The 283,414-nt window shown below is 43.5% G+C and overlaps 5 protein-coding genes and 3 long non-coding RNA genes across 23 annotated transcripts; 3 read left to right on the top strand and 5 right to left on the bottom strand.

Annotated features, from left to right (window-relative positions):
• Positions 1-10,109: 10,109 nt before the first annotated feature.
• LOC309535247 (uricase-like) lies at positions 10,110-47,201 on the top strand. The gene is made up of 8 exons (XM_082228093.1): positions 10,110-10,747; positions 40,016-40,234; positions 41,226-41,342; positions 41,585-41,663; positions 41,996-42,185; positions 42,988-43,111; positions 44,547-44,630; positions 46,085-47,201. The coding sequence occupies exons 1-8, from the start codon at positions 10,700-10,702 to the stop codon at positions 46,229-46,231; spliced, it is 1,008 nt and encodes a 335-aa protein (XP_082084219.1). The 5' UTR covers positions 10,110-10,699; the 3' UTR covers positions 46,232-47,201.
• On the bottom strand, positions 17,423-32,070 carry DNASE2B (deoxyribonuclease 2 beta). Its single transcript, XM_082228092.1, has 6 exons — positions 31,803-32,070; positions 28,005-28,182; positions 23,671-23,752; positions 22,273-22,434; positions 19,546-19,746; positions 17,423-18,598 (listed from the first exon to the last, which is right to left on the bottom strand). Exons 1-6 carry the CDS (start codon positions 31,910-31,912, stop codon positions 18,219-18,221), a joined length of 1,113 nt encoding a protein of 370 aa, XP_082084218.1. The 5' UTR covers positions 31,913-32,070; the 3' UTR covers positions 17,423-18,218.
• Positions 47,202-47,584: 383 nt separating the features above from the next.
• Positions 47,585-51,536, bottom strand: LOC309535250. The gene is made up of 2 exons (XR_014221150.1): positions 49,459-51,536; positions 47,585-47,723 (listed from the first exon to the last, which is right to left on the bottom strand). It is a non-coding gene; the product is annotated as an uncharacterized lncRNA (long non-coding RNA).
• Positions 51,537-54,491: 2,955 nt separating this feature from the next.
• On the bottom strand, positions 54,492-82,492 carry SAMD13 (sterile alpha motif domain containing 13). 11 transcript variants are annotated; one of them, XM_082228097.1, is made up of 5 exons: positions 82,341-82,492; positions 80,220-80,307; positions 73,652-73,736; positions 64,060-64,171; positions 54,492-54,695 (listed from the first exon to the last, which is right to left on the bottom strand). In XM_082228097.1, the coding sequence occupies exons 2-5, from the start codon at positions 80,236-80,238 to the stop codon at positions 54,552-54,554; spliced, it is 360 nt and encodes a 119-aa protein (XP_082084223.1). In that variant the 5' UTR covers positions 80,239-80,307; positions 82,341-82,492; the 3' UTR covers positions 54,492-54,551. The 11 variants fall into 11 exon arrangements, with proteins under 11 accessions (XP_082084223.1, XP_082084224.1, XP_082084225.1 ...); XM_082228098.1 differs by lacking the exon at positions 80,220-80,307; XM_082228099.1 differs by lacking the exons at positions 80,220-80,307; positions 82,341-82,492 and adding an exon at positions 81,399-81,514.
• LOC309535254 lies at positions 60,156-63,130 on the top strand. Its single transcript, XR_014221155.1, has 2 exons — positions 60,156-61,292; positions 62,594-63,130. It is a non-coding gene; the product is annotated as an uncharacterized lncRNA (long non-coding RNA).
• Positions 82,493-91,864: 9,372 nt separating the features above from the next.
• On the bottom strand, positions 91,865-150,145 carry PRKACB (protein kinase cAMP-activated catalytic subunit beta). 3 transcript variants are annotated; one of them, XM_082228090.1, is made up of 10 exons: positions 149,838-150,145; positions 108,293-108,354; positions 106,382-106,510; positions 102,540-102,638; positions 101,887-101,969; positions 101,155-101,281; positions 100,574-100,669; positions 99,537-99,659; positions 97,244-97,408; positions 91,865-94,784 (listed from the first exon to the last, which is right to left on the bottom strand). In XM_082228090.1, exons 1-10 carry the CDS (start codon positions 149,881-149,883, stop codon positions 94,659-94,661), a joined length of 1,056 nt encoding a protein of 351 aa, XP_082084216.1. In that variant the 5' UTR covers positions 149,884-150,145; the 3' UTR covers positions 91,865-94,658. The 3 variants fall into 3 exon arrangements, with proteins under 3 accessions (XP_082084216.1, XP_082084215.1, XP_082084217.1); XM_082228089.1 differs by lacking the exon at positions 149,838-150,145 and adding an exon at positions 130,149-130,416; XM_082228091.1 differs by lacking the exon at positions 149,838-150,145 and adding an exon at positions 121,051-121,391.
• A 10,487-nt stretch (positions 150,146-160,632) lies between these two features.
• On the top strand, positions 160,633-241,616 carry TTLL7 (tubulin tyrosine ligase like 7). 3 transcript variants are annotated; one of them, XM_082228081.1, is made up of 21 exons: positions 160,633-160,748; positions 187,671-187,848; positions 188,669-188,800; positions 190,650-190,771; positions 192,683-192,750; positions 198,216-198,374; positions 199,781-199,997; positions 201,734-201,898; positions 202,377-202,535; positions 206,100-206,194; positions 211,265-211,412; positions 211,734-211,807; positions 214,993-215,128; positions 216,191-216,277; positions 218,112-218,301; positions 219,516-219,790; positions 223,223-223,351; positions 226,060-226,140; positions 231,010-231,170; positions 232,970-233,143; positions 241,307-241,616. In XM_082228081.1, exons 2-21 carry the CDS (start codon positions 187,824-187,826, stop codon positions 241,419-241,421), a joined length of 2,712 nt encoding a protein of 903 aa, XP_082084207.1. In that variant the 5' UTR covers positions 160,633-160,748; positions 187,671-187,823; the 3' UTR covers positions 241,422-241,616. The 3 variants fall into 3 exon arrangements, with proteins under 3 accessions (XP_082084207.1, XP_082084209.1, XP_082084208.1); XM_082228083.1 differs by having other exon boundaries at positions 219,516-219,703; XM_082228082.1 differs by lacking the exon at positions 160,633-160,748 and adding an exon at positions 165,919-166,141.
• On the bottom strand, positions 230,317-232,962 carry LOC309535249. Of its 2 annotated transcripts, none has more exons than XR_014221148.1 (2): positions 232,806-232,962; positions 230,317-230,524 (listed from the first exon to the last, which is right to left on the bottom strand). It is a non-coding gene; the product is annotated as an uncharacterized lncRNA (long non-coding RNA). The 2 variants fall into 2 exon arrangements; XR_014221149.1 differs by having other exon boundaries at positions 232,782-232,962.
• Positions 241,617-283,414: the final 41,798 nt, after the last annotated feature.

Genomic DNA, 283,414 nt, shown 5'->3' on the forward strand with positions numbered 1-283,414 from the left:
AACTTTCTGGCAGCAAGAGCTGTTCAACAGTGGAACAGTCTCCCTCAGGAAGTTGTGGACTTCCTCAGAGGCTTTTAAGCAGCGGTTGGATGGTCATCTGTCATGGATGCTTGAGTTTAGATTCCTGCATTGCAAGGGGTTGGTCTGGATGACTCTCAGGGTCCCTTCAGCTCTACAATTCTATGAATCTAGGATTCTATGGTCTTGCTGCTGTTTGTGGTAAACCCACCCTCTGCAAACCACTCACTTTCGTGATTCCTGGAGGGTGCTGTTCCAAGATGGACAAGCCAACTGAGCTGACAGGTAGGCATTGGGCTGTCCTGGCATTGGTGGGCAGCTGGAATGGGCCAACAGAGTGGCAGCTTCACCTTGCCACCATCCTGGGTTTCACAACTGCAGGCAAATGCAGTGGCCCAAGTAGTTGACATAGCTCCTTATCTCTGTCTACCCATCCTTTTCTCTGCCACCATGACTGCAGCAGCAGCAGCATTGTTCACTACTTGTCATGGGCCACCATTGCTGTGGGAACATTGCTGCCATCCAGGAAATCTCTGACTCTCAGAGAGTTCATTCAGACCACATTTTAAAGCAAACTGGCCTGATTCCAGTAGCGGATGGCATGATAGGAAGCCAGTGCTCAATTTATCTCCCGGCAGCTAAATCTCTGCTGCTTACAAGGAAAGAGAGGAAGAGGATCAAAGGAGCAGAGAAGTTGGCACTACTTCCTGATTCATACTTCCCAGACTAATGCACGGTTCGGAATGCAGGTTTTTTTTGGTTTTCACACACCTCCAACTGCTGTGATATAGTCCTCAGCTGAAAAGAAAAGTGCATATAAAAATGTATATACGGTTAAAATGTATTAAAAATGCATATTTTAGGATTAAATGTGTACACAGTTATGTATTTTGTGGGGGGAAATGTGAATTTTCGTGTATTAAAAAAAAAAATCCAGATTGATGCAGGCTTTGACTTATGACTGACAATGTGTGAAAGTTATATGGGCCGGAAATAGAATAGGTTGTTTCATCGAACGTGCTAAGGAAGCTGGGCTGCCAACCGGGCTCCTCTTTGCTGCACTAGTCAGGGAAATGGATGTAACCTGGTGTGGCGGCCATTTTCCTCAGCGGCCCAGCCAGGGAAGTGGGGTAGCGAGTCTCTCTGGGTGGTAACGGCAGCACACACACACACCACACTCCCTTCTTGTGGAAAACAAAGATTAATTCTTAAATTATTTAATTCTTAAATAATAGATTCACGGGAGTGGGAAAGCCACTCATTTTTTTTCTCTTTTCAAGCAACGAGGAATCCACCCAAGAGGGTCAACCAGGCACACGGGGCAAAAACTTGTCAGCTGGGATTTTGGAACGCAAAGCTGAAAATGACTAGAAATAATTATCTTAAATGTTATGGAAAGCAGCAGTTTGGGGGAGGGTTTGGAGCAGGAAAGAAGGAAGGAAAGAAGTTCTCCTCAGGTGTGATTGTTCAAATCGCATCTCCAGATTCATTCCTCTTTCATCATTCATCTAAAATACAGGTGGATCACATCAGGACAGAGGAAGCTTGTAGGTAATTATCCTGTACAGGTGAGAAACATAAACTCTCTCACCCCCCCAACCATGTCCACTCCCTGGGATGTCTGGGAGCTTGGCTGTGGGAATCTGAGATGGAAACATTACTGTTTTAGGAAGTTTGGGACGTTTCAGGCTGCTGCTCCTGTAAATGCTCAAAGGCAGCAGGGGACAGAACTATATTTTCTCCTCATCTTCCACCCTCCCCACCAAAAAAAAACCTGGCCATCTTTCTCCAACTGTTGCTGTGGAGTGGAAGGCTCAGACAACGACCATTTTATAAAATGTGCTGAGCCTTTTCTACTTGGAAGCTGCATCCTCTGCAACTAGGGTTGCCAGAGTGTAAAAAATAATGCACATTATAGAGAAAGTGGACAGAGAAACCTTTTTTCTTCTTTTCTTTTCTTTTCTTTTCTTTTCTTTTTTGTTTTGTTGCCTCATAACACAAAATGTCATGGGCATTCAGTGAAGCTCATTTGATCCTTAGGACATCCCTATTTTCACTGAAGAAACGTTGGAGGGTATGGAGTGATGCGACCCCTGAGCCAAGGAGATAAGTAACTGTACAACCTTTAGAAGGCATCTCAAGTCAGCCCTCTATAGGAAAGTTGTTGTTGTTGTTTTAAAAGTTTAATTTTTTCTTATGTTTTTATATATATTGGAAGCCGCCCAGAGTGGTTGGGGCAACCCAGTCAGATGGGAGGTGTATATATAATAATAACAACAATAATAATAATAGCAGCAGCAACAACAACAACAATTGTTGTTGTTTAGTCGTTTAGTTGTGTCCGACTCTTCATGACCCCATGGACCAGAGCACGCCAGGCACTCCTGTCTTCCACTGCCTCCCGCAGTTTGGTCAAACTCATGCTGGTAGCTTCAAGAACACTGTCCAACCATCTCGTCCTCTGTTGTCCCCTTCTCCTCATGCCCTCAATCTTTGCCAACATCAGGGTCTTTTTCAGGGAGTCTTCTCTTCTCATGAGGTGGCCAAAGTATTGGAGCCTCAGCTTCAGGATCTGTCCTTCCAGTGAACACTCAGGGCTGATTTCCTTCAGAATGGATAGCTTTGACCTTCTTACAGTCCATGGGACTATCAAGAGTCTCCTCCAGCACCATAATTCAAAAGCATCAATTCTTCAGTGATCAGCCTTGTTTATGGTCCAGCCCTCACTTCCATACATCACTACTGGGAAAACCATAGCTTTAACTATACGGACCTTTGTCGGCAAGGTGGTGTCTCTGCTTTTTAAGATGCTATCTAGGCTTGTCATTGCTTTTCTCCCAAGAAGCAGGCTTCTTTTAATTTTGTGGCTGCTGTCACCATCTGCAATGATCATGGAGCCCACAAAAGTAAAATCTCTCAATGCCTCCATTTCTTCCCCTTCTGTTTGCCAGGAGGTGATGGGACCAGTGGCCATGATCTTAGGTTTTTTGATGTTGAGCTTCAGATCATAATTTGCGCTCTCCTCTTTCACCCTCACAGAGTCTCATCTTCATGATGACAGCACAAGACATTGCCAGAAAATGCACTTAATCAAAATGTCAGCCTGGTAATTTGTCCTCATCTTTGGCCCATTCATGATTCTTAATGTACTCCATGACCCTGATTTCTACCTTCGGGCTCTTGCGAAAGCTTAAGCAATCATTCTTTAAATGATAGTGTATACATGAAGTGGGAAACAAAACACAAAGAATATCTGACTAAACCAGAGATTCCTGCATTGCTTTGACAGTTAAGCCCATTTTTTTCCAAGGGAGTGCAAGTCCAGATTTCATAAGCTGGAGGAAGGGAGTACAGATATGGTCTTTTTTTGTTGTTTATGGCGGAGGCATGTACAGGTTTCCCCTCAACATTAGAAGTTCACATGAAGTGATACATGGTTACGGGGAGAACAGATACGGCATGTTTACTAACAGCGCAATCCTATATAGCAGCAAGGAGGGCCATATTTGGTGCTGCATGGATGACATCAAGTGCGGGGCAGGTAGAGAGGCAGGTGGATCGGCTGTGTGACTGACTTGTGGTCAGGGGTGGTAACTTGAATAAAATATCGGGGGGGGGGGAGGTAAGCCATGCCCATATAATCAATCACATGACATGGTGTATGCACACCATGTGATTGGTAATGCCCATCAACTTTGGAGGGGCCTGCCCCCATCCTCAAATATTTCATGGGCGACCCCAAAGTCCCCTTGGCCCCTAGGAATTGGCTCCTATGCTTGTGGTTATTATGTGCAGAAAAGATCTTCTGGGAGGAAGTAAAGGACAGGATGTAAGCATATCTCTGGAAACTGATTTGCATTGTGTGTAGGTTGATACCTATAGTGCTGCAGAATTTTGTGCTGAATATTTATTGCTGAAACTGATGTCTTATCAGATTGTGTGTTAGCAAACAGTTTTTGCAGCGTAGCATTAGCTGGCATAATGAGGCAGGTGCTGTCAGGATAGTAAAGATGGGCCTCTCAGGAATGCTGGTAAAGGCCGATCTCCATTATGCAGGTATGTATGTCTGTCTGTCTGTATGTATAGCGTCCTGCCTTGGGATCAGTCGAATACGGGATCTTTCAATTTCAGGGCTTATCCACACTTAACCTTTCTCCCACTCTTTCCAGGCGCCATGGTCTGTTGCTTTAAAAAACCTGCTCTTTAAAGCTCAATCAGAGCAAATGGCAATTTGAGCAGGGAAAGCTCCAGGGCAAAAACAAACAAACAAACAAACAAACAAACAAACAAACAAACAAACAAACCGCTTGAACATGGAACTTTTAAGCATGGCCCTGTGTTTGGGAAGAGCAGGGCAAAAGGTGAGTGTGAATAAGCCCTCAAAATCAAAAGAATAATGGATTAAGTAATATCTTCTGCCACCCAACCCCTTCAAGGAGACCCAGTTTTACCTGTTGCTTTATTGTTTCTTGTGCTTTATCATTTATTGCATTGGCTTTCAAATGTTAGGCCGGAATACACTACTGTGTCACAGCCTGATCTAAAGTTGGTTGACATGACAGCAATGCCATCTTTTTTTTGGGGGGGGGGGAGGAAAACAAAAGTCTGATTTAAAGTGCAATCTGAACCCCACCCCTGCTGGTTCTGCAGAAAAGGCAGAGCCATATCCCCCAACATTTATCTGATGAAAATAGGGACAATTATTGTTGCTGAGAGTCCCATGGACTGCAAGAAGATCAAACCTATACATTTTTAAGGAAATCAGCCCTGAGTGCTCACGGGAGGCAGTGCAAGACAGGAGTGCCTGGTGTGCTCTGGTCCATGGGGTCACAAAGAGTCGGACACGACTAAACGACTAAACAACAATTTTGAAGGAAACTTCTAGCATAGGCCCTGGGGGGCCCTGGGTGCTCCAGCCCACACAACATTTCCCATGAAGGGGCCAGGCCCCCACAATTTTTTGTGCCCGGTTTATGCACACCAAGGAGGGATATAATACGGATATAAAATTTACAGTATGCTATGGTTTAAGAGAAAACTACATGAAAATGTTATATGGATGGTATTTAACACCAAGTAAATTATAATGATATATAATGAACTGGAAAAGATGTTTAAAGTAACATTTGTAAACATAAAAAAGCAGAAGCTTTCCTTTTGGGAATTATAGGGGTAGAACTACCTAAACAGTATAGAAATTGATTCATGTACGTGACTACAGTGGCAAGAATGTTATTTGCCCAAAAATGGAATGAAGAAGAAGTTCCGGCAAAAGAAGAATGGATACAAAAACTTATGGACTATGCAGAAGTGGTGAAACTTACTGGAAAAATAAGAAATCAAGATAAAAAACTTTTTATAAAAGAATGGAAATGGTCCGTAGAATATTTAGAAACAAATTGTAAACAGATAAGGACATTGGATTGTTGTAATAACCTGCAGTTCTGTAAGAGTATCTAATTAAAGTAGATGAATAAAAGAATAAGTTAGGTTAATTTAGAATAAGCAGGAAATGATAAAAATAAATTTAAGGAACCACAGAAAGAGGAGGAAGGAAGTCGCATTTCCTCCTCTTCTCTGTCCAGTGCAGGGGGGGTGGCTGCTGTGGCAACTCTCCACCCAAACAGAGCTGGGGCTGGGCGTGAGGGAGCTGGCTGCTCCTTCATGAGCTAGCCCAGTGCAGGAGAGGGGTGGCAACATTGCCGCCACTTCCTCTCCTCCGCTCCGCCCCCAGGTCAGACCTGACCCAAGAGCAAATCTGCCACTCCCAATGAAGGAGCCGGGGGGGGCACCCAAAATGTGCCTGGGCATGTGACATCAGCGTGCACCGTAGACATGTTGACATCAGACACACACACACATTTTACACCTAAAATATGATAAGATGTACAGTGGTACCTCGGGTTACATATGCTTCAGGTTACATACACTTCAGGTTACAGACTCTGCTAACCCAGAAATAGTGCTTCAGGTTAAAAACTTGGCTTCAGGATGAGAACAGAAATCGTGCTCCAGTGGCGCAGCAGCAGCAGGAGGCCTCATTAGCTAAAGTGGTGCTTCAGGTTAAGAACAATTTCTGGTTAAGAACGGACCTCCGGAACGAATTAAGTACTTAACCCAAGGTACCACTGTAGTATGCGCTGAAAAGTCCACTAAACCATTAAAAAAGCGAGAAAACAGAAAAACCACATGGCAACCCTGACTGTTCTCTTCGCTGCCAAAGCCTGCACATATAAATGTGACTTGCATAATCTTGTTCTGCCACCAGGAACAGTTTTAATTTTTCCAGAAGATGGAATTCAGAATGAGGCTATTCTGAGCAGAACCGGCTCAAGGTATTTTACCGCCTGAAGTGAATGACAAGAAGGTGCCTCCCCACATTCCACGTACAGATGCTGACCAGCTGAATCTTACATCAGAGCAACATCCTTACCTGAAGGCAGATGGCTAACTTGGGGGCACAACACCGGCTGTGAGGTACACGCAGTTCAGCCTACCAATTGCTTGCTGCCCCCCTCTGCCATCTGCATCTGCTACCTGAGGTGGCCACTTCATTCTGCCTAATGGTAGGGCTGGCTCCACTGCCTAGCAATTTCAGTATTCTGGAGATACACAGCTTTGTAATCTAATAACACAAAATTTGCTTGGTAAGAACTTGTAGAAACATCTTCTGGCACAGAACTGGGCATATTTAAGTTCATTAAAAAACCAATGGCTTTAAATATGTGCCTAAATCTGTTGCAGGTTGTGGTCACTGCCCTCCTGAAAAGTAGAGTGTGCTGCCGTTTTATCATTGTTTACTATGGACATAGGAAATCTAGAAAACAGCTTCACAAACATAACTAATCCACAAGTGGAACTTGAAACAAAATGCTTGGGACAGAGGATGCTGCCGTGCCTTCGTCCAGGAGTGACACCTCTAATTCCTCTTTTTACTCAGTTTTCCATTTTATGTTCCTGAACAGTCTGGGAACATTCCATGTCCACACTGAGGATGCTAATCCTCACTTGGCTACTTTTAGCTGTTTTCACATCTTCAGTTATTTATCTATTATCCAGATGATTTCTCTACTGCCCTTTACACAAGCCCTTGGGCGGTGTATGATTAAAACATGCAAATAAGAATCCATTAAATCCATTAAAAGCACAATCCATTAAAATAGTGTTTCCCAACCTTGGGTCTCCAGCTGTTTTTGGAACTACAACTCCCGTCATCCCTGACCACTGGTCTTGCTAGCTAGGGATGATGGGAGTTGTAGTGCAAAAACAGCTGAAGACACAAGGCTGGGAAACACTGCATTAAAACACAGAACAGCAAATCCCTAAGTAACAGTTACTAATAGCCGCAGCAATTGGATCTCTCATTCTCCAAATGCCCTGTGGGAAAGTTGCATTTTTTGAGTACAGTGGTACCCCGGGTTACATATGCTTCAGGTTACATATGCTTCAGGTTACAGACTTTGCTAACCCAGAAATAGTACCTCGGGTTAAGAACTTTGCTTCAGGATGAGAACAGAAATTGGGCTCCAGCGGTGCAGCAGCAGCGGGAGGCCCTATTAGCTAAAGTGGTGCTTCAGGTTAAGAACAGTTTTAGGTTAAGAACAGACCTCCGGAACGAATTAAGTACTTAACCTGAGGTACCACTGTACTTTTGCAAACCTCAGAACTATCTAAAAAAACCCACCCTCAAGATTTCCCTGAGTCTGCTGATACGCTCCTCTTGTGTGTGGGCGATATTAGTATATGGGTTCCTCCAGGTGAGCTGTTTATTCAGCATTCATCCTGATCTGCATACACAAAGCTTACGCCATGGTTGGGCTATGTCTGGTCTTTACTGAACATTCATTCTGATTTGCTTACAAGGTGATGAGCATTCATTCTGATATTGCGGGGTGTTTACATGACTTCCCGTTAATCACTCGCTTATCCCACATTTCCTCCTACACTGAGGTGCATGATTGTAGAATCATAGAATTGTACAGCTGGAAGAGACATCAAAGATCACCTAATTCAATCCCCTGCAATACAGGAATCACAACTAAAGAATCCCTGACAGATGGCCATCCACCCTCTGTTTAAAAAGCTCTGATAACAGAGACAGCTCTTACTGTCAGTAAGTTCTTCCTAATGTTTAGTCGGAATCTCATTTCTGCATTGGGCTCCCCACCCCCAAATTCCCTTAGTCCCCTTCCCTCTTGTGTTTGGGTTGCTTTTTGACTGTACAAGGAACCACACTCAGAACTGGTATATAGGGAAATATCAGCATTTGTGGTGGGAGTGTCCAAAAATAGAAAAGTTCTGGGGATATGTATTTACAAAATATATATCTTTGATTACAAGGCAGACAGTGCCCATGACCCCCAGCACTGTCTCTACTTAACTTGTATAGTCGTGATATGATGCAAATTAGAAACAAAGAACTCATAACACATCTATTAACAGCTGCAAGTGCAACTATTGCAGGGCATGGAAATCACTGCATTTATTAACTATGGAGCAATGGCATAATGATGTAATGGCAAACAGTGTAATTGTAAAAACTGACACATAAATTAAAAGTTGCAAGAGGTCAAAAGAAACATGACACTTTTTGTGCAGACTGGTGTGACTTTAGTGATTACACAAATATTGAGTCATATAGTAGAACAGAACTCATAGTTTACAGCACAATCTGGTGTGCATGAAGTACAGATGTTATTTTTTTTCCTCCCCCCTCCTTCCCCACATCCTATAAATTCCTATATGCTCTAATTGTTATTAACACAAAATACCTTTTACTTGTGGTCACCAGTCTGAGCAATACACATGCAACTTACATCATTTCATATCTGTAATTACTGTAATCATTTGGGTATATGTAATTTGACACAACTTTGTGAATATATTCAGAGACATTTATCTGAGTGTTTATTGTTGTTTTATTTTTATGTAATTTTTGCGTGCCATATGCTATAATGTAAGCAAAGATATATCTCAATGCAACTATGCTAAACAGTTTAAAGATGAAAATGAATTAAAGCCACATTACCGAAAGAAAGAATTAGTAACGTATTTTTCGCTCTATAACACGCACCTGACCATAACACACACGTAGTTTTTAGAGGAGGAAAATCCGTAGGCATGCCACCCGTAGGCATTCCCTCCATAACACGCACAGACATTTCCCCTTACCTTTTAGGAGGAAAAAAGTGAGTGTTATGGTGCAAAAAATACGGTATATTGGATGGTTTCTATCCTGCCTTAATCCTGTCATACTGCGTCTCAGAGCACAGACTTCTCCTTTGGAATTTTGTAAAGTGTCATGCCATACCCTCCAACATTTCTCTGGTGAAAATAGGGACGTTCTGTTCCATAATAATAATATCTTTTTTTATATACCCCACCCAACTGCCCCAGTCACTCCAGGCAGTTTCCAACATAATAAAACAATTTTAAACATTTAAAAACTTCCCTATACAGGGTTGCCTTCAGGTGTCTTCTAAAGGTTGTGTAGTTACTTACAGTGGTGCCCCGCAAGACGAATGCCTCGCAATACAAAAAACTCGCTAGACGAAAGTTTTTTCCGTTCGCGATTTGCCTCGCAAGACGAATTTCCCCTATGGGCTTGCTTCGCAAGACGAAAACGTCTCGCGACTTTTTTTCTTTGACTAAAAACAAAGACATGTTTTGTTTATAAAGTTAATTTATTTTCCCTTAAATTTTTGAACTGCTCTTTACAGTATGTGTGACTTTAAAGAGCAGTTAATAAACTGTTGTTGTACCAAATTTGGCTTTGTTTGGACTTTTTTTGACCATAGGAACGCATTAATTGATTTTCAATGCATTCCTATGGGATTTCGTGCTTCGCAAGACGAAAAATTCGCTAGACGACAAAAATTGCGGAACAAATTAATTTCGTCTTGCGGGGCACCACTGTATCTCCTTGGCTCGGTTGTGTGCGCGTGTGTGTGTCGCACATAACTCCATACTCTCCAACATTTATCTGATGAAAATAGGGACATTCTGTGATCAAATCAGAAACCAGGACAGCTTCTGTAGATCTGGGACTGTCCCTGGAAAATAGGGACACTTGAAGGGTCTGCATACACACTGATGAATAATGATGGTTAGACAGCTTATGCTCCTTCCCACGTACCCTTCACTGCTACTTGGCACCAACTTTTTTGTAAAAGTAATTTCTGTAGCAAAAGACACTCCCAGCCCCATAACCACTGCTGAGAAAACATGGCAACCCCGGACTCGATAATATGGAAATTGGCCTTCTTTTAGCTATGTTGTATAGTGCCAATTGATTTTAAATTAGCATTTTGCCCTTGGATTTATTTATTTATTTCAATCCGGAATTGCTCAGTCTTTGAAGTCCTGTTACCATTAAGTTTGAAGGTAAACTCCCATTGTTTTAACTACGAGCGGCAGGATTCAACCCTTTGCCTCTCTGCTCCCTTTGTTGTCACGGATAGATTCCTTCATTAAAATTTCTGCCCGAGGCAGAAAAAAAAGAAATGCAGCGCTAGTGAATAAGTGCTGCAATATTTACATCTGTCAAGCCAACCCCTCAATCATCGCTCCACCTTACATATTATGAAGATGACACTTTTTATAAAGCACCGGCAGCAGCTGCTGAAGCCAGAAGATAATTTGAGTTGCTATTACTTTCCTGAGCCATCTCCAAGAGTCGAAAATGCAGAGACCTACAGTGTGTCAGAGACCTACTTCGTGCCACCTTACTGTAAGTCGGATCTTGTTCTTAAAAATAAAGCTTTGTGCCTTAGCACATTGCTAAGGACGGGCATCTCAGATGAACATAGATGAACATGCTATTGTAGGCAGATTTTACAGTCAGTGTTTGAATCACGGGGTGTGTGTGGTGTTTGTGTTTGTGTGTGTGTGTGTGTGTGTGTGTGTGTGTGGATGTAAACATCTTTGGGGAAAGCACTGGGGATAATGGGGAGTTCTAAATAAAAGGGAAATTCTGTTTATGGCACTGAGGAAAGTTCTAAATGAAAGATGTGTGAATGTAGCCATCAGCTTGAAAAAAGGATATGGCAGCAAACACACACCATCCTATTTCCTTGATGTCTAAAATTCTATTTCCTAGTCTTCAAGTGACCGAGCCTTTCATAGGCAGAGTGTTTGGAGTAATAGTTTCTTAATTATGCCAAACTGCTTATACTGGAACACTCTCCATTCAAGTTCTGCAGATGCCTGTGAAATTAAATTCACACTACAGAGGTTTCAATGGATTATCTAGCTTGTCAATCTCTTACCTAGTGTATTTTTACACCATGATAATTAATGAAATCAGTTTCAGTTTCATGTTCTGTGTTCATAATGTTTGGCTTCTACGCACTGGAGTTTCGGATATATTTCTTAAAAATGTTTCTATTGAGCGTTTTTAGCATGATTACAAAGATGATGTAAACAAAACTGCAACCAACTGAAAGATCTCGATGAAACATAGTGAGTTAGGATCACAGCAGGAGTTTTTAAGACTTGTTTGAAGCATATTGAACATACTAGCTAGATGGTACATGTATGGAAAGACTCTTTACTGACCTGTGAAATGTGACAGAGAGGAATCTGGTCTGACCAAATCTATGGGATAGGTACATTTGCCGTGTTCTCTTTTCTAACAACATTAATTCTTAGGTATCAATACTGCACTGATTCTGGTAATTTCCACTGGTGGTCTAGTTCATTGCAAGCGGCTATGAATTAGTACACACTTGATAGAAGAGATTCTTCTTTTTATTGTCAAATGCAGCCAGAAGAGAAAGCTTGGAGTCAGACAGGGAGCATATTTTGATTTCCGTTTTTGGAGTAAAATTGTGTTCGGAGAACTAGGCAACTACCTCATCACTCTGCTGTGCGTGGCAGAGGGAAATTTTCACTTTATATTGTGATCCGCAGCAAGGAGGATATGTTTTGTAGACATAATAAATGTCAGAATAGCAATAGGGACTGTGGTGGATGAGTTTCAAGGCGTTTTATCTCTAATGCTCTCTGGAACAGATTTAAGTGTTTAAGCTATGGTGAAATTTGGGTCAGTGTATGATGTTCGGGAGGAAAAGACAACATGGTTAATAGAATTATGCATTCAATGGATTGAGTGGACAGATATATTTTTCTCCCTTTCTCCTAGTACTACTTCAGGGTCACCCAATGAAGTGGATTGGAAGTAGATTCAGAAAGGACAAATGGGGTACTGTATCATTCAGTGTACAGTGGTACCTCAGGTTACATACGCTTCAGGTTACGGACTCCGCTAACCCAGAAATAGTGCTTCAGGTTAAGAACTTTGCTTCAGGATGAGAACAGAAATCGTGCTCCGGCGGCACGGCAGCAGCAGGAGGCCCCATTAGCTAAAGTGGTGCTTCAGGTTAAGAACAGTTTCAGGTTAAGAATGGACCTCCAGAACAAATTAAGTACTTAACCTGAGGTACCACTGTATAATTAACTTTTGGTGATGGCCACCACACTAGATTGATTTTAAAACAGGTTATATTATTTCACAGAAGACAAGTCTGTCCATGACTATTACGGTATGTACAAAAGCAGAGGCAGTATAATTCTTAAAATCAGAGGATGGGTGCATACAATGGGAAAGCTTGTAAGGGCTTCTTGAGAGAATCTGGTCAGCAACTGGGGGAACTTTCTGTAGTAAGATTATCTGATCCGGTACAACTCCTGTTATGCAAGTCTACCAGGAAAAAATTCCAATCATCATATGCTATCCAAGTTATTTCTTCACTCTCTAAGGCCGCCGTCCTCAGCACATTTACTCAGCAGTAATTGTCCTGTTGATCTCAAGTGGTAAGCATAAGTAAAGGCGAATGTCACAAACATTTCCCAGAGATTGGAAGAGATAAAAAAATGTGTGCTTTCCCATTGAATACACATCAAAAAACATGTGGCATTGCCTCTTAGACAAAGGTCTGCTTCTGTTCAAGAATCTCCCTCTTTTTTTCAAGATTTTGTTGAAGGCTTTGTGTATCAATGTGTGTTGATCCTCCATTCCCTGTTTTATTTCCAAATCTCCAAGTCAGACGTGCTACGAGACTATGAGCTATCACATTTTAGCTGTGTAAAATGGAACTGGTGTTTAACATATGACTCAAGATTTCTTGTTATGGAAGATGGTAAGGAAGCATGGAAAAGAGTTGCCCTCAAATGAAATGGATTTTGGAATGTAGGGCGTGCCTGTGAAATATCTAGTAATTTTCTAAACTTGTAGAACCGTATTCAGTCATTGGTCTCACCTGGTCTCTGCGAGAGAAAGGCCTCTGTGTAAATACAGCTTCCAGATGTGGGGAATCTTTGCTGAAGCCCAATTCCTCACCCCTTTTGCTGTTTGAAATTCCAGTAAGTCTTCCAAATTTTACAGCATAAAATGTCGATAGAACTCTCACCTGCGTGTTGGTTTTAAAAGTGGAGGTTTAAGCTGCAGTTCAGTAAAAGTGGTAAGTTATCAGTTGTAAGAAACATGTATTACAGCTTTTATTTTAAAAGATAGACAGATTGACCAAGTAAATTAGAACAGCTGTTTTGTGCGCTGCCACTTCCAAACCCTATACTGTGGTTAATTTAAACCCAGCTTCATAAACGATGGTTTGAAGCTGTCTTGCTCCAAGATAAGAAAGCAACAACAACACAGTTTGTCAAGGCTGAACAATATGACAAACTGTGGCTAATCAAAAATGGAAACAAATTCTGCATGGCCTCATCAGAGGAGAAGGGTGTCTGAGTCCTAGAGAGACTAGATTCATTTCCATCATGATAAACCATTGTTTATCACGATGTCCAGACTCAATCAGTGACTATAGTCCAAGATCATGCACTGAGTTTATGGCTGAAGCAGGGATTGTCAAGAGAGGCAGGAAAGGGATTATGCCCAGTGGCGTAGCGTGGGTTGTCAGCACCCGGGGCAAGGCAAGTAATTTGCGCCCCTAACCCGTGGATTTGCGCCCCCTAACCCGTCGATTTGTGCCCCCTAACCCTAACCCCCAGATGTTGCGCCCGGTGCGGCCGGCCCCCCCTGCACCCCCCACGCTACGCCACTGATTATGCCAGAAGTAAATCTAATAATTTGTTACACCACACAATTGTCATTTATAGCTCCTAACAGTCTAGTCCTCGTGTCAGGGGGATCTATTGCCAGGAACATTTCCTGAAAATCGCAACCTTAACCAGAAATTTAGTTGTGCTTCAAGCCCCAAAACCCATCCCGAATGGAAATAAAGACACAGTGGAGACAGAAGTTAGTTTAAATGTTAATGGGCAAATTTTGACCACAACTTTATTAAAATACACAAATGTGACTGGCATTGGCTTAGGCATTGGTATCAAACTATATCTGACTCCTGCCCCACCCTGCAGGAAGCCTGGAGGGGTAAACATCCAGCAGGGGGATCTCCATCAGTGTATATTGACTGGTGCTCACCCCTGGGGTTCCCAGGGGTCCTGGCATGGCCCTAGCCCCACTCCGGGCTTCGGACGGGATCCAGACCCCCAGATTCCTTTAACGGAATACCCTAGTCATTGGAGGGGCAGGTGATGGCCGCACCTCCCCTCCCCACATTCCCCTAAACCAATGCCTAACCGCCAAATCTTACAAAGTTGTGACGATTGCTAAGAGGTAGGCAAAAACCAAGTGGCCACAGCCAATCTGCCACATTGGGGAAAATTCCTACCTGGCCCCCATTCCAAAACAGGCAACCAACCGAAGTCCAAAGCAAGGCCAAACACAACCTAATTAACAGGTGGGTGGGTGGGCGGGCGTTCGGCAGCACAAAGCAAAAGGAGGTCCCTACGTCGAGCTGCCAAATAGATACCCCCAACCTTGCCACGGTACTGATTGGCTAAAGGCCATTGGCATAACTATGGCACCACCGGCTTGGAGCGGGGCAAGCCCCGCCCACAAGCCAGTTAGGGAAGAGTTTCAGGGCCAAGCACAACATGGACCCTCTGTTAGGAAGATCCAACTTCTTAAACTGTGCATGCTGTGCATATGGTATTAATTCTTCCTTGGAAATCTAGCTTTGTATGCTTGTTTGTGGTCGTCATTCTGAGAATGGTTGACAATGCTTTGCAATATTCTACACTTAACCCAGTGTGGCAGCACTAGACTCTTAAGCAGATGTTCTTTGGTTTGTAGAGGAGGATATACAACAGACAGCAAAAAGCCCAACATCTGCTGGTGTGTTGGATTAGGGGTGCAGATGCTGCTTTTTTGTTTTCCTGAAAGACATTGCTTAAATGCCTACTGCCGGAGAGGGAACCAAACGGGTGGACAAAATAACCTGCCTGCTTGCAGTGACAAGAAGTTTTCTTCAGTTGTGCCTTTTTGCTACACGTCCTATTCAAAATTTGCCAAGAATAGTCTGGTGTGAATGAGGAAGCAGGAATTCTGCCAGACTCCTCCTTCCCTGCCACTTACAGTTATGGCAAGGATGCATTTATTCTGAAACACATTGTGCAACAAACAAGAGCGCTGCCTTCAGATCTTTACTAATTACTAGCCTTCATTTTATTGCAATGGTCTGCTTTGTTCATTGCTCTGATTCAGTTGGGGTGGGGGCTGCCACGTTGCAATTGGAAAACGTGAAGCCACCTTTAAAGATGCAGATCAAACAGAAGGTGAGGCTGCTGTTCTTCCCCCTATGTTCTTGTCTGCCCTCCCCAAACTCTCTGCAATAGGGCAAATATTCTCTGGGTTGCCACCTGGTGACCTTAGCTTGAGTCAACGTAACCTATCTAAAGTGCTTATTTCCATCCAAGTTTTTGACCAAATCTTCAAGTTAGCTGTTTGTATGTGCTGCTTGACTCTAGGAACAAATCTTTCATCCCTTTCACCCTGTCTCTCCAAGCTTTGTTCTTTGCGGAAGCCAATTTGGACCTTAATCATGGTTGCAACTAGTCATCCACCAGCTTCTCCAAGCAAAGAGCAATCACCGTCACATACTGAACCTTGTCCTCTTAGCAGTTCACAAGTTTGAAACCAATAAGACACAAATGCAACCAAAATGCCAAAGGATCAATCTTTTTAAAAATTTATTTAACAAAACGTATACATGCCACTTGATTATAAGAAACCTCCTGAGTGGTTTACCAAAACCAACTTCCAGTGCAAAGATCAGGCTGCGTTTAAGTTCCCGCATTTCAGAAAGTTTCTGAAAGTGTGATAATGACAGGATCGCCTTTCAATGCAAACTGAATTGAGTCATCTTCCTCATCACTAATCGGGAAGCAAGGGTAACCACCCATACTTTCCCATTATATAGGGATATGGACATTATGCAGGGACGTGGTTATAAGCCCTGAGATCCCACCTCTCAATACAAAGAAGACCTTCAGCTCAAAAACTTCCTGATATGCTTTTCTGCTCTTTCTTTAATATTTCTGAAAGTGAAAGAGGAAGCGTTTGCTCAATCCTTGCACTTGCTGAGTGGAACTTTGTTGTAATTCCCTCTCTCCCACCCTGACATCACCCCTGCCCCCGCCAAGTAGAGACATTGTCAAGAAGAAATGAATTCATGCACATACTGTAAAGCGCAACTATTGGAACCCAAGTTTATCCATGACACAGCTGCAGGGGATATGCTAACCCAAATTTACAGGCATCTTAATACTTTGTGATTTGCGATATTAGAAGCAGAGGCCCAAACTGTTGACTTGGTTGAACCTAGATCTTCTGAGTGCTGATTCTTTCAGTGCAATCCTTTACACGCCTGATCAGACATCTAATGAGTCTTACTCCCAGCTAAGTAGGTATAGATAGGCTTACAATCTTCGTTATTGGTTTGGATTTTTAAAAAATCACTTTCAACCCTAGTGGCTCATAAAGTGTCTCGCAATAATCATAACAAAGCAGTTGTAATATCAGTCAAAACAACAATTACTTCGAAAGCTACAACTAACATTACACAACAAGAGAAAGCAACTCCTAGGGGCTGAGGCACTTTCACACCCCTGGGTTTTTAGGGGTCTGGGCCCCCTCAGTGTTCAGAAGGTGTTTGGCCCCGCCAGTGGCGTAGCGTGGGGGGTGCAGGGGGGCCGGCCGCACCGGGCGCAACATCTGGGGGTTAGGGTTAGGGGGCGCAAATCCACGGGTTAGGGGGCGCAAATCCACGGGTTAGGGGGCGCAAATTACTTGCCTTGCCCCGGGTGCTGACAACCCACGCTACGCCACTGGGCCCCGTTCCCCTGGCTCCACGCGACGTCACGCATGTTACTTCAAGACATTGCGTTTGGTCCCCTCAGTCATCTTGAGAAGATGGGTACTAAGACCCAGGTACAAAAGAACTATTAAGTATAGGGACTAGGCCATATTCCCCTTTAAAATACACTTTAGGGGTAGGAGAATCTGTGAATTCTGAGCACACTCTCTCTCTCTCTCTATATATATATATATATATATACACACACACACACACACACACACCCTGAAAATTCATCAGCACTTCAGTGTAGATTTCTTCAAATACATACATTTTTGCAAAGTAATTTTGCCAAATATAAAGCATTCATGTACGTCCCACCCCCACTAGTATATGGCTAGGAAACTGTGTTGCAAAATCCAGGCGCTTACTAATTGCAAAAGATGGCTGTGTTTCAGTTTAAGTACTGTATTGTTTCAGGAAGTGTGGATGTGGTAGTTTGGCCTTTAAATGCAAACTGAATCAAATTTTATCCCCCTTTCCTATTCAGCAGGTTTTCTCTTTCAGGAGTATTTGTGAGAAACTATTCTGAAACTGCACTTAAAACAACGCTGTCCTTTTTTTTTACATAACTGGTAGACATGCTAGGTTCATAAACCAACCTGTGTTTTTAGTAACTTCAAGCAGGGTATCCTTCAAGCTTAAAAACAAACCCAAATTATATACCAAGGAAGCCCACATGCTTCACTAACATTATCCCTCCAATTTTGCACTAAGAACCAATTATCTAAATCATGCAGACCTGCTTGCAGTTACATAATATCTAATTCTGATATTAGGGTATTTTACAGAATACAAAGTCCTTAGAAAAGACTGGAGAATGTAGGAGTAAAAAAAGAAAGTAGATATGATCTTCCAGGACAGGCACGAAGAACCATCCTGTTTCCTGAAATCATGCCCAAGCCTCTTTTTGTTTCTCCAAAGCCATGAGGACTGGAAACATTTCTTTTTTAAGAAGGAAAAATTGCACTTTTCAGGAAGGACCTAGAGGCCAGAGGTCTGTGCTGCACGTGTAAATTCCTGAAACTCACGGCAATCATAATAATGGAGAACCAACGCCCTGAAAGCCATGTAAATATGCTGATTCTGGGTGCAAACGAAGCCACCACTTCTCTTAGCCTGTTGAGGGGAATAATTTAGGTCTCCGACACATGTCCAACGGTCTTCAGGCCGTGAAGAAACGCACCACTTAGAATGGTCGTAATAGGATGAGAATGAGGAGTTCCATGGTGTGCCAACAAGGTTTACATTGTAGACGTGGTAAGGAAGGGAGCAATTGGAGAACAGTCGGTGTCCCTTGCGCTGCCAGGATTCCACCAGGAAGTTTGTTTGCAGTTTCTGAGCCATCCAGGCTATGTAGATATCTGGCAAATCAGGGGTTGGGGGCAAGTGAGAAATTATCACTGGCTTTGATTCTTAAATTGACTCCATTAGGGCTAATGTTTGTATACAGTGGTACCTCGGGTTAAGTACTTAATCCGTTCTGGAGGTCCGTACTTAACCTGAAACTGTTCTTAACCTGAAGCACCACTTTAGCTAATGGGACCTCCTGCTGCCGCCGTGCCGCCAGAGCCCGATTTCTGTTCTCATCCTGAAGCAAAGTTCTTAACCTGAAGCACTATTTCTGGGTTAGCGGAGTCTGTAACCTGAAGCGTATGTAACCTGAAGCGTATCTAACCTGAGGTACCACTGTACTTTGTTTCAGTTTGCCACTGAGGGAAGAGAAGGCAGGCCTCTGGTCTGATCCAGCATGGCTTTGAAGTTTTTAAGTGGCAAATAATCTCTCTCTGCTTCTCTGTCTCTTTCTTATTCAGCTGACATTCAGTATCTTATGGCTTTCTGTGAGAACTGGGCATGCTCAGTACTCATTAGGCTAATTTGAAGAAAGGTCACCCCCACCCCACTTTGGTTTCAATTTCATTTTGCTTAATTCCATTCCATTCTCAGTGGCTTCAGTCTTGTCCGCAAGGGGACCCCGGAGTTTCCTGTTAGAGGGAATTATATTTTTTGAAGGACCCCTAGATGTTTGTAATGATTAAGGCGCCAGGTTTTCAGTTTTGATTGAGGTGTATCAGTGTTCAGAGTTTGGGTTGCATCCTCATTGCCATTACCACAATTTTTCTGTCCTCAATGGGAGGTGAATTATTATCTATCCCTTTGTTATTAAGGATATGCAAATATATAGCTATACTATTAAGTGTGTCTAAGACCTCCAGTAGTTGATGCATCAGGTTTCCTGTCACGAATCCCCTCAAAGCCCCCTCCTCCCCCGTTTCCACAAAAGTGATAACTTCATGATAGATATTCTTACCTTCGTGATCGTACCGTGTTTTAGCAAAGTTGAGCAGAATTTCTCCCTGGGCTGACAGAAGCTTGATAAGGCTTTGATTTGAAGGAACTGAAGGCAGCTGTGCTCCTGCACACATTGTTTGCAGGTTGAGGAGCTCTGCTTGAAAGGGCTTTGGGATGGAACAGTTGTAGACATTTGGGTTGTAGAATAACAATTGCTTATCTGAAGAAAATGGAAAAACAAAACCTATGTTTAAAAGAAAAAACCAGTGAAAGTGCTAAATGCTGTCCTAGTTTTGAAGAACGTATGTAAGCAGCATTGGTACAAGCAATTTTTGTGAGAGGAGGTAGGCAGGATCTATTACACACCCATCTGATTCCTGCAGTTCGTCCTCTGCCAAAAACTACGTTATTTGTCTTGTTGTTCCCTTGTCATTACTTTATTCCCCTCCATACACTTCAATAAACCAAATACATGGTGCAAATCGAGAGAAGGGTATAAGCAATCATGTATCCTTTGCAGACTTAAAGAAACAACAGCCAATATCTATCATATACCATGGGTGAACACTAGTTTCAGCCCACTGATTCCTTGTTCCTGTGCCCAGCGGATTCGTGTGATCGTGCAACCCATCAGTGGCGTAGCGTGGGGGGTGCCAGGGGTGCCGGCTGCACCAGGCGCAACATCTGGGGGGGCGCAAGTCCAGAGGGAAGGGACAAGTTCCTTCCTCCGCCGGGCTCCCCGCTGCCACCGCCAGCCTTGCGCCCTAGCGTGCCCCCCCCCGCCGTCGCTGTGGCTGCGCTCCGCTCACTGCTCGCAGGAGGAGCAGCTGCTGCAGCAGCGCCGACGCCGCCACCGACGCCTGGCCGGGCACGGGCAGCCTCTGCACCCTGCCGCCGCCGCCATCCCCTCGGCCCAGCCACAGGCGGTGGCTGCTTCTGCCTCCATCCTCCTCCGGGCAAGCAGCGTTGTTTGCGCGGCAGCGCCAGCGGCAACTCGCAGGTTAGGGATTGGGGGGGCGCAAATTACTTGCCTTGCCCTGGGTTAGGGGGCGCAAATTACTTGCGTTGCCCCGGGTGCTGACAACTCACGCTACGCCGCTGCAACCCATACAGCTAGCATAGTATTATACCTCTCCTAGCAGAAATGTCAACATGGACCTCTCCCCGACATTGTCCCAGGTACATCAAGGCAAGTTCTCCTCATCCCCTGCTTAGTGCTTGTGTGAAGGTTGATGCTCCTGAGAGTCTTTGAGCAGATATGGTTCATCTTTAGCCATAAATCCTGCTTCTGGTCTGTGCTTCACTCAGGATCAGGTGATTATGTTGCCCAATCATAGGCATGTTCATTCAGAATAAACTTGGAAAAGATGTAGACCAAATTTTGAGCTGCAGTTCCATACACACTGACCTGGGAGTAAGTCTCATTTAATTCACTTCTCAGTAAGTATCTGTATGGTAACAATAATAATATAACATCTCCATACTTTGGAATCTGAGTGGAAAACTGTTAACAGTTTGAGACAGACACCTTAGATTTGCAGAAATGCAGCTTATTCCATGTGGAATTGAGAAGCAGAAAATATAAAACACTGAACAACTTTCCTCTTTTCAAAAAGTCACCTTTTAAAGTAACTGCACACATGCATGCATGAAATAAGAAAAAGGTGTTGCAATGGCCACTCTGGGACTTGAAAAAGGTTCTAGCTTTCATGGTTGCCGAGGCTAGTTTGAAAACCCAAAGAGCAATAAGTCTATGTTCCTAAAACCAAAAACAATGTAACAGAAACCCATATGATTTCAATGTTTGTGATAAAGGTTGTAATCATAAGCAAACATATTAAGTGTGGCTACGTTGCTGAAATCTGTTTCTTTGTAGCTGAATATGTTTTTGAGTTGAGAGAAAAGGCAATACTTGAATTTTTAGGACTGCAGCCTTAATCTCACACTTACAGTTCAGATGTGTATTAGTCAACATTAGTCCTTCAAAAACCAAGGTAATGGCTTATCTCTGAACTCTAAACACATTCAGTTGCAAAACATTCAATTTATGAGACACTTAATATGCGTGCTTCGACTTACATCCTTATATCTGGGTGTCCCTTTGTTCTTATGCCTGGATAGCTCAGTTGGTTAGAACGTGGTGCTGATAATGCCAAGGTTGCAAGTTTGATCTCCGTATGGGACAACTGCATATTCTTGCTTTGCAGCGGATTGGACTAGAAGATGCTCAGGGTGCCTTCCAACTGTACAATTCTATGAATCACAACCATTGAATAGATCTGTGTTTCTGGACATATAGCACTTACTGCTCTTAGCGTTAAGCCTTTGTAAAATTTTTCCAGCCCTAGAACAACCATTTTGTAACTCTTTTCATTGGAGCTGAGATTAAGACTGCCGTTCCCAAAGCTCTTCCTAGGGGACAAGGCCCATTTGATATAATGGGACTTACTTCCAAGTCAGCATGCCCAGCTAACGATTATAATTTGCCACATGCATGAAAATGGTATGCCAAATTCGTTGAGGCCTGCGGTCAATGTGTGTTGGCACATGAGCCTTGGCACTTAGCAAGTTTCACATTCTTGATTCAAAACTTGAAGTGATACCAATTACGATTTAAGATGACCGACCTGTAAGCTTCAAAACAAGCTATACATACATAAGGCACATCTAAGGTAACAAACACCGGCAGCCAGAAACTCATCTAGACATGTTTGCGCTCACTTTCTAGACAGTAAGCTATCATTACCTATTTCCGCAAACTGCTCATATCGGAATGTTATGCAGATTGCTATCTGTCCATTGTACTTTCCCGTGCGTGGATATCCATAGCCGTCCTCGGGAAATGGAGGGAATTCGGGAATACTGTGTATAACCCAGAAACCTTGGGACTGGTCCAAGAGCAAAAACCCTGTCATTAATAAAGGAAGAAAAATGCAAGGAATTGTGTCATCGTGGGAATTTTCATGAACATAAAAGCCAAAAGCCTCTCTCCATTTGCATTATCCCAGTTAAATAATTTAATGGTCTGACTAATACACAGGAATGTGGCTTGGGATCACTTTTCCCAGCACGGGATCCTTCTATTCACCCAGCACAGTCTCACACATGTCTTCCACACAGTCAGCGGTGACAGAGTCTGCCTAGAAAAAAGGTACACGACCAGCAAGTCACTCATTTTCTCAGCGGATCCTGAAAGTTCTGGGGTCAAACTAGACATGATGTGAAAGTTCTCTAACTGGGGAAGTGGCCAATGGGGAAAGGGGTGCTTAACCCTTTCCTTCTGTACTTCTGGGCAAAGCTAATAGCAAGAAAACTTCAAAGAGGAATGCATTAAACACCTTCTTCCCAACGGCCACTTTCCTGATAGTTGAAGCTACTAATTAGTTCAAAATCTACCCGCAACAGCCTACTGGCCATTGTAATCATGGATTTCTCCACATTTTGTGACTAGTTTGGCCTTCAGGTGCCAAGATCCCAGCATATGACTTTGCAGAAGTTGATTATCCCTCTCTAGAATAGTTTTAAAAAAAATCTCTTTCCTCACTGCAGAAAGTATTTCAGCATGTGCCTTAAGGGGTGGATTTGCATGACCTTTTAAATGTGGAGAAATGTGGATTGCTAGATATAGAGCAATTAGACGTGGAGCCATCAAGACTAAATCTGTGGGGAAATAGCCATTTCCTCAGTGTAGGTTCAGATTGCCAAATTTTACACACTTAACTTTCTGCTACTGCCAAACAGCTTCCCAAAAGAGTTCAGCGCCAGAATGGCATATGGGTGGCAAATTCTGCTCTGGGGTCACCCAGATACGAGGGTGCAGAAGTCACTCTCTGCCCAGGAATTCATATTTCATATTCGGGCGATATATATCACCTATCCATTCAGTATGACCAAATCATTTGCTTATATCCTTCTATTTTGTTCAGGAGGTTGAATACTTTTCTTTCCTTTTATAATTTTTTTGTTGGCAGAGATGAAGGTTTTCATCCTTGAAAGTGCTTTCCCATTCAGAATGGCCATTACACTGCTTTCCCACTTCAACTCCCTCGCATAGCAAGGAAGGTTATGCAGGGCATTGTGTGGTTTTCTGGACCCATCCTCATCTGTAGCAGGTGGAAACAGGCCAAAAGCCACTTGATAATACCTTTAGAATGTCCATGTGTCCAGCTGTAATTCATTTTGTTAGGTGGTCCATCATTATATATCACATAGGCAGTGCTGTTTTCCTAAACAGACAAACAGACAGACAGACACCAGTCTATTAAATATGTTATTTAATGAAACATGATTCTAAAAAGCAACACTCTCCTTATCATTGACACAAGAGGGTCCTTTGCCACTGGTGTGAAGCCAAAGGCATAATCTAGATAAAGGTAAAGGGACCCCTGACCATTAGGTCCAGTCATGGCCGACTCTGGGGTTGCAGTGCTCATCTCGCTTTACTGGCCGAGGGAGCCGGCGTACAGCTTTCGGGTCATGTGGCCAGCATGACTAAGCCGCTTCTGGCAAACCAGAGCAGTGCACGGAAACGCCGTTTACCTTCCCACTGGAGCGGTACCTATTTATCTACTTGCACCTTGACATGCTTTTGAACTGCTAGGTTGGCAGGAGCAGGGACTGAGCAATGGGAGCTCACCCTGTTGCGGGGATTTGAACCGCCAACCTTCTGATCAGCAAGTCCTAGGCTCACAGCTTTAAATCACCTCTAGTGCTGTAAAAAGTAGGGATGCTGGGAAATACCAAAGAAAACAGAAATCGAAGCAGAAATTCTTATATCCCTAGTGAGCAGTCACATTGGCCCATAGCCTATGTTATTAAAATTACCCTCCTACAAAATTACCCTTTGTGCAGCGTGAACTTTTCGCATTGCATTTTCTGTAAGTGGATGCATAGCACTAGTTTTAAAAAACTTAATTGTATTTAAATGTAGCTGCTGGAAAGATGGCAAGAAGCTAATACTATCTTGGCAGTCTGGCCAACTTTTTAAAATATATATCAATGCCTACTTATTTCAACATAATTAAAAACTCCTAGTAAAAATGTTATTTGTAATGAATACTAACAATCAATCATTAACTATGTATTTAAATATACACATGATTTAGAAAACAGCTCCTAAGAGAATGCAAATTTAATAGCTTGTTGGTCACTTTTTTTAAAAAATCATAGATTTGGTTCTTGAAATCAGAACAGATAAGAAAATTAACTCATTCAACAAGGTGCACATCAAAAGACCAAGTTAGTAGTCTGTCTGACTTTACATATTGCAGAATCCTTCCCTATGATAATCAAAAGAGAGCTTGCACTTGGCTCTTTGAGAAAGTTACCAGGCTAGAGAAACAAGCATACTTGCATTAAACATTTCAGACAGCATTCTCCCCAAGATGAGCAAATTCTCTGTCTCACACCCAATACTCCAGGGGAAAAGCTTTTTTTTGGATACTTGTGTATGCATCTGTGTGTTTCAGGGTTTAGTAGCACTCACAGATTTGGGACCAAACAGTGTGGAAAATAGCTGTGATGCTAATCCTTCCTGTTAATTATTAAAAAGAAACCTGGTATAGTATAGCTAAATGCCTGTAGACATAGGTTTCTGGGAGGAGAGCCACAGACCTAGGCTTCTCAGTGCTCTTTCATAGCAAAAAGTCTCCTAAAGAATCTAAAAAATATGAGGACTAAGGGGGGGGGGGATTCAGTTTTGCTTGTGTTTTAATGTAACACTAACTAATTTGCACTTCTCGAACCAATGCACAAACCAAAACAGGGTTATTCTTCAAATTTCGCACTTCTACAATTTTTCCAGTGTAGTTCTCCAACCAAACAATGCACACATATCATGGGAGAATGTTCATTAGATGCATACATACAAAAAATATTTGGGGGGAACTGCTTGCAAAAAATGTGCATATTTGTCAAAACGGCATACAAAAATAAGTTTATTAGGAAAGATCTGTACCAAAAAAAATTGACAAATTTTCACGAGGGTTTAATTCCTCTCCCTCCACGTGTGCAAATTGCTGCAGAAATCCCGAGAACCGAATTTAAGATAGAAAAACATGATGAATGAAGGCTTTAAGATGAGAAACTAAAATGGACAAATTTGCCAATCCCTAATGAGGACTCACCTGTGTGGTGTTTTTTTTCTATGGCCATTCAAGTCACCCTTATACCTAGGGTAGCCATATGCCCCACTTTCAGAGGACAACCATCTGTTTGGTCATCATCTACTGAATGACCATCTGGTTGTCCAGCAATGAACTTCAAGGATGGAGTGGAGGCACACAGGTCACTTAAGGACACTCTTCTCTACTATGGTGAGATATTGTATTTCTATTTCTATTTTACAATCATTTCTAAATTAGCACCTATAACCTGTAAATTAGCATGTGGACATCTTAAGCAAATATATGTCCTCTTTTGACCGTGTGTGGGTGTGTCACATTTCCATTTTGGGGGAGAGGTGCTTCAACAGAAAATGGTTCATCAGAAGAGGCAATGAATGGTGTTCAACAGACTGTGAGAATGGCATTAATTGACCCACGTAAATCTAGATGGGCACAGGTGCAATTCAGTGAGGAAATTAAAATTGATAACCTCTTATTAGTTGGGTTATGGGACACAGGGGCTGATATTACCTCAGTATCCAAGAGGCTATTACAACCTGGCCAAATTTTAGAAGGATAATAATAATAATAATAATAATAATAATAATAATAATAATAATTTATTTATACCCCACCCATCTGGCTGGGATTCCCCAGCCACTCTGGGTGACTTCTAACAAAAGATTAAAAATACATTAAAACATCAGTCATTTAAAACTTCCCTAAACAGGACTGCCTTCAGATGTCTTCTAAAAGTCAGATAGTTGTTTATTTCCTTGACATTTGATGGGAGGGTGTTCCACAAGGTGGGTGCCACTACTGAGAAGGCCCTCTGCTTGGTTCTCTGTAACTTCCGGGTTGAACGATGGGGGTGGAGATGCTACTTCAGGTATACTGGGCCGAGGCCATTCTGGATTAGTTGTAGTTTCCAGGTGACCTTCAAAGGTAGCCCCATGTAGAGTGCATTGCAGTAGTCCAAGCAGGAGATAACTAGAGCATGCACCACTCTGGCGAGACAGTCTGCAGGCAGGTAGGGTCTCAGCCTGCGTACCAGATGGAGCTGGTGTATGTAGAAGTGTGGGAGAAAGAGTTGCTTTATAGACAATTCTTTCCAAAGAAATCTGCCCCAGAGTGTGAGCCTAGAAGACAGTCAATAGTGCTGCAGACTACGGCAAGGATATTGGCAAATTAATATGGACCACAATACACCTATCAAATCAGCATTTATTACACATATGGGCTTGTATGAGTTCATTAACATGCCTTTTGGATTATGGAATGCTCCTGGGACTTGATTAATTCTCTGCTCAATGGCATGTCTAACTTTGCTTGTGCCTATTTAGATGATATTGCAGACTTTAGTGACTTATGGGGTGACCATTTGAAGCATGCACAGAATGTTTTGGTCAAGATTCAACATGCCGGTCTAATTTCGAATGTTCTGAAGTGCCAATCTGCCCTAGGAGAGGTGGAATATCTTGGACACCTCATGGGGAGAGGTCATATTAAGCCTTTAGAGGCTAAAGCCCAAAGTATTCAGGATTAGCCAGTACCTAAGGCCAAACGTCAAATGCTGTCTTTCCTAGGCTTAATTGGGTTTTATAGGTGATTCATTCCTTTGCAATACCACTTGCTGATTTATGTTAAAAATATCAACCTGACAACTGTATGGAACGATACCTGTCAAAATGCTTTTAATGCCTTAAAGCAAGCTTTGCTGCAGTCTCAGTTGTTAACGGCACCAGATCACAAGAAGCCTTTCATGGTTCAGACTGATGCTTCAGAAGCTGGTCTTGGTGCCATCCTGCTTCAACAAGATGTTGAAGGTGAACTGCGCCCTGTTGTATTTACCAGTAAGAAGTTATTGCCCAGAGAACGCAATTACGCTGCGGTTGAGGAGTGTTTGGCTGTAGTATGGGCCCTTGATAAATTATGCTCTTACCTCTGGGGTCAATGGTTTACGATCGAAACAGATCATTCCCCATTATATTGGTTCGACAGAATAAAAAATTCTAACCAAGAGCTTTTAAGTTGGAGTCTCACTCTTCAGGATTTTGATTTTGACATAATTCATATAAAAGGAAGTGCTAATAAAGTTACTGGCTGTTTATCTAGAATCTATGCGGATTATGAGGATTCAAGTTAATTTTAACTGGTGTATTTTAATGTTGCAGTATGTATTATGGATATTTTTTATGCGTGTTTCCTGTTTTGTAACTTATTTGCTCGGTTCTCGTTGGTTGTTGAATGGTTACAGTAAATATATTGCTTGTGGTCCACACCCCTGCCCTAAATACTCTTACTGAGATTTCCCTCAGTACTTTTTTAAAGGGCCTTTCTGTCTGCTTCATTTGCTTTTGTAGTTATCACTTGCCTCGGACTTGTACGTTTGGTAGAGCTGCTGCAACGTTTGCCCCAGAGCACTTTCTGTCATGTTGACGAAATATTTGCTTGGTTTCCAAATCGGAGCCAAAGAATCCATAAACATGTATTCCAGCCCAGTTCCAGCCACATCGTGACTCATGTGCTTAGGGAATTTGTAAAGAACATACCTAGGGAAAAAATGTGTAGGGTTAAATTGGGAGTGCTTTAAGAAAAGGTTTGTTATGCATCAAAATTAAACCTTAAAAACAAATTGTAGCTAATGATGCAAACAGGGTCAGCTTTGGAAATTGTCAGTAGCTAATTATGTAAACGCGCCAGCTTGAAATGAGTTTTTCAGATACACCTCGCTTGAACTTCAGGTATATCACTGCAATTGAAAGGGAATGGCTAAAATTCAGGTGACAAGTTAATGGTCTGAATGCCTGTTGTACAGCCAGTTCTTACAATATTTCCTATTTTTCGATTAATTATATTTTCCCTGGAAGTTCGGACTTATATTTTGACATCCTGGTTTGCATGCTGTTACATTAAAATTGCATTGTGCTCTGGCCATTATAGCTATGTTGTGCCTTCATTACATGCTATTATATATAGTTGATTCCAATTATGACCTTGAAGGGACCACAGAGGACTTGTGTGGGATGCTTTAACTGTGGCAGAAGTCTCAGACACTCCTGAATTACTCCAAGAAAGGTCAGAAGTGCCGGCTGCCACCAGAAAGCAAGGGAAATGCAGTTCCAAATGTCCCTCTGCTTAATTAAATGACCCGGGATCCACTGGGAATAACATTACCCTGTGGGTGGAATTCGATGCAAATTCTACTCAAAGTAGACCCTTTGAAATGAACCAACATGACTAATTCAGCCATGACAAATAAATTGCATTAGCTGAAACAACTGAACATTCTTAGAAGAATCAGGGAACGCTTGGTGCTGAAAAGGTGTGGTCTTTGTTAAACATCTCCACACCATGTGCTGCTGTCTCTCCAGCTAAGTATGGGGGGGGGAAGAGTGGGGAGCAGTGGAGAGGACTGGCAGCAAGCACCCAATTTTTCCAAACTTAATACTTGCCTAAATAAAAGTTGTCTTTGTTTCTATATAATATGAAGTACAAGCCAACTTTAATAAAATATTGGGGTGGGGCAGGTAAGCACCACCCCACATAATCCATCACAAGACATGGCACACACCAACTGAATGGCAATGCCCATCAAGTCTGTGGGAGCCTGGCCCCCTTAAATATTTTTTTGGGGGTGGGGCTGAAGAGACCTCAGCCCCTAGAAGTTGGCTCCTATGAGTACAAGTAAGCTATGTCAGCTCCTTCACAATATTCACTAGACTGGTCACCTTTGGAAAATGAGAAATTCATCCAAGCTACCAGGTTGCTTTTGTAAAGCAGAGATACCTTCTTTTAAAGGCTACATCAGAAATACCTAATGCAGATGCGTATGAGCAAATAGTCTAGTAAACCTTTTCTAGGCCAGAAGTGGCCTATATATAGTGGCTTGTTTGTTCTGTGGCAAGTAAGTGTCATCTCCAAATGACCAGAGAGAAACTCTTTACAGTATCTGTTAATACACACACACACACACACACACACACACACACACACACACCACGGGCATTTAGGCATGTTAGGAGAGTTAAACGTTTGTGTGGGCTAGTATATAGTATACTTATTTGCAAGGCTGTTTTTGAACGCAAACTAAAAACCACCAAGATCACATTGTGCATTAAATATTTCTGAGATTTTTAAAGAACCCATTCCCTATACAGTATATAAAAATGAGTTCGTGTCAATTCACCTTGTAATTTTCATGGGTCTCGGAGAAACATTTTTTTTTAATCTACCGTACCAGATCACAACAATGCCCCATCACAATAGTTCGTGCTTTAAATGAGGATGCAAGCAGATGAATAATTAGTGCAGTTATGAAATGCACCTGCTGTAAGTGATTTCACCTTTCTGCTAAGAGTTGTCATTAGAAATGAATGCACTCTCTGCTTTTCTGCAAGGAGCAGTAGTTTTTCATGCAACAGTTTCACTTCTGCTCTGCCCCTCGTTACTTCAAACCACACAAATGTGGAGGCCATAAATACTGTCAGTTTAAAACAGCTGGCTTGGGATTTTTAATTGCATTTTGTTTTGCAAGTTGGTGGTGGTGGGTTGTTCTTGTTTTTACAAAACTTGAAAGTCACACTGAAAGAAAATCTGGCCGTTTCTTCCTCCTACTTTGCATAGATGTACTCAAAGTCAATGGAGCTTAGCTGAAAACCTAACTACAATGCCTGACTAGCAATGAGACTGTGAGCTCTAAAATACTAAATATTAGGCCGGGGGTGGGCACTGCAGTGTGCAGGGGGCATAATGTTAGGGCTTCTCTCCCCAGCAGCAGTCCTGGTACTCCCACCCCCTGCATATTTCAATTAGTGCAGAGGTACCTTGTTCTCAAAATTAATCTGTTCCAGAAGTCAGTTCCAAAACTAAAGCGTTCCAAAGCCAAGGCGCGCTTTCCCATAGAAGGTAATGCAAAATGGATTAATCCATTCCAGACTTTTAAAAACAACCCCTAAAACAGCCATTTAACATGAATTTTACTATCTAACGAGACCATTGATCCATAAAATGAAAGCAATAAACAGTGTACTGCAGTCACACAATCAATCAATAAGTAGCTGAACTGGGTTCTACACAATCACAAAAACAAAACAAAAAGAGCCACAAAAGCAAAAACGCAAAATAAATAGCAAAAACAGACAGACCTCTGTGTAACACTCAAAACGGAAGTGTGGCACTCACATCAGAAGCATAACACTCAAAATGGAGCAAGTTCGGCTTGGCTTCTGAAAAAGTTTGCAAACACTTCTGGGTTTGCAGTGTTTGGGTTCCAAGTTCTTTGAGTACCAAGGAGTTTGAGAAACAAGGTACCACTGTATTGGGGGGGGGGACCCCATTGACAGTTGGGCTCTGTATGGGTAACAACATGATGTCTTTAAAAAAAAAGGCTCTGCAAATGTGGACTTAGAGTCAGCAGATTTAAATGAACGTTGGAGACTGAATTTCAATAGCACATGCAATCACCGCCGAAAGACTTTCTGCAACAGTTGACAGTACCGTCTCCACAGGTGTAGAACAAGCAAGTCGTTTCTCCTATCTGTCAGCTTTCACCTACTGATATGCCTAGCTGCAAAATGAGCCTTGATTAACAAAGCAGATGATGTGCTTCAGGGATCCAGATTGTGTCACCGTGCTAAGGCTGTCATACGAGGAGACAGCTCACTCCCCAAGATAGTTATGCGAGAGATATTTCTGAAGAACACGATTGAAATGGAGACATTATGAAATAGCTGCCTGCTGCCTCCTCCCTTGTCAGCCCTGCACTGCCGGGTAAGAGAGGGAGGGAGAAGGAAGAGAAACACTTCCATGATGAGATGCAAGTTTGGCATACGTGCTATTCTTACTGCTCTTGTTTCCCTGAGGCTTGGAATTGTAATGCATAATCATTTTCTCTCTTGATCAAAAGGAACAAGCCCTCTGTGAATCAATGGCTGTTTTGCAATTAGTCATAATGCGATGATGTGCATAAATTGCGCAGAAAACTAATCAGATTTCAGTAGCTTACATTTCATTTTCTGGAGGTATATTTCAAAGGCAACTTTAACAGCCTCTGATATTAATTTGCTAATTATTTTTCTTAGAGTTGAGTGTTGGAGCTTCATGTTGTTCCATATATATATATATATATGGACTTGCCTCGGCTTCCTTCAAACCCCCCTGTTTTACCTACCAGTCCACTGGCTTGCCGTCATCATTTATGCAGGAAATTTGAGATGCCCACAGGGGCAGGGCAGTACCAAAGAACAGCAAAGATATGCTCCATAAAATTCTGACAGTCATCTTGGCTCCATCAGCAGATCGCAAAAGGGGAAGCAGGCAAGACAATTTAAGCTTATCTGAAGCTCACTGGTCTCCTTCCATTCAATTCAGTTTCGTTTTACAGTCAGCCGCCAGAGCAGTGAAACTACCGCAGCAAAAATTGGCACACTGTCACTCACTGTATAGTATACAGTATGAGCGGGCAGACTACAGGCTTGTGAGAACGATCTACCTTTTCGTTTATTTTTTAACTAGATCTCTAAGATCCACCCAATGGGACCAAGTGTTTGTATATAGAGATATACACATATAATTAAAGAAGGGTCATGCTTAGTCCAGGATTCCACCACCCCCCCCAATTACCAGAAATGAGTGGTCTCAACCTTTTCACACAAAACTCTAATCCTCGTTTTCCAATCCCTGAGTTTTTCTCTGAAAAAAATAAAGAGATGTAGGGCACAACTCAGACCATCCATTTAATGCATATCCAACACATGTTTAAAGTACATAATGTCCCCCACGTAATCCCAGGAACTGTTGCTTAAGGCTGCTGGGAATTATAGTTCAGCAACAGAAAACTGCAGTTCCCAGACTTATTTGGGAGAAGTGTGCAGTTAATAATAATAATAATGTTGTTGTTTAGTCGTTCAGTCGTCTCCGACTCTTCGTGACCCCATGGACCAGAGCACGCCAGGCACTCCTGTCTTCCACTGCCTCCCGCAGTTTGGTCAAACTCATGCTGGTAGCTTCGAGAACACTATCCAACCATCTCGTCCTCTGTCGTCCCCTTCTCCTTGTGCCTGCCATCTTTCCCAGCATCAGGGTCTTTTCCAGGGAGTCTTCTCTTCTCATGAGGTGGCCAAAGTCTTGGAGCCTCAGCTTCAGGATCTGTCCTTCCAGTGAGCACTCAGGGCTGATTTCCTTAAGAATGGATGTGTTTGATCTTCTTGCAGTCCATGGGACTCTCAAGAGTCTCCTCCAGCACTAACAACAACAACAACATAGTGAGACCCGTGACAAATTTAACATTCAACATTGGCCAAGCAGACCAAACTGAGTACAGTACTTTAAATAAAAAAGCCAGTGCCACTTATAGCTTATTAACCAGTTATCTGAGTTGTAACTAATGTTAAAGAGTTGGAAGAGAGGTGGTCTTGTTGATCCACTGCAAGTCATTCTGAGATCAACTGGGCAACCCCGTTTCCCTATCCCTGATTTAGAGCATAGAAGCAGAAAGGGAAAAGCAAAAATGCATTGAAAATTATTTTATTTATTTCCATTAATAACCCGACTTTCACCCTAGGAGCTGGGAATCTTAGCCACATCTGTTTATCCTTGCACAAGCCCTGTGAGGAAGACATGGCTGAGAGATAGTGAACAGCCTCCAAGGTCACTCAGTAAGCTTTGTACCTGACAGAGGGGTGCGGGTGGTGCTGTGGTCTAACCCACTGAGTCTCCTGAGCTTGCTGATCATAAGGTCAGAAGTTTGAATCCCTGTGATGGAGTGAGCTCCCGTTGCTCTGTCCCAGCTCCTGCTAACCTAGCAGTTTGAAAGCATACCAGCGTCAGTAGATAAATAGGTACCACTGCTGCGGGAAGGTAAATGGCATTTCTATGTGCTCTGGCTTTCGTCATGGTGTCCTGTTGCTCCAGAAGCTGTTTAGTCATGCTGGCCAGATGACCTGGAAAGCTGTCTGAAGACAAACGCTGGCTCCCTTGGCCTGAAAGCAGGGATGAGCACCGCACCCCATAGTCAGATTCGACTGGACCTAACTGTCCAGGGGTCCTTTACCTTTTTACCCTTTTTGTGCTCACAAAGTAGTCAGTGTGACACGTTTTATTAAACCACCTTATTTTATTTTATTTTTAAAAAGCATGTTTGCTTTTGAAATTCCTAGAGCTCACCTTCCAGTAGAGTTAATTCTGTGTTTGCACACAGAACAAAGCATGGCTGACTGTGCTAGGAAGTTGGCAATCTCTTCAGTCTGAGACTCCTGGAAAGAAAAACAAACATTAGCATATCAAGGCGTCATTGCTGACAATAGTGCACATAACATGGGTGACAGGACCTCATGGTGTTGCTGGAGAGCCCAATCCATCCTTTGATATCTCATTATTTCGATATTCAACGCTCGATGACTCGTATTTGAATGTGCAAACTCATTCTACCAAAAGGCACTGTAGTTTTGGGGGTGTGAGGTAATATGTGAGTTCTGCGTTGGATCACACGTAGTTGCTGCCACTTAGCATTGAGTGATAGATTTGGGTGCGTGAATCAGCCTAGAGTTTTCAGCCGTGATTGCAAGCAACACTGAGCCAAAGATCTTGGATGAACAAGCCCGGTTGCATAAGGTATGCAACCCCTTTTGCAGACGCTTCAGTGTTCCCCTTTTGGGAGAACCAGGATAAAGCCCATAACCTTAGCTTCCCATTACATGAAAAGCCAGAAACTATGGTTCCTGTCTTCCAAAAAGCCAGGATACAAAGCCATATGGTTTAGAGGCTGCTTAATGTCCTGGCTTGGTTGGAAGACATTGAACATACTTTCCAGTCGAGTGCAGCTTTCTCCCAACTGAAGTGTTTGAGGACTGGGACATTTGCAGGAAAACCAAAATGCTTGTTTACAAAGCTATTGTTCTACCAACTTTACTGTATGCTTGTGAAACATGGACCACTTATAAATGCCAACTCCTCAAAACATTCCATCAACTGTGTCTCTGAAAAATTGTACATATCACTTGGGAAGACAGGCGAACTAATGCCAGTGTATAGGAAGAAGCAAAGATCACCAGTGTCAAAGCAGTGATTCTTCAACATCAACTTCGTTGGACTGGTCACGTTGTTTGGATGCCTGATTATTGTCTTCCAAAGCAGCTACTCTATTCCAAACTTAAGAACGGAAAGTGTAATGCTGGTGGACAACAAAAGAGGTTTAAAGATGCTCTCGAGGCAAATATTTAAAAATGTAGTATAAACACCAGCAACTGGGAATCACTGGCCTGTGAGTGCTCCAGTTGGAGAATAGCCGCTATAATAGGCGTCATGGACTTTGAAGAAGCACAAACTCAGGACAAAAGGGAGAAATGAGCTAAGAGAAAGGGATGCTTGGCAAACCCTCCCATGATCAACTCCTGCCCAGAAACCTATGTCCCCACTGTGGAAGGATGTGCGGATCCAGAATTGGCCTCCACAGTCATTTACGGACTCACTGTTAAGACCATATTCATGTGAGACAATCTTATTTGGCTATGAGTGATCTCTGAAGAAGAAGACTTCTCAATCTGCATGTAATGAGAAGCTATGTGCTGAATCCTGGCTTGTTCAGCTGCTCAGACAAATTGAGAAGCAAAGTGGCTACAATGGAGCCCCAGCAAGGATTTTTGGCTGACCACCGTATGCAAATGTGTTTCTGTTTCACCTCCTACTTTTGCAGCGAAAAAGTTTTATATGGTTTTATATTTGAGATCTCAACCACATATTGTAATGGTATTGTACTAAGTCCCTTGTAGGACCTGCTGATGCACCAACAGACAAATGCTAGGAGATTCATCTTGAGAGAAGTGAGAGGTCATTCTGTTTCAGGCTAATTTTTCTTCACACCTGCTTTTAAGTCTTTGTTGTAATGCATTTGGAAGGCTTGATTATACGGTATGATGGCCACATGTCAGTTTCATGCATTTCAAATGGTTGCTATATGTGTATTTTAATAGTTATTATGGAGGTGATGTGTCGGCAGGTTTTGCACCTGCTATTCTGGGAAGATCCTATTCTGCATAAGGCTATTGTGTGCTAGTTCTGAAAATAGCTCTGAGAAGCTTCGAGAAATAAGTGAATGAATGAATGAAGAATCTCAGGTGCATGAAAAGAAAGCTGAGAAGCAGCCCAGTGGATTTCTATTGCCAGTGAGTTCTATAGGTAGACCCAACTGTGGAAAAGGCTCTTCACCCACACTTTACATACACCCTGATGGTAAATATGGCATTTCATGCTAAAGGATAATTAATCCAAATATGATTTTGAGCTTGAGCTTAGTGAAGGCTAGCAAGGAATCAAACCACCATTTTTGTTGGTTGTTATAAATACAGGATATGCCTTCCTTCCTTCCTTCCTTCCTTCCTTCCTTCCTTCCTTCCTTCCTTCCTTATATAAAAGCATTTATAAACTGCACAATCTGTAAGCGGTGCACAACATAAAAAGACAATATCATCATGCCGAATGTTGCTGACCTGTAGAAAAGGCTCTATGAACGGAAAGCAGAGATGTTGTAGGTGCCATTGTTATCCATGAAAATCTTTCACTAAAAACAAATGGAAAAAATGAAAACACAATATAAAGACGGTAAAGTATAGGCACATATAAAAATTTATTAAAACAGGAATTAGGGGGATTCAAATACATAAAGCGGGGACTGGAGAAGACATGGGCCAGGGATATGTCTTTACATGATGTCTGAAGCAATTGATGGTTGCAGCTTCGCAAAGGGGGGAGGGAAGGGCATTTCATAGTAAACGGGCAAGAGACCATTGTTGGCTGAGTGCCCTTTGACATTCTGTAGGGTGTGGTGCTACAAGTAGAATTTCCCCAGCTGACTTCCATGAACCCCACCTCCTTCAGTTTTAAGTGGTACAGGCCAATCATAGATTTACAACAAGAACGGGGAACCTCAGACCCAGAGCCTAAATGTGACCCTCCAGGTTCCTGCAACTGGCCCTCAGAAGTCTTCCGCAGGCCACACACCCTTCCATCACACCCCTCAAACGGCCATGCTTTGCACCCTCCTAGACTGTTTTTCTTCTGCTGGAACATGTCCTTGGACCCAGATGAACTGGAAAGTGTGGCATATATTTTGTATACCAATCATGTTTCTTGCTGACTTAGATGGGGGATAGAGAGGGATGGACAAGTGTGTGGAAACTAGATTACCGTACAAAAGTAACATTCACCTTAGTCGCTGTGCCTACTTTTCCTGCCACTGGCATGTGGTCCTGGAAACCTACCCAGGAATCTGGCCCCCGGGATGAAAAAGGTTCCTCGTCCATGAATTACAACCTCCATGAGAATTTGGCTGCTGTCACAGGGGAGAGTTGTAACATTTAATGTCACTTCAGAGGCTGCATCCCAAGAAATCCAGCTTACTTGAAGGTGAGGTGTCAGCCCCGTCCAGCCTCCTCGGGAGGTAAGTCGCCTCTGGGAAGCTGCTAAACCGGCAGGTGAGGCGCAATGTAATTTTCAAAGAGAAACCTGTAGTACAAGAGATGATGATTCTTGCCTGGAGACCTTTATGCGCATCGTCAGCACTTTATAAGAAACTCGGCTGACATATATAGGACTTAACGACAAAGCTAAAGGAGCTCTCGTGTAACCTCTTCAGAGTGTGCCACCAACAAATGCAGCTACTCATGTAAACAAAACACACATTTACACATACAGTCATACCTCGGGTTACAGATGCTTCAGGTTGCGCATTTTCGGGTTGCGCACCACACCGAACCCGGAAGTACCGGAACTGGTTACTTCCAGGTTTTGGTGCTTGCGCATGCGCAGAAGCTCTAAATCGTGGTTTGTGCATGCGCAGAAGCACCGAATCACACCTGTGCATGCGCAGACACGGCGCTGTGGGTTGTGAATACTGCAGGTTGTGAACATGCCTCCTGCACGGATGACGTTCGCAACCCGAGCGTCCACTGTATTGTGTAAAACTTCACTAAGATGGGTAATTAAATTAAGTTAGGCAGAAGTGTTCAATACTGATGCGCAGGGTTTCTGATTTTATTGGAGTGTATACACAGTGGGAAAGGAAGGCATCTATAAAACATAAAGCAGGCTTTTATTTTATTTTTCCCTAGTTGGTTATCTTAGTAATAGCATCGCTTTATATTTCAGGTTATAAATAGGCACAAGTTACACCCTGTTTCTCTCGGCAGAGGGAAGATCCAGCTTTCTTTTGGAAGGAGATCACTGGAGGCAAAGGTCACAACCTGCACATGGCTTCCCCTCAAGCACCCTGGGAACTGTACTTTAAGGGTTCTGGGAATTGTAGTTCTGTGAGGGTGTAAACTACAGTTCCCTCCCAACAATGTTTACGGAGCCCAAACACAAATCTCTACCTCTTCTTCTGCTTCCCACTCAAAAATGGTGGCCTGCTGGGTCTTTCATTTCTTTTTGCAGGTAGCCATAGAGTGCATCGTCCTTAGCTGAGGGGTGGAGATGTTTGCCCCCTTCAGAAGACTTAGGGAAAGTCCAGCCAGAAATCTCCCTGACAAAAGATTTCCTGGCAGCTTTACTAGCAACTATTCAACGGGTCTCCAGTTGTAGTTCTGATGCCATCCACCCATCCTCTCCTGTCTAAATTCCTCTAACAGTGGAGGTAGAATATAGCTATCGTGGCAAGTTGATGGCCTTGTCGTCCATTAATTTGCCTCTAAAGTCACTCACTAAAGTAAGATAACTCCAGTGCTCATGAGGATGAAGCAACTTTTCAAGTGACAAAAATTAAAAATTGTTCTAATAAAGCAGAAGTGTGTTTAAAATGAGCCTAAATTCACATCAGTAAAGAATCTCCAAGCGGTCCATTGTTTATTCTTGGTAATCAGAAGATAATAACAATATATTTCATCTAAACTTCTTGGATTATTTAATTTGATCCATTCATTTGATTTTTAATCCTATCCTAGAGACTCAGGGTAATCTCTAATCGGTACACTTTAGTTGTTTGCTTGGGCTACAAACAAACTAAATCAAATATTTCCTCTGGGTGAAGGTAAATTCATTCAAGGCTTCAAGAGAAATTTTATATTATGGAGGTTTGTGGAAAAATAATTTTCCCTCAGGAATTTCTCATCAAGGAAAAAAAAGGATCCCAAAAAATCCCCATTGAACTTTCCCAGCATTCTCTTTGTCAATAGATGCAAAAACAATGAGTAATGAAAATCTCCCTTTGAAATGCTCCTGTCAAACAAGATCTGACATTTTAAAGAGTTGTTGAAAAGAAAGAAAGGGCTCCGTTTTTGCATGAGGTTGATGCTTCATGTCACTCCTCAACATTTGATGCTGCGGGTTGTTTTTTTTAAAACTATGATTCTGCCTGGAGGCCAGGCAACATTCAGTTGTGCAAAAATGTATTAGGAGGCAAGCTACCTTTGTGCATAGATCATTAATGCATTAACTGTGTTGTTGTGTCTGATGCTTATCTCTTTGAGCATTGCAGCTGAAAAACAATTAACAACTGAAAGAAAAGCATTAATAGCGATGACGGACAGTGGAAAAATGACTTATGGAAATTTGATTCTTATCACTGATAGATGTTCCACTCCTTCGTGGGCATTTGATTTAGGAAAAGTTACTATATCACTTTCATCTGGATGTAGCTTTCGTGTGGTTTTTTTGGGGGGTAGGTTGTCTCATCAAGAAACAAGTTCAGTGAGGTGCTATAAACACGGTGAGCCACTCTTTCCCAGGGAGCTGACCTACTAAGAATATTCAGGAAACCTTTATGCATTGAGTAGTTTTCCTGCACTGCCATATGCCTAACTCAAGGTGCAAGACAGATGAGAGTAAATTCTGAATGTGTAGATAAAGTGCACTCAAGGTGGCGACATACAGAACACTATGCTATAGATGTCTATAGATCTGGTGCATTTTGCATGCAAGGTAAAGGTAAAGGGACCCCTGACCGACTCTGGGGTTGCGACGCTCATCTCGCTTTACTGGCCGAGGGAGCCGGCGTACAGCTTCCGGGTCATGTGGCCAGCATGGCTAAGCCACTTCTGGCAAATGAGCAGCGCATGGAAACGCCATTTACCTTCCCGCCAGAGTGGTACCTACTTATCTACTTGCACTTTTGACGTGCTTTCGAACTGCTAGGTTGGCAGGAGCAGGGACCGAGCAACGGGAGCTCACCCTGTTGTGGGGATTCGAACCCCCGACCTTCCGATCGGCAAGTACTAGGCTCTGTGGTTTAACCCACAGCGCCACCCGCATCCCATGCAAACATTCATGTTAAAGCAATATGATAATTCTAACCAGGTTTGGATACACATGAAGGCATTTGTACCAACCAACACATCCTCAGACTTCTAGCCCTGACTTATTCTGTGCAAAATTGCTTTTCTCCTCCCATTACAGAATAAGGATGTGGAATATGTGAATTCTGAATATGGGAAGAACGCAGTGAGACTGCTGTACATTAGACGAGAGGGCACGACTCACTGCATCAAAGAACTGGAAGTCTCTGTGCATATAAGGCTGAACACCGTCAACGAATTCTTGAATTCTGACAACAGTCAAGTGATCCCCACAGACACCATAAAGAATACAATCCAAGCTTTGGCCAAATGCCGAGGGGTATGTTTTGCAAAGCACTCTTCCAACCGTTTTTTATTTAATCTTTGTGTAGCTATATATTGTCTTAATGAATTGCATTTTTATGAATTGCATTCCTATTGCAAAATCAGTCCTCGGGCAAAAATAATAATGAGAGTCTGTGACAATTCAAAGAGCAAGGAACAGAGAGAGAGAGATTTGGCCACAGATGGATCGTATCATGTGATACAGACCCATCTGTGGCCAAATCTCTTTCTCTTTCCTTTCCTTTTTGGTATTATATAGAGCTAGGAGTGTCAGCCAACAACGACTGGCAGATTTATCTGGATGCAAAGGTAAATGCAGACACCTTTCCAAAGGGAAAGAACAACAAAATTCTTAAGAAAAGCTTTTTCCAAAGAGGAAACACAAGATTGCTAGTATAATTGTGGGAAGTGTGCAGTCTTACAAGCCTTTCAGTCGATGAAGCTTGGCACAGCTATTACTCATGTACAGCAGGGATAGCGAAGCTGTGGTCCTCCAGATTTGTTGGCTCCAAATCCCATCAGCCCCAGCCAGCATGGTCCATGGTCAGGGATGATGGGAACTGTAGTCCAGCAGTTTCCACTAAGCTTCCACTGAGTGGAAGCATCTTGCACAAGCCAGAAGAGATCTATTTCACAGAATCATAGACTTAGATGGAAGGGAACATGAAGGTCATCAATGCAGGAATCTTCTGCCGAATGTCATGAGCTAACCCAGGGATTTGTTTTGTCTTTAATTTTTGCTAGCAGTTGGAAGAATCACAGGTCTCCTTATTCCAGAGTATTACGGGCAATTGGCTCAATAAAGACATTTATTTTATAAACTATACATTTCATAATGCCTGCTTGACTGCTTCACCCATTTAATCAAGAGGTTTGCAATGACATGAACATATTGCAATAAAATAAAATAAAATACAGTGTCGTCTCTCGATATTTATCTAAGGGCAGAAACTGATGGTGTCTGACGACCCTGTTTGTCTTACTAGATCAGAACAATAGAGGAGTTTGGCCTTGACATCTGTGAACACTTCCTTACATCGTTTTGCCACGTGATATACTGCAATGCCTTCATCCAAGAAGTACCATGGCAACGCCTAGAAAAGGTATACTGAGCTTATACACCCCACCCACCTGACTCCCTGCACACAGGGGGGAACAACTGAAAAATGGGGTTGTCAGAAGGAGGGAGGGAGGGGCGACCAAATGTGGGCAGGGTTCATAGGGCACTGAATCACCTTAACAGTTATAAGACTCCCCCCCCTCCCAAACCAGCTCTATTACTTCCCCATTTGTTTTAAAATCGCCTACATTTCTTTGCACATTTTCCATATTCTTCAATCTCTAGGATGGTGTCCCCCACGTCCATGCTTTTCTCTATAGCTCAGAGGGGGTTCGGTTTTGTGAAGTGGAACGGACTCTGGAAGGTAAGACATGAAATTTCATTCTTTTGACAGAAACCCTCAGAAACGTAACACCTTTTATTATTCTCTGTTGGAGAGAAGTAGGAGCAGTCAAGGCCACTGATGCATTTGTGGGTGTTAGAAAGAGAGGTGGGATTTCTCGTGTTTCTGTTTACCTTGCCCCGGAAGGCAAGAGAAATACGGTACCCATACTGAGCCCCCACTCGATTGCCCTGTTAAAAAGTGCTTTTTAATTTATCCGCATATATCAATTTTCTCATTTTAAAGTATTTCATTGTAAAAAGAACTGACTTTTTCTCTCTTCCATTCTCTCTCTCTCTCTCTCTCTCTTGCAGGTAGTCCGATTGTTTTTTCTGGCATTAAGGATCTGAAGCTTATGAAAACAACGCAGTCTGGCTTTCAAGGCTTCTTCAAGGATAAATACACCACACTTCCAGAAAGAAGAGATCGAGTGCTCTCAATAGAAACACTGGTCAAGTGGTGTTATGGAGAAGGCGCAGACTGTCTTGACTACGACTGCATATGGTACTGTAAAAAACAAACCCACCCAACCCCATTTTTGTCTATCAGCGCATGAAATTTGTCCACAGTGGAAGAGATGGCTGATATTGAGTATGATTACAGCCCTCTGATGGATGAAAAAAAGGAAATATTTTGATCAGAAATATCCAAATTGGGGAAGGGCGTGTGTGCTGTCAATTTGCAGTGGAAACAAGCTCCTGTTTCCTCACAGTGAGAAGTGAAGTTACAGGGAACCAGGTAGAGGGCCTTCTCAGTAGTGAGCCCTCCCACCAGCTGTCAAGGAGATAAGAAACTACCGGTATATAACCTTTAGAGGACACCTGAGGGCAGCCCTGTATAGGGAAGTTTTTAATGTTCAAAGTTTTATTATGTTTCTGTATATGCTGGAAGCCGTCTACAGTGGCTGGGGAAGCGCAGCCAGATGGAGGGAGTATTATTAATTGGGGGGAATATTTATTTTGCTTCTGTCTCACTCTTACTCCACTGATCAGATGCACCCATGTGTCCCTTTAGCAGTGTCGCAGCATCACACAGTCCCAGACCATTCTCTGGGCATCACCTGTGCCAAGCTTAATGTGACCACATGGAAAGCCCTTCATTCCTAGACACACACCCACACACATTGGAACACTCTCTCTCTCTCTCTCCTTTTCCTGACTGCACTGTTAAAATTCATGAACTGACCCCTAACAAGGGACAGAGCTAAGCAAGCTGAACACAGGACATTAGCCTTGCAAGTTCACACATGAGCTGAATTATGGAGAGAGTACAGATTTGATTCTAATGGCTACACATTGCTTTGAAGGAGAACTGCCCACGAGTGTGCCCTCGATGCCTTTGCTGGGCCGCCTGAAACAGGCCACTACTCGCCATCTTACCAGAAGACGGTCAACTGCATCCAGACCTACATCTTGGATAGACTCCCCCAGGTCAGTCTCGTCGTATCTCTTTGTCCTCATGACATGCGATATGCTTCAAATAACTGTAGTCTTACAAAACCGAGGTTTACATCAAAAGCACAAATCCAATCCATTTCGGACACCCGTGACTCACACTTGAGGGGCAATGTACGGATCATCGTGTAAGCTTATATTTTGCTTTCTCTCGGGCTATTATAAATAGAAGGTGGGTAGATAAAGAAATTAAAAACATAGGAATCTGCCTTACACCAAGCCAGTATTGTCTACAAGGACTGGCAGGGTGGCTGTCTAGGATTTCAGACAGCGTTCTCTCCTGGCTTTACCTGCAGTTGCTAAGGATGGAATCTGGAAATTCTGGCTTCAGGGAGATGTGTTTTCTAGCCCTGCTACTTCAGATCCGGTATGACTGGAGATGCCCAGGATGTAAACTCATGTGTGTGTGTGTGTCTGTCTGTCTGTTCTATATGGAGTGCACAGGGCTTTCTACCACTCAGCAATAACCCCTCTCCATATTCCCGCTGTTAGGGAATGACGAAACAAATGTATGGTTCTCCGTGTGAAAACAGTACCTTTTTTTGGTACTTGTAAACCCAACACGTGATGTGACATGACCATGCAGTGCCTTGCTCTGCTCTTGTAGCCAAGGGCCATGATGCATAGTAAAGCTAAAAGGTAAAGGACCCCTGGGCAGTTAAGTCCAGTCAAAGGCGACTATGGGGTTGCGGCGCTCATCTCACTTTCAGGCCGAGAGAGCCGGCGTTTGTCCACAGACAGCTTTCTGGGTCATGTGGCCAGCATGACTAAACCACTTCTGGTGCAATGGAACACCGTGATGGAAACCAGAGCGCACAGAAACGCCGTTTACCTTCCCACCACAGCAGTACCTATTTATCTACTTGCACTGGCGTGCTTTAAAACTGCTAGGTTGGTAGGAGCTGGGACAGAGCAATGGGAGCTTATCCTGTCACGGGGATTCGAACTGCCAAACTTCTGATCGGCAAGTCAAAGAGGCTCAGTGGTTTAGACCACAGTGCCACCCGTGTCCCATGCAGATGCATAGTTTAGACAGGGAGACATAGCTGTTATGCATTGTTTACAACACTATGAATGCCTGTGGCCCACAACCTCAATTCAAATCCCTTTTGTGTAATCAATCTGTTCAGATTTCTGGCAAAAGCAATTTGTTCCACTTGCAGCCTGCTGGGCAGGGAGGAAAAGGGTGAGTGAGACAGGAGGAGAGAGAAGGGTGTGTCGGGAAGAAAGATCTGACTCTGCCTACCAATGACTTCAGCCCCTCTCACAGGCTGGCCATGACATACCTGGCTCCCATTACCTCAGACTTCTGCTCTCACTGCCAAGAACAGGGAAGGAGACTTGAGTGAATGCAGTTGTAGTGCACAGGGTCATCCTGTGGTCTAATATGCGTATGTTTTTATGCTTTCAGATTGAGGAAGTGGAAGTGATCATGTCCAACATCCACTATTCTGTGGCGGATCTAGAAAAATTGGGACTGTGCAATGACAAGGAGGTGAGGAAATGTGTTTTTCTTCTTTTCAGGATAAATTGCTGTGGAGCTGTATGGGAGTGAGGTGGGGCAAGGAAGGATAATTTAACAGAGTCTTCGAGCATATCCGCCCTGGAGATTGAAGCCATTTACAAAGACATTCCCTCTCCACAAAGAGAGGAAAGGCTGGGCTTGGGGATCTCCAACGGAGCATTCTTAGAAACTTAGGAAGCTGCCTTATAAGAAGTCAGATCATTGGTCCAACGAGCTCAGTATTGTCCTCAGTGATTGGCAGCTGCTCTCCTGGGTTTTCAGAAGGGGAACATTCCCCATTCCACCTGGAGATGCTGAGAATTGAACCTGGGACCCTCTGTACATAAGGCAGATGCTCTACCCCTGAGCTATGGCATGATAGCTGTGACTTACTGGGAGAGGAAGGGGCAAGGTGGTGTACAAACGTACCTCCAGCAGTGGTCCTGTTTGTGTTTGCACCACACCAAGCTCCCCACCCCCACCCCCTCTTCCTCCTAGTCAGCAAAAGCAACACCAGTAGCTGGTCAGGTGAGCGCCTCCACCTGTCAGGCTTGAGGAATTCTCTCCCTCCCTTGAAAATTTCAAGGAGCAGGGAGGAAACATGAAAGGTTTTGCTTATGCTTTTATTCAGTCCTCACGGTGAGAGACAAAGAATCCAAACATCCCTCAAGGATGGAGTTGCTCACTCTGGGCTCCTCCCCCTCCCCTCTCCTGGCAACAGCATCCGACTCTACGGTGGCCCCCCGTGAACAAATGCCTCTGCGTCCCTGCGTTGAGAGCCAGTGTGGTGTAGTGGTTAAGAGCGGTAGATTCGTAATCTGGGGAACCGGGTTCGCGTCTCCGTTCCTCCACATGCAGCTGCTGGGTGACCTTGGGCTAGTCACACTTCTCTGAAGTCTCTCAGCCTCATTCACCTCACAGAGTGTTGGTTGTGGGGGAGGAAGGGAAAGGAGAATGTTAGCCGCTTTGAGACTCCTTAAAAGGGAGCGAAAGGCGGGATATCAAATCCAAACTCTTCTTCTTCTTCTTCCCATTGCTCTTGCACTCTTAACGAATGTTGAATTTTAGGGGTGGTGGTGGTTCATCGATGCTGTCCAGAGACGTTTCAGCTGGCTGCTCTGCCTCCCCTTGTTCCTCTTCAAACACCTCATAACTCATCTGTTCGCCTGTCTCTGATCTGCTATCTCCTTCCAAGTTCGGCTGTAATTCAATACTGTATCCCCCTTCTCTGGAAGCTACAGGAGAAGGGGAAGTGATCTTCACCACTCCTGCTCCTCTTCAGTCCAGTCCCTGACACCACCCCACCAACCACTAATGGTTGTTATTAGTAGAAGCAATTTCTTTGCTGAAAACTCCTATGAACATGTGGTGTATAGACTCTCAAGCCAGTAGTAGGTACCCCTGCTGGAGGCAAACCCATTAACACTATTGTCTTCCATGTACAGATCTTGACACCTCAGGATACACCCTTTGGGGCTTGTGCATCTACGCTGCGCAGGAAGAAGGACTGCCCAGGGACATACCAGCAACGCCCCGTCGCATGTAAACCTCGTTACTCCGTTGGATTTAAATCCTGCATTGGGATGAACTAAGCAGCCGGCGGCTTCCTAGATCATCACATCCGGCAAAATTGATCTCCTACCAGCTTGCTTAATTTACTCCACACTTTCCATAGCTTTGTGTGTGTACACACGATTGACATTTTCAAGGTGGCCTAAAGGAAACTGAATGCTGAAACCACTATGATTTTCTTTTTTGCTTCTTTTGAAAATCAAATCAAATCAAAACAAAAATTTTCAAAGCAGCCCCCTAGAGTTCAAGGAATTTTCAGGCCTCCCATATGAATTAGACAATCTGGGCCTATTTCACAGGTGGAAAGCCTGCCGGTAGATACTTCAAAGCAGTAACTATTAAGATATTCTTTTTTTCTTTATATTAACAAGACAAGTGCAAGCTTACATACCAGATCCCTTGACTTCCAATGGTGCCACATGAGACTAAGTGGCACTAACAGAAGATTTGGACCTCTTTCCCCCAACTTAGCAGTTTGCATTCACCATATAAATTTAGCCCATAAACGCGGCAAATAAAGCAAAAACACTGCATCCGACATATATCACTTAGTTTGGCCATAGAAGTATCAATGTCAGCATTGACTAATTGATGCAGTCATGTAACATGTTGTGTCCCCTACTGCTGTATTTTGCTCCTCTGATACACAAAGCCTGGGACATGTGTGAGTAGGAAAATAACTATGTCTATTTATATAATCGTAAGACATGCTTGAGCTACCTTTATAGAGTCATGTAGATCTTTAATAATCCTCAGTCTTCGGGTTTCTTCTCCTAATAGTGCTTTGATTTCTGAGCAAGCAGATTGCACGCATGGGGAAAGGAGTAGTCAAAGAACGCTTACCCTGGTCAGCGGCAGACTTTGGCAATGTGGTACCCAAAGAGAGGACCAAATTTGCTCCCCCCCCCCATATTTATTATTTCACAATAATTCCTTCTGGTTCAGTTTACCCATGTATTTGCCCTTATAAAAATTGGTTTTAAAACATTATTATTATTATTATTTTGTGCCCTCTTGGCTTGGCACCCTGGGGGGGCAGATGCACCAGCCTAAATCTAGCGCTGCCCTGATGTTACTACCTCAGCAGCCATTGTTGTGGTCCTTCAAGGAGGCAAGTTTCTCCTGCTTTTGCTACGAGTCAAGCTTTATGAAAAACTTGATGGTTGCTTTGCAGCCTTGGACATTTCCGATGTGTGGGAAAATTTGACATAGTGGTGGAAAAAGTTTGAAAACAGCCTTGGCTCCCACCCGCAAAAAAAGTATAGTGGGACTGTACGCTTGTCCTGCCTTGGGAATACTATACCTAGAGATGGATTTCTTCACATCACGTGGTGTTACTTACCTTTATGTTAGCCAAAAGTTGACTAAGTAATTTGGACTTCAGCATTTTTTTATTCTTTGTCCCATCCTGTCTTCCATGCAGAAAGCTGCTTGCTAACACTTGAGGGAGTTGTAGATTTCCTGTTTCTTTAAGTATTATGCCTTCATGGGTTGTAAGGTTTCGATATGTATCTCTATTATGGGTGAATAAAGAGCAACAACGAAACAGTTTGAATCTGTTTATTGAACAAAACATGAAACTTTGTTGGTGTCAAAATATAAAAACTTATATTATTATACCTTACTTTGGACCCGTGTATTTCATTACAAGATGAACTTTAACAGGGAGAAATGTAAAGTATTGCACTTGGGCAAAAAAAATGAGAGGCACAAATACAAGATGGGTGACACCTGGCTTGAGAGCAGTACATGTGAAAAGGATCTAGGAGTCTTGTTTGACCACAAACTTGACATGAGCCAACAGTGTGACGCGGCAGCTAAAAAAGCCAATGCAATTCTGGGCTGCCTCAATAGGAGTATAGCATCTAGATCAAGGGAAGCAATAGTGCCACTGTATTCTGCTCTGGTCAGACCTCACCTGGAGTACTGTGTCCAGTTCTGGGCACCACAGTTCAAGAAGGACACTGACAAACTGGAACGTGTCCAGAGGAGGGCAACCAAAATGGTCAAAGGCCTGGAAACGAAGCCTTATGAGGAACGGCTAAGTGAGCTGGGCATGTTTAGCCTGGAGAAGAGGAGGTTAAGGGGTGATATGATAGCCATGTTCAAATATATAAAAGGATGTCATATAGAGGAGGGAGAAAGGTTGTTTTCTGCTGCTCCAGAGAAGCGGACACGGAGCAATGGATGCAAACTACAAGAAAGAAGATTCCACCTAAACATTAGGAAGAACTTCCTGACAGTAAGAGCTGTTCGACAGTGGAATTTGCTGCCAAGGAGTGTGGAATTTGTTGCCAAGGAGTGTGGAATTTGCTGCCAAGGAGTTAGACCACAGCGTCACCCATGTCTCTAGTCCTAGAGGTACTACAGTCTAGCCTGGCCCCCATGTCTTTGGATCAGTCCCTTCTACTTAGGGAGTTTACTTCAGAGGTGACTAACCTGTGGTCCTGCAAGTGCTGGTGGATGTCCAACTCCCACCAGCCCAAGCCAAGCATGACCAACGTCAGGAAAGGTGGATAGCTCAGTTGGTAGAGCATGAGACTCTTAATTTCATGGCCATGAGTTCGAGCCCCGCTTTGGATGAAAGATTCCTACGTTGCAGGGGATTGGATTAGGTGACCCCTGCGGTCCCTTCCAACTCTACAATTCCATATTTCTATAACAACTGGAACGCCAGTGGTTCCCCACCCCTGACTGACTGCAGCTGGCGATGGTTTTGCCACATCCTTTCCTTATGTATGTATGTAAATATAACTCTGAAGGGTAAAGGGTAAAGGGACCCCTGACCATTAGGGTCCAGTTGCAGACAACTCTGGGGTTGCAGCGCTCATCTCGCTTTACTGGCCGAGGGAGCCGGCATACAGCTTCCGGGTCATGTGGCCAGCATGGCTAAGCTGCTTCTGGCGAACCAGAGCAACACATGGAAATTCAGTTTACCTTCCTGCTGGAGCAGTACCTATTTATCTACTTGCACTTTGACGTGTTTTCAAACTGCTGGGTTGGCAGGAGCAGGGACTGAGCAACGGTAGCTCACCCCGTCATGGGGATTCAAACCGCCGACCTTCTGATCAGCAAGCCCTAGGCTCAGTGGTTTAGACCACAGCACCACCCACATCCCACTAACTCTGAAGGGCAAGACGGTGTTATTAGTACAAGTCACCATGACAGCAATATGAGTTCGAGACCATTTACTTCAACGGAAGGAAGTGCACTTAATAGAATGCAGGGTGGCAGGCATTATATTTACCAATGACAAAGTGAGGCGATGGGATTCAACTTAATACAAGTTAAGCTGGTGCCATTCATTCCTTTGAACTCCGCCCTTTTGAGAGGCACACACCCCAACTCCAGCCTCAAATGAAAGCCCTCTACGCACGTACTCTCTCACACAGATACTATTAATAATAATGAGGGCATTACTTAACCACCGTGTAGTGTTTTTAAATGATCAAAGAAGTTCGCGTGCCCTGTATTATTGCAATCCTTGCAACAACCCTGTAAGTCAGTATAATTATCCCCCCATTTTACAGACGTCAGTGGGTGGGCAGGTGCTGAGGCTGATAGAAAGTAGCTTGCTTAAGGCCAGGGCTGAGGTGAGAATCAAGCCTGGGGCTCTCTGATCTTAGGCCCTGTACTGCATCAGCTCCTATCATCGTGTTGTGCATTTTACGAGTCATAATAGCATTCCGATTCCAAATTTGTCACCCGACTCTTCCATGACCAGCAAATGGAATCCAAGATAGGCACAGGCTTGGTTCTCAGTGACACCCATTGAATTGTGTGGCCTTGAGTTAACTGAGCAGCAGTCTGGGTTACACGTCTACGAGGGGCAAAAGCCTACAACTTCTCACTTCAGTCTCCGGGGTTACCAAGAGCTTGAACCAGTCCAAGGCCCCCAACATCGTATGCTGACCCAAGAACTGCACATGTGGTTTTCGAAGTCCGTGTGCACATAAGAACACTTCCTGTTGAACTGAATCTGTGGCAGCCAAGACACAGCCCTGGTGCTCCTATCAACCTTACTCTGTATGCTAATAGCAAAGTCGTTATCCAAGCGTGGGTCCTTATGTACTCAAAGCAGTACTGTTGCAGGGCCAGCCTCAGGTGAGCTACCAATAAAGGAGACCAACACAGTGCAATGGGATCGAATCAGGCCACAACTTTATTGGCTACAGATGAAGAGGTTTGGCGTAGGCATTGGGTAAGCATTTCTATCCGGGCTGACCTGAGGGAAGCCTGATTGTTCCCTCAAGCCCAGCTCTGCGCGCCAGCCTGCCATTGGCCAATTCGGCAGGCTGACGCAGAGCAGGATTTCAAGCTGAAGCTCGCGCTTCAGCAAGGATCAGACCCTGACACCCAGCCCTGCATCGTCGGCAGGAGGAGAGGCGCTGGCCGTCCCGCAAAGCTGCCGCGCCCCTAAAAGGGGGTAAGCGGACTTTGCACACAAGAGGAAGGCATCAGCCGGCTTAGGGAAACCCCAAGGTTTGCAGAGCGACCCAAAATTAAGAGCCATAAAGGGAACTTCCTCCCCAAACATCCCAATGAAGACCAAATAGGCTCAGCGGGTACAAAACACTGCCTGATTTTTGCGGGTGGGGAGATAAACAAGGTTAGGGTTACCCGCATCCTGGAACAAGGCCCGTGTTCCACGCTGCGGCATTTTGTTGCAGTCCCACTTATGTATCCTAACCCTTAGCTTATATACCGGTTAATCAAAAATAAATAAATCTCTAAGCGGTTTACACAAAATGGTAAATTCATTTTAAAAATAGCAGTGAAAACCACCTTTAAAACAGTAAGCATATGGATGAAAATCAACAGGAAAAAACAGAAGAAGGTACATAATAAAATCACATGTCTGGGCAGGTTTGCCTGAAATAGGCATCAAAAACTGTACAATGAAGGTATCTGTGGAATATATCAACACAAGTACCTGCTGCTATCTAAGGGGAAACGCCAGACACATGGTACTTTCTCTCTCTGTGCTGGTGTTATGCAAACACAAATCTGTAATGGAGTAGACTTGCCATATGTCTGGAAAATTTCAGACATGTATGGAAATCAGATGCCTAAAATGCTGTCGGAGTTGGGCAGTCGCCATCCAGATGTGCTTGGCAGCGATTGCCCTGCGGTGTCAGTGTCCTGCGACGGGAAAGCCAGTGGGTCTCCTCCACCAGGGGTGGTGGTTATTCATAAAACCCTCCTGCAGTTCGGGGCAGAAAAAACTTCTGCATTTTCTGTCTTCCTCCTTGAAATCTACAGCCCCCTCCTGCAACGGAATGAGTGCAGCCGGAAGGGACACAAGAGCTGGAGCTGAACATCAATAAAATTCAATCCCATTCTTGAAATGTGGTTTGCTCGTTCCAAAGGGAACCTTTTAAACTCTGGAAATGTGACGCAGTGCTGCTATGTAGCATGTGGCAACCGATTAATTAACTTATAAAAGATGCAGCAACACCCTTAATCAATCAGCGAGGAACATGTCATATCTGAATTGCTCCATCTCAGCCAGGCACGTTTCTGCAATTCATCAAAGTACGGTAGACATCCAAATGTCAACCGCCCTCCTGCCTTTATGTTGTATGGACACTCCTGAAGAAACAGGAATAGATAAATTACTGATATGGTGCTGCAATTACAAATCTATTCACCTCCCTTGTGAATGAATTGGAATACATTTCGGAATGATGCAATTTTGCTCAAAGTCTTAGGCTGAGTGGAATCTTCCAATCATTGCATCTGCGCATTTCAGCTTGCTAGATAGAATGGTACCCCCTTCCCCTACCCTACACATTGTTCTGGGAGTTTTCTTGACACACACACACCCCTGCCAATTTCCAGGACGGGCATGGAAGGAGGGAGGAAGGCCCTGTTGGGCAAGGAGAAGTTCATCTATAGGGCTTCTGCTGGTGGGGCACGTTGGGTGAATCCCTTCAGTTACCTCAAGCAGCAGAGTTGTTTGAGAGCCATTGTCTCATAGGCAGTACTAGACTAGAACCAATGGATAGATTCTGCCCCCCACTACACAAAAACAAAACCAGAAATCCATTGCCCTCCTCAGTTCATAAAAAAAGGTAAAGGGACCCCTGACCATTAGGGTCCAGTTGCAGACGACTCTGGGGTTGCAGCGCTCATCTCGCTTTACTGGCTGAGAGAGCTGGCATACAGCTTCCGGGTCATGTGTCCAGCATGACTAAGCCGCTTCTGGCGAACCAGAGCAGCACACGGAAGCGCCGTTTACCTTCCTGCCGGAGCGGTACCTATTTAGCTACTTGCACTTTGAGGTGCTTTCGAACTGCTAGGTTGGCAGGAGAAGGGACCGAGCAACAGGAGCTCACCCCATCATGGGGATTCGAACTGCCAACCTTCTGATCAGCAAGCCCTAGGCTCTGTGGTTTAACCCACAGTGCCACCCACAGTTCATAGCTCTGCGCAATTTGAATGCTGGCAACTGTAAGCAGTTGGGGCTTCAGGTAATACTCTGAAGGTCCTCAATGATTCATTGATCAAACTTTTTGGGAAATCTGCATGATGGATCAAGATGCAGCACTTTCACTTTTTTGTTGTTATCGGGAGTTCCTATGCTAAGTAGAAGAAATCCCAATATGGATTTCACAGAAGCGGAAGTTTCTCCCAACATGGAAGAACAGCAGATAGAAAATCTTCATTTGCTGAAGTGAGGTTGGTTGCAGTTCTGAAAGTTGCCGTATTAAGGTTTCTTTCAATATGGAGCCAGGGATTGTGGTGGTTCACAATGAGAGATAAACACTTTGAAATAAAAGAAAGCTCAACACCAAACTGAATCAAAACACAAGCAACATCTTTGTTGACTTAACAAGTCTGCAGTTAAAATAAGGAACTGATCAAAACAGATTGAACTACAGTGTTGTCCTTCAACAGAAATTCACAATAGTAAGACAGCATCCTTTTGCTTTTCGGAAATAGAGGTGTTCAGCTCATAAATCCAGTCATGTTGCCAAATTATTATTTTTTTACAGCACCATCAGAATACAATATTTAAAAATATGAAAGAGATGTCGCTTTTAACACTTTCCCAGCAGAACTGTTAATAAGTTATAAATTAGAACAAGAACAAAACAAAGTATGTCTTACAGAGCAACACAAACCGTTGTTATTTCTTTTGGGGGAAAAACCCCTGCTTTTCACAAAACATCTTTTAAAATTCAAAGAACATTAGCACAAACGAGAAACAACAGAGGAAATTTTACAACCCAGTTTCACCTCTGTGCAGCTGCTTCTGCTCTCAAAAGGTGCTAGGCTACTGGTATGCACAGCGTTAAACATTACAATATGCTATGAACAAACCTTAATAAGGTCAAAAATAGGACCCCTCTGCAAAAAAAGGGTGATTTTGGCAAATTTGGAACCTCTTGCTAGTGTTACAAAGGAGCTGTGACTCTAAAAAGAAATGTCAACTTCTGCTGATCCACACCCTCCCGATCCACTTTCAAATCCGAGCACAATCCATTGTGAAATAATTTTGTGCAAGCACCACTTAAGCAAGAGGGAATTGTGCAACAGCACTACTGAGGTTCAGTGGCTATGTTTTGATGCCACAGCAAACTAGAGCTTAACAGGAGCCCAAGCATCAAACTTTCTCCAACCCTCTCCTGTTCTGGTGCAGCCACAAGGCGTTGGAAAGCTTATTCTTCCATTTTTTTCACAGCAGCCTATTGCATACTCCTGGGAAACTGTGGTTAATCTTAACTATGGTTGGATCAAGCTGGCACAAACCATAGTCAACATTAACCAAAGTTTGTCAGCTGGGAAAACAGAACAGGCTGTGGTTAAAGCAAAGGTAGAAGATTCCCAGCTTCTTCTTGTGGGAGCACTAGAGAAGAAGGAAGCGTAGAAGCTCGAGGTTCACCTAGGATTGCTCCATCCCTCTAAGCTATGCCCAATGAGTCGCGTGCAAGAGATATTTATGGTGAATAGCATCCTTACCTTTCAAACAGTAATTCTAAGAATCAAGTGTTTTTTGTCTAGCTTTCACATTAACAAGTACCTTTCTGTTTTTACTTACCTTTTATCTCACTGAAGAAAAACTATTGAGCTGGTCGTATACTTGATGGAACAGTGAGAAACTCATCCCTCCCATCAGTTCAATAACCACCATACAGCATATTGCTAAAGCTATCCAATAGGATATATCTATAAATATATATTTATATATATTTATATCAGTGCCATTTTGGTTTAAACTCTTTATGTACACATACAGTCTTTTTTTTTTTTTACAAAGTTCCATCAACAAGAAACCAAAGTTGCTTATTTATTCTGAATACCAGAGACACAACATGGTCCCCATCTGACAGTCCACTATAGGGAAGTGTTCTTGAGATGCTGTGTCTGTAGAGGCTTTACGTGATATTCATAGATCTTCAGTGCAGGTCCCAGTTTTAATGAAAGTCCAGTTAGCACATCATTCCTCGTCATCAACAGTAAAGATTTCCCATCAATTTCCTAAGGGTGGAAATCAATAAATATGTCAGACAATTTATGAAAGCAAGAGGGTGTCAAAAACCTCAAGAAAGTAATGAACCCAGGAACTGGAACAGCTTGCAGAGTCATCACCAGGTGCCCAGGTCTGTACTGTGGCCAAAGGGGCCAGCATGGTCTTCATATCCAGAAAATGCTACTTCCCTTTCCTCTGAAGAGGCTAGGTCAGGCTTCCTCAAACTCGGCCCTCTAGATGTTTTGAGACTACAATTCCCATCATCCCTGACCACTGGTCCTGCTAGCTAGGGATCATTGGAGTTTCAGGCCAAAAACACCTGGAGGGCCGAGTTTGAGGAAGCCTGGGCTAGGTCTAAACCAAGACTAAGGTTCCATGCCAGCCAGAGGAATTATGTGAGAATGAGTGTGGTCCCTGAGAAACAGTTCCACTTCCTGTCCAAATACGTCCAGGTCATTCCTGGGCTTACGTCACACTGAGGAACCATCATGGGTCTGGTGGTTCTCAGAGAGGACCAGAAAGTGTAAAGTAAGGCAGAAATCAAATAAAGGAAGAGCTTCCTGTGAGTGGGCAATTCATGTTTAACAGTAGCTTCTGGTCTTTCACCTGCCAGCTTCTTTCTTTTGGTATAGTCTGCCTTAGTGGATGGGAACTCCAAGAAAACACAAAACCTTCCACTGGTCTCCAACCACCATTCTCCCTCACATTCCACACAACTCCCCCAAAGTCCTCACCCCCCCCATTCTTATATGCCCATTTCCTGAAAGCTCCTTTCTGGTAGCTTTTTTAATAAAAAATATTCTTGTCTCTTGTGCACCTCCAGTTGGTGTAGAAGCAGCTCTAGTGAACTGGGAGCAGGTGATGCCACATACAGGAAACCTGGATTGACCCAAATTTACTCTTATGGTGCAGCAGCTGTCAGAAAGCAGCCAAACACGTGACCATTAAGGGCAGTTATTGGATTGGGTAGTTTTCTTACCTGCCTCAAACCTCAAACTGCCACGGCGTCTTTACTTACAACACTTACCCCTGGTGAGCCTGCATAGTATATAAGTATAGGGGCAGTGTTATGAGCAAGAACCATATATAAGTGCTTTTTTAAAAAAATGAGGTTGCAATACTCATATCTTGGTGAAAGTGTGGTCTCTGTGCAAGCACAAAATGGCTGCCGTGGGCAGTCAAAAACCAGTGAGGGTACTGGATACCAGTGAGTACTGTCACACCAAAAGCTGTTGCACCAAAAAGCTGTGTGTATAGCTTGTTTGAGGAAGGCACACCACAGGATTCTGTGTGGAGTGGCAGTACAGTGGTGCCTCGCAAGACGAAAAGAATTCGTTCCGCGAGTCTTTTCGTCTTGCAATGTTTTTTGTCTTGCGAAGCATGGTCCGTCACAACTGCGCCTCTTCAAGCGGCTTTTAAAAAAAAAGCGCAAGACGTTTTTGTCTTGCGAAGCAAGCCCATAGGGAAATTCGTCTAGCGAAGCAACGCAAAACCGAAAAACCCTTTCGTCTAGCGAGTTTTTCGTCTTGCGAGGCATTCGTCTTGCGGGGCACCACTGTATACTGACTGGCCAATTTGTACCAATCTGAGATTCCTTATACTTGTGATTTACATCTTATATTGGCCTGCTAATTAAAAGGCCGTGCTGTTATTTGTTCCCAATCCCCAACCCCTGCAACTGAAAGTGTGGCATCAGCTAATATTAAAATAAAACTTAATCTTGATAAGAGTTTAGCATTCAAAATGTAACTAATGACACATACCTGACTATATTTTCAATTAACTTTAATAGACTATGCTTGCATAAATCACACATGGCAAAAATGATGTTGACAAGCTAAACTTGCATCTATGAATTCGGTATTTTATGAGTCTAACATGCCAATTAGGATCCCGCCCCTGCCTGTTCTGCTGCGGTCAGATTCTTGCGATTGAATAAAATTTATTGTTCAAGCTCTCAGGCATTACAAACAAAATACATGAAGATGTAACCAGTATTAGTAAAACCACAAGCATGTCCATATTTGTAATTACAATAACCCACAAAAATTCTATACGCAGAACCCTTTTCAATTATAAATATGTATGGCTTTTAGCTATAGAGGTCACAAACGCTGCCACTCAATGAGAATGAAAGATCTCTGGGTCCATTCAATCAATGCTTGTTGACTGGAGATGCAAAAACATTCTAGGAAGAATAAGGTAAAGGTAAAGGTACCCCTGCCCGTACGGGCCAGTCGTGTCCGACTCTAGGGTTGTGCGCCCATCTCACTTAAGAGGCCGGGGGCCAGCGCTGTCCGGAGACACTTCCGGGTCACGTGGCCAGCGTGATGAAGCTGCTCTGGCGAGCCAGCACCAGCGCAGCACACGGAAACGCCGTTTACCTTTCCGCTATAAAGCGGTACCTATTTATCTACTTGCACTTAGGGGTGCTTTCGAACTACTAGGTGGGCAGAAGAATAGGTATTCACAATTTGTTTCTGCGGAGAATGCAGGCTGAATAAGGTCCTTTAACAACTTACTGCCACAGAAGCTGCTGCCCAAATACTTATTCAGGGGAAAATACTGACTGTACCAATAACATAATATGAGGTACCACTTTTGAGCTGGGAAGCAAGCACTTCATCTTCCCAGCACTTAGTGGACAGACACCTGCAATGTTTCTCTCCCTTCTGACCCTGCTGGCTAGTCCACAAGCAGCACACAACTTTCAACTTTTAGCATAAGCTAATCCTCATACATACCCTTTTGGTTTGGGTAGAAGCGACACAACAGGGTGATGTGCCTCTTTATGATGCTGAGTCAACATCATATGCCTGCTCTCGTGCAGGTGCCTGTGTTTGATCTCACAAAAACAAAAGGATGCAGACTTAGGGAACCGAGTGGCGTATTCACCAGGAGACATCATTAATAATCCTTGGTGCTTTGTTGTTTTTCTCAGCCAGAGTGTGCCGGAGCGCAGTTCCAGCACCTCTCAGGTGAGCACCATTGCACTATATAGACACCTTCACTTCTCTACCTGGACACCTGAGCTTTCATTGGGTGAGATTCTCAGGCCTCAGATTGCATTCAGCAAAAAGGGGCTGTAGACATGCATTGTTGTGAGGCTGAGTGTCCAGACCGCATTTAAACACAGTGGTACCTCGGGTTACATATGCTTAGGTTACAGACTCTGCTAACCCAGAAATATTACCTTGGCTTAAGAACTTTGCTTCAGGATGAGAACAGAAATCGTGCAGCGGCGGCACAGCAGCAGCAGGAGGCCCCATTAGCTAAAGTGGTGCTTCAGGTTAAGAACAGTTTCAGGTTAAGAACAGACCTCCAGAACGAATTAAGTTCTTAACGCGAGGTACCACTGTACATACAAATGGGATCTACAACAAAATGTTGCAGCCCGGGTAGTACCGTTCAGGATTCCAGCCAACTCCACTCCACTTCCTCCTCCCTCCCCAGTTTTCAGTTCCCTGGCCAACAGTCAGTCAGCATTCTATTGCCACTGAGAACGTTCAGTTCTCATTGCGTAGTAGGGATCCCCCAACCCTGAATTTTATTTTATTTTTGGTACTTCTGAAACCGTTGGGGTTCATATGATGTCATGAGCGGGGCCAATGTACATGGCTAGAGAAAAAGAGCTTTGCAGGCCAAGTGTGACTTGTGGGCTGAAGTCTCCTCACGCATGCCTAAATAAAGCTCATGATGAGACTGGGGGAAGCTTTTCTAATAAGCTATTACCCGCCCAAAGGTTTGCCCGAACCGCCAAGCACCACAAAGCATTTCCACCAGCCCATTGCACAATGCGAAACACAGCACAAGTTCCTAATAGGCTCAGTACCCAAGCGTAGCAGCTGCCCCTTACCAATTGACAGCCGAGAGCCCTTCAGTAACAGATGGGCTGCTCCTCAACTTCAACGCGTTCCTTGCCGTCCACCACAATTCTCTTGGTTACAACCTTTTTGCCGTCCACAACCTTGCTGGTGGTAATGATGGACTTGAACCTTCCTTTCCTGCCACTGTGGAGAGCAGTGCAGGAACAGCTGCCGGTGATCTCAGAGCCAAAGGAAGTGAAGCCGGTTCCTGCAATGGGGGACACCCCACTGATAGAGACGGAGAAGCTGCTGTCGCTTCTGGTTCTTCTTCTTCCGTGGTGGCCTCGCTGGTCGCCAGAAATGTCGTCAAGCAGGTCATCAAAGATATTCAGGGAAAAGGTGTCCACCCCCTTGCGCTCATCCAGGGGGGATCTGTGGAAACTCGGTTTGGCGTCGAGATGCCCTTTGTCTCTCTCCTTGTCTCCTGACCCACCATGTCTGCATGTACCTCTGCCTCTTTCATGCCACCCTCTCTCACGTCCGTCTCCTTTGTGGGATCGGTCATAGGCATCCCTCTTTTTAGTATCAGACAAGACCTCGTACGCTTTAGAGAGCTCTATGAATTTCTTTTCTGCTGCTTCCCTGTTCCCTGGGTTTTTATCTGGGTGCACTTTTAAGGCCAACTGCCGGTAGGCTTTCTTAATGTTATCCGCAGACGCAGTTTTTTGCACTCCCAGAACCTCGTAATAATTCACCATCTTCTTCCAACGGTCTTAAGCATAAATATCTGCTTCCTCTGTTCCTGGCAAATATCTGAACAATATCCCGATTATGTCCTGGCACCTGGTCAGTCTCACAGTTGAAAGGTTATTAGTACATTTTCCAAAAGAAGGCAGGCCTGAAATAACATGAGGCGCTACATGTCTTTGTGTGCACCACCGTTGCTTAGGGTTTTAACAGCGATATCTGGGGCACTGACAAACAGGTTGGGGGCAGGGGGAAAGCTGTTTCAACATCCAACGACTGATTTCAAAATGGTTCAAACAGTCCACTGTCAGGGAGAAATTGTGACATCGCTATGACATCAGCCAACTGCTAGGTTTCAGCCATTTTCATTTGCATACGGCAATTTCATTGGCTATGAGGGTGGGATGCTCGTCCTTCAGAATTCGATGACATCAGAGAATAAGAAGATAAGGATGAGCACAGATGTAAGGCACTTTGATTTTGGAAAGTTGCCAGGGGGATTATACTTTCTGCTAAAGTACAAGATATGAAAATATCTGCATTTACTCATATACCCACGTAGCCAGCTGCATTGCCAAGATATATGTTTTTCATAGGCAGACATAATAGCAAAGCTGTAGACACAGAATGCTAGCAACTTGTTGGGATAATTTAAATGAAAGAACTATCTTCAGATAATGAAAATTAAAACTGTATAATTTCCTTTGAGGTTGTTGGGGTGTCTTTAGAAGCATGCAGAGCAGATGGTATCTGAAAGGATCGTTTCAAGTATGAATAGCTCCTGCATTTGTATCTGGCTGGCTTCTGCTCCTGATTAGTAAAGTTTTGACATCTTCTGGTTTGCTGATTTTCACTTTGGTTATTAACAGGGAACTTTTCTTGCCTGCATATTCAGAATCCCAACAGCATCTTGAGATTAAGTGGACAACTCAGGGTTAGAAGTGCTTACACTCATCCATAATAAACAAGCATCCTGAATTGCGTTCCTCTTTATTCTCCTCCCTACAGGACCTCCCTTTAGCAACATGGATTCCACTCCCACCGAATCTGTTCACCAACTACTAGTGGAAGGTGCAATCTTCCACCCACGGTTTTTCTACGGCTGTGGTGACTATACACTGCTTGCAAACCAGCCATATATAGAGAGAAGACTTCACACCCCACGAGCATTGTGGGAGAAGCCGATTTCTGTTTACTCCTTCAGACAGATGTTAAAAATCATTATTTATCACCAAGTGTTCCTTGATAGCCGGGCTCATTGCTTTTGCTCTTGGTGTCGCATATATCCCCTCTAGCCTTTCAAAAAAAAACCTTGTTGATATTTTGCCGTTTTGAACTTAATTCTCTATTAAACTGTGCTGTGTTGCTTCAGTTTTGTTTACTTATTAAGAATATTTTTGCACAGCTGTATCATAAAAATATCAGGGCGGTGGGGTGAAGACAACTGAAAATGCAAGTAACCATTAAAGTGATTGGCTAACTGAACAGCTGCAAAGTTTTGTAGGACTAAGTTTTGTAGGACTAACAGTAGGGAGACCCAGGTTCAAACCCCTGGTTACGAGGTTTGCACCTCCATTTCATTTTCAGGAGTGAAGCAAGGGTAAGTTTGGCTAAAGATAAGGATCATGGGAAATTGCTCTCCTGCCTCAACCTCATGTATAGTCTTGCAGCTGATTTCCCTATGTTTGACCTCCTTGCCAGCGAGGTCACGGGGATCCAGAAAGTTCATTGACTGACTCAGCAGGGTTGCTAGGTTGCAGTGATGGCAATAAGGCAAAGCGATTGGTAAACAAAAGGTCAGCAAATAAATGTAATAAAAGAACAGACCTTCCCATCTAATTAGTGCCCAGCCGGAAAGGGAGGGAAGCAACTGGGCGGAATGAGCCAACACAGTCAACCTAGCCAAGTTTGTGCCAGTCTTGTAAAAATATTACTACAGCAAAGTAAGATGAAGCTGTAGCAAAACGACTCCTACACCGTTGTGGTAATGAATGAAGGGCCCTTGAAGGAAAAGGCAGGAGTACGGGTATGCCCTGAGAGAGTCAGCAAAGGGTGTGTGGCTGGAACGGTGTGGGTTACGTTTTGTCTTTGTAAGGCTGCTGTTACAGGCTGGCAACCTCAACTGGGAGTTCTGGATTGCTAAAAGCTGCCTTCCTACCAGAAATTCCTGAAGATGCCATATTTTCCCCACCTCTGCACCAGAGGGAGGAATTTCTGGGCACCTTGCCAAAGCTCACAATTCTGCTAGGGCCCTCCCGCCCCCAACCCCCTCGCCTCTTGGGCTCCTGCTCCTTCCTGTGCTCCAATTGCCCGTTCCCCCTGTCCTCTTGGAACATGCAAGCAGCAAGGAGGCAAAGCACTGCCTTTCCCATTGCTTGCCCCCTCTCCCTCTAGGTAGCTGTGCACATTTGGCCCAGAGGAAGTTAATGGGCTTAGGGCAGAGGACATGGATCTAAACAGGGATGGGCCCCAACGCTCTCTCTGGCCTCGTGGCATCCTCAGGTCACCTTCATCATCGCTGCTGCCAGAACATCCTCCCATGCCAAGGCAGTGCTCTCTCAAGGAACTGCACACACCACCAATCAAGCACTTGCTCCCTCCAGGGTCTCTGCGATTTCAAGGCTAGCAGTTGATGCCAGTCTAATTGCTGGTCCTGCTGTGCCTTCCCAGCCAAGCTTCCTTGGCAGGAGAACCTGGAGGATGCCTTACATAAGACGTCCGGATGAGTAAATAAACCCTGCTGGGTAAGCAGGGTTTTCATCACCTGGCCACGGCAGCTAATCCAAACACGGCAATTAACCAACTTACAACTGTAGTACTGCGGTTACACAAAACCTATCAGCAGTGCCCGCCTCAAGTTATTACTTAATGTTAGCTGTATCACAGAGTCAGTCTGAAAGCAGGTCTGTGGATCGACACCAGCCATCATGCTGGCAGCAGGGTTTAGGTTGGCCCCAAACAATGTTTGGGTACCAGGACTTAAGACCCAGGAGATTCCAAGTGCACTGCTGAGCGCGGGCAGAACACATTTCTTTTTTGCAAATATTTTTTATTACATTTTCTATAAAAACTTCCATCTTTCCATTTTCCACATCTCGTATTTTAGTTTGTTGAACCTCCCTCCACTCCTCTGACAGTCATCCATAATAATTCTCCTATTTACACATTTCTTAATATATAGTATCACCTTTAAGTAATTTCTTTATATCCATATTTACATTTTTGCGATGTTCCTCACTTTTCACAAAGCCTCTTTAAAAACACATTTCAGGTAACAACATCCTCATCCATCCAGCATCAGGGGTCAGAGGATGTGATATCAAATCAACACCCCTTCCCCTCTCTTTTTTTAGAAACTGAGGATAGGGGATAGAGTTAGCGAGGCTTTCTGATGTTCCCTGCCACAGCTTGAGGCAATCTCCTTTTGGGCCAGCGAACAGGAGGGAGGAGAGTGGTTGTCTTGACGCAGCTTCCCCTAACCAGGTATCCTCCACTTGGTTTTTGAACAACCACAATTCACATCAGCCCTGCCAGTTTGGCTGGGGGTCAGTTTGGCTGGGAAAGGCTAGTCTCCTGCCTACGAGAAGATCTTCATTCCTTTCTAAATCTCCATTTCGGATAAAAGGCTCAGCACTCTCACCTACCCACACCTGGGTGCTGGAGAAATCCAGCCGCCCATCGTTTTCTTCCACACAGAAACAAACACATGCACGACTCCAAATCCATACTACAACTGAGAGTGAAGACGAAAAGGATGTGCGGAGGTTGAACTGCTAACTGAGCGGCAGTGCAGCAAATGAAGCTTGCTCGGTTTCTTCCACAAACCAGAAGGCACATATGGGTTGGATTTGGCAAATGCAAGGACTGCACAAAATAAATAAAAATAATAAATAGTAATAATAATAATGTGATTCAGCGCACATTTAAAGGCAAGTCTAAGTAATTTGTGCTTGCTTGACAAAACAGTACACGAACTGAAACACAGTCATCCTTGGGGAGGTACACCAGTGAAAGATTTGCTACCTGAGACCTGGCTAAGCCAGCACAGCTTCACCTCAGCCAGGATGAAGGACTTATGCTAGCATATCCCTGGCTGAACCAGAAGGAGGGAACTAGACCAGCTCAGCTGGGACAGCTCACAACCCACCTATTACTAACTCGCTTAGTAGTATTCGGGTGGATCTTGGGTTTGGATTATACTGTAAATGCATCCATTTCATTTTTGTTGGCACTCCATTCCATCCCGTTTGGTGTGATTTTTTTCTTCTAAAAAAAGAACGCCCAAAATATTTGCATTTATCTTGTATGCATTTCCCTCAAAATACACATTTTCCCATGCTTTCCCATGCATTTTATGAGCATCCAGACGGTAAAACACATATTTTTCTGCACCCAATACTTTTGCACACCTAAACTGCATTGCAAAATGAGTAATCAGATTGGGAGCTGTGTTTTGATCTGCCAGCAAGTTTGAGACTGTTAAATTGGGTGGAATTGCAGCCTTAAGCGTTATGCCCAAGTTCACAAATGTGGTAGAGCCAGGCAGTTTTGCCAATAAGCAATCCTAGACATGCCTGCTCAGAAGTTAAGTCCAGCTAAGTTTACTGGGGCTTACTCTTAGAAACAGTGTGCATAGCCTTACAGGCGTAATCATACAAACACGCCCCTCCCCTCCAACTATGCCATGTTGGTCTTCTAGAACAGAAGCAAAGAATTCAACTAATTAATCCTTCTGTGACAACTGCCTACACTGCTTCTTAGGAGTGTCCCCAGGCGCATAGGCAAACAGTTACAAGGTGGATTGTCCAAACAGATTTACCTGCTCTTGAAAAGCATGAGCCTGTTCTTCAAAGCCCACTGTTCTGAAATAATTCACCACATCTGTAACCGCCCAGTCAGCAGGATCAGGTGGTCTTCCATTCTCTACCAAGCTACGAAATTTTAAAAAATGCAAGCAAATGTTAATATTTGTGCATCGCACTGTTGGTTTACATGTACCAGGTGCTGAGTAACTTATTGCTCCCTAAGAGAGAAGGGAAACTCACCATAAGGAAGGAAAGGCAAGCTCACCTGCGTTCTAACCCTCACAAATACCTTGCTGAGTCAAGAGACCCGGTCTGATTTTAAGCCTGCGCTCTTCTTGGGTTAAACCAACAAACTGATTTCTTTCTTGTGCTTCCAAGGCCCAAAGTCAGGGGATTTTCCACCAAGACCCAAAGTCAGCTGGGCTTACTTTACAAGTGAGGTAGAGAGTATTTCTCTTTGCGAAGGAGATCCATGCGAAAAAATCAACTGTTGCCCCTCCACAAACAAAAGCAAACACACTGTTGACCAGGCACAGGCAAACTCGGCCCTCCAGATGTTTTGGGTCTGCAACTCCCATCATCCCTGACCGCTGGTCCTGTTAGCTAGGGATGATGGGAGCTGTAGTCCCAAAACATCTGGAGGGCCAAGTTTGCCTAGGCCTGCTGTTGACAGTAGGTGGAGCCGGAACGGAAAGTGAGCAGCTTGCAGGACCTGCATAGCTTCTTCTTTCTCAGTGCTGCCACCCTCCACCCCACCTCTTCTTCCCTCTATGCCAGGCATGGCCAAACTTGGCCCTCCAGCTGTTTTGGGACTACCATTCCCATCATCCCTAACCACTGGTCCTGTTAGCTAGGGATGATGGGGGTTGTAGTCCCAAAACAGCTGGAGGGCCAAATTTGGCCATGCCTGCTATGCTAACCCATCTTTGCAAGCCACATGAAATTTGGGCTGCATGAAATTAGGCCCAGGACCACATGGACCACAGGTTTCCCACTACAGAGCTGCCACACCCAGCACGTGTAAACTGCATTCAGATGTCGTGTGCGAGACATGTGGTCAGATTTCCTGTGAAGATTCGTTCTTGCTATGTAGCTGCCCCTGCAGCTTGGTCTTCTTTCAAGACTGCTTAATAATAACAGTTAAAAGCTTGTGGAATTTGTGGAACTCTATTCCAGTTCAGGTCAGACAGGCGCTTTCATCCCGTTGAACTTTCAGCGCCCAATGAAGACTTAAAAAAAAAAAAAATCCAGCAGCTATTTCAATTGATGCCTGATGTTATAGTTTTAAATGACACACACACACACACACACACACACGACAGTATCTTTGTTAAACCACTTAGACTCATTGTAGTGAAGTGGTATATAAATTATTATTATTATTATTATTATTATTATTATTATTATTATTATTATTTCTTATTTATTGAATTTATATACCGTCCTATACCTGGAGATCGCAGGGCGGTTCACAGAATAAAATCAATATATAAAACCACAAAATACGTGTCAGGGAACTGACATCAGAGGAAAGGGAGGTGGTAGGGCTCCCAGAGACTGGGAGAGAGTCAGCAGCCAAAGCAGGGACCAGCAGGGGGAGCGAGGGGTCTCTGGAGGAGGATCTCAGTAATGCTGAGAGAGACGCAGCAGCCCAGGCAGGAAACAGCAGGGGAGAGAAAGGGGTGAGAGACACGTCCAGCGAAAATAGCGGGGAGGTGTCAGAAGCAACTGTAGGGAGACCCATTTTTCGCCGGAAGCTGCCACGTCGTGAGTCCAGGAGACGCGTTTCCGTTAAGGAGCTTCTTTGCTGGAAACGCTTCCGCAGGCAGCCACTGTCAGACTCTACTAGTGACTAGAGCAGACATGTCTGAGGAGCTCTGTCACACACAGAGGTTTGTGGAGCCGCACAAACTCTGAGGGGGCACAATTTTAAGCACAAGCAGCTAATCATCCCCTGACAATACGTAACCAAAATAAAAACAACAACCCAATAACCGCCTCCCAAAAAACCCCCACCTTTTAAAAGGGCATAGGATGTCAATCAAATCAACCAAGGGCCTAGCTAAAAATGAATGTTTTTGCCTGGCGCCTAAAGCTGTATAATGAATTATATAATTGTTTAAATAAACAATAAACAAGCTTGTGTATGTGGGATCTTATCTTGGGGCAGGTGTCCCTGAACATGCATCAACCTTGGGCTTGTTTACATTATCCAGGAGCCATCCTGAGGTTCTAGGGAGAATATCAGCTGGGCAAAATATGAGGCTTCTTAGTGTTTTTCCCAAGTAAGCGGCTCCAGGGGCTTAGCTAAGGCATTTCCTGCATAACTTCATGATGAAAATAGCCATTTTCTGTGCATGGTTCTTGCAATAGCAGAAACAGTGTCGCTTACAGTGGTATTTTTTGTTTCTTTTTTAAAGACAGATGTTTTATGCCAAGCTAACCCAAACTGTGCACCTGAAAAAGCTGAATTATATACCCAACCAAATATTTGTGTGTGAGTTAATTTTCATGCTTTGTTGTACAATGTTTATTATTCTGCATAATTTAATCTGCTTCACTACAGAGATGTGTGGATCAATGAGCTCCTGCTTCTTTGAAATCTTAATCCATCATTCCTTTGGCCTCCGAGATTCACCACACCCTTTCAAGTATTGTCACAGTCATAAGGACCAGAAACCCATTTGAGTCTTTTAAGGCAAGACTCTAATCCAGGGGTCAGCAAACTTTTTCAACAGGGGGCCGGTCCACTGTCGCTCAGACCTTGTGGGGGGCCGGACTATATTTTGAAAAAAAAATAATGAATTAATTCCTATGCCCCACAAATAACCCAGAGATGCATTTTAAATAAAAGCACACATTTTACTCATGTAAAAACACCAGGCAGGCCCCACAAATAACCCAGAGATGCATTTAAAATAAAAGGGTACATTCTACTCATGTAAAAACACGCTGGCCGGATTTAGAAGGTGATTGGGCCGGATTCGGTCCCCAGGCCTTAGTTTGCCTACCCATGCTCTAATCACTACGCCTCACTGGCTCTCCATGAAGTAATAGTACATTAGCATTTCTATAGTACTTTTCAGTATTTAAAACACTTGGCGTACATGACCTCAGTCGCAGGCACTGTTAAGGAAAGGCAATATTGCCAGCCTGCTCCCTTGACCTAGATGAACAGAAGGACATGACAGAGTTCTGGAGGTTCTGGCTACGCAAGTGTAGCATGTTTAGTGCAATTTGGAAAAGCATAACTAAGATTACTACACAAACCTGTTGATTCCGCTGTTGTGTATATGCTTATATCTGAAATGCAGTCCTTTATGTACATGAGCCAGCTGCTACAGGAATGCAATAAGGCTGGTCTGCTGAGTTACCCATCCTCAGCCTTGTCATTTTGCACTGGGAATGGCATGCAACAGGAAACAAACAGAACCGGAACCATAAACTGGCAAGCTGTACAGTATCTTCTTTTCCTGCTGCAGGGACCTGGGGGGAAGAGCTCAAAAGCACACTGCACACCCATGAAAGCAGAAATGTGTCAACCCCATGGAGCAGCTGCAATCCTAAATAGATGCCAGCCTACCATAATCATGGGGTTGGTGGCTGCACCATTCCATGCTCCATATCCTATGGGCTGGTTGCACATTAAATACAGTAGACTATCAATACCGAACTGGTCCCTGTAAATGGAACGGGCAAGCTAAATATCAATTTCCTGACGTGCTAAACTGGCCCACACATTCATGCTTATGTGGATGCAGGGCAGTTTAGAAAGGTTTTTTCATAAAATATCCTGTTTTTATACGACCGTTTTACTGGTTTTATACTGCATTTTTTTGTTTTAATGGAACTATTTATTGTTTTTATGTTGTGCAGCACTTAGGGGGATTTTCTAAACCATTAAATGGTTTGCAGAGGCATTTAAATAAAATAAAACAAACCAAAGAAGGCGAGGCTTGAGGGAGACTGGAAACTTTTCACACATGCAGCAAATTGGACACTTGGGGACACACACACACACACACACACACACACACACATTGTTCACACCCCCAGTATATGCTATACTTGTGGTAGCTGTGAGAGTCCTCACAAAGCCGAGAATCAGCCCAGAGAGAGATCAAACTACCCAGTCAAAACTGCCTGGAAAAACAGCAGCAGCAGCAGCCCACAACCATTACGCCCAAGAGAGGGACTTTGTTCCAGCTCAGTGGTTTTCAACCAATGTGCTGTGGTACCCTGGGGTGCCTTGAATGATGGTCAGGGATGCCACAGGCCAACATTGGCCTCTGTCCCTCTTTCCTTCCCTCCCTTCCCTCTGACGCCCTCTCACATCTCTGCCTCACAAAGGTTTGCACAGCTGTTTCTTGTAGCAGCCCTGCTACAAGCTCTGCAAGTGAATGGTGCCTCTGGGGCTGGCCAGGGGTGCTGGCTGCCAGGAGCTGAGGCAGCCTTGGAGTAAGCAAGCAAGCAAGCAAGCAAGTGGGCAAGGGAGCCCAGCAGGCCAGTGTACCAGCCCTTGCTGTTGGGAATGGACAGACAAGTGTGAGGCCAGGCAGGCAGACACCACGCTGGCCTTTCTTGTGCTTGTTGTGCAATGTCTGCTTGGGAGTTGAGTGCCCAGTGCTGAAGGGGAGCCTATCCATGCAGACCCTGCAGTGCCCGCTGCTGCCACCCAAGATGAGTAAGGTGCTGGCCTCACATTCCCCTTCAGCCAGTCTCCGTTTGGCCATTCAGACTGGGCGCATCCTCTTTCCAGGCCCCTGTGGGGCAGTGTGAGGAGGCACATCTGTTTGGGGCAGGTCAGAGACCAGGGGCAGCAGCAGCGGCTGCCCGCAGGACTGCCAAGTGCCAAGGAGAGGGGAGAGGAGAGGAGGCTGAGGGAACACTCCACAAAGGAGGGTGTTCGAAAAAGGGTGAGAAGCTGCCAGCTCTGCAGGCAAGGGGGTGGCATAACTGGGCTCCTGAACCCCACAGGGGAGCCGCAGAAAGAATGTAGTCGGTCATGGGAGCTGTGGACTCAAAAAGGTTGAAAACCTCTGCTCTAGCACAGTTGAAAGCCACAGCCCAATCTTTGCACTGAGCACCAGCCATGGGATTGAGAAGGGAACCCTGAACTGCTGACTTATCCTCAGGGCTTTATGCCTGTTCTGTTGAATAGGTTTGCAATCACTGGTGGGATTCGTTGCTTCAGAAGCAGGAAAAGCTACCTCAGCAAAACCCTAGCAAGGGGCAGTTCAAGTACATTAACTTTATGCAATGCTGCTGTTATGCTGGTTAGAGCTGCAATCATTAGGTGGGGGGAACCCTGCTAGTTTCTTCTCCCTCCATCTCTTCTATCACCATCATGTTGCAGCAGTAAATAGTCTTGCTTAGGCTGCATTCACATGACAATTTATTCAATTTTCACATTATATTTCAGCTTTCACAGGATGTAAAAAGCCACTTCCGGAACTACAGTGGAATACAGTGGTACCTTGGGTTAAGTACCGGTACTTAATTCATTCTGGAGGTCTGTTCTTAACCTGAAACTGTTCTTAACCTGAAGCACCACTTTAGATAATGGGGCCTCCCACTGCCGCCGGAGCACGATTTCTGTTCTCATCCTGAAGCAAAGTTCTTAACCCGAGGTACTATTTCTGGGTTAGCGGAGTCTGTAACCTAAAGCGTATGTAACCTGAAGCGTATGTAACCCAAGGTACCACTGTATAGCACAAGTTTAGCAGTTGATTCCACATGGATTCCCCCCCCCCCGCCCAGAAGCAAATAACACATAGATGAGCACTGAACTTGACACTCTAGTTCTAAAAGTGGCTTCTATGTCGTGTGAAAGCTCAAATATAATGCAGAGCTTAACAAAGGGGGGGGGAAGGGAAATGGAATAAGCTGTGATGTGAATGCAGTGTTCAAACAACAACAGCCCAATCCGCCCCACCATGGACCGAAAACAGTTTAAAATCCTACTTGTAATCACTGCCGCAAAGTGACAAATACTTAATAGAGGAAGACATACATCACATGTAGACATCTGAAACTCAGTTTCTGCACTAGCTAATTATGCTTCCCCATAGTTTCTTTTTTAAAAATAAAAATAAAGAAATGACTCCATTAGCATCCAACTCCTAATCATAAGAGCCGAAGGGCAAAGGATTTAATCTAAGCTGGTCTGGTTTTGATTTCCTCTGCTGTGAACCTGATACAAGGCTACTAATTGAAAGGGATTTATAAGAGGGTGTTTAGAATTGTAATACATGGATACCTATTGCATATTAGCAGATTGCATTGGTTATCTCCAAGCAGGAGTTAAAAATTAATGGAAGATGCTTGCCAAGACTGGAGCCTACGAAACAACGTGGTGGAATGAGAACATGCTCTTTCATCATCTTGTGGTAACTACATGAAGTAAGTGGCTTCCCCCCACCCTTTTCATCTATGTAGATATGTACCTAGGTATTACAACATAGCTTCATCAACATAATGCCTAGAGAGCTGAGACAGAAAAATATGTGCATCTAAACTGGCACCCTAAGCATCAGGATCACAGCCAACAAGGGTTATGCCCATACATTATGTTATGCATTTATCAACCTTAAGGGGTGGGTCCCAATCGTAAAATCATAGGATTGTAGAGTTGGAAGGGACCCTGAGGATCGTCTTGTCCAACCCCCTGCAATGCAGCTGTCCCATACGGGGATCGAACCTGCAACCCTGGCATTATTTCAGCACTATGCTCTAACCAGCTGAGCTGTTGAACTACAATTCCCTTCAGCCCCACGGAGCATGGCCAGTGGTCAAGGATTATGGGAGTTGTAGTCCAAGAACATATGGAGGGCCACAGGTTCCCCTTCCCCAAGGTTGATGGATGCTTAAATTATGCAACATCTAATTTCCACCTACGCTATCGTCTTATAAACTAATATCTAAAAAAATTAGTCCAGCAAATAGAAATCATGTTGATGTGCAAATACGAGGTGTGTAGGGATATCGCAGAGTGGGGTCTGGAGGGAGCACACTTCCCCGCCAGCAGGCAGCCACAGTCTGCCTGCACGTGTGACCTTGGGGTGCAGGGAAACCCCCCCCCCCAGACAAGCCACAGCTGTCTGGTACATCGTTCCACCTATGTCTGACCTTTTGTGGTCTCAGAAGTCAGTGGTGTCCTGTCTGTAAGTTTCCCCCCGAGACCTTTTGTCTCCTACGTCATACACTGTGCAAGGGGAAAATGACGATGTGGAACAGGTGCCAAAATAGTTTTGTATCACCCCACGATCGCGGGACGGAAGATGTGTAAAGGTCACAGCCCAAAATGTATTTGCCTAGCTTGCATGTTTGTCTCAATAAAAGGAGGCTCCACAGGAATGGTGGTAGCTCGCTTCAGACCACCTGTGCGCAGCTCACATGATGATCAACACCTGTCTTGGGCCTTCACTTCAAGGTGTGTTCAGATAGGAATAAGACCAGCTCCCCCAATGTGTGTATGCACCCCCCCCCCTTGTTTCTCCAATGTGGCTGTAAAGAGTTTGGAAGTTTGTCTTCTGTTTTTGATTAACCACAGCCTATCCAGGCACCTGGACCTCACAAACTGTTAATCGTAACTATAGTTGGTTTGATACAAAGCAACTTCGCAAGCTGCGGTTTAGCGAGCCAGCTTCTTTCACAAGCCATAGTTAAGATTAAGTTTGGATGCAACCTCAAACAGTGTTTAATTGAACTAAGCATTTTTATACTACCTTTCATATGGCAGCAAAAAGCAGTGCAAAATACAAAAGAAAAAACCGTTAAAATATCAACAGCCTCTACAACAATAGGCAATAAGGCAGCAATGATCAAGACAAAGCAAAACATTGACGTTGAATTCTGGAACTGAGCACTGGCCAAAGTCTCGGTATGCAAGTATGTCTTCAACAGGTGCTGAAATACTAATAATGTTGGCACCTATCTGAGCTCAAGGTGGAGATGTTTCGACTGAGAGGGTGCCACCACAGAGAAGGCCCCAAAATGCAGCACCACTAGGGCAGCCTCCTCAGCTAATTACAATGGGTGAGCAGAGCAGTAAAGGAGAGGTGCTCTTTCAAGTAACCTGCTCCTAAGCTTTTCAGGGTTTTATAGGTCAGATCCAAAAAACCTGGTTTGACAGCTAATTAGTAGCCAGTGTAATTCTGTTGGGAGTGTGTGTGCAGCATGGCTATCCAGTAAGCAGCTTGCAAACTCCTCCTCCTGGCTATGCCAGAGATTGTGAAAAGCTTCAGCTGCCACTTTCAAAGAACATTAGAACACTTACGAAATATTATATATAAACCCTTTAGCAGCAAGTGCAACCGATTGGATTATTTCAAGGTATGGACTCCAACACTGAACTACAGCTCAGTGGTCTTAATATCAGCAGATTGTGGGAGTCCTCAAAGGAATACCATCTACTGTATCCTTGTTGACGAACTCTCAACTGTTTACTATAGGACAAAAATATTTTGTCTCTGTCTAGTATGAACCTATTGGTTCTAGGTCCATGATGCAAAAGAAACTTCTCATTTACCAACAGAAGTGGCATCCTGATAAACTACCAACAAGGATTACAAGATGCAATCCGATGTCCCTTTCAGGAATCTGCTCGTGCAGCTGCAGATGGGACTTCCACCCTGAGACTGTTGCTACAGTGCCACCTCCTGGCAGGCAGTTCCAAAGGCACTCAAAGGAGCCAATTCCTTATTCAAAATTTCATCCTCCAATGGCTTCTCAAACCAAGGAGGATGGCGAAAAGAAGAGGAATAAATGAGTTCCCACCATTCTCTTGATATATTCCGTGTCTTCCACAGTTAACACTATGAGTTACTGTTGATCTGTACCACAGAAGGCCTTAAAATAACAACAACACTATTGCATTGATGCATTTAAGACATCAAGGTAAAGAACAATCACTATGGCATGTGCTTTGCTAGTAAGATATGGATAAACGACACAACACACAAACCACAGAGGACAAATACTGGCATTTTAATGCCAACTGGGTTGCTAGGCGCAATTTTGGACCAGGTTCATGAACTGAGAAACTGTGTGTGTGTGTGACCCTATTAATTCTCCTCTGTGACTTTCAATAACCACAAACATGGTGTCCTTTCAGAAGTGGCTCTGCTCCTGCCAGGGGAGTTGATTCCTGCAGTCCCACAGCTGTGGGGCTATGCATTTCTGCAGGGGTCATATTTCCTACCCCATGCTATCTAAACATCTACATGAAGCCACTTAATGAGGTCATCCAGGTAATTTGGCATGAGATGCCGTCAGTTGAACAGATTACACCAAACTATACTTCTTATTTTCATCCAGTTCAGCTGGTGGTGGGTAGAAATACTGAATCAAGTGCCTGGAGATTACTGACAGACTAGATGAGTGGCCAATACACTGACCTCAATCCCGACAAAACAGGGGTGCTATATTGATGGATGTTTTCTCTAACTAGAGCACCTTTCAGGTGGGTTCTGGCACCTCTCAGATGGGCACCATTGCCACTCTTAAGAGAACAAGGAAGGTGTCTCCGGTGAATTCCGGCACCTCTTTTCTCGAAAAAATGGCACTGACTGTTCTCAAAATGACTGTCCCAAGGAAACCACTTACTTTTCTGTGTCGAGTGATCCATTTTCCTTGTTCTCCATGTCAATGGACAGCATGGGGAGGCCGGGAGTGTCTTTTATGTCAGGAGCTAGATTAATAAAGATGAGAAAGAAGAAAGCTACACTGACTTGGAAGCTATAGCTAAAGAGTACCTCAACCGAGGAGATCAAACCTTGATTTTTCCCTTGAAAAAAAAATCAGATAAAATCAGATAAAAGTGGTGGGGAAGCATCACCCACCCATGAGTCTTCAAATTACATTATCTCTAAAAGAAAACTTGGTAAATTCTGGTTGGAGCTTCAACAAATGAGATAGCCATATTGTCAATCGGCATGAAGTGTGTTCCTCTGGCCGTGGACTGTGCACGAAGACTTTAGGTCCCCTTGCTCAGAAGGGCACTTGGCAGCCTTTGGGTAAGACGTCTCCCCTCAGACACAGTTCCCCATCTACAAAGACCCAGTACGGTCTAGTGGTCAGAGCCTCGGAATAGGACCTGGGAGACCAGAGTTCAAATTCCCCTTTGGCTCATTGGGTGATCTTGGGCCAGTTGATGCCGCTCAGCCTAATGTACCTCAGAGTTGTTGGGATTAAATGAGGGGAAGGATCACATACACCTTGAGCTCCTGGGCGTGGGGGGAAGGTGGGATATTATTGCAGTAATAAATAATGTGGAAATACAAACAATATCATTGTTGTGCAGAGAGGAATGAAATGTGCGATACAATCCACCAAATTGCTAGAGGAAAAATGATACTCAGCTACACTATTTCTTCTCCCCAACACCAGTCAAGCTACTTGCCACCCTCACATTTTTAAAAAAGTGTAACATCAATATCCTCTGTATTTTTTTCATTCTACAGGTGAAGCACAAATAACCCGACTCCCAAACATCATAGAGTTCTTTATGCAACAAGTGAAGCATCAATATAGTGTACTGAGTCCAATTTCAATTGCCTCAACCCAGCTGGGTAACTCTTGTGAGAAGAGTACCACATTTTGCCGTCTCTAAAACGCCCCCATGTATAAGACGCCCCCTATTTTGGGGGACTCAGATTTAAGAAAATGGGGGGAGATATATTTGTGTATAAGATGCCCCCCTAATTTTTGACATTATTTTTTAGTCTTATACACGGAAAAATACGGTAGGTTTCTCACAGCTGGCATCAGCAACACATATGACAATATACATCCCTATCAGTATGGCAATACTCATCCGGGCCCCACGAAATTGGCTGGGTTTGCAGGGGAATATTCATCTCACCTCCACACAGTGATGTTATTGCGTACAACTGAATCGGGACCAATACCTTTTCCATAAACACTCTTTGGGATCTCCCGGATTCTAGGGCAATTATTTTTTTTAATCAGCAATGAATAGAATATCAATTAAGTTATTTCTCTTGGGCTCCAGTTAGTGAGGTAATTTTAATTTATCCATGTGTATATTTCTATCCATGTCAACATTTGTGGAAAAGAAATACACACACAAGCTGCAGCAACTATCTTCAGGGCTATAGCTGCCCATGCCTGCCAAAATGATTTTGGTAGCAATGATTGCAAGCTAGAAGACCTTTCGTGCCATTGAACACCATCCTTGCTAAATTTTTAAAAAGCAGGGGGTGGACTTAAAAACTGACTTCTTTTATGGGCTCTGGTATAACTGCCTTTTACTTCTTTTTTTAAAAAATTGGTTTGAATTCGGTATGTTTACATTAACAATACTTAAGGTTAACCCACAGTTTCTTGGGTTCAGACAGAACAGTAAGCGGTGGTTAATGAAAAATATAAGCAATCACTTCCAGTTCCTCTTTGTGGCAATGCCAGAGGAGGAGACGGCTGGTAGGGAAGGACACTAAGTTGAAACAGACACAAAAATGGAGATTCACAGCTGACTTCTTCTTCGCCTCAAGGCAGCAGTAGTGAGGGGCTCATCTGAGGGGGAAGCTGGGGCAATTTCATCAGGGAATCAATTCCTTCAACACTGGCTGCCTTGCCAGAAATTGCTATCCTTTATTCACTCAAGGCTCCTTCAAATGTCTTTTTTCATTTAGCTTTCATGATGATTTGTCCTCATGATGGTATCGGTGCAATTAGTTCTAAGGTGAGGGAGTAGCGTGTACATGGACTGCTTCTTGGCAGCTCTAAAGAAACAAGACACTTTTCCCGCCATTTTAGCAAGCCTGGAGAAGTCAGGGTAAGGGGGACCTTCTAGCTTGCTCAGAGCTGTAGCAAAGCAAGGCTGATTTGCAAGTTTTGCAGCTGGGTTTTCTAGCCTTTCTAGGTGGAAGGTCAGCAAAAAGGCAAGAGAAGGCAGCTGAGGAAAGAAGAAATAGCTACTCCACTCCTGTGATGTAAAAAAACAAACAAACAGGCCAAAGGAAACTTTTTCCTGGCAAGTGGGGAGGTCAGGTAATGCTATCCATCAAGTAATGCTAACCTGACTGAAAAAGCAGAGAGAGAAATTCAAACCTGCGAGTTTGTTTTGAGTCGCTGATTTTATAGGTAAACAAAGGCAGAACGATTAGTTAGGGATATTGTTAACTTACTAATGTGAGTGTATTCAAAGTAGGCATGAAGCCCCAGGTATTTAAGATTTGCATATGTTTATGCAACTCAGGAGAGACGTCTAATCCCAAACCAGTTTATTTGGATAGATCTCTCATTTAAGGATATAACCAAACGTTTGCTGTTGTGGGCATGAAATAAAACCAAATGATTACTTTTCCCTCATGAAGGTTGTGCAGAATTCCATTAGTACTCCCATCCAGCCAGCCATGGCCAGATGCAAAATAATAAAAAAGGCAATTATGAATTGTTAGTTTATAAAGAGGTACGGGGTAATTGTCCCTCGGTACAGGTTTGCCTCCCTGCCACAAGATTTGAAATCCAGTCATGTCCAGGCATCCCTATGGGCCGTTAGCCATGACTGTATACACATTCCTCATATGGTTTAACACAGGGGTCTGCAACCCGCGGCTCCGGAGCCGCATGTGGCTCTTTTACACCTTTGCCGCGGTTCCGGGGCGGATACTAGCAAGGGGAGGAGGCACATTGTGCGCCTCGACACTCCCCACTGCGGCGGGCGCTGTACTGGCTGTGACGTCGCATGGGGGCGGTGCGTGCGTTAGTCACGCACCGTCCCGACATCACCTTCCCGGTTTTGTGGCTCCCAGTTTTTTTTCCTTCGGAAACGGGTCCAAGTGGCTCTTTTTGTCTTAAAGGTTGCAGACCCCTGGTTTAACATCAAATGTTTCTTTTCTCTTATTCATTTATTGCACCAAAATTACATGTTAAGAATGAGCCCTGAGCTAAGAAGTAGTGAGGTGTCCCGCCGGGGAAGCAGGTCACTACTGACTGACCAAGGTCACACTCTGTAACATAAGCATGCCTAAACAACCAGGTCAGACAGTGCTTTGGGTACTTACGAGATGTTATTTGCCACCCACCCAACTCACCACAGCTGGTCAGGATATGTTTGTATTTACAGGATGCATGAGACTCTAGATGAGGTTCTACCCAGCTCTCTGTACGCTCAAACACATTACTGGACATAGGGCCCCAAATTAGCAAGAATCCTGGCCAGCCCTTCTGTATAGTTTTGCAGATTTATGTAGCTGCAGCTTAGGGAAAGGTAACATTTTTAGCTTGTTCAAAACATGGCTTAACATGACCGACACCTGTTTAAATGCCACTTGCGACTTTATTGAAGCGCAGCCTGTTATGGCGGGTGTGTGAATTGGAAAGCAGAGGTTTCTTGGTGGCGATTCCAAAGCTTTGAAAGTGCTGTCTGCTCCTGCAGGGGACTGTCGGTTTGTTAGGATCATTCATCAGAGGTCCTTCTTACAGGTAATCTAGAGGTAACCAGATCTTTACCATGGTAACACCCAAACTCTGGAATGTTCTGCCCAGAGCTCCCTACTGGGCACCAAATTTAATACTGGTTTAAGGTGCAGGGTTCAAATTGTTTTTAATTTGCCCAAGCCTTTTTGCCTTAGTAAATTTGATGCTGCTTGGAGTTTTCAAAGGGTTTTTTTTTTCTTTTTTAAACTGCTTTCCTGCTGGTTATCAATGTGCAGTCATACCTCAGATTACACACGTGATCCGTGTGGGAGGCACGTTCGCAACCCGCAGCAATCGCAGCCTGAAGCACCGTGTCTGCGCACGTGCATGGTGTCATTTTGCACTTCTGCACATGTGCCGAAACCCGGAAGTAACCTGTTCTGGGACTTTCGGGATCAGCGTGGTCCACAGCCTGAAAATGCGCAACCCACAATATTCGTAAGTTGAGATATGACTGTCTTTTTTCAGTGTCTGCTTCTTGTTATTTGTTTTGATTAGCAGGAGCCACCCTAAGAAATCTCTCAACCAGCTTTATAAATAAGCAGGTAGGTAACTCTGCCTTTGCCCAAACTGCTCACCTCTTGACACACACACACAGGCACATATAAACACACACCACATTTCCCCTTGCTCCCGTGCACCAACAGTTGTGATTTGTTCTTGAGAGCAATCCCAGGGTCAATTCTGGCTGTACTATGTTAAATTTAGAGAAGTAAGCACTGGGTTTTTTGGGTTTCTTTTTAACAGAGTAATATGGAAAAGAGGGTTCAAAAGGCTGAGGAACGGAAAGGACTATGAATTTAGAAAATGGGGGACAAGGAACACAGAATTATATACTGATGAAATGGGAGAAGACCCCAAGTCTACTTCTGTCTGAGAAATTCATTTTGCCAGCATCTTGAAGCACAGATTTATTTTTATTTCATAAAATGTATACACCACTTGAATGAGGGGGAAAACAACCTTCAAGGCAGTTTACGAAATGATAAAACAAGAAAACCAAAATTACAACAGTATTTTAAAACATACAAAAGTGAAAATATTAAAAGAGATTAAAATTACCTCAGCTTTCTCAGCATCTGGGCAGGCTTGTCTAAACATTAGCGTTTAAGAAGGTGCCAAAAAGAGTACGGTGAACGCACCTGCTCGATCCCAATAGGAAGGGGGTTCCTAAGTGTAAGTGCTACCAAACTAAAATGATCAAGTTCTCACAAATGTGGAATGGGTATTATGCAGCACCTGTAAGCAGCGCCAATTCCGTCAATTGGCACAGTCAAGTGGACACATGTGGGGCAAGGTGGTTAGGCAAAAGATTCCTGCACTGTAGAGGGCTGGACTAGATGACTCCAATTCTGTGATTCTATGATCGCGTAGGTAAACTGGTCCTGACTTCTTAAGGGCTTTATATACTAATAGGTTTTATATCTTCAAGGGAACTGGCAAGATATCACAGCTTCCTCCGAGGAGTTCCAAGGTGGCACACATGGTTCTCCACACAAACACCTCCATCTCATCTTCACAACAACCCTGACTGTTGTGTTAGGATTGACAGATGGTGACATGCCTAAGGTCACCTAGAGTTTGTGACTGAGTAGGGATTTGAACCTGTCTTTTCCCAAGTCCTGGTCTGAGATTCTAACCACTACACCATTCTGGCTCTCCTCTTTGGGTGTGATCCCATGCATACACCTAAAAACCAGACAGTCCAGCAGCCTTAAGTCCCCTGGTCAATGGATGGGGCCAGTTTGCGCTTCCCTGCAGTCCAAAGTCTTGCTGGCTAGAGTGATGGGCAGAGGGGGAACTGTGATGCCCCAGAGAACAATCTGATTTAGCACACTTACGGTATCTTAAAAACCTCGGAACTGTCAAGTTTGCCCGATACTGTATTTGCAATTGGCACCCATTCATTCTTCCTAAACATTTTCCACACAAATAATAAATTAGCACTGGAAAACCTTTTGCCCTGAGTGGGGAGCAAGCTGTGTGCAGCTGCTCCTTCTCTAGCTGGTAGATGGGGATAGGATCAGTGCTCCCCCCCCCGGGGATATTCAAGGATACACAGTACCAACACCTCTTTTGTTGTTGTTAAAAGGTGTGGCACTTATAGTAACAAATTTATGGTGTATACCGGCACCTATTTTTCCTAGGAAAAAAGCACTGGATAGGATGGTTTCACCCTTGCCATGGCATTCTTCCTGAGAGGCATGAAGTGAAACCTTGGTGTCCTGGTCAAAGGCTTTCAGCTCTGGAGTCCCAGGGTTGGTTGGTTGGGGTGTGTGTGTGCGTGCCTGTGTGCATGTTATTACAATATGTTGTAAGCCACCTTGAGGTTCATTTAATCAAATAGTGGGCTATAACCCTTCTAAACACGTATCTAAAGAAACACATATCTACTTAAGAGCAACGGAAGATACCTACAGGAAGAGAATGGTCAGTGAACACAACCATTGGCTTCAAGCTCTTAACCTAACTACACTTTCCTGGAATTCACAGGGAACTTCCTAAAAAGTATTTTTAAAAAATAAACTTTTTTAGTATAGAAAGAACACTGAAATACCATGACCCGTGTTCCAAAGTGGTCATAACCTCAAGCAAGCTTAAGACAATCCTCATTCTTAACTGCCACAAAGAAGAGTTCAGAGTTTTAAAACAGGATCTCAGAAGTTTTCCATATTAGGTGCATCTAATGTGTTTGTTTTGGATATAAAGAGAACTCATCTTTTTTACTCACACCCCCTCATTCTTTCCATTCTGAAGCTGCTCAATTATCCTCCGTGAATTTCCTTCCAGTAAGTTCCCTGACTGCCTGGGTGTTCTACCTTTAAAGCAACAACAACAACAACTGCTTAAAAGCAGCAATATGAATGTACATAGTAGGCACAGGGAGAATTTAGTGTCAGTTTCCTTGTTTTATATTGTGCACCTGAACATAGGCTGTTTAATTTATACTTTTGAAAAACACAGCTGAGTGGGAAGGGAGTAAAGTTTGGGCATGATGCTTTTGTAGGTGTGTCATAACTTTTAGTGCCAAAAAAGCTTTCTGTCTCTAGTCTATCCTCAGAAATGTTGTGAGAATTGGAAGTGAAATCAAGCAAAACAATGTTTTTATTTTATTCTTTAAAAAAACAAACACCCCACACAGATAGAGAAGTAAGCCTGCTAAGAAGTCATTCATCTAATGTGTAGTCCTAAATCCCTAAACACCTTTTAACCAAGAAGCTACAAAGCTTTTAACATCCTTCAAAGTGCCAACACCATGTTATGATGAGAGGAAGAAAAGGAAGCTTCCCACACACCATGCAAAACAAACTTTAAAAATAATGCAGCAATGCAACTAGAATTCAAAAGGGATTTGGAATAAACCAAACGCCAACATTTCTTTCTTTCTCTCTGCAATGATTTTGGAGGGGATCCGTTGCCTGAAGGGAAACATCTAATGAAATATTGTAATTAAAATTATATATATATATATATATATATATATATCGCACATCAGGGCTCTTCCACTTTTCTGCTCGACTACATCAAAGCTTCTCAAGAAGGAACAGAAATAGCTGGTGTTTTCATAAAACGGGAGGAGGTGGAAATCACTACAGTACTTGTGTTTTCACAGCTCTCGAGTGTGTAGTAATCCTCCCTGAACATATTTTCTTTATCCCTTCGGGATCATGCTCAGTGCATCCCCAAGTCTTGCTTTTCCAGTTTTCGATTGGCTAAATCTTCCTAAACACACATTCCAATATCAAACATGCATTTTTGAAAAGCAGCTGCTTTTAGGGAAGCGCTCACCATTAACTGGGTCAGGAACAAAGAACTGGGGGTAGAGGGGGAGGCAATAATTAAAAGGAGTGGGCCAAACAACAACAAAGACACCCCATTGCAAACGGAGCACACAGCAGAGCTCACTTACCTTTTTTCATTTATACATGCATACATAGCCAGCAAAAGGCTGCCTTCCTCCCAGCACAGCGGCAGCCACATGCAGAGTTCCAACTAGAACACGGGACAGCCAATCAGAAAGAAGCTGTCATGGAGGGAGGCATGCTGGGAACCGTAGTTCAGAACTCCAGAAACCTGCCGCTTTGGGGGAATGAATCGTATTTATAGACCCGATGCGAAGGTTCTTGAGCTATATAAGGAGAGGGAGCCCTTGGAGCTGCTGAGCAAGCTTCCTCGGGAGCAAGCTCCACTGAAATCAGTGGAAGCGGCTTCCAAATAAAAGTGCTGAGATCGAGGATGTTAAAAAGAAAAGGAAAAAAGTCTGCAAACCCGTTGCTTGTGATCCAACATATACAAACCGCGCATTTATAAATGCGCTAAACGCTGGAATGAGGGCGGGTGGGTGGAAAAGGTGAAATGGGTGGGGTGGGGGCGCTGAATGAAAGCAAGTTTGGGCTTGAGCAAGGAACTTTAAAAGTATTTATCCTGAAACAACTTTCCCTACTCTTAACATTGCTGGCCTGCTTATCAGGACGTCTGAAAACATGATTTTAATGACCTACTTAATTGGAGGACAAAACATTGTAAATGTCTTAAAAAGAGGCTTTGCTTTTGCTGCAATGGGGGGGGGGGCGCGCTCAAAGCTCATTGAAGGAGGAGTGGGAAATAAAGTGGAGCTCTTATTAAACACTTGAAAGCAATGAAGTTAAGGAACCATTGCTTTTTTGGAAAGTGAAAGGAAGGAAGAAAAACGCTGAGGTTATGCATTACTCGCCCTTTACCCCTAAGGTCCCCATGGAAAGCAAATCCCAGGGAAACCCGGGAGAAGTCGTGAGAAACCAAACCCAAACTGGAGAAGTCGTTTTCTCCTCGTCCACCTGCCTCCTAAAGCCAGCACAAGCCTGCTCCTTACCTGGCTCCATGGATTACACGAAGCTTCACTTTAAAGCAGCTCAAGACATAAGGAATTTCGTCGCCCGGAATTACAATCAGCCACCTGCCTCTCTCAAACCAGGTAGGCCGCTGTCCTTCAGCCCCAAAATCAGAGCTGCTCTTCCTATAGTGGCCAAGAGGGGTCATAAGAATCGAAGGAGATGCCTGATGGTTGTGTCTCGCCTAGCATTGTGCCACAACAGTCGCCAGCCAATTAATTGCCTCCTGTCTGGGAGCCAAAAAGGAGAAATTACAGATCTTGCCCACTGGGTGCAGCCCCCACTACAATCTTTTATTAGGAGGCGTGCTGGGCTACCCTGACTTAAAAAAACCACTAACTTCACTACCTAATTTGGCCATTTTGAAAAGGTGTGTTAATAAAACCTGTATTTTATATACCTTGATTAAATTGATTTGCCTTGAGCCAATTGAATTAACTGGGTGAGCTGGGTTTCTCGTATTATCAGAGAAAGAAATACTCATTTTTCTCCACCGTTAATAATCTTACAAACCTTTATTATGCCCACCACCCATCAGAGAAGAGTCACATATTTCCTCTTAGTTTGAAATGATTTTTTGAGCCACAAGAACATCTTTTGTGGTTTTTTTAATCAGATGTAAATATCCAACTTTGTTACAACTCCAGGTTAACACATGACTTGAATGGTGGTATCAACCAATTCTAATAATTTATGGTAGGTTACTGAGCTGGCACAAGTCTGCATGAGTCTCGCCCCCCCCCTATGTATGCTACCATTATATATCAGTGTTTATTACTGTTTTATAGAATCAAAGAGGCCTAAAATGCTGAGCTAGTGCGTTGGGTCCATATGAATTTGTACTTGAATCCCACTGAAATCAGTTCAGAATGTTTGTAGTGATGAACTTTAGCCCTATTGACTTAAATAGGAACGAAGTGTAACTAACCCGGCTAACATCCAACTCGTTGATTCAAACAATATCGCTATCTTTACAATGGTGCCTTGGTTCTCAAATTTAATCCGTTCCAGAACTCCATTCCAAAACCAAGGTGTGCGTTTCCATAGGAAGTAATACAAAATAGAATAATAAACAAGCCCTAAAACAGCAATTTAACATGGATTTTACTATATAACGAGACTATTAATCCAGAAAATGAAAGCAATAATCAATGTACTGTACTATAAAATAAATAAAACAGTATTGTAGATGATAAAAATTAAAATTATTATTTTTTCTTAACCTGCACTGGTGATAGTCATTGTTTGGATGGGGGGGCATTTATCCATTTCCGCAGTCACTCACTCATTCACTCAATCGATCAATCAATCAATCAATCAATCAGTAGCTGAACTGGGTTCCACACAGTCACAAAAACAAATTAAGCAAAAAAGCCTCAAAAACAAAAAATACAAAATAAATAGCAAAAACAAAAGCACCAAATATAAGCTCCAAATATCATCTCAGAGCACTGCAATCAGAAATGGAAGGCTTGAATTACAATGTGGGAACACAGATTAGCAGCACAACACTAAAAAATGGAAGCTCAGGACTCAAAATGGAGCATGTTCTGCTTTTGAAGCAAAGTTTGCAAACCGGAACACTGACTTCCGGGTTTGCAGCGTTCAAGTTCCAAGCTGTTCGGGAACTAAACTGTTTGAAAACCGAGGTACCACTGTATTGCTAAATGGGGATTTCTCCAGGTATCTTTAGCTGAATCATAACCCTATTATCCAAAGGAGACTGCTCCATCAGGGCAAATGGGACACTGCCTCACCAGCCTTAACCTCCCCTGACCCAGTTGTCTTTTTATTTAGAACCATTCCCCGGGGCTGTCAGAGTTCTCCTCCTTAGGCAGTGTACACTTTTTTTTTTACTCTAGCTTCAGTGCGCTCCCACCACTGGCTTGCTACAATTCATCTGCATCCTGCAGCTTCTTGAAAAATACTGCTGTTTGGGGCGTTTTTTCCCAAACCAGTTTCTATCCCATTTGAAAATGTAAGCTGCTGCTAAGCTGAGGTGTGTACGTATGAGGCAGCCATTGCACATGTGCAGATGACAACCTCATTGGATCGTAGTTCAAGGGAGCAGCATAGGTGGGGGCAGAGAATCGGGTAATGTGCATTGAGTAAAGACATCCCCATTTCCTCTACTGTGTACACCGGAAACGTAAAAATGTGACTTGAAACACAGCAGGAGGAGCCTCATGTGTTAGTTAGGGTTGCTATATTTCAATTCTGCCTTTGAAATCCGAGTAATGGGATGTGGATGTATGGCAGCCCTATGCTGCTAACTGTTGTTGTTGTTGTTGCTGCTGCTGCTGCTATTTTACACTCTATACTGCCCTAGACCTGCAGGTCTCAGGGCAGTTCACAAGATAAAATCACAAGATACATAACAAAAATAAAAACAAGAACCACCCAGTAATCCCCCAACACATTTTAAAAGGGCATTAGCTGTCAATCAGCCAAAGGCATAGCTAAAGAAGAATGTTTTTGTCTGGTGCCTAAAGGTGCATAATGAAGGCACTAGCCCAGGCATGTACAAAGTCCGTTTTGGGGGCATAATTTTGCCTGCTGATCGATTTAATTCAGCCCCCGCGGCAGTACAGAAGTACCGCTGGATGCGAACGGGATCTGTTCCGGAGCCCCGTTCACATCCTGAAGTGAACGCAACCCGCGTCTGCGCGTGCACGGGTCGTGATTTGCTGTTTCCGCGCATGCGTGTGATGTCATTTTGAGCATCTGTGCATGCGTGAGCGGCGAAACCTGGAAGTAACGCATTCCGTTACTTCTGGATCGCCGTGGAGTGCAACTCGAAAACGCTCAACCCGAAGCTACTTCAACCCGAGGTATGACTATATATGTCTTTGGGTAAAATCCTAAAAATGCTTTGCAACTCAGCAACTCCAAACCTGGAAAAAGCTCAACCACTTCGGTTGGCCCTCATGCATGTTCACGTCATCAAATCTGGCCCTCTTTGAAAAAAGTTTTGGCACCCCTGCACTAGCCGAACCTCCCTGGGGAGAGCTTTCCACAAAACTGTACATAGCTGAAGTCTCAGCGTTGCCTTTGTAGAACTCATCAAGGAAGGGCCCTAGGGTAGGGCTGCCATACATCCAGATTTTTCTTTGGGATTTCAAAGGCAGAATGGAGGGAATTTCGAAAGGCGGTGCTTTCTTCTGGACCTTAGGCAAGTCAATAAAAAAATTGTGGGTTTTTTTTAAAAAAAAGCAAAAACAAAAAATTCAACAACAATTTTGGGGTGTCCTGGTTTTTACTTTTTGAAATATGGTAACCCTAGCCTAGGGTGCCCAGGTAAGCCCTGCCCTGTGTAATCAATTACATGATGCGGTGCACACACCCCATTTGAATGGCAATGCCCATCAACTTTGCCCCCCCTCAAATATTTTAGTGGGGGGGGGGAGAAGACCCCTTGGCCCCTAGGAGTTGGCTCCTATGGCAGTGGCAAAACTAGAATTAGACCGTCATTGCTTGTGGCACCACTTACTGTTGGCCTCCCCGCTTTCTGCCCTACCAGTCCCAATGAGCACTAGACACCCTGCTATCAACTGTATCACAGAGGTTTTCTTTGCCCAAAGGAAGGACTGCAATGCCCACAGATATCTCTCTCCCCAGCTCCCTTCTCCCCCAACCTTATACTGTCTGTCTACAGCATTAATGTCTCATGTTGAATGTAACTGACCTGTTGAAATAACTTTATTATCTGAAAACAAAGTGTACTGTATGTATGTTTGTAACCCAAGAAAATCTTTAATTAAAACAGTTTTTAAAAAAGATACACTTATGCACCTATGCATACACCTATGCAGTCTAGATCAGAATGAGTGTCATAATTGGAAAGCTGTTTGTATTTCAAAGAGTGAGTACAGGCAAGAAATCTTGCCCCACGTCAAGGTTTTCTATCCTGTGGTTCCTTGGTGGTCTTCATTATTGCAGTCATGGCATTATTTCCTTCTCCCTGCCACAGATTCTAATGTGTCGTGGCAAAAACAGGAGTCTTATCAAATAGTAATGCTTCCTAACACTTCCCCAGTGATAAAATTGCTCATTGGTATTCAGCCAGAGTCTCTGCAGATTAGTTCCAAATGTCTCACGGAAGTGAGAAAAGGCTGCTATGGAACCCCAGGAGCTACTGACTTCAGTAAGGATTCGTTCCAAAACCCAAATAGATAGCCAATCAGATTCAGACCCAGGGCCCACTACTAATAGCATCGTGTTTATGTAATAAATGAGAAACCTCCAGTTGTTCTTTCTGTGTTGTCCAAGGGGGTTCAGTTTGGCTTATGAGACCATTTCCCCCAAAACCACAACTACCTGTCAATCAGCTGGTGTCGCTCTGTTGTTTTTCATCAGCTGATGGGCATGGGGTTCGATTCTGCAGGGAACTGGTGCATGCTGCCAAAGCGAAGCGGTTTAACTCCCACTTTTCAGCTGATGCGCATGGGGTTTAAATCCTGCTCAGGCCTCTCCAGAGAGCAGGATTGAATTCTCTGCTCATCAGCTGATGGTTGGAGAGTTCAATCCCCACTTGCTGTACCCCCACAGGTCAACTTTGACAGGGGAGTGGGACACAACACCATTTCAATGTTAGATCTGGACTGCCATGCCAGAAAAGGCCCCCCAGCCCTGTTGCCGTCCATGGTTAGAAAGTGCTAATAGCATACAGTGGTACCTCAAGTTAGATATGCTTCAGGTTACATACGCTTCAGGTTACAGACTCCACTAACCCAGAAATAGTGCTTCAGGTTAAGAACTTTGCTGCAGGATGAGAATAGAAATCATGCTCCAGCAGCGCAGCGGCAGCAGGAGGCCCCATTAGTGAAAGTGGTGCTTCAGGTTAAGAACAGTTTCAGATTAAGAACGGACCTCCGGAACGAATTAAGTACTTAACCGGAGGTACCACTGTACTGTTCATAGGTTGGGAGAAGCAACCAGTGGTTTTCTATGCAAGCTCCTTACCCTTTGAAAATTCCACCCTAAGCAAAAGTATTGGTGACAATCCTACGTCTTTCATATTCCTAATGATAGTAGGTAATTGTTATCCACTGCAATGCCTTAACCCTAGGCAGAATATAAAGAAATGGGAAATCACAGCCAACAGGAAATGGAACCGGAAGATACAGAACTGGATTGTGAATGAAGGATTACATAATAAGCAAATAACTACAGAATATTGTTTTATAATATATGACTGCAGTAGAGAGACTCTTGTCTGAACAAAGATTAAAGGATTTAATATTCTTCAACATGGAGGAATGGTTGTTGAAGTTATTGGAGGTAAAGTTGTTATGTTGGACTGGAGGAAGATTATTGCAGACATTTATTGATAATGATAATTGGAGAACTCCTTTTGGACTTTGTGTGTGGAAGAGAAAATGAATGAATTTGGAGACGTTTGGGTCTGAAGTTTGGGGAAAATATTGCTTAGCAGGAGGAGGAAAAGTTGGAGGGAATACTTGGAACAATCTTTTTTTAAGTGTAACTGATAGATGGAGAATCAGAAGTCCCTTTTATTTCTCTTGATCTTTTTTTTCACCTTTTTAATTCTCTTATTATTTTTATCTTCTTTCTTTGCTTATGTGTGTCTCCTTTACTCTGGGTCACTGTTGGGATTATACAGACATGAAGGTGATGATGGCTCCATCCCTTTCTGTGCGAGATGAAGGGTTTAAGATCTACCTTTGAGAGAGGACTTTGCATTTTCTTTTTTCCTTTCCTTTGTTATTGTTTTCCTTTGGATTAGTTTTTTTATTGTATTGTTTTATGGAAAAGCTTCAGGAGAATCTTCTTATGACAAAGAGATGCGCTATGCACAGAAGTTCTGTGTGCCTAGCCGAAGCATGAGCTTCTCCCATCAACTTCCAGGCTATTGTACCTGACAAACTGACCTGGAAGTCAGGGAACGTGCTGGAGTAACCTCTCATATAATTGCGGGAAAACCTCCCCTACCTCCTCAATCAGCACATTAGAAGGACTTTCATTGTAGTGTGTAGTTTTAATATAACAATCAGCGTCAAAAGTGCTTCTGAAAAACAGCTTCAGATCAGAGCGCCAGAGGAAGACAGAAGCCTCCTTGGTGTTTTTGCTCAATGCTGTACAACAGCCACAAGGTGGAACTACAAGCCTGGGTTCCTTCCATGCATCAGATGTTCAGACCATAATTACAAGTAATGTTGAACAACAGCATGGCAGACAAAGGTAAGAGTTAAAAGGCAGAGAAGCTTAAGGGCAAGGTTCAAGCATAAAGCAAAAGCCAAACAGAATTCCATTCTAAATGTGTGTGGGGGGGGGAGTTAGTGGAGCAATATTTTGGCTTGGATTCATGGGTTACAGCTGCAGTTCTACTCAGTTTTACTAGGGAGTAAGCCCTAGTAAAACTCAGATATGCAGATGACATGACCTTGATGGCAGAAAGTGAGGAGGAATTAAAGAACCTTTTAATGAGGGTGAAAGAGGAGAGCGCAAAATATGGTCTGAAGCCACTGGGCCCATCACCTCCTGGGAAAAAGAAGGGGAAGAAATGGAGGCAGTGAGAGATTTTACTTTCTTGGGCTCCATGATCACTGCAGATGGTGACAGCAATCACGAAATCAAAAGACACCTGCTTCTTGGGAGAAAAGCGATGATAACCCTAGACAGCATCTTAAAAAGCAGAGACATCACCTTGCCAACAAAGGCCCGTATAGTTAAAGCTATGGTTTTCCCAGTAGTGATGTATGGAAGTGAGAGCTGGACCATAAAGAAGGCTGATCGCCAAAGAATTGATGCTTTTGAATTATGGTGCTGGAGGAGACTCTTGAGAGTCCCATGGACTGCAAGAAGATCAAACCTCTCCATTCTTAAGGAAATCAGCCCTGAGTGCTCACTGGAAGGACAGATCCTGAAGCTGAGGCTCCACATTATGAGAAGACTCGACTCCCTGGAAAAGACCCTGATGTTGGGAAAGATGGAGGGCACAAGGAGGAGACAACAGAGGACAAGATGGTTGGATAGTGTTCTCGAAGCTACAAACATGAGTTTGACCAAACTGGGGGAGGCAGTGGAAGACAGGAGTGCCTGGTGTGCTCTGGTCCATGAGGTCACGAAGAGTCGGACATGACTAAACGACTAAACAACAACAACAAGAAGCCCTAGTGATGTCAGTGTAAGCTCCTTGCAAGCAAGTTTGCATAGGATTGAGGGACAAGGCCAGGATCGTGAACCCACTGATACTTCTAAGTAGATGCACTTAAAATTGAAGCAGTCACACTCCAGTCTTGTGCATACTTACTTAGATGTAAATACCTGTGTTCAATAGGACCTATTAAGTGGCTATAACCCTCCAAGTTCAAACCTTCCAAGTGTCCCTATTTTCTAGGGAGAGTCCCAGATTTACAGAAGCCATCCCAGTTTCCGATTTGATCCTGGAATGTCCCACTTTTGCTTAAAAAGGTAAAGGGACCTCTGACCATTAGGTCTAGTCGTGGTCGACTCTGGGGTCGCAGCGCTCATCTCGTTTTACTGGCTGAGGGAGCCGGCATACAGCTTTCGGGTCATGTGGCCAGCATGACTAAGCCACTTCTGGTGAACCAGAGTAGCGTACAGAAACGCTGTTTACCTTTCCGCCGGAGCGGTACCTATTTATCTACTTGCACTTTTACGTGCTTTCGAACTGCTAGGTTGGCAGGAGCAGGGACTGAGCAACAGGAGCTCATCCCGTTGCAGGGATTTGAACCACTGACCTTCTGATTGGCAAGTCCTAGGCTCTGTGGTTTAGACCACAGCGCCACCCTTTTCCTTAGGACGTCCCTATTTTCATTGGAGAAATGTTGAAATGATGTGTACCTAGGAGCTTGCAAGCTACAATGGCCTGAGGGGCAATATTGTCTGACTTTCTATGGCCACAGTGGAGCAGGAGATGGAAGGTAGCTCAACAGCTCTCTCCTAGAGCTATGCTGATTCATAGGAATAGCTACAGGAGGAAAACCTGCTTCTGTCCTGTGGCAGGAAATCTCCTTAGGAATCCTACTTTCTTCGTGGCAAAAACATGTGGTGACAGTGATTCAGCTTGTGATCAAAGGTAGTTTAACCCACCTGGCAAAATCCAAGCTGAAGACTGTCCCCCTTTGTAGTATCTGGTGCACCTGCTTCTATTCCCTTTCTAAAGGAAGAATGCTTACTGCACCCTTTGTAGCAACACATTTCTGGAATGGCTGGGTGGCCACATGCTCTGTGATATGGTGATGTGAGCTTCGCTGTCCCCTAGTGCCAGGGAGAAGCGACTGAGAGGATGAGGGAGAAATACCTCTTCTCTACTCTCCGTCTTGAGAAAGGTCTTTGCTTGCTCTCTCTCTCTCTCTCTCTCTTGCCTACAAGAGCTCTGCTGGTGTCCACCTGTCCGCAATAAAGACAAGATGTCATCTGGGGCTGACAAGAAAGGGCCCTTCGCCATCTGCAAAAAGTATCAGCAAACTGCTTTTCCAGCTTCAGAGGAGGGGCCCACCCCCCATGCTAGCTGTATCTTCCACTTAGGGAGAAACTAAAAATGCAGTCCTGAACATGTCTACTTAAATAAATAAATAAAAATCTGTTGAATTCAATGGGGCTTAATCCCACAGTGGCTAGGATTGTAGCCTCAAGTGACCAACTTTATATATATCAAGGCTAATCTTTTGGAAGGTGCCAGTTTCTTTTACATAACTACACACCCACCCACTCTGTGTCTACATAGACCCAATTCTCACAAATATCAGAAGTGGTAAACCTCAGTCTGTACTATTATCACCTGAGGCTGCATGCTACTCCATGCAAGTAAACAACACGAAATCATTTTTAAAGGAAGATGCAAATAGAAACTTTATGGTCAGGAAGATGGGCACAATCTAGCCTAATTTACAGCCTGAAATGGCCCACTGCACAAATTTACTTTGCTATATAGTCTCTGGGACCACAGTTGTTGCCTATTAGTGGTCTCTCTCCATGACAAATGCCCTCCCTTCCAAAAATGCACATGGCATTCCAAGCTTTAAGTGTGATGCAAATTTTGTTGTGTTTTGTTAGTGTAGAGGTTCTGTAACAAAACAGAATTGTGACTCTGGAGAATTTCAGAGTTCACAATTTGGGATGCATTTTTTTCATTCCAGTACAACTTTTTTTTTTTAGAGTGGTGATTGCACTGACTGAACTAAATTGGGAAGTTACTTAGACACCAAACACACCATACCACTGGATTTTCAAGCAGTTTACCATCACCAGTGATATAATGAAGAATCAGGCTTAAACCAGCCTATTATATAGCGCTTGTGCGGGTTGCTCTTCAAAACCTTCCTTCTACATAGAGCATGTATCTGGGTCCTGTGGCAAAGCAGAATTGCATGGGAACCTCCTGGGTCAGAAAAAAGCAGCACAGTCTTTATGCAGTGTTGTACATAATTTAATTTGCAGTTTTGTATATAAACTTTTACTGTATTGCACACTATTGTAGCAAACTATTTGCAAAGAAATCAATAAAATACTTACAGGATTTAAAAATAAGGGTTTTAATGCAGCTGACAAGAAAATAAAAGAAGCAATTTACTTAATGAGATACAATCCTTTATGTTGAAAATGAGAGTTACATACAACTAGAGTACAGTTAAAAGATACCATACAGTCCAACACTTAAATTCCTCAAATTGTGTAAAATTAACAAATCTCTACTGTCAAATATACAGCATTTGAGTGATGGAAAGGATTTTTGAAATTAAATACAGGCATCATGATCTTGTGGCTCTCATTTTGTGTTTTTTAAAATGACAGGGCCATGTAACATATTGCCAAGTTTGTACTCTTTGTAAAGGACCTCCTCCTTATCTTTTGTCCTAACCCCTTTTATTTCCAGTCTATTATTCTGCTTTAGGATTTATTTTTACTGTTTGTTTCTGACACATGTTAAATAGTTAAATAAGCTTAAATCAAAGAAATTAAGAGGGTACTTCAAAAATATGTCCACCTAGAGTTGATTTTTTGGACATGCTGGAATCGGTCCCTTGCATTCCTTAAGAGACAGCCAGAGTGAAGTCTCGCTACCTATGTTAGAGAAGACACGTGTCTCGTGTGTTATCCGATTATACTACTGGCTAAAATTCACAACAGAATTGAAAAGGTGATCTCCAGCATTTATTAAAATTTTCAAAGTCCATAAACAACAAAGTCACTGTAGAATTTATCGCATACAGCTAGCATACAACAGCATGTCCTCAGCCTAGATGAAATACAAAAGATTGTTTTTTTCATACAAATAATTTCTTTTAATTTATTAATGTGACAATATAGTTATTACATAAAATTTGCTACTGCAAAGTATCGTATCCTTGTCTTGCACATACATAGACGGGGGGTGGGGTGGGGTGGACAAAGATGGCAAACAGACTCCTAACGATGAATATGTGCAAAACTGCTTGACAACTGAAAGAGACATACATAACGTTGCATGGTACATTTTATTTCGCAAAAATGTCTACGGAGACTTTTATTTTCTTAAAGGAGTGTCATAAAGATTAAAAGGAAGCAATGCCAATGGTCTCATCTGCCCTGGCATTCTACAGAACACCGTGACTACGCAAGCGATCTAGATCAGTTTAATAAAAACACTTCATCCTCGTATGCATGTAAATTGATCATAAAACACGAGCCCAAGTTTATTTTAAACATAACTGATGTGCCATCATCATCTTCGGACAGGCCACCGAGACATTGAGCGCCTGACTTAAAAAGTTGTATACGGACAAATTTAAAAGCACAAAGAAGGTTGTGCTGAGCCACTGATTGTTAACAAACACTGAAACAAGTGCGTGTAAAAGTGCTGGGAGCTAGCACATGGCGGCGATACCCTTTTTTAAGTCAGTTGGTGAGATTATAAAAACTTAACGCAACTCAAACAATTCTCCGTGTGACCGTACATTCCATTTCACTGAAAGAAAAAAAGGATGTTAGAAATGAAGACACCACATCACAGATGGTGGCACTTTGAAAACTTTTTTGCCTCTTTTCCATGCGAATGAAGAGCCGCTGGTAGGAACCATGATTGGAGCAGCACTCCACCCGTGATTTACTAATATAGTATACCAGAATAAAAACTTGGCATTTACTTCTTTTATTCTTCACAGCTAACAGAAATACCAGGTTTATCTAGCAACGCATCAATATTGTAACACTAATTTTTCAATTTGCTAAACCATTCATTCTCATAACCTAAAGGTTTTTTTTTTTTTCTTTTAAAAAAAAGATGTTTTCCCCCCTTTGATAAAAAAGGGTTGAAATGTGAAATACTTCAGGAGCCCCAACCTTGACATTACTTTTAAAAAAAAATCAGTCTTAAGTCTCTGACAATACTGACCAAATCTTTTAAATGTTGTGGGTTTTAAGGTGTTAAAACAAAACCCCATTTAAATAGCTACTTAAGCATGGTTAAATATGGTCCAAAGCCCAGGCTGGATGGAATTGTTCCTGCTTATTGAGACTGTGCTTCTCATGGCACAGGATGCTTATGGCATATTTACCTACTGCCTAGGAAAGGGGGGGGGGGAATGAGGCAGGGAGAAGGACTGCCAGCATGTAGAAAACCAAGGCACGGGGTCTAGCTACTGAACCCTACACAAACTGTCCAATTTTGATACTAAATTTGGTCAGTCTCCAGGAAGATGTGTTTTAAGTCAATTAGCATACACTCGTATGGCGATAAATACTATCTTCAAAAATGCTAGTGGTATTGGCTAGATTTAGTCTGAGCTACTTGGGAGGGGGGAATACAAACCTATGAACTGTAGCCTCAGACACAAAGACAGATACGGAAGGATTGGCTGGCACAGACTAGAAGCAACACTTATCTTTCACTTCGGTCTAAGTCACACTAGCCAGAAACACCTTCAGTTTCATTCGCACAAATGCATTATTCAAAATAAAACGGAGCGTTGTTGGGTAAAAGGCTACTTCATTTTAAAAGGGGAGGGGAAGAGGGAGAAAGAGAAAGAGGAAGGGGAAATGAACAATACACAGAAACCAAAGGAAAATGACAGAAACCAAAAAGGTAATTAGGAAAAAGTGGTCTATATTCTGTGTTACAGCACAAACAGTGCTTTGCTTAATTGTGCCTAGTTATATGGGTTGGTGCAAACTGCACACATGGAAGATGGCAATAAAGACCTCAGTCAACTTTGTGGAATGAAGTAACTAGGTAATTGTTTTGACATATGATGGTCTCCGCTCCACCCTCATGAGTTAACAGAGTGCAAAGATCCCAATGTAAGCCCTGATGTCCTCTGATTATCCAGCAAGTACTAAAAATCAGCAAATTCCTTTGCACATTTCTCTGTTAGAGACACACGGATATCTTCTTCTTCATAGTCATCAAAGTTGCTGGTATCTCCAGGGCCTCTACATTTTGGTATGAATGGAGCTTCTACCTGCGTGGGGAAATAAAAACACAGATTATTGCATTTGCCAGTCTGAAAGAATTAACTAGTAAAAATAAGACAACAAAATACAGAAAATAACAATGCTGATATTAATAACTACAACAATCATAATTCACTGATATATTTCAAGCATGAATGTAAAAAAGGTTAAATATTCTCCATTATGGAATGGATGCATTCAGGAGAGATATGATATTGTTATTTTTCGGTGAAGTATCCCTTCAAGTTAGCTATAACAAATACAACCTCACCTGTGAGCACTGCATCAACACAAGAAGACTTATAGTGCCACTTTAAAGGCAAACTCAGATCTACATAAAATGCAATTCCTGAGAAGGAGATTTTACAAAACAAACAAGCTCTAAGCACAAGAGACTGACCACATAAGTGTTGCTGCACATAGACCCTGTTCACATGTAACGCTAATGATGGTCTAGGGCAAGCGTCAGTGAGCCTTTGGCTCATGTGTGCCTCCCCTCATGTATACCGACACAAGGAGTTCAGAAGCTTTTTCTTCCCTTTTAGATTAATTCCAGCTTGTCATGACAGCCAAACCTGCACAAGCTGAAGTTAATCTTAACTATGGTTTGTTTAAACCATGGTTTAGGCTTTCAACCTATCTCCTCTGGAAGAGGAATGGAGAAAGGGCAACCTCATAATGCTAATTTGTGCTTTAGTATTAAGTCTGAACGCAGCCACACTGTGGTTCAAACGCTTCGCTTCCTGTATCCTAAAAATCAGAAAGGTGGGAAAACCCAGTAGACTCTGCTTTGTGGGCTGCTGTAAAAAGGGCTTGGTGGGCCCTATCAGTTCTCCCCAAATACTGTACCAACATACATAAAATCCAACTGATATTGAAGAAAATAAGCTATTATTCATTATCATCACTCCAAGAAATTTTAAATAAGAGCCTAGAGCAGAATAGTGAAGAATTAGAACACCTCCAATAAAAACTGAAATATTTATTTAGAAGTGAAGAATTACAAAAAGGCAGAAAATCTCACTTCACACAAACTGCATGCTAAATGGTATATTTTAGAGTGCAGATGAGAAGATTACCATTCTGCGGCGAACATTTGCTGAAGAGGTCTTGCTTCAAAATAAAAGACTATGCTGAGGTGTTAATCACGTCCTGTCTTGTGATAATTAATACTTTACTGATTATTAACTACTACTGTACTGTCACATCGTGTAGCTAAACAGCTAGTTTCTTTTTATAAACTATTGCTGGGTTTCAGATCTGGCTTTTTAAAATGTTTTTGTATGGGAATATGCCTCCGTTACTCCAAAACAGACTTTTTTAAATAAAGAGAACACATCATAGTACCACAAAGGACTGACAGTCCCAAGCAGAAACGTATTAAAATATAAATGTTAAAATTACACTTAAGTGTCATGGTAAAAGTTGAAAAAGTTAGGGATCATAATTTTTAGGCATCATTAATCACAGAAAATACAAATGTGTCTCTCACAAGGGCTTCAGTGGGAGTTAGCAACAGTTTAGGAACATGTCTATACACATTTTTTGCTTGGTTGCTCTTCTTTGTGCACGGAAAATTACACCGTGGTCACTTACTTGGAACTGTATCTCAGCAATGGTGATGATAATAATTATAATAGTTAAAGGTAAGGTAAAGGACCCCTGGATTGTTAAGTCCAGTCAAATTGGACTGGCCACATTGTTCAGATGTCTGATTATCGGTTTCCAAAGCAGATACTCTATTCTCAACTTAAGAATGGAAAGCGCAATACTGGTGGACAACAAAAGAGGTTAAAAGATGCTCCCAAAGCAAATCTAAAAACAAATGTATTATAAGCACCGACAATTGGGAAACCCTGGCTTGTGAGTGCTCTAATTGGAGAATAGCCTCTGGCATCATGGATTTTGAAGAAGTGCCAATTCATGACAAAAGGGAGAAATGAGTAAAGAGGAAGGCATGTCTGGCAAATCCTCATTGTGATCAACTCCTGCTTAGAAATCTATGTACCCACTGTGGAAGGATGTGCGGATCCAGAATTGGCCTGCACAGTCATTTATGGACACGCCACTAAGACATGGAGAACAATCTTACTCGGCCGCGAGTGATCACCGAGAGAGAGAGAGAATAGTTAAATACATCTGTGCTGAAAATCAAGTTTGTCTACCAACAATAGGCAGCTAGAGAGTTCAAATGTTTAGACAGGAAAGGAAAGAAAAGGAAAGAAAAGGCAAAGGAAGACAAAAAAGGGGAACAATTCAGAAACGAGCACACAGGACATTAAGGTTTCAAGAAAACGTATTTCTTTGAGGAATACTTCCCATTACCCCAAGACTGTACATCCAAAAGTCTTTCATTTAAAACATATAAAGCCACCCCATGTGCTAGCCTCAAACAATGGGAAAAGATCAGGAACTTTTTGTGTGTGTGCACTAATACATAACTTATCCTAAGAGAAAGAATGATTACCTTTCTTTGATAAATGGCAATCCAATCTGTAGTGGCAAACCATTTGTGGTTTTTAATATCATTCACCCCATTCTTAAGATTTCCGTATCGTTTGGTCAAATCTACCTGGAGTAAATTTCTTAGTAGATCCTTAAGGTCTGAACTGAAGTGTGATGGGAATCGTACCTACAAAACACACCAGATATATATTTAATATTGCTATATAGACACCTCTTTTCCCTTCTTCTTCTAGAAAGAAAATGAGAAACAAGATTATGAATTATGTTTTGGTATTATAAAGAAGACCAAACCTAAATACAAAATTGCATTGGAGCTATACATTAATATATATGCCAGGCTGTTGCTTGAAGTACCAGATCATGCCTCATTCTCATCTCTTCTGCAGCAGCAACTAGCATACAGAACAACTGGTGTAATGTTAATTGTAGGCATGAAAAACTTGCAAAACGAGTGGCAGCCAATGAGCAGAAGGGGGGTGGGCTGGGAAAAGTTTAAACATGATCCCATCATATGATTTATAGGATGAGAGAGATGTGGGATTGCTGTCTTCAACAGCAGTCAGCCATGTGCTGCAACAGCCAGCTTCTGCATCATGTATAAGCCACCATTAATATTCTTCTTATTATGGTTTTTTTAAAAAAATATAAAGCATTAGAAAATAATTGAACACCACAAATCCTCTGTTTTTACTCAAAATAAAGAATCATGAGAAACCACAGACAATACTTGTTGCCACTCCTCTTCCCCTTCTATGGCTGTGAAAAGTTACAAGAACTGGATGCAGTGGTGGACTTGGGTGCCATGGTGCCCTGTGCAAGGCCAATGCCGCCCTGGCCTCACACTGCCGTCCCAAAGGCAGGTAAGGGGGCACTCACCTTTGGGAAGAAGGCGCGAGGGCTCTGGCAGGGTCCTAGAGCTGCCCTACCTCCTTCCCAAAGCTGGAAGCGCACTACGTAGGCTTTGGAAAGGAGGTGGGAAGGCTCTGGGACCTTGTCAGTGCCCTTAATGCCTCCTTCCCAAAGCCCAGAGCCTTGCTTACTGTGTTCTGAGATGGTGCCTCCTTCACTCAGCGCCCAGTGCATGCACACCGCTTGCACAACAACAAATCCACTCCTGCTGGCTGCTCTCTCTCTCACTCCTGCTTTAACTTTAGCTAAAACTCATTCCCTTCTCTCATTCCCTTGTTTCTGAAGCTCATTCTGCTATTTTGCCTTATGTTGACTAGTCAGGGGGGCTTGGCAGGGAGCACCTGAAAGTGTCTAAGACAACATTTCTGTTTTGACTTCATTTTTGGTGGATTCACAAGGAATCTAGACACCAGTGGTTGTGGAGAGGGGAGTTCAATTGTGGGGTTGAATAATGGGGCATCACAGCTGTAGATTACAAATCAGTAGTGCTGTTAACTAACCACAAATGCACCTGGTGCAAACCATATATAAACGATCTAACTTTTCATTCTCCAAAACTCTGTTTCTTCAAATTAAAAGAACAAAATATTCCAACCACTAAATAATAATAATAATAATAATAATAATAATAATAATACTGAATTCGATCCAAGGCACATCAGTGCACAGCAGTACATATTTGGAGTGTGTGACTCCATCCTGAAAATGTGAAGTAATAATTTCTGCTCATGTGCAGAGTACATCACACCAGAGCGACTATGATCAGCCTCTTATGTCTGAGATTAGGGATGAGATCTTCCAGGTTTAGGGAAGAATGGGGAGTCATATCCAGCTAGGCAAAGAGCCCAAACTTTTCATTTTAGAAATTCACTCACATACAAAAAAAGCAAGACTGCAATAAGAGCAAAAAACATTTTCTTCTTTTCTGCATTCAAAGTATTCTGAACTTAGAACTTTGGTGGATCCAGACATTTTTTCTGGAAATATTCTGGAATTGCCTGTGGCTTAGACCAACATGCCCTGCTCCACCCAGTAGCTGCTGCAGATTTTAATAAGTGAGCGCAGTTAATAGTTTGTTGCAAGCCATCCACCACTTTGCTTCCCAATTCAATTCACATGCACACAAAAATGTAAAATGCTTAAGGAAAAAAATAAAGATAGGTTATTCACACAGTGTCCAGTGTTTCTTCATTGACTGCTCTCCTCTCCTCCCTATCTCTTTGTTACAAAACAAATATTGAAGTAATCAAAACAAAGCAAAACGCCTTGTAAACAGAAACATGAGCAAGCCTGTTCATGAAAATTAAAATAAGAACACACAAGTAACAGAAAAGTTAATGGACATAACATGGATCATTTGCAGGATCCCAGCAGCCCTCGCATACCTTTCCAGAAACAATTTTTTCATAAATCTGGATTGGTTGATCTGCAAAGAACGGAGGATATCCAGCTGCCATTTCATAAATTAAAACTCCTAAGGCCCACCAATCCACTGCTTTGTTGTAGCCCTGGCAAAACAAAAATATAGTAGTTAGTGATATCCAACCAAATAGAATATACTAATATAAACGCACTTAAGTTTTAGGTGGTATTCTAAAACATTTACCAGCTTCAGCTCATCCAACAGCTGCAGTGATTCCTGGACCAGGACAGCTTGATCACAGTAATACAGGCACTAATATCTTCAGGGTTGGATTACTGCAATGTATGATGTGGGGCTTTTAGGGACGCGGGTGGCGCTGTGGGTTAAACCACAGAGCCTAGGGCTTGCCGATCAGAAGGTCGGCGGTTCGAATCCCCGTGACGGGGTGAGCTCCCATTGCTCGGTCCCTGGTCCTGCCAACCTAGCAGTTCGAAAGCACGTCAAAGTGCAAGTAGATAAATAGGTACCACTCTGGCGGGAAGGTAAACGGCGTTTCCGTGTGCTGCTCTGGTTCGCAAGAAGCGGCTTAGTCATGCTGGCCACATGACCCGGAAGCTGTACGCCGGCTCCCTCAGCCAATAAAGCGAGATGAGCGCCGCAACCCCAGAGTCGGCCACGACTGGACCTAATGGTCAGGGGTCCCTTTACCTTTATGATGTGGGGCTTACCTTGCTTTTGGGTCTAAAAACTAGTTTGTGCAGAATGCTGCAGCACAATTGCTCACAGAGATAAGGCCCTGCCAATATATTAAACCTGTGCAGAGAGACCTGCACAGGCTGCCAATTTGTTAATATGGTCAAATTCAATGTGTTAATCTTAGTAAATAATAGCCTTTAACAGCCTACTCAACTTACTAAGACAGATTCCACAAGAATCACTATCTCTGACTTGGAAGTTAAGCTCCATTCAAATTCAGTTAAAACTTCTTCCAAATGTGCCTGTTTAAGACTGCCGTCTTCCTCTTTTAACTAGTTAACACCATGAAGCATTATGAAATACCTTGCTGAGAATTATTTCTGGCGCCAAGTATTCTGGAGTCCCACATAACGTCCAGGTTCTGCCTTTTACTCTTTTTGCAAACCCAAAATCTGTGACCTAGTAGCACAGAAAAAAGAGTTACCACATTATCCAAGCTTTAGTTTTTTCTTAGTAATAACCTGAACGTTACATATAGCTTTCAAAAGCATTCAACCACAGAAATGGTTCCATGTCCTATGGTTGATTCAAAATTCAGATATTTTCAAATCAAGGCATGACATATGTTTTGCTTTTGATTCAAAGCTATACAAAATGCCCAAAGAAGAATTACCAGGAAGCACATGCTTTAGACATGCTATATGTAACATTAGGCAATATTCATTAAAAGTTTTTCTCAATTAAGCATTTCGTTAGTATCACTTGCAGATATGATACATCTTGGATCAAGTTTCAGAATTCCCTTTGGTTGATAACCTGCAAAACCAACCAATCAAGGTATTTAATTTATCACCACCCGTTTCCTTACAATGCAAACATTTAAGCGTTCTGTACTTCTTGCTATGGAATGAAGCTGAGCTTGAAAACGTTTGTCTTCATCATACCTGGATATATCCTTGCTGGTCAATTAAAAGATTTTCGGGTTTCAGATCTCTGTAGATGAGGTCTAGTGAATGGAGGTACTCAAATGTTAGCACTATCTGAGCTGCATAAAATCGTGCATGTGGTTCACTGTAAACAAATGAAAATAATCAGGCTATTAAACCACGGTCAACATTTGCAGACATAGCATACTCATATGTGATAACAGAAATGTTAAACTCTAAGGAAATAAAGAAAACTGCAAATGGGTTGTATCCAACACTGCTGTTCCACTTAAGCAAGAGACTCCCGCTTGCCCAATGGAACTCTGCTCTCATCTCCAGCCCCCTGTGTGCCTTTAAAAGTTGTTCCACAGGGTTGGGGGGACCCTTTGGAGCAAATTCTGGGTGTACGAAGGAAAAGGAGAAGAAAAGGATGTCCTGTTGTACAAGCAGAATATTTTTTTAAAAATAATTTAATTTTAAATAATGAAATGTCTATTTTTATCTTATAAAGGGACTGCACAACCTAATATTATTGCTATGTTCTTATCTATCATTCTCTACTACCTATTTGAAGGCAAAACTGTTTTTCAAAGGTACTTCTGAAAGTCTTAATGTTCATAATGGATAAGAATAAAGTAATGATCCCCTTGCAAATATTTCCTAAACATCTGAAAGCTAAGAGCTATCATCTCTTTCTCATTCCCTTCCTCACATCATTTTTCATAAATTATAATTCATTTATTATCTTACCTGAATCTTCCAATTCTTCTTAGATGTGAGAACATTTCACCTCCAGGAACATATTCCATAACCATGTATAAATTAGAATTGTCCTAAGGGAAAGTGAAGTATGTTCAGTTGTAAACCTGGGGTACTTAGGACAACCCAAGTAAATTGCATTTTTTTTCTGACAAGCAAACATAAAATAATACCAATAATACATTTTAAGTACTTTTATAATTGAAGACTGAACATAAAATAAGACAGGAAACATTCAAGTGGCCCATGAATTCAAACTGACCATACTTTTTCTATTTTTCTCAGTGTTTAAGAGGCTCCCTAAAAGTCAGTACAGCAAGTTGCTGGGGGGGGGGGATTGGCAACTTAAACAAACCCAGGGTGATGAGGCGATTTGAAATTTTTGCTTTGGGCTTTTTGCTTTGTTGGGATCACTCCTTCAAGTCCTTAAAGCTTATCATGGAGCTGCATGCATATCTCCTTTTGATCAGACTGTGATCAGGATGACGGCCAAGCATTTAGCTTCATTTTTATTTTTTTTACAGTTGGAGAGTCTAAAATCACCTTTGTTTTGACCTGTGGGTCAGGAATCACTAGACTCTAAAAAGACAGAAAGCTGTGCAAGAAAAATGTAATAACAGTTTACCTTCCCGCTTAGTATTTACCTTAAAAGAATACTCCAGTCTTACAAGGAAAGGGAAGTTCACTGCTTGTAATATTCTCTTTTCATTAAGTGTGTGTTCTATTTGCTTCAGCTTAACCACCTAGGAACAAAGCATTTTTTATTAAACGCTTGAGTCTAAACATTAAGAGAATTCAAACAAGTCCACGTCTTCTTAGTGGAAAGAGGAAAAAATAATAACTTAAGAACAGCACTTCTAAAAGATGGTGGCGAGTGCTACATATAGCTCTCAAAGCACGGATTGCTACACCCACGTTAATACAGCAAAGTTAGGTAGCAAGGCAGTTATCCTTTTTTACCTTTTAGAAGATGCTACATCTGAAGAAGAATGGCATGGCACACTATACCTTTTTCAACTCTGGCCTTTCTGCTGACACAGTCAAAGGAGTATTGAGAGGAATTCTAACAAATATGGTCTGTGTGCACATGCAGTTCAAATACTACAAGAGTCTAGAAGCTCAGTTCACTTGGCGCACAAAGTGGGGTTTTCAGGGCATAAAGCTTATCTACACACAGATATCTGGGGTCCATTTTTATTTTTAACTTTCATATAGCCTATTAAAAACGTTTGCTGCTTAGAAGCATTCTCATATACTCTGTAGCTTCCTTCCTGACTAGGCATGATTTCCTTCTGTGAAAACTGCTTAATCACTGCAAAACAAAAAAAGTAGCTCTTCTACTTCTGTCTGTTTGCATAGTAAGCTAGTTTTTTTAAAAAATTATAATAATGCTTGTGCTCAACAGAGCCTATCAGAAGTCTGTTAATACCCAATATTCCACCTGTTCTTAACAGCCACAGACCACTATAATTTCCTTACTTCCCTATTCTGAATGCATTTTGAAAGCTACAGAAGGAGAGTGAAAGCAGCAAACTGGCAAGATGTCAGGAAGTTCAAACATTTCCCCAGGAACCAGGAAAAGGAGACTCACTCCCTTACACGTTACTATGGGTAGCAGAATAACCAACTGACGAAGAATACAACTGCTTAAAAACTTAAGAAGCCACAGCACCCTTTAGATGTTTTCCAGCTGAGCAAGCAGTTCCCATGCAGCTGGTTGAAATGGCTATGTGGCTAGCGCCTGATCAGTGTCTTTCTGAAGCAATGCCTTTTTTCCTCGGAGATGTACAAGATCTCCTCATGGATAAGCAGCTGCCACAAGCTCGGAGAACATCCAAGCCAAGCCCTAACACAAACAGCCTAATGCAAGCTTTTATATACTCAGATGTCATCTCTCTGCACATTACTGAATAATGTCCAACGTCTATAAATTTTGGGAACCATTTTCTTGCACATGCATGGCTACAAATGATGGTCCTGGGGCAAAGTCTTATGTGTGCATAAGATAACTGATAGACATTCCAACTTGTGGCAAACTGGTGCATAGTAATTTTCATGACAGATCTGTAAACTGCAGCAAAGGACGGGCAGCAAGGACATAGTGAGAAGTGTCACAACTGTGTGGAGAAAGGGCTCACAGGCCGCCTCATTCCTCCCCTTACGTAGCCTTCCTTCTCCAGCTGTTCAAAATCAATGTCAGTATGCAAGGAGTAGGTGTGGGATAACAGCCTCTTGTCACCATTCAGAATGCCATCTGCAAGCTAGAGGGCAATCTTCCATAGGAAACCAGGATTCTAAAATGCCCAGGCAGCTCCCACAAGAGCAGCAGTTTCCCTGCTTCACAAGGACCGTAAACACTGTGTGTTACTCGGCACTAATATTAACCACCGGCAAGGGGCTCAAGAGAACTGTGCCTGAAAAAGTAAGGACAGGGCTTGCTTGCACATAAGATCGCTTTCCAATTAAAGATAAACTTGATCCATGGCAAGCAGGCAGCAATGGAAAAGAGGAGGGGCCATGGGGGAAAGGAGGAGAGGCAAGCATAGCACAGGAGATACCAGCAAGGCTCTACTGTCATCAGGTGCCTTAGCAGAAGAACATGGAACACACACAGTTGTGCATTCACTCTACACATGCCACTGTTAGAAGTGCAGAGGTGTGGGCATTGATCTGAAATCACTGTAAGCCAGAGGTTTTCGTGCTTTTTGAGTCCTCGGCTCCCTTGACCAACTACATTCTTTCTGCAGCACCCCCTGAGGGGTTCTTGCCTGCAGAACCAGCAGCCTATCACCCTTTTTCAAAAACCCTCCCTTGTGGAGCGTTCCCACAGCCTCCTCTCCCATCTCCCTGGGAGTCCTCTGGGCAGCTGCAGCTTCCGCCCCTAGTCTCTTGAGCAGCCCCACCCCCACATCCCCAAAGAGAGGTGCCTCCTTACATTGCCCCACGGGGGCCTGGGAAGCACCCCCTAGCCAGCTCCTGAGGCACCATTCACCTGGGGAGCTTGTAGCCAGGGTTGCTGCAACGAACAGCTGTGCAAGCCTTTGGGAGGCAGAGAACCAAAAAGACATCAGAGGGAGGGAGGGAGGGAAGGAAAGAGGAACAGGAGCCATTGTTGCCTACGGCACCCCTGCCCAGGGCACCCCAGGGTGCCATGGCATACTGGTTGAAAACCACTACTGTAAGCCCAAATGGGCACCCAAAATGTCTGAAAGGACCTGGATCTCCCCAAAGGCTGGGCAAGCTGCCTGCAACATGGATTACAAATGTATAGCTCTGATGAATAATTATTCTACTGTATATGGAAATATGAATGTTAGCTGAGGTTTTTAATTTTGAGAACCCAGTTCTTAACTTTGGGCAAAATGAAACTCAAAACAGATGGGTCTATTTTTGAATCATAAAAGTACAATAAAAATAACAATCTGGTATGGAAAACATGTAAATTGATTGAGATTTCATGCTGGTATTCATGATTTGTGTATTAATGTCTGTCTGTATTATTGAAACTAGCCTGTGGGGTGTTGATTTGCCACATGCCAACTCCCTTCCAAATTTGCAGCTGCTAGACTATATTAAAACACCAAACTAAAAATACTCCCTTCTTATCTAGTACTGCTCCCTGATACAAGATAACTGGAGAAATGCAAGATGCTTGTGAATAGAACGTAAGCTATCAATGTAGTCAAATGAGTAGCAATGGCTAGCTTAAAAAGTGGATCACGCTGTATCAGCCAGATTTTTTCCAATGCTCATTTAAGAGAATTGCTTATTTCTTTTAAAAGATTTTAGGTAGGCCCATGCAAATATTAAGCAGCATAAAGCAAGAATCTATCTATCTATCTATCTATCTATCTATCTATCTATCTATCATCTCCATTTCACATTTAGTAAGTAAGAAGACGACTTCACTGCCCAATATTACAGAAAGGTAGAAAATATATACATTTGCATAATCTTTATTCCTGGGAGAGAATGAAGGATCAAGCTATTTACTGTGAAAGTACAAAAGATAGTAGAATATATCCAGTTGAAACTGAGTAATCTGCATGAGCAAAAGAATCATATGCATAACAGGATATGCATGCTAAGATTAAGGACACTAAAATACTGCATTCTATTTTTGTATCACTTTTAGTATCCACTTTGAGTGCAAAAATCTTAACTTAGAAATAGTGTTCTTTAAAATTAATTGCCAATAAAAAACTTCACAGGCAATTTGCAATTATAATATCCATTAAGTATTTCAAAACAAAACAAAAAGGTAAAGTGCCCAAATTGGCTTCCACTGTCAGTAAATGACTATTACTTCCGTAAGGCAAACTTCAGGAAAACTCTTGAGCAGCAATCCAACTATTTTTTCACCAGGGTCATAACTAGCACACAACAGTATTAATAGATGTTGCAAGTACTCCACCCTAATGAAACAGAACACAAATATTAGTGTTCAACAAACACAGTAGAGTATTATAATAAAAAATATACCAACTTTTTGTTTATCCAGTATCTTCATGGCATAATACTGCTCTGTGGATTTGTGTTTCACCAGCATGACTCTGCCAAATGATCCGGTTCCAAGTGTTTTTAGCCTCTCAAAGTCATCTAAACCAGCAGTATTCTACATGAACACAAAACAAGATCCTGAGATATTCCAAGTTTAAAAAGATAAAAGTTTTTGTAACTTCAATTATAAATATAACAGCAGCCATAAAAGGTCATATGATCTTTCTGTTCTCCATCTCTCTCCTTTCTCCCTTCTTGTGAAATATTATCCAAAAAGTCAGGAAGCCCTGTAGCCCCCCCAGTGGAAGGAGGCTACAGGAGGAGAAAAGAAAGATCATTGTGCAAGCCACCTTCTGCTCATAAACCTTCTGGACATAAAGTGTGTTAATTCATCAAGAAGGATGTCAACCATCTTCTGTTGTAATCATAAATGAAAAATGTGAAATAGCTACTAGCTGGATTTCATGTAATTCACCATATATTTGTTAACAGTATTAGTACTAGAGGGGGGAAATACAGTGTATTTTGTAAAGTGGAAAAAACTCTTTACAAAATAGGAATATTAATTCTTACTAGGCAGCAGCAGAGGCTGCTTGCACACAATTAAGTATTTAACTATTTTTTAAAAATGCACCTACTTGGCCTTTTTCTAGGTCAAAACCATGTTTCTGAGGGCAAGCACCCTTATTTCCTGTTAGGGACAAGGACACACTACAGTTCCAGTATGACTGGGGAGGAATGGAGCATACAGAGATGAGCTGGCTTCCCTCCACCTCAGTTTTGACCTGATGTTTTCTCCTCGCACAGAATTATATACCTCCCATTGACTTCAGACATTTAAGGGGCTAGAATCTGCAGCCTGTTACAGTTGAAAGACGTCTTCACACTTCCCCAATCACGGTTAAGATAACAGAGTTTTAATATATTAAACTTTTCTCAAAGAGCTGATAGATCTAGGAGACACAAAAACTCTCATGCAGCCTATAACAAGTGGTAGACAAGAGTCATGTTGGATTGAAGTCCAAGCAATACAGTTGAACAGAAGTTAAGAGCTATGGTGATAGAGGATTTATTAGTATTAGGCCCCAATCTGAACAGGCCTCCTGTTCCATCTATGACAATGCAACAAACAGAGCTCCACAAGAAAGCTCAAATATCACCACTACAGTGGTGCCTCGCAAGACGAAATTAATTCGTTCCGTGAGTTTTTTCGTCTAGCGAATTTTTCGTCTTGCGAAGCACGGTGTCGGGAAAGTTTTGGAAAAGCTTCAAAAATCACCAAAATCTTCAAAAACCTCAAAAAAGGCTACCACACCACATTCTATGAGTTGCTCCTCGAAGTCAAGTCACAACTGTATTAACAGTGTTAAGAAAAACGAAACAAACTTGCAAGACGTTTTCGTCTTGTGAAGCAGCTCAAAAAACGCAAAACCCTTTCGTCTAGCGAGTTTTTCGTCTTGCGAGGCATTCGTCTTGCGGGGCACCACTGTAGTTACCTGTGGCCATGTTCTGACGTCATAAGCCATGTTTGTTGTTGTTAGGAAATAAGCAACCAGTGTTTAACATAAATTGTGATGTATCAGAAAGCCCAGCTTATTGTCACATGAAAACATAGCTAGTAAGGTCTCTGTGAGGAAACTAAGTAACCAATGAAGACCATTTATTTGGTTAAACAGTCACTCTCCACATTCACTACTGAACAACTGTTTGCCACTTTTAAGTACACACAAAAACAGGTGCATGGGATGAAGACACCATTAAAAGTTTCCTGCACAGAACCTAATTATTTTTTTTCAGGAATTATCACAACTGTATCACATATAAGAGTGTCTTCCTATATTCCCAAACATGAAAGACTAAATTGCAAGAAAATGGTAGTTAAATTGGGTTTTGTTACCTGAGGGGGGCTTTCCCATTTTCTTAAAAAGTCTTCTTTGGCTTTGGCTAGGAACTCTTTCACTGTAAGCAAAAACGAAAATGTGATGTTTAGAACAATTCACTAAAGTATCGAAAGCACTCTGAAATTATTTTAAGGCTGCTTTACGAAGTGCCAATGAAAACTCATAACTCTTCAACTCACACGCTAAATAAGAAGCAAGGTTTCTACAGTAGATCTAACAGCTCTCTAAAGCTTATGAATTACAATTTCAGCACAAGTTTGCTTAAACTAGTTTAAAATCTAACAGGCCACACCACTGGACACGCGAGCAGGCTTTAAGGTGATGCAGATCCCTCTTAGATGAACTGGCGGAAGATTGTAAAGTTAACAAAAGTCCCCTGTTGGTATTTGGAGAGCAAACAGTTCTCCTTAATAGAATGCATCACTTTTGCTTAAAGGCTGTTTGCAAGCTGAAGAATCAAGTGCACAGCATTACTGCAAGCAAAGGCAAAACATAGGGTTACAAAATTGCACATTAGAGATGCCCACAGTCAGAGACTATCTTAAAGTACTAATTTTGCATTTCAGGTGATATTCGGTACACCCCATGTAAAATGTGCACAAAAATAAAAAGTCAATTACTTCTATATTTTAAGCATTTGAACATTATTATTAGCCAAACCACAGCAGGCTATTCTGTAAAAATTCTGTATTCCTAAGTGAGGGTTACTTATCTCAGGGCAGAACAGTTAGGGAATCCTGGTCTGAGGTGGCCAGAACAGGAGTAACCTCATCCTATGTTTTGGAAGATTATTGCCTGGTTAGATCCACCTGCAATGGACACATTGTAGTGTGGCGCTGGTGGGGAAAGGAGATTAATGAACTAGTTCTGCAATGCATTAGATACTGGCCTACATCACAATTTAAGGAAATTGCTTCCTTTGAAATTCCACTCCAATTCCAGTGAAAGAAAGTTAAATGTTGCATAGTATTAGGGATCTAAATGAGTTTGAGTGTGTGAAAAGAAACAAATTGTGTAAAATATATGAAGACTTTTCAAATGTGAAGATGACCTACCACTAGCCTTCCACCCCAAGTGCACATTTTAGTAATATCTTAGTTTTATAATTGGATTGTCCTCCTTTTCCTAATTTTATAGTACAGTCAATGACTTTGGGCTCTAATGAAAGAATGAGCATACCAAAGGTTTCTAAAGGTTTCACCAAGGATTTGTAGGAACATTCACCCGCATAGATGTGATGAAAAGAAAGAAAGAAAGAAAGAAAGAGAAAAAGGGTTTACGTATTTTCCATATGAGGCACACAGAAATCAAATTCACCCCAACCCAGCTCCCTTCCCACCCTTCTCTTCCCTAGGAAATGGCCATCAGTATACATCATACCCCCCACGTTGTCAAAGCAGACTACACCACAAATTTTAACTGTATAAAAAGCAACCAAATGAACACACACACATTTTCACTTAAAGAACCAACAGGTAAGAATTGTAAAGTATTGTACTGTACACTGGAAAAAAGGGTACATAAGTTATCTTGGGAAGAGGACTTCAGTAATAATTTAAAGCAACAGGTGCCCAGCGATACCAATACAGATATAAATATATTATATGCTAAAATCTTAGAAGAAACCAAGTATGCCATTTATATAGCAGTTATGCTGATTTAAAAGACTTACCACTTGCCCCCCAAACTGCATATTCATTAATGCATATTAAGATGAAATTTCATCGGCTACAAACCAACAAAGTTATATGTAATGGGGGGGGGGGACTGCATGTGCAGCCCAAGATTTGACATCTCCACAGCAACCAAGCACACTTTTGAGCTGGCATGCCATATTCTGAACATAAAAGCAACTTGCTTGTTCAGCAACATAAGTGGCAGAAGAGGAAATACACAAAAAAACTGTATGTGCAGTTGTGTCCATGCGCCCCCCCATACACTTATAACCAGACTACATCATGGCCTTGAACTTCACACCCATACCATCACTTGGTTAGCACACCCACAAATGTTAAACCTATCCAAAAATCAGAGACATCTTTACACAGAATCATTATGGAAAATAACACTAACTGCTCAAGATTCCAATTCCAGTTTTCTGGAGTGTCTGAAACTGTAATATAGTCGTCTTGGATGATTTTAAAGTAGCTACTTCCTTTTCCAACACTTCTATTTGTCCACACTGTCCATAACACACTTCAAAACATTCAACTGAATAAATTTAGAATACAACACACACAGCCAAAATATAATGAACCCATTGTTTTTGGTCTTGGTTCAGATGACCATCTAAACCACAATTTGATATCCTGGTTTGATAACTGTCTAGTAACTATAGCTCCTTCAGTTCATGTGAAATTGGAAATAGTGTTTCAATCAAAAGTGAAAGCAGAAGTATTCACTCTCCTCCTTTTGCATGAGAAGGAAGAGGATGCTTGCCACAGCTTGTTTGCTATACAGTAATCCAAATAATATGATGGTCTGAACTGGATCATAGTGGGATAGGATGGAAGATATAATTTGCTTTGCCACATTACTCAATTATGAGATCGCACTGTTTAGTAAAAAAAATCGCAAGATAAGAACAAATATTTTTGGGTGAATATCTCCTTCATTCTCTATGAATCACACACTTTTCCCCCCATGTAAAATTTGGGATAAAAAAGAAGCTAGTTCATATACATATTTCTGGGAACTCTCATTGTAACCATATTGTTTGTTGTTTGTTTGTTTGTTTGTTGATCATATCAGACAACTGTATATGTGGAAAAGGGCTAATTTAACATAGTTTCTATTCTCCAGCTACAAAGTCTAAGAGCAGATTGCAAGTCAAAGTGGCACAAGAAAGTAAGTACATGGGAAATGTGCAATATTCAAATAAATAATGAAAACAAGTTTTTAAGCAGGGTTCTAAATAATTCTCCTGTGAAAAGCTTTTTAAGAAAAATCTGTACAGCTAACTTATTTCAATTAGAATTTTTAAGAATGGGACTTCCGGGGTTGACGCGATCTGGGAATGGCGGATTCCCTCCGAGCTCCGGAGGGAATCGGCTCAGCAGGGGACGGGTCTTTGCCGTGCCGGCGACACGGGGACCCTTAAAACCGCAGGCGCGGTGCCTGCGGACTGAAGACTCGGCGGGTGCCTTAAGCGCCCCCCCTGATTCGCGAAGAGCCTTTTTAAAGGCTGCGGAGGGGATACGGGGGGTGGCGTGGCACTGAGAGTCCATCGCTACCTCTGCTGAGCGAAGCCGCGAGCCATGACCGGAGAGCGCTGACTTCCTTCCTTGAAATTCGGCTGAAAAAACAACCCGTGAGTAATTTGGACTTGGCTTTTAAGAAATTTATCCACTGAATTTGAGACGATCGGGGGATGTGCTAAAAGGAAGTCCGCACCCCCCCACCTTGCAGACGATCTAGAGCAACGAAAAAAGAACTAAGCTGGAGTGCCCACCCTGTAAAGGGTGAGTTTTTAAAAAAAAAGACAGTAACTTCCAAGATTTGGAAATTTTGAGCAGGAGAGAGGAGTGTTGGATGTTTTGTGTTCTGTTGTAAACAACCCCCCCTCCCGGGCCCGGGAGCGTCCTGCTTTGGAGCTGGTTTAAGAAGTGCAGAGTTTGACAGCTGTCAAAGCTGTCAAACGGACTGTTAATAGTGGAAAATTGCTACCTAAGTTACCTCTGGATTAAAAAGAGTTACAATTGATCTAAAATTGTTGGAAATAAAGAAACAATAACAAGACAAAGGACTGTTGGGGAAAAGAATACTAAGTAACCAGATTCCCTCTAGAGGGAATTCTGTGGAATTACAATGGCTGTGGATGGAAAGATACTGGGAGAAATCGAAAGGATGTTCTATTTGGTTGGAATCTTACAAGAGCAGACTACGGCTATGAGTGAACAATTGATGACCTTGACTTCTGAAACAAGTAGTTCTGCTGAATGTAACGAGGACCTCAATGAGAAAGAATCCACAGCTGAACCAGAAATGATAATAAAAGAAGAGGAGAAGACAAAACAAGAAAGAGAAGAAGTGATGTGGGAAAATACAGAGCAGAAGCTGACGCCTGTGGAATACAAACAAGGAGATTATTGGAGCAAATCTACTATAAATCCACGAAAGATGCAGAAGACGAAAGTGGAGGTCCTGGGAGTCTATGAAATTAAGGAATTTAAAATAAAGAAATATAATCGGGGCCTCCACATAGACTCTGACTTTGATTACCTTCAAGATTCATGCCTTGTGGAAACTCTTCAGCAGCTGTTTGCAAATATGGGAAGAGACTTTGGATTGATGGTGAAAGAACTCTTTCGAGATGTGACGACTGGCATAAAGGATTACCAACAAGACCGGCGGAGAGGGACTGAAAGAGACTGGAGGGCCTCGGACGTGAGGAACCCGGGCTAGGAACTGTTATTTTGGACATGCTTTGGGAAGGGACGCAAACCGGGGATGGGAGGGAGGGAAAAATTAAGTTCTAACAACACTCATGATTATGGGATTTGGTTAAAAAGATCATTATTCAAGACAAAATGGGAAATCGTTGGAAGGGAATTGAGGTCCAACTTAGAAAAAAATAATTTTGTTTGTTTTTATAAAAGGACTAATATTAAGACAGGGAAATGCCAATTTGCTGACATAAATTTGGAAATGGGGATGCAAGGGAGGGGGTAGGGGGAAGTCAATGACCAGGGTTAGGAAATAACATTTTCGGGAAAGTATATATGTTTGTTGTTGTTTTCTTATTTTCTTTTTTGTTTATGTGTTTATTTGTTTTTTGTGTCTTTGTTTTTGTCTATATAAAATGTGAAAACCCAATAAAAATTTTATAAAAAAAAAAATAGAATTTTTAAGAATGAAGCTAGTACTGTACTGGTGAATATTTGACATGTGAACTCATAACGTGGATGTAATTCCTAGATAGTAGATATGTCTTAAAGATTTCTGGAAAGAGCTTCTTAATGTTTCCTTACAAGTTATAGGTAAAATCATTCCACAGCTGCCCTCTTTATGCTTATTATGTATGGTGAATTTAGCCCAACTCAAATGAGTGAATAATTTGATCATAATGGAAATAAAACCTTTAGCTATACAAATATGTAAAACTTGGAAGAGCATTTACTTTAAAAACAACAACTAAGTTTAGTCATATCTGGACATATTTTCTCAATTCTGAAAGTATATGGCAATAATTTTGATTTCTGGACTTTTTAATATATAAACATGCACCAGCCAATCATATACTGGCAGTGGTTTGACATACTCCCTTGTTACTGTGAAAATAATTTCATACTGAAGAGTCAACCCCAATAAGGCAATAAAGAAGTAAAAAAATCCATGAGAAAAAGACACACCCATATTTGCACAAGCCCGAGGTAAGAGCTATGAAGTAATTACCTAGACTCTTCCTCCTTTTGGCTCTCATGTACACATAGAATTCAGAGTTTTATGCAAAAGTCCTTAAGGACCATGTCAGCATGCCAGCTCCTGGAGTCCACACATGGTGGGCACCTCTGTCTCCACTAGAAGCAGAATACCCAACACAGACGACATGAAAAACACAGCTGGACTCGAATTTAATAGCAATGAAAGCACCTATATTGTTTTAGGTATTTATGTTGCTGACTTCCCTCACTCCTGCTACCTGGGCAGATGGTGAGGACAGAAACCTTGCTTCTTGTTCTCTTACTTGTTTTCCATCCCCCCACCCCCCCCACCTGCCCTTGTATTTTCAAAGTCTAAGATAACTAAGTATGTGAGCTTAATGAAATTGTCCTCTCCCGGCTTCTCCTGTGGCAAACCAGCAATACGAAACCTTCATGGGTCTGAAAACATACTGTAATATGAAAGGACCCCTTTCCCTTCCCCCCTTCCTTCGCCCTGGGAATAAAGCTACTTCAACAACTGCAGGCTGCTGCATGTGTGAGAACACAGAGAGAACGTGTGTTCTGGAGCTATGGACTTTGCTTTCCACCTTACGCATGACCCTAATGTGTGCTAGCAAAACATGCACCGTGGTGTATGAGAGTAATCCCCCAAAAGTCACAGAAGTAAAGGGCAGACATCTTGTAGTTTGTGAACGTGCCTTCATTCTATCTTTGGCTCAGATGCTATTTAGGCTCAGAAGTTATTTTGAGACTTGAGACTCCAAAAATTCCAGTGACCTCATGGGCAACAGACCCCAAGCCCTACAGGACTGCTGCAGGACAGGAAAGCCCAATAGTATCTGGCCTGGTCAGACTGGTTAGCAGCAAGTAGACTCGAGAGCAATAAAGACCTATGGGCTTAACACATTGCAGCTGCGGGATTAACAGCTATTGTCAAACATCCATGAGAAATGCTTATTCTCCAGTAGCTTTTACAACCCTCACACATTATTATTGGGGGGGGGGGCGAGAAACCAACCTTTTATGTTATCACAAATATTCTATTTTTCCAAAGCAAGCGTTTCCACAGTAACCACATTACTGTAAAAGGGATAACAATCAGGAAGTCATTGAAACAAGCCTGGGCACAAAACAGATAGCAATCCTACCTAAACAGAGGTCATTTCTGAACAGAGAACACCCTGTCTACTTCAGTTTATTTATACACAAACACAATACAGCCATCAAAATTTTACTAAAGGTGTGGCTGTGTCCACACCTAGAGCTACGTTTCCATAACACAGTTTGGATCTTGCTATTTGCTTCTAACTAGGGCTGTGCGTCTTTTTATAGTAAGCCTTCATTTAACAGCAACCTCCCCCCACCCCACTTTTCATTTACAGCACATATATTTCACAGCTAGAATGCAGTCAACAGGGCTCAAGAGATTAAAAGGAAATTTGGGATCATCATAACAAATGCTACAGTTGAGTATAACTGAGAAGCTAGCAGTTTACAGGTCAGATTAACAATACTTGATCATGACCGTATTTCTCCAGCGTGCCAATTCTGGAACTTCTTTTCAAGAGGGATATTGTAGACAAAAGCATCTTATGTGAACATTAGAGTCTATATTTACAATGTACAAACTTTACTACCATGGAAATAAATGAGTCAGACTCGAGATGAGGGGTGGGAGGAGAAGCGAGCAGCTTCAGGCAGACATGTTTTCAGTTTCTGTATGTCAGAAGCGTGCTTTAAAACCGCCTTATGAAATACCTCAAAGTTATCAGCCTCCTAACAATTTGTTCATACTCCGGAAGAGCAGCTAAAGTTTAATGAAAACCCTTTAAGATTCCATCTACATACAGCTTTGGGCAGGCAAACTACCGTAATTTCTCCTTTGTTGCACCTTGTTCCTGCTCTTAATCTGAAGCTAGCCTTACAGTTTAGATTCTCTGTGGTGGTGAACAGCAATTCCTTCCCAGCAACCATGGGGCCCACTACTCAGTGAGTGGACCTAAGCAGAGACAGAGCTGCCCATGATATTCTGCTGTGTTTTTGAGGCAGCTGCGGAGATTACCACTCCACCCACCCACCTCCTCACCACCAGAGTGTGTTGCAGAATGCACAGGAACTGGCAATCACACAGCTGGTTTCTATGAAACAGGAATGAGGAAAACAGCAGTGACAGGAAATTGGTCCTTGTGTTCCCCAGTCCACATAGTGATTGAGTGCTACTGGTGCGTTACCTTGGCTCTGGGTGCCTCTGGGTTAAAGGCAAGAGAGCAGGGTGAAAAGTGACGGGGCAGAGGAGAGACAAATTATCCCCTCAATTCCAAGGATTGCATATCACATTCAAATATGCCTTGGTAGGGCTTATTACCCCTTAGGAGGGAACTTTATAGTAAAAGTATATGAAAAATACTATTTGGTTTGTGCTAGTTCTACATACCCTGTAGAAACTCAAAATGAAGAGAAGAAGAAGAGTTTGGATTTGATATCCCGCCTTTCACTCCCTTTAAGGAGTCTCAAAGCGGCTAACATTCTCCTTTCCCTTCCTCCCCCACAACAAACACTCTGTGAGGTGAGTGGGGCTGAGAGATTTCAGAGAAGTGTGACTAGCCCAAGGTCACCCAGCAGCTGCATGTGGAGGAGCGGAGACGCGAACCCGGTTCCCCAGATTACAAGACTACCGCTCTTAACCAATACACCACACTGGCTCTTGTATCATTGAAGCAACAGTACCTGGACATTTAATAAAGGTAAAGGTAAAGGTACCCCTGCCCGTATGGGCCAGTCTTGACAGACTCTAGGGTTGTGCGCTCATCTCACTCTAGAGGCCGGGAGCCAGCGCTGTCCGCAGACACTTCCGGGTCACGTGGCCAGCGTGACAAAGCTGCTCTGGCGAGCCAGTGCAGCACACACGGAAACGCTGTTTACCTTCCCGCTAGTAAGCGGTCCCTATTTATCTACTTGCACCCGGGGGTGCTTTCGAACTGCTAGGTTGGCAGGTGCTGGGACCGAGCAGCGGGAGCGCACCCCGCCGCGGGGATTCGAACCGTCGACCATGCGATCGGCAAGTCCTAGGTGCTGAGGTTTTACCCACAGCGCCACCCGCGAGACTGCTCTGCTATTCCTTTAAGAGCTGAAAACACCGGTCTAGAGGGAAGTTCCACAGTAACTACATAGGACAGACTTCACCAACCTGGTACTGCCCAGCTGTTTTCGACCATAACGGGAATGGCAAGAGTTGCAGAACAAAACAGCTGAAGGGTATCAGGTTAGAATCAAAGATCCAATGTAGTCATTTCCGAATAAATAAAGACCCACAGTGTGCAAATATGACTGTCAGTATAGATCCAGGTGACAGAAAGTCAAGTGATTAATTTGGTTGCCATGTATCAGGTATTAAGAAACATCAAAAGGATTTATTATGTAGATAGACTGCAATAAAATATTATAGTCTTCCCTTTTCCAGGAAAATGGTCCCCCCTCCACCACTCTTGTTTATCACCATAGTTTAGCTTAGCTTCTGGGAAAACAGGAGAGGAGGAGATTTAGAAGCATGGGTTTTGAATTTGACACATCCATAAAGTGTTCAAATTAAAATTACATTTTCAGGTATTTAAACAATTCTGGTGTGCACGCCTGCCTGAGCGCATGCAGAAGAAGAAGAGGTGAAGCATCATTCACCCGCCCCAAATCATCACCTTATAAAGTAGCATTTGTTCAGCTTTAAAACAATCAGGACTCTTGGAAGTAAATCACTTAATTTGAAAATCTCAAACTAATAAGCCCAAGGTCTTTCATTAACAGAGTTGTTATCGTATTAGCTTTCAAATCAAGGGAAACTTCAATGTTTACATTTGTCAGGAGTTATTTTATTCATTGCAGTACTGAGGTCAATTAGCTGCTGTGACCAACCTTAGTTTCTAGGGTGGTTTTATCTAACCTGAAGAATTCTTTATATGAAAGATCTGTAATGAAAACAGATGCATTTAAGTGATTAACATATGTTAAACAAATAACATTAAGTCTAATATTGCATGTATAGACAGCTAGAGGCATAGTTTAAGAAAACCACATTTTTACTTTTGCATATCACTTGAATAGGTCACTAAATTGCTAAACTACATGAAATGTGTGTTCATGTGTGTGTGTGTGTGTGTGTTTGGATCGAAAGGGTGTATTGTGAGAATGAAAAGGCACTTTAAGTTGTGTAAGACAGCCTCCCTCTGGAATTTTGACAATTTCTCCAGTGAGAAGGAGCCAAGAGAGCCCTCTTGTGCAAGTGTGTACCACTCACATGTCTCAAGTTTTCATCTATTATATTTCATCTATTATATATGTTATATTTGCATCCAACACACACATATGTATGAGCTCTTGCACATTCACTTCCACATTGTTTTCAGCTCATCACCAGTGTTTCCGCAGACTATACAGAGCTTCTTCATTTGAATGTTGTCATAAAATCTGGAGTAACTGCACAACTACAACAGCTCTAGTGATACTAATTCCAATGATGTGCTTCAACTTATGTAGGAGAAATTAAGAGCTATGTAAGTGTACACCAAAGATGCACTCAGGTATTCCATTTCTGAACCCTCAAACCATTGTTTGCTTATTGGAATATTGCCTGTTTGCAAGCTCTAATGCACCCAGGAAGTTGGCCATTACACCCAGCCCCAGCAGAATGTGGTTCAGAGAAAGCCCTCCAAAGCAGAAATGCAAGCCTCCCTGAGTTCCTCATTTGGAGGGCTTGCTCTAAACCACAGTGTGCAGAGTTTAGGCACAATGGCAAACTATGGTTTGATCAAACAAAGCAGTTTAAGTGCATGACATGAAAGGAAGAAGAGAACAGACAGGCATATGGCCTGTTCCCAGTTGATTGGAAACATGACATCTGAAGGCAGCCCACGAGGGGTGGGGGATGGGATTGAATAAGTACACAGCCTGTAAACACAGCCAGAGAGCTTTAATAATAAAAAAATGTGCACATGCTCTTCAGTCTGTCTTAGATAAGAATGTACAGGAAGCTGCCTTGCAGCAAGAAAGACCACTGGGCCCATCAGTATTGCCAACACTGTTAAACAGTGGCTCTCCCGGGTTGCAGGCAGGAGTTTCCCCACTACTTGGAGATGTCAGGGATTGAACCTGGGTTCTTTTGTGTTCAAAGCATGTGCTCTGTTCACAATGAGCTACGGTCCTTTACTCAGAACGAAAGGAGCAAGTCCCCAGCACCTACTATGCTGAAGTTCTTTCTGTCCTGCAGGGAGATGCCATAAGTGCAAGTGGAAGCAAAGGAAGTTACGGTATGCTCTTCAAAGGAATGTGCCAAAAGATTTCTTCTAAACTAGATACACAGGGACTGGATGAGGTGGGATGTCAGTGAGATGCTGGATATCTAACCAGCTTACCTCTCCCAATCATGGCCCTGGTCAACAAATTTGGACATGCAAGCCCACCAAGGCATTTGCCTGTGTGGACTGCTGATCCGGTGGCAAGTCCACACCCTTCTAAAGATAGCATTGGATTCAGCATTCCTATCCTGCCCCTGATGTGCATGACGGGGCATCACATTTCCATAGAGCATACAGCAGGGCAGCTAACACAATAGCCTTCAGCAACCTCTAGAGGACACCATGTTGGTTCGCTTGACATAAACATGTAACATAAAATATGCAAGTGCCCCTGGACTGTGATAATTTCCCGACTTTATCTGGGATATCAACCATGCAGTTTAAACCTAAACGTGCTGGGGTAAGCATGCATATGCAGAACAGGACATACTGTCTCTCCCACATCATGAGATAAGTTAATCATGCTATCTGATCTGGCTATCGATTAAAGCTGACTCCACCAAGTAGCCATTAGGGGCTATACAAAAGATTGCATGTATATGTGTGGATACAATTCCAAGTGCCAAATGCAGTTTTATACCCAGTAGGCCACCCTTTATATGCAAATGATCTGAACTAGCATGGAGATCACTGTATAGAAATCTGATTCTGCATGTTATTTGCTTTGCTCGTAACATGGCGAACTCTGCTAAAGACTACATGTACATTGTGTCAGTATATAGTTCACAAACAGAAAAAGAACCAGACTTCTTCCATCTATTTTTTGCAATAAAAGCGGGGGGGGGGGGAATCAAGGGAAGATAAATCTATCGGCCTACATTTCCTATGGGTTAGATTTTACTTATGCACCTGCATAAGTAGTTACCATGTCTGAAATAGGCCGCTGCCTGAATCAGATTCTGTTTTTGCATATACACTAGCCTCCCCAAAAGTCAGGTCACACATCATGTTTGTTCCATGATTATGAGACTGGAGCATTAGAAAGGCAATTTATTTTTTGCTGTATTCTTAAAAAACAAAAACAAAAAACCCCCATGATTGCAGCACTGCAGATAAGCATCTTTTTTATTATCCTCTGTACTGATCTTGCCTTTTATTTAAATTACGGTATTTCAACACATTAAAAGCAGCATTGCTATTTAAATTGCATTTTACACACTAGTGAAATGCTTGCAACATTTATTTTGAAAAAAAAAATTGGAAGTTCAGGAAGCATGATGCCATTTAATAAAACCTTTTTCTGAAAATAAGCTTAAATACAAAACTATATGCTTAAAACAAAATGGTATGTACTGTACAGTTATTTGGTCCTTTGCCTATTTCACTGAAGTTTGGGGCAGATAATTTATATTCTGCTTCTGCCTGCTATATAAGTGATCTCAAAATCAAATTTGCTTGACAGAAATGTTGACAAAAATCAATTTGGTAATCTGATCACAGCAACTGCCTTAATACCTCACCAGATCAGGATCAATTTAAAATGCCAGCACCTTAATTTAAATGTATTCTACACCACACACACAAAATTCTCTTTCTCCATAATTCCTTGAGATTAATAAATGTAGCAAAATCTACCACACAGAAAGCTAAAAAAAATCCCCATCTGCAAATGATGAGACAAACATTTGACTCAGATATTTATGTAAATTTCTACAAATGGTGACATGAAAGATGCTAAAAGAAAACTAATTAAAACAAAAGCTAGGATGCTTCTACAAGTCTTCACTTACGATTGTTAAACTTTAATTATACATAGCAAAAAATATAAACTTACAAAGAAAGCATTAGCTCTGTTATAATTTATATTCTATTAAATGCTGCATCCCGATACATTATAGAATACTAAACAATTTACTACTGGTCTTTTTTTCTTTTTAGAGCAACTCTATAATAACTAGATGAAAAAGAAAACAGCTCACAATAAATTAACGTAACACAGAGGATAATTCTGTACACTTCCTTTAAAAGCAGATAAATTTATCGTTCCAACGAAACTATAACATTAGAAACATGGAAGTGACTTACCATTCATGTTGAAAGGCTAGTTTTTGGAAACATATTGCTAGTAATGTTTGCCCAGTAAATGAGTTATTTAATCTCTAAAGTAAAAGCATTGATGCTCTCACATATGGCCACTAGAACTGGAAGACAAACAAATCCAGAGAGCTAGTCTTCATCCAGCCAGCTTGAGATATGCAAACTATCCAATAAAAATACCAGCAGTTGATAGCAGATCCATATTCAAATAGTGATGCTCATTAATGACTTGTTTTTGAGCCAGGATTACCTATACACAGATAAAGCGACTCAAAATGGCAGAGGGGGGAAAAGCAAAAACGCCAGGATGTTTTAAGATGTTCTCAATTATATCAAGCACTGCTTGTTTCCATAGCAACCTTAGAGGAGAATTATCGGTCTGCTTGCACCCAACCAGTAGTTTCTCCTAAAGCTTTAATTTATCCACATAAGCAACATATTTCTATGTTTTTTATTAATATGACTTTTTTTAAAAAATAGTGTTTCTTCACAGGCACAAAATTCAAGATAGTCTAGCAGATGCTCTATAGGATATTAGGAAATACCTGGAAAGTGCTCAAAGCAGAACTCCCCCCCCCCACCTATTATAATCTACTGTCATGCTACATCATGCAGCACAACCAACCAACATCCTTGGAATTAACTCATTCCACACACAGTACAACCTATACGGTACCATCTAGATTGCTGGTCTACCATTATTACCATCACTACTTTATTGTGATTTATAGCAAACAGAGTATTACATAAATGTGCTTCAAACTAAAAGCAATCATACACCATTCCCAACAATAAATACATCAACAAGATCACCACTAAAACAGCTATTTAAAAAAATGAAAAACCATCAAGCCACAGAGAAATACAATTAAAAACCATATGCCAGATGTAGAGGAAAGTCTGAACCTGGCACTGAAAAATGGTGGGTCTTGGTGCTAGGTAAGCTTCCATTGGAAAAGCATTCCAACCGAGGGTCTTTACAGTGAAGGGCCTCTCTCTTGTAACCACCCATCACATTTCTGTTGGAAGGACACTTGGACAAGGGCCCATGATCATGATTTAAGTGTCCGGGTAGGTTGATAATGAGAGAGATGTTCTGTAAGGCAACAGGTTCCCAACTATATAAGACTTCATAGTCAAAACCATCACTGTGATTGACCCCAGAAATTTATCAGAAGCCAGGGCAAAACAGGTGTTACACGTAAAGGTTAATTTGTACACTGTGCTTTATATTTTTATGCAGTTCTCTTTAATAATCCTATAATATATGGTGCTATGTCCATCCCATACACACAGAACCAGAGCAGAATGATTTCTCCAAAGTCGCCCACAATAAAATCACAGTTGATCCGGAACTCAAATTTGTAGCATTCAAGGTGATAACTCCCTGGCCTGGTCAAGCCAGAAAACCAGAGACACCTAATAATCTGTGACTGGACTCCAGCTCCCATCACTCCCAATCAGCATGTCCAATGGCTAGATATGATGGAATTTGTAGTCCAGCAAAATCTGGAGAGCTAGAAACAAGAAAAACCATTGTTTCATGTATTGACTGTTTAGAATCCCAAACACAAAGCCATGGTATAAGCTTACCAAGTGTATATAGGTAGACACTTGAAAACCTAGTTCAACCATAATGATATTCAGAAATGCTTTACCACAATTAAGGAAAACAAACAATGGCTAAACATTATACATAATGTCTCCATGGTATTTAGAAGCTTAAATAAAGAATCAATGGGGTTTTTTGAAACTATGTAAAAGACCCTATTTTCTAAAAATGGAGAACAAAAGTAACAATCCTTGTCAGTATTAAAAAGCCATTGGAAACAGATAAGTGCTTTTAAGCCAAAAAATGCAGCCAGAAAATGAGTTTGTAACTTAAAACACTTCATAGTATGCGCTTCACACACTAATGTCCATCTGATCCCCGAAAACCTGAATGGAGGCAATACAGCTTCCCAATAACCTGTCACAGAAGTGAGTAGCTTAACTCTGGGTAGGGGGAGAGAGAGAACTATTCTGCTCACATTATTAAACCACAAGAAGCTAGCAACCCACAGAGATACAGCTTCCTCTTTGAGGACTATAACTGCATAACAAGATGTTTTGCAAAGAGGATATGTCGAAGCAATAGCAAGCTTTTTCAGCAGGGGGCCGGTCCACTGTCCCTCAGACCTTGTGGTGGACCGGACTATATTTTGGGGGGGGGGGGCGGGGGAAATGAATGAATTCCTATGCCCCACAAATACCGTAACCCAGAGATGTGTTTTAAATAAAAGCACACATTCTACTCATGTAAAAACACCAGGCAGGCCCCACAAATAACCCAGAGATGCATTTTAAATAAAGGGACACATTCTACTCATGTAAAAACACGCTGATTCCTGGACCGTCCGCGGGCTGGATTTAGAAGGCATTTGGGCCGGATCCAGCCCCTGGGCCTTAGTTTGCCTGCCCATGCAATAGACCTATAGGACTGCAATAGAATTTTTACCATTCTTGCTTTCCTCCCTCTTTTCCAATGCTGCAGTTACATGGTTTTAAATGAGATTTGCTCTCTTTTTTGAACATCTAAGGGCATCTATGCACCTTAAAGATTAAGGCACTGTGTTGCTCACATCCTCCTCTCCTCTTTATGTTTCCCTCCGATATTCCACAATGGGGTGTAGAGGGTGTTAGGAGAGGGGTAGTACTTCTGATGGGGGACACATTATAATCATTCTGGGGTAGTTTGTCCACTTTTGGTCCCCATCCTGCACTCAACTCTTACCAACTCCTAGAAGCTGTCACCCCTAGAAATGGCTTCCACTGGTTGGCTAAACCAGGTGAGGGTCTCAAACCCTTGATGATTTAGGGACATCCCCTGCATGCAAAGACAGGCTCCGGCAGATTGAGCAGAGAAAAGAAATAGTGGGTCCGACGGTCAAGAAGGCACGTGCTGTAGAGGGAAATGAGGGGCGGGGGGGGGGGGGGAGCATCAACCTGGGAAGGTAGCCCATCTAAGATAAAGAAAACTCTGATCCTAAAGCACTGCTGCCTTATGGCTATACACCTTTGTGATAAAAGCTTTGGGAGTAAGCCCTGAGGAAAAAACTGTACCTGCTGCCATGCAGAACATCTTCAGGAGAAGAAAAATGGCTAAGGAGTAAATCCAATACAATCTTAAGTGGAATCCCTAAGATGTCCTGCAGCCAAGGGGAATCTTGTTGTCTGGGCACCCCAGGACCTCCACTCATACTGCCCAGGCTTGCACCCCAGAAAGGTCACTTTGATGATGCTAATGCAGCAAAATCAATGTGGGAGTCAGCAGTTCTAAGTTACCATGGGATACCTTGGACTGGGAAAGTGACATAGATATACCATAAATCACATCAAATCAAAATATTTAAAAAATGGACAGCGCATTGCTTCTAAAATAATGACCTGGCAGCTTTACATTTATGTTGGGTTTGTTCACCAAAATAAAGAATATAACAAGAGCTCTATTGGATGAAACCAAGGCCTGTCTAGTATAGCAATTCTTTTCTCACTGTAGCCAACCAGATGCCTATTGGAAGTCCACACGCAAGACAAATGCCCAATAGTATCACAGTCCAAAGCCTTTTTAATATACTGTTTTGGTGCTTTTGTATTCATTTACACTATGTGGGTTTTTTCTATTTGATGTTTAAAATGACTATGAAATGGCAAAATAATTCTTTTTTTGATGCAGATGGCATATAAATATTAAATTAACTAAGAAACCTGAACCGCAGGACAGTAGAAATATGGCTACATGTTCTGCCAGCAGTTTGCTATCTAAGCATCATTCTAGTCAAGGTCCAAGAAGAAATAGAAGATCACAGGCACAATGCATTTTATAGGCGGAAGATTTACAGTGCACCTAATTTTAATTTAATTTAAGATCTCACATATTATAATACAATCTTTTTTCCTAGAAAAAAATACAATTTTCCAGCAATACGTAGCAAACATAATCAATTTGCCTTCTTTCAAAAATATGTTCAGATAATTATAAAATTCAGTTGGTTAACTGGTTTCAGCTTCAATGCAGTGGGTTGGATCCAGACTTGGGAGTAAATCAATGGCTAACTTAAATCCTATTTATTTCAGTGGTTCTACTCTCACCATGGCTGTCTGGATCTAATCCATTGCATTGTTCAAAAAGCCAGTTTAGAAGACACATTGCAAGTAATATAGATTGTTTATAAAAGTGGTCTCTGGCTGCAAAAATGTAATGGAAAATTTATCTAGAGAAGAGTATTTGTTTGTTTGTTTGTTTGTTTGTTTGTTTGTTTTATTCAGGAGATGTTTAAAATCAATAGTATCTAAAAAGAAATAAAGCACTAGATAGGTTTGTCTGAACAAAAATGTTTTAAACAGATGCCCAAAAGAGAACCGTGAAGGTGCTTGCCTGATGTCAAAAAACTGCCAAACTAAAAGAATGATTTTTTATGAGATCTTTGGAAGATATAAGGCGGTAAAGGTAAAGGGACCCCTGACCATTAGGTCCAGTCACGGACAACTCTGGGGTTGTGGCACTCATCTCACTTTACTGGCCAAGGGTGCCAGTGTACAGCATGTGGCCAGCATGACTAAGCTGCTTCTGGTGAACCAGAGCAGCGCACGGAAACGCCGTTTACCTTCCCGCCAGAGCGGTACCTATTTATCAACTTGCACTTCGTGCTTTCGAACTGCTAGGTTGGCAGGAGCAGCGACTGAGCAACCAGAGCTCACCCTGTCACAAGGATTCGAACCACTGACCTTCTGATCGGTAAGCTCTAGGCTCTGTGGTTTAACCCACAGCACCACCCATAAATTGTGGTGTATATATATATGTAATAAATAAATGTGGAATTAATGTTATGTAACACTAGCACAGTGCTAGTTCTGCAGATCAAAGAAGTTGAATGGGCACATATGGGTTAAGGTGATCGTGCAAGATAAACTGGTCTCAAGCTGTTAATGGTTTTATATACTAATAGTAATGAAATGAACATGGCCTGGTAGAAAATGAGCAACCAGTGTAGATTTGCAAGCTGAGGTGCTTTATGTTGACAGGGGTTGACTCCTGCCAGCAACCAGGCTGAAGCATTCTGCACTAACTACAGCTTCCGGATCGGTTGCAAGGGAAGTCAGGCATAAAGAGCGGATTGCTTTAAAGCACTCTGATTCACCCAAACCTGAACTACTGTAATTGATCTCTCTCAGTCCAGGTACGGCTGCAGTTGTTTCACCAATCACAGCTGCTAAAAGTACGTACATCTGGCCACTGAGGCTACCTGAGCCTCCAGTGACACAGCTGGATCCAGAAGAACCCTCAAGCTGGGTACCAACATCTTCAGAGGGAGTGCAACCCCATTCAGGTCAGACCATTGACCCATTCAATAAATGGACACAGGAACCACTCATCCACAATGCCTCCATCTTCCCAGGATTCAAGCTCAGGTTATTTTCTCTCATCCATCCCACCACTGCATCCAAGGACTGTTTGAGGGCCTGCATGGCTTCTCCTGATACATATATTATGGAGAAATACAGCTGATGGCACCTGACCACAAAACTCCTAATGACTGCTCCCAGTGGCTTCATAGCATTGAGTATGGAATAGTAGCCTGCCAGCACTCCAGTGAACCAAGAAGCACCTCCCGATGCTTTTCTCTGGACACGGTCATGTAGGTGGGGTCTGAAACCACTGTAACACAGTGACTCCAGCTCCCATTTCATGGATCTGGTCCGGGTGGATACCATGGTGAATGGCATCAAAAGTCTCAAAGAGACTTGAGAAGCAGGAGCAGGGTTGCACTCCCCTTGTCCCATTCTCTGCATAGGCCATCTATCAGGGAGACAATGCATTATTACATTAAGAGTTTCAACCCTGATTAAAATTATGGTATAGCATTTAGCTAATACATGCTGTTTCCAATAAACTTAGGGATCAGTTTCCACAACATGAGATTAATGTAAATTAGTAAATAATCAAGACCATGATTTAAAACTGTGAGTTTCGATATACATATTTATCTATTATTCCCCTTAAAATAAGTATGGATGCTATTTTGAACACCAGACTCAATAGTCTCCACTCCAAGAGGCAAATAAAGAAAATAACCGGAATTTTCTATGCCTTTGCCCAGAGAAGTGGGAGCCCTATTGATTATACAAAATTAACGAAATGTATGAAAATGTATTAGAATACATATAGCTGCTTAGTAAATATGAAAGCATTTATAGTCTCATATTTGAACTCCCAATAGGCTAACTACATATTTGTCAGTATCTTGTTAAATAACTAGCATGGTCAACTATGGCGCTCATTGGCAAACTCCCCACCCACTAGGCAACCTAAGCTACACCAACCACATGGTTACTACTGAAGTGAAAATGCTGCTCCGTTCGAACTATGAAGAAGAATGATTCACAAACACCGTGATCTGATATACATGCAGTATTTTACCTTCTTCCAGGAAGCTTATACTACTTATATTTCCAACTTTGCTTGACAAGAGGGTGGTAGCCCCATCCATTTTAAAGTATCGGGGTCCCCCACTTAATGCTATATACAGTAACAGTTAAGAGTTCAGTCTATAGATTTTAATGTGCGACTACAGGTTGTGTACACAAGATCTTCTCATACAATAGAAGATTTCCCAGCTCTGATGCAGCTGGAGGCACTGCACATGCTGATGTGTCTGTCACTCTCTTCACCACACTGCGCCAGTCCTGTGTCCATGGGGCCCAAACTGCAAGAGAGTCTCCATACTGCAGCCTGTTTTGGTGTGTAAATCACCTTTGCGGCACCCTTGCATGCCCTTCTCTTCAATCATTCAAGCTTAAGGACAGCTAATAATAATAATAATAATAATAATAATAATAATAATAATAATAAATTTTATTTATATCCCGCCATCCCCAGCCAAAGCCGGGCTCAGGACAGCTAACAACAATCAAATAATCCCACATTCTAAAAGCATTTCATTATAAAAATTACCGTATTTTTTGCACCATAACACTCACTTTTTTCCTCCTAGAAAGTAAGGGGAAATGTCTGTGCGTGTTATGGAGCGAATGCCAAGGGTGGCGGGGGGATCTGCTGCAGTTGTGAGCAGAGGATCCATGGTTCCCCTTCCTTCCTTCCTCCCTCCGTGGCTCGCTTTGAAACAGCAAAGCGGGAGAAGAGCCGCTGAGTGGGGAGGAGAGAGGGACAGAGAGCCTGCTTCTTTAAAGGAGCAAAGCGGGAGAGGAGAGGAGCCGCTTACACGGGTCACCCCAAATTCACCAGCAGATCACATAGCATGTCCATGGCTACAGCTTGCACCAAAAAAAATCACGCAGCCACTGTTTCATGGGGCCACAGTGGTGCAAAAACGTGGTTACAAAGCATGGATCCACATGGATCCTCAGGATTTTTGCATTGGGCTACCCCAAACTCGCCATCAGATCACATGTCTGCGGCCACAGCATGAACCACAAAAATCATACATCCACTGTTTCGTTTAGAATAATTTTTTTCTTGTTTTCCTCCTCTAAAAACTACATGCGTGTTATGGTCGGGTGCGTTTTATAGAGCGAAAAATACGGTAATTAAAATCAAATTGATGGCAACCGTTAAGCAAAATTCTGTGCAGATTGCCAGAGGAGGGGGTCAGGCTGCGCCCTGACCAAAGGCCTGGTGGAACAGCTCTGTCTTACAGGCCCTGCGGAAAGATGTCAGGTCCCACAGGGCCCTAGTCTCTTGTGACAGAGCATTCCACCAGATTGGAGCCGCAGCCGAGAAAGCCCTGGCTCTAGTTGAGGCCAGCCTAACCTCTCTGTGGCCTGGGACCTTCAGGATGTTTTTATTTGCAGACCGTAGGTTCCTCTGTGGGACATACCAGGAGAGGCGGTCCCATAGGTACGAGGGTCCTAGGCCGTATAGGGCTTTAAAGGTTAAAACCAGCACCTTAAACCTGATCCTGTACTCCACCGGGAGCCAGTGCAGCTGGTATAGTACCGGATGAATGTGATCTCGCAGCGAAGACCCCATAAGGAGTCTCACTGCGGCATTCTGCACCCGCTGGAGTTTCTGGGTCAGTCTCAAGGGTAGCCCCACGTAGAGCGAGTTACAATAATCCAGTTTGGAGGTGACTGTCGCGTGGATCACAGTGGCTAGGTCAGGGCGAGAGAGATAAGAAGCCAACTGCTTAGCTTGGCAGAGATGAAAAAGCCGCCTTTGTTATAGCTGTAATCTGCGCCTCCATAGAGAGGGAGGTATCGAAGATTACACCCAAACTCTTAATGGACGGTGCTGGCACTAATTGCACCCCCGCAAGAGATAGGAGTTGCTCCCTCAATCCCATATCGTCCCGTCCCAGCCAGAGGACCTGTCTTCGAAGGATTTAACTTCAACCAGCTCCCACGAAACCATCCAGCCACAGCTTCCAGACACCTGGTCAGTGTGTCTGGGGCCGAGTCAGGATTGGCATACTGATGGCAACCCAGCCCAAAACTCGGACAAGCTGCGCGAGGGGGCGCATAAAGATGTTAAAAAGCATCGGGGAGAGTATCGCACCCTGAGGCACTCCACACACCAAGGAGTGGCGCGATGACAATTCCCCCCCAAGCGCCACCCTCTGTCCCTGACCAGAGAGAAACGAGCGCAGCCATTGAAGGACTGTGCCCTGGATCCCCACGTCGGCAAGGCGGTGGTCCAGGAGTTCGTGATCGACCATGTCGAAGGCTGCTGACAGGTCTAGAAGAATCAGCAGCCCCGACCTGCCTCGATCCAGATGCCTCGATCCAGCCAACAATTAATAGTCAGCCTTAGCACTTCAAAAACACAACTTCAAATAATGAAGAAGTAGACATTTAACGCAGGCAAGAAAATATGCAAGGCAATGAAATGACTAAAGTAAGCTGACTGATAATAATACTCTGTGACCTGATCACATATGCTTTAAGAAACAAAACTACAGATTTGAATCCACTTGCTGATCATTTAATTCACCAGTTTGGCTGTCAGCATTTTTCTATATTTAGTATGCAACATGCTACAGTTTGCCATTACATACCAAGTAATACCCCTCCCCAACACACACACTTACTTGATCTGTCCCACAGTGCAGCGGGTTCAGAGAAATGAGAAGACTCATTTTCCAGAGCCACTTTCAGTTCACTTGTAGAACCTTTGGAGTGCCTGTGAAAAAGTCTGTTGGCAAACCCTTCCAGTCTCTGCAAAGCATTAGCAGTCCCCACGCTCTGGCTGCCCTGTAACTCCTTCTGGGCTGCCATCTATGTACATTTAAGGTGTACGTTAGAGGCAAGAAACAATTCTCAACTTAAGAACTTAGCACAGAAGCCGAGGACTAAGAATGTGTCAGACTTCCTGTATGCAGTGTGCTAAAGCCGCAACTGCTGTTCTGCTTCCTGTTAATATAAAACCAAGCTTCAAGAGCTATTCTCAGCAAAAGGCTCTTGATATCAGCTCAGGGTGGTGACTAGAGGGGAAAAAAACCCTGTACTGTTTGCATGTTAACTCTCCACTTCAGGGGGGGGGGGACCACCTCAGGGAGATGAGAACAAGCATGTGTTTTGTTATATTGAAAAGGGATAACAGAAGCCAGGATCCAGAAAGCATAATTTGCTTTTAGTTTATTAGCAGTGTTAGATATTATAGTTTACTACTGCAGATTAAGAGAAAATTTCAAAACATTTCCTGTTTAGAAAACTTGACGATATATCTGTATACTGCACATAGTCATTCAATTCCTATAATGTGCAAGTCATATCCATGCTAAAAAAGAAAATGAGTTTACATGCTGCAGGGCATGTACACACAGTAAATATGTGGTCAGGATCCAAAAACCTTGGCAGGAAGCCTCTTCCCAACTTCTAAAGAACTAATTAAATAGCTGCACTTGCTGCTGAGCTATGCTGTGCAGTGTTACAGGGGTCACCTAAGGTCCTACTCAGTGGCTACGTTCATCCAGGGGCTTTGCAATTACAAGAAAAATAATTGAAAAGAACCTAATAGTGAGAGCAAGACATTTGATTACTTTTTGGTTTCATACACTGAGGCAAATAAGTATGACTCCTAAGCCACAAGTGTAAAAATTGCACACACACACACACACAAAATAATTTGTGTTTGTATGTGTGGATCAAAACAATAATTTTAAAAAGAGCATCAGAAAAACGTTGGGAAGAGGAAAACCAACAACCCTACAAAAAAACTAGTTAGCAACTTTTACTCGTTTGAAGGAAAACAATTAACATCGGAGATGCCCCTGGAAAACGTACCTTAGACAGAAGCTGTGCACTCATCCAGATTCAACCCTGCAAGGGCCTGGCTGTTGTCTTTCCCTCAAGAAGAGGAAAAGGTCTTTGCTGGAATAACCATGGAGGGTCAAGATATTCCACTCAGTTTCTGGGCATATGGTTGAACAACATCCAGGGTTCTTACCTAGTAGATCTGTGAAAACCAGGGATAGTGGGGGCCTATTGGTGCTATTACAGTGATACCTCTGGTGATGAACAGGATCCGTTCTGGAGGCCCGGCCGACTGGAGGACTGCTTCTGCGCATGCGACAAACTCACTTCCAGGTTTGCCACGTTTGCAACCCGAAGATTACGTTACCCGAAGGTAACTTACTCGAGGGTCCACTGTATAATCACATGTGCCTGATTACTTCCCATCTTCCTTATCAATGCTGAGATAAGAGGGGGAGGCAAAAATGCATAGAGATTGCCTCTTAGGCAAGCAGACCTTAGGACATACACTATATGTTTCCCTTGCTGTGACCACCTTGCTGTGACCATTCTTAACTTTTTACTTTCAGACAGATTTAAGAATATGGCTTCTCTCTTGTGAAAACCTGTGGAGTTGACAAATCATTCTAAGTCTGGTGACTTAGCCAGTCCCTGAAATGTTCCATATCCCCTTGCCTCTCTCCCTGCACTTCTGCAGAGTGCACCTTCCTTCGCCATGCACAACTGGGCACAGGCCTCCCCTCTCCCTCCCACCTGCACACAAGATGTTTTTGCCTGTTCACTCGCACTCACCCCATCCCATTACAAGGTACTGACCTAATTATTGTCCATTGCCTATCTCAGAAAGACCAGAACAGATGGGAGAAGGCAATGTAGCTAACAGCAAAAGCTACCCCATCTTGCAAAAATATTACTTGCTGTTCATTTTTATTATCTCATTAATCATGAAAACCTTACCTAAAGGACAATACTACAACAACCCTACCACAAATTTCTGAACTTCTACAGTATTGTTAAAGAGTCATTTACAATACTGCCTTGGGCATGAGCATATGTATCCCTTCACAGGATTGCTGCTTGTGACACTACAAGCTTGCATAAAACTAACGAAGAGAAAAGCATTTATTTACACTGAAATCTGTTTAAGTGACTGTTAGGTTGCTCTCCTAGTAAATGATAAAAGATGTTGTAATGGTAATATTAATATTGATTTCCATATAATTTCAAGAAGAGATTTGGAGAAAGAGGTTTTAAGTTCACAAAATAAATTTAAAAAATATAAATCTTGATTTTAGAACCTAGACATGCTGTTAGAAAAGTTTCAACATATTACAGGTGGCGGGCATTCAAGTGCATTCTTTTTATTTTTTAAAAACAAAGAAAGTGCACATTAGAAAAAGGATGATTGTGTTGTGACATATAAGGTAAAGGTAAAGGGGCCCCTGACCATTAGGTCCAGTCATGACCGACTCTGGGGTTGCGGCGCTCATCTCACATTATTGGCCGAGGGAGCCAGCGTACAGCTTCCGGGTCATGTGGCCAGCATGACTAAGCCGCTTCTGGCGAACCAGAGCAGTGCATGGAAACGCCATTTACCTTCCCGCCAGAAGGTACTTGCACTTTGACGTGCTTTCGAACTGCTAGGTTGGCAGGAGCAGGGACCGAGCAACAGGAGCTCACCCCGTCGTGGGGATTGAAACCGCCTACCTTCTGTTCGGCAAGTCCTAGACTCTGTGGTTTAACCCACAGCGCCACCCGCGTCCCTACATTGTGACATATATGCACCCCTTTAATCAGTACCAACATATTTAAGCTTCTCCCAACATAAAACTCCCATTAGTTACTTTCAAAAACTTAAGCAAGAGCCTAATCTGAAAAGGATCACCAGTGTTCAGGGAAGGTGTACTTTCAGGGAAGAGAATCAGACATGGATTGTAAGGGTTATGACCGTTAATTTTACACTGCAAGAACAAACAACTCTCAGGAAAGCACCATTTTTTAGTTTGGCCTGTATAGGGGGTAATATGTACTCTGCAGCTACGCACACTTACCTGAGGGTAAAGCCCACTGAATTCAATGGTACTTACTTATGGAGAAAAATATATTGAACTGCCCTGTAACGTGAAATTCTCCTTTAATTCTGTATCCTAGTATGTACACATACCCAATTAGCTAATATGTTAATCTGTAGTGAGCACTGCCAGAGTCATCCATCAAGCTAAATGAACAAACTTGACTATACCTAGAATCCAAAGAACTGCTCAACTAGTTACATGTGCCCAGAGGGATTTGAATTCATGTTCTGGAAATACCAGCGCCAGCCCCCACTCATGCCAAACACTTTTACAACTGAGGGGTCTCTCAAATCAGTTTGTGATATAGCATAGGGAGACTTAAAGGCAGAAAAGGGGTGGGGAATCTCACCAAATGTGTCCAAGTCCCTAGAGTGCTTAGAGTAGATATCTGCTGTATAATGAATATAGCCATTTAAACAGAACAGTTAATATATGGGAGATACCGTATAGATATATATAATCAGTCTAGAACAAACAGATATCCTACATCTTGCCAGCAGAGCTTTTTAAAGCATCTCAGAAAGTCTCTCTTTAGCATGAGAGCAATGTAAAGATGAGGCAGCAGCATTTCTATAAATAACATCGCCAAGAGGAAGTTGTTGCTATGGCAGCGCTCGCCACATTTCTATTTTAATTCAAAAGCTATCTACTGGCATCTACTGTCCGAAAGTTAAAAATGCAGCCACTAGTGATACAACATAAACACATTTATGCCAGAGGAGACAAATGCTGCCCCAAGACATTGTGTCTAGGCATGAATCCAGAAAGTGTTGCACTTCCTTTCATGCAAAGGGGAGGAAAGGCCATCAAAGATTTGGGGGGGGATTCCTGCTGCAGCTTCCTGGGTAATATGTGCTAGCTCCTGTCCCCAAACTTGCAAACAGAAGCTCTTACTTTTAAGTAAGAACAAGATCTTTATTCTGGCAAGCAACAATATAGGCTCTAACAAACACAGGGCTTGGGACCAGGGTAACACATTCACCACTCGAAGGATATAATGAAGATGTCCCAACATGTTTCACCCACCAAGCTTTTAAAGCCAAGGTGTGGTGTACTCACTCATGAGACTCACTTGCCTTGCATGAATGTTGGGGTTGCAAAGCACAATCTATTGGATGAGTGGGTCTCCTCCCATCCACAAAGGCAGTGACTGATTCTAGGCAACAAGACTCCAACCCTCCTTGTCAGACTCCTGTTCAGTCACTGCCACCTCCTGTTCCACCTCCTCCCTCGGCTGCTCAAAGCCCTCTTCGGCCTCCGCCAAGGCCCTGTCCTCTGCAGAAAGGTGAGGGGGAAGCAAGCATCCTGCTCCTTCTTCTGAAGCAGTTGGAGTCAGGGCAGAAAGGAGAGGTCTCCACTCCTCCAGACAACATTCAGCTTCCTCCCATTTCTTTCCACTCCTGTATCAAAGCAAGGACTCCAGGACCCAGCCAGAACTTCATGCCTCTTTCCCAAAGCCCATGCCTCACTTACCCAGCTTTGGGAAGGCAGCATGAGGGCTGGGGTCTGGGGGAGAACATCAGATTTTCGCCTTGCTCTGCACCCTGTTGTGTGAATGGAACACTGCTGGATACAACTGCATACATCTGAACTAAAGTTTATTTTAAAACAATTTTTTAAACCACCATAACTTCTCAAAATGCACGTGGGCAAGGTTTACTGTTACACAAATTTTAGCAAGTGCAGAAACACCCTGAATTTACTTTGTGTTTGCAACAGAGGGTCACAGAGATACTGCAGGTTGTTACTGTTTCACACATTGGAAAACTGGTTTATAGCTATGAAAATGATGTGCTGAGTCATGGACTTTCACACACATCCCCTTTTATCTTTTGTGGATGCAGCTTTCCATTAGGTCTGTGCTGGAACTATGGCTAATTACTTTTCTTTAAAAAGCCACCGTACAAAGCCAAGGTTTAAAGCTGATTCACAGACCATGCCTTATTTCAAAGCTGTTACTCCAAGTTCCTAGTTCCGGTGTAACAGAAAACTATGGCTAGCTGCTGTTTCCTAGCTTGTTTCATCACTTACCCAAAGAGAGGAGTGAAGTGGCTGTATGAAGGTGCAGAAGGCACCTGAAAATACTGATTTGATCAGGGGGACATAATCATGGTTCTAAACCTGGCTTGTTCTTAAGCCATGGTCTCCCAACTCTAGAAATATGGCTAGCTTAAAATCAAAAGTGGAAGCTTTCCCTCTCCCTCCTGTAGACAGCTCATTTGAATAGCTCCTTCCCTCCCATATGTTAATTTGTCCTGAGTTTTAACTGCAGTTCATGTGCACTGGAATTAATCCTGGTTAACAGTAACAAGAGTTCGCAAGGATTGCTAACTAGTTTCAGATCTTGGTATGAAATCCAAGTTTTGTACAAACTCTGGTTAGTACTAACCATGGTTAAGAGCAGGAGTAAGAAGGTGATATAACTTACATAAAAGAGTGGTATAGAAAAGAATGCACAATCCTGCAGTCTGTTCTGGCTCTGTTAGCCATGATAGGAATATTACAGCTTCACTGGCCTATATAGTTTTCACAGTCCCCCCAGCCAAACAATCTTTGAATTATGATGTACACAGTGTCCAGCCATGGTGCAATGGACAAGCCCTAAAACTGACACCTCCACAGCTACAGTGCAAGGCAAGTCACTACCTTGGAATAAGCAACGTTTATGGTTCCAGTGTTTAATCTAGTAAAATCAGTCACCTAAGGCTTTCGTCATAAATTAAAAAGTGCTCTGGAAGTCTCTGATGCTATTCTCTGCACCTTACTAGATGAAAGAGAAATAGCCGCTACTTCTACTCTGTATCCAAAGCTAGAACACTATTTGCCTTTCGTGGTAAAACTACAATAGGTGTTCATCTAACAATTAGAATCAAAGGAAACAAAAGCAGACAGTGCGTATGTAAAATCAGTCTGGATCTTCCACAGTACTGACAGATCCTGAAGTTGTTTAATTCTTAACCCATTCTGGTGAGCGATTATAATTAGGAGTGTTCTGGTTTCTCAAACTGAGTGACTTTTTTTTTTTTTTTTTTGCTTTTCAGAAAACTTCCTAGGGACTTGCCCTTTCCTTCAATAACCTCTTGAGTCCAACTTTTGCTTTGTTTATTTGATAAGACCTCAGGGTCATGAGAAGCATAGTGGTTTCGAGATATTACCTGCAGCACACTTAAGAAAACCTGTATTTCTGCATATTGGAGAGTTATGGGGGGGGGGGGAAACCCCTATGGAAACAACTGAGTATCACATTATGGTTACTCACTAAACATCTAGCACCCTAGTAACAGTTTTAATTTTTTTTGTATCAAGGCACAATAAAATGCAAAGCATGTTGTCAATCAGAAGATGATCTGGGGGGGGGGGGAGATGCAGCTAGAAAATATATATTTTATTAGCCTAGAAACTCTTCAAAACAGTTGCAAGCATAAAAACATAAGATGATTTTTTTAGGCTAGAGTGCCCAGATATTTTTTAAACAAACAAACAAAGCAAGCATAAGCAATGTTTGATTTAGACAGATTTCTAAGATTGTTTGAATAATATTCAACTCTGATGCCATGAGATGGAAATATAATACTTATGTTCATTAAGTGTTTTCCTTTATCTTGGGCTTCAGAAATTTCTCTTCTTTTGCAGCTAGCTACAATTGGATTGCACCTGGAACTTTAGACTGTACTATGGCCATATGTGCCATGGGACGCGGGTGGCGCTGTGGTCTAAACCACTGAGCCTTGGGCTTGCTGATCGGAAGGTCGGCGGATCGAATCCCTGTGACGGGGTGAGCTCACATTGCTCGGTCCTAGCTCCTGCCCATCTAGCAGTTCGAAAGCAGGCAGTGCAAGTAGATAAATAGCTACTGCTCCAGCGGGAAGGTAAATGGCGTTTCCGTGCGCTGCTCTGCTTCACCAGAAGCAGCTTAGTCATGCTGGCCACATGACCCGGAAGCTGTCTGTGGACAAACGCCGGCTCCCTCGGCCTATAGAACAAGATGGGCGCCGCAACCCCAGAGTCGTTTGTGACTGGACTTAAATGTCAAGGGTCCTTTACCTTTTTTACGGTTGGATTGCACCTGGAACTTTAGACTGTACTATGGCCATGTGTGCTTCCCACTATTTTCATCTGGAGAGATACATTTAGACCCCGACAAGACAGCTATCATTCATACCCACCCGCTTAGAAACTGAAAGGTAGAAGTAGCAAAAGATACTTTTTGTATTGCCCTTGAAGGATGCATCATGACAGTTACAACATACATCGGTTGGAATCCCCAAAGCCCCCAATAACAATAACTTGAGCTCACTGTTAACCAGAAGGCCATCTCTTAATCGTATTAAGATCCAAGAGCAATTATTCCAACTATGTAGCAAGTTTTCAAGTTGAGGGCATGGAGATGCCCTCAAATGTTGCTTAAATACCACAGATTTCTCAAACACCCATGAGATTCACCAGGCTCAAGCTGAGCACCTTCTAGAACAGTAGTTCCCAAACTGTGGTCTGCAGACCACCTTCTTGGTCCACAACGTGCCTGTAAAAATACAATTAAAAATCAAACAACAACTAGCACAGCACATTACAATTCTACAACAGGCAGATTAAGTGGTCTGCAAAGACCTCCAGTGCTTTTTAAGTGGTCTGTGGGGAAAAGTTGGGGAACCACTGCTCTAGAAAATACTGAGCTAAATAATACTTATGAGCAGATGAGCAAAACTATCAGTTGTGAGGTTGCTCATCTCTCTTTGCTTTTCTGTTAAAAGCAGTAAAACTGACCAGATCAGAAGCTGTTTGCAATATGATCTAGTCAGTTCACTACTATTTATTCATATGAAATACGCAGAAGCATCTGTAGCTAGGATAACAGAGTATGCATAGGATTAGGCTTGTACAATAAGCTACCAATAAGGTACCAATGTTAGAATAGGATAGGGTCATGTTAGCAGTAATTAAATTTTGAAATATGCACACTTATTTTAATTTAACAGCTTACTTTGCTGTTAAAATAAGTGTGCATATTTCGCACTCATGCAATAAGCACACTTATATTTTAGTTTAAAACACTGAAGATATGGGGTAAGGGAGAAATATGAATGTAAGGAGAAATTTGAATATGCAGTCTTAATGGATAAATGAAACCTGGAAAGGGAGGGGGAGAAGGAAAGTCAATGATTGCCTGTATGGTTATATTTAATGAAATGTGAAGCAGTGCAATGGAAAATTATAAATAGAACAAAATAATTAATTTAACAGTTTAAGCAAACAATCAATGATGAGACAGATAAATAAAAATTATTTTAAACTAGTTGGCAACCCTGGTAAAAATGAAAATGTAGTCAATTCTCACAGCTGTACCTAATGTGTTTGCAATTATTCTGATTATATTAAACCTCTCAGATCTTCCTATTCAAAGTTACAGAATGTGTGCTTTCTTGCTTTCAAATACAGATTTGATACAAATCACTTTTAAGATGGGTGCATATCATAGCACAGAAACTCACCCAAGTACAGTAGATTTGTACTCCAGACCAATGGATAATTAATGACCTTTTTTCAAACTACTCTAACTTGAAATTTAAAAAGAAAAGCTACTCAACAAGAGAAGCCAATAATTTAGAGAGCACTTCCCATTGTTTCCAGAGTCTATATAATTTAAAAATAGACACTATCATTAGAAAATGGCAATCACATACAGGCAGTTCTATCTATACTGAAAATCAGTAAGCAGTAAAGACAAATAAGAAGTGGACTGGCATACTGTGAAGGCTTTTACAAAGCTACTTTGCCTGATCAGACAACTAGGAAACTATTTTTGTATAAACAGAAAGCAAGCTGCTTCTTTTTTCTTTCAGGTTGTCAGTGTTCAAAATGCCCAACTCAGGTATCTGAACTTTTTTTTGTCTTATCTGAAAAGTTGATACTGATGTACAAAACAGCATCTTAGAAGAAAGGGTGTAAGTCGCTGGGTACAATATGGCTGACCACTGAACCACGTTAACTGGTAGCCATGTTCATGCAGAACTGAGTGGGTGTGGCCACACCACGCTCTTACATGCACACAGACCCATGTTGTGCCTGTAACTAGCAGAGGATAGAGGAATATCACCCCTCTACCAATCATTAAATGATCAACCTGATGACCAGGGTGGGGTGTAATTTTCACTTCGATCAAGTGCTGCAGTGTACACAGTGGCTAAACCTCTGCACCCACCCCAAAATATAGACAAACTCCTAGCTGCTGTTCTAACTATATGATGATTGTTCCTATAGTTAAGTTCACCTTATATTGAAATAGTATGGAGTAGGCAAAGCACAAGGACATAAACAGTAGAAGGAAGGCACAAGAACAAACCAAATACCGTAAATTCCAGCGTATAAGGTGACATTTTAACCCCGGAAAAGAGGTTGAAAAGTCGGGGGTCGTCTTATATGCTGGGTATCTGCCCCCGCCCCCCGCTGCTGTGGCGGTTCCGAAACAGCTGCAGCAGTGGTGGGCTCCGCTCTGCACTGGGAGAGAGCCGCCAGGTGCGGAGCCCGCCCACTGCTGCTTTGGAAGCACCAGCAGAGGCGGCCGGCTCCGCTCCACTCCATTCCAGGCGGGTTTCTCCTGGCGCGGAGCTGCCCAGCATATTAGGCAACTGGGCTTATAAGATGAACCCCCAAATTGCAGCTGTCAATTTGGGGGGTTGTCTAATACACCCAGTCGCCTAATATGCCAGACTCTATGGTAGCTATCAAGGCAGACTCTCTAGATTTACTGAGGGACTTCTGAACCGTCAGTGGTGTGGGCAGAAAAAAATCTAGAAGATTTTCCACCGCTTTATTTCTTCATTTTTTTATATTTCATAAATTCATTAATAACAAGGAAAGTATGTCTAGTGCGTATAATAATTAGTTAGTTAGTTAGTTAGTTAGTTAGTTAGTTAGTTACATACATACATACATACATACATACATACAGGGAAGCTTGGCAGTTTCCAAATTATTGACTTTGTTTGCTAAATACAAATAAAATAAACATGCTAAATTAGATTGCTCTCAAGGGAACCAGGCACTTTTCTGCTACAAATTGAAAATCTTCTGCTGCAAATTGCCATAATGTGCTTAAGAGATTTTTTCCAATTCAGAATTTCCTGGAAAAACCACACCTCTGGTTTTGTAACTTGTCACTCTATTGGACACTAAAGTGAAACAGAACTGCTTAGAACTTTAAAAATCCAGATCACTCTTCTGAGTTTTGTAACTCAAGGGCTACATGATTCCTATCTGCCTTAGACAGAGACCACAGGGAGGCCAAGTATTAAAATCACATGAACTCAAATTCAGCAATAATGCAGCAGGACATATAACCTCAAGAGATTTGTTCCATTTTAAATTGTCTTTTTGAATCTACAAACCATCTATGATATACAGAATTTGTTCAACGTGCCAGACTTTGAACATGGTGGTATTATATTACTTCCAAAGTGAAAGGTACTTGGTTGCACCAGCACACACATGTGCAAATTATACATCTTTGGAGTAAACTAATCAATTACAGTAGTACCATCAGATATCCTAGTTGTTGCTTTCATTCTTTAGTATGCAATGATGAGGTTACTTCAGGACTCACAACAGCTGCAATTTTGTACATTTGCTATAAGGTATGTAGACTACAGTATAGTTCTCAACACATGATGTCTTGTGCTCAGACAGATTGATTATATTAGTGTGCAAGTTCATATACTATTTCTGATTTCTCAGTATGAATTTTGTGACTGACCATACTGTACATATATCCCAGGCAAATGTTTGTGCGTAGCTTCTTCCAGAGCCACAAGTTACTTTCTGCACCCACTGGCTTTATGTTAGACTGACACTGCAATCAAATCTATAGCCTGTGGCGAAACAGAAAGGTTTTTTTTTTGTTTTTTTTACAAAATCTTACACCCTAATCTTAAACACATATGCTTAGAAGACCCATCCATTTCAAGAAAAGCTCGATGTAAATTTTGTGAATGGAAAATGATAAAATGCATTCATAATGCTGTTTTTAATGTTTTAACTATGCTGAAAGCTACCTCAAGTCTGAAAGGTATATGATAACTGTGGAGGTAAAGTTCAAGCAGTCCTAACTAACAGCATTATGTTAGCAGGATGACCATCAAGAGATTTGGGTATGTCAGACTTTAAACTTCTCATGCAATCACACATTTCACACAATTGCCTTTAGGATACACTTATTCCTATGATATTCACACACAATCACCAGTTATTACAGGATACACACACATACACAGAATGGAAAGCAAACAGATCTTTGCTAGAATTGAGAGGTCCCAGTGTAGCAGTCCACTGTGGTTCAGTGGTAGGGTACAGCTTTCATTCCATGCATCCGGTGTTGAACTGTAGCTAAGAGCAATGCTTCAACAAAACACTAAAACACTAAAGCCTGAAACACTTCCAGTAGCCTGCACACCAAGTCAATTGCTACTGCAGCTTAGGAATTTGAATCTTATGGACAGTCCAAGGCCCGCACATGGTAACATTTAGGAATCAGCATGTTCCACAGAAGTAGAACAACAGAAGCACAAGCAATATTTCAATCCAAGACACTATTACAAAAGAACTCCAAAAGAAGCTTGGAATACATTCAGTGAATACATTCGAAAGCTCACCTGGTATCTGTGGATGCCATCCTTAGGCACTTGATCCCTGTGTTTTTAGAAAGTTCATAGCTGTTCAGAGTTCACAGATGCACAGAAAAGTTACCAGTGACCACAATTCCAGCACAGAAATTCCCTAATCTAGCAGGATGCATGAGGATGGAACCTGGATTTGTCTAACGTCAGTACTGGGTACTATAGTTACTTCCTCTCATAATTATACACTTAACTTTTAAGACATTATTTTATAACCCAGCAATTGTCTGCATGGTGAACTGTATCTTTTTATTACTGAAATGTATAGGATACATGCTTAATCTAATGCTCTGATAAACTGAAGTTTAAGATGCATTTCCCATTTCAAAAATCTGCTGTTGTGTACTGAATACAGTGCAAAGGTTTTCATGTTTTAGAATATTTGTTCTTGCTTACACTACACATGCTTTTTGTTATTTGTATTCCAAGGGCAGCCTTGGCAATAAGTCCGCCAAAGTTACTATCCCACAGAAGTTGTTGTTATTATTATTTTTAAATTAAAGCCCCACTTTTCCCCACAAAGGAGTTGCTCAGTGACTTGCACATGAAGAGTAAGCAGAAAAGCAACAATGACACAACCAATAAAAACACATATTAAATTAAACAGAGAAGCAAAACAAAAACACAAAAAGCAGCAACAGCAGCACCAATCAATGCATTAAGTAGCAACAGAATCAAGAGCATGTTTAAAAATAAAAGCTTTCTTAGTGCCAAGATAATATAAAGAGCAAGGGGGCAGAGAGTTCCACACTACCACAGATAAAGCAGTCTCTCTCATCTGTTACCACGCACCTAGCCTTAGCCGACAACACCAAATGCAGGAGGGGTTCAACATCCAATCTTAAAGGATAGGTACATTTACATAAGGGAAGGTGATGCTAATTAACTTGGTACTAAGTTGTCTTGGACTGTACAGTAAGAAGCACTTGCTCCTTTACTCACACATACCATGTTACTTATTTGTGGAACCATCAACAGCTGCAACAAAAGCAATTTTCCATTTTAAAGCAGTTTCTCTGACTGGTCATCTGAAGGAGATTCTTACCACAGACAAGTGGCTATTTACATGCTTATTAACATTTAAAAACCACTATTATTTTTGCAGAGTTGTATACAACATTAGTCATACTCAGAGAAGACACTTTGAAATTAATGGTCCTGACTAATTTAGGTCCATTAATTTCAATGGGTCAGCTGTGAGTATAATTTAGTTGACTACATGCCACAGCATCTTAGGTTAGCAGCCTGAAAATACAAGCCAGAACTTTCTTTTACTATAGTGTTTAAGTTACATCGTTGTTGTTTTAAAAAAAGTAATATAATTTTTTGTACAACTACACAATTTAGTCCCTTGGAGATTCCAAATAATCTTGGGTGTAAGAATCATGTACTAGCCTACTTTGAAGAAAAAGAAAAAAGGAAACACAGAGGCCTGGTTCAGATATAATGATCCTGGTCTAATAAGCCAGAGTTTGTTAGATGAAGCTGTGCCTGCACATTCTCCCCTCTCACACCATAATACAACACTTCCAGGGTTTGCTAAGCCAGTTTCCCATTACATTCAGCTGGAAAACTTGGTTTAATCTCTGCCTACTGACCATAAGATGAAACCAAGATCTAGTAAAGCCTGGCTTGTAAACAGATCAAACCAGTTTTAGTGGTACAGTTGTAACAGAAATAAACCACAGAAGATGTGCCAAAGCTGGATCATGGCAGGTACAAAGCTAAAATGTGGGGACTAGATTTGTTCTTTAATAAAACATCATTTATTAGACCAATATTATTTCCTCTCTGCCAGGTCATGCACTCACAGATCCTTGTCCCCAAATAAATCATAATCTATATTTTGAGAGTCGGGAGAGTTCAGAGGAAGAAACAAGAGTAACAAGGGATGAAATGTGAGCAAGCACAGTTGAGGGATGGAGACGAATGGGTTAAGCAAGGACTTCCCTGAATTGGTGAGCTCTGGAGAATTACTTGAAAATATTTGTTCTGGAAAGAAATCCTAGGCACAGCAATGGAAAAAATGCAGAGATGTTTAAGGGATTTGGGCTACTGGTGGTGGCAGTGTTGGAGGAAGAACTAGATGTATCAGCAAATAAGGATAGAGAGATAGGTTAGAACAAGGCAGAATGTGATATCCAATGTTAGTCATACTCAGAGCAGATCCACTGAATTAACCCAATTTATTTCAGTGAGTATGGCTTAGCTGGATATCACCCAGTGGTTTTGAAGATAACTATGCTTAAGGCTATCTGTGAGGATATGTATAAAGCTGCTTTCCAGGCTCATTCTTAAAGAACAAAAAATATAAAATTTGCTTTAAACATTTCCCAAATCGTTAGAAGGCTAACAACTAGAATAAGTAAAGTGCAAGCTTTTCCAAATCTATGCAATATTCTAGTTGAGAAATATGGTCCCTGAGTCTTGTTTGTGTAGTTCAAGAACATGTGCAACCATTCCTGCCAGAGGTCCTGTATACTGGGGTGGGGAAGTTACAAAGGCAAGTCAATGATTTCTTCCTTTGTGCATAGAGCAATCAGAAAACATTCACTAACCTAAACAGATGAAAATGGTCAAAAACAGGTGAACTTTCTGCCCCACAAAAAAGAGAAAAGGTTACTTGGAAATAGATAACTACTGAGCCAATTCCAAATCAAACCATGAAGAGATCACCACTACCGGTAGTTATGCTCTATTTGCACAAACTTTAGAGTAGTGCCAAAACATGTGATGAGAATAAACTTCCCCACTTTATCCTTCCTCAAAGAGGCCAAAGTTAGCATGCATGTGATCATGATGTGTATTCAGAGTTATACCAGCAGCACTAGAAGAATGAGAGAGCAAATAAGAACATAGGCTAGAGAGAAAGCATAATCGGCTACCCACACTTTCCTAGTCCTTCTCTGGTGCCAACACCCTTCTCCCCTCCTCTCAAGGTGCATAGATAATAGAATCACAGAATTGGAAGGGACCCTGAGGATCATCTACCCCCACCTTCTGCAATGCAGGAATATGTAGCTGCTCCATACAGGGATCAAGTCTTGGCATTATCAGCACCATGAGCTATCCAGGAGTCTGGCTACTTCCTTTGATGGCACAAGGAAAAATACCTTCTGGATAGTGCAGGATAGGCTTCCTGGAGTAGTAGGATACAATTCACTCTAGCAATACTGGTTTGTTTTGCAGCACTTTCAATATACTTCCTACTCTGCTCCTAGTTTTCAGAAGGCCAGTGTGGGGTGGGAAAAAGAAAAGTACTGGGAGTGATGAATTCTTCTGGTATTTGATTCACTCCCTTCACCCATCAAGTTTTCTTGCTGTCCTCACTTGTAGTCCTATATAATTTTTATTTTGCGTGAAAAGGTTTGTGACCCAAACTCCATGTATAACAAAAAATGTAAGCACTGTGTGCATCAAGAAAGCAATTCTAGAACAGGAAAGGTATCTTCTGGAATAAGATCTAGTTCATTATCTCAAAACGATAACTCTATATATTCCAATTCATCTATCAATTAAACACTGCAAAGGGTTGGACTAGATTACCCTAAGGGTCCCTTCCAACTCTACAATTCAATTACTCTATGATTCTATCTCATTTTCTTTTAAGAAGCATCCAGTATTTTTAAACAACAGTCTTCTGATATCTTAAAGACTAACAAAATTATGTTGGTATAAGCTTCTATGGACTATAGTGTAATTCATCAATTGCATGGAGTTGACTGTAATTCAGCGCTTCGGGAACACATCCGCAGCCTAGGCAGCCCTGCGGGAGGTCCCACAGGGATGTCTAAGCTGCGGATAGCAGCCTGCTTCCCGGAGCGCCGGGCGCCCTGAAAGCAAAGCGCTCGGCGCTTCGGGAACACCTCCACAGCTCCACAGCCTAGGAACACCTCCACAGCCTAGGCAGCCCTGCAGGAGTTCCCCGCAGGGCTCCCCACGCTGCGGATAGCAGACTGCCACCCGGCGGGCAGGGTGCCCTGAAGCAGGGCGGCCCTCGCGCTGGGCAGATATCGGCCAGCCCCACAAGCTCGGGGGACGGCAGGGAGGCGCAGCGCCGCCATCCCGCAGTTCTTCGACCTGGTTTGGTTTCCCCGACCTGCTTTTGGGGGGGAAATAAAGGAATTTCCCCCCAAAAAAAACTAGGTGCGTCCTATGGGACGAAAAATACGGTAATAGACATTACCTTACACAACATAGAACATGCATCCATACCCAGAACTAAAGTAAAAAAAGGATTGCATTCTTCTACTAACGCTATAAAGTTTGAAGAAATAAATAGATAACCACCACTACTAAAAATATTCCAGAGCCGTACTAAATGCACCATGGGTGATAAAAGTTCTGCAACACACAATAAGATACCATTATATGAAGCTTTAGTACTAAGTGCTACAATTATATTGTTTCCGTTTACATTGACCACAGTTGCAGTAAGAGCTCTCAAACACTTTATGTGCAAATATAAAGTAGACTACAAATCAAGTCACTGTTCATTGTCTTTCGGCTACTGTAGCATGGCCTTGATCTTTACAATCACAGCTTTCAGTAAATGTTAATATATAAAGGACATGGATTAAAAGTAATCACTGCCCTCCCCCGCTTCCACTGTCAGTTTACAGAACTTATTCAAAACTTGTAGCTTTTCTAACATGTTGTGTAAACTTATAACAAAAATTTGTAAGATTTGTTTCCTTAGGCAGCTATTTTGAGAAGGATGAGTAGTTCTATAACAATGCAAACTGCAACAGTCACTGTATCAGATAGCAGAAAAACCTCTGTTTCAACGCTTGCAAAGCATTCACAAATCTTCATACTCTGAGAATCCCTCAACCCCTCTCGCTGCAGTGGTACTTCCTTTTGTTCTCAACCCTCTACAAATTCACAATTCTAGAAAGCGTCTTTGAGACAGCACAATATTGCTACCACTGCCTTATTTTGCATTCCTGACAGTTGGTACAGATCTGACAAGTTAACAAATCTGACATGTGCATTTTTACTACAATTTGACACCATTAATATGAAAGGGGTGTGTTGTGATGCAGAACAAGTGAAATCCATGCTAGATTTGGGCATGTGTTAGAAAATGTTCCGGAAATCACAGACCTGCATGGATAGAGTGAGGAGAGAATCCTCATAGGGACCAAGTGTATTTAAAAGGATGCCTAACTCCCTATAGAGTACACATGCAACAGCCTAGAGCTGTCCCAAACATACTACAATGCTGCAGGTCATTCACTTGAAGGCAAAGTGAATGTCACCCACCCCCAGCACACAGAATACCCTCAGCAGAAGCAGAACTGTGCCCAGAGGGTTCAGCAAGAATATGCTGCTTGATTCACAAATGCAGGGATAGCCAAGATGGTACCCGCCAAAGGTATTTGGACTACAATTCCCATCAGCCTCAACCAGCACAATCAATTGTCAGGGGAGTCATAGTCCAACAAAATGACACCACTTTGGCCACCCCTGGAGTCAAAGTAAAATTAAGGGCCTGTGGCACCACAGTTCACCAGGACCATCACTGATGCCACACAAAGAGGCAGCATGGCAGGGAAGGTAGGTTAGACTAAAGCCCCAAAGGGAGTCTCTCCTCCCAGGAAACAGGTTTGAAGCCAGAGGCTTTTTCAAATGTCAGGCATGCATTGATTCGGCATACCAGAAACCACCAATCTACAAGAAAACTATTCCTATGCATACTAACAGTTTACACTGCATCAACATGACAGGCCATTCTGAACACAGCCATTACAGTGTGGCATTCTCAGACCATTAGTACACAACAAGCTACTTTTCTCCCACCCCACTTTTGCACAGTATTACAGCTGAACAAGCACCTTCTGGAGATGCTATTAACTGGTGGAGGCAACTTAAATCCCACTGAAATCAAACACAATGAAGGCCTCAAGGCCTCAAAGTTAGGAGGAAAGCTTCAGCACTGTACACACTTAACCAGAAGCTAGTTCAACTGAATTTAATGGTGCATGCACAGGATTCTACTTTTAAAGCATGCATCTGTCTCTCTAGATTTACTTGTTTTTAAAATTGGTTTAAGCTTTTGATTATTCAACGGAAAGGATTTTCTTTTATTTGACTACATCAGGGTGGGCAACAGTGGCCCTGCAGGTGTTATCCACTACAACTAACATTATCCCTGGCCATTGGTCATGTTGACTGGGGCTGATAGGAGTTTTAGTTCAACACCTGGAGAGTCATAGGTTCTCCATCTCTGGACTAAGTAACCTTTAGGGCTTTATTCTGAGGAACCATATTTTATGAAACCAAAACAATCTTTATGTAAAATTACTTGTCTAACTACAAAAGGAGACAGATGCTAACGAATAAAAGTTGCTCATCTCAAAAATTGCTGAGGATCAAAAACACTCCAAATCATTTCTACTGCAGACAAGCAAATAGAAATAAACACTCAAAACCTCAAGAGTTCATATTAGTAACCCACCTCATAATCTTAAACGCATGTACGTACTCAAAAGCCTGATTGAATTCAATGGGACTTACTCCCAAGTAAGTGTGTTAGGTAAAGGTAAAGGTAAAGGTACCCCTGCCCGAACGGGCCAGTCTTGACAGACTCTGGGGTTTGTGCGCCCATCTCACATCTATTGGCCGGGGGCCAGCGCTGTCCGGGGACACTTCCGGGTCACGTGGCCAGCGTGACAACGCTGCTCTGGCGAGCCAGAGCCGCACACGGAACGCCGTTTACCTTCCCGCTGGTAAGCGGTACCTATTTATCTACTTGCCCCCGGGGGTGCTTTCGAACTGCTAGGTAGTAAGTGTGTTAGCAAGGCCTTAATCTCCAATGAGAAATGCCAGCAATTGCTTAAATGCTTTGCTTGTGTTCTTTTACGCTATGTTCTCAATCCCAAACAAAATGCAGCTTACCAAGATCCTGCACGACAAAATAATATTAATAATAATCATCGTTTACTAGCGTTAGGTCTCTTTCGCTTTCTGTAGAGAATGGTTTCACAACACATTAACATGCTGCAACAGAAGACTGCTTCTCCTAAGCAAGGAGGAGCTCGGAATAAACTGTTTCCACAACAGCAGAGAACAAAAACTATAAGAGGGAAAGGTTAGGGAGTTTTCTACAGCAGCCTTTTTTTTCTGTTGGGGGGGGGGAGAGGGTAAGGAAGGAAGAGGCGGAGAGAAATGAGGAGAAAACACACAAGCGCCAAACAAATCACAGTTTGCACCCGAGCTTTGCCCCGACCCCAAGGTTGCCGAGAGAAAAGCTTTTCTCCCAACGACGAGGGCCAAGAGTTTTGCCAAGAGCCATTGGGGCGGGAGGAATAGACCCCACCCGCTCCCATTCATTGGCCTCCTCCGGGTTGGGACTAGACCGGCCTAAACGGAGGGATGCACACCTAGGTGGGGATGCCGGGGACACGCAGCGGCCTCCGGGTGGGGGGCGTCCACGGAGCTTCTCTGCACCCCCCCGGGGAGGGGGCTCTGCATCTGCCCCTGAGCCTTGCGAGGGGACCGGTTAACCCGCTTACTCCTAAGCCCCCGGAGCGGGACGTGGCTGCAGCAGTTCCCCCAGAACCCCTGCGCAAAAGGGGCATAGCGAGCGGGCCGGCCTGCCTGCCTGCCGCACCGGTTGCCGCCAGTGCCGCAGCCCGCCAGACTAGGCCGCAGGGCCTTGCTGCTGCCACGGCCCGTCCCGGTGCACCTTGGCGAGAGGAGGAGCAGCGGGGCGGCGGCGGCGGCAGAGAGCCGGCCTGCCTCCCCCCCCGGTCTTTGTCGCCCGCTTCCAACTCACCGCTCTCGATCTCGTTGCCCTTCTTGGCGGTGGCGGCGTTCCCCATGGCCGGGAGGCCGGCGGGCTGCTCCGTCCGTCCAGCGGGGGGAAGAAAGGGAGGGAGGGAGAAGGGCGGGAATCCCGAGCGGCTTCTGTGGAGCCGGCAAGAAGCGAAGGAGGAAGGAGTGTGGCGTCGCCGCTTCGGTCTTTCCCCTCAGCGCTCGGCCTTCGGCTTCTCTCCCCCTCGCTCTAGTAGGGGGGCTCCGGGCGGCCTCTAAGTCGGAGGCGGCGAGGGCTCCTCCGGGTCCTGCCTCCTTTCTTTCCGCTTGTCCGCCTGCCCTCCCCGACTCCACACACACACATACACGGCGGAAATGACGGCCGCTGAAGCGCCTCCTCCTTCTCCTCAGCCGTTCCTCCTCACGCTCGCAAGGGCTCCGGCTTCGCCTGCCCGGCGGCCTGGCGGGGCTACGCTCTTTGCGGAGGAGGAGGAGGAGGAGGAGGCCCCCTGCCGGCCTCGCTTTCCCCCTCAGACTCTTCCTCACAACGCACCTCCTTTGGCCCTCGAGTAAATAATTCACCCGGAGGGACCAGCCTTTTTTTTTTTTTTTTTTTTTTTGCCTCAGCTCTTGCCTTCTTCACCCGCACTTGCAAGCAATAGTCCCAAGTCCGCACTTATTTCAGCAGCGGGTCTAACGCGCCCTTCGCGCGCCGCTGCGACTCCTCCTCCCGAGTAGATAAACCCATGGAAGTTTTAGATAGGTAGCCGTGTTGCTCTGCCATAGTCAAAATAAAAAAATTCCTTCCAGTAGCACCTTAAAGACCAACTAAGTTAGTTCTTGCGGTATGAGCTTTCGTGTGCATGCACACTTCTTCAGATACACACTGTGGAAGTTTGTGGGAGTTTGGTTTATGGATCATATAAACGCGCCTTGGCTTGGGATGCCTCATCCTGTGCTTGAGTCTTATATCTATACTGTTAACGTTGAAGCCAGTGATAGATAGGATATGGGGCAAAAGGGAGGTTGGGGAAAGGTGTAATCCAGACAAGACACTTTGGGACATATTTCAGTTGGACACGCTGGGTGCAGTTGTTTTTTGGACTGCTCCCGGATTCAGCTTTGCTCCAGATTCCAACAAATGCACTAACTGGCCTTTTTCTGAAGATGGATCTTGCTGCAGTTACAGGTTTCTTGTTTGCCTTTCATATTTAGGTCATGGTATGTGCAGCGTATGGTGGAACGGTTCTGAAAAGTGCCCAGAAGCTTTTTAGTTGATGCAAAATGCAGCAGTCATGCCGTACCAATACTGTGCATTCTTCACCAGTTTTGAATTTCTTCCTGGACCCGGTTCAAAGTGTGGTTGTTGTTACCCCTTTTCCGGGCCTCGACAGTTTGGAAGTTGGAGGGCTACTGCCAGTGGCGTAGCGTGGGTTGTCAGCACCCGGGGCAAGGCAAATAATTTGCGCCCCCTAACCCATGGATTTGCGCCCCCTAACCCGTGGATTTGCGCCCCCTAACCCTAAACCCCAGATGTTGCGCCCGGTGCAGCTGGCCCCCCCTGCACCCCCCACGCTACGCCACTGGCTACTGCTTCTGCCCATCTGAATCTGCCCACACACTTTGGTCTTCAGAGGAGGCCTTGCTATGGATGCTATTTTCATCTGAGGGTGCAACAAACAAGATCTTCTTTCTTTTAGTGTACAGGCTTGTGCACCTTGCCACAAAACAATCAGCTAGGGGTAGGGTCTTTCTTGTGGTGGCCCTCATTTGTGGAACTCCCTCCCTATGGAGATGCAGCTGTCTCCCTCACTGACAGTGTTCAAACAATGGCTTTAGACACGTATGTGTGCACAAGCATTACTGGGAAGTTGGCAAATTGAATTGTTTTGAATTGCTTGATTAAATGTGATTTTTAAATGAATTTTTACATTGATATGTGGATTTTATTATATGTTCCCTGTTTTAGGATCCTATGGAACGAGGGATGGTTTATATAAATGTAAATAAAAAATAAAATAGGCAATTAAACCTTTCTTGTTTAGATATGGGTTGCAATGATGAAAGTCACGATTTACATCTGTGGCTATGAAGGTTGCTACAGTTTTAAAATAATGATTAATGATGCCTGCTCCTTCTGTCTATTGAGTTTTCATGATGTTTTATGATTGCTTGTTTTTGAGCTAGGGCCTGAAACCTAAAACACAAACACATGAATACTGTTATGATTATGATAATTATTTATTGCGGTAAAAAAAGTGGCTTTGAACACATTCAGAGTACATTTTTTAAACTGCTGAGTAACTATACCCTTTTGCTCTCTTGGAATCTGATATTAGAGATCAAGGTTTTATTTTTATGAGGAATTCTATTTTGGTGTGTACATACCATAACTTTTAAGTACACTCTTTTCCTCAAAGAATTATGGGTACTGCAGTTTACCCCTCAGAGTTACTATTTCTAGCAACCCTTAACAAACTACAGTACCCAGAAACAAGTTCAATTAGGCTGCTATCCTAATCACATTTACCCGAGAGAAAACTCCATTCCATAAATAGGACTGACTTTTGAGGAGATATGATTGGAATTGCACTGTTAGTGTATTTGTGATTGGTGCCTCAAATTTGTAGATACACGAGTGAACTTGAGCAGATACACTTCGAATTTTGGAAATTAACAGTACGTGCAATTCTGTAGCTAGAATTAAGTTGCACTGTGTTGAGAGGCCAATGGGTACTGGACTGCAACATAAGTATGGCTTAGTAGCCTTGTAGTTGCACTCATAGCTAGGTGACTTTCATTGCAACTTTCCTCAGTATACTGCCTTTTCTACATCTTTCAAAAAATAATTTTGATGCACACTGCTATACCATCACCTTTAAATTAATATTTGGATGATTGTGAATTTTGTGAAATTATGATATAGTTGGTGAAATTTCAGTTTTTGCTGATCTAAACCACTCAGAAGGAAATGTATGATAGGAGGCAGGCTTTTAAATATTTAATCTGATGTGTTTTTTATTACATTTTCCCAGTTCCACTATAAAATATTGTACCATGATCATTATGCAATCCCTGGCAACCTTTATTGTGTCTCAGGATTGCTTTTTTCCTCTTTTGCCCTCAAATTGAGAGAGGTTTTGCTTCTTGGGGTTGGGTGGTGCATTCCATTCCAATTTCAGAAGTGTGCTGTTTATCCATGAGCTGCCTGTCATCTATTCTAGAAGATGGTTAAAGACTTAAGTGTCAAATTTGAATATGCTCTTTCCTCTATGTTAAGCGCAAACTCATTTTCCGAGTGTGGATCCTTTCAAAGCAAAAGCAGCAGTATCCATGCCCAAGAGGGAGCAAACTCTGAGAAACTACAAAAGTTGTAGAAGTACAAAAAATATATATTGGGGGGGGATTAGGGGAGGGGAGCAGAAAGCACAATGAAAACTGAGCATGCTCAGTGGTCATGGAATGCTCTCGGTCTCTGTGTGTTTGATGAGAGAGACAGAAAACTAGAAGGGGACATTTGAATGGAGTAGCTTGGAAAAGCTGGCAGGCATTCTGAACAAGAGCACTGTACTCCACAACAGTTTATTGCAGGTCCGTCTTATACTTTCCGAATAGGCACATAGTCCACTCCTGTGTTCACTTGGGTGTTAGACAATAGATGTTATAGTGCAGTAGTGGCACTGGAATATTTTAAAAGCAGTTCCCTACCACCTGACTTGTCACATTGTTCTACTCTGATGTTAAAATAGTACTGTATTTTATGATGAAGTCTTGGAAAAGTGATTTCTGTATTACTGTCAAAGTATCTAAAGGATGCATTTCTTCCAAATTGGTTAGCCTGGGATTTGGGGATGGGGAGAAGTTTAATTCAATTCTCAGCTGAAGACAAACCTTCCTGATTTGCACTTTTCAAAACAATATGCAAGACAAAATACAGCTTTATAAATTGGTACTTCTCACAATTTTATAGTGCAGTTCTCCAGCCAAGTTATGTGTATAAAGGTCTGCATAAAATTGCATATATTCATGAAAATACAGTGGTACCTCAGGTTACAGACGCTTCAGGTTACTGACACTTCAGGTCACAGACTCCGCTAACCCAAAAGTAGTACCTCCGGTTAATAATAATAATAATAATAATAATAATAATAATAATAATAATTTATTATTTGTAGCCCGCCCATCTGGCTGGGCTTCCACAGTCACTCTGGGCACCTGTCAAAAAGATTAAAAATACATTTGCTTCAGGATGAGAACAGAAATCGTGCTCCGGTGGCACGGCGGCAGTGAGAGGCCCCATTAGCTAAAGTGGTACCTCAGGTTAAGAACAGTTTCAGGTTAAGAACAGACCTCCAGAACGAATTAAGTTCTTAACCCGAGGTACCACTGTAACATACAAAAATCAATTACGGAAGGAAAAATGGCTTTGCAAAAATGTGCACATTGGGATATATTCAAAATAAAGTGCTGGTGAATTTTCATGAGAACCTTTAAAAGAAAATAGCAAACGTCCGTGGAGAACTGAAGAGTGAAATATGAAAAATTGAAATGACAGGTGTGCCTTGCAGGACAATTGTACGAGACATGTTTCAGAAGTAAGTCCTTACTGTGTCTTCGTTCCTATAAAAAGTATAAAAGTAATGTAGTCTCTGTTCTATTGCATATTAAAAATAACAGAACAGGCTAGATTTTTCTAGGTCTCTTCAAGAAAGATGCTTTGTGAAAACACCAGGAGTACAGGTTCTTCTTATCCTATAATGTTGGAAGGATAAGATATATATTCTTTTAGACCAATAATTGGTTTTCATATTTTATTAGAAAATTGACTGAGAAATCAGTTGAGGGAGACTAGATATGGGGAAGCAAAACTGAAGACTGTATGTGAACATTCTGTGTCCTTTGATAGCCATATATGCTGGTTGGAGTTCTTTGGTTTAACTCTTGCAGAAGTATTTAAAATTCACTCACTTCTTAAATCTGGGACTTTTCAGAGGGAAAAGCAACCGGGGGCATTTTTTAAGCAGAAAAAAATCCTTTCTGTTCCACCAGTATTTAGAGGGCGTTTTACTGGTAATTACAGTACTGAAAGAAAATGAAAACTTGGGGCTTCATTATATGTATTTGCATGTAGCATAATTTGCTCCTAGGCCAGTCTAATTAGATAGTTTACAGTTCACTTCTACTTACGCCAAGCAGTGTAAAGTGCATTAAAACGTTCCCTTTTTAAAATATGTGTTTAAGGAAATTAATGGAATAGCCTTAAATGAGGTAGATTAGAGAGACAAGCAAAGGGCACTTGCACAGGCGAAAACTGATTGTTCTTAACACTTTGGCATCAAATCCTGTAACAAAGTGATCTTGGGAGCTCTCTTCCAAATAATGACTCACTCTAAGTAACCCCCCAGAGAAGTATACAGCCATTCCCTAGAGAGCTCGTAACTGTTGGCTTATTTCGACAGGCTTTCTTTGGAATTTCTTACAGTCTGATCTTAGACATGTTAATTCAGAAACAATTCCCACTGTGCTGAGTGTGATTTAATTTCAGGGTTGTGGGTTCGAGGCCGCGGCGTAGCTAGCCGCTTAGGTGCCTGGGATGAGATGGGGCAGGGCATGCTGGAAGCCGCATTGTGCTCTGGTGGTCTGCAGGTCCGCGTTGCTTTTTCGGGCAGCGTGGAGCCAGCCGGTGCCCGAGCCACCACGTCACTCCCAGGAGAGATGTGTGGCTTGGGAGCACTGCAGGCACCATGGTAAGTGCCACCTCCACAGTGTGGTGCCCAGTGTGCCTTGCCCCCTCCCCCATTCGAGCCCCATGTTGGGCAAAAAATTCCTGCTTGGCAGGGGGTTGGACTAGATGACCCTCGTGGTCGCTTCCAACTCTACAATTATGTGGTTCTCAAAATAGTAGCATGATTTAAGCATGCTTAGATCTAAAGTAAGTGCTACTGACTACAATGGGGGTTGTTTCCCAAGTAAGTGTCCATTAGATTACAGCCTCAGTTTCTTGGGGGAGGGGGTATTATTTATTAAATCTATTAATAGGATATTATGAGTCATATAATTTATTTTTATTTCCCCCCAATAATATTTATTAAGTTTCTTACCCATATAGCACGTACTATAAAACAAACGAGACCAAAATAAAAAAGAACAAGTAGGAAATGAAACAAATACAACAAATCACAACAAAAAATATAAACAATACAGATTAATTAATTAAAATTCCAACCTAATAAACTTATTGCTTGACTTCCTCTAATCCTTCCCATCTGAATTTCCATGTAACTGAATGTAGCAGTTTTCCAATATCATTCTACAAAAACAATATTCTAATTATAATCTAATTTATTAACTTTTCTTTATATTTTATAACTTAAACTGGAGACTGAGAATTGTATATGAATGGGCCGGGATTGCTCTTCCTGTTTCGCTGCATCTTCCCCAGAAAAATTCCTTTTGCCAATTCCACTTTCCTTGTACTTCATAATCATAGTCCAAGTACATCTTCAGTGATTTAGGTACCTCTGAGAGGGTCGTCTAGTTCAGCCCCTGCAATGCAGGAATCTTTTGCCCATCTGGGGCTCGAACCTGCAACCCAAAGATTTAGCCCAACCCTCATGCTCTACTGATTGAGCTATCCCAGAGATAATAAATTAACGGGTTTTTTCCCCTGTATGGCTTCTGTTACAGAGAAAGAGCTGATCTCACCGGATTTGCTCTCTGCTTTGTTTTATTTGCCATGTAGATTATCCTGAGTAATTATTTAAAAAACAAAAAACTCACGATTTTCCTTTTAGAGAAACAATGCGGGAGACAAATTGCAGGCATGCATGTACCTTAAGGGGCAAAGCTGATTCTTCCTGACATGCAATATGGGACAACCTGCTGGAGACGAGAGTCAAAATCGATGGGCTAAGCGTATAAATTATTAATGAATTCTGGCACTTAGTCTCATTTGCTAGGAAAATGGATGCCTGTTTTCGCTTCAAGCCATGGCCTGAGCAAGCGGCATTTAACAGGACTCACACTGAGGCAATATTTCTTCCTCATTGCCTGGAGTTTCACATTACAAGAGCAGAACTGGGGGACGGTGGCTGTTTTTCAGGGTCATCGTAGTAAGATTTAGGCAACACCTTTAATGCAGATCCTCCAAGTGTCCCTATTTTTCAGGGACAGTCCTAGATTTACAGAAGCCGTCCCGGTTTCTGATTTGATACCAGAATGTCCTGCTTTTCTTAAGGACATCCCTATTTTCATTGGATACATTTTGGAGGGTATGGAGTTATGTGACCCCTGAGCCAAGAAAATGAGATACAGTACAACCATCAGAACCATCTGCATAGGAATTTTTTTTTTAATGCTTTTTAAAAATGTTTAATGTTTTATTATGTTTTTATAAATGCTGGAAGCCCAGAGTGGCTGGGGCAACCCAGTCAGATGGGTGGGGTATTATTATTATTATTATTATTATTATTATTATTATTATTATTATTTGAATAGGACACCTCTATTTTCATCAGAGAAATGTCGGAGGGTGTGTTAATGCATTTAAACAGAAGAGCTGCTCTGAAAACCCAGAAGTAGGGAAACAAACAAATAAACCACAAGAAGATCCCAGAAAGAATAGTTAGCTGATAAGATTTTTCAATGTTCCCTCAGTGCTCTAAGGGCTTGGCTTCTTTTGAAATACTCAGAAACCGTCATCTTCTTTAGCCACTCATTAGGCCTATCAATCAATCATTTCATCTTTCACATAAGGATGATGGCGAGAGAGAGAGGAATCAACAAATAAGTAGAGGGCTCCAAATGATGGGGGAAATGGAAGAGGGTAAATTATTCAGATTGGAATATGAGAAAGGTTAACCTCTGCTCAAAGCACACAGCAGCTCCCACAAATCTCCTGGTCTCTGGGGACCGAGAACCAATTATTCTACCTTTATGCCTGTTTTCATCCTGGGCTCGAGTGAAGCATTCTTACCCATGCATCAAGCCAGGATCAGAGATACGCCACTGCTGTGCTTTCAAATAAGGTGCTGTATCCAATGTACGCTCAGCCCCAAAGAGGAAGGAAATTTCCCATTCAAAACCATAGTAAAAGCAACAGATGTTCTTCCACCTTCTATGGACACGGAGAGAGGAAATCTGCAGAGGACAGGCTAAGGTTCATTGGCCATTTTGCCATGCCCCACACATGCAAGAAATGCAGAGGATTAGACTGCAGCCACAAACATTTCAAAAGGAGCCTTGTGGTTGTTAATGGACTGAGGAACTCTGAAAGATAAATCTGTTTATGGTCAGAGTTTAGACAGTGCAGCACAACAGAGGGCATCCTTGTACACACATCTCCTCTTGCTTTCCCACTCACTCTTGGTGTTAAGAAGCAGTGCGGGCCATCACATCCTTTGCCTCTACGTTGCTGCCTTTTGCTATAATTGAAACAGATATCCAGATATGATTGAAACAGATATCCAGATATCTCAAAAGCCAAACAACAAGCTACTTATTTTCAGATTTATAAACCACTTTATAAAGAGAGCTGGACTATAAAGAAGGCTGATTGCCGAAGAATTGATGCTCTTGAATTATGGTGCTGGAGGAGACTCTTGAGAGTCCCATGGACTGCAAGAAGATCAAACCTCTCCATTCTTAAGGAAATCAGCCCTGAGTGCTCACTGGAAGGACAGATCTTGAAGCCGAGGCTCCAATACTTTGGCCACCTAACAAGAAGGGAAGACTCCCTGGAAAAGACCCTGATGATGGGAAAGATTGAGGGCACAAGGAGAAGGGGACGACAGAGGATGAGATACAGTGTTCTCGAAGCTACCAGCATGAGTTTGACCAAACTGTAAGAGGCAGTGGAAGACAGGAGTGCCTGGCGTGCTCTGGTCCATGGGGTCACGAAGAGTCAGACATGGCTAAACAGCAACAAACTGCTTTGCAAACAAAATTTATGGAAATGGCATATATTAGAAGAAAATAAGATAGAATATAAAACAGAGAAAGCTGCAAACTCCATAAACTAAAGGCAGAGAAACCATTTCTAGAACTGTGCAATTATTATTCCATAAAAAGACTGGATCACAAATCAGGGGACAATTGCCCAATAGGAGACAACTGAAGGGATAATTGGAGTGGCAGTGCCACTGCTGCATTAGAACACCCAAAGGCTTGCTTTCTTCTACAGGTCAGAATGGTGGCGGGGAGACTGATCTTTTTGCAGTGGGGTGGGTGTGGGTGTGCTGTACCAGGACCAGGCTGGCACAGCTTAGAAGCCTAGGTTGAATCCCTCTCTGAGAGATGGACTAGTATAGGATCCAGTGGATCAGTGGCTGGCCCTGCTCTGCCCTGCTGAATTGTTGGTCCCTATGCTGGATCCTGCCAGCAGGGGGGCTGATGTCAATATCACCCTTTCTTGAGTGAAGTTTGGGCTTCTGCTTGCCATTCTGTGGGGGAAATGAAGCTGATACCCCAGACACCATAGAAGGGGGCTTTGTTGGCTCCAAGCCAATGGCGAGCTGTTTTGTGTGCGCTTGTGTGCCATTTGGAGGTTTCAGCTTGGACACTGCCCTACAAAATAAACAAAACTTCTCTGATGAATCATGTGCCTGGGGATAGGTGCACACAGTTTATTATCATGGTGAAGAACTGGGTTGTCCACTCTAGATTGGAAAAACCCTGATCTGCTGGGTTAAAATATATGTGCTTAGGGGCAGAGCCAGGGCAGGATCTGGTGGGGGGGGGGAAGGGTGGACCTAAGATGAAATCCATAGGGTCATTGTTGGAGATCTGCATGGTGGGGTTAACAGGAAACAATTGTTGTTGTTGTTGTTACTATTTAAATTATGCTTTGAAGTTTGTTGACTTTTCAGATCCCTGTACTTGTTACTTTCAAGGACTTGGCTTTAGCAGTACTGTATTTTATATGTAAAATATCAATTTCCACTAGACAATTTCAACTCCGATTAGAAGCAAATGTGTGCAAACCTTTGAGCCATTGTTCTTATTATTTGCTGCTTTTATGGCATATGTTGGTTAGTTTTGATTAGTTTTTATGTATTTTGTGTTATGGTTGTGTATTCTACCTCACCTGTAGATCCATTGTGAAATAAAGGGCAGGTTAGAAATAGCCTTGATAAATAAATACATTAAATGTGTGAGCGTTTGTTTGTTTGCTGTTGCATTGCTTTGAGCCCAGTCGTTGTTTGAGGAGATCATAACATTGCATTCTTAAGTACGTTTACTGAGAAGTAAGTCCCACGGAGTTTAACTGGGCTTACTTCCCTGTAAGTTGGTATAGGATTGCATTCAAGGAGCTGCAGCACTTTTGCTTTCAGTCCCATCTGCCTCTTCTCTGGCAACCTGTTGTTGACATTAATAGTCCTTGGAGCAGGTGGAGGAGTCTGTTCACAAACAGCATACAACCTGTAATTGGTTATGTTATCCTGATACGACCTCTGTATGGACAAATACATTATATGTTTGTCACTAGAGGGAGCTGATCTTGCTATCCAAATGCAGGTGAAGCATGAAATATATTGTGAAGTACAAAGAGGGAAGGGTGTGACTTTCTAATTATTTCTGAATGATTAAATACTGTCATCGTGCTAAGAAATTCCACATACTCGTTGAAAACGGGACAACTTTTCTTCCCTTTTAAAGGGGAGGAGATACAGAAAAAACGGTAGTTTGTTTTGTTTCTCTTCACATCAACGGCTTCCCATAACTCTTTTTTTCAAGAATGGGACAAGCAGTAAAATAATATTTGGAGAAGATCGTATCTAGTCTGGAAGTTGTCCCTTTAAATCTCTGTGTTCCATTTGGTTGCCCAGGACAACTCTTGTAAACATCAGTGAACCTACATGTGGCCTTTGAAAAAAGCTGGGGCCTGAAGCTGATGGGAAAGTTTAGGTCATTTCAGAGCTGCTTGAATCAGACTGTGAGTACTCCCTTACTGTAGGAGGCAGCAGCATTGCTTCGTGTGATGTAATTTGCTTTATGTTTACGAATTTTACTTTCAAAGTACTCAGCAGAGAGAAAAAATACCTTTAGAGTACGCAGACTTTTTCTGTATAATATCTGGTAAACAGAGCGTTTAGAGAGCACTGGGAAGAAAGACATTCACCTCAAGAAATATTAGAAAGCGTATTGCTGTAGGAAATTACAGCTCCCCAGTCCATTTGAAGTGTGTACACTTCTGAGAAGGATATACAGGGGAAAAAGAGGTTTAGGCGAGACTCTTCACATATTATTGTGGCTTCTGTAATGGCAGCCAAGACAATAAATAAATCACTCCTTTGCCAGGCATTTGTGAACTCACGATAGAATAGGCAAATCTGGTTAGCTGAAGAACAACAGATACTCACTAGGAAGAAGGGTTCAAATGTGATTTGTACTTGGAAAAAACCTTTGGGTTCCTCCTCCTGGGTTTATTTTATTTTACAGAGTTAGAAAATGTGATTGCTTCTTTTAAGAAAAAGGAAACAAAGAAAACGTTGTGTATCCAAGTGGGTGTGTATTCCTTGAGGTTTCTTCCGCAAAGCAGAAACAAACGCCACCATATCCTTTTATAAGACTCTAGCTTGCCTCACTTTTTGCATATCACTTGCTCTGAGGATGCCATTCCGCATCACTGATAACCAGGCATGAATCTTAACTAGTTTTTAGAACAGTTCTAGCAAGTGCTTTATAAATATTAAACAGCAGTCGATGTAGAAGTATCATTCAATAATAAACATGACCAAATCTCATCTAAACTGTTTGGAGGTTTTGTTACAATCAGTTGGTATATAAATGTTGTTAAATGGATGAATAAATAAATACAATACATTTATTTATGTAAAGATTTTTTTATCTCACTCTGCAGCCAAAATGGGCTGCTGTGGCAGTGTGCAGATAGTCCCTGCTGTCAGGCATACAATCTAAGGAGGCAAGACACAAACTCAGGAGTATAGGGGACCACCAAAATCTCCCCATCAGAAGATCTCAGTGTTCAAGGTGCTGCAATAAGGAATTAAAGTCTGTAAAGTACTTTGGGCCCATGTTGTTCAGGCTTTTTGTGAGTTAATACAAATTCTTCAGAATGCAAGACAAGTTGGAACCCTGCAGTGAACTGTTCTGCCATATTGCGTTAAAATTTGCAGCATAAACAGAGTCCTAAAATAAATGAGAATCCTCTACTCTCTGTTTCCATAATCTATTCTGTTATTTTGCTGCTATATATTATTTATATCCTGCTCCTTTTACAAGTATTCAGAGCATCTTACAAGGAAGAATAAATAGAAACATTACTATGTAAATTCCTGAACATAACCAATAACTTTTTAAACCAAGCACTAACAAATTCTTGTAATAAGATTATCATAGCCAAATTTCAATTTTACATCAATATTTAGAGTGACGTATAAAAAAATTCCTCCCAGTAGCACCTTAGAGACCAACTAAGTTTGTTATTGGTATGAGCTTTCATGTGCATGCACACTTCTTCAGATATCTGGAGAAGTGTGCATGCACATGAAAGCTCATACCAGTAACAAACTTAGTTGGTCTCTAAGGTGCTACTGGAAGGAATTTTTTAAGTTTGTTTCGGCTAGGGCAGACCAACATGGTTACCTACCTGTAACTAAAATGATGTATGTCTGTTTTGCAATTCGCACATCATTCACAAATGTCCCATTTAAACTGCCTAAAACCTTCACCAAGTGTTGCATCAGTACAGCAGTCATATTTATATTATGGCATACTTGGTGCTTGTTTGGTGCTCTCTAGGTGACTTACAACATATCTATTTTAAATACGAAAAACTACATAAAGTCAAAACAATACAGTATACAAAACAACTCTCCCTAACTTGAGGGCTACTGTGCCCACATGCCTTGCGTGCTTCTCATAAGCATCTGACTGGCAACTGTGAAAAAAGGGCTATGGGCTAGTTTAAGTACTCTCTCAACAGTTGCCTGCTCAGCGTTTTCCTTCTGATTCAGATGGGTTTGGTGTTAAACTTTCTCGTATGTGGTTTTACACTTGCACCATCCACTGTTCAAAATATAGATTAAATAGAAGAGCAGACTAAATATTATTCATGCTGGTGGCACCTGCTTGCCTAAACTATCCATTCCGTATCATTTTAAGCATAGCAGGATGACTGGCAAAGTTATATAATAGCTATTTGTGTGATTAGAAGGTTCTAACAGAAGGCCGGCCATAGCACTCAGGTTGCGCTTGGCATACTTTGATCATTGATGGGATCAGGAGCAGGGTTCATTTGGAACCATGGTGGGGTGCATTGTGATGCCACAGGGAGCGTGGTGATAACCATAGGATGAAATACAAGGGATGTCCACTGCCTAGTGCTAAGACGAGTGCTTTACTCTTGTTCCTTGCATGTAAAGGAGGTGGAAACTGGTGGAGAAAACTCTGTCATCATATATTGCTAGGCATCCATGCAGCGGAAGGGGAATAAATAAGAGTTTGTACAAGTTGAGTCATGCTCACATTGCTTGTGTCACCTATACAAGGTACTGTTATGAGTCTGTGGGTGCCAGACACTTATAATCCCTGGACCCAGTAAGTGTTTGAATTGAATCAAGGCTTTGGGTGCTAAACTGGGTGCTGGACCTCTTTAATCCCTGGATCCAGCAAGCATTAAAATCTAAATAAACCAGGCTAGCTTCCTGTGTTACGGTAACTGCCTGGGGTGGTAGGTCGTTAAAAAACGAAAGGAATGGTGGTGGGACATTAAGAGAGCAAAAGAAAGGGGGCTTTGTGCAGGATAGTAAATGAGTGGGGCCCCTACTCCAGCTCTTAGATAGTTAGACAGACAAAACCCAGAGTTTAGAGTTGAAAAGTGTGTGTATGATGTGATCTAGAAAAAAACAGCAGGTTGGAAAGGCAGAGAGAGAGAGAGAGAGAGAGAGAGAGAGAGAGAGAGCGCCAGCCATGGCTGATTTCTGCTTGAATCTAAAACTGTGGCTATGGGAGAAACACAACCTTTTTGGGATGTTGATGCTGTGAACCCCTCCATTGTAGGCTCATGTTTTACATATAAGTGTAAATAAACAATATATCATAAAGACACCACAGTCTTTGCTGTGCCTCGTTTTCAAAAGGAAACATGGAACCCCTGGAATCTTGCATTACTCGGAGATTGATGGTTGAGAAACACTGGTCTAGGGCTTTGTGAATTAATACAAGTACCTTGAACCTGGTGTGGTAGCAAATCGACAACCAGTGCAGCGCACCACTTACAGATAAAAAAACCCCAGAACATTAAGTGGTTTTAATAAATAAATAGGGGCGTGCCATTTTAGTCTGGGTGGTGTAACCCATGATTTCTCAAATGCAAATTAGAATCTTCTGTCTGTCAGGCCTTGGAAAAGAGACGAGCAAGGGATAACATTTTGCCCTCCTTATAATGGCCTGTTAACAATGCAATTCTATATGTGCCCACTCAGAATCCAGCCCCATTGAGTTCAATGGGATGTTCCTAAGTATGTAGAGCAGGGGTAGCCAGCTTCGTGGAAGCTTATTGAACTACAACTCCCATCAGCCCCCAGCCAGCACAGCTAACAGACAAGGTCAATGGGAATTGTAGTCCAAAACATCTGGAAGGAGCTAGGAAGGCTAAAGGAAAGCCGGGGTGAGTATGGCGCTTGATTGGGTGCAGCTCTCCAGTGAGGAGGGAGAGAAGGGAATTGGAGAAGTAATATTAGCAAGAGGAAAAGCAGCCAATTTGTGCGTGTGAGGCTGCATGATTATAATCGGGAACAGGGCGGTGTTGCGATCCTTATTACATGCACTTACTTTATAAACTGGCAGGCTTTACTTCCAAATCAGGGTTTCCCAAGCTTGGATCTCCAGCTGTTTTTGGACGATAGTTACCCTCATCCCTGACCACTGGTCCTGCTAACTAGGTTATGATGGGAGTTGTAGTCCAAAAACAGCTGGAGACTCAAGCTTGGGAAACCCTGTTCCAAGTAAAGCTATCTCGCACAGGCATAGGCAAACTCCGGCCCTCCAGGTGTTTTGGACTACAATTCCCATCATCCCTAGCTAACAGGACTAGTGGTCAGGGATAATGGGAATTGTAGTCCCAAACATCTGGAGGGCTGGAGTTTGCCTATGCCATCTGCTCACTGGAGCCCTGATGATGCGGTGCATGAAGGAAAGAGCAACCTTTCCCCGATGCACCTCGTTGCTGTTGCTTGCAGGGAAACTGAGTCAGCCCTGCTGCTGCAGCAGCCAAAGAAGATGGGCAGCCGATGCACCGGCTGGAGAGACCAGAATCGCTGCTTCTCCGGTTGCTACATCCCATCTGTTTGCAATTCGGAGGCAGCCGAGGCGGGCCTTTACATTTTCACGGCAGGAGAGGGGTAGGTGGGTGGGATCTTCTCTCCTGCCGCCTTGGTACCACATATACATATATACTGTATGTACAGTTGTTGTTTAGTCGTTTAGTTGTGTCTGACTCTTCGTGACCCCATGGACCAGAGCACGCCAGGCACTCCTGTCTTCCACTGCCTCCCGCAGTTTGGTCAAACTCATGCTGGTAGCTTCGAGAACACCATCCAACCATCTTGTTCTCTGTCATCCCCTTCTCCTTGTGCCCTCCATCTTTCCCAACTTCAGGGTCTTTTCCAGGGAGTCTTCTCTTCTCACGAGGTGGCCAAAGTATTGGAGCCTCAGCTTCAGGATCTGTCCTTCCAGTGAGCACTCAGGGCTGATTTCCTTAAGAATGGATAGGTTTGATCTTCTTGCAGTCCATGGGACTCTCAAGACTCTCCTCCAGCACAATGATTCAAAAGCATCAATTCTTCGGCGATCAGCCTTCTTTATGGTCCAGCTCTCACTTCTATACACCACTACTGGGGAAACCATAGCTTTAACTATACGGACCTTTGTTGGCAAGGTGATGTCTCTGCTTTTTAAGATGCTGTCTAGGTATCTGATTTCTCCAGCAATCCGCCTCCCGTCCCCTTTTAGTGCACAGAAGTCCTGCAGTTCCCTGGTCGGGCAGCGGGTGTCGCATGGCTCTCTCTCTCCCTCTGCTCCATCTCCCCCGCGCTTGAGGAATGGTTCGCTCCGGCCTCCCCGCTCTGCAGCAACATCCCTCCTCGCGAGCGTGTCCAGCCCTGGCAGGCTCCGGAGCAGATGCTGCCGCCGCTGCTGCCGGGGGAGCGAGCTGGGACGGACGCGAGGCGCACCCGCCAGTCTCCTTGGCCGTTGGCACCGGGCAGCCCCGAGCGAGGAGGAGTCTGCCGGATCTCGGCGCTGCCTGGGACTACAACGGCCCGGGGGGTGCGGTAGGTTGAAGGGACCCGCCACCCATTGCAGGTAAATGACAGCGAGCCGTTGCATCATTTAGGGATCATAGCTTTCCCAGTCCCTCGCCGCCAGCCAGCCAGCCAGCCAGCCAACCTGGGCATATTCTAAGCACAATAGCTATATAGCTCCAACGCCCCTTCTCTCCCTATCTGTGCCCTGCAAAAAAGAAGAGCTGGGGGGGGGGAGTTGCATGGGTGAAACTGATGCTGCAACAAATAGGGGCGGGTGTCAGGGAAGGGGAGAGACCGGGTTGAAACTGCTGATGATTCAGCACCCTTTTCTGCAAAGAGGAGCTGAAGAAGGGAGCCCCGTGGAAAAGGACCCCACGAGAGCCCTTCTCCCCAGTTGCAGGAAAAGCCCCATTGGAAGGTGATGCCTATAAGCCATCTGGAAGATCTGCAGTGGTCGTTCACCTTGCTTTGTCATGTGCACCCAGAGCTCAGCTGCGCTTTGCTCTTTCTGATTATTGCCATTATTATTATTTTCTTGTTCTCCTTTCCCCTGCTTTTGGGGGAGAGAGAGGGGTGCTGCTCTGATTTGCACTGGCTTAGCTGTGCCCAAGGGCTTTGTGGCACCATTGCTGACAAAGATGTTTTGCTGCGAAAAAGAAAGAAAGACAAAGAGAGAAAGGCATAAAAATTCTGGAGAGGTTTTCTTTTCCCGTGTCAGGGAAATAGGAGGTTGCAGGGAGGAGAGCCTCAATCAAGAATGTGTTGGGCCTAAATGATGAAATGCATTTGGATAAATGTCATCTGAATCTTTCTGAACGTGTTAAGTCAGATCTTCTTATTTTTTATTTTAAACCACGATGACCGGAAGTTTTCAGCTTTGGTACAATATGCTTGCATCTACGATGGTGTCTTCATTTTGATAAGACGGAGGCACCTGTGTGATAGAAACTAGAAATGAACTGCTTGGCTTATGCCTGCAGAAATGGAATAGGATAGAAAGAAGGGACAATTTATTGGCTGTGGACTCCCCACCCCCCTCGGTCTTCCAGCTAGATAGAAAATGAATGTTTATGGCTTTTTGCTTTCTTTTCTGAAGTATAAGTATGCAAAAAAATTCCCCAGGATAATGTGGCTGTGCTAACTCAGGTTGTTGACAATAATAAACGAGAAGCACCATATGGAAAAAGCTGCCCGTCATTCAGAAGAAAATATTTGTGATATGGGTGATGATAGCACTGACTGTGGTTGTGGGGATTACAATTAGGTATGCAAATGTTAAGTGTAATATTAGGTTAAGAGAAATATCAAGCTGTTGTACAGGAAAGAAAAAAATGGTTAAAGTGACCTCCATAGTGCTGAAGCCAAATAATCCTTTAGAGGACAAATGGGTTTGTTACGACTTCCATGTTCTGAGCAAGGATGCTGTCACCCTGATTACACAGCAGAATGTGATGGGATTATTTTAGGAGGTGGAAACTTTAGGGCAATGATGTGCTATTTTAAAAGAGCTGAGAAATACAGTTATTTTGAGAAGATTCTATGGGGCTTTCAGATAAGGGAGAAAAGTGCTAATGGGCTCAATTTCAAGGGGAAGAAATGCATTTTCTTCATTTCAGAGAAATTGTTGTTGCTGTAGTGCCAGGGCCCAATCTTGTAGGCAAAAAAGGAGCTTACATTGCAGTCCTAAGTCAGTTCTATTGAATTCAGTGGGGAGTGCAGCCCCAACCCTCCCCGCCCCCTGCTGCAGCCCTGCATACACTTACTACCTAGGAGAAAGCACCACTGGGACATAGTTCTGGTTGGACACGTATCCGATTGCACAGCCAGTCTTGGAAAATGCAGAATTCGAGTGCAGAACTGAGAAAGTGAATGTAAATAATGGGAGAGGGACAGAGGACACCCTGTTATCAATTTGTACAACTACGACGCAATCCATGATTATTCTCACTTTCTCCATCCTATGCTAATATGCAAAAGTACTTTTTGGTTGTCTTCATCCTTACAACAGCCATGTAAGGTGGATCACTTTTAGGTCTGTTGAATAGTTGAAGATATAAAGGAGAGAGATGGTATCTTTGTAAAACCCCTGGTGTTGTAGACTGGGTAGAATTTAAAGCATTCTCTCATTGGGCTGCACGGCTCCCCATCAGCTTTTGCCTAGAACCATTTCCAGTGGCAGAACCCTTCACTTTAAACAGAACTTTGGCAGAACACTTGCCCGAGTAAGTTTCTTTTAACAGGATTAAAAATAAAATAAAAGCAGGGGAGGGGGTTGGTTATTGGGAGAGCCAGCCAGAGTGGCAACTTTTAAAAGCAGCGACCTTAGTGGTCAGGGGAGCATTGTTTACCCGACTTCCCAGCATTGTACAGCAGTGAGCAGCAGATCGGCTCCACTTCTGCACCCCACCAAGCTCCCCACTGCTTGCCTCTCTTCTCTTGGAAACGGGCCACGCTGCTCTCTCTGGCTGCCCTGCTGGCCACTACTGAAATTTAAACCCTGGAAAGTGCAATGAGGGGAAAGGAGAGGAAGGGATTCCTTCCTAGGACAATTGCTTGAGTAGTTGTATTTAATCCCCACAGCTGCAGCTCAGTAGAAATCATACAAAAATCTGCCTTTGCAGTTTTTTCTTAGCAGAGCTCCTTGAATTGCTTTGCAGAACCCCAGGGTTTTCTGTAGAATACAGTTTGAGAAGCTTATGCTTGGTACCACATCATATGTGATTATAGAGGTTAGCGTCTCCGGATGCAAGATCTTCTAGATACTGATTTCTGTAGTTTTGTTACGTCGCTCTGGCCAGGTCCTGGTGTTTCTGTTGCACAAGCCTCCTTCTTGTCCTACTGTGCTATTCCTTGTGCTGATCTCTTATTTTTGATGCTTCAGGTGTAAGGCTGTCTACCTGCCAAAGAACAGCGCCTTTGTGCAAGAGAAAAGTGTCCTGTCTCCCCTGGTCTCAGCAGCCTATTGCAGCTGCCCCTAACCTAATGTGTCCTCCATATGTTGTTGGATTCCAACTCCAGCCTGAGTCAAGGATGTTGGGAGTTGTAGTCCATCAGCATCTGATTGGGGAACACTGGCTTGTTGTAACTAAGCCAAAGCCTGCATCATCAAAACAACTGCATAGCCTCCCCTGTTTACTCCTGTCTCTCTTTCCCTTCTTTTCAATTGTAAGTGGTGTTAGAAACTCAGATATATAAGCTAGGCGCCAAAAGGCTCCTTAAACAAAGGTTACAGTAGCCAAAATGGAATGTCTAGTTGCCATTTGGGGGCAAGACGGCTCTAAAGTCTTTTTTTCAATGATGGACTGACTGTGACTGATTCTCAGTTAAACATCTGGCAAGTTCAGATGACAACCTCTGGCTAGGTTAAGAGCTTTGTGAACTTAAAGAAGAAAAGTCACTTTATCCAGGGACAGTTCTACCTCTTTTTCTTAATGGTGACACAGACCAGTCATAATGTAAGAATATTCTTCACAACTGTGAGCAGGGCAGTAGGTTGGGGGAAGTGAAGATGAGTGGCAGCAATTAGCTATAACGTTGTTTATTGCTCTTGCTCAGGCCGCACAGAAAAGGCACTTTGGTTCCTGAAATTCATTCTGATGGTGCAGATGAAACATAAAAGGTAGAATTCTACAGGATGTGGTATTAGCGTGCAAAAAGAGTCAGGAGCCAATGATCCCCAGGTGTGCACCTCCAGATGATGGAGATGTCAGGCCCCACAGTTGCAAGTGGCTGATAGCCAAGTGCAAAATGCGCCTGGCTAATTTCAAACACTGGTTGTACGCCTCTTCTGGGCAAAGACCTAAGAAACCTGTTGTTTGGGTGGCATCATGTGCATTGATGACTTTATAGCTGTCAGGGAACTGCCATCAGCTCAGAAGCGAGAGGTGGAAGGGCAGTTGGGTTACAGGGAGCCTCCAAAGATCGTGAGAAGCAGCACTTCCTCCGTGGAGGAGGGAAGCCCCGCCTCTAGTGGGGAAGAGATGCAGGGCTCGGAGGATGCAAGAGAGAGCCAGGACACTGTGCATGAGCAAAGCAAGAGGGAGGCAGGTCTCCCTTTACCCACGCCCTCTCTGCGCAGTAGGTTTACGTGCAGAGAGGGGAGGCGTCGGATGGGGGTCAAGAGACTACTCTGCTGGGGAAAGTTTAAGGACCGCCCACTCTCAGATCCTGCTAGTGACTGAGCAAGACATGGAATTGAGACGTTCTGTACTGTAAATGTTTTTGCACCGATAATAAAGCCTTTGAAAAGACCAGTGGGGATCTTGCCTGTTCGCTCTCGAGCAACAATGCCAGTAGGCATAACAATAGCGATACTAAATGATATCAGCAATCCCAGTTGTGAAACGGTTCAAGCCACTTGGGGAAGAGGAAGGAAAGGCACTTGTACCAAATTGATAGAAGAAGAAGAAGAAGAAGAAGAAGAAGAAGAAGAAGAAGAAGAAGAAGACACCTCCAAGGTGAACTAGACATTTGTAGATTCAGGAGATCCAGTGTTTTCTGAGTGAACCCTCTTCATCAAGGTCTTAGAATCATAGAATCATAGAGTTGGAAGAGACCACAAGGGCCATCGAGTCCAACCCCCTGCCAAGCAGGAAACACCATCAGAGCACTCCTGACATATGGTTGTCAAGCCTCTGCTTAAAGACCTCCAAAGTAGGAGACTCCGCCACACTCCTTGGCAGCAAATTCCACTGTCGAACAGCTCTTACTGTCAGGAAGTTCTTCCTAATGTTTAGGTGGAATCTTCTTTCTTGTAGTTTGGATCCATTGCTCCGTGTCCGCTTCTCTGGAGCAGCAGAAAGCAACCTTTCTCCCTCCCCTAGGTGACATCCTTTTATATATTTGAACATGGCTATCATATCACCCCTTAACCTCCTCTTCTCTTCTGTGCTCTTGGTTGCACAGTAATTTCGAAACAGAAGGTTTCCACTACTGTTGCTTTCAAGCCACTTGGCCTGAGCTACCCTTGCCTTGCACCAGCCTTCCCCAACTGCGTGCCCTCCAGATGTTGCACTACAGCTCTCCTCACACCTGACCACTGGCCATGCTAGCTGGGGCTAATGGGAGTTGAATTCCAGCAGCATCGGGAGGGCACCAGCCAGTTTGAGAGGAAGGCAGCAGTACAGATGGCATTTGGTGGAGAAAGCTCCATATGCACAGCAGTGTAGGAGGCAAACTTATACAGTGGTACCTCGGGTTAAGAACTTAATTCGTTCCGGAGGTCCGTTCTTAACCTGAAACTGTTCTTAACCTGAAGCACCACTTTAGCTAATGGGCCTCCTGCTGCCGCTGCACTGCCGCCGCCACCCGATTTCTGTTCTCATCCCGAAGCAAAGTTCTTAACCCGAGGTACTATTTCTGGGTTAGCGGAGTCTGTAACCTGAAGCGTCTGTAACCTGAAGCGGATGTAACCCGAGGTACCACTGTACAGGGTCAGTAGTTTCCTGGATAGGAGTGCTAGACTGAAAAAAGGGAGCGTGCTTTCCTGTTTTGTCAATTGCCAATTGATTTCTGAATGAATGTCCAAATACATTTCTTTTATCTGCAGAAAGGCCTGCTGCTGTCTAGATCCATGTATTATATACTTGGCAGTCTCTGGCCATGCTTAAAATGATCTCGACAAATTCAGCAGTGTAACTTCAAAAACAAAACAAACAAAGAAAACCAAGCACCACTGCTCTGGCATACTGTCAGGGGATGATTAGCTGCTTGTGCTTAAAATAGTGCCCCTTCAGAGTTTGTGCGACCCCACAAACCTCTGTGTGTGACAGAGCTCCTCAGACATGTCTGCTCTAGTCACTTGTAGAGTCCGACAGTGGCTGTCTGCGGAAGCGCTTCCAGCAAAGAAGTTCCTTAACGGAAACGCGTCTCCTGGACTCACGACGTGACAGCTTCCGGCGAAGCATAGGTCTCCCTGCAGTTGCTTCTGACACCTCCCCGCTATTTTCGCTCGAAGTGTCTCTCACCCCTTTCTCTCCCCTTCTGCTTCCTGCCTGGGCTGCTGCGTCTCTCTCAGCATTACTGAGATCCTCCTCCAGAGACCCCGCGCTCCCCCTGCTGGTCCCTGCCTTGGCTGTTGACTCTCTCCCAGTCTCTGGGAGCCCTACCACTTCCCTTTCCTCCGATGTCAGTTCCCTGACATCCACCTCCCCTCCAGGGCCCCCCTCTCCCCCGCCCCTACTCTCTCCTCTGGGCGGTGAGGAGCTGAAACCCCTAAAAGAATCCTCTTCATCTTCCGACGTCTCGAACATTTCCCTCCATCGGTCTTCGTTCCGACTCGCTGAATCCTCCTCCACCTCGGAATCAGCGAACCCCTCCAACTCTTCTTCTTCGTCGGTGGTGGCGAAGTATTCCCTCCGGAACCTCGCCACTGGCTGGGGTTTCCGAGGGAATCTCTGATGAAAAGTTTCAATCAAAACCTCGTCATCTACATCCTCTGCCCTGACCCAGGTGTTTTCCGACTCCGGCTCCCCTTCCCACATTACCAAATACTCTACTTGCTCTCCCCTCCACCTGGAATCGAGAATCTCCGCTACATGGTAGCTGTGTTCTTTTTCCTCCATAGCTGGTCCCCTATTGACCCTCCCCTCTCTGTCCCCTATATACGGTGACAGCAATGATCTGTGGAACACTGGGTGCAACTTCATGTGGTTAGGTAACCGGAGTCTGAAAGCCACTGGGTTGACCTGTTGCGTGACTTCAAATGGGCCCAGCCTTTTGGGTCTTAACTTCTTACAACCTCCTTTAAATGGTAACCCTTGGGTGGACAACCACACCTGGTCCCCCACCCTAATGCTTTCTCCTTCCCTTCTGGTTTTGTCTGCCTGCCTCTTATATTCCTCCTTCGCCCTGTTTAAATTAAGTTGGAGCTGGCGATGGATCGCTTCCATTTCTTCAACGAACTGTTCTGCGGCTGGAACGCTCCAGTTCTCCCCCTCCCCCCCTGGGAAGGCTCGGGGATGACACCCGTGATTGGCCAAAAAAGGGCTCATTCCCGTGGACACGTTCTCCGCATTGTTATAGGCAAATTCTGCCAACGCCAGCTTCTCCACCCAATCATTCTCTCTGTCATTCACATAACACCTCAAATATTGCTGGAGGACACCATTAGCTCTTTCCGCCTGCCCGTTGGTTTCTGGATGGCGGGCAGTGGAAAAATTCACCTCTACATGCAATAAGCTCATGAGCTTCCTCCAGAACCTGGAAGTAAATTGTTTCCCTCGGTCCGAAACCACCCTCAAGGGGGCACCATGCAATCTAAACACATTTTCCACAAACAATTTAGCGGTTTCTTCTGCTGTGACCGCATGTGAGCAGGCTATAAAGTGGGCCATCTTGGTTAACAGGTCTACCACAACCATAATGGCTGTCTTCCCTTTGGACCTGGGCAGATCAGTCATAAAATCTATTGCCACTGCCTCCCATGGTCTTTCCGGCGTGGGTAGTGGTTCTAATAAACCTGCCGGAGCCCGCCTCTCCCCCTTGGCTCGTTGACATCGGTCACACCCTCTCACATACTCCCGCACATCTTCCCTGACCTTGGGCCACCAGAATTCCCTGGTAACCAGCCACATGGTTTTGTGTTGCCCAAAATGCCCTGCTGTGGGGCTATCGTGCAGTTGCTTGAGTACCTTTTCCCTCAATTCTCCTTCAGGTACGTATAACGCTCCCTTGTAGTACAACGCCCCGTTTCTCTCCTCAAAACCCCCGGGTTTGTCTCCCTCCCTCCTGAGACCCCTGAGTTTGTCCTGGGCATATTCATCCTGCACCGTTCCCTCTATCAGTTCCCTTAGCCCCACCAATGCCGCCCCACACACCCAGCGATCCTCGGGAATGACATGGGTCTCTTCGGGTGCACCCTCTCCCTCCAAATATTCAGGTTTGCGTGAGAGAGCGTCCGCCCTAACGTTCTCCTGGCCTGGTACGTAACAAATCTCAAAGTTAAATTTGGAGAACTCCTGGGCCCATCTCAACTGCCGTTGGTTGAGCACTCGCGCAGTTCTCCAATACTCTAGATTCTTATGGTCCGTGCGTACTTGCACCTTCTGTTGTGCACCAATTAGTAGGTGCCTCCATCTCCGGAAGGCCTCATAAATCGCAAGAAGTTCCCGGTCGTACACCGTGTAGTTTCTCTCAGATTTGTTCAGCTTTCGCGAAAAGAAGGCACACGGTCGCCACTCGGACCCCTCCTTCCCCGGCTGCAGAAGAAGCACCGCCCCTATGGCTCTGTCAGAAGCGTCTGTTTCGACCCTCAGCTTTTTTTGTAAATCCACATGTAGAAGTTGTTCGTCAGAGGCGAAGGCCTTTTTCAGTTCCTCAAACGCTCGCTCCGCCTCCCCCGTCCAAACAAACTTCTTTTGCTGCTGAGACAGTCCGTGATGGGCGCCGTCAGGTGAGCGAAGTTTCGGATGAACTTACGATAAAAGTTTCCAAACCCTAGGAACCTCTGCACATCCTTCTTAGTCTTGGGGGTTTTCCATTCCAGCACCGCTTGAACCTTGCCGGGGTCCATGGCCAACCCCTTGTCTGACAAGCGGTACCCCAGGAATTCCACCTCCTTGGTATGAAACTGACACTTCTCCAGTTTCACCCACAGTCTGTTGGCTTGCAGCCTGCTCAACACTTCTCTGACGTCTCTCACATGTTGCTCCTCATTCTCCGAATACACCAACACGTCATCTAAGAAGGCCACGCAATTCTTGTAGAGCAAAGGCCCCAGTACATGGTTCATAAAGGCTTGAAAACACGCGGAGCCTGCTTGTAATCCAAAAGGCATAACGAGATATTCAAATGCCCCCAAAGGGGTGAACATGGTGGTCTTCCATTCATCCCCTTTCCTTATACGTATCAGGTTGTACGCCCCCCTTAGGTCCAGCTTTGTAAAAATCTTTCCTTTTCGCACCCTGGTCAAAATATCATCAATCCTGGGCATAGGAAAAGCCACCGGCTCTGTCACTGCATTTAGGGCCCGAAAGTCACATACCAGTCTCGGCTTGTCCGTGTTCTTTTTATCCACAAAAAACACTGGGCTACCCCCCGCTGCCTTGGACTCTCTGATGAAGCCTCTCTTCAGGTTCTTGTCAATGAACGCTCGCAACTCCTGCATCTCCCTGTCTGACATGGCATACAACCTGCCTACAGGAAGCTGTGCTCCAGGGAGTAAATTGATCTGGCAATCAAAGGGCCTATGCGGGGGTAGTTGGTCAGCTTCCTTCTCGCTGAACACGTCGCTGAGATCAGCATACTGTGATGGCACCTTCCCCTTCTCCATCACTTCCGTCCCTGCTAGGGTGGCTTGGGCCCCTGCTGACCCCTTTTCCCCCCTGCAGTGTTCTAAGCAATGTGCGGAACCGAAGGAAACCACTCTTTGATGCCAGCCCACCAGCGGATCATGTAGGGCTAGCCAGCTCATTCCCAAAATAATGGGAGCGCCTCCCAAGGTGGCCACATTAAACGCTATCAGTTCTGTGTGCCTTGCCACCCTTATTATCATTGGGATGGTCTGCAAGCTGACGCCTCCTCCCAACAGTTCTCTGCCATCGATCGTGGTCACCTGCAGGGGGTTGCTTAAGGGGATAGTCTGTATCTGGTGTTCAGCCGCAAACTCCTTGCTCATAAAATTGCAGGAGCTGCCTGAGTCCAACAGCGCCTTTATTTTTAGGGGGTGTCCATTTTGCAACTCTAGCGACACTTCAATCACTAGAGCAGGTCGAGGAGCTTCTGGCACTGGCACTTGGGAAAGGGGCACTTTCACTGCTCTTTGGCCTGGCTGCAGTGCCCTGCTGGCAACCAGGCGTTGGCTTTTACCTGCTCCGTTTCTCCCTGCTCTTCCCCCTCAACAGTTCCCACCATCCCTTGCCATTCCTTCCTCTGGGGGCAGACTCTGGCAAAGTGGCCTGGCTGTTGGCAGAGATAGCATTTCCGGGGTCCCTTTCCCTCCTTCTTCGCCCCCTCACTGGGCTTTGAAACTGCGCGCGCGCGGGCTGTTCCGATTTCCATCGGCTCTGCCGGCGGGAAAGCTGGCTCAGGAATGTCTGGAATGCGTAACTCCTTCCAACGTTCCCCTCTCCCTTCCCGCCTCTCCAAGGCTCTTGCCTCCTGGCGCGCTCCAATGGTCAGCGCAGATTTGGTCAGCTGATCCATAGACACCGCCCTGGGGCTCCTGGCCAGCTCGTCTTTCACAGCTGAAGAAAGACCTTCTTCAAATAGCATCTGAATGGGTGCTGCCGATAAATCCCACCCCAATCTGTGAATCAGCATGGTAAATTCAGTCCAGTACTCACGGACAGATCTGCTTCCCTGCTTGCAAGCCATTAGCTGTCTGCGCACTACCCCCTCCTCAATATCGCTGGAGAACATGATATCCATTGCACGAAAGAATTTCATAGTGTCCTTCAGGATATCGTTGTGCGTTGCCATCAGGGGTCGAACCCAATCTCGCGCTCCCTTCTCAAGATGCCCAATTACGAAAGCAACTCGGGATTCCTCATCAGGGAACTCATCAAACTGCACATTCAGGGCATATTGCATTTCAGTCCTAAAGGCATGGTAATCCTTGGGGTCCCCCCCAAACTTCTGCACTAATCCTGGTACCTTTCTGGGGAACTGAGTGGTTCTCCCCTTCTTGTCTGCATCTTGAGCCCTCCTCTCCTCGAGCCTCGCCGTCTGCAGCGCAAGTTGGACCTCCAATGCTCGGTATCTGTCTTCCAAGCTTGGACCAGCTCCACCCCCTGCGGCTCCGGCTCCTGCTGGGTCGCTCATGATGCCTTCTCCTGCACAGGCAGCATACAGAGACTGTCGGACTGCTGTCAGGGGATGATTAGCTGCTTGTGCTTAAAATAGTGCCCCTTCAGAGTTTGTGCGACCCCACAAACCTCTGTGTGTGACAGAGCTCCTCAGACATGTCTGCTCTAGTCACTTGTAGAGTCCGACAGTGGCTGTCTGCGGAAGCGCTTCCAGCAAAGAAGTTCCTTAACGGAAACGCGTCTCCTGGACTCACGACGTGACAGCTTCCGGCGAAGCATAGGTCTCCCTGCAGTTGCTTCTGACACCTCCCCGCTATTTTCGCTCGAAGTGTCTCTCACCCCTTTCTCTCCCCTTCTGCTTCCTGCCTGGGCTGCTGCGTCTCTCTCAGCATTACTGAGATCCTCCTCCAGAGACCCCGCGCTCCCCCTGCTGGTCCCTGCCTTGGCTGTTGACTCTCTCCCAGTCTCTGGGAGCCCTACCACTTCCCTTTCCTCCGATGTCAGTTCCCTGACACATACAATGCATACTTCTTAAAGTTTTGAAATATATGGTATTTCATATGGTTGATGTTTGATTTCTGGATATCCAGGTCATGGTGACCACCTCTACTTTAACGCTTAAGCATTGCCATTGGAACTGAGAATGTTGGCAAGAAAGTGAATTGGCATCGACAGTTGATCCATTTGTTTCTTTGACACCCATACCTTTAACTTCGTCAAGAGGCATCTCTTTGTTTCCCCCACTGTACACCCCTGACATCTTTCTGAAGTTCAGCAGCATAAGCAAAACAGCAACCATATTTCTGCAGTTTGCCCAAGGCTAGGGAAACTGGCGTCAGGATAGTCAGCATATGTCCTGCCATTTCTCTTTAATCTACTTTTAGCTGTGCAGTTTCTGCCTTTTGCTGTGTCTTTCAATGCGGATTGTCATCAGAATGGGCTGGTGGTACATTAACATGTTGCCCCCCCCCCCGAAAAGCCACCTCCTGAATCCAGCAGTACATAATGGGAAAGAAGAGTTCCTTTTGCTTTCTGCAGATATGTTGATGTACGCTTCATAAGAAGTTGGCTACTTGAGCAGCATATTTTTATCACCAGAGTATTGATTTCCATGCAGCGTTTGTACTTGGGTGTGAATACTTGCAGAATGCGAGTTTGAGGTATCAAATGTAACTCACACCTGCCTTCTTGTAACACAGGTGCATGAGATAAAGGTTGATTGCATCCTTTTTAAGGCGGAACAGGCGTAGTAATGCACACATACATTTACACTTTCTGCACCATTTCAGCATGCACAACGGAGTGCAAAAATGCTTTGTATGAACTGACCGTAGGATTCTGGCCAAAAAATAAATCTGGTGGGCCAGTGTAGACCTTATTAGTGCTGAGTTTTCGTCACTTCCAGATCCCCCAGCAGCTCTGTTTGCTGCTTGCAGCATCATCTGGAACAATGGGCATATGAAATGCTGTTCAATTTATAATTCTCCTTTAGTGTTCCTTCTGTTGCTGTGTCTGCATTTCCCAGTACATTTCTCGTTTCTCTACTGTTGGCTATAGTTTGTTTTAACCATGGTTTGTTTTGTTTTCCAGTTGCGCCAGTTTCAAAGGCCTTTGCAGGCTGGTGAGCATCTTGGTGTTGGGTGGTCAAACAAATCATGGGATGAAGAAAGGCTTTAGGCTCAGACATAATAGCTAATGTATAGATATGGAACAACAAACATTGTGGCTTGTTGGCAGAAAACAAACCATGGTTATTTTGCTGGACTGCATACACACATTCAAACAAACCATTAGTGGGCTAAACAAGCCATGGCTTATCATTTTGTGTGAACCAGGCCATAGGCATTCAGTCGTGTCAAACAAGGGAGAACTGTACAGGTGACCATTGGGTTATGCATCTCCATCGCCATCTGCAAGAAGCTTTTCTAGGGGAAAGATTTTGGTGGGCTGAGTGCAGCTTATGTGTCCACCCTACCCAATAACCACGGTCTTAGTGATGAACTAAGCACAATTTTTTAGTTTTGAACGCATGGAGAACGAATCTGTCTTCATTTCAGACTTTTGATCTGCAGTCATTACGATTAGACTGTTTTGAGGACAGAGATTTTCGCAGTTTGCTAAAATACCCAGAGCTGTGAAAAATAATACAGTTGACAACTTTAATACGAAGTTTTCAGCCGGCCTCACAACTTAGTTGTCTCTGGCTTTTCCTTGCGTATGTATCAGAAGGGGAAATGATTTAAAAAACAACAACAATGTATTTTGAATCATTGTGACCCTTTCTGGGACATTATGGTGAAGGGAAGGTAATAAACCAAATAGATTTAAAACAATGCCCCACCCCAAATGAAAAACAACCCTTTCTATAAGCATTGGCCTGAGACATTCTTCAGTGCTTCAGCTGCTTACAGCCCAACCTATATGCATGCTTGTTTGAAAACAAATCCGACTGAGTTCAGCGAGAGTTCAGTGGTGCGTAGGATTGCAGCCTTAGGCTTCGATGACATGTTATGTTTTAATGGGTACACACTATAGATCTACTTTGCATATGTTCTAAAAACTAGTGTTTGAAGTGGAAGCATACATTTATTTCACCTGCAGATATATGCTGCCAAGAGCTGTGATTGTCAGTCTTTTTTCCTCACAGATGCTCTAAATGTAATTTTCAAGCTTATTTCTCCATGCAGGGAAGTCTCACCCCCCCCAAAAAAAAAATTGGCTGTCATTTCCTGCTTCTTACATTGCTGCCAGTGCTGAGCTTGCTTGGGAGGTGGTACTAAGACAAGGGCAGGATTTTGACCCAGTGGAAACTGCCTCCCCGCGAGAGAGTTCTTAATTGTTTTGTTTTTTTGGGTTGTGTTCTGGGACAATTTGGAATACACACTTTGGAAAATGAACCAGTCCGGAAGGAAGATATATGTAACACAAATTTAGCCGTGTGTCAACAAAGTTATTTTTACATTTGCTGTGTGCGTGGGGGATACTAGCTATATTTTTCTATTGTCATATTAGTCCGTGTTTACTTCCAAATTTGTCCTTGAACTGACATTTGCTTCTATTTTTAGCTGCTAAGAAGCATAGCTACATGCTTTATTGTGAAGGTTTTCATTTTGATTTTGTTTTGGAAAGCACCTATGGCCTAGTTTGCTGGTACATGCGCTTATTTTGATCGCAGGGATGGAATAGGTTTCCCTTTCTCCATGGCCTGCAGCTTTTAAATGAGTATGAACCATCAGAGTACAGAAGGGACTTAAAATATGCAAATAGAGCTTATAAAATGGTCTTCAATGGTTATTAGTGACTCAGAGACCCAACTTTTAACCCCACCTGGAAGTATGAGATCCACTTCTAATTTTCCACCTGATGTGTGGCTGATACCAGAAGTATCCACGCAATGATATTGCCTACCTTGGATGCATTTTGTGAATGTTCCCAAAGGCAGGGGGAAGATGGCAAGTTTCGGTATTAATAGTGGCTTCCCACACACGGGAAAACTTGTCAGTTTTCAGACGCCCACAAGATGCATTAGGAACCTGTCAGCACTCGTCTGAGTTTCCAACAGTAGCATCATTTCTGTGTGTTCAGAAATCACTTTCTCTCTCTTCTATCTTTCCCCCGCTTTCTCTTTCCACATTTCTGGAGCAATGTTGAAACATGAAAATAGAGAGGGAGGAGGAGGAGGAGGGAGGTAGCAGGGTTGCAGGTGTTGCTGGTGGTTGCAGCACACAATTAGAGCAGACCCTCCAAGTTTCCCTATTTTGCAGGGACGGTCCTGGATTTACATAAGCCGGAATGTCCCGCTCTTCCTTAAAGGTAAAGGGACCCCTGATCATTAGGTCCAGTCATGGCCGACTCTGGGATTGCGGCACTCATCTCGCTTTATTGGCCGAGGGAGCCAGCGTACAGCTTCCGGGTCATGTGGCCAGCATGACTAAGCCGCTTCTGGCGAACCAGAGCATCACACAGAAACGCTGTTTACCTTCCCGCCGGAGCCGTACCTATTTATCTACTTGCACTTTGATGTGCTTTCGAACTGCTAGGTTGGCAGGAGCAGGGACTGAGCAACGGGAGCTCACCCCGTTGCGGGGATTCGAACCGCCAACCTTCTGATTGGCAAGTCCTAGTCTCTGTGGTTTAACCCACAGCGCCACCCGCGTCCCAACTCACTCTTCCTTAGGATTTCCCTATTTTCATCAGAGAAATGTTGGAGGGTATGTTAGAGAAGTGTGCTCTAGTAGCTCATACAATGGCACATGGTGCCCCCCTCTTCATCTACCCCGAGGAAGAGTTCTGTGCAACACAAAAGCTGATGTGCTTAATTGTGAGCCTTCTATTAAAAAGGTTTCCTTTTACTGACCCTGCGAACACGGTGCACTACTTCCTTCCAAAGTTGAAAGCAGAATATGACAAAAGCGCAAAACTGGTAGAGGGGTGTGTGTGTGTGTTAAAGTGACCTAGTTTAAAAGAGAGGGAGGGAGGGGGAGGGAGGGAGAGAAAGAGAGAAGTTATTGCTGATGCTCTTTCTCCTTGATGTATCTGCGGTGCTCTCTTAAGTGGTTGTACCAGTGAGAAGAAGAAATTCTGTTCTTAGAAAAATCGATCCGCTAGACTCTGAAGTAAATGCTGGGGCAGCAGTACAGCCAACCCCAGTGAGCACATTTTGAAGATAAAGCACATAAGATGTGCTCACCTTCAGATCTTTCATCCTTTGCCAGTAGAGAGCAAGGCTGTTTGAATAACTCTGTTTTTGACAGCTAAATCCTTCTCAGAGACCTTCTTTATGAATACAGGGATTTTTAAACATGTGACCAAGATTCCTAGGCAGCAGTGATGTGTGACTTCTTCTTCTTCTTCTTCTTCTTCTTCTTCTTCTTCTTCTTCTTCTTCAAAATGCATTTCACTCCCATGGCCTCATTTTGACTATGCCTACATGGTGTGCGATTTACAGATTATAATTTCCAAGGATCCCACGTTGGGCTGCCATTATGGCTTTCATTCTGTACAGCGGCCAGCGCTAATCACCATAACTAAGGCTTGATGGAGGGGAGAAGAGGACGTTTCATCTAAAATGTCGATCCAGCCTCCTTGGTTCATGAAAAAGGAGACTTTGGGCACCCATTTATTGTCTTACCAGCACTGCATCTGTTTTACGCTGCAGCAAGGCTGCCTTGTGCAGAGTTCAGGCTGAATACTAACGGGGGGGCAGAGCTCTGATGTTGCTTCGGCGGCAGTCAAACTTGGACTGAGCAGTTGTATCCCAATCGCAAGCTGTGCCTTCCCCGAAAGGTGCCTTTTCAGTTAAAGGGGACCAGTCCACAACAGCAGTCTTTTTACTTTGTTGGAGCTGGGGAGAATCTGGTCTTCCTGGGGCTTCTGGGCTGGAATCGTCTGAGTTGGAGCATGGTTGAACCCTCATCCTAAATGATTCAATAGTTCCTTTTGACCGTGCAGAGTGTTTCATGAATACTGTGTCAGTAGTCCTTGTGACAACCATGTGTTGTTGTTGCCACATTGCCATGCAGGTGCCTGTGGCTGATTAGGAGAGGCTTGCCTAAAGGGACCTACGTACCTTCTGTGTAAACATGGTCCAGCTGCGAGTTGAGGCAGGCATTTATGCACTTCCCAGATTGCAAAGCTGCGCCAGCCGTAGCAAAGCATATGCAAGTTTTGATTTGGAGAACTGTAGAGTTGGAAGGGACCACAAAGGTCATCTAGTTCAACCCTCCACAGTGCAGGAATATTTTGCCCAACGTGGGGCTCGAACTCACGAGCCCGAGATTAGGCGCCTCGTGCCGTACCAACTGAGCCACTCTCACCTTCAGAGAATACATTAGCAATATGGTAAATTCATATTTCTCCTGCCAACCTAGCAGTTCGAAAGCACGTCAAAGTGCAAGTAGATAAATAGGTACCACTCCGGCGGGAAGGTAAACGGCATTTCCGTGCACTGCTCTGGTTTGCCAGAAGCGGCTTAGTCATGCTGGCCACATGACCCGGAAGCTGTACACTGGGTGGGGGGGGGGTTGGATGAGAAAGGCACAAAAGTTCCTGAAAGGTTTAGAGAGTATATAAGTGCCATTTTCTGGGTGGTTCCCCCCTCCATCCTGCTTTTTTTCTTTCCTGCAAGTGATAAACAGCAGAGCTCTTTGTGGCAGAGCAAGTCAGGCTACAATACAATTGCTAAATGCTAATCACCCCTCTAAACTTTGGGGAACTCTTGCAGGTGCTCACGCTTTGAAATGGCTTCTCTGAATTTGCCTCCTAATCAGCAGTGGGAAAATTGTGTTGGTGGAAGAGGCATGTTTGGCTCAGCTCTAAATCTTCTGTTGTACAGTGGTACCTCTGGTTAAGTACTTAATTCGTTCTGGAGGTCCATTCTTAACCTGAAACTGTTCTTAACCTGAAGCACCACTTTAGCTAATGGGGGCCTCCCACTGCCGCTGTGCTGCGGAAGCACGATTTTTGTTCTCATCCTGAAGCAAGTTCTTAACCCGAGGTACTATTTCTGGGTTAGCGGAGTCTGTAACCTAAAGCGTATGTAACCTGAAGCGCATGTAATCCAAGGTACCACTGTACTGCAGTTTCCCATCTATTTAAAAGAAAAGTTGTCTGGCAGAGCAGACTTCTCTGAAATGGAAGACGTTTGCGGCTATTGCAAGATACTTCTCTCTCTTCCAAGCATCGGAGAATTCCTCGTGCATAAAAATACACAGTCACTAGATCACATTTGTTCTTAAATGCTGGTTTTAGCACAAAGCTTTCCTGCTAACTTCGCAAGTGGCTTTTCCTGCCTGGGGCTGAGCTCTGGCGCCTGCATTTCAAGGCATGACGAAGACTGGGCCCCCTGAGGTCAGGGTTTGCAGTGACTTGGAATTACAGCTCCAGTGGACCTTGCAATGTCGTCATGCTTGTCGCTTGGAGGCAGCAGAAAGTTAGCTTGTAAATTGAGCTGGGTTTTTCATGGCTTTGCTTCGGGGTAATTGAGGTCGAGAAACACGTGTTTCTCAATACACAGACCCTCCACTTCCATTAATGCAGGGAAGGGAGTTAATTCCTTGCTTGACCCTCCCATTTGTTTTGCAGTTAAGATGCCATATTATATTTGGAGTCTGGTTTGACAATGTGGGCTTCCAGGTGTGGCCTGTCTGTTTTCAGGTGATTCCAGGTTCAGTGTCTATTATCTCTAGGGAGGGCTAAGAAAGGCCACTGTGATCCAGCACGGAACAGGAACCTCCTTAGCTTCATAAATTGAAGCTGACTCCTGAAAAGACAGAGGTGTTATGCATTCTGAGTTCTCAAATCTGTGAAGTGATGAGATGCCCTGCTCTGGGTGGGGTTGCAATCCTCTGAAAGGAGCAGGTCCATAGCTTGGGGACTGGATCCAACCTTATCCCCGGAGGCTCAGGTAGCCTTGGTGACTAGGAGTTCCTTTTTCCAGCTCTGGACAGCTACAGCCCTTTTGGACATAGATGATTTGGCTATGGTACTCTATGCTCTGGTTGCTTCCAAATTGGACTATTGTAGTGTGCTCTAAATGGGCCTATCATTGAAGACAACTCAGGAGCTTCAACTGATCCATTTTTTTTTACATTGGTGTGACCCACCCTGGTACCTTCTGGTGAAGGGTGGGTGGTAATAATAATAATAATAATAATAATAATAATAATAATAATAATATGATGTGTATGTTCCTGTGTCTCTAAAGTTTACCTCTGATTCTGGACTTGTAAAAGAGTATTGGGAAATGATCCATAATGACTTGCAAAAATGTTTAAAAGCCTGCATTCGCGCCATAGGATGCACACACATTTCCCCTTCATTTTTGGAGGGGAAAAAGTGCGTCCTATGGGGCGAAAAATACGGTACATTTAAAGGAGACTGGAAAATGTTTGTTGAATATTTGGGAAATAATTGTGTACAACTGAAAACACTGTAAACAAGTTTTGATAGATGCAATAATGGAATAATGAGTGGTATAGTTTTTGTAAAATATGCAGGGATTTACGATATGTAAAATGAACCATGGAAAGAGAAGAAGGGAAGATTGATATCTTAAAGATGCTGGTCTTCAAAGTCCTAGTCCAGCCCTACAACTACTACACTTTAGGAAAACAATATAAGGGGAAATTATAACCCCACCCCTTCTAGTCCTGCTGTCCCAATCCAATTCACGTGGCTGCATGGGGGGGGGGGGGGCTGGGCGCTGGGTGGAATTAAAGGAATAGGCCATCTGAAAATGGCTCACCAATATTTTTTCTAGTTAGGACCTTATTGCAGTTGGGTGTGGGAACTATGTCTCCAAGGACACAGGAAGGATGCTTGTTAGCAGCTGTTCTGATTTTTTTCTTTTGTTACATAATCAACACTTTTTGAACTAATGAGTTGAATCACAACGATTATGTTGTTCCTGCAATCTGCTGGCAGCAACTGAAAACATGAAACCCTTTGCAAAAATAGCCAAGGTGATGTTCTAAGAATGGCTGGCTGATTTTGCAATGTGTTCCATTAAAACTAATCAGTTGAAAGGCCAGTTGTTACTGGATTCCCTTCCAAATATGCATTGCTGATAGTGCATATGCCATGTTATTACATTTTGGATGGGCTTGGCCCTGGAAGTGGACAAGTCCAGATCTCAACAATCAAATAATTTGGCCCAGCCCAAGACGTTATCAGAGATGCTCTGGAGAGACATTCTGTGTTCTTTACCTGGTTCTAGCAACTTGTAAAGGGAGGCAAGATAATATATTGGCTCAAAGTCAGGTTGTCATACCTTTTCTCTCACTCTGTATAAACCATGGTTTGTTTAACTGAGTTAGTTCATTTGTTTTACTTCTGACTCTGACCCAGCTAACCATGGTTTGTTTGAAGCTGACCCAGCTTGGAGATCTATCTTTGCCTAGTAAGCCAAGATATCCACCAGCCCTGTGCGTGCATACTCCCTTTTCACGTCATTGCTTTCACCCTCTCTTTTTGGTACTCCGTGGTCGAAGAGTTCCTGGCTTAATTAACCTTGGTTGCCCATTATGTCCAAACTGTTTTGGAGCAAATTGTGATCTGAAATGATGGTTTCAAATCCTGCTTTCCTTCAGTTCTGGTAACCATAGTGTTCTGGTTTAGACATAATGGGAAGATACGGCAATTTATTCCAGGAAGTATTCAACCATGGCATACTGTGGTGGTGGTAAGGAGTGGCATAAGGCTTCTGCACATCTCAGCTTAATAATCCAACATGAATGTCCAGAGACCAAGCCAACATTTCCTACCTTGGCACTGTTGCATGCTAATTAAGACGGGAGGCAGGCAATGTTTTTAAAAGAGAGTTGAAAGTGGCAAGAGAGCAGCATCATGGTTTTCTGTGGCAAACAACAAATGTTACTTTTGTCCCTCTATCGTCTGTGGGCTTCTGAAACAATGCAAAAGCCTTTTACCAGAGGCAAAAGTGAGTCAAGTACATGTATCATGAGTGGGAATCTTAAAAGACTCAGTTCTCTTTCTGGAGGGACCCGGGTGGTGCTGTGGGTTAAACCACAGAGCCTAGGACTTGCCAATCAGAAGGTCGGCGGTTCGAATCCCCGCAATGGGGTGAGCTCCCGTTGCTCGGTCCCAGTTCGTGCCAACCTAGCAGTTCGAAAGCATGTCAAAGTGCAAGTAGATAAATGGGTACTGCTTCAGCGGGAAGGTAAACGGCGTTTCCGTACGCTGCTCTGGTTCTCCAGAAGTGGCTTAGTCATGCTGGCCACATGACCCGGAAGCTGTACGCCGGCTCCCTTGGCCAATAAAGCGAGATGAGCACCGCAACCCCAGAGTCGGCCACGACTGGACCTAATGGTCAGGGGTCCCTTTACCTTTACCTTTACCTTCTTTTTCTGGAAGCTTTTTCAGAGAGCTGAAGATTTAATAGAGAATGGAGCTTTCTGCCCCAGTGCTGATGAGCATTATGTTCATCTATCCGTTGTATAATTTTTAATCCTCCTGAATGAACAAAATAGGCTGTGTCGATGGCGTCCCGTGCACTTCAGTGCAAGAGGCCAAGTTTTTCCTGCTCAACATTTACATTAATGCATTCTGTAGCTGTTCCTCAAGTGCCTGTTCCTTGTCATCTGCAAGCTTTTTTGTTTATAGTCCAGATAAGCTATTGGGAGTACAGTATGTGCAGTCAAGTCCATAACTGGCCAGAAAAGCACTGTGGCTTGTAATGTACTCAAGACATGGCATTCCTTCTACCCTTTTAAAACTGTAATATATTATGCATCAGTCGGGAGCATAGTAGAGCTTCTGTCATCAGTATTAATCTGTCATGTTAGCAAAAAAGTGGTTTCTTTCCTGATAGCTATGGGGTTTCCCCTCCCTTCTTGTGACCATGTAGCAAGTTTAAATTGGCTGTGGCTTGAATTTGACAGGTGTCGGTACTTTTACATCATAGCTACATTTTTGCACAATGCTACTTGATGTAACTGTGGGATATAGAGAATGCCCATGGGTGATAGTCAGCTAAGTTTTACTCAAGAGTAGGTCAATGGTCTTCAGCTGGTTCAGACCCACCTCAGAGACCCAACCTTCGACTATGCTGGGCAACATCCGGGGAATTTAGTGGCTGTAATGATTATTCTGTATGTCTTTTCTAAAACAGTAAGTGAGATCAAATTTAAAGCAATAAACACCGGAACACGTTTTAGAAACTTCCACCTTAAAGTTTATGGGTTGGATCTGAAGGTTCTCTTCCTAGCGATCTGATTCTTAATCTGTACCTTTAAAAACACACACCAAACCACTGCTTTTTAACCTCACATTTTACTTTGTCCATAGTTATTTGTAATGGGTTCATGTCTTTATTAAACGCAGGCACCTGTTTCTTTTTCGGAACTGAGTTTTGCCACAGTCTTGAACTGACATGGTATGACAAGAGCTTTCAGAGAACTGGCTTGGAGGGCCTTTGAAGTTTCCTGAGTGCGTGCAGCAGGATTTGGGCTCGGCTATTGCACCCTACCAGTGACCATGCCATCCTTGCCCAATGAAGGAGGTAGGCTTCCATCTTGCAAAAAGCCTCGTATCTTGGTTATATTTGGTCAAAGACGGACGGTGCACAATTCCAAGGCCTGCCAATGCCAAGTACGGGATTGGGCAGCGCACATGCACCTCCTCTACTGCATATGCCATAATGCATGGCATGAACCATATTTCTGATCCCTGCCATTCTTTCATATTAAAAGGGGGGTGGGAGTGGCTAGTTCCAGGGTTACCTGAATTATGTGCTTCCTGATGTACATGCATATACACCATGTTCCCATGCTTATGCTGTGTATACAAAGTGGGAGAACCACACACGGTCTCACTGTTCCTTCATATGTCCAAGGTGTATTCTAATTTGTATTTTAAAAGATTTTATAAAATGCTCACATTATATCAATTTAGGGAGGTGTGTAGAAAAATGAAAGTGCAATATGTTTACCCAAAAGAATAAAATAAAATTAATGGTACAAGACTGGAAGGTGAGCTGCGGACAGTAATTTTAAAATGCCATTCAAAAAAGGCCTGGGCACCTGAAATAGTCTTGGTCATGCACCTAAAAATATAAAATAGCCCTGCGCCTGCATCTCGTTGGAGCAGGACTGAGACTGAGTGAGCTATAAATTGCTCCAAGATGTTTGCAATACCTTCTCGACCTAAACCAAAGGGAAGTCCTCCCTTTTTAATTTGGTTTTTGTACTTTTGTTATGCCTCCTAAGACCAGGCGACAAAGAAACTTACCTGTGTGTTCAGTTCATCTTTTGTAACTACTTGTGAGAACTTTGTGACGGTGATATAGAATTTTATTCCTCCCCCTCCCTATTTTTAAACAGATAACCAAGGGACCTCTTCTCTGACTTTGAGCTCGGAGCTGCCTTACCAAAGCACAATAAGGAGGAAAGTCAGAGAGAAGAAAAAACACGGAGCAATCACTGCGAATGTCGCTGGCACCAAATATGAGATCGGTAGCAAGCTACATATTCTGCTTACCTTACAATTAAATTATGTGATAAGAATAAAGAAAAGTGGATGGAGCAAGGACAGTTACATAGCTAAAAAAGCCTCCAGGTCAAAGTATGATAGAACGTGATACTATTGCTATTGTGGCTTGTGGGTTGCCATGGGCATCTGGTTGGCTACTGCGAGAAATAACCGGGCTACTCAAATTTCTGGTCTGATCTTATTATGTTCTTAGGGAATTGATGAACCACCCTGGGATCTTCAGATGAAATATACAAATTTAAGATAAAGAAACTATCATAATTAGCTACCGAGAGAATAGTTCAGTTGTTTAGAGCATGGTGCTGATAATGCCAAGGTTGTAGGTTTGATCCCCATATGGGACACTTGAGTATTAACTGAATTGCAGGGGGTTGGACTGGATGATCCTCGGGGTCCCTTCCGAATCTATGATTCTATAAACCCAGACTGCCTTTATGAAACTCCAAATATTTCCCCACCCAGGCACTGATTAGGCCTACAGCCTGCATCAACCTTTGCTGTATGAGTTGCACTTCCAGATGTTTTGGATGCAGAGTCAGCAGCCAGTCTTAGTGCCCTAAAACTCTGGTTTATTTATGCTTGGTTGAAATGTCACCTGAGAGAGAATAGCTGCTTAAAGGCTTAGTCCCGGTTCTGTAAGAGCTCGCACATTTGCTGGAATGTGTGCGTTAAGTGCCTTCTATTAAACCATCCCACCGTCTAACGTTTAACAGGACTACTCACAGTGCATTAAGCTCAACGCCTCACCCATTTCACATTAATTTTACACATGGCTTGCAAAAGAGCAGAGAGCGCATTTCTTGCTGGGCCGGAGGTTGGCTTTTTACCTTCTGAGTTTAGTCACAGGAAATTAGGTCTTGGGGGCTTATGACGAGGGCGCTGCCATTTGAATAGTCTTCCTGTAATTACCATTCAGAACGTCATTCTCTGGAGGGGTTCGTATGGCAGGTCTCCAGCTGCCCTTTCCGTAAAAAGATTTCCAAATGCAACTGGGTCTCCTGGTATCCCCTCTGTTTCATAAGACTCAAGCATCGCTCTGTTGCCTTTAGATACATAGGAAGAAAAAACAGGAAGCAGCCAAAGCAGACCTCAGTATTGTCTACCCTGACTTGCAGTGGCCCTCCAGGGGTTCAGGCTTGGCTCTCTCCCAGATCTACCTGGCGATGCTGGGGATTGGATCTGCATGCCATACAGATGTTCTGACCTTGAGCTATGGCTCTTCCAGGTTTGATCCCCATATGGGACTCTTGCATATTCCTGCATTGCAGGGGGATACATGGCCCTTCCAACTCTACAGTTCTGTGAGTCCCCTTTGCTTGTTTTACAGCTGTGACCTCTCCCCCTGCTTTGGTATGTCAGACACGAGCAATCGCTCTACCAACCTCTTGTGTGCACACCAACAGATTTCTGTTTGATTATTTATGCCTAGATAAGAAATCACCCTTGCTTGTGAGGTCAACCTTCTCATCCCGTTTCACAGCCAACATATTGCTGCCGATCTCATGTCAGAGATGCAGCTGAGAACTAAATAGGTTATTCCTCAATCATTTTTGGTTGAGCGACAAGCTCTTGTCGGTTCCTTTAGCAAGCTAATGTTTGCTCCCAGCCCCAGCAGCGCAATGATTAAAACTATGCAATCGGCAGGATTAGATTTGCAAAATTAAATATCGCAAGGTGAGCAGCACAAGAATTTTTTTTTTAAAAAAACCAATAATAGCCTGTGTGCTAGTACTGCTGTATAACTAAATTATGTGTACTTTCCCTGGGAGTCTAGTTTGATTTCCCCCCCATGTGCCTATTCCTCTCTTGCAGTACGCGTAGTAATTGAAGAAATGGGCTATGTAAAGACTCGGGACGACGATGAGACTGCAAATCTCATCTGGAGTGATTGCGCCGTGCAGCAGGAAAAGATTGCCGAGCTCCGAAACTACCAGGTACAAAGAAGAAATAACCAGGTAGCCTTGGGCACCTTGATCAGGACAGTAGAAGAAATAATAACATTTCTGTATTGCTCAACCTTTGGTGTGTGCGTGCGGAGAAATCTGTATATTTGATTGTTCATTCATGATTATGTACCCATTACCTTCTACTGACATAATGGAAAGCAAGAGCTGACTTTCCTGTTGGCAGAGGTCTCCTGGATTTCATTGGGGGGGCGGTGATGTGCAAACTGATTCTGCATTTGGTGGTTGCACATTTCTCTCCACACACACACACACAAAAATACCTTTTTGCTACTGCTGCACCACCTGAAGCTGATGGACAGCTTTTCTTGTTCCTAAACCAAAAGCTGGTAACATGAGAAAAGCACTCTTAGGCTTCTGTGCATCGGTTAAATACAGTAAGCAAGTGAAAGTGTTGGCATGCTGATTATGTGTCTTCATTCAAATGGGCCCTCGCCCGATCTGCATGCCTATAAGTCAGTCACTACTTCTCTGTAGATGAGTTTACCCAGATATGCCCACCTGAAGAGCAGCCCACTGATTCACCCTTTCCTCTGTGCTTATCAACGAGCCTTTTCTCTTCTGTTTTTGCTTCAGTTTTCCTAAAAGGAAATCTGATTGCCCAGAACTTAGTTAATGGAGTTCCACAAAGAGGTCCCAGTAACTAGTGTGCTTGGATGTAAGTCTGGGAGATCAGGGGTAGTCACCGTGGTTATCCCCAGAAGTTAAGGACTCCAGTTCCCATCCTCCCTGGTCGTTGCCCCCTGGAACTAATGAGAATTGTTTCCCACACCTTGTGGCCCATGTTGGTGACCCCAAGTCTAGATCCTGGCACAGCCGTGAACCCAACATGGTGCCCCTTTGCTTCTCATGCTGCTTCATTTATTTATTTTTTTTATTATTCATGCTGCTTCATTTAAAGGGAAAATGTTGACAATCCTCCATGTGCGATTGCTATAAGATTAAAGGGGGTAGGAACGATAAGGCCCCATACATTGCTATAAGTAGGAGGGGGGGTCACATCACTCCACACTTCAAAAGTTCGTGTGAGGGCGGTTGTGGAGCCGTGAAGGCTAGCTGCATCTCCACTACGCGCCTAATCTTATTCTTCCTTTTGTCACAGCAGTGGAACGTGGGGCTATGGCTCTTGCATGCAGCAGAAGTTAGGAGCAGCTCACGCAGCCCCATAGCTCTCTTATATGGTCTTTCAGTGCTTGGCGGGGTGGGGTGGAGACCGAGCACCTGAAACCCAGTATAGTGGTACCTTGGTTCTCAAATGCCTTGGTACTCAAACAACTTGGAACCCAAACACTGCAAACCCAGAAGTGTTCCAGTTTACGAACTTTTTCCGGATGCCAAAAGTGCTCCGTTTTGAGTGTTACGCTTCCGATTTGAGTGCCACACTTCCGATTTGAGTGTTACACTGAGGTCTGTCTGTTTTTGCTATTTATTTTGTGTTGGATTTTTTTTGCGGCTTTTTTGTTTTGTTTTTGTGAGTGTGTGGAACCCAGTTCAGCTACTGATTGATTGATTGTGTGACTGCAGTACATTATTTATTGCTTTCATTTTATGGATCAGTAGTCTCATTAGATAGTAAAATTCGTGTTAAATGGCTGTTTTAGAGGTTGTTTTTAAAAGTCTGGAATGGATTAATGTGCACCTTGGTTTTGGAACGCTTTGGTTTTGGAACAGACTTCCGGAACAGATTAAGTTTGAGAACCAAGGTACCACTGTAATAATTAAACAGGTCCATGCTGTCTAATAGATTTCCAGCATCTACCTAGCATAATTAATAGCGGTCTCTTGTAGGTACTGAGTTTGTTACAAGTCTAAAATAAATTTTGGTAAATTCAATTGCTGACCCTTCCCTAACGTACGTCTTTCCCTCTTTTCTCCCGCCAGAGAATCAACCACTTTCCAGGAATGGGCGAGATCTGTAGGAAGGATTTCTTAGCAAGAAACATGACCAAGTAATTTCCTTTTTAATTTTTGTGTGTAAAGGAATGCAGTTTAATAAACTCTTTTTTTTTTTGTAATGTAGCATTGTTTTCTGCCATCTAGGGACCTTGTGAGTCAGTTTTAGCCCCCGAGTTTTGTCAAGACCCTGTTGTGAGTGGCAGATGGCTGTGTAGTCACAATAGTTATGGGGAACGCTCTGATTCAGAATCAGCAGTTCACTAGAATATCATTTGAATGGGAGATACAGAAAGGGAGGACTGTTTCTTCCATGCCCTACTTGTGAACGTCTCAGAAGTATCTGGCTGCCCACAGCAGGAAACACAATGTTGGAGTAGATGGGCCTTCTTATGGGTGAACTTCCCTTATGTTGTTATTAGTGTGGCCCGATCCTCTATCTTGACTGGTTAGGAAACTGCTCTGCACACTCCTATTATCGTGGTAAAAAGCTTCCAGTAGCTGGTTAGCCCAAAAATGGAAAACTAGCGAGGTCCCAACTAAAGAAGAATGGCAACTTAAGCTGATGGAATATGCACAGCTAGCAGACTTAACATATAGAATAAGAGAACTAGAAGAACATACGTTTAAAGAAGATCGGAAAATGTTTATTGAATATATGGGGGGAAATTGTGTACACATGGAAACGTTGGCAGCATTAAGATAAATTCAACAGTGTAAATAGGTTTTGATGGATGTAATAATGTAATATTGAATATATATATCTTCCAATAGCTTCACCCCAAGTAGGGAAATCTTTCCAAGCAGCAGACAAGAAATAAAAAGATGGGTTTTGTATGTAACCATTTCCCCAGGTATGTCTTAGTACATGTGTTCCTCAACTAGGGCAAAATGCCTGTTTGGTTCTTGGACCAATGTCTGGAGCTTTGAGCAGCCCTGGTCCCTGCTGTTGTTGGGATATTGCCAAAAGGCAATTTTCTGCACAGAGTCCTTTGTATGGTCTTGATGAGAGCTCCCTGCAGAAAGTGAAGGTTATGAGATCAGGTCCCTTATTGATATGATGTTATTTCTGTGTGTGTGTGAAGAATTAGGATCTTGAACAAAGATATAGACCAATGCAGCACCTGCTATCTAGCTCCTTAATGCAGGGATGGTCATCTAAATTGTTTTGTGTGAACTGTACGCTTTGGTTAGATTCCCAAGAATCTGAGCTTTTCAAATTAAAGATCATGTAGCTTAATGCAGATCTGCAGAAAGAAAGAAAATTCTTGGGGGGAGAGAGGAAAACAGGCTAGGGGTGTGGAATTATGGCTCCATCCAGTAACCAGATCATTTCTGGTTCTGGAGCCCAACTCAGAGAAAAAGTACTATTGGGGAAAAGAATTGTGAGGAGGGGATATGGCATAGGTTGCTTGCAGGTGGTTAGGTTAGCATTCCTCAACTGCGTGTTCCTTTTTCTCTTAAAATTGGATCACTCACCCTCATTTCTATGAGGGTGGGGCAGACCTGCGTTTAAAACATGGGTCTGCCACCTTGGCATTTAGCTTAGCCCTAGAACAAATGGAAAAAAAGACTTGGGCAGATTGAACAATTTTGAATCATGGGCTTTCAATCGCTCAACAGAGCTCGCCCCCCTTTCCTTGCCTTGTGCCCCTCAAAATAGGGTCAGGCTGGTTGGGCGATCTCCCCCAGAACAGCATGCAGCGAGAGGCGGGGGATTGTTCTGTCTGGCAGGCTGAAATGCTCATTCAGATCCGACGTTTGTGCGACATTGAATCATACCCATTAATTATAGCGTAGCTGGGAGTTCATTTTAAGAAAGCATGCTGTAGAAGTGGCAAAACAAATCTCCTCTCTTTTGTTCTAAAGAGGATGTCTAGAGGCAACTGTGTGAATGGGGGGGGGGGAGGGAACAGCGACAGGCATGACAATGTATCTGAGGACACCAGCTGAGAAAATTGGATTCGGCAACAAGCCCGGTTGCCCCATATTTTCATCTCTTATCTTCTCATCCCCGCCTTGGCTTCAAAAAGTTAATACATTTTGATGTGCAATTCAGAGCTATTAAGGAAGTAGATGTGCTTAGACTGTTGTCGTCTGTTGCAGTCGGCGTTTGGGTTTATGGTAGCTGCTTCCATTTTGCCTTTTGCAGGGAGGGAGAGAGACAGAGAGAGAGAAAGAATGAATGCCTTCTTTTGCTATATAGGGCATCCCATCTAATCTACAAGGCCTTAGAGCAGCTCTCGATAAAGTCACTTGCTTTTCCATATCTCTGTTATATTAGAAAGGGCTGCCAAGACTCACAAGGCCAGTCATATGGAAGTGCAAGAAGAGAGGACCAGAAGCAGCACCAGAATGAATATAGGAAGGGGCCTTATACTGAGACAAACTATTGGTCTATCTGGTTCCATATCAACTACCTTGGAAGTAGCTTTCCGAAGGATAAAATAGGGATCTTTCCTAACCCTAGATGCTTTAGTTGAGATTCCTGCATTGCAAGGGGTTGGACTAATTCAGTGGTGGCCAATCTCAGCTCTCCAACTGTTTGGGGACTACATTTCCCACCATCCCTGACCACTGGTCCTGTTAGCTAGGGATGATGGGAGTTGTAGTCCCAAAACAGCTGGAGGGCCACGTTTAGCCACCACTGGACTAGACAAATCATCAGGGTTTCTTCCGACTTGATGATTCTATGAACTCCTTGACGTTCTTTGTTCAAAGCATGTGGTCTACCACTGAGCCCTGGCCCGGTAGGAAATCTGGGCCTAAATTGAACAAAGACCCCTTCTGAGCACATCTTTATATTTTACACATGTGCAGCAGCCATCCTCTTGGTGCAAATGGGAATAAGAACAGGATCACATCTTTCCATTTTAGGTGCTCGTAGTTGCTCACCTTGATTTTGAAAGGTATAAATCCTCTTCTGATGAGTTTTGTCATTCTGTGCAGAGAGGTATCCTGAGTTTAAACTTTGTCCAGAATAGGAGAGGGAAATGTTCACATTCTTGGCAAGAAATAAAGGTGGAATAGAGGAAAGTTCTCTGGCATGAGCTCCATTAGCTTTCATTCAAAAGGGGCTTACATAAGTGGCCTGAGGCCCAGGCAAAGATTGAAAGCGTCAGTATTTCAGCTCACTAGTGGAAGGAGTTGTTCCTAGGAAAAAGAAAGCTCCCATATGTGGGTTTCTTTCTTTCTTTCTTTCTTTCTTTCTTTCTTTCTTTCTTTCTTTCTTTCTTTCTTTCTTTCTGTGGATTATTGTCACTTTTGCTGCTAATGAGATTTCCCCATCTTTTGTCTTGTGGATTAGTAAGTGGGAAAGAGGATCAGCTATGTGCATCAGCATCCCTGAGCTCTGAATTACTGAAACAACCACCAAGTGTATGTGAGTCTAATCTGTTAGATAGCATACTTTGGAGAATACAATACTGAGCCATTGGCCCCGTTCCTACAACCATGTTTATCACCTGATGACCAGCATGCACAAAAGACATCACAAATCACGCTCAATCACAAAGAGGGTTCATATCGCCTCATGTGGAATGCCTTTCAATGGATGGACACCCCAGATTGAGTGAGATGAATTGGCATTTCGTTTGAATGAAAGAATAAGTCCCTTTGTTACTTTTGTAGAAGTACAAACATCAAAAAACCTAGCTGAGCTACTAAACGAGACTGTAATACAATTTTGTGTGTGGTACCTCGGTTGTAATCTGAGTTACTGCAAGTGCCAGTATTTGGATCTATAATGATCCTGAGCATAGCAATAAAAAAAACTACAGTGGCAATTGTGTTTTGTTGCGCCGTTAGCGAGTAGTTTTTGTGACAGGCTCTCTATTGTACTGAGGCCTTGATGTTCTTGGCTGCAGTCCTGGTTTTGCAGATGTGCTTGTCAGTTTTTTCAACTTTCGTAACGAGGCAAGAAATCTAAAGCACAGACTTCTTCTTGCCATCAATTTGATTTTAATTAATTTTTATAATGAAATGTTTTTAGAATGTTGGATTATTTGATTGTTGTTAGCCGCCCTGAGCCCGTCTTCGGCTGGGGAAGGGCGGGATATAAATAAAATTTATTATTATTATTATTATTATTCTTTCCAATGGCAGTCCTGCATAATCTCCTTGTAGAATCAATACATTGCATCCAAAGCTCTTAGGTTTTTGTTTGCTGTCTACATGTCGCACAGGGTGTCATAGTGCACATGTTTCTTCTAATGTTTCCCTGCACAAACAACTCTTTAAATAACTCAAACTTTAGGCATATCAAGGTTCCCCTTTACGTCAGAAGTATCAGTGAATAGAATGAGCAATAATTCCCATGAATGTGTCCCTGCCTTACCCCCCTGTAAATGAAGGAATAAACTGCAAATAGTGTAAATGGTACAAATGAAAATTCTATCCCTTAAGGGTTTCCCTGTGAGTTGTTGGAGGAAGTTTCAGACTGTGCAGTACATAATTGAATCGGGAAAAGAGAGAAATCCATGCATCCAAATATTAAATAGCAAATCCCCTTTTGACTGTTCTGTAATCCTGCTGTTGTTAAGTTAATAATGTTCTCTGTTACGTCGGCAAACCTTTGTGGTGATACTACACGTTACAGGTTGTTTTTGTGTCGTTTTGGTACGTTACCCTGTTCATATCGATGACCTTGAGTGGAATATGATGTTGTGTAAGTGACCCTCCTCTCATACAATGGGACTTCCTCTTCCTCTTCTTTCCCCTGCAGCCTGTGCCCCTCCCGGAATCTGCTCTGGAAGGTTCCTAATTCTCTAGAGCAGATTTTGAGGGTGCTGCAGGGAGGAGAGGTAAGTCAAGGCTATTGTGCAAGCAGAAGTCCATTTCACTCTCACGCAGACTGTGTTAAATAAAACCCATTTGCTCCAGTGGAACAGTTGGAGGCCCAGTCTGTTAGTATCTGATACTGAAACATAGCAGGCTTAAGCCACAAAATATGAAAACTCCCCTTCCTTCCTTCCTTCCCTTCTTCTTCTTCTTCTTCTTCTTCTTCTTCTTCTTCTTCTTCTATTTAAAAGTTTTACAGACATACAGATCTGATAATTTCCCAACAAACACATATGTTTTGACTTTCTTCCACCCCTTTTGCAGTTTCTTATAGTTATAATTTCTTAACACTGCATTTCCTACATTGTTCTGTTTATTACCTACTCCCCGATTAATCTTTAGCATTACATTTAACCAGTGCTTTTTTTCTGGGGGGGGGGGACGCAGGGGTATGCATACCCCTAAACATTTTGTGAATCTAAGTTTGGCCTCATTGAGGGACAGTATTTCAATATGAGTAGGAAAATGAGAGGACCCCTAAACATTTTTTAAATAGAAAAAAGCACCGCATTTAACTGCTTGTTTTTACATTAATCCTCTAACGAACTTGCATGTTTACAAAAACTTGTCCAGTGTTCCACAGATCCCCCCCCATTATTTAATAAAATTTCTTTCTTTCTTGGTTTCTTATTGTTCCGGTAAGTTTTGCCATTTTGGCAATTCTTCTTCTTCTTTTCCCCAGAATGATCAAATCTCAGCCTCAGGAGTACAGCTTTATTCCTCGAACGTGGATCTTCCCAGCAGAGTACACACAATTCCAGAATTATGTAAAAGAACTCAAGAGAAAACGAAGACAGAAAACATTCATCGTCAAACCAGCTAACGGTGCAATGGGGCATGGGTATGTGCAGGGTTTATAGAAGCTTCTTTAAGTCAGCCTCCTCCAGCTTGATGCCTACCGGATGTTGCTGGACCAACTTCCATCGTCCATGATCATTGGATGCCTTGGCTGGGGCTGATGGGAGGTGGAGGCTGGGGCTCATGGGAAGGCTGCTTACAGGTTCTTCAATCTTGTGTTTCACCTGCTGTTACTATTACTGTGAATTGAACTGAATATAGATTATATTGTTCTTTGTAAATATGACCCATGAATTTAGAAATAACAAGAATGATGTCAATTGGATTTTTCATACAATAGTAAAAACGGTGACACGCATTCGTTTTTATTTGCTTTTTTCTTTTCTTTTTCTCTCTCTCTTTTCAAATATGACAAATACGCAGCTCAGGTCAATTCTTTATCTTACAAGAGTACCAACATAGTTAAAGTTGTTTGCCCAGGCTTAGCAACAATAAATGATTTTTAGTCATTTTTTAGTATGAAATGGTATAATAGGGCGAAATAATTCATGCTCGTTTACAGCATGGTTTCTTTTAAATAAAGCTTCAACCATTTTCCAGGGCAGGATTTTTTTAAAGGTAAATATGTGAGAGGCCATTGAAACGTAATTGATGGCACTCATAACAAAGCAGCTGGATAGACTCTCTGGAGAACCTTATGACTTAAAAAGCTGATTTAATTCCTTAACTTGTTGATTTTACTTCAGTCAATGAGCACAATCTCCAGTGGTGACAATGAAGCCCCACGAAGGGATCACCATAGCACCCTTGGTCCTGAATGTGTTGGAGATCATTTTGCATTGCTTTAGTGTAAAACCAGGCTTCAAAATCAAGGGGACTTGTCTGAGCTCTTGGGAACACCAGAACGTATGGCCGACAATTCAAAGTGTTAGTGCGGACCTTTAAATCCCTAAATGGCTTTGGCCCTGTATACCTGAAGAGCGTCTCTCACTGAGAGAAGTGAGGTTACAGGGAACCAAGTTGAGGGCCTTCTCGGTAATGGCACCCGCCCTGTTGAACTCCCTCCCATCAGATGTCAATGAGATAAAGAACTTTCTGACTTTTAGAAGACACCTGAAGGCAGCCCTGTATAGGGAGGTTTTGTGTTTGCCGTGTTGTGTTTTAATTTGTTGGAAGGAGCCCAGAGTGGCTGGGGTAACCCAGTCAGATGGGCGGCATATAAATAAGCTGTTGTTGTTAGTTGTGTATGGCCTTAGACACCCTTTGCTAGCTTAGTGCCCTCTAGACGTTACCGGACTACAGCATCTGGAGAGCAGCAAGTTGATGTCTTGTTAAAGCAAGTTACAAACCTCAGTTTCTCAACTGTTTGGGTCAAATGATCTGTCAGAGCTGTAATTGTATTTCTGAGGGTTTACTTAACTTTCTGTGTTCTTTGTGCCTTTTAACCAGGATCTCCCTCACAAGAAATGCAGAGAAGCTTCATTCTCAGGAACACCTCATAGTCCAGGAATATCTTGACAAGCCCTTTCTTATTGAAGGCTACAAATTTGATCTAAGAGTGTACATTCTGGTGACTTCCTGCGATCCCTTAAAAATATTTTTATATCATGACGGGCTAGTGAGGATGGGCACAGAGTTGTATCATCCCCCCAATGATTCAAATCTGGTAAGTGGTTGTTAGGATCAAACGGAACACTTCTGAGTGCAGCACAAAATAGTTTAGGTGCCAGAAGAGGAAAAGGAAATGACATTTTGAGCAAAAAAAAAAAAACAGTGCACAATTTAGTTAGGCAAATTCTAGTCCTTGTTCACCCGGGCTACCTTGTGTTGGAGCCTGTGATTCACATCAGCTAGCTAATAAGACACAGACTCAGAAAACATTGTTCACGTGTTCCTTCAGGATCACACGTTTAACATTTTGTTGTGTGTGGAAACAAGGCTATGCCTGCTGACTCCACCCCCTAACCATCCCTGCTTGCCCCCCATCTATGTACTGGGAAGGTCTGAAATGGGAGGTGGGGAGCTTTCTCTGAATGTGTAATCTCTACTGTGACTTGGAACCATGCAAGTAGAACAGACTCCCCTCTTCGTGCCTTTTTCCAATCCGTGGACAACATGAGTGTGTCGTGACCTTCAGCTCTAACTTTTCACCCTCGTGGCTGTAAATTCAGAGAGAGAATATCAATCTAGAAGAGACACCTGGCCTTGGAAGAAGTTCCAAATGTTCCCGCTGCCCTGGAAACTCCAGCACAAGAGAATCCTATGTTGTTGACATCTCTCTGGCCTTGGGATAATTGCAACGATACAGAAAATACAAATTGTGCCTTGAAAAGGACAGTTAAGCTACATACTTGCATCTTGCAGTGGAAAGGCCTTGCCTCATTTTCTTGTTGCTATCCCCCTAGCAATGTTTTCTGAGCGGCTTTCATTATCAGTAAATGTTGAAGTGCAGCTGCTAAGCTTAAAATGGTGATGTAGCAGATCTACCCAGGATTTCAAAGATTAGGGCTGCAGTCCTAATGTGTGTTGGGGGTGAAGGAGAACCAAATGCTCACCTGAGCTGCCTCATCCAGTACACTTCTGGGCTGGAAGTGAGGATGCAGCAGCCATCTTGTATTTAATCATTTTCTCCTTTTTAAAAAACCAGCAACCCAATTTTCCTTTCACTTGGAACAGACATTCAGTGTCCCTTTTTGTGGTTGGAGCTCTCACTCCACTCTCTTAGAGGGAAATCTTCCTATGGAAAGCAAGTATGGTATAGTGATCAGGACAATGGACTTGGACCTGGGCGACCAGAATTCAAATTCCCAGCCGACCATGAAATTCACCAAGTGACTTTGTTCCAGTCATGAACTCTGATTCTCACCTAACAGGCAGTGCTATTGTTCTAGAGAAAGAGGTGCCAGAACTCGCAACAAACACCTCCCTCATACTCTTTGAATGGCAATGGCGCCTACATATGAGCTACCGGAACTGAGTTTCTGGAGAGTTCCAGCTAGAAAATAGCCCTGCTAACAGGTCCAATGTGAGGATAATATGGATGGGGGGGGGATTAATTACACAGTCTTGGGCTCCTGTGGGATATAACTGGCTTTAATAAGTAAGTACGGTCCTTGGGACACCCTCCTAAGGACCATCATATGACCTTAGAAATGATCTTAAAAGCCCTGGAATAAAAATAAAACGGTGTTTTCCTGTCACCAGATGGAACCCAAAGGAGCCAAGCAACTTTGGAGAGAGCTGGGGGGGCTAACAGTGAGAAGGATCTTTTCCCAGTAGCCACCTGTGGCATGTCAATTGGTGGCAGCATCCGGAGAAAGGCTTACCTCGGATTAATGTCCATGAACTGTCTTTGTACCTGTAGCTCAGTAGCGACCCTTTCCTATCTTCCCTTCCTTTCAGAGCCAGCTGTTTATGCACCTGACCAACTACTCTGTGAATAAGCATAATGAGCGTTTTGAGCGGGACGAAACAGAAGATAAAGGCAGTAAGCGCTCTATAAAGTGGTTTACTGAGTTTCTGCAAACAAATCACCTTGACGTTTCCAAATTCTGGAATGATATTTCAGTAAGAGAAAACTAATAATGCAATAGCTGTTTTCAATGTTTATGTTGGCCTATTACGAGTGCTCCTCACTTCTTGACTTGGACTGGGACGCAATCTGGTTTTTGACTCATTGCAGGTTCTTCTTTGGATGCACATTTTTATATAGCTAAATTATTTGGCAGAGTGCAAACTCGATGATGTTTCATACAAAGCCTTCTTTCAAGGCTTGAGGCTGGGAAATTGACACAAGAATCAGATTGTTTCAGCCGAGTGACAAACGCATTAAACAAAATTCAGTTTGTTTATGTGCCCTTGTGATTTAGAGTGAAACCAGCTGTTGATTAGATTCCTTAATTTTGCACAGTCAGTCTTGTCTCTTGTATTTGAATGTGCATTGCTTAATGCCTTTTGGTGATCTGAAATGAAACAAAACAAAATAACACCTAGATAAATAACGATGCTGCTTCCCCATCTCTCTCTTCTCTGCACAATCCCCCAGGAACTAGTGGTGAAGACTCTCATAGTAGCAGAGCCCCATGTCCTTCACGCTTACCGTATGTGTAGGCCAGGACAGTCACCAGGAAGTGACAGTGTTTGCTTTGAAGTTCTGGGGTTTGATATCCTGCTGGACAGAAAACTCAAGCCATGGCTCCTAGAGGTAAGCTGCTTTAAAATAATAACAATAATAAGACAAGATCAGAAGGTCGGCGGTTCGAATCCCCACAATGGGGTGAGCTCCCGTTGCTCGGTCCCTGCTCCTGCCAATCTAGCAGTTCGAAAGCACCTCAAAGTGCAAGTAGATAAATAGGTACCACTCCGGCGGGAAGATAAACAGCGTTTCTGTGTGATGCTCTGGTTTGCCAGAAGCAGCTTAGTCATGCTGGCCACATGACCTGGAAGCTGTACGCCGGCTCCCTTGGCCAATAAAGCGAGATGAGCGCCGCAACCCCAGAGTCGGCCACGACTGGACCTAATGGTCAGGGGTCCCTTTACCCTTTACCTTAGACATGGAGGAGAAGACTATCATCAGCCCTAGCCATGATGGCTATGTTCTACCTCCACTGTAGAACACCAGTTGCTAGGAATCAGATTTGGAGAAAGCTCTGCTGCACTCCGGTCTTGCTTTGGTTGGCCACAGTGAGATCATTGCGCTGGACTAGATGGACCATTGATCTGGAGATGCAATGAGGTTGAGGGAACGTTCTTTCATATGTGGTGGACCTGTAAAATGGTAAAGAGTATTGGGAAATAATCCATAATGAATTGGGCAAAAATGTTTAAAAGTATACATTTCCAAAAAACAACAACAGAGTCCTTTTTGTTGGGTGATAATTCAGACGGAAATTCCCAGGTGTCAAAAAAGGTTATTTATGTATGCCACTACTGTGGCCCATGTTTTGTTAGCCCAAAAATGGAAAACCGAGCAAGGTCCCGACTAAAGAAGAATGGCAACTTCAGCTGATGGAAAATGCGCTGCTTGCAGACTTAACATATAGAATAAGAGAACTAAGAGAACACACGTTTAGAGAAGATTGGAAAACGCTTATTGAATATATGGGGGGAAATTGTGTGCACTTGAAAACGTTGGCGGCATTAAGATCAATTCAGCTGTGTAAATAAGTTTTGATGGAATGCCAAATGGTTTAGTTTATGCAGGGATTTATGATATGCAAAATGAACCATGGAAAGAGAAGAAGGGATGTCATTGACATTTTAACAGAAAAATATAATAAGAATTACCAAAAATAAAATAAAATAGATGGGCCGTTGGTCTGCTCCATTAGATACCAGACCTTCTTAACAGTTTCTAAGTGTTACAAAAATGATGCAATGCAAAATCCCTGAACCATGTACGAAAACAGCCAGGTCATTGAGCAAAGCTAACCCAGATCATAATTGATGGATTTTGGCAGCCCTGCATTTTATTTGCTGGGAGCAGGGAGCAGGAGAAGAGTGCAGAGGGCTGTTCCTCCAGGCTCTCCATCATTCTCATCTGTTTGGATGATGGACTAGGTGGCTCTTCTTACGTTCTCCAAAGGCTGGCCGTGTCTCAAAGCCAGCATATACCCAGTAGAACTAATCATAGAAGGCCTTCCTGGATGAGAGCTTTTTCACAGTGCACAAAAGAGCTCAAAAGAGGTGGTGATTTAAAATATGAATGGGTTTTATCAATGCTCGGGAAGTCCCTTTTCACGAAACATCCCCCGCTTTCAGAGGGAGCAAGTGTAGACTCCCGCTTTGTCCTGGCCTTGTGTCTTGTTTTAAAGATGGAAGTGCTTGCACCATCTAGTGGAAGAAACATGGAAGATTATCCTGCAAGCAGAGCAGTAGTGTCTCATCTGGAACATTCATTTTATTAGCTAGTTTATTTCTATTAACTAATTTTATTAACCACTGGCTTGGGAAGCAGTTTTCACAGATTAGTCACCATCCGTGTCTATCCTGTAGTTTCTTATGAAATACTGTGCTTTGATGCATTTACCCCAAAACCACCTTTGATCCGAAATGAGAAAACCTAGTTTAAAGCTGGTAATATATACAGAGCCTAATACATCAATAGCTGCATTTCTTCAGAGACACAGTCCTCTTGTTTCCGTGTTGAATGCATCTCAACATGCCTCTTCAGACTCCCCTTGTTTCTGAACTGAACTTTGGTTCAAGCGTTGATTTATTTTTATTTTTGTATTTTTGATCGGCCGCAATGTTTTATGCGAACACTGTGTAGTACATAAGAGTGGGACAGAAATGTCCTACATGAAATCAATGAACCGGTCCTCCAGTTTACGCTGTCTAGAGCTTCCTCGCGAGAGCAGTGGTTGCATGATGTCTTCTGCTTGTAAGTGGGAGAGAGAATGCCCTTGTCAACACAATAAATTGTCCTAGCTGGCTTGCACAGGACTAGATTGAAGAGAATGATATGGTGTGCCGTCAAAGGAGGATATGCAAAAGTCGAGGATATGCAAAATGGCGAGTCCAGAGAGGAAGAAGACAGAGGAGGGTAAGGGCAAGAGAAGGAAGAGTGTGCAGCTGAAAACTGGATGATGAACATGGCAGGTTGGAAGCAGATTCTAGACACAGCCTTGATCCTAGATGGACAAGGGGAAGCAGTGGCTAGGAGTGCTCATCTACGTCCACCATTCACACGTCCTTTCTTCAAGAAGCTTATAATGTATGTGATAGTCATGTCCCAGTGGGATTGTTAACATGCTCTACTCAGGTTTGAAAGCTTCTGTTGCTCTGGAATGCAGCTGCCACACTGTTAACTGAAGCTGGAAAAGTTAAACCTACAGTCCTAATATTACATCATATGCACTGGTTTCCACGCGGGTGGCGCTGTGGTCTAAACTACTGAGCCTCCTGGGCTTGCCGATCAGAAGGTCAGCAGTTTGAATCTGTGACAGGGTGAGCTCCCGTTGCTCTGTCCCAGCTCCTGCTAACTTAGCAGTTCAAAAGCACACCAGTGCAAGTAGATAAATAGATGCTGCTGTGGCGGAAAGGTAAATGGCGTTTCTGTGCACCCTGGTTTCCGTCATGGTGTTCCGTTGCACCAGAAGTGGTTTAGTCATGCTGGCCACATGACCCGGAAAGCTGTCTGTGGAAAACACCAGCTCCCTCGGCCTGAAAGCAGAGATGAGCGCCACAACCCCATAGTTGCCTTTGACTGAACTTAACCATCTAGGGGTCCTTTACCTTTTTGTTTTTTAATGGTTTCCACACAAAAAACACAAAAAACTAAAGGCGTCCCTTTTGACTTCAATGTTCCGGACAGTTTGAATGACACAGTTCAGATCTATCCAAACCTACCCTGATAATCTTCTGATGCCCTGGGCGGACAGACACAAGAGACAGGGCCCTCTTCGCAGTGATGCCAAGATACTGAACTTCCCAAGTCAAGCAGGAAGGCATTATCCACGGGCTAAGAACCCTCAATAATCAAGAAATTTGGTTCCTCAGTGTTTGCACTCCTGGGGATGATTCAAAGTGTGTTTTTGGTGAACACATGAAGAATCTCCATTCAGACCTTGGAGGTGAAGCTGGGGGGGGGGTTGGGGATGTTGGGGCCTGCACACATGCACCCCCCAATTATTTCCAAATAGTTTGGAATAATGCTTGAGAGTGTGGGTGTTTGGCATTTGAAAGCTGGGCCCCAGTGTTATGTCTCTCGGTTATTTTGTGGATTAAGACATTCCTGGAGATGTTCTGTCGTCTTTAATTTTTTCAGATTAACCGAGCCCCGAGCTTTGGTACTGACCAAAAAATAGACTATGATGTGAAAAAAGGTGTCCTGCTGAATGCATTAAAGCTGCTCAATATAAGGTAAAACTACATTCCCCCTGTTGTTCTTTTCGTTAGTTGTTGTTTGGTTTTTTTTGGAGGGGGGAGGGAATGGAGATACATTTACATCATGATATACCAAAGTCATTGTAAATGATTCATAGGAAACTTGTGGTTTATGTTAAATTCTTCTGAGCCAAATTTAACTTCGTTCCCTCATCAGAAGATATGTTAGTTAAATCTTTTGTTTGATGCGGGAGCTGTGGAAGGCCCAGGCAGCTTCTTCAGGCAGCACTCTGATTTAAATTTGCTACCCACCGTAGGAAGATCTCATGTTGGGGCTAAGTTAAGTCATGAGAGGGAATAAAGATGGGTATATAGTGACCATAAAGATGGTAAAGGAAAAGCCTTGCTCTTTTCCTGTCATCAAAAGGAGCACACCCTTATCTCCCAAATTCTGCTTCCTTGGCACACAATACTACAGACCTTTGACAAATTGCATCTCCCCCTTTCTTTTTAGCTATAGTAATATGAGTTTGTCTTCATTCTTTTCTTTTATTCATTTCAATTTTGTGCTCTTTGGCTGTTTATTGAGACCTCTAAACAACTTCATTTAACAGAAGCTTTCTGGTGCCGTTTGAAATCCAAATTCCTTCAGACGTGCACATTCTGTTGGGTTAGCTCAGTGCTATGGCAGTCTGAGGGGGAGTAATTAATAAATGAGGGAAAACTGCAAACGAGAGGAAAGTTTTTGCAGTTTTCCATCCTACTTTTTAGAATGCTTTCAGCTGTAAATGTTTTATGGGTGCCTCCTCCCATGTGATGCATTTCCTTCGTGTCCTCATTGGTGTGGATTACCGTATTTTTCGCACCATAGGACGCACCGGACAATAGGACGCACTTTGTTTTAGAGGGGGGAAAACAAGAAAAAAAAATTCTCCCCCTCTCTGCCCAGCGCCCCTTCAGTGAAGCGGCAGGAGGCGCTGCACAGAGAGGGGGAGAACTTTCCCCCTCTTGTTTTCCCACTCTAAAACAAGGTGCCATTTAAGGTGCGTTCAGGCGGCTACCTTGGAAGCCTGGAGAGTGAGAGGGGTCGGTGTGCACTGACCCCTCTCGCTCTCCAGGGTTCAGGTTCCTTTCGACCTGCTCTTTGGGGCGGGGGAAGTCCACCACCAGCCCCAAAGAGCAGGTCAGGGAGCAGCGGAAAGGCGCAGCAGAGAGGCTCCTGCCATAGCCGCACGTCACCTCTCCAGCCAGGAGAGGGTCACGGGGGGCTGCTTTAGCCCTGCGTGCGCTCTCCCGGCTGGAGAGGTGATGCTTGCTATGGTAGGAGCCTCTATAGCCGCGCATCACCTCTGCAGCCAGGACAGGGTCGCGGGGCTATGGTGTCTTTGCTCCATAGGACGCACACACAGTTCCCCTTCATTTTTGAAGGGGGAAAAGTGCGTCCTATAGAGCGAAAAATACGGTATTTATTTGGTTCTTTAAAAAGAATAATTATATGATTGGCAGCTAGAATCGGAGCGGAAATGTAGTTAGCTTTATTTTCCTTCTGGCATGAATCAATTTCTTGTGTGGTTATTATTTTTTAAGCTGTTGTAATAAAGATGCAATAAAATACCACAACTTGATAAAATGCCACCACAAAATAGAAAAAAGGTAAACACATTCCCGTTCCAAGATCCTTTCTGCTGACTCCATCTTTTACATTCCCCAAACGAAGCTTTCCAGTCCCATGCCTTTAAATTCTCCTCTTCCAGTCAAGCTCCTTTCCCTGTACCCGGCCCTGAATACCTTCCTCCATCTTTTCCTGAACTGCTGCTCACAGAGGAGATGGGCTGAAGTAGCAGCTTCTATTCCTGCCGCTGCTGCTGGCTGCTTGCCTGTTCGTCCCCAAGGGCAGCTAGATAAACGCCATTGCTTCCCCCACACCATGCATTCTCCTGGCCTGCAGCTGATCCTCAGTGTCCTTTCCACTTTCTTGGATGGCGGCCTGCCTTTTCTGGCTGTCCCAGCAATCTGTTGGCAGTGGAAAGAGCTGTGCTTCAGGAAAGCAAGGCTGGTCTCCTGCTGATGTATTTCCAGTATGTATCTGAGCTCTCGGGAACACCAGAACATGTGGCCGACAATTCAAAGTGTTGGTGCTGACCTTTAAAGCCCTAAACAGCCTTGACCCTGTATACTTGAAGGAGCGTCTCCACCCCCCACTGTTCGGCCCAGGCACGGAGGTCCAGCACATAGAGCCTTCTGGCAGTTCCCTCATTGCAAGAAATGAAGTTACAGGGAACTAGGCAGAGGGCCTTCTTGGTAGTGGAACCCACCCTGTGGAGCACCCTCCTGTCAGATGTTAAGGAGATAAATAACTGTGCACCTTTTAGAAGACATCTGAAGGCAGCTCAGCATAGGGAAGTTTTTAAGGTTTGATGTTTTATTATGCTTTTATATTTCTTTGGAAGCCGCCCAGAGTGGCTGGGGCAACCCAGCCAGATGGGTGGGGTACAAATTGAAGTGTAGGTGGGTTCCCACAAGACAAGACATAGTGATAACAGCAAGGACCTTTATTGAACTACATAACTGAACAACAGGGACAAAGCACCTGCTTATATACATTTCTGAAGGCCTGGGCCACTCCCACTCCCAACGTGATTGGCAGTCTAAACCAGTGTTTCCCAACCTTTTTTGGGCAAAGGCACACTTGTTTCATGAAAAAAATCTCGAGGCACACCACCATGCCAGATGGGGAAAGGTCACTTTTTACTTATGTAAAAAAAAATTAAAAAATAGTAACAGCATAGAAGGTAATGGTTATCTCTTTGATGTCTGATGGGAGGGCATTCCACAGGGCGGGCGCCACTACCGAGAAGGCCCGCTGCCTGGTTCCCTGTAACCTCACTTTTCACAGTGAGGGAATTGCCAGAAGGCCCTTGGCACTGGATCTCAGTGTCTGGGCTGAACGATGGTGGCGGAGACGCTACTTCAGGTATACTGGACCGAAACCGCTTAGGGCTTTAAAGGTCAGCACCAACACTTTGAATTGTGCTCGGAAAGGTACTGGGAGCCAATGTAGGTCTTTCAAGACTGTCGTTACATGGTCTCGGCGGCAGGTAGCAGCGCTCACAGCTTACGGACTGCACCGTGTAACAGGTGTCTGGCCCAGCAGCCTAAGGCGGACAAGCCACTGAAACAGGCATTCAGAATCCATTCATTTCATAAAACCTGCAGGGCTCAATCTCTGTGTTTGTGTATGTGTGTGTTTCTGTTTTGCCCAAGGGTCTGGGGGTGGGAGAGAGCTCTTTAGCATGATGCTTTTAAAACAATTAAATTATCAACAAACAAACCTGATGATACGAATAGCAACGTCAGGTGCTACGGGGGGGGGGGGAGAAGGGGGCCTACTCGGAAGTAAATACTGCGTCCAGGCGCAATTAGCGCTGATTTAAGGTGCACCAAGACTGCCTAAAAACCTCACCAAAGATATGCAACAAAGCGCTTCGTTGCAGAGGGGAGAGTTTGTGCACCGTGGAGGCTGGAGGGCTTCTATTCTACATGCGGGGGTTGGGGGGGTGAGGAAAATGTGCTCCGTGGGGGGGCGGGGAAGGCAAGAAAAGGGGCTGAGCTCTAACTATAGGCTCCCACGCTTGAGCAGGCCCGACTCGGTGGGGCGGACCACCCTCTCTCCTGGAGGAGGAGGAGGAAGAGGAGGAGGAAGAGGAGGAGGAGATTCCCATCCACGGCGTGGCCTCCCACGCTCCTGAATGGGAAATCTCTGCAGCCCAAGACTCTCCGCGAGGCAGCTCCTCCCTTCCTGCCTTGAGCCGCCGCCAGCCGCGCCCCCCTCCCCAGTTATCTGCTGCCTGCCAAGCCCCGCCCCTCTTCATTGTCCTCCCCTTCTGTTTATACACAAAGACCCCCCATCTTCTTCCCCCTTCCCCTTCCTCCATCCCTCGCTTTTTCCCCTCTCTTTCCTTTTTTTTTTAAAAAAATATTTTCTCTTCCCCTTCTTTTTTTCCACCCTTTCTTTTTTCTCTTTCTCCCCCCCTCCCCACCCTCCTGCCTTCCTGGGTTAAAGGATTTGAGCAATGGGTCTGGAGGTGGAGCTCGTCGGAGGATTAGCCCGACTCGCCCGCCTCCCTCCCACGGCACACCAGGCAACTTCCGGCGGCACACTAATGTGCCGCGGAACACCGGTTGGGAAACACTGGTCTAAACTTCCAAGTTGTGAATCATCACTTGGAGTTTAAGGGCCAATGGCAGAGGCCCAAATCTTGAAATGTTCTGTGATTGGATATCATGTATCGAATCAGAACACAGGAGCTCAGAATCCTTAGTCCAGACTCAAGGTCAGGCAAACACAGACCACTGAATACATAACACAAATAATAGAATTATTATTATTACTATTATTATTTATTAGAGTGTGCTGGCAAGCAGCGAAGAGTGGCTGCTATTGAAAGGGAGGGCAGACAGCTTCTGCTCACACTGCCGGTCAGTTCCTTGGTACAGCTGCCAGTGCTTCTACTCTTCATTTCTCAGGCAATGGGAGTTGAGGAAAGGAGCTTTCCCTGCTCTGAGGGAGCTCATGGAGGATACCTTTCTCAGAGGCCTCTGAAACCTGGAACCATCCCTGACGGTGATGGTGACTGTGGAAGTCGGGTGGGGGGAGGGGAAGACACTTCCCTCGCCTCCCAGCAGGTGAGTTGCCACTGCAAACTCACCGACAGGCCCCTATGCCATGAATTTTTTTGCCCAGCGGCTCCTATGCACCAATGTTTTAAAGGCCTAGGAGAAGGTGAGACCAGATGGCACCCCTCTTTGATGGAAGAAGAAGAGTTTGGACTTGATATCCCGCTTTATCACTACCCTAAGGAGTCTCAAAGCGGCTAACAATCTCCTTTCCCTTCCTCCCCCACAACAAATACTCTGTGAGGTGAGGGAGGCTGAGAGACTTCAGAGAAATATGACTAGTCCAAGGTCACCTAGCAGCTGCATGTGGAGGAGCGGGGATGCGAACCCAGTTCACCAGATTATGAGTCCACCACTCTTAACCACTACACCACACTGGATACATTTCTTCTCTGGGTTTCCTTTCATCGCTGTGCTTTTCTGTTTCAGGACAAGCGATAAAAGAAAAAACCTAGCCAAGCAGAAAGCAGAAGCTCAGAAGAGGCTTTACGGCCAAGGCTCCATGAAAAGGCTGTCACCAGTGTCTTCCGACTGGGAGAAACAGCGCCGTTCCCTAGAAAGGAGGAGAGAGGAACTGGTAGATTGCTTTTCTCAAATAAACAAACAAGCAAGCCTCTGTTTTCTGCCCTTCCTCAAGGAACATGTTTGATCATTTCTTAAATAAAAATTCCTTCCAGTAGCACCTTAAAGACCAACTAAGTTAGTTCTTGGTATGAGCTTTCGTGTGCATGCACACTTCTTCAGGTATCTGAAGAAGTGTGCATGCACACGAAAGCTCATACCAAGAACTAACTTAGTTGGTCTTTAAGGTGCTACTGGAAGGAATTTTTTATTTTGACTATGGCAGACCAACACGGCTACCTATCTGTAACATTTCTTAAATGTTCTTGATTTTCAGAAGGAGAGACTGGCACAAGTGCGCAAGCAGATCTCCAAAGAAGAGCACGAAAACAGGCACATGGGGAATTACAGGTAGCTATGTCATCTGGGCTTCCTATCAGGAATAAATCTTGGGTACTGTTGCTTTGTAGCAGGTGAGCGTGGTGCCTCAATCCCATTTGTGCAAAGGTGCTTTTCTGTCAATGGCTGAAAGGGATGGCATGGATATGACTAGGAAGTGCTGCCAGTTATTGAGTTTAAAAATATTTACCACCAGCAGCAAGATTTACATCTGGTGCAGAGGGCAGGTGTAACACTGTTTCGCCACAAACTGCAATTTGGCAGAATTGGGAGGTGACCTTGGAGACAGACATTTCTTGTCCTTCCTTTGTCCAGAGTGAATTTCTTTTTCTCCCAGCCTATCCCGGTTTTAAATCTTGGTCAAGATGAGAGGTTATCGACCATAATTATTGACAGTGTATGTATTATTCTAAAGCTATGATCAAAAGTAATAAGAAGCATGGGGAAATTTGCTGAGGGTTAGAGAGGAAGATGAAGAAGGAACCATGAGCTGCCAGGGCTGGTTCCATATTTGCAAACTATTGAATTCAGGAAGCCTGCACCCAGCTTTAGGGATGAAAAGGTTATTGTTTTAGTGAACTGTTATAATACTCAGCAAATAATGTCAGTCAGGTTTGCTTTTGTTTTGGCATTTACATTATGATTCTTTTAAATTGTCTTTTCATAAACTTTGTTAGGAACTTGAAAGGTGGACAGAAAAATACTTGCAATAACCAACCAACCAACCAACCAACCAACCAACTAACTAACTAACTAACTAACTAACACACACACACATAAGACCCCGGATTACCACTCTAATTAACTGTGAAATATAAAATTACTTATTTCCAGACACTACAGTGAAAACATCCATTGGGTGCTCTGGTGATTTCTGTCCCTGAATGTATTTCTTTCTTTTCTTTTCTTTTCTTTTCTTTTCTTTTCTTTTCTTTTCTTTTCTTTTCTAACTCAGAACTATAGGGTTGAATTATGAAAGCAAAATATTACTGATTTTTTTTTTTTAATGAGACAGATCATGTTATGCTTTGCTATTAATTGATAGTGCACCTGATGAAGTAAGGTGTGTTTTAATGGAGCTTATTCCCAATCGTGCTTAGGATTGGATCCGTAAATCACAGAAGAGGCAGTAACCTTTCCCAGTCTAGTTTCAAACTGTATTCCAGAGAACCCTAGGTTGCCTGGAAAGCTTATCAGGAGCTTTTTACAGTCAGAAGGTCGGTATTAGTGGACAACCGTCTTTGAAAGGCAGCTTTCCAGTCATAGGTACATAGGAAGTTGACTTGCGCCAAGACAGAATATTTATCCATCTAGCCCATTATTTTTTTACTCCAACTGGCCTGCCACTCTCAAGGGTTTCTTCCAAAGAATCTTCTTTATCATCTAAGGGTTTTACCCAAATAATCTTCTTTATCATCTTACCTGGATCTTTTAAGTAAAGTTGGCAGGGATTGAACCTGCAGCCTTCTGTTTGCAAAGGATGGGCTCTGCCCCAAAGCTGAAACTTGCCCTGTAGTCAGTCTTGCCTTGAAACGCACAGCCACAGGGAGGTGTTGAGCATCCTTGGGTGCTTCCTCTGCTCATCTAGGACAATGAAATGTCCAGTAGACATGGGCACTTCAACGGTGGGTCCACAGGATTCCTGTAGTCCTTTGTCCGCTGAGACCACATAACACCGGTTCTGAGAGATCTGCATTGGCTTCCAGTACGTTTCCGAGCACAATTCAAAGTGTTGGTGCTGACCTTTAAAGCCCTAAATGGCCTCAGTCCTGTATACCTGAAGGAGCGTCTCCACCCCCATCGTTCAGCCTGGACACTGAGATCCAGCGCTGAGGGCCTTGCAGTTCCCTCATTGCGAGAAGTAAGGTTACAGGGAAACAGGCAGAGGGCCTTCTCGGTGGTGGCGCCTGCCCTGTGGAACGCCCTCCCAGCAGATGTCAAGGCAATAAACAACTATTTTACTTTTAAAAGACAACTGAAGGCAGCCCTCTTTAGGGAAGTTTTTAATGTCTGATGCTGTATTGTTTTTAATATTCAGTTGGAAGCCGCCCAGAGTGGCTGGGGAAACCCAGCCAGATGGGCGGGGTATAAATAATAAATAAATTATTATTATTATTATTATTATTATTATTATTATTATTATTATTATTACAGTGGTACCTCGCAAGACGAATGCCTCACAAGACGAAAAATGCGCAAGACGAAAGAGTTTTCCGTTTTTTGAGTCGTTCCGCAAGACGAATTTCCCTATGGGCTTGCTTCGCAAGACGAAACGTCTTGCGAGTTCTTGCGAGTTTGTTTCCTTTTTCTTAAAGCCGCTAAGCCGTTAATAGCCGCTAAGCCGCTAATAGCTGTGCTTCGCAAGACGAAAAAACCGCAAGACGAAGAGACTCGCGGAACGGATTAATTTCGTCTTGCGAGGCACCACTGTATTTGTACATTTATTTATATGGGGGCCATTGCTCTTTCAAGAGTTTTGTGAACAACAACAAGCCCCTGCCCCCAAATAAAGAGAGTCTGGATTAATTCTGCTCCTCTAACCTCCCCAGCTGTCTATGGCAGTCTTGGGCCATTGGATGGTGTAGTGCAGCTGCTAGACAAGGCGAGGGGTGGCTGGCGCTCCCTTCTCCCAGCCTTATAGAAAGCAAGAAATGGCTCAGGACGGATTATTGTTTTTCAAGGATAGCAATGGGATCTCCCACTCCTTTTTGCAGCACCCCTGCCCCTTGAACTCAGCCTTGACACTTCTGAATTATGAATGCACTATTTTGTTAATGTTTCATGCCTCGCGCATACCTGACGTTGACATTTCAGTGAGTATTCAGCGTTTAAAACCTTCCTCTCTATCCATAGAAGATCTAGCACTGCCCCGTTTTTTTCCTTTGCTTTTTATAGCTTGTAACACCTACCCACACCCCTGTTAAACCACACATAGAGTAATTGGACTAGAATTAGTGCCCCGTCCCCACCAGTGTATGCTTCATGTTGCTAGTGAACACTGAACAAATCGTACCTCCGGAGGTTTTGCGCATAAGCCTCTGGGATCAAACTAATACGCACATCTCCGTGGTATGAATGGAAGCTCACTTCCTCACTCTAACATGACTCCTGTTCATTTCAGTGCAGTGTGTGGTGACTTTGTTGGATTGTGGCTACACTTCATAATTTTTCTCCTCCTCCTTCTGTTTAAACCGTAGGCGCATTTACCCTCCTGACGATAAGCTGCTACTTGAAAAATATGAGGGCTTGTTAGCCACTGCCTTTCAGACGTTCCTTGCCGGTAGAGCAGCTTCACTTCAGCGAGAGATGAACAACCCCCTCAAAAGAATGAAGGTGACCACTGATTCACCCAACTTGCATTTCTGTTCCAGGGATGGGTCATGTTATCGGACCTCAACTCCCATTGGTTTCAGGCAGAATGGCCAATAGTCAGGGATGGCAAGAGCTGTCATGTGACAAACAGGGGTGTGGCAATAAAACCGCTAGCCCATTTGCAAAGCTAAGCAGGGCCTGGTATGGTTTCAAATTGGATGGGGGACTGTGTGTTGAGATTTCTGCATTGCAGTGGGTTGGACCAGGTGACCCAACTCTGCAGTTCTATGATTCTACGAATACCTGGATGGCCAGAGGTTCTTCACCCCTCTTTTGTTCCATGAGGTTGTGTGGTGCTAAGTCTTCCCATAAGCCCGGTGGAGTTTTTCAGTAGGGTTTCCTCCAGCACACAATTCCTCCAGCTTATGGCAATGAACTGACAGCGTTCAAGGCCGGTGTGTGAGAGGAAGTGTCTCCGAGATAGTTTCCATTCATCCAGATGTTCCAACACATTTGCCAAAACTGGACATTCCATTGGCTAAGCATTATCTCCAATAATGTGCCTTCTCTGTGAGTGTCTGTCCATTTTCAAAGGGCTCCTAGTAGAGAGGGGTTGTGTAATGATGTGTCTTTGAAAGCTTCAGGGAGACGTTTTGGGAGATGGAAGAAACATCTCCCGACATCCTGGTCTCCAAACTTGGCAGCGGTCCTTTGAAGCAACCGCAAATCTGCAGTTTCCCCTCATCCCATGTAGAACTTTTTGATAGCATTCAGATGAAAAGCTGTGCGGGAATCCATGTGCCATCATCCTTGCTCCTAGTGTACATCCACTGGCATAATTTTCTGCTTACCACCTTGAAAGGCATGTGTGGGGGAAGATACTTTGGGCATCAATTGGGCATCTCTGTTAGCTGTACCAACCTAATTAGGCTCCAGCAAGTCTATAGTAATACATAATGCCTTCCTTTTGGAATCTAGCCTCTGCTTGATGAGAAGCAAGAAGCCATGTTCATAATTTTGTGTGCATTCTGGCTTTTTATACTAATCCAGAGATTTAACCCCCCACCCACCCCCTTTTTTTAGGAAGAAGACATATTGGATCTTTTGGAACAATGTGAACTGGACGATGAGAAGCTAATGGGCAAATCTGTCCGGCCACGTGGCCCAAAGGTATGTCACTGCATTCTAAACACCTTTGAAGTTTGGGACTGGTAAAATCAGGATGGCACTGCCATGCTACAGACAAGAAGGTTAATGCCACAGACTGAGAGGAGGGTGCCCTGGCCTCGGGGAACAATTTCAATAAGGCTCTAATACTTTCCTTTCCCTTTCGCTAAAACAAAAGACACCCAAAAACATGGATTGCAAGCGGGATGTTTCTTCCGTCTTCCCTTCCTCCCTATTTTGGTTTTTGCACTGAACTGGCCATTTATGTCCTCTAGATGGCACATTTTCACTTTCTTACAGGAAGTACTTTTATGCTAAGCCAGCTGTATCTGTTTATATACTCCCTTGCATTGCATCTCTTTTAGAAACTGCATGTTAACGTGATGTCAAATAATGCACATGCACATTATATATAACAGACACACAAACTCCCAGGCTGACAGTGTTGTGGCTCGTTTACCCCCAGTGCATTCTCTTCCGAATTCTATATAGTTCTGTTAATTCAGTAGGTGGTGGCAGCTACTAGTAATAACTAGGACATTTTAGGGCAGGTTTTGTCCCAGTAGTAAAGCTGGGGCTCTTAGTCACCCTTTAATTTTGCCTACCCCAGTGACCCCCTTTGGGGCACCCAGCTAAGGACCGAGGCTTAAGGATTCTCTGAAGGACAGCTGGGTACATCACCACCCTCAGCTGAACGTGCAGCACAGCTCTGCAAAGATAAATTGCTCGTTTTTATCTTGAGTGACCTACTTTTCACTTAGAAATCATCCGAAAACAGGCAAATAAAAACCCAACAGCTCAGCTGGTAAAGAGATTAACCGTCATGGCTGCGAAGGCCAGTGGGGCAGTCTTCTTGCAACAAATGATACATTTCCAGAGGATTGTTTGTGCTGATGTTCTGTTTTGCATCTGCTTTATGGAGGGAGGGAGGGAGGACAATTATCCGACCTTGTCAATTGTTCCTGTGGCTGTTTTGTGTCTCTCTCTCTCTCATATTTTGAAAGATAAATGACCCTGACTGGATATAGCGTCCCGTGTGCATATGGGATTACAGTGAGGCTTACCGGGCCAAGTCTTGTTTTTATTGCTTAGGGTTTTATCCCCCAGTGCTGGCTGGCTGGTTTGTTTTATTTTATTTCCAAACCTGCTTTATAAAACCTTGTTTTACCTACATTGGAAACATTATATGAATGAGTGTGGCTTAAAGAACTAAGCATGTGAAACCCGTTTTCCTAAAAGAGGTCTAGTGGACATGTATTACCTTTCTCTCACCAATGTTACACCAGCATTTTGAAAGGGGAAACTTTAGGGCAGTTTTGGGGGACCTGCAGCCCTCTTGGTATTGTTTGGGTCTGTTTATTGAATCTTTCAATTGTTACCAAACTTTAAAATCAAATCTGTGTGTGTGTGTGTGTGTAAAAGTGTGTGTGTATATGAGAACAATACAGAGATTCACTTCCCACATATAGGAGATTATTTACTTTTCCATGCTACAATCCCATTGGGGCTGGCCCTATTGTTAGGCAGAGAAAGGCTGTGGTCTCAGGCAGCTGAATTTGTGTGTCATTATTTGTTACCAAAGTATTTTTACTGGCAGGGAAGCCACACGTGAGATTTTCTGCCTCAGGTGCCAAAATTATGCACCTTCGCTTGGGTGGGGGAGGTGGCACCATTTGCTTCTGTAGTGCAGAAAGCAAAATGTATTGGGCCTGACCCGGTCCCTTGCAGTGTCACAGAGGCTCCCAACCCTCCAGAATGAAGTAGGTTATTATGAAGGGGGGAGGGAGAGAAATGTTGATACATTTTTTTTCTCCCCCCTCTCCAACTTTCTCTCCAGCCCTTGTATTCCATGCCAGAGAGTGCGCAGTTCTTGAAAAAGACCAAGAACAACAGCAGCGGCAGTAGCTGTGAAAGCAGCAGTGATCTATCTGAATGGGAGGAGGAACCCGAAAAAGAATATGAAAATGCAAAGAAAGAGAGGAATGTCTCATTTGATGTTGAAGACAGGAAATTAATAGAACGATCCAGTAAGTTAGATAAATACAAAGCTAATGAAGTTTTGCAGAAAGCATGCATTATTATTCTTATTTTTAAAAATGTGTGCACATGGTTGCTAAATCTGAAAAAGCCACTGGGGACCATTTATGGATCTGAGCTACTGAGAATGTGAGGTCTTCTGAACTACCCCCTTACTCAACTATCTCTTCAGTGTCCCCACCTCTTTCCACGTGTATAACACAAAAATGCATCCTGAATCATTTTAGCGCTTCTCAAAATATCTATGGATATAATCTGAGAGTCTCACAGTTTCAGCTCTGCCTGCTTTCAGTGTCACGGAAAGTCACGTCTTTCTCTTTCCTGCCTGTATGTGTCTTTTCGTTAGAAAACCTATTTTGCTTTTTTCCATTTCTAAGGAAACGCTTGGGGTGACTCATATCAGTAAAAACCAATCTAACAGTCAATGATGAAACAGCCAAAAGGCAGCGGGGGGGGGGGAGAAAGAAAGAAACAGAACGATAAAGAGGCAGTAAACAAAGAAATTCAAGCTCTAGTCACACCAAAAGCTTTCTCAAGTAACAACGTTTTGAGTCTACAGTGGCACACTGGTAAACAGAGGGCCAAGTGAACCTCCTAGGGTAGGAAGTTTCCATGTTATGGGGGCCTCAGCAGAAAAGGCTCTGTTGGACAACCCTGCCAACTGTATCTCACAAGCCGGTGGGATGCAGAGAAGGACCTCACCAATATATTATCATTATATTGTTGGGGATTGATTGGGAGGTTGGAAGAGGCAGTCTTCTGGTCCTAAGCCATTTCGGACTTTAGAGGCGATAACCAATTCTTTGTGTAAGGACCAGAAACTTTGGCTTCTTGATTTTCCTTCACCCATCCCTGCTGCTCAGTGCTTACTTCTGAGACAAAGAACTGGGGCATTAGACGAAGGGGGAAGGATGTCAGGAAGGGAGCGAATGTGCCTCTGATTGGCTGTTCCTCAGCAGTGTAGCGCATCTTGGCTCTTGCCTGGCACATGTCAGCAGGAGAAGTGTTCGTTGCATGGAGTTTGGTAGACAAGGCACCCAAGCAGAACTGGGACTCTTTAAGGGAAAAGAGGGATCCCAGAAATGTCCTGGACAGGTGAAGAGGTTGGGAATCCCTGCTTAAAAAACAACAAAAAACACGTTGGTTTGGGAAAGCGAAAAAGGGGTGTTTCACTTTTCATTTACTGAGTTGTATCTCTTTGCAGGCAGAATGCACTGGAAGCGGCCTCTTAAGAAAGTCCCTTCTTACGTATCGCCCACGCCGTTGTCAGGTCCTATGAGGCGTTCTGTGAGCTGCCCTCGCTCCATTTCAGTCTTGTCTATGCAAATGCAAGGCGCCGAAAACCGCCCTTTCTCAGCCAAGAATTTGGTGCAGCTTTCTCGCCCGTCTTCTGTGAGTAGGTCACACTCTTTAAACAGAGGTTCATCTGCGGGCAAAATGTCTCATACTGCCAACCTGGGTACTGTACATTCTCCTGTGGTAAGTTAGCAAATCACACCTGGAGGTGAATTGTTTGGGATCTGGTGTGGTGTCCTCTTATTATCCAAGCCTAAAATTTCTAGTTCTGCAACCAGCAATTCACAGGTAACTTAACCCAAATGAGTTTAAGATCGATAAAAGTTAACTTAAGATTATTTAAGCATCTTATTATACACACCAAATGAGATATATCCAATCCATTTTGGAAACTCAGAAGGTGTAATTCAGATATGCTGAATTTGGTTAATTCACACAGCCACGGTTTGGATAATGGGTGTGGGATTTTATTGTGTCTGAACATTATTTTGGTGATGTTTTCCCAAATATTTTTCAAGTGATGTTGGTTGTGGTTTATTTTGAAAAATATGTTGAACTGATTCCAAATCAGCATAGATTTGTTCTGTAGCACTGGTGATTACAACTAACCTTGCTTCTCAATTGCTACTTTTATATGTACAGCATTAGAACATTGAAAATTGATGTTGTTGTTACGGTTACTACAGTAAATTACAGAATTTAATCAAAGGAAGCCAGAAATTCAGGCACAGCCAAATGACCAAATACAGATCATGATGATTATAGAGATGTTGTTGTTGTTGTTGTTGCTGCTGCTGACAGGAGAATGAGAAGACACATTTATCCGTTCAAATCTTTCCAACAACCATTATATGTGTTTTACAGCCCAGTGTTTTATAGATTTCCTAATAATATATGTGGCAGAATATTTTCTTGCGGTTTCTTACACCAGTACATATAAACATACCATATTTTTCGCCCCATAGGACGCACAGCCCCATAGGACGCACCTAGGTGTTTTTTTTTTTGGGGGGGGGAAATAAAGAAAAAAAATTACTTCCCCCCCAGGCGCGGGGCTGGTGCGGAGGAAGCCGGAGCTTCCCCTGACCCCAGCCCCAAGAACAGCCTGCTATCCGCAAGCCTAGGAAGCCCAGTGGGAAGTCGCGCTGCTCTCCCCAGGCTTGTGGAGAGCTGTGCAAAGCCCGGGACTGCAGGCAGCTCTGCGCAACCCTCGGGAGACCGGCGTGAAGTCGCGCCGGTCTCCCGAGGGTTGCGCAGAGCTTCCTGAAGCCTGGAGAGCGAGAGGGGACGGTGCGCACCGACCCCTCTCACTCTCCAGGCTTCAGCGAAAGCCTGCATTTGCCTCATAGGACACACATTTCCCCTTCATTTTTGGAGGGGGAAAAGTGCGGCCTATAGGGCGAAAAATATGCTACTCAATTGTTCAATGGCTGCATAGCCACACTGGGGTGGAGGTTGGATGAGGCAAGATGAATGATATTTGCATGCAAAGAAATGTTCTTACCTCCCTCACCCACAAGCTTCCTTCAAGCCATCTTTTACCAGAGTGGTCTGTGAAGAAGCTACAGGGAATGTTCAGGTTCCGGAGCCCAGCAGTAACCATGACACTGGTAATCAGGGGGCCACTGAACCTGAAGCTGGCAGGCAGGAGCCCACTGAACCAGCTGCCAGAGCACTGGAACCTTTTGAGCCAGAGCCCCATGGGTACCTTCCAGTGGGCCTGAGGAACCACGGGTCTCCCACACTCCCACAAGGAGTGCACCAGTTTAGAGGCCATGGAATGTAGGAGACATCTTCAGACCAGAGGGTTGGCCCTTGGAGAGACTATCTTTTCCACAAGGGGACAGAGCTAGGAGAGGTGGATTGGAGACAGAAGGTCAAAGGGGATGAGTTTTCTGCCAAACTTAGCTGGAGCAAGTTGCTCACTAGTAGCTCTCCGTGGTGCTGCAACGAACAGCCTGCCTTCCTCCATAGGCCTTCTCCCCAGGGACATGACATTGTGGAGCTGGAGGCCAGCGAGTGTGGAGCTTTGGTACTCAACCCAGGTTTGGGACTGCAGAGGGGATGGGAATCATCAATTAAAGCCGAATGCTTTAGCTGAGATCCTTGCATTGCAGAGGGTTGGACTAGATGACCCTTGGGTCCCTTCTAGCTCTAAGATTCTGTGATTCTATCAGTAGCTCCAGGTTTTGTAGGCTGTTCTCACTCTCCAGAGGCTGGCTTCCTGCTTGCTGTGGTGAGGGAGCAAATGTGTGAGGTGACTGAATCATTCCGTGTGGCCGTGTATGTACGTTGACATTTTTATTATGACCTCATGGTTCTATGGGACCCCAATGGAGGCTTATAGGATAGGATAAAAACAGAAATTGGTTCCTGAGATAATCAGAGGACTGCAACTGCAGCAAATAAACGCAACCAACAATAAAATAGAACAACCTTCTGTTATGGAAAATTGAAAGTTAAAAGTAACCCAAAGCGATCTTTAAGCCGGCTGAGGTTTTTCACATGAGTTAATGTGGTTCTAGGTGAGAGTATAACAAGGCTTTAAAATGAAGTCTGTCACCTATATGGAACCCTTCTGTCATTGTAACAATGTACTGAAAATGTGATGCCCATTTAAATGAATATTTAGTGACTCTTCTTTTCTTAAAAAAATGGAGTGCTACATCTTCTGGTAGAGAGATCCTGCTTAAGGCCCGTGTTATTTATCTGACAGAGCAAGAGACGTATTTCTTTTAATAATGTGAACAAAATCACTTGCAGAGTAGGAGGGCTAAATACTGACAGCGAGCTTATAGTTTTACGTTATTGTTGTGTAATTAAGAATAATGTACTACAGCTGGCCAACAGCATGAAAAAAAATCGATTTTTAAATTTATTTTTTAGATTGCTGGAAAACTAATCATTTGGTAAAGATAAAATGTTTGTTGTGAATTGTGAGATAAAATAGATTTAGTGAGTCGTTGCTGTTAGATTAAATACCGCTTCCACAGATCAGCAGAAACTGAGGTGATGATCCCAAACACACTTAGTTGGAAACACGTGTCAATTAAATCAATTGGATTTACCTCCCAAGAAAAGTGGTTAGGGCACTGCTATAAATATTGAGGAATATATAAATGCCAGCAAAGCAGACGCTAATGTCAAAGCAATACATTCTGCATCATTTTCAGAGCCGTTTTACTGTACACACATCCTACAAAGCATGTTGTTAAGTCCAGTATTATATATTGCTTCGTTACGATCTCTTGCTTCAGCATTAGAAATCTTGCATTAATTATTAATCATTTTATGATTATTAATCATTTTATGCACTATAATGTACTGCTCAATACAAACATGCCCTTGTCTGAAGTCTCCTCCTCCTGGAATGTGTCTGTGTTTTGGTTCTTTTCCACAAAAGGCAGTGAAATCCAAGATCCATTGAATTCAGTAGCATACCCCCCCACCCCCCGCAATCCCAACATTTTGTTTATGTATTTTGGTTTTGAATTTCCCTGCTCGGTTCTTCGAACCAGAAAATCAGCAAGAAAAGTGTTCCTCACCTCTGCTTCTCACGTGACTCTGAAATCCCACCCCGCCACACAGCCAGCTAACCCTCTTCTCTCTTGGCAGACGGAAAGACAACAGAGAGCCAAAGAGCAGGAAGAGGCCCTCACAAAGGAGACGCTGGTCATTTTCACGAGTATGAAGATCCGATACCCAGGGAAAAATAATGAAGACGCAGAATTAATACTCGAAGACGTGAGTATCGGAGAAGGGAAAATTATAAGAAACTGGGTGTTTATTTGACGACGAGGCTACAAAGGTGACACTCTTTAATGAGGGCATGTTCCCTACCCACACCCTGGGTTCCCATTCAGTAGCAGAATCCTCTGTCTCTGCACCACACTGTCTCCATAGCCATCACTGCGTATGTGTAATGTAACAGTGAAAAGCAGTCACGCAGTAAACATGGTCAGAGAAACAAGGGGCTTTATCATCCCCAAGCAAACTTGGTTCCAGCCCTTACCTATCCTGCTTGATGAGTTTTGCTGAAATCACGATTTGACGTTCGAAAGGAATTTTCTCCAGGACAATTTTTTTTGTTACAGTTTATATCCTGCCCTTTATCCAAAGACCCCCAGGGTATTAAGAACATAATTCACACAGCTTGATAACAAAAACATAGCACATAGCATAAGGATACGCACAGCAAAACAATAAAATAATCCTAATAAACTTCTTCTTGGGCCATGCGGCTTGGCTTGCTTGCCTGAGTCATATGGAACTCTGTAGCTTCGAAGCTAGGCACATCTCTTGTGGTGGTGGGGGGAAGGATCAATGGGTGGGAAAGACTTTTCTTTGCTTGAGAGGCTGCCCATCAGAGTAAACAACATTGAGCCAGATTTATTTTAGCCAATGTGGTCCTCTCCAGATAATTACTGGACTACAGCTGGATCTACACTGATTTGAAAAAACACTTTAAAAAACCTGTATCTCTCAATGCAATTTCTCATTGACGATGGATCACTGCTCCACAGTGCCCTCTGGTGTCACATTTTTATAACACATTTTTAACATTTGAACTGACCAGTGTAGGTGAGTTAGTCCTCCCATTATCCCTGGCCATTGGCCGCACTAACTGGGCTGATAGGAGTTTGCGTCCAACAACATCAGGAGAACAAAACGTTGGCTTCCCATAGATGGACAGATAGCCTGACCTGGTATAAAGCAGCTTCCCATGTTTCGTGGTTGGTTCTTCAAGCACCTTTGGAGATCTGGATCATGTAAGGTTTTTCCTCTTGAGATTCTGGCAGAAGAAGATCCTGACTTTGGGCCAGTGGTTAGACAATGACTCGTAGATGCACCCGCCCCTCCAAAAGCCAGTTCAACATAGTTTCCTCCATGTGGAAGCGGCAGCTGCGCCATTTCCTTAGCCGTGCCGGCTATCAAACCATGCATGCTTGCGGCACGCACACATGCAGCTGTTTCCACACTCACAACTGACGGCCAGAACTTTTCTCTAGATGCCACCCTTAACGGCAACCGCTATGGCCGTACCCATGGGCACCCTATGTTACCCATAAGATTGTACGGAAGGTAGGGTTCGGGCAGCTGACGTGCTGGAGAAATTGCAGCGAGAGCTAACAGGATGGTCCCAAGTTGATCAGATCTGCCACCCTTCCCAGACTTCTTAATACCTTTGACAAAACAGGCTCCAGGCTATTGATTTGACCTTCTGCAAAATGCCAAATGTACTCTACTGCGGTTCACTTCTTCTGATGTTGGCATCATTTTGAACGTTTAGTTCCTTTTTTTTGTATATAATTTTTATTGAATTTTCCGTTTTACACTTTAAAGTACTCATTTTTACATCTTTAAAATATCTCTGGCTTCCCTTCTTCTCTTTCCATGGTTCATTTTACATATCATAAAGCCCTGCATATTTTACAAAAACTATACCATTCAGTATTCCATTATTGCATCCGTCAAAACTTATTTACACTGTTGAATTTATCTCAATGCTGCCTGCATTTTCAGCTGTACACAATTCTATCCCATAGATTCAATAAACATTTTCCAGTCTTCTCTAAAGATATGTTCTTCTTGTTCCCTTATTCTATATGTTAAGTCTGCAAGCTGCGCATATTCTGTGAACTTAAGTTACCATTCTTCTTTGCTTGGGACCTTGCTTGTTTTCCATTTTTCTGCTAATGAAACACGGGCCGCAGTAGTGGCATACATAAATAACCTTTTTTGACACCTGGGGGAAAAAGTTTAGTTCTCAACCTTGCTAGGCTGTTCTCACCCAGTGGTTTTTTACTCCTCCTGTTGTTGTTTAGCAGCAGAAAAGATCCATAAGTGTAATGGTATTGTTTTCCTTTTCCTTTTGCTCTTCCTTCCCTTTGACCTGTAAACTGGGACATTTCAAATGATTCCTCTCCCTTCTTCACCCACCATCCATACGGCTAGTTTTTAAACCACTCCCCACCATCTTTCTCAGTTACTCTTTGCACCATCTGGTGGCACTGCTTGAAATACTACTCAGTAGAACTACAGATCCTTAATAGGCTTCTATATTGCGAAGTACAGGGTGAGTCCTTTAAAAGAGGCTCCATGGATACAGAATACATATGTTCCATGGGGCCTCTTTTAAAAGACTAACCCTGTATTTTTAATATACATTAAAAAAACCCACCTTGCAGTCCACAAATGTGTGCTACAAAGCAACAGTTTTAAAAGTGGGACGCATTAGGAGGTACGCAGTTTGGCCCTAACCGTATGGGCTTATTTTCAGACTATTTTCACATGTGCATGGCTGTAATTTCCCTTGCTTTATGGTGGCTGGCATTTGTCCCCATTAGAGCAGTTGCACCGCTGGAGAAACATCTCATTGTACCTATGGCAGTAGTTTGATTTCAGAAATAACATCATTCTAATTGATTTTTTTTTTTTGGTCTTTTATACAGATTATGGATAATTGGAAATTCCATAAATCAAAAGTGGCTTCGTATTGGTTAATTAAACTAGACTCTGCAAAACAGAGAAAGGTGAGTGGTGCATACTCCTCTCACTGTGTGTTAGCCATTAGAAATAACACTTTTAATGAATTCTTAACTGGACTAGTCATTTATCTGGTAATGTCTTATCTCAGTTGAACTTTTACAAATTTGGTATTCTTGAAGGTCAGTAAGAAGCAGTAAGTATTATGCCCATTTTAAAAGGTCATTTAGGTTGCCAAATCCATAGGTCAGTTCAGATGTAGCAAGAAACCAGGGTGCCTTACTAGAAGAATGATCCGCAATAAGCATCCCGTTCACAGGTCTTTCCCTTTCCTTCCTCTGACACACCTAAAACGAGGAGACTGTTTTTATGATTTTGAAAAAAATCATATTTCTACAACACTGTTCCCTGTGGCACCTGATCTCTGGAAACTGTGGTTTGCTTCAACTCTAGCTGGTGAGCAAATTAGATCCTGAAACCACTGTGTAATCTTTACTTGTTCTTATTAACAAGAGTTTAAACAAACCACGGTTTATAGTAATGGAAGCCAAAAGTAGTTCTCTGGTCCAAGGAACTGGAGGGTCACCATCAGCAGGGTTTTTTTTGGGGGGGGGCTCAGTCTGGATGGCTCAGTTGGTTAGATTGTGGTGCTGATAACACCAAGCTTGCAGGTTTGATCCCCTGATGGGACAACTGAGTATTTCTGCATTGCAGGGGGTTGGACTAGATGATCCTTGGGGTCCCCTCCAACTCTACGATTCTATGAACTACTAGGTTAGAGGTATTTCACTGATTGCACTGATTCCTCTGCAGTCTGTAGTTCTGCTTCCTCTTGCATAGCTCTTTAGAATTGCACTTTCAATCATCCAGTTTTCTCCAGTGCAAGGCTGTTCTTAAAAGCACTGTAGACTGTGTTTTCTGTGTAGGATGAATACACACACACACACACACACACACACACACACACACACCCTCCCCCCAAACAGTAAGTGTATCTGCTTTCTTCCACTGACAAGTATAAGTGGTACCCCAGGCACACAGTCTGGGTCAAGATGATATACTAGGTCATTACGAAGAAAAATGGCACTTCTGCAAATGGCGGATGTCTTTGTTCAGCTTGCAAAGACATGCCTGATGACTCAGGGGGCTAATATTACCTGAAGCGCTGATGAGCTCTCGACGTCTCTTGGCAGCAGTGCCTTGCCGTAGGCTTCTCCGTGTGTTTAATCCTAACCTCTTTGAGCAATCAGAGTCATTTTTAAGGATGCAGTTAAACAGATTGCTTAAGGTTTCGCATTGACCTTGAGGCCCAAGGTTTTCCGAGCGTGACGCAAAAGTACAGAAGCTCGGCCTCTCCATATGCCAGCATTTGGGAAGGGAACTGATAGGGAGAAGGGCAGGCGACAGTAACAAATATAGTCGAAGGCTTTTTTTAAAGATTTCAATTAAGGGGTGTGGCTAGTAGTGGCATAGCATATAAAATGGAGGCAGACACTCTGGCTGCAGAGTGACCTGGCAGATACACTAAATGGTCCATCACCTGCTGGTTTATGTGTTAGGGGTAAGGTGGAGCTGAATGACTAATATGCACATATCATCGAGGAGAATATGCACATTGTTTGTCCATGGACAGGTCATTATGCACATTTCCTGATTCAACGCATGCATTCTCCAGCAGGCTTTTGCACATCTTCTGGGCAACGCAGATAATCTGAGAATGTGCCTGTGCGCATTTTCCCAAGGATGCAATGCTGGAGACGACGTATTATTGCCCAGAAGATGTACAAAGGTGCAGTACATTGGAAAGTATTAATAGTTGGACAAATGACGGCATTACTTGAGCAGGTCACCTTAGCAAGAAAACTATGTGCAGGTTTTATCTTGCAAGCTTGGGTAGTTAGGCGAGAGTTTTCTCCTGGTCCTTGCGCACAGGAGGTACATGTGATCGTTGTGGGAGCGGATCTCAGGACTTTCGTATCCCTTCCACTCACAAGCAGAGCTGTTAATATCAGCCACAGTTTAGTCCTGTAAAAATGGCTGTGCAAAGCAGGCCTCACAATCTGCCTGCCATAAAAAAATAGAGATGGATCAAAAGGGCAAGGCTTCCTTGTGTAGGCGCTTAAATGTGGAGAGATTGTTCTCATGAAGGTTCTGCTTGAGCAGGGTTCACAGTGCCTTGGGGGTTTTGTATTCTGATTTCGGCACCTTTCAACTTGACTGTAATCTGCAATTTGCAGGGAAGTAAAAAAATAAATAAGGACTACTTCTTTCTTTTTCTTTTATAAATGACATCATATTGTAGTTATAAAGCACATATGCGTGCTGTTCTACAATCTTTCATGTTTGGGGGGCGAAATATCCTTTCTTTTCGCAGAGGGTGGAGATCACAATAGAAAACACAATTGCAAAAATTGTGCAGTGGCCTTTTCCATTGTGAATCTTAATTCCTATACATTGTATATAAACTTACCTGTGGATGTTCAGGCTTCTGTGCATCCTGACATCCGTCTATATTGGTCTTTTTAAGAAGTGCTAATTTACCTTCCCCACCCTGCCAGCTTCCCTCCCCCTGCTTTTTTGGCTGAATGCCTTCCTAAATAAGTTCCTCTTGAAATCAGAATCTTTAGTTAAATTCATATGCAATTAGCCTTAGAGGCACAGAACGGTCCCTGCAATCATCTTATGCTTATGGTTTCACATTTTGATGTTGAGTGGAAGCTGTTGGTCCAGCGTTTAGCCTATGAACCTCTAACCCTCATTTACAGAAGATTGGAATTGATAAGTTAATTGTGCCAAGAACTGAGTCAGTGACTTGTAGTCAACACACTGAAATGAATTGAAATGAGGAAGCTAGTGTCCTAAGGCAAAGTGAGTTGATTTCATGTGAAGGGAGTTTCAATTTATCTTCCCAAGCTCTGCATGTATCCCCGGGGTAGATTCCTGTGGCAAAAGTTCACACGCCGCCGTTTAAAGCCCCTTGCTATGCCACTCACAGAACAATCCCATAGATGTTTACTCAGAAGTAAGTCCCACTGAGTTCTTTAGTGCTTGTTCCCAAGTAAGCGGGTTTGGCATTGCAACCTTAGTCCAAGAAACCAGCCCTATGGCCCACAGTTACATTATTATCTGGGTTGTGAAAAAGAGGTAGAACTATGCTGAATGGCAGAAAAGATTGGATTGAGCTTGGTGACTGTGTGGTACATGTTGAAACACACACAAAAAATGGAAAAGCAAATTAGAGTTTATACGAGAACCTAGCAGCTCTTTTCTCCCCGGCTTCTCTTATAAGCCAAACACAGTGGTAAGAAATTCCCAGTTCAGTTTGTTTGTTTTTTAAAAAATAGTGTACAGTGGTACCTTGGGTTACATACGCTTCAGGTTACATATGCTTCAGGTCACAGACTCCGCTAACCCAGAAATAGTGCTTCAGAAATTAAGAAATTTGTTTCAGGATGAGAACAGAAATCGTGCTCCGGCGGCACGGCGGCAGCAGGAGGCCCCATTAGCTAAAGTGGTGCTTCAGGTTAAGAACAGTTTCAGGTTAAGAACGGACATCCGGGACAAATTAAGTACTTAACCCGAGGTACCACGGTATAGGGTTTGGCTACATTAGACCATTGTTTCCTTCTGTTAAACTGGATGTGGGCACTATTTTAGATGGAAAGACAGCACTGAAACTTTGAAAACAAGCACTGTAGTGCTAGTCTGTAAAATGCAATTAAGGGTAGGTGAAGAAGAGGAGTGGTTCTCCCAGAGGGGCGAGCCACAGCAATAGATTCCTGACAGCAGCATCACCTGCCACCTACCAGGAGAAAATGGGGTTAGGTAGGGGCTGTGCGAATGCCTTGGCAGAGCCAATCTGGTCCTCGCAGTGGTGCATTCATTCAAGCAGCCCTGACGTCTCCCCTCCCTCTCACCCCTCCCTCTCCCTTCTCTTACTAGTAAGCAACAGTGCTGCTGTTGTTTGGGGGCTATTGCTGTGGTTCTGTCCCACCAGGAGACCTCCTCCCGGTACTCGAGTAACAGAAAACAGGAACCGGAAGTATATATTTTCGCACCGGGGTGAGCCCATGTTTTACCTGTGCTTAAAATGCTGGCAATATAATGATCAGCAAATGAAATGCTAATTAGTTGCTTGGTTATTTCGTTCCTTCCTCTGTGTGTCAAGCACACGCTGTTTGCCTTTTTTAAAAAAACAACAACAAAGTGCAGCACAAAATTAATTCAACTGAACGTTCATTCCTTGCTTTATTTAAAAACAAAGAACGCCTGCAAATGCAGCCAGCAGAAGCATTTCAGGTTTTGTAAAAGTTGAAAACCTGCTCTGGAGATGGAGGGGAACTGGCCTCATGACATTGCAGGCTTCTCAGTGCTGGGTTTAGCTGCTTTAGGCTGAAAAACAGGAAGAATGGGGTTCCTTTGAAGTCGATCCTTTAAGAAAAAAACCAAACACATCTCAGCAAAACATGGCGAAGGGGCTCACCACTCAAATTATGTAAGTCTGGAAGCACCCCTGTGGGAGTGATTAGTTGTGATTAGCAGAAAGTTTTGATACACAATTCAGAGAAATCAAACTGTATGCAGAGTTTGTCGAAACCTGTTCATCCTCCTTATGAATATCCCTTTCCTATCCACAAAAAGTACTTTTGTTATTCTCTTCGCAAATGGGTGAGATAAAATGTTCTTCACACGCCTAATAAAATTTTGATCTGATCTCATTTGTTTCGATTGCAGGCACTTGCCATAACCATGTGTCAAATTTTAAAACCCAGCCTTTCATCGTCGTCTTTTTGTCATTGGTATTTTAAGTATTTATTCCTAGAGGCTTGCTGGCACAACATTGGTCTTTGAGTTTTTGTTTTTGAAGTATTCCTTAATTTATTTATTTATCTGCTTACTATAATTCTTTTTTCCAGGTTTTAGATATTGTGAAAGCGAGCACCCGCTCAGTTCTGCAGCGTGTCTGGGGAGTTTCAGATGTTGAATGTTTACATTTGTACCGACTCCTTAATCGTGTGTTTAATCGCCTGCTATGGAGCCATGGTCAAGGTCTGTGGAACTGTTTCTGCAATTCAGGGTAAGAAGCAATATATTACCTTGTAACTGTCATGGCTTTCCTTAACTTAAAAGCACCATTCTTTTTGTCTTGTCTCTGCTGCGGGTTTATTATTATTATTATTATTATTATTATTATTATTATTATTATTATTATTATTTTCTCATAGTGAGTTCCTTACTAAATCTTAACTGTTCTCAGAATTTTCTTCCGGTCCTAGAATGGTGATGGTTTAGAACTTTTGATAAGGATGGATGAGACCTCCTTGGACTCCTCAGCATCTGTGTCCTGTTCGATGTAATGGTCTGAGCTGAGACCGCACAGATTAGGATGTTTTACTGCTTGGCTGCTTTAACTTTTGCAGCTAGAATCCCTGCTGCTCTGTCCCTATGGCAGGCAAAGTGGATGTTGGCTTGGGCAAGAGAGGCATGTGTATGTGTGGCTGGACGGGAAAGAAGTGTGGCAGCTCCAGGGCCTGGCATATTTATTTCCCCTCCCTTCTTAGGGATGTGTTGAGGGAATATGCAGGATACAAATCTTCCTTCAATCCACTTTTGAGTTGCTTCTCCCCACCCCACCCCACCCCCGGCCATTAGAGCACCAGTGGCGAAGAAAAGGCAACTGTGGAGTACATTATCTTTTGGGAGAGACTGGCTGTGAAACCCTAAGCATGTTTGCACAAATACTCTCTCTGGTAAACATCAGTTCATGCACATATTTATTAAACAGCGCTTAAAAAATGGAGTCCCAGCTTCAGGATCTGTCCTTCCAGTAAGTACTCAGGACTGATTACCTATCCATTCTTAAGGAAATCAGCCCTGAGTGCTCACTGGAAGGACAGATCCTGAAGCTGAGGCTCCAGTACTTTGGCCACCTCATGAGAAGAGAAGACTCTCTGGAAAAGATCCTGATGTTGGGAAAGATGGAGGGTACAAGGAGAAGGGGATGACAGAGGACGAGATGGTTGGACAGTGTTCTCAAAGCTACCAACATGAGTTTGACCAAACTGCAGGAGGTAGTGGAAGACAGGAGTGCCTGGCGTGCTCTGGTCCATGGGGTCACAAAGAGTCGGACACGACTAAACGACTAAACAACAATGCCAAAATAGGCTTCCAAGCAGCCAGAATTGGGATCTATTGGTCCACGTATCAGACCAATATATTGGGAAATCCACTGGTAAGAATAGAAGGGCAAGCTTTGTGACTTCGATGAGCAAAAACTGGGCCATCCGCTCTTATGTCTGGCATGTACCAACCAAAGCTTATCCAGTTGGATGCTTCTCAGCAGCAAAGATCCTTTACAGACACATCACATTTAGGGTTGTTGTTTTTTTTTTATTCCAGTAAAACATTGCTTTTGTTGTTCCCTTTATAAGCTAATATAATGGCTGTCCAACATGAAGGTCTATATTCTAGTCATGCTTTTGTTTAGCAACTGTTATGATGCTCCAACGGAGACTTCAGGTGGTTGCACAAACCTTTGATCTGCGCCCTCATTCTATGAAAGTGACATTGATGTGGTGTATCTTCTGCCGACACTGAAGGGTTCTGCCATTGAAGCTTCGAGACGCTTGCCGAACGACTGGCTTGTGGGCTTCTCCCTCCCCCCCCCGAAAGCTGAAGGTTAACTTACTCATTTGTGTTTTATATTTCCTACCGTCTGCTGGTGAAATAGGGTAGGCTCTTTACTGTAAACGGGCAAGGTCGTGCATTATTCCTCTTCCTTCTTCCATGGCTAAATCTCTCCTGTAGAGCAGGAAAGCTTTTAGATTGCCATTTGTGACAGAAAACATGAGGTCATGTCTGTTTCCATGCCAACAGGAGCTCCTGGGAGACGATATTCAGTAGAAGCACAGAAGCGGTGACTGACGATCAGATCCAGTGTTGCCAACGAATAGTAGATCTTTGTAAACAGTGCCTGCTAGTGGTTTACAAATACTCTGCCGATTCCAGAGGGTCCCTCACTGGAGTTTACCCAGACTGGGATGACACAAGGTATGTACACCTCCTTTATTTTGGCTTCGTATAATCTAACATTCATTGCAATGCAGGGTGGCAAGGATTTGATTAGGTTGCTCTATGTATTTTTTTTTTCAGTCTCAGGTTGGAAAGCACACAAATAACACATCAACAGATGTTTCAGCCTAACAGTTGTTTACAGGGCATACTTTTGGGGTTTCCCGAACTTGGGTCTCTGGCTGTTTTTTGGACTAAAATTCCCATCATCCCTGACCACTGGCCCTGCTAGCTAGGGGTGATGGGAGTTGTAGTCCATAAACAGCTGGAGATCCAAGTTTGGGAAACCCTGGTTTAGCGTATGGCAATCCACTGCAAGGGAGCTTGCTCATTTCTTCCCTCACGAAAACAGACTGTGGAACAACAGGCCGATATAAATTGGGTGAGGGATATGCGGCCCTCCCTCAGATGTTGGATTCCCGACTTCCATCACACCCAGCCAGTGGTCAGGGAGGATGGGGCTTGAAGTCTATAAAGGGCCACAGGTTCCCCACCCCTGATTTTAAATGAATATGTTCTTCTGCGCACTCAACAAATCAGCCCTGAAGCACATAGTGATGGCTTAGAAGCACTGTCTTGCCTGGTCGGAAAGGACCATGAGTCCCAGAGAGCCATTCTAGAACTGCCAGGAACAAGTGTGGGACTCTGCCAGTCTCCTGTCTAGACTTTCTCATAAGTCATGGAGTGCTTCCACCACATGAGGGAGCCTTTCGATGCAAAACCACTCCAGGCTATGTGAAGTGTGAGTTTGTTTTTCTTTAGCTGGTGCTTCATTTATTTGTGTGTGAGATTGAGGGCCCTGCCAGACATCTTTAAAAAACACACAACACCCATTATTGTGCATTCAGCATGGTACAGTGGTACCTCGGGTTACATACGTTTCAGGTTACTTACGCTTCAGGTTACAGACACTGCTAACCCAGAAATAGTGCTTCAGGTTAAGAACTTTGCTTCAGGATAAGAACAGAAATCGTGCTCCGGCGGCGCGGCAGCAGCAAGAGGCCCCATTAGCTAAAGTGGTGCTTCAGGTTAAGAACAGTTTTAGGTTAAGAACAGACCTCTGGAACGAATTAAGTACTTAACCCGAGGTACCACTGTATTCATGAAGGTGTTGGGTTTGCACCTGGTGTCCTACTGCTTTGTTTCCACTTGGTGCATGTCCCTTAGCTTCCTGACAAAACCCTGTAACTTGTGGTTCTTTTGGATGCGGCCTAAGTTTAAAACCGGCAGAATATGCAAAGCAGGGATAAAGTAGCAATATCATGCTTTTCGAAATGACCATGCCATATCACACGTTGGCTTTAAAATAATAATAATTCCCCAAACAAAAAGACCTGCTCATTGGATTCCTCTCCTTAACTTCCTATCTGCAAAATGGCCCCCCACCCTTAAGTACTCAGAAATTTTGGTGTTATATGTCCCTTTTCCATTTCTTCCTGGTAGTTAACCAACCATGCATTTAGTCGCCAGCATTTCCATTGGAAATGAGTTTTAATCATCGCTTGTCGATTCTCGGATCTCAAGACTGGATTCTAGCGTGGCTGCTTCTGCTCTTATTGAAGGGAAAGCAGATAGTTTTCTAGGTGCATTCGCCAAACTGCTTTTCAAGTGGGCATAGGAAAGTATGTGTCTACTTTCTCTTCCCACCTCCCTTTTTTCCATGCACAACAAAACTACACAAAAAGACAAATTTAGGTCTCACGGATCGTAAACTTGAAATGGCCAAAATCAGATTTGGGTGTGGAAGTGCGTGTCTCATGGACGAATGAGCATTTGGGAAATGGGCTGTCGTTTTTTGATGCTAGGCATTTTTTTGCATAATAAGGTCTTGACATCGTCAGTGAAAAGAGAGTGTTGGATTGCTGGTTGTTGAAAGAGACAGGATTAGGCTATATGGCTCGGTGGTTTGTCTCTGAATAAGGTACCTTCTTTTTGTTCATCTAAGGCAAGCCTGGCCAAACTTGGCCCTCTAGATGTTTTGGAACTACAACTCCCATCATCCCTAGCTAACAGGGATGGTCAGGGATTGTGGGAATTGTAGTCCCAAAACATTTGCAGGGCCAAGTTTGGCCATGCCTGATCTAAGGGTTTCGAAATGCAGGGTTCTCCACATGTAATTCAGGAAGGTTTTTTTGTTTTGTTTTTGCTGAACTTCATACTGCTCTACCACTCTGCACAAGTTTGACTCCAGTTTAATTTCTATCCAGCTACCTGTGTTGGTGCAAATGACACATCTGTGTGCAGGCACAGGGTGAACGTTCTTCTCTGTCCTCGAGTGGCCTCCCCTAAAACTGGTTTGAGGTTTTATTACAGTCTAAGCGGTATATAAATCTTGTGGAAAAAATGGCAGAGAAAACATTACTGCAGTGCCTGAAGAGCTGGCTTTTAAAAATGGCACAGGATCCCTCCTGCACCGAGTTACGCTTTGCACTGTCGTATTAATCCATTTCTGTTATTTCAGCTCATTTATTCTGCACGACATCTCCATTCTTGTCCTTATTTATGCATCTTGAATCCCTCTCTTCAAAGATGCTTCCTAACTTGGTGCTCTTTGTGGATTACATGAGCCACCCTTGGCCTACAAGGACTAATGAAAATCTTTAATGGAGCAGAGTTTAGGCTTGCTCCTGAGGAACTCCCCTTTGCCTTTCTTATGCCAAGTGTGGCGCCTTTTTTTTTCATTTTTATTTTTAGAATCCCTTTTCTCCAACCCGTTCAGTTCGGCTGAGGGCCATGTTACAAGACACTGCACATAAAGTCAGGAGGCAGTTGTAACCACAGCTGCCTGTAGGGATGCCTATAATATAGTGTGCATTTGATGAGTGTACACTTTCAGGTGTAAATGCTTTAAATCTGTTCCAGGGTTTCCCCAACCCTCTGAAGCTGATGAGGGGAAGTGCAGAGTGTGTGCGGGGTGGGGGGTGGGGGGTGGGGATGAGACAAGGGAAGGAAGGTTTTGTTGCACAAGCATAAATCCTTGAGCTGACCGGACATGTTAGTTGGATACCACCCATTATCTGTGGTGGCTCTTAAGCCAGCTGTTTTTGAGCATGGGTGGAGTGAATCAACATGGAGCTATAAAAGTGCTTCTGCTTTGAAGGGAATATCAGCCTTTTGACATCTGGAACGCTGGTTAACCAGTGGTTGCGACCTAAAGGCATTAACATGGAGTGTTATGGCTTATGCTGCTTAATACCTTTGCCCAGGCTATTTGGGAGCATTCAGGGCAGCAATTTTAATTCCTGTAGGTAACCGATACCTGCAATTCCTACAGATTGCATCTATTTGCAGAGGTATAAATCCAAAAACCTTCTTAAGGCTGAGCTGGCTGCTTTAGCATTATTCGAGACAATAGGTGTCAGACCTGTTCCTCGGGTATCCGAAGTTTGCTTGCTGTTTTATCGTGTAATTCTTTCCACCAGCGTGGAAGTAAATTAATTCCAGCTGGAAAAAAGAGAGAGAAGTATTTGGTAGGGCAGAGAGAACTCTGCTGCGGCAAAACAAAACATGTGTGGTATTAATATGCTATCACAGTAGAGAAGTAATCTAATTTTGATCAGCTGTGACCAAAGATTGTTCTTGCTTTTCATCATTAATGTAAAAAGGAATTATTTTAATGGAAATTATGTGCTCGGATCAAACAGATCAGCCTTACACACTGTAGCTAACAGTCATCTATTCGCAAAAAGCATGAAGATACCTCTTGTATTGAACTCCGCCTGCTGAAATCCCACGGAGAGGGTTGTTTCATTTGTAAGGACAGTGTGATTTCTTAAAAACACCCTACCTTTTATTTTTCAACTTTTTACAGAGCTCCCCCCACTCACACACACACTTTGGTGTAACTCAGAATTCCTCCCTAACCTAGTGACATTAGAAAGAATACGGTCTTTCCATTGGCTATTTAATGGTCTTTGAATGCACCCTGAGGCAGTAACGCTGCCATTTTACACACTTTGTTGGATTTGGTCTTGTAGGAAGGAAACCCTGAACATTCACAATGTCCCACTAGAACGGGGTCTTTGTTTGCATTAAATTCGCGAGAGGCCTTGGGAAGCAATGGCTTGACTTCATCATACAGTCTCATGGCGCTGCCCAGTAATTTTGTAGGATTAATCATCGCGACTGTTTCAGAGTGTGCTCAGTATTCATTCATCAATAGGGCTCCCATTCCATGATGTAACCCTTTTCTAACAGTGGGCTCTATTTATGTGCGGTCGTAGCAATCAATTCTAGCATAATGCATTGCTCGTCACGCAGCTTCCACTTAGTGTAGGTGTTATTTTTATGTACTTTTGGCGCATTTATCTAATAACTGCCCATAATTATAGTACATCCGTAATGGGAAATAGATTAAAGGGTGATCATTAGACAATGCGTGATAAATTATTGTTTGTATGATTTTATTCCAGTTCCCCTTCTGCTTATTGCCTGCTTTTTAAGCAAATAAATCAGAGTAGTCATTGATGAATGGCAAATTAGCAATTTGCTAAAATCATGATAATGAGGTGGTGGTTATGTCACAACTTCATTAAATAACAGTCCGGTTTAGTCTAATGTACCTAAATGTGTTAATGGCGTTTCTGGCTTGTAGGGCTTTGTGCGGGCATTTGTTTATTTTCGTAACGGGAACTGCTTGATCCTTAGTTCTTTGCCCTCGCTCGACCTGATCCTGTTGCTGCTGCAGCAAGATAAAGGGAGACAGAAGCCCGGTTGCCCCTTTCTATAAAAATAGAGAAGAGAATTAAGCATTCCATTGTGTGACAAAACTGGAGGAATGGTTCTTGAATTGGAAGAGGGATGGATGGATGATCAATATAGATATGGCTGATGTGGCAGAGGGTGGCTGTTTTTTAAACTTCAGAAAGCAGTACAAAAATTGCGAAGGCATTTGGTACAGATGGAAGTCTTGTGTCTCTTGTCCTAAGAGATGCTGGACACTACACAAGGACAGCCACACTGAGTGCAGTAGCTGGGGTTAAAGATGGTCTTTTCGCAGAAACCACAATTTGTGGTTTGAGCTCAGGGGTGGAAAGGTGAATTCCACGTGAGTGATATGTGACCTGGAGGGGAGTATATTTTCAGCATTCCCTGTTAAAAAAAAGGGGGGGGGGAGGTTGTAAGTGCCAGGTGGATTCCTAGAAGCTGCTCGTGTCTTCGAGGTGTTGAAACTGGCCAGTGTGATTAGCATTTCCCAAGTGCAGAAGGGTCCAGAGGAGGCCTTTTCAAGCGGGCAGCGCTCATGGCACGGGCACCAACATGCTCACACTGCTAGGAATGCATCTTTGAAATACTTGGTGAGACTGGCTCTTGCTGTGGAGTACAGGCATCACCCCACTTCCGGGCCCCCACGTGCCTAAGTGAAATCGCGAAAGGTGGGGAGCACCCTCTAAACATCCTCTCCGTCGCTCTCTCTTCAATCTATACCCAAAAGACTGTATCCAAAAATATCCACAACTAGATAGCCTCTGGTCTCTTTGGGGCTTCCTCCCCCTTCACTGACATCCTCTTCAGGCTCTGGGGAGGGTCTCCTTATGAGGCACAAAGACTCTCCAGGTCTCTTTCCCCATTTCCAGGTTTGGATTGAATTATTTAATCATTTCCTGGTTCCGTGCATATACGAGGTTGCATGCGAGTCTATCACACTTAAGTGTGGAGGATGCCCCTAGATGACAGGTGTGGAATGATTTGGTTCTGCAGGCAACAAATACATTGCACTATGATGTTGTTTGTAAATTGTATGAGTGTTAAGAAGGATGCAGGACTGAAAACAACACAGCACCAGCAATTTAGTTGAAATAAATATGAGAATAAGTGAGATCTGAGAAAAAGATAAACTTTGGAACAACATTATGTCTAAATTAAGTATTTAAGTATTTGATAAAAATATTTAAAGTCGGAGACATAATATTTGAAAATCACAAAATAGGAGTTGAAACAAGGTGATAAATTGCTGTATATAATTTTATAATTGGGAACGCAGGAATGGGAGATGTGAGGAAGTCCAAAAGGTTAAGAAAATATGGTTGTTGGATATTTGATCTTGTTGTATGTTTTACTCTTTTTGCTTTTTTCTGTTTTTCTTTGTTTGTTGTATTTGGGTGATGGTTTTATATGTGTTTGGTGAATTGAATGTTTAAAATCCTCAATAAATATCTTAAAATAATAATAATAATAAAATAAAAAATCTCCCCTTCAATCTCAGCTCATCAATGTCCCATCTCCCACCTTCCCTTCTCCAAAGTGATTAACACTTTGAAGCCTTCACCCATCTCCCAAATTTCTTGACTTATCTCCACTCGGATTTTCTTCTCCATCCTCCTCAACTGATAAAAGACCTACCTGTTGGGCATGTGGTGGTACATCCCTTTTGGGATTGTACAACTTCAAAGCAGGTGGGAGGAATGCCCACTTGAATGCTCAGCCATATTTGAAATCCCTTATACTTAGGAAATTAGCATAGCAGGGAGAGATTTAACAGCTGAATTCTATATATGTCTTTCCAGAAGTTAGCCTCATTGACTTATTCCCCAATAAGCGGGTATAGGATTGCAGCAGAAGTAAACATCCTTCTAGTCCTCTGTGTTGAGGGAGGTTTGTGAAACGTAAAAAAATCCTCCCCTCTTTCTCCAGATTGGTATAATAGTTTTTAGGTATAATAGTTATTTATAATAGTTACATACACATTGCCCTGTGTTGCTATGTCGGCATGGAGACAAAATTTAATTGAATGCAAGTTAGATCAACAATGTTCATAACCTTGCAATTGCAAATCATAAAAAATTGGCCAGGACTTCTTTGAGTTTCAAATGCCCAGTTTTTCAAATGTAAAGCAAACTTTACATTAAAATGAATGCAAAAATAAATAAATAAATAAATAAATAAATAAAATCCAGCAGCCCAAACATTTCACGCCAGTCCCTTTATCCCCCGTTGACTAACTGGCCTGCTTCACTCCCCCAAGACCAAAGAAATAGAGCTGTTAAATGTAAGTGTATAGTTATATCAGCCTTCCCCAGCCTCCAAATTTTATTAGACTCCAGTTCCCATCATCTTTCATCGTTGGATGGGGCTGATGGGAATTGTAGTCCAAAGGTTTTGGAGGGCCACCACATTATATGAACATATGTGCTACTCTGGCATGCAAACGCCTCTTGGAGGAGTGTTTTGCACGAGGCAAAACTTGTTTCAGTTTCTTATGTTTGGGGATATTTTGGTCCATTGTTTCAAAGGCAGCCAGTGGGGCAGAGCAGAGAGTAGTGGCAAGAGTAACCTGTGACCCCCCCCCCCAGTTGCTGTTGGACTCCAACTGCTTTAAGCCCCAGCCACAACGGGCAATGATTAGGGAGTTGTACTCCTGCAACATCTGGAAGCTTAGAGGTTCCCCATCCTAGAGTTGAACATTACTGACCAACATACGCATATCCTGCAAGAAACCCCCCCGCCAAAGAGATGAATCTCCTAAATGGGCAGGCATACCTCTCACAGATAGGGATCAGCTCCTCAATAAGACATGTCTGTTTGGGGCAGAAGAAGCATCCTGATCCTGCATGTGATGTCCTGGCGATATCTACAAGACCATAAATCAGCTTTTCTCAACCTGTGGGTCCCCAGATGTTGTTGAACTACAACTCCCATCACCCCAAGCTGGCAAGGCCAGAGCTCAGGGATGATGGGAGTTATAGTCCAACATCATCTGGGGACCCACAGGTTGAGAACCGCTGCTGTAGATGGAGTACCACTTCACAGTTGAAGACAAGGTGCTCATGTTGCAGAGGCTTCCAAATCAGGGTCACACTAGGGTGGGAAACAAGAAATCAACTTCTGTGTTTTGTTTTGGTTTTTTTAAAAAATAGATGGTTGGATTCTACCTAGCGTGTGCCCACCACACCTCTTCATCTCCACGTGCTTGGATGTGGTAGCGTTCTGCCCTTAGATGTGCCTAAAAATCACAGTGCCAGTAACTTAACACCTTTATTTTAGCCAGCCAATAAATGAAGGTATTATTTTACCGATGCTGCAGGGGTTCTTATAAGGAACCAGTACACATCCCTCTACTAGGTTGTGCCCTTGTTCAGCGATTTCATGTTACTGAAATGAATATATTTGTTGAATTCTCATGCTTTCCTTCCTTTCTTTCAGGTACTCACTGCCAGGGCCTTTGCAGTTCATCATGAAACCCTCCACCGGTTTTGGATGTAGCTCATCTGGAATGACTCGCTCCGTTTTGTTTACACCTAGATACGACCACTCATGAAGCGAAAGGGAATGTTGTTATATATAATGGGCAATTTATTTTATTTTTTTCTTCTCAATTTCAAATGTGCGATGGAACTGAACCCAGGCACTGTTATATATTTATTACAGTATATAAAAATGTAGCGCAAAAACCTGCTGTAAACACCTAACCTTTCTGGAAATGTAATAAACCTTCTCAAAATGTTTACAGAGAGATACGGATGCCCAGATCTTGGTAGGTTTCTTAGCAATTCCTTCCCTACTGTGGAGTCACTATAAGGACGCAATCCTATATGAAAGATCCACCGGCTTAAGGAGCTTTAGGATCTGGAAGACGTCCCCAAATGCTGGTGGAACGCCAAATACACCCTTGGCCAGGCGGATACACCAGCCGAACTCCCCTCATATGTTGGCAGAACAGATGGAGTAATTTCACTGGCGAAGAAGATGTGGCCAGGGCATGGGCAGCTCAGGGGGGCAAGCACACTTAGCATTATATCATATACTCCTTTAATCCACTGCCACACTCCTTTCGACAGTGCAACACACGTCGGCCACAGACTCGGCAGAGGGAGTTTTTCTCTCACTGGCTTTAATGGAAGGCGGACAATGGAAAACTATCTGCTCCCATATCGAGAACCATGGCAAAGTATAGCAAGGGGAGCCAATGTGTTACCCTCCAGATTGATGTTGGACTCCCATTTCCTAGAAGTCCCAGCCAGTACAGCCCAAAATGGTCAAAGGATGCTGAGGGTTGTTGACGACAACACCTGTATTACTTTGGAGTGGAATGCTCAGCAGACGTTGAGCTGAATTCGGAATCCCTGTGAGAGGAGCACATTCTACCCTGCATACAGTCACAGAGAGACTCTGGGTCTAGGAGCATAGGAAAGCTAATGTTTATTTTAGGGGATTCATGTTGGTAGGAAAGCTCTAACTAAGGTGGAGATGCACTGAGCCAACAGGAAAGCGAGAGAGAGAGCTCCAAGTATACCTGCTCTAAGAGGAGGCATGGAGACAAAGGAGGAAGGTAGGATGTGATATCAGCAAACCTAAGATTATCCGCCTAACACTGAAGGAAGATTAACCCGTCAGCACAAGGTGGACAGTCTAGGAAGCTTTCCTCTCTATCTGCCCTTTCTCATGTAGGTACATCAGCCTACAGTGGAAGCTGAGCTGCACCCTGACACTTCCCACAGTCCAGAGAGTGGCATGTTGACAAACTCTGGAGTCCTAGATTGGGTGTAACTTGGCGTCCATTTCACAGCACAGCACCGCCAGCCTATCAACCGGACCTAGGAAGCCCACGATTCAAACAATAGGTCTCTGGCCTCAAGTCACACATAGTTAACATCCCAAAATGGGGAGCTTTGTTGAGGGGAAACAGACAGTTCACCCGCAAAGGGAACACTTGGCAAACAGCCTGTCCCCAGAGCACTCGTAGGGTGCTGAGCGCCTTGCTAGCTCTTCTCTGCTTCAAACCCTGTTAGGTCACTCACCTTGGGGCACCGGACACAAACACCAAACTCCACTCTGCTCCTTGGGACTCACATAAGCAAGCCAGGAAAGGGGGAGCACATGATGCAAACTGTAACTGCTGCGACTGCCCCCCACAACTTTTCTCACCTTCACACACTCCTCTTAGCATGGGGATGGGAAACCTCTGGAGGCCCAACACACTCCTGCCTTAGCTATAGGTGAAAAAAATGTCTATAATGTTCCCAGACTCACCACCACCCCATCCAAGGTGTTTTGCAAGGAACCCCGTTATCACATAGCAGGGATAAGGGGAAACAGATCGTGGATAGTGTACCCTTGCTGCCTCAGTATGAGACAGGAAAAGGGGTGCTGGACCTCTTTTCAGGTGGTGTGAGCTAGAGCAGTATGGCCAATCCAGGTTGGGCAAGCAGAGGGCTGTTAGCAGCTCACAAAGGGGCACAAAAGCCACAGGAAGAACTGCACCCAAGGGTTGTAGAGCACCCCATGGGTTTCGGATAGGTACTCGGTGTGTGAGGAAACCTTGCGATGGACCAGGATGCAGAAGGGGTTCGCAAACAGCAACTCACTATAGCAGAGGAGACTTGCTACACAGGAGAGATGAAGGTTCCAAATCGTCCTCACCTGGCTCTGTAGGGAAGCACACCGTAAAAAAAAGGGATGCTTCTTTTATTGACTAGGCAGGCCACACATCCTGGGGGATGGGAGCACAGACAAGACATTGGCCCAAAGAATGAACCAGACACAGACTGCTAGGGAAAGAGCTTTCAGAGGGAATAACTGGGCGGAGGGAAGGGAGGAGCAGGAGATGGGGGTCAGGGCGGGAAGGAGAATAGCCATATAGAAAGGGAGTGGCAAGGACTCGGGGTGGTCATTGCATGGGCGGTGGAGAGAGGTGAGAGGAGGGTGGCTCAGAGCAATGGTTCCTCCATGCCTGGAGCAGCCAGGGTGACCATCTCTGGCATTCGAGAACACTCCCTCTGATCCAGGGTACTCTGGATGACAGCCAGTTGAACCAAGACCTCACAAATAGCCTGTAAGAACTGGCTCCCTCCCCGGGTCCCATTGCCAGCACCGTACCTGAGTGGTGGGTTTCAGCAGTGTTTCCAGGGATGCTTGTGGGCCTTATTTTGTCTGCCTTTTTGTATTTCCTACTTGTATTTCTCTTCTCCCACCTCTCCTGGGCTGATCATGCATTGGATATGGTGGCTGCTCTGCCGGCATGGCAGAGGGGTATCTCTTTCGTCTTGGTGTGCGGCTGAGTATAGGATTGCTCTTCCCAGTTGGATTGATTTGGGGGGGATCCTCTTACGGTAACGTTATTTTATAGTCATGATGCTTTTGGACTGGAAACATTTATGTAAAGCCTCTTGTTTGTCTTCACATGTTTTGTCAGGATAAACTAAAAGGACTGGGAGAGAGGGAAGTGGTTAATTACTAAACATGGCACTTGCTTACTTGATTCCTGATTCTTTATTCCAGAGGGTTGGACTAGATGACTCACAGGGTCCCTTCCAGTTCTACAGTTCTATGATTCTACCTAAAGAGAAACTGGTACAAGCCAAAATCTGGTGTACTTTCTGGCATATTTTGTAATGTTAAGAGAATGATGAGAAATGTGTAATTTTATTTCCCCCCAGTAAGGGCATGCTGAGCAATCTTAGCTTAAGTGAAGACAATCCACTGGGTAAATTATTCAAAACCATGAGGTCTGACATACAGTTTCTAACTGGAGCCTTGTAATAAAAACAGCCAACAGTGGTTAATGTCTTACTGTCTTTTTGTGTGTGTGTCTTGAGCTTTCTGGTTTCTCCCCGGGGCAGGTAGATATTTGCAATGTCGTTGGAGTCATGCAAAATATCTACTAACTAATTGAGAAAGCAGACATCTTCCAGAATGACGCTGCCACCAACAACATCCTCTTTAAATCTTATAAAGCTGTGTATTTGTGCAAAGAGGTGCACTGCATTGTGTTGTGGAAGAAATCCTCTGACGTGGCATTTTCTTGCAGAAACTATGAAGAATGGTTTTGGAAATGTAATTGTCTAGTGGATTATTTTCCCCCCTCTTAGAAAGAATTGGTTTTCCAGATGAGAAAACGGGTTAAGGAATTGAATGTGACACACAAGGTATAGGTGACAACGTGCACAAATGACAGGAGGTAGTTTGCAAATCATCCACAGGAGTTCTGCCAAATCTCTTGAACGTTTTGCCTCTGTCAGCATAGCCAAATATTAAATCGTAGCTGTTTAAAAGAAGCATGGTTTATATAAATACCTACATTTCTTTCTCTCTGCCACCCTTTCCCTCATCCCCTCCCCCCGACTTGCTGCCCACATGTCATTTGGTTGGGGACGGCCTCATGAAATTAGGCCAAGAAGCATAGACTGCTCACCTCTGTTTTATAATACAGACAGAGTCAGGTCACATGTTAATGCTGGCTATGGAGATGCCAATGAAAAGTAGCTTCATGAGCAGAAGATGGTGGCCATCATGAGGAAAGAACACAGAGCTGGTTTGTGGAGACATAAAACATGACATCACCAGCCACAAGGACAGCAAACCATTCCAATGTGATAATGGGAGATGGACCTGAGGGAAAACTGCCACATGGCACCTCTCTGTCTAAAGCAACTTGCATTTCAGCTCTGTCTTTCCAGTGCGGGGTCAAGAAAACAGCCATGTTACTTGCCCTTGCCTAAAAGATGGCATGTTAGAGGGCTTGATAAACGAATACAGCGGTTTCCAGTTGGTGAATCATTTCCAGAAACTAGGGTGGGTTCAGAGGAACATGGCCTTGCTTGATATTAGGGAATATAGCACTGTGAAAGAGTCAGGAACATTCTCTCAGATCTGCCCGTGACAGGAGTAGGGACAAAAAGGTGAATAAAGTCAAATTATCACATCAGATTTTACTTTCTTTTTTTAAAAAAGTGTGTGCCTAGAAATACTCATTCTACAGAGAAAGTAAAGTGTTGGTGTGAGGGTTTGGAACAGTGGGAAGCAAAACAGTACTGTCCTCAACCCCTGGCAGCAAAAAAGTTGTCTAAGTCCGGGGGCCAAGTCACACAAGCAAAGTCCAGGAAACAACAGTTCAGGGTGAATCTAAGTAGCCAAGTCTGAAGGTCCAGCAGTCAGGATACAGACCAGAGTCAAACCCAAAGCACAGTCCCGTAGAGGTCCATGAGCATCCAAGCCAAGGTCCATCAACATGACCAGTTGAGCAGACACAGCACCTCATCTCTGCTTCCCCTTTGTACTTTGCATGCTGATTGCAGCATCTGGGCTTGACGAGGCAGGTGACCCTCACCTGGGCTGAGCCTGCTCCAGCTGAAGAATCACACACTTCCTCCCAGAGCTAGCGAGCCCCCCCTGGCCTGAGCTGGGGGCCCTTGCCTGCCTCAGCCTCCTAGAGCGCCACTCCTGCTGTTCCCTACACCCCAGAGCCCACTGTGTTCGTGGAGACAAGGCCTCCTCTCTGGCTCTGCTGATGGTTCCTGCTGCCGTGCTTCATGTGCGCTGACCTCCATCCCCTCGCCATCCTCTGTCAGCTTGTGAGTACTTCTCCATCCCCAGCTTGCTCCAGTGTGCCCCAGTCCTGGCTATGCCCCTCGCGGGATCCTCTTCCTCCTCCCTGTTGTCCTGCCAGTTCGTGACAGATCTTGAAAATAGGGGAGCTGGGGCAACAGTAGAAGGGAGATTGACCAGTATTGCAAATCGAAAGCGAGGTCCTGTGGAAAGTGGGTGCAGGGAGTCAAAGGAACACACGGAAATCTGCCTGTGGTCAGCAGCTAATGGCTGTGCTGGCGAAGGAAGCATACAAATACGATGTTCCATTTTAATGCATGTTTCCAATCCTCTCTTCTCAGTAAGTGTTGCGTTCTCCCTACCCCCACCCTTGAATGTGCGATGTACTTTTATGAATGACCTTTTCCTAAGGTTTATAGCTGTAGGGGGGAGAGGAGGCCATTGTTTTCATGATGCCTGCTCACCTTTTAGGCCTGGCCAGTTGCAGGATAATGCGACAATCAACCCTTGAGGTGGTAGAACGAACTGTTATCGTTTCAAAATGCAGATGCGATTGAACATTTTTGAATGTTTCCCTTTGTAAAAACTCGTTGTAATCAGAATGAACTTGGCTAGAAACTCCCTGATGGTATTCATTATTGTTACTTTTAACTTTCTGGGTGGGTTTTTTTTCTGAGGGAACTTTTTTTTTAAATGGCACCTCCTACCTACAGCTGTTCTTCTGACTCATTTTGCTGCCTCTACTATTGTAGAACTCTGCATTTCTAACTAGTCGCTATTTTTCTGCAAGGCAAGGGGTCAATACGATTAGCAGTGACTCTGGCCTGCCTTTCCCTTCCCCTCCTCAGTCGTACATATGCACACTAACCAAACTTGGAAGCAGCATGGTATTGAAACTTGGGCTACGTACACACATTTTGTTCCAGAATCAAGGGGGACTGGAACACTTGTTTTTAATGCATAGTCTATACACAGGCTATAGGGAGGCGGGTGGCGCTGCGGGTTAAACCACAGAGCCTAGGACTTGCTGATCAGAAGGTCAGCAGTTCGAATCCCCGTGACAGGGTGAGCTCCCATTGCTCAGTCTCTACTCCTGCCAACCTAGCAGTTTGAAAGCACGTTAAGTGCAAGTAGATAAATAGGTACCACTCCGGTGGGAAGGTAAATGGCGTTTCCATGCATTGCTCTGGTTCGCCAAAAGCGGCTTAGTCATGCTGGCCACATGACCCGGAAGCTGTACCCCGGCTCCCTCGGCCAATAAAGTGAGATGAGCGCCACAACCCCAGAGTTGGTCATGACTGGACCTAATGGTCCGGGGTCTCATTACCTTACCTATACACAGGCTAGAACTGTTGACTTTTTTTTTTGCCCCGAAAAATGCTTATTGAGAAATGGCTCCATTCTAAAATAAATAAATTAATAAAAGCTCCTTGAAGATGGAGCCTGCCTTACACTGCAGTGTGTCTATTTGAAAGCAGATGTAGGCAGGTCTGGCAATGGAGCAGATGTATCCATACCTTCCCAATGGTGTTGTGGGTGGAAATATACCAAGATCCACTATCTCCACTTCCTTCATTCACCTGAGGCATGTACAGAGAGGAAAACCTAACTAAGAGGGAGTTCAAATACGTTTCAAGAAACTGCACCCATGCTTGTGTTAAGCAGGATCTAGAATCAATCTATATTGAAACCAGCATGCTGAGGATGAGCATCAATAATTCCAAACTGAGAAAAATCTACATTTTTTTTTTGCTACAAAGATGTTAGTCCATGGACTTTGTTATCAAGGACACAGCTGTGGTTTATGAAACTAGCCTGTTTTCACTAACCATAGTTGTGCAATACAGTAAGTTTCCCTTGCTTTCCATCAGTGGCCTTTGCAACTTTCTAAGAAATTAAAGATAAATCCCAGAGATACAAGCTCGCATAGTTACAATCAGTGCTATTTTTCTAGGGGGGGGGAGAGGTGCCCAAGCTCACCACAAACTTCTCCCTTGTTCTCTTAGAATGGCAATGGCGCCCACCTGAGAGGTGCGGGAGCTGAGCTCTGGCTGATAAAAAGCCCTAGTTACAATAAACCATAGTTTAGGGTTCAGAAGGTACAGCAAACTGTGGTTGAGCAAAACAGAAGTGGAAGCTTCCAATCTCCTTGTATCTGCACTGGGAGGGGGCAGGGAGTGTGTGAGCCTGTGGCTCTCTATGCATCATCCTTGTAACGATAATGAAAAAGGAAGATAAAAACCATGTTTCCGTATGATGTGTGAACACAGCCAATTTAGATGATAGACAATCATTCTGTCACTGCAGCATTCCTCAGTGGGGTTTTTAAACGATCTATTTGGTACCGTTACACTGCTAGCTCAAGCTTATTTTCCGACTTTCGACAAGCAGTGCCAATTTATTACTTGTCAAGAAAAATATTGGCATTTGTCCTGTTGGTAAGATGTTATTCCTGCTTGAATTGGCACTTCGCAACTTAAAAAGTTTGACTGACATGTCTTTGTTTTATGGGGAACAGAAGTAATGCCAGAACCAAGGAGTCTAAAATCCATGGGTAGTGCAAATGGCAAAGAGGATGAGCCATTCAAGTATTGTTTGTGCCTTTGGAAAACATTCCCCAAGGTCTCCGAAACAGCTTCAAGCCCACTTTAGAACACACACACGCTAGGCTCACTTTTGTGCTGATCCTTTGCAGAGAGGTGGAATTTCACTGCAGGCAAAAAGCAAGGGTTCCCACGATAGAGAGGATGGGGAACAGCTACATTTCTCATTCATGGCAAACTAAAGTGCCCGGAACAACTAGATTTGTAAGAGATCGCTTATTGTTGCAATCAGGGGAAGAAGAATTGGGTTGGGTGCCTTTTGTGGCTGGCACATGGACCAGTTACTGTCTTTTACAATCAGCTTTGCTTTGTGAAGCCGTTTAGAAATGTTTTTTATTCGCAGCAATTGTGTCTGTTTATATCATGCCCTTTCCCACACCACACCATAGTTACCTGCACTCCCTAGTTATTAATCTGGACATTCTGCCTCCTGCGTGGGCCCAGGACAGTGTTAGATCCGTGCAAAGCTCCCGAAATGTTTTTTTGGTGTTCTCTCTAGCTGGTTGGATAGAATTGGTTTTGCTGCGGTAACAGGGCCTTGTTGCCGCCGCCTGCTTGGTATATCTGTTTATGGAACTAAGCGTGCTGTTTCATTTATTAATTACATATATTTATTACTCGCCCTTCACTAAAAGGTCCCAGGGTGGATTAAAAAATGGGGAAAACAATATCGTATTTCATAATAATGGAAAAACAATTTAAATCACTGAAACCATAGACAGTATAAAATTACAAAACAGAAGGATAAATCATCATTCAGTGTTCCCAAAAGCTTGAGTAAAAAAAGTACGGCTTTACGTGCCTTCTAAATATATGCAGAGTTGGTGCCAGACACTATGTCCCTATGCAGAAGACCTTAATGTGGCAATGGTACATGCTATTGAGCAATACCATCTACAGCCAAGGCCCTCTAAAGAAATTTGTGGCACTGAAATCTGCACTTACAATGCCTGATGTGTAGCATATTGTGTATTTGTGCTGCCCAACTGATTTTATCTCCCTCCCCCATGGGCATGTTCTTGTGCTATTGGCTTTGTTATTCCATTTTAATATTGTGTGATACCCTTTTTTTTATTTCTTGCCCAGAGAAAATACATTACAGTGGTACCTCAGGTTACATACGCTTCAGGTTACATACGCTTCAGGTTACTGACTCCGCTAACTCAGAAATAGTGCTTCAGGTTAAGAACTTTGCTTCAGGATGAGAACAGAAATCGTGCTCCGGCGGTGTGGCGGCGGCAGCAGGAGGCCCCATTAGCTAAAGTGGTGCTTCAGGTTAAGAACAGTTTCAGGCTAAGTACGGACCTCCGGAACGAATTAAGTACTTAACCTGAGATACCACTGTATTGAAATACTGCTCCTCAATGAGTCCAAACTTAGATTCACAAAATGTTTAGGGGTATGCGTATCCCTGCTTATCCCCAGAAAAAAAAAGCACTGGACTTTGATAATATATTGCAGTGGTCTGAATGCCCATTATGATTTGAGATTCTTAGTCTAAGATGCTCTTTTAAAAGAATTGAAAGGATTGAAGAGGGAAGATTGGAGAAGGGTGTTTTAGGTTGGAAAAGAAGCTGACAGAGGGTAGGGGGAAGGAGTAAAAAACAGTTCTTTGAAGAGAGGATGAAAACTAACCACCAGTTATTCACTCAGAAATAAACAACTTGGAAGGCTTGGGTAAACCTGACCAGATAATCTTCAAGGCCTGGTCAACTGACTCCCTGAAGGCATTCCAAGCTATATAGATAAGAGAGAGTAAACACTGTCCCATAAGTTTGAAATTGCTTCTCAACTAAGAAGACCATTTTTGGAGTGAAATCAGTGTGTATCTTAAAATGAATGCCTCTAGGTTTGTGGTCATTTTGCCCCCAAAATGTTTTATTTTATCTGATGGGCTGGAATTTCTTCTTACACTGAGCTGTACATCTCCTCCCCCATTTACCAGTCCAGCAATATCAGAAATCTGAGGTCATATAAGAGTCTTTATAATGGCTGCTACTCACAATTGGCAATATTGGCGTGGAAAGAAACTAACCTCTTAATATATGGTGTGGGACTTTTGACATATAGGAGAAGTGTGGAATGGGGAAGTGGTTGTAGTGGCTTCCATACCTCTGAGGTAATGTTGGAAAGAGATCTGAATATAATTTCATTTTCTTCTTGGCAAGCAAACATTAGAACACCCTCCCTGTGGCAAACTGGGGCATAAGATGATAACTATAATATATTAAAGGAGCAACCAGTGGGATGTTCAGGAAGGGTTTGTATCTCTGGTGGGGGACATGTCATGCTCCTTCTGGGGTAGTTTGTCCACCTTTGGTCCCCATGCAGTACTCAGCTCTTACCTGTGGTTTCTAGAAGCTGTCAGCATGTGACAGCGGCCACACCCCAGTAACAGCTTCCATTGGGCGGCCAAACAAGGTGAGGGTAGTTGATGGCTTTCCAACCCTCTGTGAGCTAGGGACTTCCTCTGCATGCAAGGACAGGCACCTGTGGATTGAGTGGAAGAGACCAAAAGTGGGTCCAACGGTCAAGAAGGCAGTTTCTGCATGTCCTGTAGAGGGAATGAGGAACAGATGGGGGTCACTAACCTGGGAAGGTAGCCCATCCTGGAGAAGGGCAACTCTGACCCTGAGCCTCTGGATGCCTTGTGGGATCTCTCTGGGAGAAGAAAGGGCTAGGGAGTAAACCCTACACAAATCCAGAATGGAGTTCCTAAGGTGCTTGGATGGCGTCTTGTATGCCTCCTTCTGGCAACTCCTGCAGGCAAGCTAGTGCCAAATGCTCTGCTTTCCTTTGGACCACAACAGCAGAGCCAAGGGGAGTGGGGTCTCTTTGTCTGGACAGCCCAGGACCTCCATACACACTGCCCAGGCTTGCGCCCTGTGGAAGTCACTTCGGTGCTGGTAACGCAGCAGTTGGACTTCACCCCTGGAGGTGCACTCGATTGTTTCTCAAAGATAGACAGATGCCTACAACAACCCCCCACATGGATTCCAAATAGGACTCCATTGGCCTGGCTAGCTGGAGCTGATGGGAGTTGAGAGTCCAGCAACAGCTGAATGGTGCCATACTGGCCACCCCTGGTATTCTCTGCAAGAAATAACCTATTGCATAGTCTGGATTTGAGCATACAGTTGATAGCAATTTGTTTTTTAATTCCCTTGGGCATCCCTTCTGGTGTTGGAATACGAATATTCAGAATGCGCTTGAAATGTCAGCCTCCTATGTAATTAACACAGTTCTGACAGGCTCTTGCATATGATAGATTGAAAGAGAGGCCTTATTTCAATTATTCAATTACACACAAAGTAGTGAAATACAGTTACAGGAAGGAAATCCGCCCCCACTCCCCAAGCAGCCTTATGTTATACAAACCCTTGCCATTGCTCTTGGTGGCGAAAACGTTTGCCTTCCAATTAAACATTCAGACAGATGTGATATATTTCATAGTAATGCTCATCTTCTCATAAGGCCCTGAAACAGCATTGTGGGGACAGTTCTGAATGCTATTATAAAGCCAATATAATTGGATGGGTTTCTGAACGCGTTGGCTACAATGGGGTCTGTTTCAAAAGGCCACTTGCTTATTTTTCATTTTGCATTCTGCATAATGTCAACACCCTGAAGTATTAATTTAAGCCAAAGATTGTGTTGTGCTATCAGCATTTCTGTTATTTAAGAGTTAAGAGCTTTAATTTGGCACATGCCAAGTATCAGCTGGAAATATGTTTATATCCTATCATGCAATTGCATAGTGAATAAGCCATCCAAAAACACAACTTAATTGTAGATTTAAGGTCGGCTTGCTTTGCCCATGGTCTAAAGGCTGAGGTACGCAGACGATTATAAAGTCACTGGTGTCTCTTGGTTACCACCAAGGTTAGAATCAGGAAGCTTCAGTTCTGTGTGCAGCTGCCCAATGGGGTGAGCCATCAACCATTCCCAGAATGGGATAACTCCCTGACACTGAAGTATCCCTAATTTTTGACATTATTTTTTTTAGGAAAAAAACCTTGTCTTATACATGGGAAAATATGGTAATTCCCATTAGGCTTTAGGCTAGAACTGGATATTATGGCAAATTAGCTTAGTGTTTCCTTTCATTCTGTAAAGTTTAGGATATTCACCACTAGCTTCCCACCCTCACTTCACTTCTTTGATGACTTTGATGATGAGTAGGGTTGCCATATTTCAAAGACTGAGCAACTGAAGTTTTGGAGCTATTTTTTAAGGGAAATCGGCAAAAATGACACTGCCAACATGGGTTGCCATACATCCAGATTTTCCAAGATGTTCCAGCGATTTCTGCCTGGACACTGTTTCCAGCACCCGATTGCTGGCTATGTCTGGGAAATTCCGGACATATGGCACCCCTGTGTGTGAGGTATTTGGGGGAAAGTGTAGTGTGATGGCATCATATAATATAGTGAGTATGCTTAGAAATTGTCAGGGAGATGGGAGATTAGATATGAAACTGTTATTGGTGGCAGCCAAAATATCTCCTGCCAGCATGAGATCTACCAGGCCCAAACTACTGGAGAACAGGATTGGTTCTAACAGGAGACAAAGTGAGGCAGCAATCTCGGGTGACAGTTGCTGGCTGCAGAGAGCAATGGTGAGGTGTTGGTAGCACAGAGCTGCGTGTGTCTTGCAGCCTGTCTTGCACCCCCTAAGCTAGTATTCTCCCCTCATGCATGACGGAGGATGGTGTCTTGACACCAGTGCAGAAGCTGCCGGTCAGGTGGGCTTCTGTACATGGAGGGAGGGTGCCATATTGTCCTTTGCCTCTGTCTGGAAAATATATTGGATCACTCCTCCTGGAGAAAAGCAAGAATTAGCATGTTGTCTGAGAACATTGCCTAAGAATTGTTGAGTCTTCTGGATTTGGCTGCTTTTAGTTTGTGATAAAGGCTTTCGCTGCACCAGGCATCCATCTGCTATGTTTCTGTTCATTATTTTTTAACTCAAAAGAGCCATGGTATCTCTTTGTAACACATCAAGGTTTGTTTTCTGTGTGCGTGCTTGTTTTCACTCACCGCAGAGTTAACCACAAACTCTGACAACCCAAGTTTGGCATTGGGTTGAACATTGATATGGCATTCCTTTCTCGGGACATCACTCTGGAAGTTAGCATGAGGCAGCTGAAGCCAAGCAGATCCACTTGCTGGAATCCAGCTGGAAGCAGTGCTTTGTTGCGTATGTCACTCTGGGAAGACGGACCAGAGACAAATGTTTCTCTTCCTGCCAAGATGTAGTCTGGGCTGCTGTTTGCAGAGATTTGTTGGGAAGGAAGAGGGATGGTCCAGAAAACATACACAGCTGACTTAACTGCTGTGATGGTGAACTTGTGGCCATCCACATGTTGTTAGGCTCCAGTTTCCATCAACCCCTAGCACTATGGCCAATAGTTAGGGAGCTGAATTCCAGAAACATCTGGAAGGCTGCAGGTCCCCCACTCCTGAATAGCTGCCGCTGAGATTATTCTAAGGGAAAAGGTGGCCTCATTCCCCGCCCCTTCCCTGCTATCAATTGAATCGTGGTGTGATTCACTACACAGTACAATCATACCCTTTGTTCCACCCAAGACTATCTTCCAATGGTACACAACCATTGCAGGAAACATAATTTAGCTTGCTTGTGCAGTGCTAAGGTCAGGAAATAAGTTTGGGCTCTGAAGTCAAAGGAACACAGAAAATTGCCTTACGCAAAAGCCACACTCACACCATACATGTAAACCACTGTGATACCACTTTAAACAGGCATGGCTTCCCCCCAAAGAATTCTGGGAGATGTAGTTTGTTAAGGGTTCTGAGAGTTGTTAGGAGCCCCCCCATTCCTCTCACAGAGCTACTATTCTCAGAGTACCCTGTGAAGAAATGTTGACTATTAAACCACTGTGGGAATTGTAGCTCCAGAAAGGAAATAGGGGTCTCCTAACAATTCTCAGCACCCTTAACAAACTATACACCCTGTAGTTATTAGGGGGAAGCCATAGCTGGTGTAAAATTATTTAAAATTATGGTGTTGCTGTGACCACTGGTCTCTCCAGCTCAGTACTGTCAACCCTGACTCTCATGATCCAGCGCCTTTGTGGACAAATCTGTGGTGGAAATAGTTTTAGAAATCCCTGCCACCCTACGAGGCGTTGTCTACCAAAGCCTGTTCTTAAGGGGATAAATGTCTGTCTGCCTCCTAAACCTGGCAGCAGCACAATCACCTGTTAAGCTGTCACCGTGTGATGTCACTCTCTGAACAGCTTTGGTGAGGCTGTGAAAGCTATAGGTAGCTAAGCTGTTGAAAAGGACCCCATTTGTGCAGAAGGTGTGAATGGGTTTAAGGCTTCAGTCTAAAGCTAGCAGGTTGCGCTGAAAGCTGTCATGATGGATCGCCAACAGAAATTTAGTTAGGCTCTACTGACTCGTAGTAACGCGAAGGCTGAGAGATTGGTAACGTTTAGGGTAAGATGGCTTTAAAAGGATCACAGGAGGCTGGGAGGAAATGTATTTCACATGTGCACTGGGTGCAGAGAATATGCAGCTTGTGAGCTCTGAGGAGAGTAACAGTGATCCCATCTGGTGTTCTGACGAGGCCCAAGGCGCAATCCTGTCCCTTCTCCCCTTTATTATAGCCGCCCAATAAAGGCTGGCGCTTGAAGCAGGAGATGAAACAAAAGCAGTTGTCCAAAGGCCCTCCCCCTGGCCAACTGATGTTGTGGACATCTGGCTTCATAATAGTTTGACCTGTAACTCGTAAATGTGCTAACGTTGATTGCAAAGCCAGATGGTGCTCCAGGGAATTTAAATACAGCCGCATCCTTCACAGGGGACTGTCTGTGACGTGTGCTTTTGCACCAACAGTGGGTAGAAAGGTTGCAACGTTGTGAGAAAGGGTGGATTGGATATTGCAGGTCCAGGCGCAGTGATGCCGTGAGTGGCGGGGGCCGAGGCATGGTAAAGTTGCAATAAACACAGGGCAAACTTTTTTGGAGATTGAAACAGGCCACAGCTTTGTTGATTACCGATGCCAGCATGTTTTGGCACAGACATTGGGTTTGTGGCAAACCCTGTGGAACACCCTCCCACCAAATCTCAAGGAGATAAAGAACTACGCAACTTTTAGAAGATATCTGAAGGCAGTCCTGTATTGGGAAGTTCTTAATGTTTGATGTTTTTATATGTGCTGGAAGCCACTCAGAGTGGCTGAGGAAACCCAGCCAGATGGGTGGGGTATAAATAATAAAATTATTGTTGTTGTTGTTAAATTAATTAACTAACCCATCTGCTGGTTGGTTATTTGACAGTGTTAACAACAAGATTTAAGGATCATTCTATGACATACATCATATTTGGGTGACTCATTCAAGACCACCACTGGTGGTGTGGCCTGTCAACCCCTATCTGCGCGTCCAGACAGTAGCACCTCCTCCTGAATCTCTTTAATGAGACACCCTGATTCCTTTGAGTGGGGTGGGATGGGGCTCCCAACACCCCCCCATCCGCCTAGACTAAGGATCCAACTCTATGCCTTATATGCTGCTTGAGTCAGCCTGCCTACTGTTCTGGGCGCAGCTGGCTATTATAGTCAAGGAGCAGACCAGAGGGAAGAAGTTTCCCCTTTGGTCTGCTCCCAAATGGAGCCACTAGCTCACACACATTTGGCTGCAACTGTGGGTGAGCTCCAGCAGCCAGTGTGTCTGGTGAAGGAGCCAGTGATGTGCTCCCCTTGAAAGACTGCCCCACCACTATCGCTGTGCCAGACTGCCACCTGCCACTTCCCTCCGGCTGGTGGTGAGTGGTCCTTAAGATCAGAAGAGCAGAGTTGCTGGATCAAGCCAAAGGTCCTTTTGATCCGGCATCCTGTTCTCACAGTGGCTCACTAAATCTCACACTGGTTAAAAAGGGGCAAAACATGACATGGAATGGGGTGGGTGGGTTAAGGCCATTTAAAATGTGAGATGCTTTGAAAATGGATTAGGGAGAGAGGGAGGGGAGCTCCTTTGCTGTAAGACCGATAATCAAAGCTGTTTAACAAGTGATAGTAGGCTGCAAAGTTACGCTGACAGCACAACTCTCTCATTTATATGCTGGAAGCTTTGGGGCTCTTTGTTCCTAAAACTAGATGTTCCCCAATACAAATTTTCTTTTTTCTGCTCACCTCTTTTATTAAACATTCTCTGGATGCTAAAAGGCAGATTTTGATTAACAGTATTTTCTCATTGTTCAATGACCTTTACGGTTGTCTGAAGGCACCATACCGTTGACATCATTCTTTTAAGAAACTTGAAATGTCCTGAAAATGAAGGACTTTTGGGAACTCATCTAGGCCTTTTGAACTCTTCAGATGATTAAGTTTTGCGTGAATTCCATTGCTCAGCGGGCAAAATGTACTTGTTGAAAGATGTTCTTTCTAAAGTGTTAGGATTGTGACATTCTGTGCAGAGGAGAAATGTGGAAATAAGATAGATATAATTGTGTGCCAAATCCCATGTATTTAATGTGTGTGTATGTATTTGAAAAAGATCACCGGCACTGTAATCCCACTTCATGTATCTATGGTGCAGATATGTTTGCAATACTGTGTATGACTCTTGTCACCACATGCCCCAAAACATATTGTTATAGAGGAGGAGAATGTACAAGTAGGTGCATCAAAAATGATGTAGAATACCTTTCCTATCTGCAAAAGCTGAGGAGTTGCGGGACACTACTAGAATGTGTAGTTTAGTGGGGGGAGACATTTGGAGGAGCAGGGACAAATTTGATAGTAGTTTATAATATTCTGTGTGGTTAGGAGAAAGAGAGGCTAGATAATTTTTGTCATTGTCCCCCATAATACTAGAATTTGGGGTTACTCAATGAAATTGATTGGCAGCAGGTTCAGGACAGGCAAAAAGAACTACTCCTTCAGTCAATACATAACTAACTTATGGAAGCTGCTGCCATACCCCTTTGTGTGTTCTTTTGGGAGGAAAATCAAATCCCTGTGGCCCACATGTATGGGGTAAAGAACAAAAGAATTGGCTGGGTGCCTGGATTCAAAACACAGTGCTAAACTCACTCTTCAGCGGGAGAGAGCCCTCAGTAGCAGAGTTTAAACTCACAAAAGGCAAGCAACGGTATAGCGTTAGGAATATAGGTTGTTAGATTCTTTTAGTCTGCTTGCAAACTGCACTGCTCTCTTTCTACCTCTCTTGCAATGAACAGACCACACATTGTTAAGTAAGTTTAAAAACACTTTACTTATAAAGCGTTGCAAAGGTCAGATTCATGTCTTTATCCAAGCAGCAGCAAGGAGAACACAGGCAGAACACTTTTGGGTAGGAAATACAGAAAGATAGCTTCCAACATGTGCTCCAACCTTGGAGCTTGCTTAGGCATGTCTTCCTTGGTCAGTTACATGGTGTGGAGAAGGAACAGGAAAAGAAGGCTTCACTTCCTCCCTCAGCGGAAACAAGGGGATGTGACCTAGCTGAGCCTAGGAACATACCTCTCTGGTCTTAACCCCTTTCGTGCACAAACTAGCATCCATGGATATTTGTGCTTGACTGCAATTTTCCACAGTTCTGATCCCCTGGGAGATTAGAACCACCTGATGGAGAGATGGGACACAAACCCATGCATACCGGCTTCTGTCAGTAGTGCCTTCCATGAGTTTGAGGCAAATGTCTACAGTGGAGTAGCTGCTGTACTCATTTAGGCTCCCTGCATGCTTTAGAAAATAAGGGTTTCTAAATCATGTGGAGAATCTACACAAATAGAAAAGGCTCCTTGCTTGGGAAGTTATCTATCTAACTCATGGAAAGCAACAGTGAAGGCAACGGAAAGCGGGGGGCAGAGGGCTACATACCAATCAACACTTTCCCTTATTGTTTGAGGGATTAGATAGCACCTCAATGGGCCCATATGTGTGGTGGCTTAGTTGACCTTAAAAAGGAAAGAGGGGAATAAATGACAGGTGTCTATCAATGTCTGCTAGCTTTCTCTCAGTTCAGAGATTGAGAGGGGTGGTATTGTGCAGCCCTATTTGAGCCACCCATTCCTGGCAAGCCTAGTGACAAAACTATTTGTAATTTTACAGAAGGGGTGGGGAGCAGGAAGGAAACAATCAGATGTATACAAAAGCTGGACTCTTCCTGATTCACTGTTACACTGGGTAGACGATACCTCTGCTTAACAATCCATTCGAGGAGTTCTGTCTTTACAGCTAGGAACTGCAATTAAAAACACCAAATACTCAGGAAGCTCAGCCAATTTTCTGTTTTTGTTTCTACAATCTGAGCTCAGATTTCTGTTGTTGTTAAAGCAGTCAGATAAGAAGGGGAAAAAAATCTTCCTGCTTTAATTGCCAGTAAACAGCATCTCTTATCAAGACCAGAAATGAGGAACACTCCAATCATAAACACATTAACTTGAAAGTAAGCTCCACTGATTCCAGTGGAACTTAACTTCCGTAGAAGTGTGCTCAAGATCGAAGTCTCAAGGTCAACAGCAGTGGAGCTGTCTTCATATCAGATAGAGAACAAAAAAATCAAAGTAGCACAAAGGCTGAATATTAATATCTACATTTAATTAAAACCTTAAACTGCATAGTTGAGTACTTCTGTTTCAGCTTCTGCACTTTGTGAAGTTTAGGGATTTATAAAGAACAAAATATTTACTGCTTCTTAGCCCTGCTCCTACTAGGGGTGGGGGAGAAATTCAGTTTTGTTTGCCTTTTAAGGAGGAACTACCCAATTCACACTGTTAGAATCAATATGTGATTGAAGACCATCTATCTTGCGAAATGTGCTCTGCTCTGAATTTTGCAGCACAGTTTTCCAGTCAAGTAATGTGTACAAAGGAATGTGTATATTTGGGTATGTATGCATATACACAAGTGAAAATAACATACAAAAATGCATTACATTAGGGAACACTGCTTTGCAAAATAAAAAAGAAAGAAAATATATATGAAAACTGCCAACAGGTTCAGTATCTAGATAATTCAGTTAGGAAGACCAGGTATGAGGCAGTGCCAGCTTCAGGTTGGCAAACTGTCTTCTGGAAGCACCCCCTTTTATCTGGTGGGTTTTCCTGCTGGCAGGAGCTGCCACATTTCATGATCTGGGGCATTGTGGGAAATTAAAATGGCCACCCTGAAGCCCAATTGCTTTCAAAAGGGAGGCCAGAATACGCATCAGAGGTGAGCCCTTGCACTCCTAAGGATAGCATGTGCCTGGCAAGAGGTGAGTGAAAGGCCTCTGACTAAAACTGGGGAACTGCTGCCAGTCAGAGTAGATAATACTAGGTTACATGGAGAAATAATCCTACATGGTATAAAGCAGGTTCCTATGTGCCTATAGGGACGCGGGTGGCGCTGTGGGCTAAAGCCTCAGCGCCTAGGGCTTGCCGATCGAAAGGTCGGCGGTTCGAATCCCCGCGGCGGGGTGCGCTCCCGCTGCTCGGTCCCAGCGCCTGCCCACCTAGCAGTTCGAAAGCACCCCCGGGGGCAAGTAGATAAATAGGTACCGCTTACCAGCGGGAAGGTAAACGGCGTTCCGTGTGCGGCTCTGGCTCGCCAGAGCAGCGTTGTCACGCTGGCCACGTGACCCGGAAGTGTCTGCGGACAGCGCTGGCCCCCGGCCAATAGATGTGAGATGGGCGCACAAACCCCAGAGTCTGTCAAGACTGGCCCGTTCGGGCAGGGGTACCTTTACCTTTACCTTTATGTGCCTATGGAAAGCAGGTGGGAATGACCTATATGTCGTCCTGAATAGGTGCATCTATGTTGTTGTTGTTAATTGAATTTGAATACTGCCCACAAGGGTCTCAGGCAGGTTCATAACATAAAACCACTATATAAAAAAAGAAAGAAAACAAAAACAACCCAATAATCCCCACTTCCGCAGTGATATTTTAAAAGGGCACTGGGTGTCAATCAGCCAAAGGCCTGGTTAATGAGGAACGTTTTTGCCTGGCACCTAAAGGTGTCAGCTTAACCTCTCTGGGGAGAGCAGGCCACAAATGGGGAGCCACTGCAGAAAAGACCCCTCCAAACACTCTTGAGGAGGCACACAAAAAAAGGGCCTCAGATGGTGATCGCAGAGTCTGGGTAGGTTCATAGAGAGAGAGGCGGTCCTTGAGGCATTGCAGTTCTGAACCGCTTAAGGCTTTATAGGTGAAGACCAAAATGTTATGGACATTTTCAATAGGTTGGTTTTTTTTTTTTGGCAGCATATAGTGTCCTACCAGATCACTCTGTTTGCACAATTTAAAGAATTCTTAAAGGTTCGTGAGGCACAGCTTCCCTTTGCAGGAGGCGTATTCTTTTGCTGACACCGTCCAGCAGGAGCAAGTTTCACCATGGATATCCCTCCCACCAGACAAAATCCTGTCTATCAGGTATGGGGAACCTTTGGCCCTCCAAGTGTTGCCAAACCACAACTCCCGTCTCCACTGGCCATTAGTTGTACATGCTGTTCTGCTGGGAGTTGTAGTTCGGATGGAGGATGGATGGCAGCTAACAGATTTAGGTTGAATCCTGACAAGACGGAAGTACTGTTTTGGGGGGACAGGAGGCGGGCGGGTGTGGAGGACTCCCTGGTCCTGAATGGGGTAACTGTGCCCCTGAAGGACCAGGTGCGCAGCCTGGGAGTCATTTTGGACTCGCAGCTGTCCATAGAGGTGCAGGTCAATTCTGTGTCCAGGGCAGCTGTTTATCAGCACCATCTGGTATGCAGGCTGAGACCCTACCTGCCCGCAGACTGTCTCACCAGAGTGGTGCATGTTCTAGTTATCTCTTGCTTGGACTACTGCAATGCAGTCTATGTGGGGCTACCTTTGAAGGTGACCCGGAAACTACAACTAATCCAGAATGCAGCAGCTAGACTGGTGACTGGGAGTGGCCGCCAAGACCACATAACACCGGTCTTGAAAGACCTACACTGGCTCCCAGTACGTTTCCCTCACTGCGAGAAGCCAAGTTACAGGGAACCAGGCAGAGGGCCTTCTCGGTAGTGGCACCCGCCCTGTGGAACGCCCTCCCACCAGATGTCAAAGAAAAAACAACTACTAGACTTTTAGAAAACATCTGAAGGCAGCCCTGTTTAGGGAAGCTTTTAATGTTTAATAGATTATTGTATTTTAATATTCTGTTAAAAGCCTCCCAGAGTGGCTGGGAAAACCCAGTCAGATGGGCGGGGTATAAATAAAATATTATTATTATTATTATTATTATTATTATTATTATTATTATTATTATTATTATTCACCAATATCTGGAGGTTCCTCCCACACAGTGTATACAAACCTATTTTATTTATTTCATAAAATTTATGCACTACTTGATTGTAAACAAAACCCAGAACAAAACCCTCCGTAGTTTTGCAAATGTTCCACGTGTAGGTCTCAAGTCTGAAAAGCTTCCGCCTGTAGCTGGGACTGAGCATGGATTACACCACTAAATGCTTGTATCATTGGATCGCTTTAGCAAATCTAGCTCAAAACTGCTTTTCACCTGTTTATCTAGGGAATATTAGGCCAACAGGTTTATAAAAGCCCCTGATCACTTGAAATAAGTTTGTTACTTCTTGGTACAATGTTGTTCTTTAGTAAGGAGCTTGGGTTTTGTTCTGTGGTGGGGTTTTTTTTGCGTTTAGTAACAGAAGTTCAGCAATTTCACATCTGAGTGCTTTAGGAATTCCCACTTGAATGTCATCTGACCCTGCAATGTGTTACTTTTTAATTTGTCAATTAGCCAATCTAGGATTGTTTTTCAGCCATCAAAGGAAAGGTAATCTGATGTAATTAAAGTCACCCCAAGGAATTGTGCAAACATTTTATGAAGATGGACGGTTGCCAGCTTGAGTTTGAAAACTTCCTTCTTTGCCATCTTTTAGAAGAGGTCGGACAGTTAAGAAAAGAAGAAGAAAGAAAAGAATGTACAAGCTGTTACAGAACAATCTAACACTACACAGTCTAGATTTTGAGAGGTGGAATCTAGGGACCCAAAAACTTATTCAGATCATTCTGTTTTGCTCCTTTTTTTTATTTAAAGAATGTCTTTATTCAACCCTATACATTACAGTGGTCCATTGGGGGCTTAAATGGGTTTCTCTAGAGAAAGTGTGCGTATGAGAGAGAAGTTGTAACAGACCCTCTCTTCAGAGTCCCTGTTGCCTCTATCTCAACCCAGTCAACCCTGATCTGAGTATTCGTGAATGCAAAGATTCAGCTCGGCTGTTTGAGCTATAAAGCACCCATGAATAGGGCAGCCACTAAAATTCATTCATGTTGCAATTGAAGGGGGACGTACAGTGGTTCCATCCATATATTTTTTCTGAAACTTCTAGCAGCCTTCTTGAAATCCATAATTTCCTTTCCACAACAGCCAATATGTGTATTACTCATTTTCCCTGAATATTCTAACCCTTTCCTGGCTTCCACTGCTCTGGGTTTTGGAGGTGATCATGATGAGTTAAGCAGGCTGCTCTCCTACTATTAGTAATAGTAAATAGTAGTAAATGTAAGGCAACAACTTGCTTACAAATCCCTTGGCTCATTGCAACACAGAATGAAAATTGCATATGAGAAAACGAATCAATGGACTACCGGGCTCATGCGTCAGTGCGTCATTGAGTGAAAAGGCTTGTCTAACAACATCTGGAGCCTACAGAAGATGAGAAAGCAGAGAGTGATGAGAGCATAGATAGAATGGGATGAATTTAGATTTAGGCATGGATTTTTTAAAAATATATTTTTAGAAAATGAAATTGGTTATAAGGGTAACTGAAAAGCAGCATTTGCAATAGGATTTCAGCTAATCCCTAGCAATGCATGTTTACTCAAAAGTAAGTCTCCCTAATTACAGTGAGGGTAGAATTGCAGCCTAAATTATGAATCATGTCTTTTTTTATATTGAAATCTCAAATAATACCTGACGGTGCACATTGTTTTATTTCCAGTGAAGGGACAGAGGAATAAAAATAAATGTGCATACATAAATTGGTTAGCCAGCATTCACGTATAAATGCAAAAAGAAAGAAAGAAAGAAAGAAAGAAAGAAAGAAAGAAAGAAGAAAAGAAAAAGGAACCCCAATCTTATTGCAGTTACAATTGCAGTTGATACAGGATGCAGACCGTGGTTATTTTCTTTCCCACGCAGAAAAAACAAACAATTTCTTGTTAGAGGAGGTCTCCAACAAATCTTTCACTGGGGTTTTTAGGATTTATAGGAAACAGTGACTTGACAGGGTGAACGGAGAGCAAATGGAAAGCAATTATGTCAGGATACATTATAGTGTGCAGATGACACAAATGTCCAATACTGATTATGGATTCTATCGCAGGGGTGGCATCTGATGTAATGGCTCCAGGGCATAATCACTTTGCTGTTGTTTCTGTACAGCAATGGGATTAAAGGTGAACTGAAGATGTGCTAAAATCCCCTTGCTGTGGATGTATTTAATGCTCACCCTCCTTTGCCCACCATAAATAAAGTGGTTTCTTATCCAGTGGTATTTCCTGGACAAGCTACTATTCACATAGCTATTTTCCATATTAATAGTGGGAACAGTAATGATGAAGAAAAAGATAGTAATAATCCTATAGTGTGCTATAAAAGATTTTCCTTCCATGAATTTCACCAGGGAATGACTATTCCAAAGCTGTGTTTGAAAGTGACAAACCTCGCATCCACATTGTACATTCAAAGCAGTCCTGTACCACTTTAACAGTCATGTGGAAATTGTCAGGTAATGAAACATCAGAAAAATAGCATGTCTGAATGCAGCCCAGGTCATTTCCTCTGATGTTGCAACTGTTTGCACAAGTAACACAGGCTGTGTTCACACCTAATACTTCCACAATGGGGTATGGAGACCATGCAGAATATTCAGGCATTTTGCATGCCAGGAAACCCTTTTCTGCACACCTCACAGAAGACATTCCTCCCATTTTGTCACCTGTCACATGCGAAGCAAATTTCCATAGGCTCTATGAGGCTGCTTGTTCTATATTATAGAAGCCTTGTGTTCATTTGTTCATTTATTTTATTTGCATGATGCTTTTCCACAAAAAAATTAAAAGACAGGAGGGCCTGGTGTGCTCTGGTCCATGGGGTCACGAAGAGTCGGACACAACTAAATGACTAAACAACAAATTTCCACCAAAAAAAATCATGCTCAAAGCCTCTTACAAGAAAAGCAAGAGTACATTTATAACAAACACTACAAAAAACATTTCATAACAACATAGCAAAACAATAGCAACGCCCCCTGGCATTTCAATACTATAAAGATAACAAGATTACTGAAACAACATGCAGCAACCAATAGCAAAAATAACAAGGCAGCTTTGAGGTTAAACATTGGTCCTAGAAACACCTCCTCACATGATGTTTCTCACGGTCCCTCTCCTGCAGCCACTTGCAAGACACCCAAGGCCAAGGGACGAGGTAGCTGAAAACACTCACTGTAGCCCCACATTGAGCAAAAGATTCCAGCATTGCAGGGGGTTGGACTAGATCAGTGGTTCCCAACCTTTTATTGGCCGTGTCCCACCTAAGCATCTCTAAAATCCTGACCCCCACCCGATATATAATTCTTATTATTCAAAAAGTGAACTATTCATGTGGAGGAAGCCTAGAAGGCCATTAACTGCTAATAACTCATTCTCGAATTGCCCCCCTTAAAAATCAAATGGCCCCCCCCTCTGGGGCATGTGCTGGGAACCCCGTGGTCCCTGCCAACTCTATAATTCTGTGATTTCATTGAAACCCATGGGATTACTTGGCCATGGCGAGGGGGAATCCAGCTGGAAAGAATGAGTTGTAAGTGGGTCACAATTCTAAATAGGAATTTTGTTGTGTTTTACTGAAAAGAACACTCTAAAACCCACATTTCAGCAAAAACTTTATGGGGCCCAGCCACAAACAGTCTCATCCAACGGTGGATTTCATTTTTTTTAAATAAAATTTTTATTGATTTTACAACTTTTTTATAGACAATACACACAAATAAAAAGACAGAACAAACATGTATAAGTTCATCTCCTTTTTTCGTAAACTTCTTTTCTCTGACTCCCCCAAACCTCCCCTTTCTACATCCCAATTCCAAAAAATATTTCAGCAAGTCCTAAATTAGATTTTTAACAAATTTAGTTCCTTATTTGTTCTTTTCTTTTACTTAGTCTTTTGTCGCTGTAATCTCCTTTTCAAGAACCTCAACATTTTAGCATTCATTAATTTTATAGTATTTCTTAAGATAAGTTTTGAATTTATTCCAGTCTTCATCCGCCGTCTCTTTCCCCTGTTCACGGATTCTGTCAGTCATTTCAGCCAATGTCATATAGTCTATTACCTTCATCTGCCATTCTTCCAAGGTGGGTAGATCTTGAGTCTTCCAATGTTTTGCGACGAGTATTCTTGCTGCTGTAGTAGCGTACATAAAAAAGTTTCTATCTTTCTTCGACACCAATTGGTTACTAATGCCCAAGAGAAAGGCCTCTGGTTTCTCCAACGGTGGATTTCAGGGGGGTTTCCCTCTTTATAGGCCAACACAGTTATCCCTTTTCTTTTTCTTGTGGTTTGTTATCAGAGCTTATGTTTCTCTCAAGTCTGCACAATCTATGGCCCACCAAGCTGCAGCCCGTGTTTTGGCGGCCTAGTGAATATTGAGCAGGGCCTTTTGACAATCCTGTCCGCCCACCGTTTTGCAGCTTCAGTCAAGCAGCAGAGCAAGGAGGTTCACGAAGCCTCTGTTGGGTAATATGTGGCTGCTTGGCTTGGCAGAAGCATTTTATCGGAATGGTCTGTGGATTCACCCAGTGTGTGGCACAGCTCAACGAATGTGCTGGCTGCATAGAGCTGCGCTGATGTGAATGACCAAAGTAGGAACCAAGCAAATCCACACAACAAGGACTGACTTATATAAAGAGTTGCGTAGGTTTATGCCAAGTTTGCCACATGGCATTCAGTATGTGTTGCCCATTTGGGTGGTGGGCGGAGACCCTTAAGTTTGGAAGCCTGCATAGGCTTACAAAAAACCCCTTTTTTTCTTGTTTGGTTCCCTGCCAAAACATTGATAGTACCGTGGTACTTTGGGTTAAGTACTTAATTCGTTCTGGAGGTCCGTAGTTAACCTGAAACTGTTCTTAACCTGAAGCACCACTTTCGCTAATGGGGCCTCCTGCTGCCGCCATGCCGGAGCACAATTTTTCTTCTCAACCTGAAGCAAAGTTCTTAACCTGAAGCACTATTTCTGGGTTAGCGGAGTATGTAACCTGAAGGGTATGTAATCTGAGGTACCACTGTAATGAGCACCAAATTTCTCAGATTAGTTTATATATTTGGATTACTCTAGGAGTTCCTTAGACGTATTTATTGATTTTGTTTTCACTTTGCTACTTCTTGCATTTTTAAATATAAATGCAAGTTCGACTCCATATTGCGTGGTTAGTTAGTTTGTTTGTTTTTAAATTTGTTTCATATAAACTTATTTTGCAATGACTTATAGAGAAGATTATAATCTTATCGATTGTGCTTGGCATTCAAGTGATTTCCCCACTGTATTACTGATAGGAACATATTTCTCCTTCTCTGTCAATAACATTACAATCTTAATCTTCTTACGTCACTTGTCGTCTCTCTCTCTCTCTCTCTCTCTCTCTCTCTCTCTCTCTCTCTCTCTCGTCCCATCCCGCTTTTCATTCTGACACTTGAACGAAGCAGCTCCAGCTGTTCTTATTATTACAGCATATCTAACATCCTTTGGTCCCCAAAATGCACCATTGTTTTGATTTCTTTTCACAGTCTGTCACAAAGAAATACATGGAGTAATTAATTAAAATGGCTGTATTCCTGCCCCAGAGGTCTGGCGCTGTTTATAAATTACCCCACGATGCTGTCAGCATTCATGGCTTCAGCGAGATCATTTGACTGAAATATGGCTCAATTAATCTCTCTCTCTCCCTCTCCCTCTCTCTCTTCCTCCCTCCCTCCCCCCCTCTCTCCAGCCCCCCTCCATAATTTATATGTAATAATTAATTCATTTTAAAATTTCGAGCACTGGGATCGTCACATTGAGGCATAACATCTTCAAGTGAGTCCTGGGGCACGAGGTACTTCTGGAATACTAAGCAGCTGAACAATCATACATTGGTGTGGCGGATAATCTCAGCTACAGCCACTTAAAATGAGCCATAACAAGTGTTCGTGCAATGACTCCGGGGTAAGCCTATTAAACATGCACCGGCGATTTATTGAAGCATGGCAATACCCAAGATCCCTATGCGTTTCGGGCTACACAGCCCTTCATCAGGGAGGTATTGCTTATTAAATGTACGACAAGAGAAACACTCTGCTTGGCATCACCACCTTCAATCAGAGACCCCAGGAAGGAACATCAGAAGCTGTCTTCTACTAGGTTAGCCTACTGGTCCATCCAGCGTCATATTATCTCTGTAGATTGGCAGCAGCTTTCCAGGGTTTCAGGCAGGGAGCCTTCCCAGCCCTGTCTGGGTATGCCAGGGATGGAAGCTGAGACTTTTTTTGCCTATAAAACTGTTGCAGATAATAAATATTGTGTGATTTGAAGCAACCAGAAGCATAAGAACTGACTCCTTTGGAAACAAAGCATTGTCCAGGCCTATAGGAAATATTCCAACTTTCCCCGGCAGAACTTTCTTTAAAACAGAATGAAAATATCCATACAATATCTTGTGCTGTCCAGCCCAGGCTCAGCATCTTATAAAATAATCCAAACAGACCTATAGTCGTACCGCAGAAGTTGATCACTTTGCTAGTTGAACATTTTGGCTCCTAAATGCCGCAAACCTGGAAGTGAGTGTGGCTGTTTGCAAACGTTCTTTGGAACCCGAATGTCCGTCGTGGCTTCTGATTGGCTGCAGGAACTTCCTGCAGCCAATCGGAAGCTGCGACTTGGTTTCCGAACATCTTGGAAGGCGAACGGACTTCTGGAATGGATTCCATTTGACTTCTGAGGTACGACTGTATAAGCAAAGGTCTCTCTCCAGCCTGCTTTCCAGCCTCCAGGCTGTTTGCTCTCCCTCCAGGAGAGCCATTTACATGCATTGTTCTCCCTGTGGCGTTCAGAGAGATGACTCTATTTGCATCTTCAAGGAGGAAAAAAAGACTCAAAACCAACTCCTTTCAAAATGGAGATTGTAGCCCAATACCTCTCACATGATCCCAGATTTAGAGCCCTCACTTTTTAGCTACTGGAGAATGAAAATCAGTTAGTTTATCATTAACTCTGCAAGAGCTCAGAATCCTTTAGAAAAGCTCTTGTGGAAAAGCCCCAGTGTTAGCAATACACATTTCGCCATTTTGAACCTTCATTAATAAATACACATTTTTCATTTCTGTGTCAGTTAAATCATTATACTTAACAAAAACATGCACTCTCTACCGCTGAGCTATAGACCTTCCTCCATGGCAGAAGCTGGGCTCTGAAACGGTGGCTTGCAATTCAAGCTAACACTGTTTAAAAAAGGCTTCTCTAACACCTCCCCAAAACACACAACGAGAGACAGCGATTCACCAGAGATCCACAAAACAAGCCGCAGTATATGGGGGCAGCTGGACTCTCCGTGCAATGTGGAGAGTTGAGGCAAATGCTTGGGCTTCTCTTATCTACTGGATTCTTTTTCGGTGGACGATTCAAGGCAAGCAATAGCTGTGAGTTTGCCTCATGTGGCGTAACAGGACATGTCACCCCAACTCCTAAACTATCCTTGGTGAATGAGGCCTCACTGTGAAGAGAAATCACTCTGGAGCACAGTTCTGAAATAGCTGCCTGGGGTCAAGTGCAAGAACAAGGGAAGTTGTAATAATAATAATAATAATAATAATAATAATAATAATAAACAAATAAACAAATAAATTTATACCCCGCCGATCTGGCTGGATTTCAAGTGATCAAGTTGGGATATAAGAACACAGGTGGTCCTTAAGGTGTTCTGGACTCAGGTTGTTCAGGGCTTTAGCAACACAAAAGTCTTGAACACTGAACTAGTAGCGTATGAGCTGCCTGTGCAGCTGTTTTAGGAGAGGCATTGGCCATCCGCCCCCATCAGCAGATTGGGAGGTCTTGCTCAACATACCCGCTTCTCTAAAAGATTGGATTTTCTGTGATAAGGAAAGTAGGAGGAAAATGCCCTAAACAGTGTGAGATAATACTTGCTTTGATGCAATGCCACCTAACTTTCCTGCAAACAATTCAAGACCAATGCTCCATAGATAGGTCATCTGGAAATGCCCTCTGTCTGTGCTAAAAAAAGAAGAGAGGGTCTTGTTTGGAAGGAAGTGCTCTAGTGCTGCGAATTACCCTATAATTTCGAGTGTGTGGCGTTTGGAACAGTTTGGTTTAAGTGGCACATCTCAGATGTGTCTGTCTCTACAAAACTATTGTTTACAGATTGTACTGCCTTGTTTTTTCTTGCCTCTACAGCAGCAAAGCTCTCTCACACCACTCTCACATCAAAATCCTCAGCTGCCTCCCTTCTGCCCTCAAAAAGTGTACCTATGATTTTGCGGGGTGAGGAGAGAAATATGGAGGTGAAACATTACAATAGCATCTACAAGAGAGTTGAGGCGTCAGCTTGTCTGGGGTGTTTTGCCAATTTGTATGTGTTTTTGGCAATATTGTGTGTGTGTGTGTGTGTGTGTGTGTTTGGCTGTCTTCCTTAACGTCATTCATATATATGGCAGTCTAGCTTTTAAAAACTTAGCAATGGAAAGAATTAGTTGAAGCAAGGCTTACCTTTTGGAGTCTGAGCTTTCATTACTCTATTAATTTTTAAATGGTGTATAGGGTTAGCAGACAGTGGAATGAAATATGCAAGGAACAAAGGCCTGGAATGCCACCACTGAGAAACTCGATCAGTTCTGCCTTTTCACCAAGAGAGAGCAATCTAAGCACATTTTTGCAAACTTACCAGTTTGCAGGCAGCCCTCCACGCTCCTACGCAGGGACATATACGGCTTGCTGTTTTTAGAGGTTATTATTTTACCTGCCTCTGAATTTGATGGATGTGCTGCAATTATTAGTTAGGGTTATAGCTGTTGATGATGTATGTTTTATGGATCATATTTTTTGTCTTTCAGCTTTTCTTTATACGTACAATGTTTCCTCGTTCATTATGATTTCATTTAAGATACGTGTTTATGTGTTTGTTGAAACACGACGGCTGTTCTGGTCACACACAGACATATTCAAGGAACCTAAAAAAGCAAAAACACCCCTCCTAGCCTTGCAAATCTGTTAATGGATTTGCACTGTAATGTGCAAGAAAAGACAACCTGGATCAGATTAAAGGTTCCTATTGGCCTATTTCTCCGTGGTCAAAGGGTAGGTCCTACAGTTGCTCCTTAACAATGGATGGTTAATGGATACTCTACCCTCTCTCTAAACCCAGAGATTCCTATAACTGTCATGACCAATAGCTGTTGATAGACATGGCCTTTTAGGAATTTGTCAGTTCCTCTTCTAAAGTCATCTAGGTTGATCATGACACATGTTCTGTAGGCCAGAGCATGGAAACTGACTGTTATGCCAACTCTAAGTGGAAAAGGGAAAAATGCATGATTATGACTTATAAGCAGGCATGGGAAGGAAGAGGTGATTCCATAGAGATTCCCCCCTTCCCAAAAACTGACATCTATTAGTGTAATTTTGGAATACTTACAGACTAACAGAAAATTTTGACAATTTGATGCTGAGTTTTCTGAACAAGCTAAATGTGTGGGTTTCTCCCCTCGGGCCATTCCCCCCCCCCCCCAGTTCTAGCAAATACGATGCAATAGCAGGGAATTTAAATTATTGCACTGCTCTGTTAATTTTGGACTCTTTGTTTCTGATGAAAGTAACCAGGTATGCTGTTCTCTGTTTTTTCTTATGGGGGGGGGGCGAGAAGGAAAAGCCACTGAGCCTGCAGTCCTGTGCTGACATATTTGGGACTAAGCCACACTCAACTCAAGAGGAGATAACTGTCGAATAGATCAGTTGCACTGCTTAGCCGGCAGCCATCCATATAAAGTGTGGCAGCAAATTCTTCACATTAGTTGTGTATTATGGGATGAAGTTGTTTTCTTTTTGTTGATCCTGAATCTCCTGCCAGTTAGTTTTACTGGATGACCCAGAGTTCTATTTTTATGAAATAGAAAAACATCTCTCTAGACATTTCCTCCACTCCAAGCATTGTTTTACAAGCCTCTCTCATGTTCTTGCTTAGTGGTATTCCCTCCCTCCCCTACCCTAAGCTAAAATGCCTCCAGTGCTTTAATTTTTCCTCGGAGGGATGATGTTCTAACCAGTCGTTTTGGTTACCCTTCCCTTGTCACTGGTACCTACTGTTTTCATGCCATCAGTACTTGCCACGTGATCTCCAGGGTTCCGACAGTGTAGCAAGAGCACCATGACACTTTTGTGATGCATGGTTTTCTTTTGCTTAGTGCTTGTGTGGGGAGGTGTGTTAGCATCACCTGGGTAGGTCATTTATTTACTGTATGTATGTATTTATCTTTATTGGCATTGCAAGGGGTTGGAGGGACCGGAGTTTGGTTGGTTGCATTCAGCTGGTTGCTATGTGGTTTGTTCGTATGTGTGAGGGGTGGGGTGGGGTTGTTGGGTCAGGGTAGCCATATTGGTTTGTATACTGTGGAATGGAGGTGAGGATAGGTCTTGTGCTGTGAATGTGATGAAGGGGAACCATACTGGGATGAAGGCGTCTTCCTTTGCTTGTCCCCGTGCTGGTCTAAGTTCATTGGTTAACTTCTCTAGTAGGGCAGTTTCCCATACATATTGGAAGTAGACATAGACCACTGGTACCAAAATGTATGGAAACTGGTCCTCTTATAGTCAAACAGGTACTAGTAGCAGAACTAGGAAAGTCAAAGAAAACAGAAATGGAAGTGGAACTTGCTAAGTTCTATGTTTCACTGGAAATCATTCCAGTGAAAACAGTCAGTACCTAATGCTGTTGTTGCTTCCAGCCCGTTAATGATATGTAACATTCCACCCCCTGCTGCATTCGTATCACGTTTCCTTTGCACTGAAACAAATGCAATAACATGATCTTGTGATGCATGCAATTTACACAATTTCCTAACAGTGGACAGCGGGACAGATAAGAAACTGCAGTGGAACAGAAACAGCGCTGCATAGGAAGAATGCAGGGCATAATGGAAAACAATGCATTTTTGCATCTCTAATTTGGAATGAGGTTAACCCTCCTATGGGAAAGGCTTCCCTTTTAAATGTGGGGGTTCCAGGCCTGCTTTTTGAGGTGCCTTGTGTTGGGGAAAGGGAACCAAACAAATCAATGGCAAAGTCTGGCAAGGGAAATGCATGTATTTGTAGCATGCTCTAAATGCTAAATGCATGCTCTTAAAATGCATGCTCTTAAATGCTAAATGCATGCTCTTAAAAAGGAACATGCATGCTGTAGAGACTCTACTGCACTAATTCCAAATTCTACTCCCCCCCCTCATGTGGCTCAGAAAAACCTTTTCATGTCAAGGCACAATTATTACTCATGTCATAGCACTTGAATGCTGACAAATTTCAAAATCCAATTTTGGTACAGGCTGACCTGCCTAAAAATTCTCTGGGTGGTCCTACAGCTTTGCAAGTGCCTACCACATAATATTCTAGAGTTACATCTATTCACATGAAATAGAAACAATACAGACTCTTTTTTAAAGGTAGGAGCTGGTAGGTCATACTCACTGTTCTGTATCTTATGTTAATAAAATGGAGTTTTTTATTTTATTTTATTCCAAGACTCTTTTTTAGGAGGGCTGTCCTTTAAAAATCCTAATTAAATGATAAGTATTCCTAGCAACTGGAGTTGGTTTGCAGATCTATCATTACACAAAGTGGGAAAGTATGGTTGATTGCCACTGTTTATTATGCTGATATGATAGCAGCCATCTAATTAACCTTTAAGCATAAAGCGTTGCCTGCGAGTTTTGATATATTTGTTATTACATCTTTGTTCCACCTTTCTTCAAAAGAGCATAGGGTATTGTTCAAAGTTCTTGCCACCCTGTTTTATGCCCCAGAACAATCCCATGAGGCAGCCTAGGTTGAGGGAGAGTGTCTGATTCAAGGTCACCCAATGAACTTGGGGGGCTTTGAGCCTGCGTCCTCCACAGTCCAAGTTTGACAACCTCAATCACCACACTGGCTTATTTTCACGAGGCAAATAAAATGTGTTGCTTTTTTTTTTTTTAGGCAGCAATCAGAGGTTTATTTGGTCTCATTTCACAGGCTTGGCCCGTCGCAGGTTGAGATTGGGCCTGACACAGGTGGCTCCCTCGTGGAGCGGGAGAAGGTGCACGAGGGAGCCTGGCACTCACATGTGAATTTCAAGTAGGGTGGGGAGAGGGGAGAGGCGGACACAGTAGAATTGCACATTCAAAGTGCTAGTGGCTGTCAGACTCCAACCAGGAAAAAGCACTGCTTTTTTGTTGTTGCAAGTGCAGCCCGTTGCAATACATTCTTTGCTTTCCTCTTACACGTCCACGTCAAAAGACGGGCACCAGCAGGTGGGGCAATCTGGCTCCAGTGTGTACCCCCACTCTGGGCTATCTCCTCTCATGTTTGTGCAATGTGGCTCGCTCTTGAATGCTGCAGAGCATCCTCAAACCTGCTTGGGTCAAGATAGCCATGGCAGGCTCCCCTCCTTGCATAAATCGGGAGGAGCGATGTCCATTTTGGGGACAAAGGATACAGAGAAAGGAGAGTGGAGTCTTGCTTGCTTCACAGGCTCTCCATGCCAGCCTTGGCCAACGTTGCTGTTGTTGGCATCTGTCTGTCTCAAGAGACAATGGAGTGCACTTCCAGGGATGAAGTCAAACCGCTGCATTAGTAGCACCAAAGTCAGCTCCCTGGGGCAGAAGCCTGAGCAGTGTATATGGAGGTCCTGGTCTGCCCAGATGACAAGACTCTCCTCTCGGCCTTCCATATGAGGTCTAAAGGAAAACAAAGCAATATGTTGGGCACCATTGGCTGCAGGAGTTGCTGAAAGGAGACATACAACTGTGAAATCAGTAGACTAGCTACCACTGCAGCCAACCCAGGGGGCTGTGGGTGCTTTGGCACCCACAATAATATATTTGTGGGGGCTGGCCCCCCCAAGTCAATGGGCAAAGTTGAAGCCCTTTGTTGCAGGCACCCACAATCTTCGGTGTGAGATGGCACCTATGCTAGCTACACTGTTTTAAGTTCCGTTTCCCTAGGTAGTGGCATAGAGCATCTCTATGGGCATGCCATAGTTCTGCTCAATTGCAAATCCAAAAAGCATCATGGTTGTTCAAAACCAAGTTATTTGCCACTGCAATCATGATGCTGTATTTGAAAAGTGTGTGGCGGTACTTGGTTTAAAATCTTTGAAGGGGAAAAATCGCTGAAAGACATTTCCAGAGGTCAAAGGGCAGGTGCGAGGGGGTGGCGGCGGGGGCAGGGTATTAGTGCCTGACATAGCTTCTCTGAGTGAGAAGAAATAAATTGCAGAATAAAGATGTAAAATAATATGCAATATTGCATGCTTTATACATGTTGCAGAATGTAACATTTCTCCAACCTGTATAAATCAGAATTGTGATGCTTCTTTCCATCAACACCAAAAGCACAGTGTACTTACACAGCTCTGCACTAAAGTATATATGTATATATACACACACACACACACAATATACTCATTGATCTACCTGGCATGATGCTTGTCACTCATTGTTTTGCTCTGATCTGTGTGTGCATGTGTGTACACACACACACACACACACACACACACACACACACAGCATAATCTGAGTTCTACGACTTAAATCTAGTCAGAGTTACCCTTTCTGCAAGGGCGGCAGCAGGGGGTGGCCTTCCCTGGACACCTTCCAGGTTCCTTTCAATTTTAACAAGTGTATGATTCTGTGAAAATGATGAAGCTCAAGGAGTGGAATTATCTGCGCTGAAGGATAGCCTGTAGCCAGGCGCTGAAACATTCAAGATCCCAGGTGATGTATTAGGGCAGGTGCTTGCTTGCTTCCTTAGGAGTATTTTAATAAAGCCACAGCTTGTCGGCTGCGCCTGAAGTCACTCCTGCCACCTGCCTTTGTTCTGGCAAGCCCTGAACAGGCGGTCATGAAGAGTGCACCCAGCAGCACCTTGGCTGACACCGATGCCCTTTACCGCAAGCACAGAGATGTTGCCGGGAAGGGCCCGATGCTTGTGCGCTCAAAGTGGCAGAGTCCGGTGACATTATTTTGCTTGGCTCCGAAAGCTTTCAGAGGATTTACAGAGACATTAAACCTTTTAAGCACATTACTGCAATATAATGTGAATTACCATTTCATGTTTCATCTTAGCTCTTTATAGTCCATCATGATCCTCCCCGATTTCTCTGTGCTGGAGCTGCGATGGCCCAACCCCTTAAGACCTCAGCCTGCCAGGCAATCTGTTCCGTAGGTGGCGAGAGTGCACGTATGCCTTTAAATCCAGGCCCGTGGCTCCATGTACTTCCTAGCTGTCACAGCGCTCCTGTCCTCGGCTAAGGGAATTCGCCAGGCTTTACTTATTGAGGGAAGTAGGTATAAACCTCCAGAAAATGCCGTGCGGCCTGACTGTATCACATTCAGAAGGCCCTCTGAGACGTCCCACATGATTAGGGGGCCACACATGTTGAGTTTGCTTACATAATAATCTGGCAGATGGGCCTTGATATCTAATCCCTGTTAAGCCCCTAAAGCCCTTTGATAGTGGGCGTCTTAAAAGGCCAGGCTGGAAGTCATGCTGCTCTTTTATTTAGGCTTTTGCTTCGGTGTCCGCAAACTTAGTGCGCCATTTAATGATCACTTAAAGAGGCACAGTCGCAATGAAAGCGAAGGATTACACCAGCGAATAAACTGAGCGTGGGCAGCCCAAAGATTATTTTGTCCATAGAAGCAGTGGAGTCTGGAGGCTTGGTTGGATTGTGTCACAGTTGCCTACTTGGCCAGACGGAAGGCACCCAGTGCCACTCCACAGCCCATTCACTCCAAAGCTCTTCTGGATTTTGTGGCTTTTATATGGCCCATGAGATGCCACACAGGGAAAATGAAGGAAGTCTCTTCCTCGGACAGAAAGGTGCAAATGTTCCTGTGTGACATCCTGGGTTCATTCATACTACAACTGAAAATCCACATTTGATTCATCCTCTTTTGCCTTCAACGTTTTGTACATGAATCACACCAGTTTTCCAACCTGAAGTTTCAAGGAGTGTATGGTGCACACCTGCTTATTTGGGTTTTTTATCCTTCTGCCCACCCTTAGACCTGTCTCTCCTTCTACTCTCAACAGCTCATGCACATCCAAGGCCCTCTACTCACAGCACACCTGGAAGTGAACTCATTTCCTTGGAAACAACAATGCCAACATCAGAACCACCACCCTCCCCTCTGCCCTCTTTGCAAACCTTCCTCCTCCTACCTGTCTTTCGTATTTAAAAAAATCTTTATTTGTGGCAAATCTGTAAACATGTTACATATGCAAAAAAATTCAGTTGAATGCAAAACACACACACACAAACAACAACAACAACAACAACAACAAGTAAGCTGCTGGCCAGCCCTTTACCCTGGTTTCCTGGGAAACAATGTTCAAGGTATCAATCCCTGCAGTGATTTGTGACAATACTTGCCTCCTTACCAGATTATTGTCAGATAGTTAAAATCCAGTTGTATGATTCCTCCAGAAAGAGTAAAGGTGTATGGGGTGTTAAAGGAGGGGTAGTAAAGGTGGGGGGCACGTCATGCTCCTCCTGGGGTAGTTTGTCCACCTTTGGTCCCCACCCAGCACTCAGCTCTCACCTGTGGCTCCTAGAAGCTGTCAGCATGTGACAGCGGCAACACCCTGGGAAACGGCTTTGACTGGCTGGCTAAACCAGGTGACGGTAGCAGATGGCTTTCAAACCATCAGTGGGCTAGGAACTCCACTCTGGTGGGTTCAGCCGGTGAGACCAATAGTGGGTTCAATGACCAAGAAGTTGGTTTCTGCTTGTTCTGTAGAGGGAAGCGAGGAGCAGATGGGAGGCATCAAACTGGGAAGGTAGCCCATCTTGGAGAAGGAAAACTCTGGCCCTAAACCTCTGCTGCCTTCTTTGGGAGATGCAACCCGACACAAATCCTGAAGGGACTGTTGGATAGCGCCTTGTACGACCCCTTCCGGCAACTCCTGTAGCCAAGCTGGTGCTTTCCTTTGGACCATATCAGTGAGGTCGAGGGTTGGTGGGTTCATGTTGTCTGGGCAGCCCAGGACCTCCATATACACTGCCCAGACTTATGCCCCAAGGAGGTCCCTTCAGTGCTCCTAATGCAGTGTTGACTTCATCCCTGGAAGCACACTCAAGAGACAATAGTCTCTGAGATAGAAAGATGCTGACAGCAAGTAAGAAGCAAAGGGCAATCAACGTTAAATAAAGGTATTGATAGGCCCCCTATCTCACAGTGGACATCAAGTACCCTCTGGTGAAGCAGTTGGGTCCCAGCTCAAGGAGTGCATTTGTTTGAGTTAGAAAGGAGAACAGGGCTCCCATACCAATCAAATGTTGGTTCCCAGAGAGAATTTCACCAGCAAGCAGCACTCCAGTGCATTTGTGGCATAAACAGTGCTTTACAGTAACTGTTTCATTCTCATAAAATTCCTAAAAGGTAGATCACTGATAATGTCAAAAGGAAATATAAAGGAAAGATGTACTTCTGATAACCAAGTGAGTTTAGGGCAGCCTGAGCTAAATTAATATCTCCTGGCTACACATCCAGCAGGCTATCTGCTCGATTAAGCCACTTGGGGACTGCTAGATAAGAACATACATTTTTTGTGTGATGTGGTATTTTGACATATTGACAAAGAACAAAACCACAATGGCTTAAAACACAGCAGCTGTCTCTTTCCCCCTTCTGGAATGATGAGGTTCTCCAGGTTTAACGTTTCTGAGTATTCCTGAATTTGCCGATCACAGACCAAATGGCGGCTTTCTGCGTTCCTTTCTCCTCTCCCTCTCACTGTTGTTATTTAGAATGGCCGCTTACCCCTCTTCACTGTGAGTGGCAGCTGAGGCCCGTCATAGTGCCTCCATGAGCCCTTGGAGCCTCATCACATTGCCCTGACCGTTGGGTCCTCCCCAGCTGCCCCTCGGTTTGAATTCCACCAATCCACAGCGGCCTGGCGGGGGGTGGAGCTTGGGGGAGCAGACATGAGTTTTGCAGGCTTCACTCAGGTTCGCTTTCTGGGACCTCATTTAATGATATTAGAAAATATCTTAGTGAAGTGCCTCTCCTAGACTAAGAAACCAATTGTTGCCTCTTTGATGATATACAGAAAACCCACTTTCTTTCCCTGGCAGGTATGCAGCGGCTGACCTTGGTGCTACAGATGGCCTGTTGCTATGTTTCCTGTAGCATTTAGGGCTCGGCATTTTTTGAGCACGCTAATCCTATAATGCTGATTTCTTTTGCAGCCAGGATTTCTCAATGATCCTTAGTGCTGTTAAGAACTAAAGTTCTTTATATAAGCAGCAGCCACCTACACAGGAATGTAAGATAAAAATAATCAAAGAAGAGCAAAACAGGAAACCAGGGAAGATTAAGATCTGGAGACTTCGGCCCATAATATTTCTCCTTAACAAAGTAAAGCACTTCAATTTGTAGGAAGCAAAACCAGGGGAAAGTTCCAAGCGAAGATGGTCCTCAGTGCTCTCTCAACTGCACCTCCTAAGAAATCTCAGCAATCTTAAGAAACTATAGTTCTCCGGATTATTCAATCTTCTGCCTTTGGTAGGGGAATAGAACAATACCCTTTCCTATCTGCACCAGCACAGAGCATGGACCAAGGAAGGACGTATGTTTGTGTGTGTATGTAGTAGACCTGACAGGCTGAGCTTCAGGCATGGCTGTTTAAAGCCCTGGGTTTTTTTGGGGGGGCCTAGCCTGTCCTGCCTAACCTAGCCATGAGACTTGGGACACCTCCAGACTGTCACTATTTTGTGGTGGGATTCAGTCACTTGCCAGGAAATTTAGACGGCACGATGAAAGGGGATTTGGGGCTCTTGTGCAACAAACCTGCTTCCAAATACATCTGGAGTAAGGAAAGCTATGGGGACATGTGGGATCACAATTGCTTAATGCAAATGGCCTTCCTGCGAACAAGTTGGGATAAAGAAATAGGTCACGTGGAAGTTACCTTATTGCCAGGTCTGTATGCCCAGGGCTGTAGGCCATAGCACTGCTCAACAAAGATCTGTAAAAGGCAGGCAAAAGTATGTATAAATGACTGACACTTTGTTTTTTGCCTGTACAATTTTAGCTTTATGACTAATCAAGCTTTCTTTCAAGTGATGACTACTTTGATGTGTGTGTGGGGGGGAATTGTGGTTTAATCTAATGCAGCCCGTGTGCCCTTAATTTGGTTCGTATGTTTCATTCCTACTATAATGTGGTTTTTTCTCTTTTCCCCAAATACATACGGCTTCTAAGCTTGTTGTCTCTTAGGTCAGGAGGACCAAGACTAAATCTTATCAATAGGCACCTTGAATTCGTGCCTAGCACAGCACTTTTGCTACTGCTGAGGCAGCAGCCGGCACAAGAGTTTTCACTCTTGTAAGGTAGCTTTGGCAGCCATGGTACTGTGGTTTGGGAGTGGTGGCTGGCAAGTGGAACACCCTCATCTCTTGGGATCGCAAAACTGAAACAAATGCACAAATAGTAAAATTGCAGGTGCCCAGTAGGTACAATATCATAAAATGTTTGGGGATATTTTTAGAACAGAATCAATGGAGGAAAGGAAGTCAGGCTTGTTGGTAGAAAGGGTGAGGCCTTTTCCTGCATGTCCTCACAGCCATGAAACTCCCTCCAACAAGATATACCATCAGTGTTCTCCTTGGGAGAGTTTAGATGGTCTCTAAAAAACATTTTGGTTCAGGTTTGCTTTTAATGAAAGTGGTTAAAAGTATTCTTATTCTGTGATATATCCATCTGTACATGTGTAGAAACACAAAGTTTCTCTACACATGTGCAATTATTTGTGTGGTTTGTACTGTTCAGATATTGCGTACACAGCTACACAAACAACAACCATGGAATGTTTTGTCTCAATGCCCAGAATAATATATGTTTATGTGTGATTGTGGACAACAAACTGTTCCTTTCTAATTACAAAGGCAAATTTAATTTTTGCTAAAGCTACATTATGCATTTAGGGTCAAATTCTGAGTATATGAAATAATATTTCCATGAGCTTCTTAATTTTTAACGCAAGACTTTAAGGTCAGTAGTCCAATGATGTAAATTATTTAAAAACATATGAATTTTTCATAGGTCTCTCCAGCCATCTAGTTTGGTCTTTACTTTCTTCATCGCTGACTTTGAAACTGCAGTACTTGGGGTGATGTCACACACCCAGCATTTATTTATCTCATGTCATGAGCTGCTAAACATGAACTTACTTTTTTTTGGGGGGGGGGCATAAATTGTGATGTGTCCCTTCCCCCCTTTCAATTTCTTTTATTTAAACCCAATGCTTTACTCTTATTTCCAGTCTAGAAAGCAAGAACACATCTGCGTCTTTTGATTTGAACCTTTGCACTAATAGCATTCGTGCATTCGTGCATTCCATTCCTTCATGTGTAGATGCTTGATTAATTTGGTGGAAATAAAACTCTGGTTTGAGGTGGCTTCTTGGATGTATCTAAAGATTAAGCGGTGCTCACGAATACATCTACCAGGAATTATCCATGCAAGAAAGGACCGTAAGCTCTGTTCAGGCATTTATTTGGGTACATGAGAAATGCATGGAGGCCAGAGAGTTGACCAGCAGAGTAGTGACTGCTGGCCTTTCCCCAGACACATTCGCATGGAGCCTCTGTATGGAGCCACTAAATGTACAAACTCCAGTAGATACAATCCAGCACATTGGAAAATGGAATCTCCCATGCACCTTCAAGTATACATGTCTATCTTTCAGGTATATGGGCCCACTGAATGTGTAGCCTGGAGGTAAGATCCCAGGTTGCCCTTGTTTGGGAATGAAGGCTTTCAGACTCAGTGGGTCTTAGTTCTATGTACGCGTAAGATTGGTCTGTCAGTGCAGAACAGGTCCAATAAACACAGAAGCCATCAGCATTGAAGAGCAGAAGGAAGCTGTCGTGAATTGGCACAATACTATAGAAGCACCCGAGTTTCCTTGTGGTGGTTGGTTGGCAAAGGCATGAGGTGAACAGGACATCTTAAAGCAGCCTCGAAGGATCAAAGGCTTAGATTAGAAGCATTTTTAGAGCTGGATTTAGGCTTGAATCTGCTTTATGTTGTTAGGTAGGCAAGCAGTGAGAGTTTTGGATTTCAGCATGTGTGTGTGGTGGGAATGAATAATTCTCAGCAAGGTTTAAAAGTCCATTTTCAGATTCAAAATCAAATTGCGGACGAAAACCCCAGTGTATGAAGAATATTTGTTGTGGTTACTTTTCCATACCCCTTAGTAACCATAGCAATGTTATCAACACCGGTGAAACAATCACTTCCATTTTCTTTCCTTTTTTTGAAAAGCAGAGAGGGGTTGTGCCTTTGGCCTATATACCTGGTAGACAGACTCATTCGCTTGTTCTTAACAATAGCCGTTCAGCATATAGAACAAATGAACAGGCCCCAGGCAGGACCTCTGATTTTAAAAATCGCATGGAGCTTCAAATGCACATCGACAATGGCCTGTGGCCTTCAGTGCCTTCTCTAAGTAGTTGCCCATTCAGTTGCTAGTAAAAGCAGAATAAAGTATGCTGGCATATAAATTTGTACATAATTGTATGCATGGCATAACTGAGACCCGTTGAACAGTGATGATACTAAGGATGGGATAGAAAATTGTTTCATGTCAAAAGGCAAACCTGTCTCATTTTTATTTTCTGGGGGGAAAAGTGAATTGAAACATTGCGATCCTTCACAATTCGCCTTTTTCTGAATTTTGCAACATGGTTCTCTAGCCAAGTAATGTGTATAAAAATGCGTATGCTGGGGTATAGTATATATAATCTTCATGTATTCATGAAAATAACATACAAAATTCATTACGTTATGCAGCATTGCATTCAAACACATATCTTAGGAGAAATTTGCACTAAAATGCTGGTGAATTTTTATGAGTACTTAAGGGAGGGGGGAATCACAATTTGAGGTGAAAAGTATGAACAACCAGTTGGTCCACATATCTGTGCATTTGCCACACTGGGCTCTTTGGGGTGGGAGGGAGGGACATAAATTGAATGAATGAATAATAATAATAATATGTATTTTTAAAAGCAGAATATAAACATAATTGAATATAAGTCATTTTGGGTGGGCACCATGTCCCTTAAACATTCTGAAC

This window comes from Podarcis vaucheri (genome assembly GCF_965113315.1).
Source record: "Podarcis vaucheri genome assembly, chromosome: 6".
In the NCBI taxonomy this organism is placed as follows: Eukaryota; Metazoa; Chordata; class Lepidosauria; order Squamata; family Lacertidae; genus Podarcis; species Podarcis vaucheri.

Bases quoted from the DNA above. Each gene is read 5' to 3' on its own strand.
- LOC309535247 (XM_082228093.1), top strand. From the start codon at position 10,700: ATGCAGAGACCTACAGTGTGTCAGAGACCTACTTCGTGCCACCTTACT. The intron at 40,235-41,225 runs GTATGTTTTGCA...TTGTCTTACTAG, and splicing joins CTTTGGCCAAATGCCGAGGG to ATCAGAACAATAGAGGAGTT. The intron at 42,186-42,987 runs GTACTGTAAAAA...ATTGCTTTGAAG, and splicing joins CTTGACTACGACTGCATATG to GAGAACTGCCCACGAGTGTG.
- DNASE2B (XM_082228092.1), bottom strand. From the start codon at position 31,912: ATGACTGTCAGAATTTTATGGAGCATATCTTTGCTGTTCTTTGGTACT. The intron at 28,183-31,802 runs GTAGGTAAAACA...TTTTTTCCCTAG, and splicing joins GACGGCAAGCCAGTGGACTG to GTATGTTCTTTACAAATTCC. The intron at 22,435-23,670 runs GTATTATCAAGT...TATTAATGACAG, and splicing joins GACACATGGACATTCTAAAG to GGTTTTTGCTCTTGGACCAG.
- SAMD13 (XM_082228094.1), bottom strand. From the start codon at position 59,251: ATGGTGAATTATTACGAGGTTCTGGGAGTGCAAAAAACTGCGTCTGCG.
- PRKACB (XM_082228089.1), bottom strand. From the start codon at position 130,335: ATGGCAGCCCAGAAGGAGTTACAGGGCAGCCAGAGCGTGGGGACTGCT. The intron at 101,970-102,539 runs GTAAATACTAAG...ACTTTCCCTTAG, and splicing joins GACTGGAGTATTCTTTTAAG to GACAATTCTAATTTATACAT. The intron at 94,785-97,243 runs GTAATCATTCTT...TTCCCCACGCAG, and splicing joins TTGCCATTTATCAAAGAAAG to GTAGAAGCTCCATTCATACC.
- TTLL7 (XM_082228081.1), top strand. From the start codon at position 187,824: ATGCCATCCTTGCCCAATGAAGGAG. The intron at 201,899-202,376 runs GTAAGAGAAAAC...ACAATCCCCCAG, and splicing joins AATTCTGGAATGATATTTCA to GAACTAGTGGTGAAGACTCT. The intron at 233,144-241,306 runs GTATGTACACCT...CCTTTCTTTCAG, and splicing joins CCAGACTGGGATGACACAAG to GTACTCACTGCCAGGGCCTT.